This window comes from Juglans microcarpa x Juglans regia, chromosome 6D (genome assembly GCF_004785595.1).
Source record: "Juglans microcarpa x Juglans regia isolate MS1-56 chromosome 6D, Jm3101_v1.0, whole genome shotgun sequence".
Classification (NCBI taxonomy): domain Eukaryota; kingdom Viridiplantae; phylum Streptophyta; class Magnoliopsida; order Fagales; family Juglandaceae; genus Juglans; species Juglans microcarpa x Juglans regia.
In genome coordinates this window covers 36,782,889-37,057,415 of record NC_054604.1, presented here as the reverse complement: position 1 = coordinate 37,057,415, position 274,527 = coordinate 36,782,889, and the positions used below count along the sequence as shown (strand labels likewise).

Sequence of the window (274,527 nt, the reverse complement as noted above, 5' to 3'; positions counted from 1 at the left end):
AATCACAATATTATTAAAAAATACTTTCTTAATCACTAAGTAAAAAAAAAAAAAAAAAAAAAACCTCATTCGGGATATTACTTGGGTCTCGAATTCAGGACTTAAAGTATTTCTGTAAATAATTTAACTTTTTTAAATTTTAATTTAATTTTTTTTAAATTTTAAAATAATAATAATATTAAAATATAATATTTTAAACTTTTAAACAAAGTAGAGAATTTTCATCTCATTCCCAAGGGTGAGGCTTGGGCTTTGAATTTGGCGCAATGATCATGCTGCATAATCAGATCACAAATGTAACAACTCTTGAAAATGCGCCTCCCTCCCCCCCACACCGCGTCACCATCTCGCGCTGCATACACCTTTTTCTTTTCTTTTGTTTCTTGTTTTTCACCGAGATCATGCTGCACAAAGCTTGAAACAAGGTTGGGAATAGGCTAGTCAAAAAAGTTGGGGGGGGGGGGGGGGAAAAGGAGAGTACGACTTCTTTTGCCCTTGAATTCTAATTTGTCAATGGATGGGCCCAATTGTTTTCCTTTTCAAATTTCTAGGCTTAGTGGGGGTTATTCAGTCTCTCTCGATGTGCAGTCTACAATGTCAAGTCTTGAGCCGAAAGAAAAAAAAAAGAGCATGAATGAACAAGATTTGAAGTAGCTTCTTGAGCATGTGATAAAATTTGACTGCGAATTGGATATTTAGAAAGAAAAGAAAAGAAAAGAAGAGGAGGGAAAAGCTGCTAGATGTACGAGTGTCCGTGATCCAATCCCCTTACCGTATTATAGTTTCCGGACCCTGAATTTCACGTTGAGCTGCGATTCCCAAAACCATTGAATAGGGTTATTATAGCTACATAGGGTTATACCTCAATCGAAGTTTTATTTATGGTTGCTTAAGATTGATCCATTCGCATTAATTCCTTTGCTATTATTATAATCTGTTCTCTCTCTCTGTGCGAGATAAATTAGATGGCATATGGAATCCATGGAAAATTGCCTCATTTTCATCCTCCCTGTTTTTTGTCTTCTTATTTGTAGGAAAAGCTATGTTTAGGGATGCGAAAATCTCTACACCTTAACCAATCAGCGTAGCCAATGTCCCACTTCTACACGGGAAAACAGTCGAAACGTGATAAATATAATCAAAATATGTTAAAAATAAGCAGAGGGCTATAACCTAGTAAATGTTTCTTCGTGAAACTCTATAACATAGGCTTTATTTTTGTTGTGACAAGACCCGCACTATGTCTGGTTTTGCCTGGTAAATATAGTACCGAACCATTACTATGTTCAATTGATTGTGGGTAGGGGCAGTTCCTCTCGAGGGTTGCAGATCACCAAGGTTGATGTGAGAGTTTTTAAAATGGTGTACATGCATATTCAAACAATATCTTTAAGAGGCTAGGGATCTGGTCTCTAGTAAGCATGCCATTAAGCCGTAGCATACAAAGATCTCATCTCCATCAAAGTGCATGCAGGCCACTCTAGAAAAGAAAACTCCTTGCTAGTCTATAAAAAAAGTACATTATACATATAAAAGTAACCAAACTTGCAGTTTGCCACAGAAGATTTTTTGGGTTGAATGAACACAAAAGTAATGCCAGCCTACCAAACCCAAGATGGGTTTTGTCTGTAATGAATGAATGAACGAAATTCAGCCAGCTTTAAATTTTAAAGCAACAATCATCGAACAATATTCGCTAGAATTTCATGTTGGTTAAGTCCCAAGAACCTCGCATGCATGGTTGGACGTACAGATAAATACTGGGTTCCTTTTGGAAGAGAAGTCCAAGATATAAACAAAAAGCAGCCGCCCAACAAATACTCATCAATAATATTATACTTTCAAAGCCATTCTGAAGTACTCCAAAGCCCTTGACCAAGAGCCCTCAGTCAAAATCCAAATGTGGGGGGACAATGGACATAGTGAATACTCGAAAACTCTATAGATTCAAAGGAAGAATATAACTACCATGCATCTTTTTTGACCATTTCCCTTTATGATCAAATTAAAGGACAAACTTTTCCACACCATCCTCTGTTTATAAAGCTACAACAAATGGATTGCATCAATCAATTGCATTACTTACATTATATATATATATATAAAATGCAGAGATCGAAGCACCTATTCAACGGCAATGATATATAGTTTTGAAACAGGCCAGGGGTCGACTAGCTCATCATCATAACCAAGAAGAACGTACGTAGTTACTTTATATCTTTGCATGGATTAATTAAGAGGATACAACAAGTTATAAGATATTATATCCTAAACCTATGTTGTATAGCCTTGTAGGTAGGTCAGTTAGGAGGTTAATTAAAGATAAAAAGGTCACGTAATTAAGAAGAAGAAATGGTACTCAGTCTAGTTCACGTGAATTGGCGACTATCACGGCGTTGTGGACTTTTATAGATCAGTTTGGAAAGAATGGGTCATGAGTCATGACACTAGGGAGAGAACAAGATTCCGGGTCTTTAGATTATAAAGATAAAAAGATCAGTAGCGCAAATTCGGTTAATTCCTCTCCCACTCCATTGTAGAGTGCGTATGGTACTGGAGATCTAAGATGATTGGCTTGCCTTCGACTCTTTCCCTCTTAAATTTATTTAAAAATAATACTAGATACAGTTTTGAAGTGTAAAAATTTAGAATATTTTTTTTTAAAAGAATGAATTTATTATTAAAAAAATAATTTTTCATATGAGAATAAGCTAACACTTTGTATATCCTAAGACGCACTGATAAAATACCGATTTTATTTATAAAAAAATTGAAGGTGGCTAAGACGCGCTGATAAAAGCTTGTGGAGGTGGCTTAAAATTGTTGCCTGAATAGCAACAATAATCCAACAGAGACTAGTAGTCTAGTTAGTAGTTTAAAAAAGGTTAGGTACAAACTGAACCTTGATTTCTGGGGTGATATTGGTTTTTACAAATCAATTAAAGAATAATCAATGAATCTTGACCATTCGGCTTTTATATATAGATCTTCCCGATCCCAATTATCCACTAAAAGCTTAAAAGCCCAGCTATCTAACTCTTTAGTCTTTATGCTGACACGACGATCGAATTAACTTACACTTTCAAAATATTTTTCTTTTGTTTCATTTTTTAAGTTAAAAGTTTCGTGGTGGGTTAGTTTTGAGTAAAGTTTTTATTAGAAATATTTTAATCACAACAAATTCTATTAAAATAAATTTATAAATTGTTCTAACTTAATATAGTACATTAAATTATCTTTATAGTAAAATAAATTTAATGTATCATATAAAACAATATCAATTTATGAGTTTATTTTTATATAATTTTTTTATAACTGTAGCACTTCTAAATTTTTATATGAGATCGAGCCTCCAACCCCAATCACTGATTCCCTGATATTATATTTGGAGAGGCCAAAAATATATAGGACCGCTAGCTTTAACGAGTATATATAATTGTCATATTTTCAATGTTTTCATTCAATGTATATAAGTAAATGTTCTATTAATTGTCGACTGTTATTAGTCAATAATTATCTCTAATTAATTATTTTATATATAAGTAAATGTTCTATTAATTGTCGACTGTTATTAGTCAATAATTCTCTCTAATGAATTATTTTATAGATTGAAGACTATAAGAAATATTTCAATATTCCAGACACACTTATGTCTTGTAATGCTGTAAACAGTATTTATAAGGTTATCATGCTTATCTGCATATAACGGGCTGATTGTTTCCCTAATTGGAAACTTCTCTTTGGTTGATCGTGGTCTTTTCTTTTAAAATAATATTTATTCTTTAAAGTTCCTTTATTAAATTGGTACCACCTCTTATTTTTTTAGTTTCTCTCTTTTCGAATGGGCCGGGGTGTGGCTTAATAGTCTGTTGAAAAAGTGACAATTACAATATATTAAATATATTGTGTGTTTAATAATACGAAATTATTAAAAGGTTTTTCAAAGAAATCATAACATGCATCATGAAAGCCTACAATAATTATGTACATAAAAATAATCAGAAGTTGGAATTGTTACGGTCATAAAGTCATTTTATAAAAATAAACTTATAAATTTATGTGAATTCATGTGATATATTAAGACCTCGTTTGTTTTCAGGAAACATCTTATCTCATCTCATCTCATTTCATCATTACAACTTTTTCAAATCCCCACATAAAATAAAATAAACAATTCAACTTTTTCAAATCCCAAAACAAAAATAATATTAAAAAATATATTCTAACAATATTTTATTCAACTTTTTAACTTTAATCTCATCTCATCTTATCTCATCTCTGAAAACAAACGAGCCCTAAATCTACTTTACAATAAAAATATATTTATTATCTTATGTACCGCACGAAGACATAATAGTTTACTTTTGTAAAGTTTATTTTTGTATTGTAATCTTTTTATGGTTAAAGTATTTCTCTTTCCATATTAATTGTTTTACATTCATTTCGTTCTTTGATCCAATTAAATTAACTTTCTTGATATCTCTCATTCTCACACACACATGAAAAGATGAATGTTATTTTGATAATTTTGGTATTTATATAACGAACCCATTAATAGGTTTTTCAAAAAAATCAAAATTAAAAGAGATTATTATTATTATTATTAAACACCCATTAATTTTGGTATTTAAACGGATAAATATGTAGGTTGAAATATATATAAAATAACATGAACTCACGTTAATTTCCTTCACTCTCCTCTATATATAATAATAATAATATGAAAAGAATTTCTCTAAGTTTTTATTTAAATTTGAAGATTTCAAGTGTGAAAGAGAAATAAATATGAAATGAATCATACAAAATTTATTGTTATTTTTATAAATATTTTAAATAATATTATGTTAGCAATAAATATTGTAAGCACATTTTATATCTGTATCTTTCATGCTTCAAATTCTCAATTTCAAATAATAACTCTACCTTAATATAAAATGGAGGAAAAAAAAACATTTATGTTCCGTTTGGTTGTTAAACTCATCTGAGTTCAACTCAGTTTAGTATAATTTTAAACTAAATCTAACATCCAAACACTCAACTCTTAAATTACTAAACTCATCTCAACTCAAAATTTTTTTACACGTGGAATCCACAATCTTTTTTCAATTTAATACTTCTTTACATGTGGGACCCATAGCCTTTTTCAATTTAACACTTCTTTATATGTGGGACCCATAATCTTTTTTAACTTTCTATAAATATATCTAAATCTATTTTAATATTTAAATACATTTAAATTTATTTTAAATAGATCTCACAAAACAAATTCTACTATTTTAATTTACTATTATTTATAAAAAATTCATCTGAAGTCAACATCCACGCAGCCTTTAATGCATTATTAAAAGAGAGAGGACAACAAAAGCAAAGAACAGATGACAGAGAGATAGAGTGGGAGAAAATATGAAACGGACCGGTTTACATTATATAATATCTATTATAATTACCAGGATAAATATTTTAAATAATATTATGCCAGCAATAAATATTGTAATTAAAGCATATTTCATATTTGTCTCTTTCATGGTTCAGATTCTTAAATTCAAATAATAACGTTACCTTAAACTAAAATGGAGAAAAATTAAATGAGATCAGAGGATAAAAAAATAAAGAATAGAAAAAAATTATAAAATAGACAGTATTTATTATTACCTGTGCAAATGTGGACCAAAAAGAAGAGAACGGATATTGAGAGAGAAAAAGAGAGTTAAAAGAGACCGACCAGAAAAAATGGAGAGTTAATAGTTACCACACGTACAAAAACCAAAGATTAACTAGTCACCTGTGTATGTGTATACGTGCTAACCAGAGTACAAACAAACACAAACTAGGGTCCTCTCTCTGGCTGCAGCTACCCGGCCATCGAGCTCTATATATTCCCCTCCTCCTCAAAGTACCTCTTCCTATCCCATAACCATAAACTATTGCATATCCATCATACCGCAGTATATATTTATGGCTCCTAAAGGAGACAACGTTGTGGTTTCTAACATGAAGCTTGAGAGGTTGCTCAGCATGAAAGGAGGCAAAGGAGAGGCCAGCTATGCCAACAATTCCCAAGCCCAGGTTTCTTTTCGACCTTACGTACATCATCTTTCTATTTGCTAGCCTTTCGGCCTCGATCTTCTTCTCTCTATCTCTCTCAGATCTGAATAATATTACCCGTCTCTGATTATAATGGTTTAGCTCTTAGAAACAAAAAAACATGTTTCCGGCGCCTAGCTCGGGGATATATGTGTCTGCGTGTGTATATACACACACACACACATGCTCCACAAAGATATATATCTTGTTTCAGTACTTGCCGTGTCAAAGTCTAACTTAGTGTCACTTAAAATATTCGCTAATCTTTATTTCTAGCGAATCATAATGTTCAACGACAACCCGTCATTTCATATGCGTCTTGAATTTCCTCGAGAAAATTTCACAAAAACACCATTATAATTGTATATTTAAGCAGTTATATTATTAGGTTGTCGATATATATTTTTGTGAAGGACGGTTGTTTATATAATTATTGGAAGACCAACGAGAGAACGAAATCGAAAAGAAAAGAAACCTCAATTTTATGCATATATATTAATTCATGTTCTTATATATAAATGACGGTTATTTCCCTCCTTGTTGTCCATGCAGGCTCTACATGCTCGATCCATGCTTCATTTAATCGAAGAAACCCTAGATGGGGTCCAACTAAACTCCTCCGAGGTACCCTTCGTGGTCGTGGACCTCGGATGCTCATGTGGCAGCAACACCATTTACATCGTCGACGTCATCATCAAGCACATGATCAAGCGCTACGAGGCCTTGGGATACGAGCCACCGGAGTTCTCTGCGTTTTTTTCCGACCTCCCCAGTAATGATTTCAACACCCTCTTTCAGCTCCTCCCTCCCCAAGCCAATTATGGTGGTAGTATGGAGGAGTGCCTAGCAGCCGACAGCCACAGGTCATACTTTGCGGCTGGAGTCCCCGGCTCCTTCTATCGGAGACTTTTTCCGGCCAGGTCCATTGATGTATTCCACTCGGCATTTTCCTTGCACTGGCTGTCTCAGGTACGTAAAAATATCGAATATTAACGCTATCAGTATAATATATAAACTTAAAATACATATTTTTTGCGATAATTTATGATCATGCTCCACTAATTAATTAGTTTGTTTACGAGGGTATATATGAAGCCAGCCCTTGCTAATTAATGGTATATATGACCCTCAGAATTATAGAAGATCGATCTTAGCCGTCTGATCTATTGCCGGCTTTCAGAAGGTCAAAAAAGTTATTGCCGCACGTCAATAAATTAGCTAGGGATGAAATTGCTAGCTGCTGTTTCCAAAAAGAAAATGACAATACGACATGCTTTGAACGTTCCATCTTTATAAAAGAAGTCGACAAACAATAAAATGCGTCTAGCTTTACTAGTAAACAATGATCTGGTGCATGCGTCATATTCTTGTGTTTAAATATATATGAATTATTTTTAAGGATATATATAATTTCTTTACAATCTCTACGTGTATAATCCAGTAGCTAGCTAGTGTCACAGTACTACTGTTACAGCTTCCTAATTAAATTATTATGTTGAACGGCTATAGTCTTAAGATTATGATGTTGACGTGTTTGGGAGGGGGTTAAAAGTGTAGGAGAAAGGGATGGATGCGCGCATGGCTAATGTACCATAATTTGCAAATTGGGATGAACAAGCTAATTAAACTGAACCATTTGATCTTACTCATCCCTTAAAAATGATCAATATCCATGTCATTATATATATATATATATATCTATCTATCTTGGAGCTCATCATGACCGTTAATATATTCTTCAAGCAAGCTTTATAAGCTTATTGGTTAATAGTGTAGTGCTAAAAGCCATGGAGTAATTAGTAGAGTTGGGCTCCCTCGGAGTACTAGGGATGAGGACTAACAAAAAGGAAAACATCAAGAGGAAAAGAAAACTTGGTTGTCTTTAATTTGTAGGCAGATAGAGAAGCTTATTGCTTGAGTCGGCTCAACTTATAATTCAATGGGTTTGACTCGAGTATTGCAGAAATTAATACTACTCCCAAGTCAAAAGAATAAAAAGGAAACCAGAGTACTTCTGATGTAGCTTGAATTTTAAGAATGCTATATATCTTCTGATTATTTGTACATAACACCCAGAAATAATATGCATGCGTTACAGGTGCCCGATAGCGTGCTAGACAAGAGATCAAAGGCGTATAACAAAGGGAGGGTGTTCATCCACGGTGCAGGTGAAAACACAGCAAACGCATACAGGAAACAGTTCCAAACTGATTTGGCGGGGTTCCTTGCATCAAGATCACAGGAGATGAAGAGAGGTGGCTCTATGTTTCTCGTCTGTTTAGGGAGGACCTCAGTGGAGCCCACAGACCAAGGTGGGGCCGGCCTCCTCTTTGGGACCCACTTTCAGGATGCTTGGGATGATCTTGTCCAAGAGGTAATCATACCATGACCAGCAAAGCAATAATTATAAATTGATAATAATATATATGCTTGCGTTTGAATAGTGCATGCACACCATAGGTCAATTTTCATCTTCGGCAAACAAAAAAAAAAAAAAAAAAAACACAATACAGAAGGATGAATGATGAGGTCTTGCTGGTTTACAATGCCTTGTTATCATGAATTTTCACTGGTCATGATTGAACCACATCAGTTCTAGCCGTTCGATATACTCTCCCACAACTGGATCTAGCCATCCATTCGCCGATCACACTGTGTCGGCAGAATAATTACTGTTGGAAGGTGGGCGGGCCGGCCATGCTATTGATCACCATGGAGTTGGGGAGTGTTGTAGAAAAGCACAATCATATCATAGGCATAGGCAAGACAATCATATCCATCCGATCATTGTTGCTATAGTTATTTTTTTAGAAAGTAAAGTGAATGCATGTAATTTTGATCCTGTCCATTAATCAACTGCATGCTTTAATCCGTACAGTACTGGGATTATAATAAGGTGTTGATGGTTTTTTTGTATCTATATATGAGTTTACAGTAATGGACTGGTTAGATCGTAGTGATTAATAGGCCTATCGAGAAAGTATCAGATATTTTTATACATTGTTCTGATATATTATATTATATATTAATTATTATATAAAAGTGTAGAAATTAATTACATTTAGCATGATTTTTGTTTGTATTGAATTGCTCTTGACAATACCTAGTACATGATAATATTATATATAGGGCCTTATTAGCAATGAGAAACGTGACAACTTCAACATTCCTGTATATGCACCGAGCCTACAAGACTTCAGAGAGGTAGTTGAAGCTGATGGATCATTTGCCATTAACAAGCTAGAGGTTTTCAAAGGAGGAAGCCCTCTTGTCGTCAGCCGGCCGGATGATGCAGTCGAAGTGGGTCGAGCCCTAGCCAACAGTTGCAGGAGTGTGTCTGGGGTCCTAGTCGACGCCCATATAGGTGATCGGCTTAGCGAGGAGCTGTTCTTAAGGGTAGAGCGCCGAGCCGCAAGCCATGCTAAAGATCTACTTGAGCAACTACAATTCTTTCACATAGTTGCATCTCTTTCTTTTGCTTAGAGTAAAGAAAAAAGGACTTGATCAAAACAAGAGGGGAAAAGGCATTTTGATCCCTTGCTCTTCTTCCATTATGATCTTTTTTGCTTTTCCCCCCTGATCTTTAGAGTCATTCCATTGCATAGAGAAAGAAAGATTCAAGCACATGAGAAGAGAGTAGGATCAGAAGGCTCTTGTGATTACCTTTTTCCTCTTTCTTTATTGTTCTCTTTCTGATCTCTTTATGTGTTTCTGTGGTGTTTACTACTGTAGTAGTAGCTTTATACTTGATGGCTTCTGTGACTTTGTGTTCCCTTGAATCCAAACGAAGTAAATAAAGCAAGTATATGTATTTCATTCCTCTTTCTTTATAGCTAATTATTATGTCTTTGGGTTTATGAATGAAGGCCGGGTTTCCTTTTCTACCTAACAAGTTGATCTTAAATGTGCCATTTGAATTCAACTTGTATTTTTGTTTCATTTTTTTTTTTTTTTTTTTGCAATAAAAAATTCAGTAGTACTGTGTGGTGGGCTAGGATATGGCAGTTATTTCGGTTATGTTAGTCCCCTTCTCGTCTGTTTTTTTTTTTTTAAAAAATAATTTATTCTCCTTCTCGTCAAAAGCACTTAAATAAATAATTTATTCCCCTTTTTTTTGGCAGTCCCGTTTACCTTTTCCTTTTTGTTATAATTAGTTACTATGATCTTTAATTAAACCAATCGCCTTAATTTGCTATGTTATGCTAAAACAAATTAAAATGAAAATTCAAAATAAATAGCTATCCAATCCCCATCCCGATACATTAATTATAGAAGGTTCCGTTGATATGAAAAATCCCAATAAAAGGTGGTTCAAGTTTCAACAATAATAAATTTAAAGATTGTAATTAACCATGTACGTGAGAAAAAAGTACTATAGACTTCCCTGCTTACTCAAAATACTCTCTTCTGGTGATCAGTAGAATATGAAAATATCGGCCCCCGGCCTTCGGGGTAGTCTAAACTCTAAAGCATACTCAACATGCATGCATTTGCGTTTTTTTTTTTTTTTTTAAGAAAAAGGGAAAAAACAGGCTCGATCGGTAAAAGTCTAAAAACTTAGCCGGTCTAGACCATTAGGATCCAAGATGACTGCCACTCCGGCCGGCATTATTTTTTAGACCACTTTTTCCAAGACAATCCGACACCCTACCTTTTCAGACAGCCCAGAGAAAAAAGAAGATTGCCCCTTCTTCTTCGGTTATTATTCACTGACACTCTGAGCGTCGGTTGGACGACTGGGAGTTCCAACATCAAAGCTTCCACGCTATTAGGACCACATTTTCCATGACACCCGATCCGACACAATTGCTGTTTTTCTTATTTTTCTTCCGCTATTATCCGACAACCGCCGCATACTTTCGACACGGTCCAGAACTTTGCGCCCCTCTCGAGTTTACTCTTTATTGTTTGTTGTCACGTAAAAGTAGCTTAAAATTGCTACCCACTACACATTAGTTTTGAAAATTACCTCTTTATATATATATATATATTATTTTTATATACAAAGAGCAACAAAATGTAACAAAATTTATTATTCAAAACAAGTAGGAATCAATGCTGGTTCGTATGATTGGAGGCAAACCCACAAGCACATGCAAACCTCATGAATCTATAAACTGACTGACTTGTCTCTATAAAACCCAAATTAAAGCGAGAAGATGCAAAGAATAAGGCGGCCATATCATTAATTTGCATGGTTCAAGTTTTGTCAAGACACGACCATAACCATTTCATTTATAAATCCGCTCACATATACAAATCAAACCCTGCAAATATAACAAACATAAAGAGAACCACCTCTAGACTCCCACCAAAGCTGGGCATAGAAACTTACTGACCAGCTGAAGGATTCGTCAGCAGTTCGAGTGATTTCTTCAAAAAGTCTACCGCAACTGAAACATCATCGAATGCCAGTGCCCCTACTGCAAATCTTGCAGCTTTGTGTGCCTCGGCAATTTTCTCTGGTGAGGGCTGATAGTTGCTGTCATGTTTATATGTTTGAGCAGTTGTAGTGGAAGGTTCTGAAACACTCCCATTTGTGCTGCTTGAATGGTACGGGGCAGCAGCTGTGTAGTTTGTTGCGGGAGGAGCTGGTTGGTGAGAGTCAGAGCCCTGATAGTAGGAAGGATAGTGAGGTGGAAGTGGAACAGCTGGGAGGCTGCTCTCTGAAAAACTTGGATAAGATTGAAAATGTGGATAAGGGTAAGAAGACGAAGTTTCATGAGAAGGGTAATTAGAAGGCAAATGCTGTTGAGGTTCCTGTGCGTAAGACTGATGGGGGTATGGCTGCGAATAAGTAGGATTTTCTGATCTGTTTGTTGCTGGAGGTGGATGAAAATCATGGGACGGGTAACTGGAATCATGGGATGGGTAACTGGAAGTAGGGTAAGAAGGAGATGATGATGATGAGACATATGTAGAATGCTGGCTGTCTTTATCGAACTGAACTGCAGGAGGAATGCTTGTAGAATGATGGTAATTGTCTTTATCATGGGCCTGAGGTGACGGAGGAATGTGCGTTGAATACTGGTCGTTGAATTTATCGGGGAACTGAGGTGATGGGAAAGATTCAGGTCCACCACCAGCAACTGCAGTTTCACTTGGCCCAAGATCCTGCAAGGATAAATATAGTAAAAGATTCATGAAATGAATTTTTAGCTAATGCAAGTACAGACTAAATACTCCCAACAGTCAAATCATTCATCACAAGACCAGTGAGCTCTCCTAATACGAACCCTTCTAATGTATGTTTTACCTAAATATTAACTTCCGAAAAATTCTGAACTCCTAATTTACAAGCAATAAAAATCAGTAGAGTTAAGAAGCGAAATTTATCACCCTTTCAAGTTAAAATCAATGGGTAGAATGTTAGAATAACTCAGGCTTTTTCGAAGTTAGCTTCTTAAACTGCAAACCATTTTCCACAGTATCCAAAATTATGGATCATAAAAAAACAAATAATCAATTTTTTTCCACGAACAGAAACATCTATTCCTTCTTTACTGTATTCATGAACCAACATCCAAAAATCCTTCAGTATATAATTTCATTAGCCATGATGGGCTAAAAGATGAGCGGGCATATTATTATGTGATTGGAAACATGAGACAGTATATATATGTGTGTGTCACCGTGTGTTCGTGTATATGTCATGTGCGGGTGTGTTTTCATATTTCAGGCTGATTTATCAGATGACTCTAAAAAAACCCCTTCTTTCCCTTTACAAGATTTACTCTAGCATGAGTCCAGAACCATACATATGCACCACTAGGGGTATTTGATGGAACTGATAGATCATCATCACCAGCAGGCGGACCTGGACTGGGCCGCCGTCCTTCTTTCAAAGCTTTCCTTATATCTGCTGCTTTCCAAACTGCATACTTCTGTTTCTCCTCAAGCTACAAAAGAGATGCATCACTTGTAAACTACAAAAGCTTCACGTCTATTCCTCATACCATAAATATATACAAATTGATAAGCCAATAACAAAATCATTAACATCAGATCCTCTGAGCTCTAAGAGTTTCTGCACAGTAAAAAAGAATCAACAAAGCAAAAAATAACATGATCAGAAACTCACATCAGGCGGAAGTGTGCCGAACTGATTAAGAATCTCAAAGAAAATACTTGCAGCATAAAATGTTTTTGCAGTATTCCTATAAACAAGTACAAAAGAATAAATGTCAGAATAAACTACAGACAACATATAAAAAAAGGGTTTAATATCATTATAGCATTTTGCACATGGGTAAGCGATTAAGAACATGATCCACCACCAATAATTACTAAATATTGTTAGTTCAGTAGACAGGAGCATATTCAATATTCATAGCCCTACCCTGAAAGTCTGCGATGACAAAGCACAGAATGGAACCCAAGATTATTATTTAACAAGTGGGGCGAAGATTTCTAGTATTTTAGGTCCTTAGGCTCCTTAGCATGTAAATGGATTCAAGGATCATCCGACCGTGATCATATTTGGAGTAAGTCATTGACAGTTATACCAATAATAAGACAGTCATGCAGAACTTGTTATACTCATAAAGATTTTTTATTACATCAAGTAAGCAAGTTGTACATGGTTCTCAAAGGCTTTTGATACAAGCTACCCCAACCCCAAAAGGCAGGGGCTGGCCTTAAAGCATGGATGTTAAAACATGATGTGAAGTATGACACAATTTTTGCATCCTACATAAGCAAATACCATGGGGAGCTCAGTATATACTCATATAGAAGTAGTACAACTAAGATATCATCCATCAAATGCATCTCATATCTCATTCGCATAAATTTAAAATAAAATAAAATGCTCAAACTGGTATAGATTCCAATTTTTTTATATTCATCAAATGCATCTCATATCTCATTCACACAAATTTAAACTAAAATAAAATGTTCAAGCTGGTATAGATTCCAATTTTTTAAGTAAAAAATAATTAATCCTTACCAATACGTTCAAGATTCTAGGAATTATAACACAATAGGTAGCGGCTCTACAGTTAAGAAAACTCAAACCCCGCCATTCCCCTCAATAAACCAAAGTAAACAGTAAAGTAAGTGCATGTGTAATATCTAGAAACTCTTAATGATACTCGTAAAGGAAAAACAAGATTTTCATCGTTTATTTTCTTTTCCCCTTCAAGACACAGACTGATCAAAGATAATTAAAATGAAATGATCTTCAAGCCCAGAGTTGTGCATTTTGTAAGTGCCTCACAACAAGAGGTACAAACCTCAAAAACTGGAGCTTCAAAGATTACAACTAGAGGTTAGTCTAGAGCAGCATTCAATGAATTTTCTAACTATGATCATATATGTGAAACAATATTTGACATACAAATCTGATCGTCCTCCACGGTCTTGCTTGTCCGCCTTCTCAAAGACATTTAAGGCGAATCCCTCAAGATGCATATTGTCTTCAGGCCCCAACTTCAGTGATTTCTTATCCTGTAAAGAACCAATATCAGTTGACATCAGTTAGGTTAAATAAATCGCAATAAACTCTGGTTGAATGAAAGGATACAATACATAATAAGTAGAAAAACCCTTTCGTTCAAAGATGATCAAATTGTGCTCTTTTGATAGGTAGGATTTAAACCTAAGAACTCTTCCAACCACATCGCACCCCTCTACTGTTTAAGCCAAAAACTTACAAGCAAATTGAGTGTTACCGCTATGGAGGAATACCTAAGTGAGGGTATTAGAGGCAGCAGAAACATGTATTGTATAAAGTTTAAGCTGCAAAGCGGGTCTTAACAAATGTTCGAGTACATCAGAATAGGCAACTGGCAAATTTATACTCGCCCGAGAGCCACAGTACCAGTGCAATACAATTTAGACTATCTTAACATAGTTCCAAAATGTTTTCAATTTCAATAACATGGCCCAGGAAGATGCAAGCCTTTTTTTTTTTTTACCAGTTTTCTCGGGGAAACAAAGAGCAGATGAAGCTTTTACCGATCCACCAGAAATCAAATAAGAAGTGATTATTAAGAAATAAAATCGAGAAATTTATGTAAAAAATATTAGGCAAAACAGAAGTGGACCTTTTCGAGCTGTTTCATGAGGGAAACAAGGATTGAATTTGTGGTCTTGGTGCGCTCGCTTTGGGGAATCTTGAGCCCTCGTTCCATCGCATATAATCGACCTGACAACAGAAAAAAGAAAATCGCATCAAATTGAAGGATCCAATCCAACGGCTCGTATTAGAAGTAATTAGGGATTCAGAATTTAAGGATAGGGCTGAGAAAGAGAGACTTACAGTAATAGGCGACGAGAGGATCGTGCTTTTGCAACTCATCAGCTCGTTGGAGGTATGGTAAGAGTAGCTTCGCCGGCTCGTTCTCGCCTGCCATCAAAGCGCGCACACACGCAGACAGAAAGAGAGAGTTGCGTGCAGACTGCCGATAGAGAGAGAGTTCCAGAAAATTTTACAGAAAATGGTTTTGGGGAAATCTTCGCGAAGATTTTGAATGGGGACTTTGAAATTCGTAAGTTTAGCCTTTCCGTCCTTCTCTTTTAGAAAAATTAATTATTCGCCTCTGGAGTTTGAGGAAACTTGCACAGCACCATTACGGTAGCGTCCACCTCATACTGTTTTGATTCAGTATAATTTTCTAATTTCTGTCCTCTCTCGAATAAATTTTTTTTTTTTTTGACAAGTAATCCTCTCTCGAATAAATTATAGCTTACGTTTTAAATTTGTACAGTACAGTGGAATTGTAGATGATAATTTTGATTTTCTATTTTTTTTAATGACAGGTGGAAGGATGTTTACCTTCCTATTAGGCTGGGCTTAACTTATCTCAGGAGGCCTAACAAACAAAGAGTAATTGACCCACGAGTCAGGATAAGAAGAATGAGACGCAAGGGCCATGGAAAGATTGTGAATGTGGAATGATGGGACGCCAACATTTCTAACATGATCATGTACACACAGGTAGCACATTTAAGGATAAGATATGGAACGTGGATGATGATCACGGCAAGACCCTATGTCCTTGATAGAATGCACGGCAATGCCCCATGTCCCTATCAGAACACACGGAAGGTGGCCGTACTCACCAACCTGCCACAGAGGACACTATCCGAGAGAGCCACACCGCATTAAAGGCGATAATGCGGTGCTCTCTACTGAAGATGGGCACTCCTGACATTGAACTTCAGGTTAGAATATTTTTTCTTACATTCTCTCATACACTGGAATTCTCTTGAAGGAGCAAAAAATTGACTTAGACATCGAATGTGTTTCATCAAGCCCGAGCCTTCACTTTCCTTGTGTTGTAGGAGACAAAAACTGGTGACCAGTGTGCGAAACACGTCGTCAACAACGGGAACCACCCCACGTCAGAGCCCTTAGAGCATTCTCATTGACTTAGATAAAAACAAAAGTAAAATCACATTTTTTATTTTGCCTATTCCATTTAAGAAAAACTCTCATATTGGATTATCCATCTATTAGTCAAAATAATATTAAGATAATATTAATTTAACATTTTTTTATATAATTTATTTTTCTCATATTTTGCAATTCAAATCCATCGTAAATTGTATGAACCCAAATAAGTAATGGGTTTTAAGGGGGCCAACTTACGACCAGGCATATCTCTGACTTGATAACTAGTATCGCCCAGCTCCATCAGCACCATTTTCTTTTGCAATACTTAATATGGTTTCTCATGGCCCAATTATTATTACAGCGCAAAGGAAGCTTGAGGGCTTGTTAAGTGGCAAGGGTCGACAAAGGGCGGAAAACGAAAGACGTTTTCTAGTCCCCACTATATAAATAATTAGTAGTGCAACCGTTATGTAGCGATAAAATGAAAGAGAAATTAATATAAATTATTCAATGGAACTCATATAAACATAGAGAGTTACTTTAGCTAGCAAGCAATATATTTGCATTTTACCTCTTCCAATTTAGACTATTTTAAGGGATTGTTAGTCAAATTTTAGTTTGCATTTACATTTTAAGAATGCTCTTGGAATTCACTCCTGAACCTAGACTCTCAAGAAGATTAGCACAACAATCCATTGCCATAACCTCTCACTTAAATGGCAGATTGATGTCAGCACAATTTCATTATTGAGAATCATACTGTCAAAGGCATGAAGATTTGGAAGGTAAAGAGCAATTTTTTTTTTTTTTTTCTTTTAGTATTTGCTGAAATATTGACTAAAAATAATTATTTGGCTGAAATGAGACAGGGAGAAAGAACAAAAAGAAATCAGAAAAAACAACTGCATTTATAAAGCAAGTAAACCCCGAGTTTTTAATTTAAAAAAAAAAAATCCAAAATTGCATAGTTTGAGCGTAGGATAATTCCTTTACACATCCAATCATTAACAAAAAGTACATACTTTCTAAGAAAAACATGCAACGAAAAACAGTCGAATCTGGTTTTCCAAAGATTTCGTTGGGGTGGGCTCCTTGGCCGAAGTTTCGTTCAGTGTGGAGTTTTATCTGTGTATCGAAGTTAAAAAGAATCTCCCCTGGTATCTTTTTAATAGCCTAATAGGAAGTAAATTGACAAAATTAATTGTCCATTATGCATGTTCCCTTCATTTTTTTTGTTTCGCATCCCATTCTGATGAGTCATCTAGATACATTTTCAAGGACAGCCACCATTGGCAGATTCATCCAGAACCCAATTACAGGAACAGCCACCATGCTCGCTACAATAGTCAATGTAGCTTGAACATATCAAAGCAACACGACTGAAATAGCTTCAAGTGTCAATATCACATACAAAGCTACAAATAGTTTTATCTGCAATTTTACTCGCTGTTTGGTAGACCATATTCCTACAGAACACAAACTAGAATTAGCAAGAATAGTAACATCACGGGTGTAAACCTATGGACCTCTCTCTTATTACATCATGGTGAAGCTGGAGTCAGGTCTGTACCAGAAACATGGGAGGCATCATCATCTTTGGATATGGCTACATAGTTCACGGGGGCAGCAGGTCTAGTATTATCCCTCTTTCCATCTCTTGTTGCCGACCTGGCCCCATTTTGATTCGCGTTAAGAGAGAGCCGTCTGCTAGGGGTTCCATTAGCACTACCATTTGCACGAGGACCCACTACCTTCTTTGTGCCAACAGGGCGAGCGGGGCTGGGCCTTGAACCAAAAACGGCTTCTTGTTCTGTATTTTGCTGCTCATGGAACTTCTTTTGATCCTACCAAGCACATAGGTTATACCACAATCAGAGAGAAATAATTAGAACTAGTAAACGGGAATACCAAAAATATGAAAAGCGGGCATAGCTCATAGATGGTGTAGGGATTATACTGGTGTTCAATGTCAGGCACATACTTGAACCCATTTGATCATTAGTCAATCATCATGTCTATATAAACTTACCCTCAACCTCCGTTTCTCTTCTTCTCGTTCATGCCTGAGCATGGCATATTCATCTAGCATTGCGAGAAGAGGAACACCGTCATAAGTAAAAGATATGCCACGATCTTCTTCCCATGCCCGAGTTTTGGCAACCAATGTGTCAACCAGTGCTGCACCGCCACAAAAGCCAATCAAATGAAAATTCAGGGCACATATGTGTTCAAGTAGATTTCATGCAGTGACCAAGATTGTTACGGTTTATGCTATCCAACAGTGGCTTAAATTAGTTCTTAGAGTAACCATGGTTTGAGAATCTAGATAAAAATCTAGTTAGCACCTCAAAGCAATTTTCAAACAATAAATTGGTTTCCATCAGACCCAGTGCTGATTAAATTTATTAAGGCTTCAAAATCTCAGCAAGAAATAGCAAATTCACGCCCATGATCTAATTAAGGGCATGCTCTCTCCACTCATCTCACCCACCAATATGGTAAAATGAGGGCTAGAAGGAAAGCAGCAGCCAGCTCATAAGGACGCCTTATGATCAGTAACCAAATTGCTAAATACATAAATGTCTAAAGTGGACTCAATAAAAGACTTAGATGCGTGGACTGCACAGACATATTCCATCCACCAATGCATATCAACTTCTGCAAAATACAAAAACTGCAAGCTCAAATAAGACGCTATAACTATGGTAGTCTTGTCTACACATACATGGAATTTTGTTGACCAGAATCCGGGCTTTTTCAGCTCGCTTGAGGTTTAAGTGTGCACCTCTGCTCGCATTGTACCTATTTTCATCCTGTTGCAACAAGGATTTGAAACACCCAAAGTCAGCTGCGATATAAACAAACTCAAAGATTGAACATGGAAGTCCACTCCCATAATATCGGTCGCTTTCATACCATACTTTTCCGTCGTGATCACTTTTTGCTGGTCTCTAGTCAGTGATAGATGGATGCGTTTCCTCACTATGAAATAGGGGAGAACATGTTTATACAATGTTACTGAGCAGGCAGTTATTCAAATGGACTAACTGGGTTCCAGAGTATCCGAATGACTGGAGCAAAGGTCCTTTCACTGAAGTGATGAATGAGCTCTTCAAGCACATTTTAGTGAAAGAGAGATGCAATACGAGTCTTAATTTACTTTGCAGATTAGGGCACAGAAGATATCAGAGTCTACTATTGCTAAGTGGTGTTACATAATGAACCAGAAAGAAGTCTATTGCCCTTTCAACCATCCAATGACAAAATGATTTTTTTATAAAGTTCCCCTAATTCCACTGTGTTCACAACTAAATACCATCGAAAGGAAACGTAGATGTGTATAGGTGTTTGGAATATAGATAAATGTGAATTCATGTTAATTGCACACATGCCAAAGTCATAAAATCCATCACTCGGGGAAATTGTGGCAACATGCTCCCATTGTTCATGATCACAGTGGTCCAAAGATTTCAAACCACAGCATGTCTAGAAAGAGACTATAATTACCCGATTGTAGTCTTCAAGCCAACTCTCCTCTTCACAGGCTGACATCCATTTCTCAACCTTGTCCAATATGTCTTTTCGGCTGAGAGATTCTTCTTTTGCTTTTGTTATCTGATTATCCATGTCAGCCAGTAATTCAGCAGGTTCAACATTGCCAGAGTCAATTAGCTCCATAATTTTTTCTCTTTCAGCCTCTGGATCTATTTCTATATGAGCACAAGCATATATCTCTTCAAGTTCTGCTTGCTTCTTAAAAGCAATTTCCTTCATCCTGCTTGCTTTCAGCTGATCAAGCCTTTCAACTTCCACCTCAGCCTGAACAACAAATACAAAGAAAATGAGTAAACAGAATCCATCGTTCATTTTTTAATCTTATGGTTCTGTGAATTTGGAAGATTTCAAATACCTGTTCAATCAGATCTAGAGCAAGAGCCCTGGAACAGTCACTTCATCTACTGGCGCAGATATGTTACAGGTAACATGGTCAAATAATCTCCTTTCTTCCATTGAGGTATCCATCAGATTCCACAGATCAATTAGCTGAGTCGCTAACTCTTGGAGCTTTGAAGGAGAGAGACATGCAAAAGTAATATCAATTTATTGCAAGCTAGAAATGCAACAGGGCATACAAAAAAAAGTACTGGGTCCTAGAAATAGGAAGCGGAGAAGAAAATACACCAGAGAACTTAAAATATGGCTCCTGATTCAGAACAAAGACAGACCCAGCACCTCGCTTTAATGGAAAACAGATGACATTGTGTGGCAATAGAATGACACTTATAACTTAACTGAAGGAACAATATGTGTTTTACATCCCTATGAGATGTCAATAAATAATGAAATAACCATACGAAATGAGTTTTTATTTCTCTAACTAGATTGAGATAGATAAGAAGGAATTCGTTTTATCTAGACACAAGAATGTCATGATATGTTTACCGTCTACATAAAAATCTATATATCCATATCATTTTAACTAAGTAACGATGACAGCTTTCTAGAAATCATGGCATCAAGCAGCACTAATGGAGCATTACCAGGTGACAAGTGTAAACCAAGTAACCAAGGTAAAAATTATACAACCAACCGTAAAAAAGGGAAAAAAAAGAGGGGTAAAAAACTCGATAATATACCTTGTGCAGCCTCTGCTTCTTATCTTCTTTTAGTGCTAAGACTGTCTTAGCCAGCCTGGACAGTGTGTCATTACTAATGCTTTTGGATTGCACACTAGTAGACTCATTTAAGCTTGGATGAACCTCCGTAACAGTACTGAAGAAGTCCATCCCCAGGACAGCACAAAGATCGTGCACAGTGCTCACGAATTCAAGGACCTTTTGCAACCTTTCACTCTGCCAGATAAAATAACCAATCAATAATCATTAACTTGATGCAGGCAGAAGCAAATGTAGCAGTCAAATCTGTCAGTGAGGGATGCATTGTTCATCAATATAAAAGCTTTACCTTCTCTTTTTGAAGTTCTTGAAGTTGCGCATGATATTCATTTAACTTTTTCATGGATAGGTCAGCCTCATCAACTTCAGAGGTTCCAGTCTGGGCATTAAGGTTCAAGTTCCCAGCAATTTCTCCAATTATCTTTTGAATCTGTGATTGAACATCAGAAAACTCCTTTGCTCTCTCCTCTTTTTGTTTGCAAAGTTGTTCAAGTACCGGTGCTATAGCAGCAAGTTGTTCTTTGATAGTCTCTGAAGAATTCTCAGGCTGTAATCAAACAAAGTAAGTTCATGGGAAAACCAGTTCACCATCTGTCATTGTAATCCAGAACATAGTATTGATATGCATCACCCAAGAAATTATTACTTCCTAAATACTTTAGCCCATATCAGCATAAATTTCATAATTACTCACAATTCCAACAAAACTTTTCTCTCCAAGTGCTGATAGAAGACTGGAAAGTTCAAGTTTAGCATCCGACAAGGCCTGAAGAAGCATTGCCCTTGACTTTGCAGCCTGCTCAACCTTCCTCTTGTATACATCCAAGCACTCCTGCTCTAATTGAAGAAGCATCTTGTCTCGTTCCTCGTCATTTTCCCCAACCTCATCCCATATTTCCTGCAAAATTGGATCAATTTAGAAGCCAATGTCCCTGGACGATATATATGAGCAGTGAACACGGGCTGCCTGTCAAACTAAGAAAAATATATTTACCTGCAGTTTCTGCAGTAAAGAACCACATGTTGTTTCCCCAAGAAGGGGATTTTGCGAATGTGTCGTTGCCATTCACGCCAACGAATGGCAAGAAAGACTGATCAAGTGGACAAGTATAACATGCACGCCTGCATGCACCAGTCATAAGGATGGACAACTCATCAGTGCAGTAGAAAAGTTCAAGAATCAAAATATTCAAAGAACCGTATAATAAAGGAGCCCAAGAAGACACGAGAAACTGGACAAGATCCACATCAAAAGTATGACCTTCCACTCATCCTATTTTAATCACTTGTGTATTAACAAAGCCAAACGCCATAAACTACTCAAACACTATAAAGTGATCAACTGTGGATCCAAATAGGTGACTAAATTGATTACCAAAATGAAACACACTTGTTGAACTCAAGAAGTTATAGCATCTCATCACTGAGAAAAAGTGATGAACGAAAAAGCAAATCCGAAATTCTGAATCTTGAACATTACATTGCCCGGGACCCAAGAAAACAAAAACCTCCCTTGCCTTAAGATTTTCCTACCTTTTTTTACATTTCATATAACATAAACCAATAGAATGAGATGTTAATTATTTCCTACTCAGGTTTTCCATCAACCAAAACAGTGCTTAGTTCAGTCCCGCAAACCCACAATGATAACTTCCTTTATACTTCCACATTTTCTCACAACCAAACAGAACGTAGCGTCTACTCAAGGCATACTTAATTAATCGAATCCCTAAGTCAGAATTACAAACGCCATTAAGCAAGGAACAAGCTCCAAAAGCAAGATCTCCAGCTCAACAACGTTACAAGCCAATCCCTTACAGTCGCTTAAAATTCACTTCAGACCAAGCATTTGCAGTCTGAATCACCAAACCGCACATTTTCAACCCCCCCCCCCAAAAAAAAAAAAAAAAAAAAGGAAAAGGAAATGCCACCAGCCAATAACCATAAATCCTACATTGACCCATTAAAGACGAGCTTTGGCAGAACACCCAGATCTTTCAACGATACTGGATCACGACAACGACCCAGAAACCAAACAGCACTGATAATGAGATTTCAGATAGTGAGAGTGGCACAGAAAGAGCTATATTTGCGACCACAGAATGGAACAGAGAGTACTGAGAGCTCATTAAAGAAAAATGCTTACCAAGATCGTCCTTGGAGCCTAAGGTTTTGGGGTTTGGGCTTTCAGATCTAAGTGGCTTTGGCCTCTGTGCTTGGTGAGAGACGGAGAAAGACTGAGAAGTGAGAATGCTTGCAAAGAGGGGAGAGAGAGAGAGAGAGAGTGAGTGAGTTTGCAGCGTGTACGCAGAAGTAAAACGACGGACAAGGTGGGGCCCTTTTTACGCTAGTGATTGCCCTGAAAATCTAAGATTCAATAAATGCCACGCTCTTCCCGCGTTATTTACGAATATGACACTAAGAGAAAGTGCGGACTTTTGTAAGAGTCGTTGGTTTGACACTTTGACTGGCACATGCTACTGAGACCAGAGTGACCACCTATCCACTCGGTCAGATGACTCAGATTGGTCTAACTTTTTTAAAACAAATAAATATTCATATATATAAAAAATGAAATTTATAATGGTATAGTTGGTAAATATTATGTAATTTAATAAATAAATAAATATAAAATATAAAAAAATTAATTTTTTAATAATAAATTTTATTTTTTTTTCAAAAAATTATATACTTATATATTCTACGATTATATCTAATATCATTGAATCTTATCATATATTATTGATAAATTTTGTATCTCACCTCCACAAAACTGGGTTAAAAAAGAGGATGTATAGTTTCACTTTCGCCCCTATCTAACATTCTTAATGGGCTGCGGTGGTTTGGTAAACAAGTTAAGCTCGTTTCTCTGTTTTTTTTTTTTGTTTTTTTTTTTTTTTTTCCCTGCCACTTTCTACATTATATGAGATTTTCAAGAGCAATTTTACTAGTTTATTAGTTAAGGAGCGGATCGAGTTGGTTTTTAGCAGCTCGAGAGCTTTAATGCCAACTGCCTAGTGCCAAGGTTTGATTTCCATTGAAGAGTTGGGGTTGTGGCCGGAGTCAAAGAAGCATAATAATGTACTAAGACCGAGCGAGGACAGAAAGTGACATGTTAGGTAATTAAAGTCAAGAACAAGGGCAAATGCATGGGGATGTGAATTAAAGGATTATAGGTTCATGTAAAGCAAACAAAGGTTTAGGGGGTGCAAAAAGTCGTTGTCGCGACTTAGGTGTCATTACGAATCAGATAGGTCCTATCTTATTGCATTACCATGCAGAGATTTTGATATCTTAGTCTTTGGATTTAGATTTGGATACCTCACCTAATTACTCAGCTTTGCACTTTCTTATTATATAATATAAAAATAAAAGGAGGTGGTGTTATGTCTGAAGTATAAACACATGAATAATAAAGTTATTGATTATGTAAACGTCTTGCACTCTTTCTAGAAAATAAGAAATTCACTATTTAAAGATAGTTATTGATCAGGAAAGGAACGGTACTCTTGGCTGCCTTCATGTATGATGCATCCCTAGCATGCAGCCTCACCACTCGAAGAGATAAACTCAATAAAAATCACTCCAGGCCTATTACTATTACTATTATTGATGAATTCTCATGTCTGTTAATAAAAGAACAGATATATCCAAAAAGAGTAGCACTGTATGATTATTATTTGGTGGCTAACTCAGTCATTTACTTATTTTCTCAACTTAGACATCGACTAATCTAACTAGGATTTGATGGCATTATATATATATTCGATCCCAGACAAGAAAGTTTGGTTGCCTGATGGGATTTCCTCTAGCACTTTATAAAAAAAGAATACAATAAAAACAAAGAGAGGTTTCAGCAAGTCTTTGAGCAGTGATTAATCGGAGATGATGATGTTGGGTCCGAAAACCGATAGCAAATAGAGCAACAGAGCGAGACAGCTTAATTTGTAGGCCTTGCTTCCATGCATACATGTGGCCTGCATTATGGGGCTCGTTTCGGCACATTGAATAATTCAAAATACACTCACATGCCGTCTGCACTCTGCACCATCACATCTTCTATAGCCCTATTATTCTCATGACCACAAGTAAACAGTGAATCCGAGATCCTATTTATTTCTGTTACTGATCCGTGACTCATAAACGATGAATCATTAATTTCCTCAATGGCACATCCACTTGATCAATACAAAGAACCTGAATGAATTAATCATGTAAAAGTTGAGGTGTAATACATGGTCTGGTCTTTTGTTTGATGCTTTTGTTATGAAATGTGGATTAGATTGAACTTTTTCTCTCGCATTGGGTCTTTGACATGGGCTGCTCTCGACTTAGCTTCCTATCACCCAACTCCAGCTCTTGGACTCGTACATTCCGCTCAGCGACAACAAAAGTCAAAACGAGCTGTACTTTTGAAGTACCGCCTGGAGCGCGGATCTGTCCTCAGGGCTCCAGATATAGAGGGAGTCGGATCGTTGCTGGGCCGGGCATCGTCCTGGTACGGTCCATCTGCTGCAGTGTTCAGCGGCCCAGTGAGGATGTGGAAGAAGAGCTGGATCCCTCTCTCTCCTATCACCCTCGACGATACCGCATTCGCTGGCTCCACTGACAAGCCGTCGTGATGGATGTTCCGTCACACACTTCTAAAAGTATATATAGTGTCCATATAATTATTGTGTTTGGGAGGGGGTTCTCTCTTTAAAAGTTGTGGGTCTTGTTTTGATTTGAGCTGTAACGTGTTGTAATTACCGCTTTCAAGGGTTTTGGCCGTGTTGTACGACATAGTGTTTGAGCTGATATTCTGTTATACAGGCTAATGATTTGACCCGGGTTTGAATTAGAGAAAGTTGTTTCTTCCTTCGCTTTCAGTTAAGCAGTACCATTCTTTAAATAATCTTCAAATTTAGTAATCGCATGGGAAGTAACACTCCATTATTCAATATTCATGCACACGCGAGGCTAATAGAGAACTGAAAAGCACAAACAGCTACTCCAATTGAAGCCGTGCCCTAAAGCTAAAAACATTTGGCTGTGCTCATCTATATCAAGCTCTAAATGGTCGGTCACTAAAGCCCTGAGCCATTCTATTGTAGCCGGACACGGATTGAGAAGGAAAACAAGCAATGGTCCCATGTGTTGACCTGAAGATAGTTTCTAAAGCTGGTCAAACAAGAAAATATCACTTGATGTTTCTCTAAAACCTGCGCAAAACGATTAGATGGTAATCAGTAAAAACTCCATTGACTCATTTCTCCACAATCCACTGCTGGAGTTACACCAACTTCAGCCCGCCGAATAACTCGATCATAAAGCAAATATCCTGACTGGAATAGAAACACCAAAAAGCTATTAATTAACCAATTTAATATCCTTTATCAGCATTTGAAGAATGGCAAAAAGGAAACGTAATAAAAATAGATCAATCAAGTACTAAGATCATTGCCAGTTTTACAAGTGCAAGAACACCATTTTAGTCCGCAGCCCAACTCCTGATAGAAGTGTCTGAATTTCATATACATCAAACCAAGGGTAAAAGAATCTAAATATAAAATGTCCGGGTGCTCCCTTGAAGAATTTAAGCCCCGAGAATGTATATTCCATCCAATATTTTAATAATTTGTATCATAATGCCACATTTCGAAAAGAATACAAGAAAGACCAATTGGCTTAATAACATCGATACCTTAAGAACTACAGCAACGGTGCCTGGACGCTTGGAATCATCTGGTAGTTGGAAAACCGCATTGTGCCTACGTGGATCGAATGGTTCATTTGTAGGATCAAATTTTTCTACTCCATATTTTTTAAATACCTGAAAGCAAAAGCATGAATAAGCCTTAAGAGATTCGATTTAACATCTAACATACCTTTGCTATAACACAAAAACATGAATATTCCAAGCACAACCAGATGAAAAACGTTAGGTGAAGAAAAATATGTTTTACACAAAAACAAATACAAAAAATATTAAACAAAAATATGACATATAATTGGGTTAAACTTTCTAATTGTTGCTGCAAAGCATATTTATGTAGAAAAGTTATAACATTAGAAAAATAAAAAAGGACAATCTTGATTTTATTTTATAGTTTCTGTAATAAAGCACTTTAAACATAACATTGAAATTAGTATGAACCTTACAAATTCTCCTATAATCAGAGAGCTGTAAGGTTTAGTAGTGAGTCTAGTGACAGCTGGCAACATCTAGAGAAATTTTACCTCCAAAAGTTATTTCTCGGTCATTTCAACTCCTTCAAGAAGGTGTTTTTAATAGTGGCAGAGCTCCAGCAGAATCTGTAGATGTATCGAGTTTTGCAAAAGTGACTTCCAAAGAAGCTTTCCAAGTTGTCTGCGACGTCCAGTAAATTCTTTGCAAAACTCTGCACATTTTCCCAAGTCCGTCAGTGATAAGATTATCAAAGATATGAAATAATGAATTTTGAACTTAAAGTGAAAGTCCATCAGAAATATGCAGAGAAGAAAAATGAGCAACAAATAAAAGACCTGTATGGCAAATTTTTTAGAGTTTTCTGCTTCCCGCCTTGTCCTGCCCATGACATTCTCCATTTCTGCATACGTCCGAAGAACTTTATCTAGCATTGTCTCAATCTCTTTATTCTTCAACTTCAAAATTTCTTCCTTCTCTGCCACTAGTTTAAACAAATCATCCATTGACAGCTCCTCCTCGTTCTCAGAATCTGAGTCAGAAAACACAGTTCGTTTAATACCTTTTCTCCTTTTGACAGACTCGACTATGGTAGAGTGGAAATCCAAAATGGGACCTGATTCTTTTGTCTGATCAGCGGCTCTGCTGTGTGTATAACCTGAATCTTCGGCTTGATTGGAATGTTTAGCATCTCCACTTGTATATGTGGCATCTGCATTCCTAGAAGCACCAGTATTCTGTACAGTACTCACCTGTTCCTTGTCGGTAGGCTCAGAGGTGGAGGATGAAGACTCTCCAAATCTTTTGAAGATGGAGAGTTGCGGTGCTGAATTATGTAAGAAAGACACCTGAATTGAGATCAACTGTAAGTAAAAAGCAAGTGCGCAAAACACTGAGAATACCATTCACATTGCAAAAACTACAATACGCAAATAAACATTAAAAAAACACAAAGCAGATATAATTATGAAATTACTATGATCCCAATATCGTATTACATTAAATTACTGCACACAATTTCGAGGTAAATATGGGTTTATAAAATGTATTGATTCAAATCAACAAATCAGAATAAACTACTACACAATGCTAAGACACAAAAAAAAAAAAAAAAAGACGATCACTTTCATATCCGACACTAAGCCAATTATGCTAGAACAGAAATACTTGATAAATAATTCAGAAAGGAAACTTTGAACTATTAAATGACAAAAGAAAACCCAAAAATCCAATCATCAAAAACATGTATACCTTTTAAAGTCTACACCATCCCAAATATTTGCTCTTATAAAACTCCAATTTCTGATTGACGTATGAAAAGTAAGATAAAATAAAACTACGTTTAGTGAATTTGGGAAACCAAAGTTGAATCCAAAAGAGCATTACATTGGCTTCATTTACAGATCTCTAAAACCCTAGTAAAACCCTGCTTGCAATCAACCGCCATAAAAAACAAAAAAGGGGCGTTTCTAATGCGTACCACACTCGGGGATTCACGAAGAAGGGAGCGGAACTGGTTGGAGAGGATAGCCGACTGCTGCTTTTGGGGAACAGAGAGCAGAAGCAAGGAGCTCCGCGGGACGAAGCGGCTTGGCACGCGTGAAAAAACCTTACTGGCGAACATGACCGCCGACAATTAATCACGGGAGGGAGGAAGAATGGGTGGCGAAAAATTAGAGGGAGAGAAGAGAAGAGAGGGGGGGGGGGGGGGGGGGGGGGGGGGGGGGGGGGGGGGGGGTGTTGTTGGCGCTGTTGGAGCTCTTTTGATTGTTGGGATGGGGTTTTGAACCCGAAGACTGGAAGTGGAAACCCGGGGTTTTCACGTTGGTATGTGTTACTTGACTGGAATATCCTTACGGGTGGCTGATATTTTCGGAGAGACAAAGAGGGCCAGGGGTTAAGACCAACTCGCTCCTGGGGCAGTAGACGATAGGCCTACTCACAAGCCAGAAAATGTCTCAGATTCTTCCGACAGCCTTTCAACAAAACCAAAAACTCCTTTTAAGGTAATGTTTGGAAATTGAGCGATCAATTAAGACAGAAGTTAAATAAAATTTTATTTTTTAATATTATTATTATTATTAAATTTAAAAAAATTAAATTATTTATTATATTTTATATAAAAATCTATAAAAATTATAAATAATAAAATAAGATAAAATAAAATATTTTCTATATCTAAACATAAACTAATGTGATAAGCGTTGAAAGACTCCATATTACTATACACGTACGGGCTCAGGATTTGGTTACTGATGGACTAGAAGACCAAAGCAATGAGAATTCAAATCCAAAGGATCATAGACCCAAAGTTTCAAGGCCCAACTATGAGAAGGTTGGTCCGGTCGGACTTGAAAGATATAAGCAAACCGTGCGTCAACTTTCAAGAACGTCATGATCGATCAACAGATGGAGAAAATCTTAACAAAAAAAGAAAAAAAAAAACGTCTCGGTTTTTCACCCGACCACTCAGTCAACGGAACGAGGTTGGACCAAAAAAAAACCTGTTGTAAAGGCCCGTGTTTATCGGGTCAATACTAGGTTTATGACTTAAATTTTTCAGCAAATACTTTTTTTTTTGAATGTTTTTCAGCAAATACTTGAATAAATAGATTCGTGAGAAAAAATATGGCAGAACGTGGAAATGAGTGACAGCTTATTATATCGGATGCTACCTGCATATATGTCACTTGTTCCGCCCAGCTTGCTTATTACTTATAATTGGTATATTTTCTACTCTCCCAACCGGCAAAATTAAGAAACTCTTGTGAAAACGAAGGTAAGTATTTATGGAAATAATTAATGTAGATTTTCAGGCAGCGAGGTGCGTGATAATCTCGCTGCCTGAAAATCTACGTCAATCCAATCAATCTTATGCACTTTAAAATTATAAATTATATATAAAGATAGTAATTTAGAAATAATAACAAGAAAAATACTTGAGCCACCACTGGGTCTTCTGCTGGCTCTTTTATCTTTTTTTTTTTTTTTTTTTAACATAGATTTTTTTAACACTTTTACATATTTGTTTTAAAAAAAATACAACATCTTCTAATGTATTTTTTGATGATTAATATTTTTTTATTAGCTCTAGTGGGAAGACTAATATTTTTTTTAATTTTTTTTATTTTGTGATTAAGGAAGTATTTTTTAATGAAGTTATAAATTTTTTTAATTTTTAAAAATATTAAAAATTTTAAAAATTAAAAAAATTTATATAAAAAAACCAAAAAAATAAACATAAACAGCTCCAGCTGTGGTTCTAATATTGTCCTAATAACAAATTCAGCTTGTAGCTCCTAGCTACGGTGCCTAGGAATAAACTAAATGCATGTGAAAATTTCATGTTTAATTTATTTTTGAGAATCCTATCATGTTTTTAGTAACTTATAAATATGAATTCACCAATCATATTAATTCCCTTGGATCTAGAGTTCTTAACTTCTTATAACATTTGATCAGATTTCTGGAATGATAGAGACAGCATGCATATAATACAGTACCAAATGATCCATTAGTAGTTTGCGGAAAAATATTAATTATTTCTCGATTCCGAGAATGCAATTATTTGTCAACATCGACTATTCTTTCCAAGAAGTCAAGTCGTCTATAAAAAGATATGTATATATTAATGGATAATAATAAGCAAGTTGCAAGTTGCATGCTCTTAATTTAGTAAAGAAAAATGCTGAAGGCAACCGACGGAGGGAATCGCAGCGGAACCGTGTCCTAAGTGGCTTAATGAAACGGTTCGTTTCATTCGGGATATGCATCCCCCACGAAGACCCTTCGCCCATTTCCCTCGTGATCTCCCACGACGCTTTTTCCCTTCTCCTTCTCCTTCTCCCCTCCACTTCGCCGTTTCTTCTCCTCTGATATTCTCCATCTCCATCTTCGCAAGATCCTCTGAGTTTCAATTGGATCGGGCAGGTTGGGACATGAATCCGAACTGGTGGGGTTTTATACCGAGAGGCTCAGCAACATGGTAGGGTTTAGCAACTAAACATTGCCTCTTGGAAGATTTCTTGCAAAGCGCCAGGCGATAATAAATTGGCAATGGACGCTGAAAGCAGCTAGAAATTGACACCGCCATCGTAGTTGTTATGAGGTGGCTTGAATTCAGATTGAACAGTGCATGTGTCGTAGGTTCGCTCGAGCGGAGGTTCACTCAGCTCGAGCGAAGTCAGACAGAGAGCTTCGCTCGACATTCGCTCGACACTCAGTTCGAGCGAAGTCAGACAGAGAGCTTCTCTCAAGTATTGCTCGACATTCAGCTCGAGCAATATCCAAGTCAGAGAGCTTCGCTCGACCCTCGCTCGACACCCAGCTCGAGCGAGTTCAGGCAGAGAGCTTCGCTCGACTCTCGCACAACTGTTGGCTTGAGCGAAGTGCAGAATATCTACGTTCGCTCGACACTCGCTCGACGTTCGCTCGAGCCAATGTTCACAAAAGTGAATTCTCACTTTTCTTATAAATATCAAACGGCGCCCATTTATTTTCCATCTTCTTCAGAATACATTTTGCTCTTGTTTTAGTGTTTTCTTGAGAGAGAAGTCTAGAGTGAGTTTGAGAGATAACTTCCTTGTAAAGTTTTGTTGTATTGATTTGTACTCCATCTCTGTTGATAGTGAAATCTTCGATACCGACCCCACCAGTGGACGTAGGCTCATTTTGAGTCGAACCACTTAATTCTTGGTGTTCTTTCTGTGTGATTGTCATCAATTTCTTTCGTTTAGTTCCGCTACTATACTTCGAGTTAGTCTTAGCTACACTTATTCCCAACAAACTAGTATCAGAGCTTGGCTCAGGATCTGGAGGGATGGCTATGGCTAAGTTCGAAGTGGAGAAATTTGACGGTCAGAACAGTTTCAGTCTATGGCGCATCAAGATGAAGGCTTTACTGCGACAACAGGGCTTGTCAAAAGTATTAGAAGTGTCGGTATCTAAAGATTCTCCGGCTCCTTCGAAAGAAGAAGAAGAAAAGGTACACAGTACTATTCTTTTGTCACTATCTGATGGAGTTTTAAGAGAGGTTGCTGACGAGGAGACTGCAACTGGTCTCTGGTCGGCACTTGAGAATCTGTACATGAAGAGATCTCTTACTAACCGGTTGTATTTGAAACAACGGTTATACACTCTCAAAATGAAGGAAGGTACTCTTATTTCTGAACACCTAGATGAATTTAATAAAATCATTATGGATCTGAGGAACATAGATATTAAGTTTGAAGAAGAAGATCAAGCGTTAATTATTTTATGTTCATTACTCACATCTTTTGAGAACTTTGTGAATTCCATTTTGTATGGTAGAAATCAATTTCCTTGGTAGATGTAAAGTCTGCTTTGAATTCTAAGGAGTTGAGGAATAAATTGAGTGTGAAGAACACTAATGAACAAGCTAGTGGCTTGTTTGTTAAGGGGTCCTCAAGCAGGGGTAGATCGAATGACAGGGGTTCAGAGAAGAATAAGGGAAAATCCAGGGGCAGTTCACAAACAACGGTTAGTAAGAAAAACGTCAAATGTCATTACTGCCATAAGTTTGGTCACTACAAGAACGAGTGTCCAAAATTGAAAAACAGAGAGGACGACACTAGTTCATCTAATGCCGTTAGTGTTGCTGATGATAGGTCTAATGACCTAGATCTAGTTCTAGCAATAAGCGACTCCAATAGGCGCTTTAGTGACAAGTGGGTCATGGACTCAGCTTGCACTTTCCATATGTGTCCCAAGAGGGACTGGTTCACTAACTATGAATCGGTCAACTGAGGTTCTGTTTTGTTAGGGAATGATATGGGTTGCAAAATTGCTGAAATTGGTTCAGTCAGAATTAAGATGTTTGATGGAATTGTCCGGACATTGTCTAATGTTCGACACATTCCAGAGTTGAAAAAGAATTTTATTTCTTTGGGTACTCTTGATTCTCTGGACTACAAGTACACTAGTGAAGGTGGAGCTATCAGAGTCAGTAAGGGCTCTGTGGTTGTGATGAAAGGAGATAAGACAAATGGTCTTTATTTCCTTCAGGGCTCTACAGTGACAGGTGTAGCTGCAGTGTCAGTTTCAAATGATCCAGATTCAGATGTCACTCATTTGTGGCATATGCGTTTGGGTCATATGAGTGAAAAGGGAATGTCAATTTTGAGTAAGCAGGGTTTGCTATGTAATCAGAAGATAGGGAAACTGGATTTCTGTGAACACTGTGTGTTTGGTAAACAGTGCAGGGTTCAGTTCTCTACAGGGGTTCACAGAACCAAAAGTTCTGTGGACTATATTCATTCTGATCTTTGGGGCCCATCTTCCGTCCCGTCAAAAGGTGGAGCTTAATATTTGCTTACGTTCATTGATGATTTCTCACGGAAGGTTTGGGTCTACTTTTTGAAGCAGAAAAGTGATGTATTTGTCAACTTCAAACAGTGGAAAGCTTTGATTGAAAATCAGACGGGCAAGAAAATCAAGCGACTTCGCACTGACAATGGTATGGAGTTCTGCAGAGGTGAGTTTGATGAATTCTGCAGAAATGAGGGTATTGCCAGACATCGTAGACATACTCCACAGCAAAATGGGGTAGCTAAATGGATGAACATGACCCTTTTGGAGAGAGCTCGCAGCATGCTTTCTAATGCAGGTTAGGCTAAGGATTTTTGGGCTGAAGCAATCAATACGGCCTGTTATTTGGTCAATCGCTCTCCAGCCACAGCGATTGGTTTGAAGACTCCGAATGAGGTATGGTCTGATACTCCTGCTGATTATTCAAATTTAAAAGTTTTTGGTTGTCCTGCATATTTCTATGTTAATGATGGAAAACTTGAGCCAAGGGCAAAGAAGGGCATATTCATTGGGTATGCCAGTGGGGTGAAGGGATTCAGGTTGTGGTGTACTGATCCTAAATCACCCAAGTTTGTGATCAGTAGGGATGTCACTTTTGATGAAAAATCCATGCTTAGTCCGAGGAAGGAGAATTCTGAGTCTACAGGACAAGAACAGGATGTTACAAAGCAGGTGGAGTTTCAGGTGGAAGCATCACAAGGGCTGCCCAGTGGCGCCCAAGATCATGCCATTGTACATGAGCATGATTCTGATTCGAGTAGCGGCGCACAAGGTGAGCAAGACTACAGTATAGCGACTGGTAGACAGAGGAGGCAGATTAGACCACCTCAGAGGTATGCTCATGCAAATATGGTGATGTATGCTCTTACTATGGCAGAGAATATTGTTGGTCAGGAACCTTCCAGTTATTCAGAAGCTGTCAAGAGCGTAGAATCAGCATAGTGGTGCGCAGCTATGACTGAAGAGATTGAGTCTCTTCACAAAAACCAAACATGAGATTTGGTTCTGTTGCCAAAGAAGGTGAAGACTGTTGGCTGCAAATGGGTTTTCAAAAGAAAAGAGGGAATCCAGGGTGATACAGATGCAAGATACAAAGCACGCTTAGTTGCTAAGGGCTTCAGTCAGAGAGAAGGCATCGACTTCACTGAAGTCTTCTCTCCAGTGGTGAAACACAGTTTGATCAGATTACTACTAGCTTTAGTAGCATTGTATGACTTAGAGCTACAACAACTTGATGTTAAAACAGAGTTCCTACATGGTGAACTTGAAGAGACCATTTACATGCATCAGCCAGAGGGATTCATTGTTGAAAATAAGGAAGATCATGTGTGCAGATTGAAGAAATCTTTATATGGTTTGAAGCAATCGCCAAGGCAATGGTATAAGCGGTTTGATTCCTTTATGATTGATCATGGTTATTTGAGAAGTAACTATGATAGTTGTGTTTATCATAAGGAATTATTTGATAAGTCTTTCATTTATTTGCTATTATATGTTGATGATATGCTTATTGCTGCTAGAAACATATCTGACATAGGTTTGTTAAAGACCCAACTCAAAAATGAGTTTGAAATGAAAGACTTAGGTGCTGCGAAGAAGATTTTGGGAATGGAAATCTTCAGAGATAGGAAAGCTGGAAAGTTGTACTTGTCCCAGGGAAAGTACATTGAGAAAGTGCTTCAGAGATTTGGGATGTTTGATTCCAAACCAGTAAGTACACCACTTGCTACGCACTTTAAGCTTTCAGCTTGCCTATCTCCCCAGACAGATGAAGAGGAACAGTTCATGGCTAGTGTTCCTTATTCAAGTGCAGTTGGCAGCATCATGTATGCAATGGTTTGCACCCGTCCAAACATTTCACAGGCCGTGAGTGTAGTTAGCAGGTATATGGCTAACCCAGATAAGAGTCATTGGCAGGCTGTGAAATGGATACTCAGGTATTTGAGGGGAACCCTGAACTTTGGGTTAATATTTGATAGAGATGTCGATCTCAGTTCCAAAGTTACTGTTTTTGTTGATTCAGATTATGCTGGAGACTTAGATAAAAGAAGATCATTGACAGGTTATGTTTTCACTCTGTGTGGGTCAGCTATCAGTTGGAAAGCAACACTGCAATCCACTGTTGCTTTATCAACTACCGAGGCAGAGTACATGGCAGCAGCAGAGGCTGTTAAGGAGGCCATTTGGTTGAAAGGCTTGGTCAATGATTTAGGTTTACAACAAGATAGGATCTCAGTATTCTGTGACAGTCAGAGTGCAATACATTTGACCAAAAATCAAATGTATCATGAAAGAACGAAGCACATTGATGTCAGGTACCATTTTCTCAGAGAGATTGTTATAGAGAGTGCTATACAGATTTTGAAGATTGCTACTACAGAGAATCCAGTAGATATGATGACTAAGCCAGTTGCAGTATACAAGTTCAAACTTTGTTTGGACTTAATTAGTGTTCGCATTTTGTTATTCCCGTAAGGGATTTGGTGGTGGGGATTGGTTTTGTGGTCGGAGGTTTTTTGTGTTTTGGCAGAGTTCAAGCCAAGGTGGAGATTTGTTATGAGGTGGCTTGAATTCAGATTGAACAGTGCATGTATCGTAGGTTCGCTCGAGCGGAGGTTCATTCAGCTCGAGCGAAGTCAGACAGAGAGCTTCGCTCGACATTCGCTTGACATTCGCTCGACACTCAGCTCGAGCGAATTCAGACAGAGAGCTTCGCTCGACATTCGCTCGACATTCAGCTCGAGCGAATTCAGACAGAGAGCTTCGCTCAAGTATCGCTCGACATTCAGCTCGAGCAATATCCAAGTCAGAGAGCTTCGCTCGACCCTCGCTCGACACCCAGCTCGAGCGAGTTCAGGCAGAGAGCTTCGCTCGACTCTCGCACAACTGTTGGCTTGAGCGAAGTGCAGAATATCTACGTTCGCTCGACACTCGCTCGACGTTCGCTCGAGCCAATGTTCACAAAAGTGAATTCTCACTTTTCTTATAAATATCAAACGGCGCCCATTTCTTTTCCATCTTCTTCAGAATACATTTTGCTCTTGTTTTAGTGTTTTCTTGAGAGAGAAGTCTAGAGTGAGTTTGAGAGATAACTTCCTTGTGAAGTTTTGTTGTATTGATTTGTACTCCATCTCTGTTGATAGTGAAATCTTCGATACCGACCCCACTAGTGGACGTAGGCTCATTTTGAGTTGAACCACTTAATTCTTGGTGTTCTTTCTGTGTGATTGTCATCAATTTCTTTCGTTTAGTTCCGCTACTATACTTCGAGTTAGTCTTAGCTACACTTATTCCCAACAGTAGCCCTGGATGGATTGAAACTGAATAATGCTTCGATAGAGAGGCGGCCCCGAGCAGCAGGTTTGCGGTGCCAGAAGTGACAGCTTGCTTTAACAGGGAAGCCTTCCTCCTAGAAGCTGGACGACACGCCTCGGAGACTGGCGAGCTTGTTTTACACCCTATTTTTTTGAACCGGGTTTGAGGGCGTATGCTATACCTTTGTGAACTGTGGCTTCCTAACTGGGTCTGAGGGGAAGAAGAAGATAAACGGGAAGAAATGAAGTTAAGCGAAATTTGGTGGGAGAGGTAGGCAAAGAAGGACCCTCAGGCTCCAAAGAAAGACGGACTGGGATCAAATTGCAAACAAGAACCAGGATGGGTTTTACGAAGAGCTTCGAAACGTAGAGAAGAAGGAAGCTGTTTAGTAGGCCACTCGGAAGTCAAGTCATTGCAGGTTTGAACTGGATATGTTCTGTGAACAAAACAACCAAGCATGTAGAAGAACGGTTGGAAAATATCAACAATAATGCTATCAAGCTGACGTTCCAATTTGTATTGAGGACTTACTTCACAGGCAGCTTGATTTATGGTTTGTTCTAGCAGCTTAAAGTCTCACTGCCATTGAAAGTTTTTATGGTGACCATGGGCTTGATTTGGTAGATTTGTCTAGGAAGAATGTGCTCTTGCTTTGCCAGTTTTAAAGCGGAAACAAGAAGAGTAAGCGAGGTGTCATTCTGATTTTAATGTAGTGGGCTGAAATTTATTCTACTAACTCTCACAGATTACTTGGAAAGATATTCAGCATGAAAGGCTCATGATATATTACGAGTACACTAATGGTAATACCTACTACCGAGGCGCATATGCAAGTAGAAACTCTTGCCTTGCCTGCACAGATGAAAGAAGTTATAAGTGCAGAGACAACAATTGGCGTCTTGATTCTTGCTATTGCTTTCAAAAATAGACAGTCATCAATTCAGACAATTTTCATATTTGGAATATGAGCACCTCGATCCAGATATCCATGGCGATCAATATCAACTCAAAAAGTGGAGAAGTTTTCCAGATGAACAGTTGCAGCCAGAGATGAAAATATCAATTTGGCAGGATGTTGCAATGGGGCACCATAAATTCAAGATATCGAGTTCCATATCCTGCTACAAATATTCAAGTTGTAGAGCCCAGACCGTATCAAATGATGGAAAGGAAGTTGCAGCTAAGCTATGGCCGATTCATTTAGAGCAATATTTTGATTTCTTCTGGTCGGAATGACAGGAGACTCTCACTTTTCTGGAGATCAGATCTCTCTCTCTCTCTCTCCATATACATATATATTGTGTATATATGTTTGGGGAGGGGGTCTAGGCGCAAGTTTCTTTCTTCTGTTGTTGATGATGCATGTCAATTAAGGATTGAATGTTACTGAGAAGTATAGAGAAAGAGGACTTTTGCTAGTGTTTTTGGCAGTTACATCTGAGAACTTTGGAAGCGATATAAGGCTTTATAATCCGGTTTTGAGTTTGAAAATGAGCTTCAGTTGGAGACCCGTGTGTTACTTTCTTTTTTATTTCGATTTGAAAAAATTTGAGGCTGATCATCTGTGTAGTTACTCGTTATGATTTGTTTTGAAAACTTGTACTACTTTTCTTTGGAAGACGATGACGACGTGGTACAGCCGATTCCCACGGTTTCGCGCCTCGGTTGCATATAGCAGGATTGGATTCCGTTCTCTCTTCCGTTTGATATGGTCCCTCCACGTTGCACTGCTTTTTACTCTCTTTTTTCCCACCTTCTGTAAAACACATCGCCTATCGCCTTCGCCTCCCAGCCCCATTGCCCATCCACATCGACTTTGCCCCCAGCCTCACGAGTTCGTCTCCCCTCCCCTCCATCTCCGAAGTCCAAAAAGATTCCAAATTCCAAACCCACTGAACTGTCCAGAAAAAAGAAGAGAGCCGAAGAAGAAGAAGAAGAAGAAGAATAAGAAGAAGAAGAAGAAGAAGAAGAAGATTAAAACAGGACTGGTACAACCACTCATATTCTATTGTGTGTGTTCAACAAGGTTTTCAGATCTGTCTGTAATCGAGAGTTAAAAGAATTTTTCTTTGGCCTTGCTTTCTCTCCAAGCTGTAAACTTTGCTTTTTTCTTTCTTTTTTTTTACTCTCTTATTGTTCAAAGGTTCATTTCTTTTCCTTGTTTTGCACTGTGGGTTTGGTGAATCGCACATGTCATTGGGGTGTGTCTTTGGTGCTGTAGTTTCAATGCTTTTCTAAATCTGATCTTGGGCTTCATCTATCATTGTTGTTAAGGTTAATGTGTAGTTTGGTGGGAACTTTTCTTGCTGCTCAGTTTTGTCTTATGTTGTTTTGTTTTATTTTGGTTTTTCTACGGGGCTGCTCTTCAGGACTCTTTTTTGCTCCCTTTGTCTTTGAATTTAGGGCCACTCTTTGCTGTGGATTCTTGTATTCTGGTTTGTTGGCTCTGGTATAAAGAAGTTTAAACTCGTGCAATTTTAGTTGTTATAGCCTGCACTTGTCGTTGGTTTTTCCCCTGTTATTAATCTGTAAATGGTGCTTTTGGAGGTTTGGGGAGCAGGGGATGCCTTTTTTTCCCTTAATGTTGGTAGGGGCAGGGGAAACTGAGGTAAAATAAAAAAAAGAAAAAAAAAACTAAATGTTGTGCCGATTGGAGATTCCTTCGAAGATGGAAGGGAGGGGAGACGAACTAGTGGGGTTGGGGGGCGAGGGCGAGGTCGATGTCGATGGGCAATGGGGTTGGTAGGCGAAGTTGATGGGCCGTGGGGCTGGAGAGAAGGAGACCAAGCTCGAGGGGATGTGTTTTACGCGAGATGGAAAAAAGAAAACAAGTAAAAAGCAGTGCAATGTGGGGGCACCATGTCAAACGGGAAACGGGAAGAGAAAATGGAATAAACGAGCAAGGTTCTCTAAGAGTATTGATATTGGTTTCATCAAAGTTATTTTTAAAATTTGATGAAAAATACATAATTTTTATAAATCTAAAACTTTCCTAGCCATGACTCCATATTAAATTAGCTATTGAATTTATCAAAATAATAATATAATATTATTTTTTAATAAAAATATTTTTATTTTTTTCATATTTTATAATTACATTAATCATATGTTAATTAATAATTTAATTTGATTCTTACATTATTATTACAAGACAGTTAGAGATTAAACGTGAATAAAAAAGACTTTTGGAGATTAAAAGTGAATAAAAAATAGATTTGAAGAAATCTATCCATTTACTGTAGTTCAAAATTTCACACTTATATCTTTGACTAATCTAATGTAGCTCTATTTTGATAAAATTTATCAAATTTTACATTTGACTAACCTTTTGATAAAACCAATACCAATGCTATAAGATTTTCAATTCTCTTAAAAATTACAAAAGAGATGCATCTCATGCATAAGCTACCAGTCATGTGATATTCCTTTATTTAGTGCTAACAATAGTTCATTCATTATCAAAATATTTTATTATTACTTATTGTTATTATTAATTATTAATTATTATTATTTAATATTTTATTATTAATATTTCAATACTTTATTATTACTATTCATAATTGTTTTCAACACTTCTTTCTATTCAAATGTACCACCACGTTCTTGGGACGGGGGCTTGGCTTCAGGTAGCCAACTGGCTAGGCTACGTACCACTAGTTTAGTTGGCTACCTACCACTAGTTTGGACTGTGCTTACTCAATATGCACCCTTCACCCATCATTAAAACTTAAATATTATATCAGTTAATAAGAGTAAAATGATTTATAAATAATAATAAAATGATTTAAATTAAGATTATTATTAAATTTTAAAAAAATAAGAAAAAAATTGAATAAAAATATTATAAAATTAAAATCTTATTTTTAATATTATTTTTATTTTAAATTTTAAAAAAATTATATTTATATTTTATTTAAAAGTTTTAGGTGTCGTTTGGATTCGAAAATGAATTGAAATAAGTTGAGATGAGTTGTGAATAGTAGTGAGATAGGTTGTGAATAGTAGTGAGATTAGAGAGTTAAAGTTAATTAATAGTAATGAATAATAGTGAGATAAGTTGAGATGGGTTGTGAATACAAATTGAATCTTAAAAATAATTATAATAATTAATAAAGAAATTGAAAATTATAAATTAAAAAATATTTTATATTTAATTAGTATTTAAATGTCACTTTCTTCTCGATCGTCGTGTGAACGTGATGCTACTGGTCATCAAGTCAACTTTAGGTTTTACTTCTTATAAAAAAGCAAGTTGCCCTTAGTAATATGTTTTTTCTAATAAAAAAAGGAAAAGAAAAAAAAAAAAAGCAAGTTGCTCATCTCAATACTTTGACAGCCAAGTCAAGTTGTTATCCGTATATATAAGGTGGGGGTGGGCAATCATCTCTTCAAGTTCGTCGGCCGGTGAAGCGCGACTTCTGCCAAGTGAGATTTACAAAGTAGAGCCCGTGTCCAGACCTGTAAGCAATGCCTTCGTATTTTGCATCAAATATTTTGCTTACGTTAATTACGTAGATCGTCATGTACAAAGTTTGACGGAATGATCACATACGTGGTGAGGGGATTTTTTGAAAAGATCTAAACGTTGTTGGGATCGATGGAGTAGATGCATGCGCGCATGAATCTGTATATATTCTGGGTCCCTGTATTAATTGCCGTTGATTAATTGCTGCAGCTAGCATGCTTTGGTTTCTCGTGCTTCTTTACATCTATCGTCTTTACTGCAGTTGACTTCTTGATATGGGATTTGATTTCAGTTAATATTACTTTTTTGTCTGGTGTTAGGAGTTCTTGCTAATTTTGTATATCTATATAAGCTCCGTCTAAACTAGTTTTTGTACTGATAGCCGCATGTAGGTTATAATTAATCTTTGAAGGAAAAAAAAAATATATGGAAAATGCTTCGCAGATTTTTCTCTCTCCTTTCTGGTCTCTGCCTCTCTTCTCCCCGCAGCTTCCTTCTTTTTTCGCTTCTTCTTCTTCTAGTACTCTTTTATTTTAGTGTTCTTCTCCTACACCACTAGCTCTTCCAAGCACAACTTTCAGAGCAAATTAAGAAAAACTACTTGCAGTATAATACTTGATATATTTTGTAAATGTTGTAGTCGTAAAATCTTGGTATCGCAGAGAATCAGAAAAACTTGGAACGCATGGCGGAGGAGAACGAGAATGAGAGCTATAAGAAATACGGGGACTTGTACCTGGCAGTGCGACGTGGGAATTGGAACGCAGTACAAGAATTTCTGGAGCGTGAACCCGATGCATTGACTGCAAAAATAAACTGGAAATACCAAACGCCGCTTTACGTAGCTGCGGCTGCAGGACAGGTGCATGTAGCGAAGAAATTGGTGGAGAAACTGCCGGAAGAAAAGTTGGAAATGCAAGATTATTACGGGTACACAGCTATTACAGAGACAGTGATGCGTGGAAACCACGAGCTTACGGAGTGCATACTTAACAAGAACAAGAAGTTGATCAGCATCACCAATCACATTGGAAATTTGCCGCTTATTCAGGCTATTTACTATGGCCAATTAGAAATGGCTCGCTATTTGTATGCTCTCACTCCGCTCGACGATCTTTTGCCTGCGAAAGACTACAACGGTCCTAATTTTTTCACTTACTGTATCTATACCGGAACTTTAGGTACGCACGTAACAACCAGTCTTCCTGCATGCAGGTCTTGACTTAGCTATTCTTGAATGGTCGTTGATCTATATTTCATTAATATTGTTTTTAATTAAGACGCATACATGATATATATACATATACATATATATATATATATATATATATATATATATATATGCTAATAACATGACAACGTACGTACGTACAGATATTGCTTTGGATTTAATGAAAAGGCACCCACCTTTGGGCCTTGCTCGAGACAAATACGCGATCACACCGCTGTTGGCATTGGCGTCCATGCCTGATCTATTCCCCAGTGGAAATCTCGATCGGCTCGTGTTTTGGAAACGATGGATCTACGAATACTGTCGGTTACTACCATGCACTACAAGTACTCTTTTCTGTCGCTTAATTAATTACTTAAAGATTCTTAATTGGCCCTTTCTTGCTGAAAGGTATACATATTCCTCCGAATCGTGACTCCAAGGAAATTCATTTGAACGTTCATAAGGTAGAAACCGAAAGCCAGAAAGCAAAAACTTTCATATCAGGTATCATGTCTTTGCCTAATCGTAGTACGTACTAATTATTTTTACAAAGTGACATTATTACAATATTTCAGGTTAGTAGAATAATTGTATCCATATCTTTACTTATTCCTACTTTATTAATTCTATTTTAGTAACAGTTTTATATTATGATCAGCGATCAAATTTTGTTCTTAATTTACAGTGCCAGCTCTATTGCGCCTTCTAGTTTCAAATGTCCTAAACATCTTGGGTACATTATTTCTTCCATCCGACCGAGCTCTGAATTAAATTTATAGAGGACTTTCTCTGTTGTTTATTTATTTGAAGTTTCGGATGCAGGGTTAAATTTACAATATTGTTTCGATTATTAACGCATGCAGGAATCAAGCATTTATATCAGATGAAGTTGACCCATGTCCAAGCCCAAGAACTTCTTAGTCTAATGTGCTCAAGAATAACTTGTTTAGACTACTACGAAAGGCGAGATGGCTGCGTTGAATATGCCATCATCAAAGCTGTCGAGAATGGGATTTTTGAAGTTGCTTCTGAGATGCTGAAGGCGGATCCAGATCTTGAGTGGACCTTTGATGGACAGAAGAGAAACTTACTTATGCTTGGTGTCTTGCATCGTCAAGCCAAGATCTGTAGCCTTCTAATAGGGCTTGATTTGAACAAGGCTCTGGCATGTTATGAAGATAGGGAGACCAATGGCATTTTACATATGGCAGGAATGTCAGGAGAATCCCGTACTATGCTTAATCGCATCCCAGGTGCAGCTTTGCAAATGCAAAGAGAACTCCAGTGGTTTGAGGTCTTCTATCTATCTATACTTTTGCTTGTAGCCTTTTAGATTTTATTACATGATTATAAATAGCTGCATGTAATATTGTAATTTTAACTATATTAATTTTTGCTGCCTTTCTTTCTAATTAGATTTTATTTAACAAATGCAGGAGACGAAGAGAGTTTTCCAACCCAAGGTCAGGGAAGTCACTAACACGGATGGTTTGACTCCCCGAGAATTGTTTACGAAAGAGCACAAGGCCATGTTGAAAGAGGGAGAGCAATGGCTAAAGGACACTTCGACATCTTCTACAGTTGTAGGTGCTCTCATTATTACCATTATGTTTGCAGCAGCCTTTACCGTTCCAGGTGGTAACGACCAAAACACAGGCTTGCCAATGTTTCTGCATAAAAGGCTGTTTATGCTCTTTATAATATCTGATGCCTTGTCCCTCTTCACTTCCTCAACTTCAGTTTTGATGTTTTTAGGAATTCTCACGTCACGTTATTCCGAAGGTGACTTTCTCAAGTCTTTACCAACAAAGATGATAATAGGTCTTTCCACGCTCTTTTTCTCCATTGCAACGATGATGGTAGCCTTTTCTGCTGGTCTTTTAATTATGCTACGTGACCAATCATGGATTGTTGTTCCTATAATTTCTTTGGCTAGTGTTCCAGTCAGCCTCTTCGTATGGATGCAGTTCCCTCTTCTTGTTGACATGGTCATGTCAACTTATGGACCAGGAATCTTCGATAGTAAACTGAAGATTGTCATTAACTAGTTCACTGAAAGTTGTTGCAGATGTGTGCAGTATCGTGTTTATAATGTGTTCCACTAATCATCGGCGCGGCATACCATCCAGATCAACCGATGATTGTTTGCTTTTTTGGGAAGGATGAATGATAAACATTCTGCTGTCTTATGTTGCATATTTTAAGCAGTTGCCCTCGTTTTAAGGAGATGGCCGTACCTCAAGTGTATAAACCTAACATTCTTGTTCATCATTTGCCAAAGAGGGTACTATTGCATATATGGCTTAGACATCGTAAAATTCACTTCACGAGGTTTTAGAATTTGGTGATTGAGCTAATTGTTGATTGTTTCTGCATGCCTTGCTAGCTGGTCCAGTACTTCATAAAATGTTTAACAGACAACAATTAATAGTGCAAGCTAGAGCTAAAACAAAACAAAGCCCTGGAGAATGTCATACTCGGCCAATCGAAATTATTTTAAAGTAATCATGTCTGCAAGAAGGAAAAAAAGGTCGTCAATATCGTAGATCTAAACCGTCAGATTGAAGCGGCCTGTTGTTAAATTAACTCGCAGGAGTAACTGCAATTTGAGCAGTTATAGCAAGAACCTTAATTCGTGGTTCAACTCGACAAAAAGTACTGATGACGAACACATGAAAAACGGACGGAAAAAAGTGGCCTCCCCCAATTGTTCCAAGTATTCCATGAAATGGGTCGCAAGAATTTAAATAAGGCCACAAGTGATCTTTAATTATCTCGTGTTATATATTATAATATATTGCTCCCCAAAGAATTTTATAAAATTAATTGTAAACCGAAATCAAATACTCTCGGAATAACAATAAATATTATATTTGCTAAATTAAATATGAAATTAATTTAATTGTGAATACCGAATTCATCAAGAAGATCCTGATGAATCTTGCATCCGCTTCGGGCTGTCGGAGTAAATATTGTTCCTCGCTCTCCACGTCCTCAAAAACATCCTCGTCAAGAGTGTCATCACTCTCCTCATGATCTTCAGAGGCATCCGTACTCGAGAAAGGCTCCAAGTAAAGGTCATCGTCGATATAGATAGCCTCAAAATCTATTGCAGCTGTTGGCCTTTGGTGCTGTGAGAAAGCAAAAGCCCAACTCTGCAATATTGAGTGGAGAACTGAAGTACAGAGATTCCATACCTTTGCAGGGCTTGGAAGCATTTTCTCTAGGCCAGCTGGCTAAAGCGCCTAGACATGCTTTGATCTGTGTATGCTTTCATCTCTCCGTCGAATTAGGAAAGAGGAGAGAAGTCAAACATCTAGAGTACTACTGTTTCTTTGAGATCACTACTAGCTATTCTGGTTGGGATGATCATATATTTTACCAAATACTACCATTAGGAATGTGATCTTAATCTATGTAACTATGGAAATTCTAATTTCTCGGTCTTTCGTTAATAATTGAGACTGATTTTCTTGCCATGCATCCTTTTTAACATCTTAGTCCCAAGCGTACGTACGTAGATTTTCTTTGTTTTGGAAAAGAGAATAGTTTTCTTCACCGTCGATCTACTGTTATGGCAGTTCCTTGATCTCTTATTGACGAGAAAGATAAATAAAGATTCGCAAGTACGTACTCGCACTCGCACCCATATATAGTATATATGTTTGCATTGTTTGTGTGTGTGTGTAATTATAAAATCATGCTCTTTTAAGTCACTCTCCCGGCCCTCCAGAGTTTCCCCGAAGAGTACTACTACGTACTAGAACAAATTAGGGTTGTCATTTGATGCACGTTTTTGATAAGGTCGGTATCCGATCGATATGGTCAAGTATATATAATATCATTGTAGTTCAAGAAGGAAATGCAATATTAATTCCACATAATTAGTAGTTGTGTATATATAGGATTTCTTTACTACATATTGCGATCGAACTGCATGCGGCCTTCTCTTGAGATTTATTTTTTAACCCGAGATATCATGTATTGACATATATATAATTCATACAAAGTCATCGCATGCATCAATATCCCACCGGCCGGCGATCCCCTCTTCGTAGAAAAAGACCCCAATCGAGTTTCTCTATCATCATGCAAACAATAGAAAAGATAGAACTAGATTAACTGACAGTCAAATAAAGAGAGTAGACCTCGCCTTAATTACTAAACCAATATATCCAATCGATCGAGGGCCCTCCAACGTCAACAATTGTGAAAGCCAATTACAGCTAGCGCAGAAGCTGCTAATGCCTAGCTAGCCTGCCTGGATTTTCATGCCCTAGCCAACTAGTATTATTAACTTTTACACAGATCGAGTTACGATCATGCGATATATGTGCTGTGATTTGAATCGCTCGATAGATTTTTTTTGTTTTTACCGTTCACTTAGCGGCAGGTCATTTTATGTGTATAAATCGTATACTCAATTTGAATTCCAGTTAAGTATTAATTAGTTTCATTTGATGTGAAAATAAGAGCCTTCGCCTAAAAAAATAATTGTATGGACACAAGTATGTTTTTAAAACTCGTGTTGCAACCGCCGGTCAATATATGTGGACTTTTTGCAGCGAAATTAATCGCCGGGAAAAGTGAATCCCTTGTGGTATGGTAAGTCCTTTGTCTGATTATTTTGAATTTTAGATTCAAGAAACTGTCTTTCATTTAAAAGTCAAAGGCCGCTTGATTGACATATATAAAAACTAAATATTGCAGAAAAAAAAAAAAGAAACTCATGTATATACGTTTCGTTGCTAAAAAAGAAATAGACAGCATTCGGCTAAGAAACGGGCCCGTTTCCTACAAGTTACAATTCCTGATTTTCCAAGATCGAAGTTGGTTAGAAAAAGTCTCATTTCATGCATGGGCTGAAAAAGTCTCATTTTTGCATTAGAAAAATTCTAGATATAAACTTCATATTTTATACACTATTTAAAAATATATAATTTTATCTTTTTAAAATATAAAATATGAGGATAAAAAAATAAAATTATATATTTTTTAAGTGGTGTGTATGTGCGAGGCTTACGAGCTCTTTAGAAACGTACAACTCATGATGATCATTAACCTTCAAATATCATTAATCAATAAGGGTAGCATTTAATCATGGTACTGACACAAAATGCAGTTTCAGAATATAAAGATACTGCGCACTACGGTCAGCATAAATCGCACCACAAGATCCAACGATATCATCCAAGCTAGATTCATAAACGTTAAAATGAAGAAAATCTTAAAACATCCATCAATTATTTATATCATGGATGAAGAATCCATATAGAGCTAGCAGCGCCTTACAGTTGTAGTTTGCCTAACAACCGCGATTCAACATTTTGTAGAACTCTTCAATTGATCTGTCTCTCAAGATTCAACCTTTCACGAAAATCCCTGATGAAATTTTCTGATTTCGCATTCAATCCATACAGTAGAAGTGTTTTGGAATCAGGTGTCTCAAACAGAGCAAATTCCGTTTTGTCTTCATCATCAGCCAATGGATCATCGTATGATTCTGCCTCATGATCTTGCCAATAATCACGATCATCGTCTGCTATCTTCATGTTAAGCGGCTGCTGCTGGCAGTCATGTGGCAGTACTACTGCAGTTTTTGCCTCCACTTCCTTGTACGGCAAAAGGTCGCCCACTTGTATGTTTGAAAGGCCACTTTGAATTTCTAGCCCCTGGTGACGATGACGATCATGGTAGCCGTAGGAGTTAAAATAGATATGGCGGTGGCAGCCACGATTACTAGAGGAAGGACGACGGAGGCGGCCGAGAAGTTGACATGTGGTTTTTAGAAAGGATTTAGATTTACCAAGAAGTCGAGTTTTGGATTGGAGGGTCGTGGAATTGAAAACCTTCCACATTTTCTTATTGTAGGGACGCTCTTCTTCGAGAGCTGACCAACCCATCAAAATGATACAGGTTTGCTGGTTTATTTAGTGCCTCTCTTGATCTCCCTAGGGAAGAAAGGGAAGACTTAACACCAAGTTCAGGGCTCTTTGGAAATTTTCGAAATGGCCGATGCCATTAAATCCGTGATAGCGGGCTAGACATTAAATGGTTCAATACCTCCATGAATGGAAATAATCGTTTGGGCGTATCTAGGAAAATATTGATGTTCTCTATACATGGTGGCAATCCTTTCGACATGAACGGGATACATTTTTAAATGAAATAGGAAAATTATTTGTTGGGATTCTTTTTTTTTTATTTTTTTTTATTTTTTTATATAGAAATATTGCTCCATCCCACGCTTAGATTTGTTCCGGTTAATTTGCTCAGAAAGAAAAGATCATGCACACTATCACGTTGTAAATCTTTTCGAATCGTAAAAAAGGTTTCGATCAAAAAGATTCTAAGAAATTGCCGCTGATTTATTTTCATGGTGAGGACCCATATATCATTGAAGGGTCCGAACAAACAAGCAGAAAACGTAAAATTAAGATCTCGTTTATTGTTGTAGATGATATGAAATGAAATGAACTGAAATTAAAATTAAAAATTAAATAAAATATTGTTAAAATATATTTTTTTAATATTATTTTTATTTTAAGATTTAAAAAAATTGAATTATTTATTTTATTTTGTGTGAAAATTTGAAAAAATTATAATGATTAGATGAAATAAGTTAAAAAAAATTGTGAAAGCAAACAAGACTAAGACTTTCTTAAATATTTCGTCGACGTTAAAGTTGGGTCGATCATATTACCTTCAAGCCATGTTTGGACGATAAAGTTGGGTCGATCATATTACCTTCAAGCCATGTTTGGATTAAAAAGTGATCTCAACTCATCTCATCATTACAATTTTCTCAAATTCTCACACAAAATATAATAAATAATTTAATTTTTTCAAATCTCAAAACAATAATAATATTAAAAATAATATTTTATTCAATTTATTTAAAATCATACCATCGACTCACTATCCAAACCACATAAAATGTAGTAAATTTATCACATCAATCTCATATAAAATTCCAACTCAAGTACTTTATGAGGTTTTTCTATGTATAGAGGTTTGAATGAATTGAACAGGTTGTCGTTGGACCTTGGTGATACCCTCGGTATTATTTCCTGGTCAAAATATAAAATCAATAGAAATAAATTACCGAAAAATCATCTAAACGCTGCCCAGTCAAAGAAAGAGATCGTTGAGTTTCCGTTTCAATACAATTACATGCGTGATAAGGCGATAAATATATCAATGGACGAGTTTGAGACTGGAGAACTCGAAAATATTCTAATGCTCGATTATTAGGATACTCAGAACTCTAATGCCCAGATATGGCAGCCTTTCCATTTGTGATCCAACCTCTGTCCATTTTATGTTCCTGGAAATGCCGACGCCATCCATTAATCGTACGGGTTTTTGAAATTCTTCAAGAGATCCGGTATATCATAGCCCAGCATATCATCAACAGCTTGTATCATTTTGGGTTTCAACTTATCAAATTTGTCGATACTGTAACCGCTCAAGATCTCCCTGAAGTGGTCGACGTTCGGGAAATCTCCAGGAGGCAAGTGGAACTCCCTTTGGACCTGGTTTAACAAAGTGGAGGTACGTACGGAATTACATAAAATGGTCTTAATATGCTAAAAGGAAATGATGAAAACAAACTTTAAGTGGAGGAGACGGGGCAGAGAGTTGAAACCTTTCCAAACTCATCAGCCAAATTATCTATGAGTCTCTGCTGGGCTTTAGCCTTTCCCATCATAGCAGGCATCTCCTTTTTAAGATGACTAATGATGTAAGCATGTATCTTGGCTGCTCGAGCACGTTTTACAAATTCATTGATCTGCCAGATAAAAACCCCGGTTAAAAGCCCTTCAACCTTCGAGACGTTTAAGCATAGAATTACTATGCTACCACTCAGGAGATTTTCTTACTCATGAGCTACAGGCACAACTGAACTCGTTCAAGCAAAGAAAATTTCATGAGACATGGATAGAGACACTCACTCTGCGATCACAAGCTTTCTTTGGAATATCTTTTAGATCAGCAAGAAGGTCCTCCTGCTCTTTTTCAAAAAGTTCTTTCCCAATTGGACCAGTAGCAGCTTCATTTACAGGTTTGTCATTGAATGAGCTGCCAAAACCAAGTAAGGATATCACTACGCATAGTAAGATTGTGATGAAAGTCACATTCACATGGAAAGGGGAAAAATTATAGGATTAAAACTTTAAACAATTCGGTGATATGTGAAACCATGTTATCAGATCTTATGAAATATAAGATATAAAGCCCATATTGTACAGATCATTTCAAAAATAAGATACAAAGCAGTAATTCAGTATGAATATTTGCAATAAACTTGAAGTCATGCATATGCCTCAGGTACGACAACAAAAGACTTCTACTGGGTAAGTTAAGCTACAAATTATAGGGAGCCTACCCGATATAAACGCGCATAACCTCAGGAGTGTTTATAACTTTCCCAAGTGACCACATTAACGCTCCATAAACCCGCATCAGCTGCAATGTTATATCATGGGATGCAAGTTAAGCTGCTACCACCCAGTATGCAAGCTTAACTGTGTGTATGCAAGTTAAGAGTTACTTGGCAGCAAAAATTCTTACTTGCTGGGTATCAACTTGGTCTGCCTTGTTAAGAACCACTCGAATCTTGTCATCATGACCACGCAAAGATGATATCACTCTCTTGAATTCATCACTGACGTCAAGTTTGTGAGGATCAAACAAAAGTAGAATAAGGTCACACTTAGCAGCAAACCATGATGTTACACCGGTAAAATCATATGCTCTCTGTGTTCGTTGCTTTTCTCCAGACAGAACACCAGGAGTATCAACAAAAGTGATATGCTCCAGCAGCTTCAAATATTAAAAAGAGCAAGTTTCAGTTCCACCAAAGGATAATCTAGACAATCTATTTTTATTCTAGAAAATTAACTCACGGGATGAGGCATTTGAGAACACTCAAATTTCGACAAAAAAGCAGTTCCAAAATTTGTCAGCCCACTGAATGGCATGTCTGCCTGAACGGCAACGGTGTTTCCAGGGATACTTCTTTCATCAGTTCCAGACTGTATACAAGCCAACATAGCTAGTGAACACTTGCAAGATTTCACAAGGTAAGCAGCAGACTATCTCATGCATACAGAATACTGAAGGAGAGAGAATAGTCCAAAAAGTTAGCCAGATTCATAATCATAATATAATTGTTCCAAAAAGAACATAAACTACAAGGCTTATGATGGGTATAGAAGAGAAAGAGAAATGGTGGCTCAAATTCTTTAATAAAGATCTCCAAGTCCTAGGCCTCGTAACAGAAAGGGTACCAAGAGGCCTAACCATGCATTTGATATTAAAAACATACGAGAAACCTGCCCTTTTTTCAGTAAGATGATCTCCGTGTATCTCTTTTCTTTATTTTTCACTTCTTCACATGAACACTTGCAAGAGTTGTAACATAATTTTTTTAACAACATCAAATGGTACTTCAAGATCTTTATCGGGGATAGCAAATTAAAGAAAGAAATGAAGCTGATATAGTGAAGTTGCATCAAAAGACAAAGTAAACTGCATGCAAAAACTGCACAGTAAAGAACAAACCCAAGGTGCTGACAAATATGAATCATATTACTTTGGACAATGACATAGAAAGGATCAAGCTCATAAAAAAGTAAACAGTGACGATCAGATCAATGCTAAATATAACTTAGCATATTTGTAGGCAAATTAACAAGTTTGTCGACAAAAATGATCATTCTAAGAATGGCAATGATACACGAATGCCAATGGTCTATGGGTCTAATGGCATATCCTACCCTGTGGACACGGGGGGAAAATAAGTGTATGAGTGTGATGAGATGATTGTTTTTACCAATGACAATACGATCTATAATATAGGAATAAGAATCCAAATTTGGCAGTAAAAAAATTAAGTTCTCGAAAGAGCAGCGAAACATGCCTGTACCCATCCCTACAAAGAGGAATAGTGTGTAAATGTAATGAACCACAAAGAAAGTTTTCATAAACAAGCAATTACCATCATTAATTTTAAAATTTCCAGAAAATATCAATTTGCTCAAGCATTGTCCTTGAGGATTTTAGGGGGTGAAACCTTCCTCAAAAACTCCCACGACCTAAATAATGAAGAATAGGTGTGCTGAGTGCAGCAAAGATAACTCAATCCTTATTCATTGCAAAATTCAACAACTTATCTTCAGCATTCAAAACATAAAAAATTATGCTCTGTTTTTGGTCCTGATTAGAACAGACAAACTATAGGGGACCAGTTAGATAAGTAACTCCAAATCTATGGTGATGAAGGAAGGCAAGCAGGAAAAGGAGAAATGATCACAAGAAGATGAAAAACGTTCAAAACTCTCTGTAAGCTTTAGGAAAAAGGGAGGGGAATAGATATAAATCTCTTTTAATGATGTTAAATCTGAAGAAAAACTAGAAATTTAATTGACTTGAAGATAACAAGGAACCATGAAAAAATAATTTACTTTTAAGACTATAACTTAATGCTACACACAATAAGAGATGGTTTTGCAGATACCATGACAACAACAAATCTGTCAGTTGTGGGCTCAGGTCCAATGTGAGCTCCTGTTTAACAACATAAAAAAATCAACAAAGATTATTAAAGAATTTTAATCTAATGAGCGCTTAAATTCAAACACTATGCACACAAGATAACTTGCCTGGATAACTACTTTTCAGCAGATGCTTAATAAATGTTGTCTTCCCAGTCGAATATTGACCCAAAAGCATAACCATTGGTTTAGCATCAAAATCACTATTTGTCTGCACAAAGTTCAAAAACAGATAATAAACTTATTATCCACTGCCACCCATGATGAAAAAAAATAGCATCAACAAAATATAAAACTGGATTAGTTGTAATTCAGCATTTTATGTGAGAGGAAGTATTGAAGGTTCATTGCATACTGACCAGCGATGGGGATACAAAATCATTAAAACGATAAGCAACTTCTAACGGCTTCAGCTTCTGAATGTACAGTCTCTTCAAGCCATCAATGATTGATGTAACAGAGGAAAGCGGTACCTATGAATATAGCCAAAAAATCAAGGAAACAAAAGACATGTGGCTAGATGTGGGTGTAAGGATAAATATACCAAAAATCAAGTGGGGGACAATTAAAATTGGGCCAGATAGGACCACATAAAAATTTAACATTACACCTGCAGAATAATATTAAAAGAGTCCTCGTTTCTATTCGCAGATATTCCCATTTCCTTATTGATACAAACAAGATACTATGAAGAAAAGCTATTATATCTTAACATAAAAGTAACAAGATCATCAGCATCAAAGATTACTTATATGATACCAGCTTGGTTAGTGGAATAAATAATTCGAAAAAGGCCTAAATAACAATCCGGTATCGGTATCATATAAACAGTAACATGGTCAAAAGCCTCCAAAATATGACTAAAAAAAAGTCAAGTGCCATGTGACTCCCTCGGGATTGAGGAGCATTTTATTCTCCAACAAAAGCAGGAGAGAAATTCATTGATGAAATTAGATAGAAACTTGCATGCACAGAAAATACCTTTTTAGATGCTTTGGATGAAAACCAATTAGGTGCAGCTGATGTTTGAACTTGAGAACTACCTGCATGACTGCATCACTGAGTATACAATAAAACCAAGATATAAAGCAGCATTGTTATCTACATTGAGAAATGTCTTACCATTTGCATCAAGGTCACTTGTCTTTTCTTTTCGCTTCTTCTTCTGAGTGGATGACATGAAAAGTTAAGACTTCCTTGAAGGAAAAGAATGGAACAAAGAATCAATAAAAATCAAAACAGCATAGTTACCGCTATTAGTGCATCCAAACCCTCCATAACAGGAGGTTTCAAATCGCCCAAGTCAACTGCAATAAATGAAGCAATGCTCAATGAAAACATGAGAAGTATTCTTCAAAGCAAATAACCAAACATTAACCTTAACAATAGTTTTTTTGAAAAGCACTAGCCACATATGCACTATAACTCCGAAAGCACTTGTCAATGTTACAAGTGGAGCCCCTTTGGAATCATTCTAAAGGATAAGAATATCTTCCTCTCAGACACGCTATGTGAGCCATTCCTTTTCCCAATGTGGCATTGGGATGTTACATTACTCAACCAATCCAGGCATGTCCTATAGAGAGAAACCTAAATGTAAACAGCTCACCATCACTGTTCAGGAGATCATTTGTGATTGCATGACCAGCTTGTGCTAGAGACGCTAGCTACACGTTAAGAAGAAAGAATGGGTCAGGCCCCAAAAAAATGAATAATATTTGGGTGTAGGTCGTCCAGGTACACTAATTACCTGCATAGCAGCAATAAACTCCTTGAGGCCCAGATATCCCTGTCGCTTCGAGTCTGCAATTGCCCACACCTGAAATATTAAAAAAATTTAAAAAAAAAAACAAGAATAAGAAGTAAACAAATAATAAAGAGTAATGCTACATATCACATTCTTATCCCACCATGCAAAATGTGGCACTTTTTAACACCCTTGGATCAACCTGTCTTTTTAAAAAATAAATAAAACGTTGATGGGCAATATCACCTCATCATAGTGCGATAAAAGTGAAATAGAATTGTAGTACATAAAATTTTCCAATAATAAAGAGAAATGCTTTAAATAACAAAAACAAAATCAGCAAAATCATAATCCAGTTAGGCTTAGTATGAAAATGCTTAAAAAAATAAGGAAAGCAATCAAAAGGTACTAAGTGAGAATTCCAAAGCATGGAACCTAACATGAGAAGCGAAAGAAACATTATTACAGAGATAGCAAACATAATACTAAGCATTAATAAGAAATACGTACATAGTAATAAACAGCAGCACTAACCACAACTATCGTTTATAAAGCTATTTGTCTAAGCTATATAAAATAAACAACTAAAAAAAGGTGAAAATATTTGCAAAACCAATTTTCCAATTCGCCAATTAAGCTGAAGCAACGAATGATTCACAAATATTGGGAAGAAAACGAACGATAAATAATGAAATCAAACCTGCTTGAGATCTTGCCTGGACAAATTGGACATAGCGAAAAACTTAGTAGCATCATTCCCTGTTATACGGCCATCTCCATCTAAACAAATCGCGTAGTTCGAACATATTAAAAAAAAAACAAAAAAAAAAAAGGAAAAAAAAAAAGCAATAAGGCTATAATTCAAAATCTTAAAAACGAAAAAACGGAGAATTGATTTATAGTGAAACAATCTTCAATATTCTTTCAACCAAACGAGGAATGGAGATCAAATTTGGTGCGAAAACCAAATTTAAATAGAAGGGGTAAATGTACCTGAATCAGCGTAACTGAACCACTCCTGATAGATCTTCTGGTGCTCTTTAGAGCACGAAGTAATTGGAATGGAAGCAATCTCCATGGTTGAGAAGAATCATGAAAAGAGAAGAAAAATCACTTCTCCCCCGTTTTTCAGCGCGTATGGTTTCCGAATCCTATGGGGGAAGGGAAGCCGAGAGAGTCCTTCCTAGCGACGAAGCGTGACTGGGACAAGAGGAATTAACGAAGACGCTGTCGTTTTCACAATTTTGACATGGCAGTGGGCACAACGCTGGTGTTTCAAACTTTCAAGTTTGTTTCAACTTTTAACTGGCTGGCACGCGCCAAACGGAGAAAATGTATGCTATGGTCCCGCCAGGTTTCAGTGCGAAACCAACGTGGCACGTGTTTCTTTATGGTTTTCAAAAGGATCGAACATGTTTCTCATTCTCGGTCAAATCACAATTGAATTCAACACAAGGAACTACAAAAAAAAGAAATCACATTTCCTAAGGGTCAAATATTATTAGCTCACGATCAACTCAACAGGTATAATAATACGAATGAAATAATAGATTCTATTCTGGTGGAGGATCGTTACTCATTTGGTGGAAAATTTACGGCTGAGATCATGGATTCTACTTCATGATCAAAAAAATGGAAGAACACTTGATCATTATTAAAAAGGAAATACGTGCGTGGTTAAAAAATGAAAATTGTTGTTCAATTAATTTTAATATACATTCCATTAGTTGAGGTAACAAACTCATATATATATGCCATTGCATGCAGTCAACCTTTATTATATGAAAAATGCTCAACGAAACCGCCCCATGTAAGCGCCATGCAACCGGCTCCACGCCAATAAAGTGTTTTATTTAGGCAACAGGCGAGATATTATATACTCTCATTGGCATAGATATATATATATATATATATATATATATATATATATCTCGAAATTATCCAATCATTTGTTTCATAAAAATACACCCTTTGACTTATTCTTTCTCATGACAGGGGGGCTTCATATTTTAATTAATAAATGAAAACGCAATAAATCTATTAATCGAGAATCATAACAACATTATAAACCATAAAAGCCTGAAGAAACTTTGAGAACAAATCGCACGATATAAGGTAAAAGAATGAGAATAAAAATACAAAAACCAGCAACCCCCCCCCCCCCCCCCCCCCCCCCCCCCCCCCCCCCGGCCCGGCGTCCAAAAAACAGGATGTCTCTCTAACGTAAGTAATGGAGGCCGGTACGTAGGTCTCTTGGATTAATCCTTAAGAAATGCCAATGGTTTTTCCAAGCAACCAGAGAACCAAAGATAACTCGATACCGAAAATGGTGTGTAGTGTAGTCCGGTCCAACGTGAAGCCGAAAACTGTTATCCCTGCTCTATTATTCTCAAAGTACGTCACTGAGAATAAAAACAAAACAAAACAAAAATCAGTTGAATGCATTGATAAAAGGAAATGCTGTGCATAAGATAAAATGCTCATTTGTGTAAATTAAGTTTAAACAAAGCATGCATGCATATATATTACTCGTGTCATTGGTCGAGAAAAAGCAAATTCATCAAGGTCAACCATGGCATTCATTTGAAAGTGATTCTTTCTTTGTGACATGCATATATATATATATACCTAGAGCTTGTCTCTTCTGGAAAGAAATGGTGCTATACGCGTATGATGGGATCAGTTTGTCGTTATCTAGGTCATCTTCCTCATCGCCGGCTTCTTCACCGTCCGATTCTTCCCCGGCACCCATAGGAAACACTAGGCCGTGGTCCACCGGAGCTCTTGGGGTCTCACCATCGGCACCCTCAAAGGACTCTAACGTAGCGCAAACGTGCCATTTAGCAGCAAGGCATGTTACTGATTGTGCCTTGTGTGTAATCTTTGTTGCGCTCCGCATTAGTATCATGAGCCCAGTAAGAAGAGTTATAGAGCACAGCTGCACCGAACCAAAATTATTTAATTTTTTACATAAGAATGGAAGGTCATCAAATATTTTTATAAAAAAAAAACACATTTATTATTATTTTATTAATATATATATATATATACACACACACACTCTTTATATATATATAGTACCACGTACCGCGAGTTCTCCGGCTTTGTATATATTAACGTCGGCGCTGCTTTTGGTGGTGATGAGCAGCGAAGCAAATTGGCTCCCTGTGATGAGGATCAAGGCCCACAAGATGAACGCCCTGTATCGATGGCTTATGATCCGTAGATGCCTCCTGATCCTAAGGTGCTCCGACAACACGGACTCCACGTCGGAGTCCACCTGGAAAACGGACGCGAAGTCCTGCAGTCGAAGGATCTGGAGGTAGCAGATCAGACGGAAGAGAACACACACAAGGAAAATTACGGTCGTGCGATAGAGCCAAGAGCACAGCTCCATGATGCATGCGACAGTGTCGCTCACGTAGACATTGCCCAGGAAAGGAATTTGTGAGGCCCCGGAGGCGTACCACCATATCTTGTATGCGCTCTCGGCCACGAAGCAGGGGACGACAAAGACTGAGAGGAGCTTTAGTGATCTCTGCATGAATTAAAAAATATATGGAAAGTCGCTCAAATTGTAGCAGAAATATTTTACTTTATATCTAGAAAAAAAATATCTCGGAAAATACAACAGAAATTTCTGCAATTAATTTACACCATTCTACTTCTCTTTTACATTAATCTTATAGTCGCGACGGAATTCTCCGAATAAAAGCTCCATCCATTTAAGAAATTCAACGAACCAATCTCAACAAGTATTTCTCATTAACAAAATATAATTTGCATTGGTTGAACCCCCTTGCCAAATTAGGTCCAGAAAATTCTAAACCAATAATCTTACTTGAGCAATTAGAAGATCTCTATATAGATTCTTCACCTATACACTCTGTTTTCTGGGCTGTCCGCCTATACTCGTAGCAGTTTCATTTGAGCCCTTTTTTGCCCTTTATGACCCACCAAAAAGGTCCCAATTAATTTCTTCTTCGAAGAGAACACCTTTTGTGGCTGGGAAGTAAGGAACTTTATAGCCTATATGGCTGCAGACTAACACGAGCCCGAACTTGGCGAAAAAAGTCAAACTGACTGTCACAGTCACAGCTTGATTAACGCTGTGTCAATCGTGGGAAAAGTCCAGAACAAAAAACCAATTGAATAAAAATTGAGCTAAAATTGTATAAACCCTGTTTTCTGAATTTGTTTGTTTATGGGAAAAAAAAAAAAAAAAACGCCAACTTTCTAAGGTTCCTGAATTCTGAGTAAAATGCAAATATAATTAGAGAGAAATGAGTTAGGAAACTCACGTTGAGTTGTCCCGTGTATCCCTTTCGAACTGTCTCGCTCTCATCAACCAGCTTATCAAAGAACAAGAACCTCCGGAGCCCGTACTTCCGGACGAACCTGGACAGGCACACGAAGGAGAGTGTGGCGACGCTGCTCAGCGACAGCTGCACGACGCCGTCGAAGGGCCTCGAGTGCTTGCTGTCGCAGGTGGAGCAGGCCAGCAGGAAATGGGAAACAGCGGGCACGCCGATCGCAAAGAGGATGAACATGGACCAAGACAGACACGCTGTCCACACATTCGATTGGTCCACGCACATCCATTGGAGATAGGATCTGAAGCTCTGCAACTCGTCCTGCGCGTGCGAGATGCAGCGTGTGAATTTAGTGTTCCGGCTTAGCAAGGCCTCCCTATCCTCGTCTCCCATAGATTCTGTATTCGTTTGAATTATAAGAGAGACAGACAAAAGAAATTCGGAGAGGGAAAGAGCGAAAATCTTATGGGCTAATTTGTTTGAAGCTGTTTTGGTTTCGGGAGTTTACTGTGAAATAGGAGAGGCACAGAGAAATTGGAGGGGGACAATTTTGAGCAGTATCGATGGTGAATGAAATGCTGGAAAGGGTGAGCGCCCTCTAACCAATCGAACTGTGCCGGTGCCAAGCGGTGGAATACGGTTGGTTTCTAGGGTGGTAAAATAAAATCATCTTGGATTTGATTCTCTTCAATTAGTTATCGTGTGGTCAGTATTCTGTCTTGTAGTAGTTGATTGTCAATTTCTGTTTCGAAATTGTAACTCAAGCCCCAAAATCGATTTACAGATGACGAATACACGGCGCGATGGCATTCCACGTGCTCTCTCTTAGTCACTACTTTGCAACTGATTACCTATAATAATCACTGATTACCTATAATAATCATCAAAGTATACTAATTTAGCGTACAGCTGGTGGTGGGACCAGCACTGGACATGTGTACAAGTGGAACGTCATTCACGCGAAGATGGTGCCACATATGGTGCCGATAATTGGTCCCTACTTAACCTGCCAATACTTTACTCTTTGGCCTTTTTGAGATTTACAGCGTAACTGCGAAAGCAAAACCTTGCCACGTTGGTACTTCTTCAAGTATCATCCAAACTCTCATATTAAAGAAAGCGAACCTAAATGATTACTGATTAGAGTATATTAGAAGGGAAAACAAATGAGAATGAATAACGATTGGTCAAAAGAAGCTGGTCACGTACGTTGTGTGGTTACGTGTGCGGCAGGGAATGATTCATACGCATGGGATTCGTCGGGACTTATATTATTTGAGCCTAACATGATTAAGACCGATTTGGTTATACAAAACTAACTCTGTTTATAGAGTGCATATATCAATATGTCGATAGTTTGAATTTGTAACCAGAGTTGATTTTCATATATCAATCTTTTGGCCATTAGCAATCTCTTCATAGTTCATATTCAAAACCATCACATGGGCGAGACTTTCGATTGTGTTCCAAGGATTGTGTTTTGCTGATACTCCATAAAAGTGGTCCGGCCGAATTTAAACTCACTATTATAAAATGGGCTGTACAAGTCAAACAACAGATCAAGTTAAGGTGGAAATCCATTCTTAATGAAAAAACTTATGGCCTAACGGACTTGTCAATGCAATGGTAGGGAGGACATAACGATTGTATGACTGATCTTTTGTACAAGAATGTATTATTGTTAATGGCATATTCGATCAGCTACTTCCTAATGCCCAATGATAAAAATGGCCAATGCAATGTTGAGTTGATTGTGATTTGAATGATAGAATTGTATTAAGAAGTTACGACCTTGATCAGCTTCTCAATACATGCATGTTGGATGCCTCCTCAAGTCTTGATAAATTAAATCATGGATCGAGCTGAGCTAGAGCTAGAGCTAGCTAGGCAGACGTTTTGTTGTTGCAATATGATTCAGTGTATGTTTCAAACCAAATTTGTCAACCGCCTGTTTAGCCGCCCTGAATCCATCACCATAATCTTTCATGACACTCGTCTCTATCTCCATTTTCGAGTACGCTATTAGTTTTCTCACCAACCGAGTCTGCTCTTTACTCTTGTACGAGGAATGCTCATCAGTTATAGTAGACTCCAACCACTTGTAGGACATTACCTCACAGATACCTTCTTTTACTCTCTTCTCCAAACTTCGATGCTGGCCATCTTTCACTATTTAATTGCATCCATCGTAATATTTCAGATCAATAATATTGTTAATTCATAATAATAAAATTAAAAGAAAATATTTATTAGAAATTGTTGATGTCGTGTTACGCAGGTTTGGGTAACTCCACGCTCCTAAGGCTCAGTCACTTTTCTTGTGAGGTGAAGAGAGGGGGGAGCTCGGGGACCGTGATACCTCCGACGCTCAAGTTAGACCAATGTTGGAGATGAAAAGTGAAATGAGAGCTAGAGCGAATAAGCTGAGAAGTATTCAAGAATGTAAGTAATCCCCTTCTCGGCAGAGAGTGGGGTATTTATACTTGGTTGGAGTGGGTCCTGAGATGATGGTGATCAGTGTGTGGCTCCATACTGGGATCGTGTGTCCCTGCTATCCTTCTGCTTCTTATCAGTCCTACTAGGCCTAGCCAGGGTTGTCGCTGACACCCAGGAGGGCACGCCGTTGCGTGGTGACCCTCGGGATACATTGAATGCGGCATGGTCCTACCATGCCGTGCTCGCTCCTGCTCCATTAAATGCGGCGTGGCCCTAGCTAGACAGGCTCGTTCCTGCTCCTATTAAATGCGGCGTGGTCCTGGACAGGCTCGCTCCCTCTTCTGCACCATCCGGACAACTATGTCAGGGACGAGGATGTCCCTAACGATTGGCCAATTTGGTTGTCAGGCTGTCCTATTGTATCAGGGTTAGGGGTGTCTCTGTCAATCGATCAGACGTTATACCAAGTCGCACAGTCTCTCGTCCTCTTGTTAGGACTTTTGGCCTTGTGTCCTTCCTCTTGGGCCAGGCCCCTGGGGATTTCTCCCCTCACAGAAATATTCATATTGAATCAGTTGATGATACTAGATTTTTTTTTCTTTTAATATCAAACTTAAAAACTCACTTTGTGACTCGAGCCATACATGCATCATTTCGTGCGCTAATGTCGCCCCCATACAAACTCTGCATTCAATGTCCATTGATGTCTTACATTATATGTTGCTTTTAGATCGAGTACCCTGAAATTGTAGATTAAAGAATTTGTACCCCCATACACACACTTCATTTATATCACACTATAGCTAGATATATTGGCATGCAATTGCAAGTAGGAGTAAAATTTGTACCCTCATATACACACTTCATTTTTTAAAATTTTTTGAAAGGATTAATTAAGATATGCTTCACAATATTTCTGATCATGTGATATCCCATGCAAGCAGGCAATGGCTAGTAGGAGTAAACCACGTACGTGCAGTACTACATTAATGTTTTGTTTAGTTACTTATGAATTATTAATAAAAAGTGCAAAATAAATCAGGAGAAGTATGTATATATATATGCCTTGGCATCAAGATATATATAGCAGAATAAAAAGAAAAAATTATCAAACAATATCCAACTTACTGTATTTATAACTTGTACGTGAAACGTTGTGAGGCCAAGATAAGTACGATAGTCGGGATGAGGATTCTAATGTTCAGGAAATTAAATTATTATACACATACATACATACATACATGATTATATACATATATGCACATATACATATATATTAATGTACTTAATTACCGGGTGTACTACTATGTTTGAAACGTTGGAATTCTTATCACCTATAGCCTTAACCTTGTTGATCTCGTCTTTATCTACTAGCAAAATGGGAATGTCTCTCTCCACACTAGGACCTAATTTCTTATAAAATTTGTGGAGCTCTTCGACTGATGATTTTGGAATGTCATGATATCAGTTGAACTAGGGGCTTCAATTTCTTAACGTCCACGACAGCTATAGCATGACAATCTGGGCAAAGTTTCCGGCCATCTCCGACGTCAATGAGCTGCTGGTGTTTTTGCTGCTAACGAAGATTAACTGGTATCATGACATTACAAAATCATCAGTTGAAAATCATATATAGATCATCATATATCATTGAACTTTGGGACATTCAACGAACCTTGAATCTATGGCAACCCCAACAACGAGGAGTCCCGTCGGTGAGATATCTGTAACAATAAAATTAGTAGCCCCAAAATTCATCTTTCCCTAAAAAACTCTGCAACGAAATATTCGATCGATGAAAAAAAAACAAGGCATATTTTTAACTAAAATTTCCTTCACGCTCACTATATATATATATGAATTGTACGCACCAGTACTTGGTCACAAACCAGGCAAGGGAAAATTGTGCTTCGCGACGTTCCGGCCAAAACATGTTGATCGAACTGCATGCCAAAGTAATTAACGCATCAAGGTGCAAGGCTAGATCAATTTGGCTTGATTAATAAAAGGTAAAAGAAAAAAAAATGTAGTTTATCCATAAAGCCAGCTGACTGCAGTGTAAAAATATGTTATTAAAAATTGAACAGACAATATGATCATCAATTTAATTATTTTTTCTCACATAAAAAAAAAAAAAAAAAAAAAAAATCTTTAATATTAATTTGACAATATTCCCCTTTCTATACCTTTTAATCTTTATGTTTTCGAGCCTCTGATCACCTATATCATATAGATCAAGCATGTATATATTCTGCAGTAAAACTACAAACGGTCGCCAACAAAGATATAAATATATATATATATATATATTTATATATATATATATATATATGGGTTAGGCAAGTACGTAGTACTACTTCATGCTAATATTCATAAACTATAATATTTAATTAACATGCATGTACCCAAGGAAACAGAAAAGTGCCTACAAAATAAAAAGGGATCAGAGAAACAGGAAGTAGAACCCAAAAACATGCCCTACAACTTACGTACAAGTCCTGAAGGAACAAACGGCGCAGTGAAAATGTGAAAATCTATGGGACTGATAGCGAATAGAAGAAAGCAAGATATATAGAATTAAGCTCCTGAGTCGTAAATGAGTGCAATATGGCGTGAGCATGGTTGGAGCTATCAAATATATATGCATACATAATATATAGCACTCAATAAAAGAAGATTGCATCGGCGCCGCATGCACATGTATGAATGAGATCCCCTCCCAAAACCCCCTTTCTTTTCCCCCCATCCCAATATAACTCTATTCTAAGGCCTTACTGTAGCACTCATCATCCACATAATATAATTAATTGATTTAGATGATAAATTTTAAATTTTAAATATTATAAATTAAATTAAGCTACGTGGATATTATATGATAGAGACTTTGGAATAATTATTTCTCTCCGTCCAAATAAAAACGAACGAAGAAATGCATGCCGAACGTTGGATGATATCATTGGGTCGAACGATTGACGTCCCCTTTTTTCTGTCCACTCACTATGGGCCATGGCTAGTGTATGATGACACAAGTGTTGGGCATGGGCCCAATTTGTAATAAAAGTTGGTATCGTTGGTGTTGGCCCATAATCCTCCAGTGATCACTGATTACACCACGGAAGACCCATTTGCGCTTGCTCGGCATAAAACCGTTCAACCTGGATCCAATCCTTGGTTTGGGTCTTGGCTCATCTATTTTGATATCCCTGGTTAATCCACCAAGACTGACCAATACCTCTTCAAAGCTCATCAGGTTCGAATCACTCTGTGTACTTTGGATCTCATTTCTTTAAAATCGTAATGTTTAATTCTTTCATTAAAAAAAAAAAATCATATCAACATTTTTTTGGACGCTATTTTAATCATTTGTAAAAAATCGTGCACTCCTTGATTTGATAATTGATCCTACTAACATCCGATCTCAAGGAGATGACTTTCGTATTAAACATCAACCATGGCTAAGATTATGCCATGGATGAAAAATTAAACCACAAACCCCACAGCCTCCAATCTTTGAACCCAAGCAAACATGGGTTAACTTCACAAAGACAGAACACCCACCACCCATTTAAGTTTGTGCAGACAAAACTCAGACTTGGTATCGAAGTTCCTTGAAGGAAAAATCTAATCAAAATCTAGTTCCCTTTTTCTCAACCAATCCACGGCATATTTTTCTTTATTTTTTTCCCCCATACATTTTCTTCCCTCCTCGTGCAAACTGAACGAGAAACACCTTATAGATTTTGCTGATAACGATCTCACATCATGCAGTTCTCAATCATCCAAGATCTAAATAATCCACATTAAGGAAGCAAATCAATACATGAAAGGATGAAACACAAATGAAAAACCAGAACAGGAAAAAAAAAAAAAAAAAAAAAAAAAGCAACCAAATTTCAGGTTTCAGTTTTTCTTTTTAGCAGAACTAAATTAGATGGTAGATTAATAACTCTTTACACAGGGATGGATCTGTAAGAGGTGGGTGAGGAACCCCCCATCTCATAAAAATAAGAGCAACATTTATGCTAAAACGGACAAGGTGATAATCTCGTAGAAATTCGGATCGCTCTGTAATAATCTTATCTCATAATTTCTTCTTTTTTTCGCATTTAAAAAGAAAAAAAGAGAGAACCAACAAAAATTAAAGGAAAAACCAAGGCCACCATCATTACCACCGTGATAATTAGAGGCAAAGAGCTGTGCACCGGAGATCATCTCCCACAAAGTCAACCTCATCCAACTGTGGTGGTGGGAAATTGAGATCGAAAGGCAGGGGACGCTTCCGGCATGAAGACGACGCGATATCAACGTCGTCGTCGACCACTGAAGACGACGAATCACAGTCGCTGTGGCAATCCTCCGGGATCAACATGGGTGGCTTGGGATGTCGCCTCGGGGCCGCAGCAAAAGCCCGTGCGGACTGTAGCGGCAGCGGCCTGGGCCCACTAAAGGACTCGACCGTGCTGCTCATGCTGCTTGAGGCGGGCCTCTGGGGATCAACAATCTGGTGCTCCTGAAACCCATCGTTCATGTCGTACAAGCGGTGGTGATCCAAAAGCGCACAGTTTTGGTGGTTGAGGTGGCTCTGGTTTGGATTTAGCGGAGAGAAATACGAGGAGGGGGAGAGAGGGAAGTTGGTCTTGGCTTTCGGGCCCCGGAGGTTGCGAGCCGCGGCATCGTAGGCTCGGGCGGCGTCCTCGGCGGAGTCGAAGGTGCCGAGCCAGACGCGAGTCTTTTTCCATGGGTCTCTGATCTCGGCTGCGAATCTACCCCACGGTCTCTTTCTCACGCCCCGGTACCGTGGCTCCGTGCCTGTATTTCTCAAAGCAGATCCTGCTGTATCCGGTACTCCGGGCGTCTCAACGGCAACAGTTTTTCTAGACGGGGCTCCTCTCCCTCTCCTCATGATTCAAACCCCACCCCCCCAAGATAAAGGAAAAAAGAAAAGGAAAAACAATAATAATAAAAGAATCAATCAAGCTTAAAGCTTGTAATTTACAAACTGGGTTTGAAGGGTTTAACAAGAAAACGAACGAGGTAAGAAGAAATAGCGCAGAAGAGAGCTGGACAGAGACAGAGGAACGGACAGAGAGAGAGAGAGAGAGATGGGGTGGGAAGGACGGGGGTGGGAGGAGAACTGGATAGCAGCAGGGGCAGAGAGCACCCTCTCTTCTATAAAATAAATAAATAAATAATAATACAGAAATAGTTATTTTAATATGATGGTGGGTCGTCTCTCTGCCTGTAGTGTAAGGAGCCTTTTCTTGTCTTTATATTTTTATTTTTTTTGCTTTTTTCTTTATCGATTTCTCTACCTTCTGTCGCGCCCCCCACACTAACGGACCCGGCATCTGATTTCTCTGCTGCTTTATCTGATTTCTTTATTTCGATTTTTATTAATTTCGAAAACAAATATAATCAAAGGAAGGAAATTACCGTAATGGGTCCTCTGAATCATCCATTAATGCCACCCACTACTTCACAAGTGAAATTTTCGTGTGTAGCTGTAGAATGCCTTGTTTTTCGGTTTTATGAATGTGAAATGTCTCTCTCAATGGCTTTGCTCTTACCTTGTATTGTGTGTGCATCTGATATGGATATGGGTTGCGTTTGGAGATGGTAATAATGTTACGGATTTGTGCCTCTCTCTCTTATCTGTAATTTTCAACCTACATCATTAAGATCCCTTCTTTTTAAAAAAAAAAAAAGATTTCGGGCAGGACAAGCCAGACCAGGGCAGCCGCAACCTGATCTCTGTCTGTCTGAATAATATTTCGCATTCTCTCTTGACGACTCGTTTTTGTAATGTTTAATTAGGAAATTAATAGAATGATTAACAAAACCCATACAAGTTGCTGGAATTCAGGTCCTGATGCCTTCGATATGCTGAAATTGAGAAAGTGGATGAGTCAATTTAACAATAACAAAGTCAAAGGATTCAAGAAAAAGAAAAGTCGTAAAGCAGACCATAAGCGGTGCATTTTATCTGCTCTCGAGTCCCACATGAGCCCAGTATTAAATTCCACAAAAAAGCATTTGGCATGCCTCCTTCTCTCCTTCTTCTTCGAGGTAGGCCTGTTTGATTAAGTTGGAAGATAATCATAAGATGAAATAAGATAAAATAATTTTAAATAAATTAAATAAATTATTATTATAATATTATTTTTAATTTTATTATGATTTTAAAATTTAAAAAAATTAAATTATTTATTATATTTTATATAAAAATTTAAAAAAAAATATAATGATGAAATGAGATCACTTCTCAATCTAAATGAGATCTTAAAGTTATATATGTCAATTTTTTATATATAGAGAATGTAAATTACAAGTTTTTTTTTTGGTAGTTTAAAAGAGTAATTTTTATAAATTCATAATTTAAAATGATTGCAAATCGAAAAATAGTTTGAGAAGGTTTTATGTATTTTAATCTTTTTTATCTTTTACAACATATATATTTATGGTGCAGAATGACAAAAAGAACACCATTTAATAGAAAATACTTACTAAATGGTATTTTTTCCCAATAGAAATGAAGTTAACGTTTTGGTCATGGTCACTATGACCAACACATAGATGAGTTTATAAATAAAAATAAACTAAATTAAAATAAAAGAAAGAAATGAATTTTGGGGCAGGGGGTAGGACATAGGAAAGGAGGAGGAGGGCCCTCTAGATGATATTACTTTTGCCCTTGAAAGATCTCTTAAAAAATAAAAGAAATAAACATCATAATGAATTATGTACTATCAAGTTATCTTTGTTGGGGAGAAAAAAACAAAACAAACAAAAGAGAGGAAGAGACCCAATTATGTATTATAAGATGTTACCTTAATTAAAAATAATAATTTATTATATATCAATCACTATTTATTCTCATAATTTATATTTATATTTTTTATAAAGTGTGTAGTATTTTTTGGGAGTATTTTTTATAAAATATGAAATGTAAAATGATAAATAGTGATTAATAAAAAAAAAAATTCTTAAAAGAATTGCAGTTAACAGGTCCCAATCTTTTACTGAAAGGATTAGAAGAATCCGAGATATGTAATAAGAGTTGCAAAGCCATAAATCCGAAAGTTCCACCTAACCTATTACTCATTAGATAGGGAACTAAAGTTTGGCATCAATCTAAACTGTTTATCATTAGTTGTATTTATTTTTCTTAAAAAAACAAAAACAATAGTTTCTTACAATTATCATTATCAACGAAAGTCATACACATATGATATCAATATATAATAAATTATTTAATATCTTTAAAAAAAAAATAAAGCAATAAGACTACTAGAACACATGATATTGTCAAGATGTACATTTAATTTAGTCTTTGAGCAGTGCAGAATGTAGAAGCAAGTTCTCTCGTGCTCTTGACCGATGGAGTAGCTGGATCGTTCATGCACTTTCGCCAACAATGGCTAATGTCAAACAAAGCAATTGCACGTGATTATTATTGCTAGCTGTGAGTAATCGGTGGGAGCCGTGTAAGTTTCTGTGATGAGGCGAATATAGATAAGTTCTGATCCAAGCACTTGGTTTACAATTACATGCATGTGATTGCTTGGAAAGTTTTTTGGGAACTCGACACCATATAAGTTGAGATTGCAGGCAAAGAATTGAATATGCTCTCCATATATTCTCCTTCCACAAATTTTCTTATAATAAATGGGAAGTGTCCGGTCATTTGAGCCTGCTAATAAGGACACCAAAATTATAAATAACAAGTTCATGACACAAGCTCTCTCTCTCTCTCTTCTTTTTTCGAGGTCCTACCTTTTGATTTTATTGGCAGAATTTGAATAAAATATCCGGCAAAACCATATGATCTGGTGAGTATGATTCTTTCTTTAGGATTGAACCATTCCAGAAGAAAATAAATTTGGAGACCCTCCTCCTAATCATGAGATATAAATATGTCGTTTAAGGGATTGAGACCCAAGATGATTAGGTTTTACATGAAGAAATTTATGGGTCTAACTCATCTCATAAAATCGATTCTCCAAGAGAAGATTATTTATTTCTTATAAACATACCCATGACCTTGTCTACAAGTAATGTGAGATTATTCTTTAACACTCTCATTCACGTACAGATTAATATTTTTTTCTGATCCTTGTCACGGAGTAAGTAATATAGACCTCTATTTGTCCTGTGGCAAGCTCTGATATTATGAAAAAATTTATGAGCCTAACTCATCTCATAAAATCGATTCTCTAAAAAAGAATTGTTCATTCATTATAAACATATTCAAAACTTTACTTACAGATAATATGAGATTATTCTTAAATATTGCCTTCAATAAAAGGAGTAAGAAAGAGAATAGAAACTACATCATAGTAGTACACATGCATGGGGTAATTTGATTGCCGTGTTTCGAAAGAATTAGATAGATCATGGATGAAGACATAAAGTAAAGTAACAAAATATCCCATATTTTTATACGAAATTATTTGTTTTTTAAAAAAATAAAAATAAAAATGAAGAAAGTGGATAGAGCCTGGAATCATAATTATTGCAATTATAAATGCACCAGCTATATTGGATGAGTGTATTAGGTATGCATGAACCGGATTTTAGGTCAGTCTCCCAACAACCACCAATTTTGAGGTCATCCACGTCTATCGACTCATGCAAATTCCAAACCCTGGCATCTAATGATTTCAGTCTATACCCTATCAACGAAAAAGAAAAATCACCCCACATCGATAATTTTAGTAATGAGAAAAGGATTACCAAAACAGCATCAATAACTCTTTAATTCGTTTAAAATTATAGCAAAAATAAAAACAGTAATTACCGTTTGATTATATAATTTAGATGAGATGAAATATATATCTTATTAAAAATTAAATAAAATATTATTATAATATTATTTTTATTTTAAGATTTAAAATAAGTAAATTATTTAGTATATTTTAAAAGTTTAATAAATAGTTGAATTATTTATTATATTTTATTATAATACTTTTTTTGAATTTTTTTTTTCTTCCAAATAATTTAGGCCGCCTAAATTTCGCATATGAACACATCAATACCAATATTAATCTCTCATTTAAGAAGAAAAGGAAAACTTCGCTGGATCCCTGATTCGTTGCCAACGATAAGCCGACTATATTAATTAACGACAATAATAAACCATCTAAATATCCATGACCAAATAAATGAATCGAGAAAATTAAAAAAGAAAAGTATGGAAATGTCATGAAACCCAAACTTCATTACCCCTAGAAGTAATCTAAGATCACCACGTTGTAAGTGGGCCCCCGTGCTCTGACCCACAGGCCAGAGTCCATTCAAAGACATTAGAGAGACCCCTTCACAGAGACACTCACCCAACACACACCCGCTTCCTCCTCAACCCAACCGAAGATTTCAAAGACGTGGGTGCGTGGGACCCTCCTCATTCTCCACTCCCATTAGGGCACGTCAGCAACTTGGCAAACCCACAGTCACAAGCTTGGTGGCGGTATATCTTTTTACCGGATGGTGGATTGGACAAATCACAGGATGAGGGGATGGTGGATGGATGGGCCGGTCTCTTTGTCCCAAGCTCGTGACTCGAGGCTGCGGTGCCTTTTAGACGGCATCAAATAATAGATGACCGACACGTACTCCGCTTTTTTTTTTTTTTTCCCCCGATAAAAATACTGATCCTTGACTAATTTAGGGAGGGGTGTGTTTGTCGTTTATGTTTATTTAATTTTAACAGATTTTAATAAAGTTGGGTGTGCGTTGGTAGCGTGGAAAGAAACGACGGTCGCGTTAACAAATGGTGTAGGAGAGGATTGGAATGAATGAGCGGGGAGGGTGCCCTTGTTGCGGGCCCACATTCATGAAGATCTGGCTGGGATCGTCTCGCCTGATGGCGTGGTCAGAATAAGGCTTCTCTCCTCCTGACCAGTAAAGCCACGCCATGTCAGAGTCGAAACAGAAGCTGTTGCCAGCTCTGTGTCTTTCTATGTAGAAGTAGCACACCACCACCGGACGTACCACCCTTCGTTCGTTGCGAAACAAGCACGCTATCTTCGGGACCGGGAAAGAGAAGGAAAGCTTAAGCAGATGGCTTGGCTTTGATCGAATATTCGATAACGTGTTTACGCAACATGATACGCGTCTGCGGCATCTCTTTCTCTCGTAAACACGCCATGATAATTGGGCGGGGAGGGGGATCGTAGCAAGGTAAAAGATTGCATGCCACAGTCACATGCATCCAAGGCTACATTACTGCCCAAATAATATTTAGAGAGTATTATCGAATCAAAGAGATGCCCCAAATGGAGTATTGCGCTCATAAAATTCCAAATCTTTGTAATAGGTGCTGGTGGGGGCATCGCTTGGTAGTGGGTAGTGGGCCGTATGGTGTTATTTGCGATAATACTTTTTCAGGGCACAATGAATCAGATATCTTTTTGGGCCCCCATCGAAGAACCAACTCAATCTAAATAAGTTATGGATTCCGTTCGGGAAAATATAATTTGACTAATAATAACAATATGATATAATTTGAAATCCTTTTATGAGAAGAGAAATTTCGAAAATTGAAGCGTTTATAAATTGCTCAGTATATATATATATATACCCACCGACTCTACTATTTCAAAGATCACTTTAATTAACAAAGTATTAAAAATTAAGAACGATACAAAACAAGACATAATATTTATGACATAAAACCCACCCAACCCAATTCTCATCATACACGTGAGTTTGTTTCACGAGCAATGCTACACAACCTCTCAATCTTCACACACCACATTTTTATTTAATTTTAATACTTTTTTATTTTATTTTTTTAAAACTAATTCAATTTTTCTACTCATTATTCATATATTAAATATTTGATAAAAGAAAAAAAAATAAAAACTAAAAAAAAATGTGGTGTGTAAAAATTACGTAAATAGTAAGAGATTGTATAGATTTATTGTTGTTCACAGCCTGACTGATTGTTTGTTTATTTTTTATTTTTTATTTTTTCATGCTTCAGTTATCACGCTTTGTCTTATTGGTTGAGAGTTTTGGGGCCGAGGACATGAAATGGAAACCATCGAAACCTCGAAACTGTTTTATCGCCCTATTTTGTGGACTGGGCTTTCGGTTAGAAAGTAAGCCCAGGCTAGTTTGTGGGCCACATCTATATTGTTTTAACCCTTTTTCCAGGGCCTACGAGCTCATAGAGTCTCTTGTGGTTTTCCTAGAGCCCGAAAAACTTTTCATCAAGAATTAAAAGGAAAGACTGGGTTTCATTAAAATTTTTGGAAACGCCGTGGTATTTTGAGGGCTGATTTGAGAAAAATTAAACTAATCTTCATTATTCAAGCAATTAGTGGGGTATTGCGTCTGAAAAAAAAACAGGAAGGAAAAGGCCGGACGTGCCCGACAAGGCAAGAAGGAAAAAGAATATAAAGGATTTGGTAATCAACTTGAAGACAAAAAATAAAAATAAAAAATCATTTTCCTCCACCTCATAATCTTACCTATTAGCATCAAGAAAAACAAACAACCTTATAATTTAGAGGTACGTGGTACGTACGTAATCCACCAAAAAACAAATAATTATATATAAACTATGAACAAAATAGTCACTACTACACCGACTATACATAATATAAACATACATTATTTTAAGGGGAAAAAAAGGTCTCGAAGTCTCTGAGCTCGACAAATGCAAAGCTATAATATTCATCAAGAGTCTTGATTCGTTTCGTGTCAATACCCTGTAGGGAAGTTGCAAGTCCCAAACCCTGCAACAAGAACACCAACATAATTGGATAAATGACCAACGCAAGTTGCTGCCCCCAAAATAAAAATAAAAAACGAGAGGATAAGCGTTTTCTACAGGTAAGAAAGATTTTATTTTTTTAATAAACTAAAAATGTTATTTAAAACTTCTGGCGAATATTTTATGTTATGAAAACGATTAAGCTAAGAAAAAAAAAAAAAGAACTACTCTATTTCATTATATAGAAGTTTTAAAATGTTAAACCATTATTTTTAACCCAAAGAGTTATTCTATTTGCAAGTCGGTAGGTAAAGCACGTAACTTACATGATAAGATTTGATATATAAAATTAAAATTTAAAATTTTCTTTTCTAAATTAAATTGTTTTATTATCCACACTTGAATTTTTCTAAATAAAATATTATATGATTTTTTTTTGAAGGAAAAATATTATATGATTTTTGAAATGTTAGGATCTGATGTAAGATGTTTAAAAATTTGAACATAGATGTTAAGATAACATGATTTAAATATATTTGGACGGCGACAAATACATAGTTACTAATTTGAAACATTAAAGTAAGAATAATTTAGAGTACTTACTAGGAGGTTGAGTGACCACATAAGCCGCACCACCGAAGTGACAAGAACCTGCCCTACGAGCGTTCTTCTGATAGAAACTATTGAAGGCATACGAGGCGTGGGCCACTAGAGTGTTTGGACTATAACACGTGGCATCCGACTGAATAGGACGGCAATCAGCCCCTCCCTCACCGCAAGCGTAATCCAGCGCAGCCTGCAGCTTCTCCTTTCCGACATTTTTGTTTGCAACACACCACGTCTGACCCGAACCCACAGGCGTCTTCTTCAAATCGCTGGTGACCGGAACCTGAGGGCTATTGCTCCCGTTGACCGGCGTTGACTGGGTACTTCCAAGGTCCACTTTTGTGAGCGGTATATCGTATACCTTCTGCTCGCTGGGGTAGAATAGCCCATAGTTCCTCTCTGAAGTGGGACCCGATTTTTGATTCTCATTGAACAAAGCAAACAAGAAAACATTGAGTGGGTCCTGAGGTCTTAGCGGGGTCCCAGCACCGGTGAGTACTCTGCGTACCAAATTGCCATTGTAATCTGCCGCATTGGCTTGGCTCGCACCAATCTCGTTCGTATCCCCCATTGATGGCCAGCCAGTCTCTGTAACCACTATCTTCATGTCATCGTGTTTGACGGCGGACAGGGCAGCGAAAACGGCATCGAGTTGGGCCTCGAACAAGCTGAAGTAACGTAACCCGTTACCAGAATCCACCACACCCGGATTTTGCTTGAACAAAGTGTAGTCTAACGATATCTCGTCCGAGTTCGCAGTGTAAGCGAAAAAGGGGTACACGTTAACCATGAAGTACGAGCCGGTTTGACGCAGAAGATCAAGCATGGGCTTGATGACGGATTCAACTAGCTCGGGCTTGAAAGACCCAGCCGAAGATGGATATGAAGTTTGGAGGGCGGTGAGAGCTACAGGGGATGAGACCTTGATAGCAGAATCAAGGTTGTACTTGGCAAGAGAGGCATGGATGTTTTTCATGGCGGGTACAAGGAACTTGGTGGTGTTATTTGGGTCAACGAATACCTCGTTTCCCACGGCAATGGCTTCGATTTTTGTTGCGGGATAGTACTGAGAGATGTTGGCTTTGACCCAATTATCGGCGAAAGACTGGTCTGCTGCGGTGGAGGAGAGGAGCTCGTTGGGGAGTGCGACGGTGACGCTTATACCGGAGTTAGCAAGCGCGGTGAGCACTTCCGAGTCGGTGTCGTAGAGCTTGACCCGGGTGAGTCCCTGTGATTTCATAAGTTGCACCACTTTTGGTGGTGTGGGCAGGTCGTTGGCAATTCGCCCATAGTTTATTGCTATTGAACCTCCCTCTGTAATTAAAAAAAAAAAAAAAAAAAAAAAAAACAGACATATTCAAACAAGAACTAACGTGAGTTAATCGAACAAACATGCACAATTCAGTTGAAAAGAGGAAAAATGAAAGACCTGCAAAGACTGAAGCTGAGAGAAGCAAGAGGAAGTACGAGACTCTGAGAGTTGCCATGCTCTGATTCTTTCTGTGGGAAGCAGAAGCAGAAGCAGAGCAGGAGAGAGTGAGAGAGATTTGGTTGAGGGCGAAGAAGTTATGGCTTTATAGAGCAAGTTTATTTCGGATCGGAGAGTGGGGCTTAGTGGGAAAAGGAGGAGAAGTAGTGGGGTCCGTGCGGGGGATCTGGATTCTGGAAATAGCAAAAAGTCTAATTTAGCACTCCATGTTCGCCCAACGGGCGGATCCCATGAAGCCTATACCCCCACGCACCTACTTGACCGTTATATCACTGTTTTTCTTGGTATTAGATATTGAAGGATGGATTAATTACTATGGTCCGTCATTCTGAGCCGTACACGTGTCCACTCTGATAAAGATCTGGCAACTTGAGCTGGGGGTTTGATCAACAGTTGGTGGCCTAATATATCACAAGCCGCGGGGATCGTCTTATCAGGGACAGGAAGGACTTTGTGGTCGGTGAAAGTATAGATAATTGACGGTGACAATTCCTAGGTACATTGTTGAGAGTTTTGTCTTTTACCTTGTAATCATGTTTCGGGAGGAAGTAAGAATGGTGCAATGTTTTTACCTAAAATTCGAACGTTAGATTGCCAGCTATATATGCTGGATCATTACAGATTTATATAACTTTATGGAGTGTATAATTTCATGCAACAAAATTTAAGAAAACAGTTTTAGTTTTACTTACATTTAATAAAAATATCATTGGATATGTACAGGGATGAAATACACTCTGGTAAATTAGTATTAGATCTCGTTCGTTCATTTTTAAAAGACATGTCCAGTAACTTTTTTATTGGAGGGTAGTTCAACTTTTCGAGTTGCTAGATTTTTTATTTGTAAGTGTTATCAGCCACAATCTATTGTGTACAGTCAATTGGTATTTTGTTACGGTGAAAGGCCACTTAATAGTTTTGACACCCAAAAGCTCAGTTAATTAGAATAAATCATTTTTAATCGATTTCAATCTCTTTCATACTCAGTAAGCACATATATACATATATATATATGTATGTATGTATGCTATTTCTTGCAATAAGCCAATTAATTAAAACATGTCAACAACCCATGTTTCTTAGATCTCATTAAGAACTTGCATCACTGCCCATTATCCCAATTGGATTTGTATGCATATGAACACAAACAAGCCGCATGACTTCGATCGCCAGCTTGCCAATTGAGACCGAGAGCGGCTAGGGATTGAGACACGGGACCAATGGGCAATGGAGTCACCATTTTCAACGGCTGGTTTGAGAAGACGTAATAAAAAAAAAGGATAGAAAACAAATTGATAATAAGATAACGTGGAGGAAACAAATTAGTAATAAGATAAGTTAGAGCTTTTGCTTGTATTAGATCTCATAGGCAGGCATTATAGACAGATATTGCGTCGTCTTTCTCATTTTTATCTTCAGGGAATATCTTGGCTGGCTATCGATAGAACAGTAGATGCATGTCATCTGCTTCAAAAATAATTGAGCACCAGTACTCCCAAAAGATGACATAAATTAATCAGTTATTCACACGATAGATATTTTATAGTATTCACTAATCAATATTGAATACTGTGCTAATTTACCAAAGCGATCACCATCTTAGTATGTATAAATAATACATGAGTATTACTGACGATCGAAGACAATAGGATCAACAAAATATATATATAAGGGAAAAAGAAACTGATCTATGCCCCTTGATGCATGCAGTACGTGAAGTCCATTCCTGATTGATTACTTTGTTCTAATATATATAAGCAGGATGCATGAAATCCATTAATTAATTTGGAAGGTGCATGCGGGTTTCAGATACTCGCACGCAATCTAGAGTATATAGGAAGTTCCGAACTCGCGAGCCAAACTTGAGTTAAAACAAAAGAAACAAACTAAGGGGATGTTCAACATACAAATGTTGCATGCATGGATTGGATTCCCGATGAGACCGGAAGATAACTTGTTTTGTGAAGGGCGTCCCACGGTACGGATAAGCATTCATGTGTTCTTAATTATCCGCCATAGACGACTTTAAAATGGTCTTATACTAATTTGTTATATATTGGCCAGGTAGTCGATACCGCGTAGTGCGAGTGGCAGTAGTACTAAAGAGCCATGCAGGTCGGCTTTGGGACGCTTAATTATGAACAATGAAGATCTCAGCGACATTGAGTAGGTACGTTGGTCGGCCGATTTATGTTCACAAAAATCGCAGTTGAAAAGTGGTAGCTAGGGGGGTTGGTTTTGTTGGTGCAAGAACTTAATGAGCTTGCCGCTTACCTTCCCCGCTAAGAAAGGACGCGGATATGTTTGTGATGCGTTAATGGAGTTCCCGGGTTGACTGGCTATTTTGTTTTCATTCGATTTGTGGAGGGAATAAAAATAGCAGTCCGAGATATACCTAGGTGTGGGCAAAAACTCCGAAATTCCAACTAATTTCGACAAGGCTCCGACGGAGTTGAAGTTTTCGGGAATCGGAGTCGGAGTCCGACTCCCCTAGTCGAAGTCAGAGTTAGAGTCCAAAGCCCATGTTGGCTCCGTACTTTGACTCCACATGGACTCCGTACTCTGACTCTGAACTCCGACATAATTTTATTTAAAAAAATCATATATTCAAAAAGACGTCATTTTGCTCAGAATGAGTCCAAATGTAGGACCCCTTACTGAAGTAACTCAAGCGGAACGTCGTCATTTCGTTTTGGACCCCATTCTTCCCCCCTCACTTTCGCACAATACCCACCTCCCTTTGTCTCCCTTCTCTCCATAGTCCATGCTGTGCTTCACCTCCCCTACCTTATGCCTTCACCTGAGATCGTCGAGAGCTACCTTTCGGAGTTCATCAACTGTTGTATTTGTAAGCCACTCACTCACTCACTCAGTTTTTTTTTGTAAAATTTTAGTGTTCTAAAATCAAATAATTGTCACATTGTGATTTGAAATTTGTGAAATATTTATGATTTGTTGTTCATTTCAATGATTTTTATTTTTAGTCTGTTAAATTTAAGAATTGGGGGATTTACATTTTGGGAAAATTGGGTTTTGGAATCTTGACAACATTTGCTCGAACGTCACACAAATTGTTCACTCGAGCATTCGCTCGAGTGTGGCTCGAGCGGACATTCAGTTTTTTTGTGTTTTATTTATTTTTAAAACCACGAACATGACTAAACACATATGTTTTCGCTTTACAATGTGTTTCTAATTTAGAGATACTTTTCATAACATGAAATGATGGCTAATTGTTAATTATATCAAATTACTTGCATAGCAAATTATGGCTGCTACATCATCTCGTCGCGATTCTCCACAAGAGGATGACACACAACCGTTGGCATCACCAATAGGTACTTCAGGCCGTGGACCCCCATCTAGAGCAACTACCTCCTGTACAAGTAGTTGAGTCTCAATAGGTCTAGAAGATATTGATATGCTTAATGAGGAGGATGAGTTGATGAATGCTGAGGCCGATCGACGAGCACGACCCATTTTATTGGTGAGAAACTCAATACAATAATTACTATCATGCAAAACTCGCCATAGTTAGATGTGGAGGTGAGTTCATAATGTGTCCTATTTTATGTCATATATCACTTGGTTGTTGGTTTAGAAGTCTATAGTTAAATATAGGGGTGTAATCCAGTTGGTCTGGACCAGAGAGACCGACCAGTTCGGTCCGGTCCAATAAATAGGGAAATTTCGGTCTTCAGTCTGGTCCCGGGGTGGAGATTTCTCGGACCGGACCGACCGAATAAAAAAAATATTATATATATATTATTTATATAATAATTGTACAATTAACAATCTAAAATTTTAAATATATTATTAATACTTGTTAATATTCTATAAATTTAACAATATTTTTTATATATCTTCATCTAACCTATCACTATTAACAAAATAAAATTTTAAATATGTTATTAACACTTGTTAATATTCTATGATTTAACTAATATATAATATCAATTAGTTAATTATATAGTAATTATATAAATTAATAATGTAATTTTTATCTAATTTATTATCATTGACCATATAAAATATTTTTTATTGAGTTTGTTACATAATCCACATTAATAAATTACTTAATTTAATTTAGTATTTTCAATAAATTTTTTTTATTAATTGATTTAAAAAAATAAAAAAAGAAAAAAAAAATTAGGCTGGACCGGACCGACCGGATTACACCCCTAGTTAAATAACTAAAGAAAACATAGTGCCTTTGATTAATAAAACTTCATGCAGGAAAATTGGAAATCACTATTGAGTCATCGACTCAAATGCATGGATTGTCTCGACTAATACATGTGACATTATTTATAGTTTGGTGCTGTAGATTTAAATTTATTGTGAATTTGTAGCTTTAAATTTAAATTTATCGTTTGCACATATTAAATTATCTATTGTATTGTACATGATTTAGTCATTGTATTTAAATTTTAGTTTTTAATTTTTTTTTACAATATTTTAGATTTTTTAATTAATTTTTTTACATTATTTTGTTTTTTTATAATATCTTATAACATTATTTTACATTAAATATTCCAATCGGAACTCCGAGATCCAATTAGAGTCGGAGTCAGAGCACATTTTGACCTCTGACCCTAGTCATAGTCAGAAGTCGGAGGTGGGCATTTCGTCTCCATCGGAGTCAAAGCCCACCCCTAGATTTGCCAAGGCCAACTCATGAAAGGGCTGTCATTAGAAGGCAAGTGGGAAAATAAAGGAACGAGACAAGACAAAAAGAAAAAACAGGGTGTTAGAGAAAAACAGAGAACTGGCGAGAAAAAAGAGAAAGCTGAGGAAGAAAAGTCAAACACATAAGGGATGAGGAGACATAATGCTATCGTTCCTTGCCACTCCCAAAGGCCTCAAATAAAAGGAGATTTGATCGGATAAAAAAATGAGGATCATCTTTAACCTCAGGATGAGAACTCCAAAGATTATCTTCTCTAGGCAAAGTGGTCTCTGACCTCTATTGTATAGAGAAAAACGAGAGACCATACTCCTATTATAGTGGATTTGCCCTCCAAAACGATCTATGGACGTAAGTTTTATGTCGAATCATATAAATCTGTGTCACAATCTCTATTTACACTTACATTATTATTTTTCTATTTATTATTATGAATGTATGTATGGTGAACCTGAACTAGTTCTAGGAGCCAAAGAAAGCCCTTTAATTGCCCCCCGCATAGGAAGGCTTCAAACTGGTTCCGTATCGACACCCCAAACGGTCATATGGGACTTCAGATGGCATCGATCGAGGCCCAAGTCACCACTATGGGTCGGGAATGACTATTTATTCTATTCTGGCCAGTTGTGCAATTTTTTACATTAACAACTTGTATGTCATGCAATTTGCTGTTTTATTTTGTTATTTCAAGTTGTAACTAATGACGCAACTCTAGCTTGAAAACGATGGAAAACAGTCAAAACCCGCAAAATTGTTATGGAATAGTTATATTTTTTACCCTTGACTCATCAAAAGTTTCACTATTCATATCGCCAACTAGCAAATATGATACAATGTAATCTTAAATTATTACAATTTGCATTCTTTTCGGTAAGTATTGCTTAAAGATGTCGATGTCAAATTTAAAATCCTAGCATGTCAAATTTTAGGTTGCAAAGTATATTTTCTTCTAAGGCCATCCTCATGTGGCAACGTGTTGTATTTTCTACTGCTTATTCGATAAAGTATTTCTCTTTTTTGTCGTTGAAACGTCCGATTGAATTCCCAGATGCAAAAAGGAAGTTAGATCCAATATGAACTTGAATAATTGATTTGGGCCAGCCCATTCAGTTTTTTGGTACGAAAACTAATGCGTCCAATTAAATCGACTTTTTTTCCAAAGAAAGCAGCATAAGCGACGTCGTCACAAGAAGTTGTGCGAGTCGTCCGATTAATCTCCACCAAACTATATTGAGCCGTCGATTTCCTCCCCACAGACACAACACACACAGTTACATTCTCCCTTCGCTTTAGAAAACTGGAAGTAAAGGTCGGCGGCGAGCGAGAGAGAGAGAGCGAGAAGCCATTGGAGTTGGTGGTGGTCGACTCTCTCAAGTCAACTCAGTTATCAGAGCGAGAAATCGGAAATTGAAACCGAAAAATGTCGGGCGTAACAAATCAGGAGGAGGACAAGAAACCCACCGATCAGTCGGCCCACATCAACCTCAAAGTCAAGGGCCAGGTCTCTGTCTCCTCCATTCTATTCTCCGATTACATCTCTCCCTTTTCCCTTCTTTATATTTGTTTTTATAAATGTCATCACCTTCTTTTATTTTTATTTATTTTTGGGTTTTTGGGGGGGCGTTAGATCTGCATGTATGATGTATCGTCTTGTTTGCATTTGTTTTCAATAGATTTATAATTTGCAAAGAGAAAAGGATAAATCTTTTCGGGTTATAATTTGTTTTTAAAAAACTATTTTGGTAGATATTAAAAAAAGGGGGCGAATTTGTTCTTAACTAAACATAGGTTATTAGAGCCCTGTTTTGGCTTTTGGTATGTCTTATATGTATATATTTGCATCTTAAACAACTGCTTGAGACACACAATACTCCCCCTTGAATATTAATGAAGAAGATGAGTTTATCAAATGACAATCTTGCCTCCTGCTCCTATATTCTTGCAAGATATATATATTTTTTATCTGTGTTAATCATTTATTTAAAAGAATTCAAATACATTATGCTTGTTATTGTTTGATTTGGTATCTTTTTTGTGTTGGCAGTATCATAGTAATTGTAGATTGAAGGGATCTATTTTCCTCCTTTTTTATTTGAATATCATAAGATCTTTATCGTACTTTCAACTGACGTAAAAAGTCAGTGTTAAATTCTGCAATAGTAATACTGGGATTCGTATCACATAAGCTTGCACCTGCATTTTGACAGCTCTTGAATGTTCTTGGTTTAAGCACCAGAACACATTTTTATTCGATGTGCGAGGCAATGTCTATTTAGGCCTCATTTGTTTGGAGGAAACTTCTCAACTCATTTAATCATTATAATTTTTCCAAATTTTCATACAAAATAAAATAAATAATTCAACTTTTTCAAATCTCAAAATAAAAATAATATTAAAAAAATATATTCTAACAATATTTTATTCAACTTTCAATTTTTATCTCAATTCATCTCATCTTGCGAAAACAAACGAGACCTTAATCTTTTCTATTTTACCCTGGAAGTCACTTAATTATCTTTTTAGTGTTAATTTTTAATGAATGAACAGGGCAAGGTTTTTGGAAAACTATAGATGGTTAAAAAATCAGTGTGCTTTAGAAAGAGTTGTACTCTATTATCTCCAGAATGCAAATCACTGTTTAATTCTCCACTGTCCATATAATGATGCACCCATGGTATAGTGGTAAAGCATAGATCTGCATATAGGTCGAGTTCTATATGCTAATTTTGATCATGTTTTTATTAGGATGGAAATGAGGTATTTTTCAGGATCAAGAGGAGCACTCAACTGAAGAAGCTTATGAATGCGTATTGTGATCGCCAGTCGGTGGAGCTGAACTCAATTGCATTCTTATTTGATGGCCGCCGTCTCCGAGCAGAGCAGACACCAGATGAGGTCTCTCTCTCTCATTGCGTGTATTGCATGTTTATGTGCCTGCACAACTGTCTGCATGCCATTGTTTGAGCCCCTAGTTTCAAACTTTTCATGTTTGTTTGTGCAGCTGGAAATGGAGGATGGAGACGAGATAGATGCCATGCTGCACCAAACAGGAGGTGCTGTTGCCTAGTTTGTCAGGTCGTTTCTCTGGCAGCAGAGAAATATAAATAGATTAGCATATCTAGAAGACAGTGTTGGGTACTGTAATCATCAATTATCTCCTGAACAACAGGCCTTTTCTGAATTATGATGTGGGATATGCCTTGTTAATTTCATGGTGTTTTTTTGGTTATTTCCTCGTGCATCATGTGCTTGTCTGACGAAGATTGAATTGTAAACTATCGATGTGGTTCCACGCGCAGCATTATCGACATTGAAATCCAATAGAGGTAGAACCTTTCCGAACATATTTATTCAATCAAGGACGCCATTTATTTCCTTTCAAGAGATGAGGAAATCAGAGGCTGGAGTCTTGGAGATACGTTATGGTATGAAATTTCTTTTTGCATATTTCCATGTACATACGTCTGTCAACTCTCTATCTCCTTGTTTCAGTAATTAAGTACGTCCTTGCTAATGGGGCCCCAATAGATTATTTACAAGCTGAGCTAAATATCCTGAACAAGATGGGATTGGGATCGAACGTTTGGGAAAGGCAGTCTACTTTTTTCTTTTCTTGATCGAACGTAGCCGTTTCATTACCTATCAAAGACAGTTGCTTACAGGATTCCAATATTAATATCCTTACACTTCATTTACTATTACTTTACTATTACATAACTATTTTTCTTTCTTTTTGTTATTTGAATTTGGATTAGAAATCTTAAAACATGATCTTCTTGCATAATCTAAAAGAAAATAAATTTAATCATGTAATTTAATTAAAAATAAATTTAATTTTATAAAAATTGACTCAAAGAGTAAAAGAATGTCAATTTTTATAAAATTAGGTTCATTTTTAATTAAATTACATGATAACGTTGGTTGATTAAAATTATTTTCTTCTAGATTATACAAAAAGAAAAAGTCTTTTTGCAAGTGATTTTGCGCAACAAATCATGCACCAATGTTAAATGTAAAGCATTTGTTTAATGAAATAATGTGAATTGAAAACGAAAAATAATTTTTGTAAAACAGGTGACTTTATTCTTCTCTCAATAAATATTTTCTTTTATTTTTATTTTTTGTAATTAAAAAAATTATGTAAATATTGATACGCAGTTTGGTGCGCCAAATTACTTCTAACTAGCTGGATAATAAAGTAGTAGGAAATGAATTGTAAGGTTATTATTACCCTTTTCATATACAGGTCGTAGTCTAACAAATGTGAGAAGCGTAATGGATGTCGATTAGCCACATACTACACTACAGCTGCATGGGCGGTGGGTAGAGATGAGCCCCCAGGTCCCGGCCTATGGAGTTTATTGCACACCACCCATGACGAGAGAGAGATATATACTTGGGATGACGACAATAGGAGAAGAGAGACTGGGACGGAGAGTGGAAGAGAGACTGGGACGGCGAGTTGGGAGGAGAGGAAAGGTTTTAATTTAAAACATCAAAACGATGTATTTTTATTAAAAAAAATTGATTATTTTAATATATATAGAGGCGGTCGGGGGTTAACAGCCCGGCCCGGATACGGAGACTCTCACCCACCCTTACATAAAAGAAGATCTCATATATCAATACAATATTTTTCATTTGGAAAGTTTAATTTGCAACTGCATAATTAATAAGAAAATGATGATGCTACAGCTCTCGCTGAATTTTTTAATAATATTATAAATTTTTTTATTTTTTAAAAATATTTAAATTATTAAAAAAATTTATATAAAAAATAATTTTAAAAAAAAAACATATGAAAATATATCTTAGAGCTCCGGCGGGGGCTCTAGCATTATTTAGGAAAATGATGGAAAAAGCCCTTTTTATAGTAGGCTATCTGCATGACTGTTTATTGTACATTAATTGCTAGATTGTTTATTGTACAATAATAGTAAAAAGCCCTTATTATAATAGGCAATTTGCATGATTGTTTATTATACATTAATCGTACATTCTGCTGGGTAAAATAGTGCCACTATCTAGGAATAGTAGGGTTTGCACTACTTTTTCTTATTGGCATTAATGTTGGAAAACAAAATTCCGACTAATTTTGAAAGTGCGAGCATGAACTTGAATAAAAAAATTGAAAATAAAAAAAATAAGTCGAAAAGAAAATATATAATTTCCAGTCCCATGCAAAAGGATAAGAATTACTTCAGACATTGAAGGGCACTGGATTTGTTTACATTTCCAATACTAATGATCCTTCTGCAGTACTCATGTCATATGTAGATAGATTCAAATTCAGCAGCACTTGACCTGCTAATTAAGTTTTTTTTTGAACAAAGTGCTTGACTAATATGCCCGTTTCAAGTCATTAAAAAGGTGTAGTAATTAGACAATCTGTGCTGGAACAACCTTCCATACATATCAAGTTAATTTGTTTGTTTTACACCTTTTTAGATTCTCGTCATTAGCCACAATTATGACTTTAGCTCATCTGACTACCAAGTGTCATAGTAGTACCCACTCACGAGTAAAGTGCCATGAACCTATATATCAACACAGATGGATGGAGGGAGGAAGCGAGGGAAAGAGAGTGAGAGAGAGAGAGAGAGAGAGAGAGAGTAATGCATTGATGGAGGACAACAAGCAAGAAGGCATTTTTAAAAAACGTTCCAGGTTTCTTCATCGTTGTTTTGTTCTGCTCTCAATCTTTTCCCTCTTTCCCTCCTACTGTCAGGCTTTCGACTACGGCGAAGCTCTTTCCAAGAGTCTCCTCTACTTCGAATCCCAACGTTCCGGCAGATTACCGCACAACCAACGAGTCTCTTGGCGCCACCATTCTGGCCTTACTGATGGTCTTGAACAAGGGGTTAAGTCCCTTCCTCCCCCCACCCTGATTGCTAAACTTACATTGTTTTAAACTCTTCTTTATACAGTAATAGTATCTGTTCTCATGACCTTCCTTTTGGTTTGTTCTGTTTTTGTTCTTCGTCAGGTGGACTTGGTGGGAGGGTACTACGATGCCGGTGACAATGTTAAATTTGGTCTGCCAATGGCTTTTACTGTAACGATGCTGTCCTGGAGTGTCCTTGAATATGGGGAACAGATTGCCGGCGCCGGCGAGTATCTACACGCGCTGGAGGCGATCAAGTGGGGGACGGACTATTTCATCAAAGCCCACACTCACCCGAACGTTTTATGGGCCCAGGTAATTCAAACACTTCTTTTCGAATTTGGAACATGTAAATCACGCGCTTGGGTAGAGAATGAGATATTATTCCAGAATTACCGAAAACTTGATTGAATTGTACAACAGTTAGTCAATGGTATCCCTATAGATTTCCGTGCGGACATACTTTTAGTACCGTGATTAGCGCGCGTCTCACTCGCGATTACATGTGGGGTTGCTATTGTTTTTTCTTCTTTTTGTTTGCCATTGTTTCACTAGCCTATTAATTACACAAATGTCTTTTGGTCACGTATTCACCAATGGGTCATTAGCATATGATTATTTCTCAGGTGGGTAACGGCGATACCGACCACTACTGTTGGCAGCGGCCGGAGGACATGACAACTTCACGACAAGCTTACAAGGTCGATGCTAACAATCCCGGATCGGATATTGCAGGCGAGACAGCAGCGGCAATGACAGCAGCTTCAATGGTGTTTAGGAAAGCTAATCCACATTATTCCCACCTACTGATACACCATGCCCAACAGGTAATTAAGGTTGATAATGAGTGTTGCTATATAAGAATACTGTGTAGTGAGTATACTAATTAGTTAATTGGTGTGACCAAATTAAAGCTAGTAGAGGAGGCGTTTAACTAATTCTTGTTCTTTAATTTTTTAAAAATTAGTCAGAGTTATAATAAAATGGCTGTGATTTACATGCAGTTGTTTGAGTTTAGTGATAAGTATAGAGGGAAGTATGATGAAAGTATTAAGGTTTCAAAAGGGTATTATTCGTCTGTGAGTGGGTACATGGATGAGTTGTTGTGGGCAGCTTTGTGGCTATACAAGGCCACGGACAAAGAAGAATATTTGAATTATGTGTTGGAGAAGGCACATTCCTTTGGTGGGATCACTTGGGCCATGACCGAGTTTAGCTGGGATGTCAAGTATGTTGGTGTTCAAATCATTGCTTCAATGGTAAATCTCTCTCTCTCTCTCTCTCTCTCTCTCTCGTAGATGCAAACTTGAAAATGCAAAACTTCCCTATATTTTTCAGTTGCTGATGGAAAAAAAGCACGAGAAACACAAGCACGTACTGGAACAGTACCGCTCAAAGGCCGAGCACTTTCTATGCGCCTGCCTAAACAAGAACAACGTGACTAACGTGCAACGCACCCCAGGGGGCCTACTGTACACCCGCCAATGGAACAACATGCAGTACGTGTCAACTGCTGCATTTCTTCTCACACTCTACTCCGATTATCTCCGAACCTCAAATCAGGAGCTCAGCTGCCATAATGGAGTGTTGGGCCCACAGGAAATCTTCTCCTTCGCCAAATCACAGGTTGATTACATCCTGGGTTCTAATCCAACGGCCCTGAACTACTTAGTTGGGTACGGCTCTAATTACCCGCGCAGAGTGCACCACAGGGGAGCATCCATTGAATCATACAAAAGAAACAAAGGTTTCATCGGATGCACTCAGGGATACGATAATTGGTACGGACGACACGATCCGAACCCTAACACCCTCGTGGGGGCCCTAGTTGGTGGGCCAGATAACAAGGACCGGTTTAAGGATGAAAGGTCAAACTACATACAAACCGAGGCATGCACCTATAATGTTGCCCCGTAGTTGGAGTTTTTGCTAAACTGCATGGACTGAAGGGTACTGATCTCTCCGATAATCCAAATCTACTCACTTCTAGCTAGCTATGGTGGATTTAGAATTTCCTAGGGGCCAGGGAATTTTGGTATCAATTAATTAGTAGGTTTTGGTGGGTGAATTAATTGAGATGTAGTAGCCCCCTGTATAACCCATTTTATCTATACAGAAAGAAATACAACCAAATATGAATAAAATCAATCGGTCAATCAAGTGGACTCGCTTTCATTTTACATGGATCCATAAAAGTTTTGACCTTTTATAATCTTTTATTGAATTTTAAAACTAAAGTCTTAAAATTTGAAACAAAAAATATTTTTTTAAATATAAATAATAAAATAATAAATAATGATTGATAAAAAGAACTAATCTTCGAGATGATAAGGTTGAGAGGGGAAATAAACAGGGGCTGAGTCATATCACGAGTCAAATTGATCAACACCTACCAACACAAAAAGTACTCGCATTTTGCGACACTTGTAATACGAAGAATCCCAAAGGATGGGAAAGAGTAGTGATATTCACGGACATTTTGGGTCATGCTTTACTCCATGAGTCGCTGTAATCGCGGCTCTTTGTTCGTACTAAAAGCCAAATCTGGGGAACAGAAAATCCACTAACTCGTATCCAAAATTACGGTGTCGCCATCGTCATTCAAGACGACAATCAAGCAGGATTACATGCACTTTATTCATATAGATAGATCAAGTTTTCGAGAAACTTGAAATTTATGCTAAACGTTTCCATAGTCGTATCATACATGGCAAGCAGATCTTTAGTTGTACTGTGCTAACACACACATATATATATATATATATATATATATATACATAAAGAATATTATGCATTAAGCCACTGTTTATATTCACACTCTACATTTGAAGTTTTTTTATAAAGTGTGAAAGTATTTTTTTATAAATTATAAGACTGTTTTTTATAGAATATAAAGTGTGAGATGGTAAATCAATTAGATGTGAAGAATTTTATATATACATTTACTGTTTGTTATTCATTGAAATTTTCAAACAAAATTAAACGGCGAATACATATATTATAAAAATGTAGCATATACTCAATTAATGTGTTTTGTCTTTGCTTGGTATGGCATAGGTCGCTCTTGATAGCCCAAAAGGGTTGGTTGGATAGCTCAGACCTATGCTGGACAATATTCAGGCCAAACTTTGAACTGTCAAGAATTTAATGCTTCTAAAGAGTACAGAACAGAGTACATTGCTAGAAAGGTGAAGAAAGCGTGATGCGCAGCAGTCACGGTTAATGAAGTGCTGCGAGGATAATATGAAATAATGATGGGCGCCTCATGAAATAAAAGCTTTCAATCGGGTGAGTAGTATTAGAGCCGAGCGTCGGACAGAGCTATACTAAACGACATCGTTGCTTTTGTACAGTGGCATTGGGCCTTGGTGAGGTCGAGGTTTCCGTCTTGAAGCCCAATGTTATTCTAGCCCGAAGGTGATTAGGTTTTTTTGGGCCATGGCCTCTACTTATTTTTACACAAGAAATCATGTAGTAATTGGAAAATGCTTTAGTTCCCTGGGGCTCGTGATCCCCTCTCCTGCGATAATCAGCCCCTCTTTCGCGCGCTATGTATTTTACGCTTCACAGTTTCAAGATTGGAATCACCCAGAGTTGCCTCTTCCACAGCATCAAATACCTCGTCAACCGTCTGACTCGCCACTCCTTGCTCGGCCTCCCGTAGCTTCTCCTCCGCCACCTTTTTAATCTCTTCCATCTTTTTAAACACTTCAGCCAGCGAAAGCGCTTGCTTCGCCTCCCGGAGCTTCTCCTTGGCCATCTTTTTATACTCCTCCGTGTTGAAGTCCATGCCAAGCAGTCTACAATGGCTGCTCAGCAGGTAACTATATTTGCAGTTACAAATTGAATACATTCATATATGTGAGGAGATAGTATGCTCACCTATAAATTGAGGCTCTAGCGAAAACTTTAAATACATCAAGGAAGAAGAGAAAAGATAGAAAATCAGGAGAGCTATGAGAGAAAAATGAGAGTTGAGTAGAGTGAAGTGTGATTCTCTTCCTCTATATATTTTCTTGCATTCCACTATTTATTAGTGAAGCTCTTTTTTGTGAAAGTAGACAGTTACCGAACCGCGTTAAATTCTTAATGTCACTATCATGTGCGTGGGTATGCACTTTTATTTCCACTTTTATTCATTTCGCTGTGTTTATTTCCCCAACACTCCGACGTCAATGGCACTCTCTCATCTTCTATCAATTCTATTAGTTCCTGGATATGGTCTTCCCGGCTTGCTTGGCTATAACTCTGAAATACATCATAGCCGTATACGTAACACACGCAGTACTTGAGCATGATATTTCACACTAATCCTAACAGATTGAACTAATATTATGAAATCCATAAACTAAATTGCAGTACTGACGTTGTATATATTGGCAACACACACACACATATATATACACGGTAATATACCGCGAGTTTCTAAAAAGTAGAGAGAAACAAAAAGAAAAACTTGACCAAACTAAGAATAAGCACGAAGGAAGTGATATATAGTAGATACCTTGATCGAGTTATAGATAAATGCCCTCAAGGACTTAGCCAGAGGTGGTCGTAAGGAGGGATTGAGGGGGATGAGATGGCTACCCATCTCGGATACCGAGTGCAATACACTCGAAAAATGCAGAACTGTCTATATATATATATATATATATATATATATATATATATAATATTTAAGAGAACTAGTATTTATATATAGCGCAGAGAGATTATGTGAGCAATTATACGTACGTGTCTTCTTGAGCTAAGGATTTCACTAGGAACGTGGCACTCCATAGATTCACCGCTTCATCACAGGCATGCATGCAAGATTTTACAACATCTTTTTGTGGGAGGGTTAGAAAAATCGTGTTAGCTAGCATCCATCTATCTCCTCCGAGCCCCCACACAGTACTCACTTTTCCGGTCCTGTCTTGAAAACTTTAAAGAGAAACAAAGTGCAATAATCTACCCCACAATTAGACTATATATATAGACCTAATTAAGACCAAAAGAACTCCACTTGAGTCAACACAAGTCAATGTAGCAATTACATGACTTATAAAAAGTTGTATCCCAGGAAGAGATCGAGAGAGACCGGCCCCTGCGTATATTTTTCTTTTAAATTAATTATATTAAAGATTCCTACATTACATTAAAAAAAAATAAGCTTATCATTTTCAAAACTTGAAATCACTACAAGCACAACCCATGCCGCCGTGCACCAATGTTTCCACCACCCCACCGCCAAAGTTGGGGAAGATGCTCATGTTTAGGAGGCACTGATGAAGAATCTTCTGCAACCTGCACAGCTGCTAGTAATGGCCATCAGCTCTCTCTCTTTCTCTCTCTCTCATGCATGTGTTGGCATACATTTCCTAACGAACTCTTGTTATTTTATTTTTTGTTTTTTCTTTTGAGTTGAAGGGTGTATTTTGTCATTCTATTTCTGCTTTGCTATTATTATACTTGACATATTTTTCTTAGAATGCAAAATTTTCTTTTTGATGCATGACATACCTAATAGAGATTGTTATGGGTGAATTTCACAACCCTGGAGTGGCTTTGGATGAGAGCTCCTGCAACTTATGAAATTCCCAATACAATTACTATATTTCCCATAGCTTCTTACAAAATTTGTCTTTGATATTGTATATTGCAGTTACAGTTAGTATATAATGGTCTTAGCTATAGAGATTTAGATCAATAAGTCTTGTAGAGCATACTAATTCTAAAAGCAAGATCACACAAGGGGATTATGGTAAATACTAAATAGTGTATTGGAGAGAACAACTATCAAGCAGAATGCTATCTTTGGTTGGTTAGAAACTATATAATGTAAAACACACTCGATGCCAATTTTGGTCATATTAGTAGCTCATAATTTGGATTTTTTTTTAGTATGTAAATTAATATTAGTGCAATCCATAGTGTAAGGTAAAATTATAAAGCCTGCAAAACTTGGATGTGTATAATATTTTTCTGTATTATGTTTTGTGCTTTTTTTTTTATTATTTTCTAAAACACCTTTTCTGGCGAGTAAAGTTTGCCGGAAATAATTTTTTCATACCAGAAACATCTTTGTGGCGACATGAAATCGCTGTAAAGACTATTTTGGGCGAAACTTATCCGCTGGAAATACTTGATGACAATGATAATTTAAAATGCTGGAAAAAATAATGAGTTATTTGCGGCTATTAATTAACTTTTGAAATTATACATATTGCCAGAATTAACTTTTCTCAGCGATTTTAATGGAAAAAGGCAAGGCTATTTCCATCCATTTTAGGGACATTTGCGATAGACTACAGTAGTCGGAAATAACAGTTTTTTGTGACGATTTTTGTCTGTCACTAAAATTAATCAAAAGTGGTGCTTTAATTTCATCGAACAGGCAACGATTTCAAAATCGCTGAAAATGATAAAATGCAGTGATTATTAAGGGTATTTACGACGATTTTGAGCACTGAAAAATGCATGATTTCTTGTTGAATTAATCCACATCAAAATCTCTATTATATTTATTTTAAGACTGCATGCATGAGTTTCCAGGAATGAATATAACCACTCCTATTATATATTTTAAGCAGCATATATATATGACTTGAAAAGTGTCTCCAAAAAAAGTGATGTTTGCCAATAGATAATTTGCTTAATTCATTTTCTTACACCTTTGAGAACCTATTGATCCACCTTCGCTTAAAAATAGATCGATGAGCCACAAATTAAAGACGATGTATGTGATAAAATGTAAATTAAATGACAGACATGACTTACATATATATACTATCAAGAAATCTCTTGCATCCTAAATTCAAATTCCACCGAATTTATAAAGCTTCATTTACACTGAAATTAACTCATATGAAATTCAACTTTCTGATCTTATTTCGTGCAGTTTGCTCTCATATGTACAATATTAGTGCGTGCCGCAACTTGCAGTGATAATGACTTCAAATTAAGCCGCCTAATTAACCAAGAAATAATTCTGATCATATATATATAGAATAATGATAGGGTTACTATCATTCTACTATCCATCTACTACTATCTTTGTATTTAATTTTTTTATTTATTTTATTTAATGATTAAGGAAGTGTGTATTAGTAAAGTTATATATTTTTTTAATTTTTTTTAGTGATTAAGAATATTAAAAAAATAATTAAAATAAAATTATAAAAAAATAAAAAAAAAACTTGAAATACACTTTAGTAGTAGATGAATAGTAATAGGATAATAACCCTATCACAAAACGAGAAAGAATTGAGACTAGTTCGGACACACCTTGATGGTCGTGAGGAGGTATTGAGGGGAAACAGGTGGCTACCCATGATATCGTATACAAAGAGGAATCGACTCTGAGATTGCAGAATTTTCCGGCAATAATATCGATGGACGAGGGAACGAACTTAGCCTACCACCAACAAAAAAGGAGATGAATGTTTACGGTGCACGTAGGTCGTGATATTGTAGCATACGCGTCTTCATGATCGCTAGGATTTCACTAGGAACGTATTGGTGCATATACTTGCCACTTCGGCATAGGCATGAGAAGGTTCTACCTTAACTCTGTCGGGACTAGAATACGTACGATCCAGCATACGTACGTACTCACTAATCAGGGACCTGCACTAACTTTTCCTGGGTCTCTTCCTTATAAGTTTTTTTCTTTTTTCCTTCTTGGTGCAACAATTTACTGCCAATAAAATTACGTACGCAGTAGTCGGTAAACATGAATACGCTTAATTCATGTTTTAATTTTAAATTGTTAGAGCATTAGTATTGGACTCATTAAATAAGTATTTTTTTCAAAATTTGTATTTAAAATCACTGCATAGTATACACTAAAATCTTTAACTTTCATATCCAAATTTAAAGACTAACTTGTTGGGATGTATGTGGAGACTTTTTTTTAGCTAAAAATTGAGAAACAGAGTGCTTGCTCGACTTGCGCTCGACAAGGGGCTCGAGCGAAACTCAACCTATGAGTTTGCTTGAGTCTCGTGCGACAATGAGGTCGAGCGAGACACAAACCTTAGTGTTCGCTCCAACCCCGTTAGACACCTCGCTTGAGCCAATGTTGTTTTAGTCGTTTGCTCAATGTGTGCTCGATACACCGCTCAAGCGAGAAACGCAAGTCTTACCAGATTAGGGTTTCTAGTGTTGTTTGCTATATATATGTCTTGTTTGACTTGTTTTGTATGACTTTCAACATACTTTGAGGTAGAACAATTGTCAAGTGAGTGCATATTATGTGAGAGAGCAAAAAGTCCTAGAGAGTGTGAGTTGAGATTGAGTGATTGTAATCTCCCTTGATCAATAAAATTTCTGCAGTTCTGTGAACGTGGGCAAATTATTCAACCACGTTGGATTTGAAGGAGAATGATAGCTGGAGATCAAGTGAAAGCACCCGGGATCGAGAAGTTCGACGATACCGATTTTAGGTACTGGAAGATACAAATCGAGGACTATCTCTATGCGAAGAGGTTCCACCTTCCACTATTGAGAAAGAAGTCTGAGAGCATGGATGATGCTGAGTGGACCTTGTTAGATCAACAAGTTCTTGGGATTGTTTGGCTAACCTTGTCCAGAATAGTGGCACACAATGTCAATAAGGAGAGAACCACGGTGGATCTCATCAAGACTTTGTTAGGTATGTATGAAAAGCCATCGACGAACAATAAAGTGTACTTAATGAATAAATTGTTCAATCTAAAAATGTCAGAAGATATGTCTGTAGCCCAACACTTGAATGAATTCAATACGATCACAAATCAACTGTCTTCTGTAGGGATTGAGTTTGACGATGAGATCAGAGTATTGATTCTATTGGCATGCGTGGAGACTGTTGGAGTGTATGTGAAGACTTTTTTTGAGCTGAAAATCGAGAAACAAAGTATTTGCTCAACGTGCGATCGAGCGAAGCTCAACCCGTGAGTTCGCTCAAGTCTCGTGCAACAGTGAGCTCAAGCGAGACACAAACCCTAGTGTTCGCTCAAGCCCTGCTTGACCCAATGTTGTTTTGGTCGTTCGCTCGATGCGCGCTCGACATGCCGCTCGAGCAAAGAATGCAGATTTTGCTAAATTAGGATTTCCAGCACCGTTTACTATATATATATCATGTTTGACTTGTTTTGAGTCACAATATATTTAAGTTGGGAAACAATAATTTAAGTATCAAATTAAATTATTAATTAACATATAGTTAGTGTAATTGTAAAATATGAAAAAAAAATTAAAAATATTATTATTAAAAAAATAATATTATATTATTATTTTGACTAATCCAATGGTTAATCCAATATGGGATTATGGTTAGGGAGGTTTTAGATTTATGAAAAATATGTACTTTTCATCAAATTTTAAAGATAAATTTAATCAAACCATTGTCAATGCTCTTAGTGCATGCATGTAAAAGGTCATATATATAAGAGAAATTATATTTGTAGTCCTAAGTGAAAGACTATATGTGCAGTCTCATTGATGAATGAGAGTAAAAGAGAAAAAATATCCTTTTAAAAATGATATTATTATAATTTTAAATTTTTTTAAACATAACTGTATGAGCTTGTATGAGCAGTCTCCATTTAAAGATTGTATGTAAACTAACTCTATATATAAAACACACCATATAATTAATAATATTCTCAATATCGTATTATAAACTTCCCTATAGCTTACATATACTTCTTAATAATTTTAATTTAGTTATAGTTGATCTACTTGATATCGCGATTTCTTCTATGTACGTGAAAATCGGGTCGTCGACAGGTAAGAAAAAAAAAGGCTACAAATGCTAATTAATTAATAGGGTTTAAATAATTATATTAATTTAAAATAAATTTTGAAGTCTTATATACCCTCTTATTATATATAATTTTCTTATAATTATACATCGGTGATTCATTGTAAAACGAAAAAACAAAAATGACTCAATGTTGGGGGAAACGTAAAAAAAGAGTGAGAGAAATTAGAAAATCCTTCTCCCACATGAGTATATATATGTACCGGCAAACCCCAAATAAAAACTAAAATCAACACGATAATTATCATTTTCAAAAATCAACATCAACTAATTAATATTTCATATCTACTTCAACTATATATATTATTTTCCTATTCAAATCCATGCATTACTTTGGCACCCCAAGTCTTCAGACATGAATAAAAGAAAAACACAAAAAATATTCTCAAAACTCTGCATCAGGATCTTGTTTTTATTTAGACATTGTAGCCCAAGTAGCTAGGCTTTTTTAGAAAATGCTTTAACTCCCTCTGGCGGCTCTTCATCCCTCTCCTTCGGTAATCATGAGCCCCATCTTCGTGTTCCTCCGACCTACGCTTCACAGATTCAAGTTTCGAGTCTCCCAAAGTAGCCTCTTCCATAGCATCAAATGCCTTGTCAGCCGTCTGACTAGCCATACCTTGCTCGCGATCGGCCTCCCGCAGCTTCTCCTCAGCAATCTTTTTAAACTCTTGAGCAGTCGAAGGCGCTCTCTCTTGATCTGCTGATTCACGGATATGGCTTTCCTTGCAGCTTGCTTGGCTATAACTCTGAAAACGTACGTTCGATCATACTTAACACAGTACTTCAATCCAGGATGAGATTCCGAGATGGTATAGCAGATGATATTAACAAATAATTAACCGCCATATATACATTAGGCGCCTTAATTTACACTATCAATATTCAAAAAATCCGAGCAAAGAGTAATTAATTAGCAAGGAAATTGAAAAGATAGAGCACATTCGTCGTACCGTAACGGACTTCATGTAGACATATGCTGTCAAGGGCTTGGCTAGGAATACTGATGATCGTAGGGAGGTATTGATCAGGGGAAAGAGATGGCCACCCATATCGGATACCCTATAGGCACACAAACTCAGATAATTGGAGTTTTCCTGAAATCGCGTTAGTGGATGAGTAAAGTAGAATAATGGATGTGATGTATGTATGTATAATATAGTTCAGAGATGATGTGGGCATGCCGCATGTGACATACGTGTGACGTGGCTTCATTCGCTGGTGCTTCAGCCTTCACTAGCAACGTGGTGCTGAATAGATTTGCCATTTCGACAAAGGCATGCAATTATTTTTGTGTCTGTGAGAGAGGCATAAATTAAAGGTTCTACATTATGTCTCCTTCCTCAGGTCCCCTCTTTGACCTTTTCTGGCCGGGCCTCTCTTGCAAACTTCCAAGGGCTATAAAGACCATTAATCTACCCAATAAATTTACGCTTTGGGTGGAGTTCGAAAGGGAAGAAATAGTCATTTTCTGTTATGACGATTTGGATCTTGATTGATATAGTCGAGAGCCCCGGGTGTGGTTCGGTGTGACTGTGCTTACGTCCATGACCGTGAATAAAAAATAATTATTGAAAATGTAAAAGTGAGATGAACACATAGATTTATGTGGTTCAGCATATTGCCTACATCCACGAAAGTTTTGAGAAGGAAACAGTCCACTGTAATATACTTATTTACAGTCTCTCATGGTCTCTCATACTCTCTGTACAATAGAGATTAGAGCTCTATTTTTCTGGTAGAGATCTCGTCGCTAGAGCTCATCTCCTGAGATTGAAGAAGCTGAAGCAGAAGTCGAGGTCAAAGAAGTCTCTCGGAGTGGTCTAGCCTTTTCCTTTTATATCTCTCCTCTTTTCGCGTGTCCCTAGGGAGTGGCAAAGATTGACCGCCTTCCCTTAACCGACTAGGTAATGCACTTAACCGATTAGGAGAGGGAAGATTCACTCGCCCATTTGCTGCAATAGTATTTTTCATAAAAATAAAAGCCAAAAGTTTGAGAACATTTATCTGGAAAAACTTCATTTGCTCGTTCAATAATTTTAGCGCTCTAGAAAATCGTCATTCTTCAACTTCTGGTGTAAAAAGCAACTCAGATCCCACAGACAGCACCAACTGTTAATGTCAAAAATCGCACAACAGCCCAAAAGGAGAGTAAGAGTAATTTCTAGCCCGCTATGACGATTTGGACCTCAATCAGTGTATTCTAGAGCCCCAACGTGGTCTGGTGCGACTATGCGTACGTCTATGACAGTGAATGAAAAAATAAATAATGAGAATGTAAAAGTGAGATGGACACACAGATTTACGTGATTCGGCATATTGCCTAGGTCCACAGGGAGTTTTCGGGAAAGAGAGAGTCTACTATAATATATTTATTTACAATCTCTCATACTCTCTGTACAATGGAGAAAGCTATATTTTTCTAGTAGAGATCTCGTCGCTAGAGCTCCTCTCCTGAGGTTGAAGAAACTGAAGTAGAAGTAGAGGTCGAAAAAGTCCCCCTGGAGTGGTCTAGTTGTTTCCTTTTATATCCCTCATCTTTTCGCCTGCCCCTACGGAGTGGTGAGCATTGGTCGCATTCCCTTGCTTGTCTGACATCTTTCTTTACTTTCTATTTTCTTCTTTTTTTTCAATGTCCACATTCCCTTCCTCTTGACATATTCTCTTTTTCTTTGTCCCCTCTTTGTCTCTCTTTTCTTTATTTTCCTTTGTCTTTTAATAGTAAGATCTTCCCCTTGGGCTGGCCTAGTAGGCTTATTTTAGGCCATATATATTTTATCCCTTCTAGGATGGTGTTAAATTAAGTCGTGTATAGTATGTGGCCTTCAGCAAAAAGATGGAAGACTCTTTCAAGGTTGAAATTAAATTAAAACAACAGCAAAAATAGTAAGAAAAGGCATATGAAAACTAAAAGTACTACGTGGAATTATTTTTGCGTATTTTTTAAGCACTCCACCTATGTGATTGGTTGTATCACTTTTTTTTTATATAAAATAATTAATTTAGTCAATCACATTAATAGAATGTATAAAAAATATATAAAAATAACCGTATATAACAAAACTATACGAAAACACGATAGCATGCCCACTACAACGAGGGATATTGTTGGTCTCGACTCTCGAGTCCTGGGGCTACGACGTTGGTCCTAACCTCAAATGTATCTGTTGATATATTTTATTTTATTTTTATTATTTATTTTTTCTTAATAATTAAAAAAAATATTTAAAAGGTTAGAGATATTTAAAAAATACTTAAAAGAAAACAAAAATCATTTACACTGATATGCATATTTGGGATACAAATTTACCTCATTTAGATAGTGTGATCAGATAAGAAAATTTTTTATGAGTTGAATAAAATATTATTTTTTAATATTATTATTGTTTTAAAATTTAAAAAGAAATTAAATTATTTATTATATTTTATATAAAAATTTAAAAAAATTATAATAATAAGATAAGATAAAATCGATTCTCTATCCAACCCTTTGTGTGGTATTGTCCTTTAGTTTATATATATATATATACACACATACACGGGCACACGTTGCATGGGTTTATCCGAACATTAGGTAGGCACTCAACTCCGTGTGGCTGTCGTCTTTCATCTTTCTCGTATCCAATTCGATTTTGTTTCATTTTTTAAAACTTCATGGGACTAGAATAAAATGCAAAGAATTCTCACAAAACCTCAGAAACAGGAAAAACCTTCCTCAAGTTCACTCGTCCAAACCCAATTAATCCTCGCAGCTTCGGCAATCATAACTCGTTCGAACATGATCATTTAATTTCTTTTAATCCTCAAACAAAATTAAACCATGAAACCCAAGCTTTTCGAGTCAGAATTCGAGAATGTATGTGAAGGCATCTTTACCACCCAAGAAGTAAGAGTTTCAAGAGCGCCATCCGAATATAGAGACCATTCTTTGCTTGTCTAAAATAAGCAGCCCTTGGATCCCTATCAACTTCCACAGTAATCTGCACAAATTAATGACGAGTCTAGATAAACCAGTAAAATACATGCGAAGAACTTAATGTTGACGATCACAAAAAAACATTTCAATGTCACCTAAAACATCGCGTGATTACCTCATCAAGCCTGGGGAGAGGATGCATGACCACAGCATGCTTCTGCATAACATCCAAGACAGCCTGATCTAGGATGTACTTGCCTCGAGCTTCTTCATAGAGGTCGAGTCTCTCTCCAAACCTTTCTTTCTGAATACGAGTTTGATACACTACATCACACTCAGAAGCCACTTCCATTAAATCAGAGCTTTCTTCCCACTCCACTCCCTGAGATGTCAAGTAGGCTTTTATATCATCCTGTAAAACGAGATGTACATATTCAGAGACCTAAATACTAATTTTTTTCTTTAATTTTTCTGACTTCTCGTTTGCCTAAATCAACAAAACGTGAAATTCGCAGCAAGAATTTCTTCACCAATTAGCACTCGTTTGAGATCATTCCATGAAACATAGAATACCAATAGGTGAATTTGAGAGACAATTGCATCAACACTGACCTTCATTTTTACCACATCGGGAGAGACAAAGTAAATCCTCACATCTTGGTACTTGGCAAGCAAGTAAGCAAGTGAGCGGACGGTCCTTCCATTGGCAAGGTCACCCACTAGCGCAACTTTGATGCCATCTAGTTTTCCTACCTCTCTTTCAATGGTATAGACATCCAAAAGAGCCTGCATAGCACACAATAGCAGGGAAAGATCTTTGAACAAAACCATTTGTGAAACTTGCTACCAGGAATCAAAAAGTGTGAAATGATAAATAATCATCAAACGCAGATACAGAACATCACCGTCCCTCCAGATTAGAATGGAAAAGACAGAATTAAATTCACCATGACAGAAAACCAATCATTACTATAAAGGTTTATGAAAATACTTGCAGATGAACACAACATATTGTGCTTTGCAGCATGCCTTGGATGCAAGATGCTGCTTACCACACACATCATATATCAAGAGAAGATTAAATAAAAACATATCACCAAACCGTTCCCAGTATATGGTGGTCATTATATCAAAGAAAAAAGATGTTCATTCTTCATCAATAGACTTAAGTTTCAACTGTCCGTACATGTTGAGCAACTAAGCTGAAACAGATAGATGTGCATTGATCTGGTGTACAAGTTCTATGCTGATCTTCACGTTTGTATATGTATTGGAATGGCTCCTTATACATGACTCAAACTTATATTGCAAATATGAAAGCCTAAAATTTACACTTTTAAAAGGATAGCAATTCTGCATTAATAAAAACCTGTGGTGTATAAACTATTCTTTGTATGAAAAGAACAAAATGCCCCTCTATTACAGAATATAAGTAGCAAATTGGACAATGCTCATGGAAAACGCTCTCACTGAAGGCAACATTTCGTCTCCAGTTTCCAACTTATACAGACTATCAAAAAAGAATTCAGTATCATAACTAAGAACAGAATTTGGCATACCTGTGTAGGATGTTGCCCAGGACCATCGCCAGCATTAATAATAGGAATTCCAGCTATAGCTGCTGCTCTTCTGGCAGCACCACTTTCAAAGTGCCGCATCACAATTATATCAGAATAACCCTCAACTGTCCTTATAGTATCTGCAAATCAAACTCCTATATCACAATCAAAATGCAGCAACCAACCACTAGGAAATTGATCAAGCACATGAAAAGACTTACCTTCAAGTGTTTCACCTTTAGCTGCTGATGAAAACTCCCGTGCATTTTCTGTTGTCAAAACTTCCCCACCTAACCGTTTCATGGCAGACTCAAATGAAAGCCTAGTCCTAGTGGATGGCTCGTAAAAGAGAGTAGCCATAAGATAACCCTTAAGGATTTGGCTTCCGGGATAATTATTTTCTATCTTCTCCATGTCATTCGCAACTTCAAATATAGCACTGAGAATATCCCTATTAAATTGTTGGGCTTCAATTATATCATCAAGTTGAAATTTCTTCCCCATGGTAAAAGAAGGTGCAGTCTCAACTTCCAATGAATGGCGCTGGATTCTGTCGAATCGGTCAGTTTGTTCCCATTTTGATAGTATACTATGGGGTAATAACCTCGAATGTGACTGATACATTGACTTGATGCATCCTGATTGCTTGAAGAAAAGATTTGAAGGATTGCACGAAAGCTCTTTGTAGCAATTTAATGTTTTAGGAGCAGCCACGCTCCCCTGCAATGAACATGCGAAAAACGAAGATGAAATAGCCATTCCACTTCACAGAGTCAGTCTAAAGTATTAGGTCCGGGTTTTCAAGAACTTTAGAACCACCCTGTAATTACAAACAACAACAATATTAAGATAGAACAAAGAAAAAAAAAAAGATACAACACAATCTGAATTAAATTCAATGAGGCATTTGAGTTACAACACGTTGATTAATAAGCACTTAAGAATATTTCACAAGTAATTGCAATATCGAAAAAGAAAAGGTAGAATCCAACATGGAAATCAAACTTCTCTCATTTAATGATACATTACATTTTGTGAACCGTGGAATCGAAGTGAAACCCGTTAGATAGAGAAAGAAATTGAGAGAGGAACATAACAAAACAGAGACAGGGCGCGTAAGAGTAAGCTTACCAGCCCGGCGGTTTGTTCACGGCAACGATGCGATGGGGCTGCTACGTCAGATTCGTTGGTGGCACTTCGAACGGGGGCTGTGCAATACGGCGGCCCGTTGTGGAGGGGGGGGGGGGGGGGATTGGCGCGGCTAGGATGCAGAGATGAGATAGCGAGCGACAGAGGGAGGAAACACGGGACAGTGCACGACGGGCGGGTGTGGCGTGAGGTGTGGGGTGTTTTCGTGACGTCTTTGGCGTGGGCAAGGCTGAAGAGGGTTGAGTGGCGAGCCACAGTGGGAGGCGCTGTTGGCGGTAGCCCAGTGGTGAGCGACCGCTGAGAGTTTTAGAGAGAGAGGTGAACGACTGAGAGAGAGAAAGAGGCTGAGGGAGGGAGAGAAGCTCGTAGAGGTTCTAGGCGTGGACTCGTGGTCGGACGTCGAGGAAATGAAGGGAGCATAGCGTTGAGCTTGGGCAGCAGAAACTCACAGAATGAGAGAGCGGGACGGACGGACGGACGGACAGAGAGAGCTACTGGAAGAGAGAGGGACGAGCGGAGAGAGTAAGATAGCGAGAGAGAGAGAGACGCGGGGTGTGTTCTGCACAGAGTGGGGGGGGCGCTGGAAGCCTGGACATAGGAGACGGGGAAGAAAGAAATAGGGATTTTGTCTTTGTCACTTGTACAGTTATACAAAACAGCGTGGTTTCGTTCTCCGTTTTTTATTTCCTGGGCCGGCTGGGCTTAAACGGATATTGGGCCTAGTCTTTGGGCTGGGTCATGACAAAATCCACTCTGAATACAAACTCATAATACCGGTCTCAATTGATTTCATTGCTAGATTGAACATTTGCCCTGACTAGTTTAAAGTCTTCGCCGTACCTACCCTACAGAGATCAAGCATATTTGTTCCACGGTATAATGACGAAATCCCTAATATAAAGCTCAAAGTTATCAGTTTCCTCTTAAACATTAAAAAAAAAAAAAAAATCAATTGAAGTAAAACCAAAAGGCCGAAAAGCAAAAGGGAAAAAAAGCGAAGATAAACAAACATCTTTTCATCAGGTCTGCGCATACTATTCACGATTAAATATTGGCCCGGATCATTCAATAAAAAGGATTATTCCCAAAAAATAAAAATAAAACTAAAACTAAGGAAGGAATAACGATACTGACAAATCTTTTCAGTACCAAAACTTACCTGTTTGATTAATAAGAAAATGAATAAAACTACAAGAAAAGATCCGATGACAAAATGAGGACTTCAGAGTTCTGCAGTAATCTCCGGCCACCAAAAACAAGGAGAAGTACACAAATATACTATCGTTTCCTCGGCAACCGAACGGAGTGTTAGGAAACCGAAGACGAAACTAAGAGAGAGTATGGCTTTTGGATATTTGAAACAAATAGTAATATAGTAGAGATACTGAGATATAACAAAATGATCAAATAAAAAAATAGAGGGATTGAGTTTGGATTTACGTACAGGAGAAGGTAGAAAGAGGAGAACGGTCACAGCGGCAAAAACCTTCCCGAGAGAGCTGTCTGTTTGCCACGAAAATATGTAGCTCCGAGAAACAGATATGGTTTTGGAGTGAGATTTTTAGAAAATTAATAAAATGAACAAAATGAAATGAAAATAAAATTACGAAAGCTTTAACAAAATTGAAACGATAAGATATAGAATATATTCGATGAATTTATGAAAAAGTTTTTTTTGGCGGAAAGGGGGGGAAAGGATTCGCGGTAAAAAGATATGTACGATTTCATTTAATTTATGGTAAAGTGACTTGTGACTGATTTGGATTCCCGGAATTTAATTCCAATCTTAGGATCTACAGTAAGAGATATATGAATGGCTCAAGGCCGAAGGGGATGTTTGGCAAACAAAATGGAATTTTCTCATACATATTACCTAATAATTTAATATGATTTGTATTAAAAATTATATAAAATAAAAAAAAAAAACCTTGTTTTGTATTCTTGTCTTAGGTTTTAATCTACTTTTGGACACTATTAAATGTTTAATAAATATTATAGATTTTTTTTCATATGTTTAAGAGTTGATTTTGATTTAAAGATGAGATAAGATTTTTTTTAATATTATTATTATTTTAAAATTTAAAAAAATTGAATTATTTATTATATTTTATATAAAATTTTAAAAATATATATAATAATAAGATAAAATAAATACTTTCTAAATCCAAACAGAATCTAAACCTATCAAACTCTAAGCATATGTGTGGTGGCGTTACGATTCGTGCGTCATAAAGCCTTGTGAGTTAGCTAACAAATTAGCCAAATTTGTTAATAAATATTAGAGGCGAATTAGCTAACAAATTGGCCAAATTTGGCTAATGATGGTTACTGTTTTGACTTTGGCTAATCAATGTACCTTTTCACCATACTATTAAAATACTTTTTCTTTTTTTGTTTTTTTGTTTTTTTTTTGCATCTTTGCCAACGGATGTCAAGTGCAAGCCCAGAACCAAGTTCTTCAATCTTTTCACCATCCACTTCTTGCTCCAAGAAAACAAGGATAATTTTACATATAATTATAGAGTGTGTAAATATTGTGTAATCATTTTAAAAAAAAATAAAATTTCTAATTAAAAAATTAATTTTTTTTTATATGAGTCCTATATTTTATATACTTTTTTCAAAATGATTACGCGACAGTTACATAATTCACGATTGCAAATATCTTTTCTCAGAAAATAAAAAATGAAGAAGAATTCAACAATTGAAAAAGAAGCAGCTGTGATCTGCTGGATTTATTTTGTTGGCAACAACGGAGACGAGTGACGGATGGGAAAAAAAACAAAAGAACCAAAAAAGAGAGAGAAAAAACAGAGAGATGAAATGGATGGAAAAAAAAAAAAAAACATGAATATAATGCACTATCAAAGTAAACCATGAATATAGGCTCTCCGTCTATGGCTATTACTAACCCAATGCATATGATTTTGACCTCAAATTAGCTTAATTTTTGGCTTGCAAGAACAAATAGCTAAACCCATGAGAATGCCCTTAAAGTGGGTAAATATACAAATAAACCATGATCATGCCGCTCTGAAGCCTTGTGATGATCCACCCCCGACGTATTTTTTTCATTAATAAATTTATTTTACTTGAGAATTAAAAAAAAAAATCCAAATAAACAAACAACAAACACTTAGACAGAATATTCTCATCGAGTCCAAAGACAAAACTAAAAAACATCGGTATGAATCAGACCGACCCATTCATTTGACATAAAACCATGGCTCCTTTACTATCATAATAAATAAACGCTCCAAGACCGGCTGATATGACCAATATAGAGAATATAATGCACTATCAAAGTAAATTGCTTCATTGCATTGTAGGTGGACAACCTCTTGGGGCTTGGGGCGGATGAGGCTGAGGCGGTTTAGGAGGAAATGGGAATGGAGGACGCGGAGGCTGTGGTGGCAGAAATGGGAATGGCACTGGGGGCAATGGCCCTCAATACCCACACATCCCGTAGAAGCACAAGACACGAACGGAGCATCTATTTCCACATTTGCCACAGTCTGATGGGCTGATATTTGTATTGATGCATAGACCACGACAACATTGCCAACTAAATGGACATCTAATCCCACACAAGCCACAGTTGTTAACATCTGAACTCACGTCTACACAACGGTTTCTACAACACCGCCTTCTGCCTGGAAACTCTCCCTGTTTGCATATCCAAGGCTTTTTCCAACACCCAGGGTCACGCAGGGGTTGGTGGTGGTGATTTGTGATTTTCCCAAGCCATGGCGAAGATGATGACAAGCCATCCTCCACATTCTGTTGCACCATTTTCTTAGGTACTGCGTTTCCTTCCACAATCACATGCCATAGCACTAAAAGTAGGAGCCAAATAGCAATATGAACATTAACTGGCTGAGTCATTCTGGGATGCGCAACTAACAGGCAGGTAGGCTTATGGTCACACACACACACACACACACAGATATTATACACGCACAGGTGTTAGGTGAGGAGGAATTCTTTCTTTTCCTTGTACGGTGGGGCTTGAGGGTTCATGTTTTTCGTACATGGCTTAGTATTGAGGAACTCATGTTGTGGGCGGTGGACCTGGTGTGGATTAGCAATTAATTACGTGATAAGAAGGTTTTTCTCTGCTTTGTGCATGGATAACTTTATTGCTTTTCCAAGTCCATGTTAAAAGCTAAGTGTAACGGTATGAGCAAACCATTTCCAAGATTATTCTATTTCTCCCAAACAGACTGGCCCTTTTATGGTGATAGGTCCGTATGTGAAAGACCTCCAGCCCCCATCATTCTTCATGGATCGATCTATAAACCATTGTTTACTTGTCAATACTTGAAATGATACCACAAATCAACTAGATTAAAGCAGGCGGATCGACACAACACAAAACATCCATTCGACTTTGGGTGTAACTGGAACAGTCCAATTTATCATGTATGAGAAATGATCAGATAATTGTAAAGCAAAGCCTTAAATATGCATCAAGGATTTGAACTTTTACATGCCATTCAAGCAAAGATCCATTAGCAAAGGTGCAAATCATACCAGACAAGAACAGGCACTATACTCTATGCACAGCTTCATGCATCCAAATTCCAATCTACCAAACCACCAGACTCTTTGGAGAGGGTGGAAACTTCCAGACATCGGGCGCAAAGCCACCATGTATAGCAATAATTGAAACCTGTTTACTCAACCCACCCACCCATGGTATCCATTCAAATGCTTGCTCTGAACAATATGGATTCATATCGAGAATTGGGAAAACAGATTTGAAAACTTCACGTGTAAGGTGTAAAAGTCCACATTGATTATGAGAAAGGCAGAATATAACCATGACAAACAAAGTGTTACTTAAATGAGCGTGATCAGATTCATGTTTATTCCAAAGACTAATACACGAAAAATCTAATTAGAAAAAGTCAATTTTCATTATCTTCAGCATTCCCCTTTTCTTCATAACGGCGCTTAAACTTGGCAACCTGCCCAATACTTTCGGCCATTTGACGTTTGGCCCTAAAGTGGTACACTTTACCAACATGGTGTATTTTGGTCATCATAACGTGCATCAATCTACCACTCTGTGTTACATAGGATATCCATTGCAACTGAGGGTGCAATCCTTTCTTCATTTTTCGCTAATCTGTAATTGGAAGAGGAGGAAGCTTTATGTTAGTGCACTGTCTTAGTTAAACCACTATTCTAAGGCAACTTCAATAGAAAACAAATAGTTCTCCCTCCTCTCCTCATCAACAACAAAATACGAAAATTGCTTTTATAGTTGTGAAGTGAATGACGCACAAAATGCAGTAAAATAAATCATTATAATTATAATAAAAAATCTTCTTAGCTGCAATATTTCTCCAAAAAAATTTAGTTCATAGACTTCTCTAAGACTGTGAAAAGGTCTGCTAGAGTTAAAGACGCTGCTTGAATCTCATTTAAATTAAATTCTAACATAATATATCAAACGCATATTTAAAATAAAAAAAAAACATTTTATAAATAAGAATATGTGCTTGAGGGAATCGGAAAGAAAAGTCATGTGAAGGTAAGCTGCGTGGCTCGGCATTTTAACGAACAATTGGCGGCCATATTAGTCATGGCAATAAAGGAGCTAGTCTCCACGTATATGCAACTGATTTTGGAATAGGTTTTGGCTAATTTTGAATGAAGAGTTCATCCCACAATAAATACATGAATGAAGCAAACACTAAGCACCCACTTCAAGATTTTAAACCTAAAATCAAGTGATTTTCCCTATGAGTCTCGCATTCGGAAAGACAAACACTAGCACTTCATTTCTTGATTGATCACGGAAAACATTAAGGAAAGGAAAGTGAAAGCTTTATTCCACATAAATTTCAGAACCAAAGAGAACACAAGCGTCAAAGAAAATGGAAATGCAACAACCCTATATAAAATTTTCTATTTGTGATCATAATGATAAAAACACAGAGATATCGAAACAGAGATAAAACTTAATTGTGTGTGCTATGAGATAAAACTTAAAAGATTGGAAGGAATGGAAATATAGAAATCAAAAGCTAAGGGTGCGAGAGAGTGGAAGAGATAGACAGACAGTTGCAGGGAGCCGATGATCGAAGCGAAACGCAAGCGAAGGAAGCGGCGGCATACACTTTGTTGTTGGACAGAGAAAACGGCGTGTAGTAATGATGAGCCTTATTGGACCGTCGGCTATTTTTGGGCTTCAGTAATCCAAATGCGTTTGGGCTTTCACATCACATCTTTGAAAGGAAAACTTCGAAAGAAATTAAGGGATTTTTTGTTTTTGAGATGAGATGAATTGAAATTAAAATTAAAAGTTATATAAAATATTATTAAAATATATTTTTTTAATATTATTTTTTATTTAAAAATTTAAAAAAATTAAATTATTTATCTTACTTTCGGTTGTTTTACATACAACCGCAGTGAAGAATCGTGGTGTAATCGATTAATACCACGTCAGATGATATATTAAAAAAAAAAAAAAGGGACAAAATAAGCAAATGGAGAGAAATGTGACATCGTGGGTATTGGAAATTGAAAGCGGAGAGCGTCTTCGTGTGTGGGTCAAAATCGAAAGCAGAGAGTGTCTGTCGTGTGTGGGTTGAAATCGAAACCAAAAAGTCTCTGAGGCTGCAACTCCCCTCAGTAATGGAGATGACTGTGTAAAAGGCTCGCTCAAAGGTCAAAATGCCGTTTGGACATCTTGTGGTTTTGCTGTGAACTCTACGTGTAATTTATATCACACTTGCCCCAAAAAACTCTATTAAATTCACGTTTGGCTGTTTCTTTTGTTCTTCTTCTTTCTTTCTTTTTTCAATCTGTGGGTTGTGAACTAAATTTAAAGCGTGCGTGGAGTCCGGATGAGAAAGAGAGAGAGACCTAAAAAAGGCCGAGTCTTTGGAAAGAAAACAAGCAGTGTTACATTTATTGACCTGCAATTTTTTCTTCATTGTGCAGTTGATCCTTGATATTAAATCCAAGAGCTTAGAAAAGAGTAATATCTATGTATCTCGGAGGAAAAAAGGTCTTTTTTAGATTTTTTTTCTCTTTTTAAGAGTTTTGGTCTTTGTAAAGATGCTTACTCTTTGACGATGTACAGATTTCTACCATTACGGTTTCCTCCACTTTCAATCTCAAGCTTTGTTTTACTTTCTAATTTTCTCCTAAGTTCTCTCGAAAAAGTGAAGAGAAGACTTCATGGGGATGGAGAAGACGAAGACCAAAATGAACTTTGAATTGTTTGTCTTCGTTTGAAACATATCGGTGGAATTGGCTAGTTTTAGGTTGTGTTTGAATGTTAAAATGAGTTGAGTTGAGTTGAGATGATAAAATATTATTATAATATTATTTTTTAATATTATTATTATTTTAAAATTTGAAAAAATTGAATTGTCAATTATATTTTGTGTTAAAATTTGAAAAAATTGAATTGTCAATTATATTTTGTGTTAAAATTTGAAAAATTATTGAGATGAGTTGAGATGAGTTGAGAGAAATTAAAAATCTAAATGAAGCCTTAATTTTGCCACGTCGGACGCAATGTCAGAGGGGTTCTCCACCTTGTTGCGAATAGAATTTTTATTTTATCTTATATAAAAACTTAAAAAAATTATAATGATCAGATAAGAAGAATTGTTTAAACTATCAGGGCTAAGAGTAACAAACATGCGGGGAAAAATCATAATTTCACGTGTCATGACGGTCGTAAAAGAACCAAACGATGCCCCTCATTTTCCCGACGTGTCCATGTGCTGTGTGGCTGTATGTGCTCTGTGTGCGGTTCCGTGAGTTGCCTCGTGCAATAAAGATGTTGGGCATTGCTTAAGCCGAGTCATTTCTCTCATTTCAGTTGTTGGGCTGTGAAGCCGATCTTTACTCAGTTGAAAAATCAGACAGCAGCCGAATGGTACTGGATGTTTTAGAAGTAGTAATAATTAGTATATCTTATTCAAAAATTGGTATAAATGGGCCCATTTTTCCCTGGAGAAAGGGCGAGTGTGAAGTTTGGCAAGTCTTACCGCATTTTGAGGCTTCTCTAGGGTATCACTCAACCCTGTTCATCTGTTCATTCATTTCTCAAATTTCCGTCCACTTTTATTACGAACACTCACCATATTTTTTAGTCTGTTACATTGAGCTGTGGAATTTCGGTTTTGCTCCACTGGACTAGCAAACAGGGAAAAAAAAGTAAATATAAACTGTAAGCACGGACCCAAATACATTCCAATTCCACATTCATTAGCACAAATCTGCAAACAATACCGAGTAGTATTTTACATGACACACGAAGCACATCATGACAATATTACAGAGACAAAAGGCAGAAAGCATACACACAAAGGGTGCTGCAATAATGTAAACCCTGTTTACTTATTTTGACATCTGCTAGCATCCATTCATTAAATACATATACAAACTCATACAGCAAACTGCAATACCAAACACAGGTGATCTGGTGATCAGAGTCTGATTCTCAATGCATAACTATGCATTCTTGTGTCCCAGTCACCATATTGCGGCGGGAGCTGCTGTTGATGGCATCCACTTCCTCAAGAGATTTACGATTGACATCCGGCTCCTCCAGTGAGCTCTCAGCAGCATATCCTTTCCCATTGTCGACACACACAATGGCTTCAAAAATAAGAGCATAGACTTCTTCAAACCTCGCTTCAGATAGGGAGACCTCAGCAAGCAGCCTCCATGCATTTTCCTCAGATGCCTCTTCATAGTCCTTCTTCCTCTTTAAAACCATGTGCCCGCTAATCTCCCACACAGCTGGGTTCACTTGCGTGTCAAGAAGCTCTGCACTCACTTCCCCAAGAGCTTGTTTCTCAGCATAACACTGTTCATCAGATTGGACAGATGAATTAAGCTAACTGTTGATATCTAAAAAGTCACCAAACAAGCATTTATGTTATAGAACATCACATGAAGAACTAACATTTTGAAACAATTTACCTGTGGGAGGAGGAAGACTCGCCTTCCACAATCAGCAATGAGAACATTATAAGGTATGTTGTTAGCTTGAAGACAAATGCAGGCATCAGAAACGGTGTTTGATAAGTCTTCCACAGTATATCCACCTTCAAAGACGAGACCTCTAACTGGATAATTTAACAGCTTGGAGATCTTCACCCCACCATCCAAAGTGGCGATCTTCTTGGCGGGAGCCTTCTCAATAGGAAAGGGCACAGCCAAGTAGTAAGCCTGTCCCACCAAAATGATTAATTTGCATTTCCAACATCAAGCGATAGCTAATTGTATGAGAAATAATTGTCTAAATATTTATTGAAGCTCATGGAGTAAGTAAATTTTATTAGTAGAAACCTGGAAGTGAAGGTGGTTGATGGTGGCAAATGCACCCAAACTGTTGAAACCCAGCCTGAAGTAAGGATTCCCAGCTTCTGCCGCCATGTGAAGGGCAAGCAAGAAGCTGTCATGGTCAATCCTTTGTGGCAGGCACTCCAGAATACGAGGGACCAGAAGCACATGCCCGTATTCTATTGGACTCACCTGTTAAATTGTAAACACAACATAACTTATCTAACTTCATGCTTGCTCAAGCAACTCTCACGGAACAACAGGTTGAACAAGAAGAAAGTATCAGAGTAATGACATACATTGATGGCAACAACACTTGGAGAATTCTCAATATCAACGGGCGCATTTGGGAAGAAATGGACTTCACCATCGTCACTCGCTTCAAACTGGAAGAGTACCTCTTCTTGCCCAACTTTAGTGAAGTTGAATTTGTTCCCATCAAAGGGCTGGAGGACCTTATCAACGCGGAATTCAGTTGGCCTCTTCTTAAGGTGGCGGCCCTCATTCAGCTGGGCGATAAAACCATAGTTGCCAGGAATCACCTACACCAAAGACGTAACGGTTAAAGCCCATGTCCCTACTGAGTAAATACTCGAATCAACTCGCTCCTACTTGCATACCAACAAGGTTGAGACAAAAAACAAGGAAAACATGTTCACCTTGGTTTCACAGGCAGTGACATCATAGCGAAAGAGCCCTCTCTGCATGCGGTCCTCCCACTACATGAAAATTGGAAACAACTTAAACTCACACTAGGATTTTGTTTTTGGCTTGGTCAATACAACTAGAATAAAAGGGGAAAAACTTAGTTCATTGCATGCTCCTCGGCTGATTTCAAGAAATTTACCTCCCCAAGAAGCAGCGAGTCCAAAAAGGCCACGGGAGGTTCTCCACTCTCATGTCCGGCTACGCCTTTGTCACTACCAATCTTGTTCAGCTTCTTAAAAGCATATAAAGGCAGCTGTGCCCCTGTCATCCAACATCCAAATACCCGGCTAAATAAATGCCCCATACGGAAAAAAGAATACGGCAAACCCAAAATTCACATGCGAAGGCATTTGTTTCACAGAATACAAGCAGATCAGCTAAAAACCAATGTAAAAACACAAAAAAAATTCACATGCAAAGCACTTCAACAAATACCTTGAATGCAACATTTGTTGAGGCAATTGCGGCCGCAACCCCCTCCACGGCGAGCAATATCTTCCGTCTCCTCTTTCTGGTAATTCGAAACGACAGTTGGTACCCTCTTGATCCTCAACATCTTGCTCTCAATCTCTCTCTCTCTCAGAAATGTAATCAATCACGAAAGACACCAAACAACAACAACAACAACAAGCAGCAGCAACAACGACGATAAACTTTTGCCAATCGCTCTGATTAACTAAAAATCGTAGGCTAGCTTAATAGCTTTTAAATGTAAAGACGACTGAAGACCTAAAACTAATATAGCACTAATTAGTAGGACAAAGAGGAAGCAAAACCACCACCAGCGAGGAAGAGGAGGTCGGAAGGACTGCCGCCTTCGGAAGGCAAAGCGCCACGCCCGCCGTGCGGCGAAGGGTTGCTCTCAATTACACAACCCTTGCGTCCGACAGCCCGGACATGAAGTAGAGGCCGAGAAACTCCGAATATAGCCGTGATGTCTACAACGCGTCGCTCCTGGGTTTTACCCCCTACAATCTAAACCACCCTTTCCTTTTTCCTTTTTTCTTGTCTCTAACCCAGACCGAAACCACCGTATATTCTTGAAGAAACGGCACCACAAGAAAGGATTTCCTCGCTATATCGTATTGAGAAATACAATATGCGGAATGTAAGATGAAGAAGGGATAGGAGGCTCTCGGAGGCAATTTGGCTTGAGTGTGATTTGGGAACGAGGGAAGGGGAAGATGTTTTATAGATAAGAGGGTGGTCGTGGTTGTGGCTGCAGTTGTGCGTACTGTGTTGATATGTGGCCTTCGTGCTACTACCCAACACAATTATTGAGATCCAGATCGAGAGAGAGAGAGAGAGAGAGAAAGAGAGGGTTTTCTTTCAAAAATAAATATGATGCCCACCAGAGGAAAAAACCAGCTCGTACGTCTCAATTGTTGTTTACCGCAAGGGACCACTCTGTCGTACGGTTGGACATAGGAATATGATTTTTTTTCTCATCTCCCTGTGTTTTTCTCTTTTTTTTTTTTAAATTTCGATTTTTTCCTCTTTAACTTCGAGGGAAGTAGATCTAAACCTGGTTTTTTACGGATTACGATCTCTGATATTCTCTGTTTGAATACTTTTTTTTTTTTTTTAATTTGGAGTAAATTATGTAGGTACTGCATCATTATGTGCGGTAGAGAGTATGAAAATATTTATTTAAAAGAATGTTTTGACTGTTACGGAAGATATAGAGATATATGGTCAACTAGCGATTAAAAAGTGTTACAAATATAAATGGGTTAAAAAAATTAAATTAAATTAAATTCACAAACTCACATGAGTTCATGTAATTCGTAAGATATATTTTATAATAAAAATAATTTTATAATTTGACATACCAGGTCAAAACATATCATTTTATAAATTTATTTTTGTGTAATCTATTTGTATCTAACGTAATTCTCTATAAACTTAACATTAAGATATTGTTTAGATCGTAAGTTAAGATGAAATTTGAAAGTTAAATAAAATATTTTGGAATATTATTTTTTAATATTATTATTGTTTTAAAATTTGAAAAAGTTGAATTATTTATTATATTTTGTATACAAATTTAGAAAAGTTATAATGAAAAAATAAGATAGGATGAAACATTTCTTGTATCCAAACCGAGCTTAAATTAATTTATAGGAGATTTAAATTTTAAATTTGTTTTATAAATCAAGTTTTGTTATTTCAACCAACTAATAAATAATTGTATAGATATAATTTTACACTCGATCCATCGTTTAAATTTGACTATTATAGTTAGGTGTTGTTGCAATATTAGTTGGGAGATTGAAATTACTTAAAAAAAATTAGTTACAAAGTACGCTTCTAGAAGTTTGTAAAGAAAAAAGGTAACATCTTAAATCAACTTCAAATGATGCGGATTGGGATCAGTTAATCAATGAGAATAATCAAAGTTCCCATTCTCTGGAAAAGTGTACGGCGTCCGCCAATTACCGATTAGGTCGTGGGTCGTGGTCAGCTCCTTTCGCCCTTTTGGTATATTCCTTTTTCTTTTTTTTTTCTTAAAGTGGTCTTTGGTAGAATCTTTGGTATATCATATTGTCCAACTAAAAGCACAACGAGCACCAATTTATTTATTTTAAACAATCTCGTATTAACGAAATAAATTTACTCCTAAAAAAATTATGCAAATACAAATTAATGACTTGGTGGTCATTGATCAATTAAAAAAAAATTGATATTTCATCATTTGTTTTCATAACACTTCTCAACTCATCTCATCTAACCATAACCGTTTTTTAAATTCACACACAAAATAAAACATACAATTCAACTTTTTCAAATTTAAAAACAAAAATAATATTAAAACATATATTCTAACAATATTTTATTCAGTTTTTAATTTTAATCTCAACTCATTTCATCTCATATTATTTATGAAAACAAATCAAGCCTTACAATCCTATAATGTGAAATTTTCGTGCATTCTATTAAAAAAAATGTATAAATTTGATATTCACAAGAAAATAAATATATTTTTAATAGTAGACCATATTTGTTTTTCAAAAAAAGAGCATGGAGCTTGTACATTCTAGAACTATATCTAGTATTACTTGATCAATTCAGGTTAAATATAAAAGTGGTAGTTATTTTAGTTGTCTCCAATAATGAGTTGAGTGGTTATTTTTTATAAATTAATGTGGTTTGATGTGATATACTAAGTTTTACAATTTAACAATTTAATATATATATATATATATATATATATCAAGCCAAGAGCTTGATGGCCTGGTGGTATATGGCTCGATTTTTCAAATGAAAAATTTGGATTCAAAACCTCTGTGTGTAAAACATACTATTCACATAAATGAAATGATATATTTGATTTATAAAATTCAAAATGTTAAAACTAATTCTATATATCATATAAGTCAAGTTAATTTATAAATTGAGTTATTCTATTATCGTCGGTGTGTAAAGCATGCTATTCACATAAATACCGGTATATTTAATTTATAAAATTCAAAATGTTAAGTTTATCTTTAAAATCAGGTTATGCCATATAAACATTTTACTATATATATTCTACATACCGGTTTGAGAATTTTTTTTTTTTATGAATTTATTATAATAAAATTATTTTTTTATAAACATCTCTCTGATTTATTTTGAAAAAAAAAAAAAAGGGTTTTTCCGTGGTTAGTGATGAAGAAGTCCGCGTTTGGAAATTTCCTGTGGTGGGGGCGGAGACCAAAGACAATGAAACACATCCGGTAGTGCGAGGACTCCCAACCTTCGTACTCGTGCCCATTGCCCATTGGCCAAGATTAGGAAATTCCCACGTAGATGCCAACAAACATTTTTCACGTGGGGAGTGCCGTGATCCCATCCCCCACACTACATGGCCTTTAGAGGCTTCGAGAACTTCAAAATTATAAATAATAATAATAATAATAATTTTTAAAAATATTTTAATAAAGAAAATTCTATATATTAATTTTTGTCCCCCTATATATATTTTATAATAATTTAGCTCTCCAAATTCGACTTACAGGACTTTTAATGACTTCTTTATCCTATTCTTTAAAATATATTACCAAAATCTATATTTTTTATTCTATATACTGATTTTTACAATACATCATATATCAGGTTATCTATTTTTTCTTTATATCATTTAAATATTATATTTTTTAATCTTTTTTATTTATTTCAAATATTATATTTTCTACACATCATATATTTCAAATATTTCTCTATACATCATATGTTATAATATTTGTAATAGTTGTTTATGTATGTATAATGTAATATTTTAAATTACTTAAAAAAATGAGTAAGACGTTAAAAAAAAAACGTGTGTTTATTATTAACAATATCAAAACTTCTGCATGATTAAAGTTGAATGGACTATAAATGAAGTGTTAGAGGGTAGATGAGAGATAAGAGAGTGGAGTCTGTGCAAAAGTGATAAATTTGTTAAAATGAAAATAAAATAAAAAGTAAAGATGATGAAATGAGAGAGAAATAATAAAAATTTATTTAGAGGAAAGAATAGTAACCTTTACATGTAGGGGATTTACTGTAACTGAATGTAAAATAGAAATATGATAGATGATTCAATGGAATGGACTTTTGGCCATATTTCTTTATATTTTAAATAAAAGTGTATTATATAAGAGCCATTGGGAGTGCTCTTGCTCCACCCCTGTATTTATCATTTTTTTGTAGTTTTAAAAATTAAAAAATAATATCAACTTATTCATCACAGTAAATATCGTTTATGTAATCATATGATACATTAAATATTTTTTTTCCTGCAAGTCAAATATTCAATTATTATTATTTGAAATTTTAGAGAATTCTAATTATGTAGTTTTCATATATTATGTATTTTCCTTGCATATTCGTACAAGTACTAACACGTTTTCAATTTCTAGTTTTTAGGATCCTATAATTTTTTCAAGATATGCATTTAAAAAAATTTGGATAACCCTTATTTTTACTTCCCTAACTATCTCAAGATGAAAATTCTACAAACTTTGTTCCTCTTTACTCAAATCCCACTTGAAATCTAGACATCAATTTACCTTGTCCTTCAAAATACACCTTTTTAATTTAGATGTAAATATGAATTAAAAATAAAAACAAAAACAAAATTATAGCATTGGCATTGGATTCGTCATCCCAATCTTCAAAATTTGAAAAATACGTAATTTTTAAACTTTTAACTAAACACTTAATGCACCTAAAATCTACATTAGATTAGCCATTACATTCTCTATAATAATAAAATTTTATTATTTATATTTCTTTAATTAATTATATTTTTTAACAACTTTTTTATTTTATTTTTATAATCTTCAATAACCTCCAACAATCATCTATATTTTCATTTTCACAATCCAACAATCTATAATATAATAATCTCACATGTACATCGATGATAAAATCTCATATGTAAATAAAGATCTCATATGTACAATCTATTAAAATTTCATATCTATAATATAATAATCTCAAAATATAACAAAATTGCATATGAGAAAATCACACGATGACAAGCATATAACAAAATAACAGCCCAACAACCCAATAGTTGCTACCCAAAATATAAGAAAAAAATACATTTAGATTTGCTACAGTATATTTCATATTTGAAAAAAATGATAGAATTATTGTAGTTTATATTTTAAATGAAATCGGTTTAACTAATTCAATGTGGGTCAAATGTGAATGGTATTAGCTAAATTTGAAGATAAAAATGTATTTGACTAAGTCAATGTCAATGCTCTTACATTTAACATTAAATTCAAACATTTTAAGATAATTTCGTTTTCATACCTATTTTCATTGAGATTAATGATTATTTTTTTACTAGAGGGACAAGCTGATATGGGGACATTTCATAATAGGATCTATAATCAGATTGACGAATATGATAATAGTTATTATACTTAGCAGCCATTTAAGTTATATCACACACTTAAATAAAAAAATAATAAAAGATATGGTGTAAGGCTGCTAAATATAATCTTTCATATGATAATTGAAGTTGCGAAAGTAGTTTTTATAAGATGAAATTGTGAATAACCTGAAATAATAAAATACATAAAAATAAGTATGAATAATACTGAAGTAAAAACAGGACAGATGATTAAAGACTGTAAACTTTTAATTGGTTTTTTCCACAGTCGGTAAGAAATCATATTGCACGCTTAAAAACGTCTAGGTTAGGATTTAGGGAGGATTGTATATATACGCACAATTTTATGCATAATACTATATGAATTGAGTGAGAGTATTATTTTATCAAAAATTTTTTTTTTTTAATTTTTACGTCGAATTTTAAATTTTTATCATTTCAATGACTGCCACATCAATATTTATATACGTATAAAGTTATAAATATATAGTATTTTTTAAAAACATTTATAATATTATATATTAATATGTAATTTATTATTTTTATTATTCTATTTAAATATATATATATTATATATTAATATGTGATGTAAATATAATAAAAAACGTTTCTCTTCTAACAAAAAAAAGGGGCGGCTACTATGCCGCCCCATTTTGACTGCTGGGTATAGCGTAAATTTTTTTTTTTTTTTTCATATTTTTTTAATATATTTAAAAAATAAAAAAAATATATCAATACATTTAAAATTATTTTTTTAATCATTAAGTAAAAATAAAAAATAAAAAAAATAAATTTTGATTAGTGGTCAAATAGAAGTGTCAAATTGAGGAGATAAAATATACTTTCTCAAAAAAAAAAAAAAAAAAAAAGAGAGAGAACGGAGAAGCAAACAAAATTGGATTCAAAAGGTAAAAGATTCCCGAATCTAATCATGCGGAGGAATAGGGATCGTACAATGGCTGTCCACACGGGACCACTTTACATGTGGCTAACATATGCCTATTACAAGTTGATACTATTCTAACAAAAAAAAAATATAAAAAAAAAAATACAAGTCGATACCACTCTACATCTCAATTATTATTATTATTTAAAAAATGAAGCGAGACAAAACTTTATAATTTATTTATTGCGATGAAGATGGGCATGGTTATGTCGTTGTGCATTTACTAATTAGGACACAAGCCACATTGTTCACATGTATTCATTTCTGGCCATTCGATATGATATATATAAATATAAACATACGTGGATCCCATTGGGAAAAATACAACTCAATATTTCCCAATCAGACTAGAGGTACAATTAACCCAACGCCAAAACAGTAAATTCGCAGAGGAAACTTCCGACCCCAATGCAAGATTGCTTGAAATGAAAGATATTTCATTTAAAAAAAAAAAAAATCTTACAAAGATAAATAGTAAGGAAATTAAGCGTTAAATGTAAAATAAAAAAATTTAATAGTGAAACTAATTTTTTTTTTAAAAAATTGTACAGTACTTGTATATTTTACGACTGTATGTAATATTGATCGACAGAGATATTTAATTATAAAATTTTTAATTACAAATTTTTTAATTACAATTATTAATATTGTAAAAATTATAAATCTTAGCTTCGTTTGAAAACATAACTCATCTCAATTCATCTCAACTCATCATTATAATTTTTTTAAATTCCAACACAACATATAATAAACAATTCAACCTTTTCAAATCTCAAAATAATAATAATAAATAATATTCTAATAATATTTTATCAATTTAACTCAACTCAATATCTAAACACACTCTTAATTTTGATAAGTTAAAATGCGTAAATATTTATACTAGCTTAACTTCGAAGCAAAAACAAAAATTGATTTTGTATTTAATAGTTTACATTTTATTTATTTATTAGATTTCATATATGAGGTGGAGGGATTCCGAACAGGATAAGCTTTAAAATAAACATTCAAACAGATATGGATTATATTATAGACAATACGTGTCCTCTCTCCTGGTAGAAGTCCTTTTCTTGCCATTTGCTTGATAGCTCAAAGGGCGTACAGTCTCATCATGGGGTACTAAAACAACTGCAAATGCCTTTTCGCTGTGACAGAAACTCACATGGGCGAGTCGGTCCTTCTGTGAGCCGTTCACGTGAATATCATTGCCTGGCTTATCCTTTATGGTATCTCAATCTGGCACTTCTTGGTACGACTTCATATTTTGTGACTCATAATCAAGTGATCAGTTATGTCATGACAAGATTGAATGGCCCCACAACAGCCTCAGTGTGTAGCCTTAGTGCTCAGGCCCAGCTAGGCCAGCGCCCAGGCCATGTTTAGGCCATGTCATCAACGTGTCAATAGTCTTGCTAGCAATGTCAAGCATGCCTATGGGCCATGAGATGATATCAATCTAATCCATCCATAGGTTCATGTATACCATAGGTTAATTTAGCCCATTCTAATTATGTTATTTCTTATTATTTATTTTAATTTATTTATTTTTCAATAGACCTATTAAGAATTTTCAAGTTGTAATCTTTATAAATAGAACCCTTAATCCTTACATTTACATCTTTTGAACATTTGGTAAATTCTCTAAGTGGGTAGACTTGTTCTTGAGATCACCCTTTCGGTACTAAGCACTTGGACTATTTGGATGCAATTCGTGAATCTCTAATAGAGAATCATCACCTTGCAATTCATGAATATGTATGATTCAACTTATCTTGTTTTTACAACTTGGTACAATTCGTGAATCCAAGTTGTGTTATCTTTGATATTTTCAAGTTTATCAATTTATGAGATTTATTTCAACTATTGTGCAATCCGTGAATCAATAGTTGAAGTGCTATATTGTTCATCCATTATCTTCATTGTTCTTATTTTTCATTTTGTTCATCTATACTTTCTTGCATATCTAAATATTCATATAAACCAAAAAGAGTTTTCATATTCTTTTGTTGAGTCCATTGATCTTTGTGCATTATTGACTTGGTGATGAAATTATTCATCATTATGTTCTTGAATGTTCATACGTGTTCATCTATATATTTCCATGCATCCATTTTGATCCACCCCATACACAAATTTCGACCACCACATATGTTTGCCCTAATTTTCATATTCGGCCATATCCCAAAATACCCTTCATCCAATCCAACTAAGTTCTAGCCATGAGTCATACTTACCATACTTGGCTTGCCCATAAATCTTCTTAACCATAAAACCCTAGCCGTTCACTTCAGGTCCCTATAAGGTAATCCATTCCTTTTAGGAGTTTTGCCTTCATCCACTTCCACAAACCCTAGTCATCACTCAAGAGTCCCATTTGGTAACTTTCTAATTCAAGAAAAGTTGACTCATTCCAATCACTTATCCAATTTCTTAAATCTCTCAACTCATTCCATAGACCTAGTCAACCAAAAACTCCATCCTCTTGCCATATTCAAATCCAAATCATATATGAGTTTTGCTATAGGCAACCGAGGTTGGGGAACCCCCAGGGAATCGGCTCAGCCAAGATATATTAAAAAAGAAAAAATCACTGAAACATCTAATCCCAACATTCAAACAGTCTTCCCCTTCCCATTTTCCTCGTTCTATGTCCCTCTCTTTCTTTCTTTTTTTTCTTTTATCTTTCATTCTTTCTCACTAAATTCAAAACAAATGGTGGCAGTAATGTCTTCTTTCTCCGTTCTCAGTCTTAGAGTGATAATTTATTTTCAGTTCTGGGAGAGTACTGAACTTGCAATGCTGAAAAAGAGTCCAAGTTTTCCATTTGATCGTGAATTAAGTTTCGTAAATGATAGTGAAATTTTCACAAATGTTTTGTTTGGTTTGCAGGAAAAAGTAGGAAATAAAAGAAAAGAAAACTAATAGACTTTAAATCTTAAATCATTTTAGAAGACAAAATTTTGGAATGCAAGTTTAGAACCGACACCTGCTCTTGAAAGCAGATGACCATACTTGGATCTGCACAAAATGCAGGTTCTTTAGCCCAAAATAATTCAAGCTTTCGGGTCAATCTAGTTCAGATGAACACTTTCAGACAGAAATGGAGAGGATGAAAGAGAAGCACAAAGTATGGTTAAAACAAAATCACAAACAGATTGAAAACAGTGAAGGCTGAGAAAAAAAAGATAGGCTACAAATCACAACCAAACTGAAAATCACAAATCATTAAAGGTTTCAAAAGTTTGATCTGTGTTTGTCGTCGTGGCACCCATTATTTCTTTACCACCAAAGCTCACAAATTTACTAGTCCCAGTAGCAGTTGTTTTGGAGCAAACCGAGTGGGTCTTGCAACTTGTTGCTATGTACAATTGGATGTTTGCGATGGAGGAGAGAAATGTAGAGGGAGAATGAGAGGAAGATGAGGGTAGAAAAAAATTGATAAAGAGAGAAAGCGAATGAAATGAAAATGAAAGAAATGTAGAAAAAATAAAATTCTTCATCAAAAGAAGCGCCCGGTTACATGGGATTTCGCAGCCCGATTGCAAGTAAAGTTTCTCATCATATATTCCTTATCTTATCCTAGTCACTCTCTAAAGTCAATGAGCAACCCTTAACTCATTCAAACTCTATCTCATCTACCATATCCAATCTTTCAAATCTCTCATTCCCTACAATCACTCAAGTCAACCAAAGATCTCAATCATATCTTGCCATATTCAAATTCTACTTTCCATCTCCTAATCCCTAAAGTCAATAAGTAACCCTAGACTCATTCAAATACTTTCCAAACCCAAGCATCTTATTTAAGACTCCAACCCTAGTCCATTTCTTCCCAATTTCAAAATCATCCTTGGCAACCACATATAACCCTAGCTACACTACACCATACCAACCCTAATCATCTTCGAAGTGGCCCCAACATCAAGGGCAACCTTCAAGCCATTTCACTTAGCATCAAACACCCTTATTCATCCTTTAGAACACCCGAACTCATCAACATTTCCATCATTTCATCACTCAAACACTATCTCATTATTAAAGGTCAAGTACGTTGACAAGGTCACTTGGTCATCATCCTAACCAAGGCAAGTTCGTGGTCCTTAATGTTAAGGATAAAACCGGGATCCCTAACACTTCTACATACAAGAGGCATCCCTTAAAAAAAATGTTTTTTTTTTTTTAAGAAAAAAAAAGGCTACTCGACCCGACTCGCAAATAACTGGCTCGGCATGAAATGGGTTGATGACCTGATCTAATATGTTGTTTATCCGACTCATCCAAAAGTACAACAATACTAGTTTTTTTCGCTCGGATATATATTTTTTAAATTTCATAATTAAGGAAGTATTTTTTAATGATATTGTGATTTTTAAAAAAATATATTTAAAAATGTTAAAAAAATACATGTAAAAAAAGGAAAAAAAAAACACTTAAAAAACACTATAAAATATACTAGCGGGAGCTCTCAACACTCTTATCTAAAATATGTGTTAAAAGACTTCATTAAAGTTTGATTACAATAAAAAATAAATTTTAAAAAATCAGGTTGAGTCAGAAATACTGGTTTTCCCAAAACAATATTTGAGTTAGAAATTTGGCCGAACCTTTTTAGGTCGAAAATATTTATTCCGAGTTGGATTGGAAGTAAAATTTCCAATCTGGACCAGGTGAACAGTCCAAGTTTATATATATACACACATATATTAAAAAATAAAAATAGAATTATTAACTTTTAAGGAGATATTATAAAATAAAAAGAGTTTTATAATATGATATATTACAACATGCCATTTAATATTAAGAACTGTGAATTTTTTTAACTAAACATTATTTTTAAAGAACATTCAATATCAATGCGTTACAAAAAGAGCTAAATGAATTGTTCACCCTATACATAAGAGGATTGCATTATAGTTGAAAATTATATTTTAGAACTTATCAAGAATCCAGAATATATATTACAACTTTTCTTAGCTTAAGGTAAGCATGGAGCATAAAATATGCATTTTCAAATAATTATATATGAGAATTATCGGACATTTCGATTTTAAAATCTAATGTACGAAGCACGAAAAAGGGAAAAAAGTTTGTTCTTCTATAAGGGTTCTTCCAACGTAGAGGATGCGACAATAACATGTCATACAATGCAGTTGCTGTATTTATCTGTCTTTTTTTAAGAAAAAAATAAATAACACATAATATCATTTTAAAAAATAAAATAAAATTCGTAGTTGAATTAGTGAATGACATCCGCACATTCATGATATGATGCTAAAAGATGTCACGTTTTGTAACCACCACCTTAAATAAGGAACAAACTACATAGCCACATATAAGCACGCAACATAATGGGCCAAAAACTTATTATAAAACTGTCTTTTACACTGATTGATTATGAAATATGAACGAAGTGATATGATCTCACATTTTTATTTGGGACATGACATCAGATGAGTATTAGACCAACAAGTTGATGAACATAATTGCCCAGAAAAGAGGGCAGAGAGATCTGGGCTAGGCTGGGACAAAACAAAAGGTAAAAGAGCTAATTTGGGCTGTGCTGCTTGTGGGAAGTATTGGATCAATGGGGCATCCACTTGACTACCCCAATGCCCAGCATCATATTCGGGTTATTCAATTGACAATTATCCAAAAAAGAGATTCTGGAAATTTTTCCCAAGACAGATCTCAGAGGATTTCCACATGGTCCATTAAGAGCAAACTAATCTTTTAATCTTTCCATACCCCATTTTTTTTAGGAGATATCTACAAAACTGGACAGTTGTTAAACGAAATGAAAATGGTGTTATTCTAATTGCAATAGCTTGACCGATCAGTTGGGCACTTTTGGCTACACCCTGGTGCACAGGGAAGGAAATAGAAAGAAGTGAGGCATTTACTTGAACCACAATATCAACCTTAAATCCTAAAAAAAAAGGACTAAGAAATTGCATGATTCCATTTTTTCCCACCAGATTTAATCGGAATTAGAGGATTGAGCATCTTTTCTATCTTACTTGTGCTCTGATAACAACACTTTTCTTGTCTTGTTAAGCTTTTTCCACAATGAATTTAGCCCTCTCAGCCTCTTGCGCAGCTACTTGTTTGGCTTCAATGGCAGCCGTAAATTCCCTCCTAAACGGTAAGCTTGTAATTGATACATCATCCAGTGCAATATTGAATTTCACTGCCTGAGACACTAAAACCTCTCGTATTTCCCTACTAACAACCTAAAGAACATAATGAGGTCTATCAACAGATGTAAACCGAATTGTAACCTTCATATTTAGAACCCATTCTATAGAATACCTTATAAAGAGCCAGATTATAAAAACTTGTAGGGACCATGAAGGAAAGAAAATAAAATACTAATATAGAGAGAGCTAATGATGCAGATGATTGGTTTGGACAAGAAAAGTCTTAAAATTAAAACCCACACAGAAAATTTGCTCAAAAACTTTCCTTTTAACACTTATCTAAATCCTAAACCAGAAGAATGAAGAACAAACTCCAAACAATTAGTAATTATCACTATCTTTAGTAACAAAGCAACACATACATTTGCATATCAAACCGGGAAAAAAAAATTACGCCTTGCTACTTACCTCTCTCTGAGTAATGAGCTGGCTAGCGTTATATCGTGCAACCACAGCTTTTAGAGTTTCGTAAATAATTGAAGGCAGGACCCTTTCATTATAATTTTCATCAAGGGTTCGGTAAATTGCAGGTAACTGATCTGGCACGGGACGAGTAAGAACTCGAAGCCCGATTTTCACCTATAAAGCAAAACCAAGATCCATATTAAAAATAATCCAAAAGGATTAAGACGATGCAAGTAATAAAATTTGACTCAAAAAACTGTCTCAACGAGCAAACAAGTTTAAGATTTCAAAAACTAATTTATAATGATCACCATAACACCCAACATCCAGTAGATGAGAGCCGTCATAAACACTTTCTCACAAATCTATGCCTTTGCATAGAAATGTTTCACGAATATGTCTAAGTACAACAAAGAACTCCATGATAAAATAAGGAGAAGAGGGCACCTTGTCAAAGAAAGTGGTCATTTTTTTTTTTTGGGGGGGGGGGGGGAGTGGGAGATCAACAAATTTGCATGAACTCCGAACTTTAGATGTACCAGAAGAAATACGGCATCACAACCAAATAAAACTCCATTTAACTACCATATAGGCACGGAAGTAGCTCTAAGTAGACCTAATGCAAAATTCATTAGGCAAACAACATTGCCAAAAAATACCTTCTACATAAGTAAAAACAATTAAAATATGATGATCCCGTGGTCATTATGTTTCAGTTTACAGATCACCTAGCATTGGTACTGAGACCTAATGACTGACAGAAGTCATTGTATTCAAGTCCTTGATGCAATGATGCTTCAAGCTCTATCATGAGCCAAAAGTGTTTTTGCCTATAACCTGTTGTCCTTCTACTCAAAAGACAGATCGTGAAAAAGCATCTTTTACATTTCAGAAAACTTATTACTAATCATTGTTCTTCACCTAGGATTATCCTATTCGTAACCCAATATAAACCAAAATCACTGCAACAAAAAATAAGAGAGGCATTTACCATCTGGAGGTCAAGGCTTCCAGAAGTGCTCTCCACTAGGTGGGGCCGTGTACAGACATCATAAATGATTGGCCTTTCAAACCATAGAATGATAAGGTGTGTCCCTTCAGAGTAAACCTGCAGAACCGTAACTTACAATTCAGAAATTAGAAAATAAAAGCAAGAAAAAAATTATAGGTACACGAATGAGAGGCATACAAATTTTATGACGGTGGTAGAACAAATTGTTGTTCTAAGTTCAACAGCTTACAACTAGATGACAAAGCCACCAATAGGTTACATATAATATTTGAATTTGGGGATGTGTGACTGAAAAAAAAAAAAACCTTGAATGCTGCTAGGGTGCCGCCTAGCAGTGACCGCTGGGCCTGCCCCCTAGGTAAAATTTCATTTTTTAATTTTTCTTATTCATAATTTTTTAATATTTTTAAAATTTTTTTTAAAAAATATAAAAAAATACAAAGACACTAATAATCAATTCTTTAATTAGTAAGTAGGAGAAAAAATGTAAAAAAAATAAAAAATTACATGCATAAGCGATCAAAATGAGGCGGCATAGTAGTATTATTAAAAAACATTTTATTTAAAAGGGAGAGATAAAAAATTAAGATGCGTAATTGCATCAAAATTTTATGCCCCACTAGATGTGAAATTGCTTTGATGCTCAAAATAAAAACACATGCAACAATACCAAACGATTGGCTGACATCCAATCAATTAAATAAAATCAAGTTAGATTTTGATAACATTCCTATATGTTTCATGAGTAAAGAATTTGCGAAAAAAAAAAACCTTATCTTTGATACCAACTAAACGATTGAACACAATGGCTTGATGCCCTCCATCAACATTGTAAAGACTTTTGGCAGCTGCAAAGAGACCAAGCCCACCAATGATTCCCACACTAAGTAGAAGCTTGGCCAATGCCTGGCACCTTGGGAACTTTAATGTTGTTGAAATTCATGTTCCTAAAAATTAAGTGTAATGAAAGTCAGAAAATCAAATGAACGCATTCTACCAACTTTCCATCATAAATTATAAACAGGAAGTAGAAGTTCAAATTGTAAACCCTGTCAAAAGGGAAGAATGAGGACCATGAACTCAAAAAGGGGACAATAATAAAGGGTGAACATAATTGAAAACACATCAATATCTTTCCCATGCTTCTCCTCACCACATGCAATGACAGAATACATATTTGTTCCCCCCCTCCCCCGCGGCCATCTGATTAGCCTGAAATCTTGTTTTTCAATTTGCTATGAACTTAGGACATTCCGAATACAAAACCACATCCAGTAGATCACAGTAATTCGTACAAGCAGAGTAACCAATCTTATGATAGTGAAAAACACAATCACTTGGCTGCCCAGAAATATGAGTAAATTTCTTCAGAAATGAAAAAACCCATATCAAATAAGCTCTGGTATGTTATTAGTCAATACGCAAGGTTTTGATTTCTTTCTTTACGCATATACTTTCTCTTGCAATCGAACAGAACATTAACATAAAAAACAAGTGCAAGAACACTCAATCAAAAGCACATTAAAAAAATTCTAAAAAATAAGAAACAATCACACTCAGGCCCAACCTATACATTTCTTTCTTTTCTTAAAATTTTCCAGCCAATGCAAGTTGAAAAAAAATATATTCATTATATATTTCTCCTAAAATGTCTCGAGAAACAAAAAGATTATAAAAAATGGTGAAGCAATTAGCAAAGGTCTCTGTACCTTCTGGTCCTCACCGTTAAAAACTCGTACGTAATAGAGAAGAAAGAGAGACCGACATGTTTACTGTTTAGGTATTAGTCGAGCCCTGTAAATTGTATTACATATTTGGGCCGTACCTTGTTGGGCCATAAATAATTTCCTTTCGCATGATTAGCCTTTCTGGTCACATGCAAGTGCGTGTGAGAAAATTAAGCCATACAAAACGAAATAAAAAATAAATCATGACTGATTCAGGAGTAATAAATAAAAAAGTTTGCTTAAAGTTTGCCCTAACATTTCTGGAAGTCTCTCTTAAAGCTTCCAACTCTCAGTTCTGGAAAAGTTTGCTTAAATAAAGAGATTTCCTACGATCTAGTATCTGTTATCAAATCAATGATGGAATATCTACTAAGGTTTGGACAGATCTCTAGATTTCTATCATTTACAACGTCATACCTGACCTAAACCCAGATAACAACCTTGAGCCTGATCTAAACATATCTGTATCAGAACTTGTTCTAGAGGAACCAAGACGTTGGAATGTCATTCTCCTCAATACCCCTTCTCGTATCATGCTTCTAAAGAAATCCAAAAAATTTCCCTAACCAACCACAATTTTCAGGATGTTCAAGATAATATTAATTGGATTTATTATTCCTCTGTAAAATTTTCGGTTAAATCAGCGTATTCTGCTCTTGTCAAGGATAACAATCTCAACTATTAGTCTTCAACTAGAAGAGTTTATGGAAATTGAAAGTGCATGATAGACTTAAATTATTTTTCTGGAAAATAAGTCATGATATCATTCCAACCAAAGCAAAGATCAACAATGTAATCCATCTTGAGGAAGATTAAATTCTCTGTTTGTTGTGCAATACATAACCATAAGACATCCCCACCTTTTTCTCAATTGCATTTATTCTAGAATTATATGGAGGCATTCCAAATGGCCAATTGACACATCTTCTTTTTCAAGACAACCCTTTCTTATTTGGTTAAAAAACATCATCAATCCTTCAGCTGTTCTTAAAATCCTTGAGGAAGACTGCCATTCCTTCCAACTATTTGTTCACATAGCTATGGATAGCCTCTGGTTTCTCAAAAACAAGAAAGTCCACAACTAGATCCTTTCATCTTCCACACCATTTTCCTTTATCAAGTTTGTCTTTTCAACTTTCCAACAACATTTAGCTGCTTGGGTTAATGTTAATGATCAAACATTAAAAATGGAAGTAAGGCATCATCTAGTTGGTCATTTTCTCATCAGATTCGATGTGGCTGTAAATGAACAAGGATCTATAATAGTAGTCATATGTTGGAATGATTCAAGAGAAGTTATTTATGCAATTATTGACTTCATCTGCAATGTTAGTCCAGACTTAGGAGAAGCAAAGACAGCCTTGATGGTTACCAAAGCAAAAAGATTGGGCTTGCAAAAAATCTTATTGGAAGGAGATTCAAGCATCACTATAGAGGCAATATCCAATCTTTCGGTTGTACAAGATTGGATCATGATTTCAACTATTGATGATATCAAGCATCATCTCCTATCTTTCAAATAATGGAAAGCTAAGAAAATATATCGTTCCACGAATCGATGCGCGCACAATTTGGTGCAATAGGCAACGGCGATGCAAGCCTATGACAACATCTCTCTAATCTAAATTCCTCATTCTTTGTTGTTATTTCATAGTGGAAAAGATCCACCTCTTTTATCTTTATCATTAAGTTATTTACTATAGGCAATGCCTGATGTACTGGGTTATTCGCCTGATGTACTGGGTTATTCATATATAAAAATAATAGTCTACTTGAGCAAAAATAAAATAAAAAAAACGTAATAAAAATCACTTGGTCTCAACTAATTATCTCTCCAACCTTTTCAAAAAATCATTTTAAGAAAAATTGAAATAACTTATATGAGGAGAATCACGCATATATATATATATATATATATATATATAAATAATGCAAGATACAGTAATAAAATGTGTAAATACTGTACAATCTTTATTAAAATGATTGGATCCACTATTAAAAATTAGTTTTTTTTTTTATGTGAATTCTATATTTATTCAAATTTTGAAAGAGGTTATACTCATGCACTGTTGGTATTTTTTAATAAATAGTATTTATCAATAACGTTTATCTCTTTTAAATTGGTTGAATTTAATGTTCCAGTTGCTCAATTATTTTTTAAATGGCTGAAACGTTTAAATTGCTCAATTGAATTTAATGTTTCAGTTGCTCAATTGTTTTTTAATTGCTCATTATCGTCCGTTTTTCAACCAAGCCGTTTGAGCTTTAATTTTATCAATTAATTTCTTACCAGCTCTTAGTTAAAGGTCCATGACTAGGAGCTGATTGTTCATTGCGCCGTTTCTTGGAAGTACATTACTTTATTCATTATTAATTTCATTGCACAATTACGAGTGTATTTGAATTGTTTTAAATTGAATGGAGGTTGGCATCCAGTGTGTGGTTGTTATTCAAGGGTAGTACTTTTTCTTTTCGGTACGTACGAAGTTGGTATTTTTCTTTCGAAAAGGGAAAGTTAAAGTGTGTAAATATTTTTTGAGAGGTTCTTCGTAAAGGTGTTCTTTGAGTGAAGTTTTGAGTTTAATTATTTGTGTAGAATTAGTTCAGATTATACGATAATCAATTGTTTTTTTATATTTTAAAGAAGTCAAGTCAAAAAGAATTATATTGTACCAGTTATTTCAAGACTTTAGCTTAAATTTCTTTAGAGAAAGTGAAATTTCTTTACCTTAATTTAAATTGGCTTAATCTTAATTTTAATTTTGTTATATTTCTATTTTATTATTATATATTTTCTTAATATACACTCTATAACTATAAATATTATTTATTTTAAAATATAAATAAATATGTACACTGCACACAGTTAGAATCCCCTTCAATAAAATCTAAAGTTGCCAACTTATTTTCTGACAGTGTAAACACAAAACACTTTGGAAAAAGGAACACACCAAACCACCCCCCAAAAAGTGAACAAGAGGAATAAGAACTAATAAATTTCCCCATTTATTGAAAATTCTAATAGAATAAAGAAAGAAAATGGAATTCATATTTCATTTTCTCATATCATTCTTATTGACTTTGTCAAATAAGAAAGTTGGCTTAAATTTATATAATTAATATAATATAAAAAATATTTTATATTGAATTGGGTAAATTTAAAATAAGTTAGATTTTTATTATAGTGATTGGCCAAAGATGAAAAATTATAATTGATTCACTAAACATTAAAATATTAATTTCTTACTCAAAACAAATATTAAAATATTAGTTTATCACTTCAAGCAAAAATGCTATTTGATTTGTATTTAAGAAATTTAGATAAATTTAATCAAATATTTTTTGTTATTAGCATTAAATGACTTTTAAAAATATGATTTTTTAATATTAATTTAATTAGAATATAATTATTATCAACATTTAATTGATGAGCTACAAAATGTGATAAAAGTAATTAAATAAAAAGGTTATTAAATTAATAATATCTTATTATTATATAGAATGTAAATGAATAATTTAAAGTGTGGATTAAATTTAAATGAAATAGATAACTATAAAAAAGTGTAATTATTGACATCAGCCTATAGTCGCAGTATACCATGTGTTGAGTTAAAAAAAAATATATATATATATATCATGTGAAGTGTGTGGAGAGTGCAGCTGATAAATAGTCGCATTCTATAAAAAAAATATTAACTAAATTTTAAAAATGATTTGGCTAGGATGCTCTAAGAAGCACTCTATTGCGCGGCTCCACCAATAACCCACCCAACATGCTGTGATTTGTTGCGTTTTATTCACTTGTTTTGCTTCCCCCAAATCTAATACAATTGCGACACCGGGCAGCAATCTCTCTCTCTCTCTCTAAAATGGACGAAGTGATGACGGCCGCTGATGCGTCGTCGAGCTTCCGATCGGCATCATCCCAGCCATCCATCATCCCCTCCAACGTTCCTCTCCTCTCCGCTTTCCTTTCCCTCGCCCTCGCTCAGTTTCTCAAGCTCTTCACCACCTGGTAGTATCCTCTCTCTCTCTCTCTATCTCTCTCTCTCTCGGATTTGTTTTGATTGTTGTATATTGCATCGTTGTTGGCCGTAGATGGGCACTCTCGATTTTGCGAGATTATCCAAGAATTCTTGTGACTACCGGGCTCAACTGAAATTTGGTTTTCTTCTAAATCTCATGCATTATGCATAAGTCTTCGCTTAATGAATTTCTCAAATATGTACTATACTTCCTAGACGTGCAGGTTCAAGGAGAAGAGATGGGATTCTAGAAGGATGCTTGGGTCAGGTGGGATGCCCTCATCACATTCAGCAACTGTGACGGCTCTTGCGGTTGCCATTGGCTTGGAAGAAGGAACCGGAGGGCCCGCATTTGCTATTGCAGTGGTCTTGGCATGTGTTGTATGTACTTCTTAACCAGGTCTTATTCATTCTTGGGTGTGCGTTATACATGCTTCCTTATGCTTACTACTTTATTCTTTGCCCTTGTATACGAAAGCTTGCAATTTCACGCAATGATCTATTTATAGGACTGCGTTCACTGTCACTCGAGGAGTTAGTCGCATTGCTTACATTAAAGAACTATGTCACTTAGGGCATCACCCATGTACCTTTTGCGGTTTCAATCCTCAAATATATATTGTAAGGGTTGTGTTGTTCTTCGAGAATATTTATTTGCCATCGTGTGGACTCCTTGGGCTGGAAGTTCTGGTTATATTTTGTCCATTTTAGCCTTTGTATGACTTCATTTATTGTTATGGTTTCTATGTTTATTTTTGTGATTTACTGATGAAAAAATGTTTTTTTTTTTGGTTATCAATGTCCATAACTTATCTGGGTTTGGGGCTTGGGCTGCCTGGATTGACATTAATGGTTCCTTGCAGGTAATGTATGATGCTTCTGGAGTAAGACTTCATGCTGGTCGCCAAGCCGAAGTAAGATAATTTAGTTCTGGTAGTTTACTTTGTTCTATTGTTAGAAAATTATAATGAAAATGATGGAATCACAAAGGAAGAAAATAAAGATCTGGAATCCAAGACTCAATCGTAATGATGATTTCTTTAGAACATATTTTGTCCCCTTTCAACGTGTTATAAAGTATTGACAAAATTGTTCACAGGATACAATGAAGCCCTCTATTTTCTCGTTGTTCTACAGTAACACTTTTATAGAACAACTCAAACACCCTTTTTTTGAGAATTACAAGATATAGAGATATCTTTTAGAAGATGCATTCCAATGGCTAGTTTTCTTGTTACGTAACAAATGTTGTCTAATGGCTATTTTTCTATTACGTAACAAATGTTGTCCAACCGTATCATTCTTCAGATATTTCAATGAGTTGACATTCTCCATCAATGCACAAGACTTTATTTAAACATATAAGAAAAATGAAATATTACATTATTATTTAAAATACCCAATAATTTTATCATTTTAATAAAATCTAACAATTAATGGCAGTCTCGATTGTTTTGCCAAAAGTAATGGGTTATTGGGTGTATTTGTAAGAGACCATTGCATTATACAAACATGTGTCATAGTTTGCCACTGTCATTATTTCTATGACAAAACTTTGGTAATTTTATTTAATATATTGCTCATTGCAGTTACTGAATCAAATTGTGTGTGAGCTACCTCCGGAACACCCTGTCTCTAATGTTAGACCTCTACGAGATTCACTTGGTCACACTCCACTTCAGGTCTGTTGTTCTTGTTTGCTTTAGATTTGTACAATTGAAGTTATTGCTGTTGTCCTTATGCCTGCAACATATGCTTGATCAAGTGCTTTGTATATTATTAGTGTGAAAGGTGGTCTAGGTGCCCACACGTAATAGGCAATAACAGAAAGAGGTTAAATCTATGTTCTTATTATATATGTTCCTTGCTGGGCATTTCACAGTGAAAAGAAGAGAGCAAATGATGATCTTGTTTGGGCGTACTATGATTGTCAAGGCATGGAGTTCTTTTATACTAGGGTGCGCCCCTCTTTGTTAGATTATATTACTTGCAGGAAAAAAGTCTCAAGGCATGATGTAGATCTTGCCAGTTTGATTTCTCTAGTGTAAATGAGAAAACTTACCATTGATAGTAATATCTTGATTCCCTGTGTGGAACAAACAAATGAGGTTTCCATTCCCCTGCCTTTCTTTTGAGGAGGCAAGCCTTTGAATTCATTTCTGCGGTTATTGATCTGCAATTTTTTTTTTTTTTTTTTTTTTGATAGTCAGGGCATAAAATGTTCTATTTAAAAATTGAAGCCTGTGTACCACATGCTACTACTCCAACTCATGCTCTGAAACATGCAAATTTGGAGTAAATGATCCCTACCTTGTGATGCTTTGGAAGGATTTATTTTCTTGAACTACATGCTCGGAACTCTTGTGGTTCTTGTAAGATAACTTCAGATGAATATTGCTCTGTTGGTATTGCTGCAGGTTGTTGCAGGTGCGATGTTAGGGTTTATGGTAGCATTGTTCATGAAAAGTTCCAGTTAGCAGATATGATATAGTGAATGGCGGTGCTTGGGCCTTAACAGTGGACAGTGAAAAGCTTTTGGCGTCGACGCAAGTTTTCGTGTACATAGAAATGGAATTCGAAAGAAGTTGCAGACCTTAGTGAATCTGCTTGTAATTGTTCAGGGTCTTAATTTGATGTTTGCATACTAGACTTCATACGCTTGGATGAACGTTAAATATAATTGGTTCCTCATTGTTGGTGAAAACAAATTGTTTATATATTGCCCTTGTCTTCAAAAAATCATGGATTGAGACTGTCCCCCAGCTTCAGATGATTGCTATTCTTGTGGTGTTATATAATTTCTGTTTTCGAAGAAATTTTAGGATTAGCTGTGCTCATTTGATTCAAATCTCTAAGTGGCTGGAAGCCAAACTAAATTAAATTCTAAATGCAGCTGGTGCTGGAATATAGGATGCATTTTCTTCATTAAGATGACTTGGGTTTGAGGAATTTTTTTAATGACAATTTCCGAAATTATAAAGTGAAACGACCCATATTTTTGTATAAACGAGGGATATGTATTGGTGGATGAGATCTATATAGATCTCAATCTGGGGTGGGCCCTGGGGGATATTCTCTCGAGTAATGTTATAAGTACCGTCATTTTTACGTACTCTTTTGCATAGTTTATTAATATGATTGATTATTTTAATCTTTTTAATATGCAGCTAATCATATCAATAAAGTACGTAAAAGAATATGTAAAAATGACTGTACATAAAATTTTTGTATTCTCGCACGGTAAATAGCTCTATCATTTTGCTTATTGGAAAAATAATAATTATCATTTTAGAGGGCATTCAAGGAAGGGCAAATAATCGAAGGGTATTGATAGGATTATTACTTTATTACTATCTATCTACTCGTATATTTCAAAATTTTTTTTTATCATTTTCTTTTAAATATCTTTTTAACATATTTAATCATTAAGGAAAAAATTAAAAAAAATATAATTTTATTAATACTCACTTTTTTAATTATTAAACAAAATAAAAATTAAAAAAATAAAATAAAAAAAAGTAGTAAACTTTGAGACCAAAATGGACAAAAAAAAAAAAAAAAATAGGCCCTCCTCTCTCTTTCAACATTTCCCCTCTTCAGAAAATACTCGCACGGTCTCTCCGGTCTCTCCCCCTTCCCTCTCCCTCTCTTTCTCATCGATGGCCGAAGAACCACTGAGCCCTAAGCCATCACTGGCAGCAACTCAAAGAGCTTCAATGGCCTCCAACCGGCTCCAATCACCGACCAGCCCCTTCTTCCTGGCTTCTAACGACGACCAACTCGAACGCGCCCAGGCACGCGCCGCACGGGCCGCTGCCAATCGTCGCATAGCTGCTTCCACAACTGCCCCTTCGCCTCCTCCCGATTCTTTTCTTAGCAAAGAACGCATTATCGACTTGTACCATAACTGCATTAAACTTGCCAGCGAAAATGTCCGTACTCCTCTCATCATTCTGTTACTTATTTAGTACAATTTGCTTCGTTATTTTATCTGTCGTTCGTTTTTGAGTAATTCGTTCCTAATTAATTTTTAAACCGAACAAATTTCTAAGCAGCCGCTCGCTCAATACGCATACAAACAAAAATAAACGTACATGCTTTCACTAATATTGTGCCACGATTTGGCTCTACCATTGGTTCTTCTGGTCGAACGGTGTTCGGATTCATTTTGTATTGTCTTTTTGTTCGTTCTTTTGATTTCCCGCGTAATGTAGAAAATAAATCAGAAGAATACTTGGGAGCTGATGCTTATAGATCATCTTAGTGAGGTTATCAAAGTTGAAGCAGAAAACAACGCAGAGACTAATTTTCAAAAGGTTTGAAAAATTTCGTGAAAAATAATTTGCTGTATTTGTGTTGCCTTTCTAAATTTTTGATTGGTGTTATCTATTTTTCAAATCATAGGCAAGTTGCACGTTGGAGGCGGGGGTGAAAATTTACTCTGCTAGGGTGGATGCGGTGCACTCAGAGGCATATAAGGTCTTGGGTGGGATCAATCGAGCTGGCATAGAAGATGAACAAGGTTGGCTGAGGGCTATAGTTGATGTTCAGTCATAATTTGGTTCTGTTTGCTTTCACATAGTTAATTCATGTATCGACTAATTAAGGTAGTCAAGTAAAATGGTAACTTGGTCATTAAGATTGGCGACTTAAGTATTGCAGAACTGCAATTTGTATTAAATCTCTCAGTGTGATTTCAGAAGTAACTATACGCTGTCTTTTAACACGTTAATGTTATCTACTAATTTTGATAACTTAATGTTATCTACTAAATTCAGCATTTTTTGGTGAAGAGATATCTATGCTTCGGCACCTTGCTCAGTTTCCTATCATAACGCTTTTCTAACAGAAACTGTTGCAGATGGAGACAATGTTGACAATGGGCTGGACAGCACTGATTCTAAGAAAAATCCTGAGAGGAAGGTAGGGTTTTCTGATTACATGGCATTAGTGGGATTAAACTGCAGTTGCAAACTCATGCAAGTGCTTCTGCAGATATCACCACTATCAACATTGGAATCCTCGTTTGAAGTTCTTAATGTCAAGAAGTTTGACGGTAACTTCATATCCTCCTTCTAACCCTGCATTTTCTAGGGGTGGCAAATTGTATTAACGGGTCGTGTCAAGTCGTGTATATTATACGATATGGGTCAACCTGAGTACGACACGTTAAGCTTAACGAGTCAGATTCCCAAACTCTAACACGACCTATTAAAATAACGGGTTGACACGACACGATTTATTTGGACCTGTTATGAATTAATTAAAAATATATTGACAAGGCACGATCTATGTCAATCCGTTTCAACCCTTTTATGTAAATGGGTTGAATTGACCCAAATAATCTATTTGATCTAATTAACATAATTTCATATAAAATTTAAAATCACAATATCTCCCAAATATATAAAATTAACTACATAAGTCTAAAATTACAATCCAAACAATAAAAACACCAAAATAACAATCTAGAGGAAGTGTGGGAGGCAATTGTGACTCGTGAGAACTGACTCAACTGAGACAACTGAGAACCGAGAGAGAGAGTTAGGAAATATGAAATAGGGTTAGGGTATTTTTGTTTTTAGGTTAAAAAGGATATAATTGTAATTTTGAGTAAAAAATTTAACGGGTCTAAACGGGTGACTAGCGGGTTAAGCAGGTTGACCCGTTAATGAATCGTGTCTTAATGGGTCAACCCGTTTTGACCTGAACCCGTTAACATCAAACCCAAACCTACCAATTTCATGTCGTATTCGTGTTGGGTTAACAGGTCGTGTCACATATTGTCATCCTTAGCATTTTCTCATCTGTTTTCCTCTTTGAATTTCTGATCTGTATTCCTGATGTTTTAGGTGCATTTTCGGTGGATCCTCTATATCATCAGATATCGGCAAAATTTGATGAAGGTGGAGCCAAGGGTCTCCTACTGAATAACCTTGGAGTATATGGAGGATGTCGGGTACTTTTTGATTCTTTTGAAGTACCAGGGAAGTGTAAATCATGGTCATCCCAAAATAATACTTCTGATTTGGTTGATCTCTCTTTTGCCAAAGGTATGAAATAGAGAGTTCTGATCTCTCTAGTTCATGTTCCCACACACACATCTGTGTATATGTATTGCCTTTTTTCATTTATTCTTCAAGTTTTGGTCATTTGCTTGTCTTCTTTGTAGAATCCATTGAACAGATGATGATGAACATGCGTGCAATGAATGAGATTTCTCCGACTCTCAAGGATATTGTCCATCTGTTTGATAGTGATAATCAAAGGCCATCACAGACATTTGATGTAGGCCAGGAATCAGATGTGATTGTTGATGCATATGATGATAATGAATTTGATTTTGATTCTAATTTATTTGGGAGTCATGATGCATCGATCTCTGATCATGATCACGAGACAAATTTTGTTAATCAGAGCTCTAGTTCTGGAGATCCTACTTTTCAAAGTCATCATGAGGTAGTTGTTACCTATGGCATGCTGAAATGGTTTTATATTGAGTTATACCATTGATTTTTTTTTTTCTTCCTTGAACCTAGTGGCGAACCTAGGAATTTTTCTTGGAAGGCTCAGATCATAATTACACACAAAATTTGTTTTCTTTTTTAAGCAAATGAGTATTGGCATACAAAGAAAACCTGCCCCTCTAAAACTGTAATCTTTTTAACCTAGGGAAACCTTCCAACCTTTACTGCCCGGGCCTCCACTGCCTCAACTCCCCCTAAATTTACCACAGTGTGGAACCTTTAGGATTTTTTTTGTTAAGTACAAATGAACAAAAGAAACAAATATGTAAGGCCACTTACTTAATTTTCTAATATTTTGTAGGGGAATGATCCTTATACATTTCGTGAACCTGTTGTAGATAACACATTTGAGAAATTCTCGATGTTTCTGTTTCAAGGGCTTGGAGTTGCTTCAAAACAAAATGCTTGGGCAGGTCCTGATCACTGGAAGTATTGCAGATCTAAGGGTAGGAATGAGGGGGAAATTATGTTATTAGTTTGTATTGTATGTTGTGCTACTTGTTAAAAAACAGTTTGTATTGCTTGTTGTGTCTAACAGCTAAATTTACTTTATGTGGTATTTATTTGTACGTTCAGAGGATGCAACTACCACCGAAGGTGGACCAACTGGCTCAACTAAGAGAGCAAAGAAGAAAATCCTCGCTGAAGTTGACATCGAATTTAAAGAATCCTTGGATGAAGAAGTGCATGATATCTTTCTTCCCCCTAAAAATCCAAAGTCTTTACTTTTACCTGCAAATAGAACACCAGCTAATAACAGACTTCCAGAAGATTGCCATTATCAACCTGAGGATCTCATCAAATTGTTCCTTCTTCCCAATGTTCTGGTAATGTAGGTTAATCCTTGCAATATATAAATTTACCATATTGGTTGCCAGTAATGTAGCTTAAAGTTTGGTCTAGTGGAGCTATTTTAGGTCAGCTTGATCTCAAACTTTTTGAGTATGGAGTGTCAATCTGGGGCCTCAATCCAGCATACAGCAGTTTATAGGCATTTGGCTGAGTTTGTGATGGGTGGAATATATATAGCCACTAGCAGCATATATTATGTAATTCTTTGGTGGTGACTAATAAGTGAGTAAAAATGACAAATTTTTCCACATGCACAGCTTAAGATATACGATATAATGCTCAAATAGGGTTGAGAAAAATGTATATTCAGGTAATAGCATTACTGCTTTTTTTAAAATCGTTCTTGGTCCTTGTAATGTTGTTCTGTTTGACAATGAAATGTGAAATGCCCATTTTGATTGCAGTGCCTTGGGAAGAGAAGAAAATTTTTTGGTATGGACCCATCTTTCTTTCTCATGATTATCTTATGTTCCATCTGTCTTTGATGCTGAACATGAGTGGACATTACATATGCAGGTGTAATACATATTTGCATGATTGTGTTGATGTTCGGCATGATAGTTTGTTTACCTTTAGGTTTTATGGTATCTTCTGATGGGTGAGGGAGCGCATCTGACAGAGTTTCTGTATGATCTATCCTCTTTGATAGATGTAGGCATAAATGCTGAGTGTATATTATATAGTTTTTTTTTTTTTTTATCAGTATGTATATTATATAGTTCTAACGATTCTTCTTCCTTAGTTGTTTATTGAGTAAGGTGTCATGTCACAAGTTAGAGTGTACCCTGTCTTAGCATTAGATGATGAGCATAATATTTCTCCAAGCAGAGTAGGCATAAGGTTTCTTTCTTTTCTCTTGTGATATCTCAATAAGTATCAATTGGAAGGCGTTTCTCCAAGTAGACTTGGGGAGAATATATGTATATTCTATGGGCACTTGGAGAGGAATATATTAATTGTATTGAATGATGACTACCTTATTATTTTATCCAGATGATAACTCATGGCAAGGAAACAATGATTTTGACGAAGCATTGCCATCATGGGACAATGAGAGTGTGCTTGATGGCCAATATGACGATGGACGTTTTCATAATGATGTGGACAACTTAGATAGACTTGTCTCTCAGCCTCGCCGGGTTTGTTTTCATTCTATTTTTCCTTTTTTTCGCAAGGTTTAAGTAAATCTTGGTATTCTTTGGTCAGGTCAGTAGGAGTTTGCAACAGATTTAGTGTGGTGTGAAAGATAAGATGGTTACTGTTTCTCCATGTCCTTTTCCTTATATGAGAACAACACTTTTTGAATGGAAAGAGAGTTACAGGGAGTAAGAGATTTTTTCTCAGAAGAGCAACAATAGTGGAGGATGGTCTTTAATTTGGGGCAGATAACTTTTGTATTGGTATTTTTTTTTTCTTTCTAAATCTAGGGCGTTGTTAGTTGAAGATTACTTGTCAAACAAATCATTTCTTAGAATTGTATGCATCAGAATTACCCAAAAAAGTGCTGTTAGTTTTTTCTTGTCCCTAGACTTGACTTGTGATGCTTTAGGTAAACAGAATTGAAGTCCAATATGACAAAACTTCAAAACAAGTTGATGTGCATTCACTCAAAGAAACTCTGTGGGATTACATACAAGAATCTTCTGAAGCTTCTGAATCAGTGAGCATATTCTTTTCATCTGTCCTTGATTTACTTCTGACACAGATATAGTAGGTTGTTTAATTATTGTCTATATTTGTCTGATGGGCTTGCATATTCCAGTTTCATTATATAGAAAGTTTAAGTTCATAGAACTAATCTATTCAGAAACTGGATATGAATTTAAGCTGTCCGCCAAACTGATGGAGCTCATAACTATAGTTGCTTACCCGTTCCAACTCTATCAGCTTATTTGCACAATTTTAACAAAAATAAATTAAACTTTTAGATGTTTCTGCAGTTCGTTTGCAATTTAACATGTATAGAGTTTCTTGTCGACATTAATATGAGACTTCGTGCAAGAATATGAACATTAATTGTTTGGCAAGCAAACTACTTTTGCCATCGGCAGAAAGGCAATGGTATTTTTTCATTGATTTTGCTGCCACCTGTCCGTTTCTCATATCTTGCTTGTTCTTTTACATTAATTCCAATGCGTTTAATGAATCGGTCCTGATGTTAATTTTCTTTTCTTTACGTATCTTGTATCTTGCTACCTGTCCTTTTTTTTTTTTTTTTTCCTTTTAATGAAACGTTTCTTTACTAGCTCAGTTGAAAAATATTTTTCTTATTTTCGATAATATGTTCCTTAGCAAAAGCTTTGCAAAGAAACGATCTCCTTCAGATGTCTCTTGTCCTCCTTTCCTGTTGACTGTCAAGCAGCTGCTCCAGAGGACATTTCTCCACATTTGTGTTTCATCTGCCTTTTGCATTTGGCTAATGAGCATGGTTTAAACATCCGTGGCAGCCCCTCATTAGATGATCTCAGCATACATCTTCCCTCTTCTTGCGGAAACTCAGATGGTGGGTCCAGCCTTCATCATAACCAAGATGCAACTTGATTTTTGGATGGCAAAAACTGGGAAGATAGAATGATTTTCTCCATGCAAGTATATGTGACCTATCAAGCACCAGAAATGAAATTATTAGCCATTAGTAGTTTTCTTGATATGCCGAACTATGTTACATGCCGTTGTCTTGGTTTTATGTATAGATAAGTGCAGTACTAATCAAATCTGGGAAATGTATGTGCTGCTGTGTGCATATTGGGAGTATACCGTCAGAATGCCAAGTCCACTTGACAAGTTTTGCTTTAGAGGGATTTATTTTCCCGTTTGTGTTATTCAAAGCAAATGTAGCATATAATGCCACCAGGTCCCATAGTAATTTGGATATTTCAACGTTCATGACTCAGGACGTGCTGAAACATCTTTGCAAGGTGCGCCCTGGGAACACATTTTTAGGCATTCTTGCTATTATTAATCCCTGTCAAGCTCTCTCGACTCGTATGTCATTTGCCACCGTTCTAACGTAAGTCCTGGACATTGGACAATCTGCATTATCGGCTAAAGTTTCCCAAATATAAAATCTTTGATTATTTGGCTCCTAGTTGTACAAAAGGATAAGGGAATCTCTAATTTGCCTGCACACTTTTGCTCTATGTATTCATTAACTTGGAAAAGAAGTTTGATACGGACGGTGCATAGTGTTACCTTTTTGGAAATTTCTCTATCAAATCTTCTCTCTCTCTCTCTCTCTCAAGTTGCTCTTTCAGATCTTAAATTGGCTAAAAGGAAGATTTTGAATTTGAAGCCTTTAGCATTCAAAAGAGAAGATGTATAGAGTGCATAATTTTGGAAGAATGAAATGATTTTAGCCACTTAGGCTTCCTAAATCTTTCAAGGCGATGGATCCATTTTCGGTTTGGTTGATTGAGTTTCTGTCAGACTAATCTCTTATCTATACATATTTTTTAAAAAAAAAAATTAAAAATAAATAGAAATATTCTGTTGCTTGATGGGGCCCTAGAGTTTTGTAGGTCTATACGATTTATATCTTAATACATTTCTTAAGTAAAGTGAATAAGAGTGACAAAACTACTTTTGACCACTTATGGATAAACTCAAGCAGAAAATGTCAAAGACTTGCTATATCTTATTCTAGGCCACAGATCGGCAACATGAAAAAGTTGCAAATTGTGGAATCCTGATTTATATTTCTTATCCTTGACCCACCTTTTTTGGGGGGGAGCTTTTTCCTATTTTTTTAGTACTCCCAAGACTTATGGCCTTCATGTGGAAAAAGAGCAAGGCAGAGATAGGATGGGCCAAACATGTAGGACAGTGATCAGGATACTGTTTACATGGTTTGCAGTAATTAATCTGTATTTCATGCAATTTTTTTTTTCTTTTTTGGTGGAAAATCTATATGATTTTGCGATTTTTTTTTTTAATAAAAAATATGGTTTTCGATTTACTCTTTGATTTACAGAAATCCCGGCCCATGTTACCGCCAATGAGACAAAGTGGGCCTTAAAGTTGACTTGGGGACCGCATGAGCACTATTTACAAGTGGGATTGTGGAATGGGCGGGACAGATTCCCAGGGTGGAGGGGTCCAAAACTATAGTTCTTATAGAAGGCCCACATATATTTCCCTGTGTGGGACCCATTCTTGTGTGTACGAAGAGGCCCAGAGGGAAAATTGAAGAGAAAAAGGCAATTGGGGTATATGCTTCTTCTTTTCACCGACCATATCGAGCAATGACCAATTATATTCTAATCTCTTTCCCTTGTGGCTATTTTATCTTGTCTGTACTCGTATTGCTTGCATGCTTGCTACAGCACTTTAGTTACAATGCATCAGCTCTTCTTTTTTTTCTTTCTGTACATGCATTTCGAAAATGACACATTTGTATGATTATTACATTGGTGATGTTAATATATCCTTTCAAATTGGATGGCACATATATGTTGATACCTCTAACGGCCGCGGTGACCTCGGGTGGTTCATCCATCCATCCATCCATGGCAGCCATCAAGGTTGGAGTTTCTTATGGTGTGGTCGACCTCCGACCTGGAAACACCAATGAATTTTTTGTAAGTTTAAATAACTATATATAACTCATCTTATTTTGTATGGAGTGACTATTCTTTTAGGAAAATGATATTTGGAGTCTTAATTAAGATGAAAAAATGTCACACACCCCATTTGAAAAAAATAGATAAATTTGGAACTTATATGAAAAAAATCATGATTATTTTTTTAATGTTGGACTCTCTTTTTTTTTTTAAAAAAAAAAAGTGTGCAGACTTTGTATACTCTGAGATTATATTTATCATTATTCATTCTTTTAAACGAGGAATTGCCATTCCTTATTTAAAAAAAAAAAATTATTATGTGAATCATATATATATACCCCAAGTTCTTGGTCATATAATATTAATATACAATAGGATAAGGACTAAAGAGAAATGTGTTTGCATTTCTGCGCATTTGGCGCATGTGGCAATTACAATGACACTCATAATATTCTATAGCTTTTGTACTTTTGTTGACGGATATCACATGCACATGCATTTCTCACCCTTATACACGACAATATCCAATCTATCAATCTCTCTGCCTCCACCACCTCTTCTGATCAACGCCTTATAAATATGTCCAAAACCTCAATTTGGTCTTTACTACTACAAACTTCTCCTAAATATTTTTCATTTATCAAATATTCTTGATCACCACACCATCTTACTGGTCAGCTTTTCACTCGCTCAAGAACAAAAGCCATGAGCAAATTCAAGAAATCTCAGATTCTAATGCTCACCCTCCTAGCTGTTCTTCTCATTATTACACCCCTCTTTTCCTCCTCGTTGAGGCCTACCTACCTCTACTTTGCCATCGTCAACATCCTCATTATTGCCCTCAGTGCTGAAGCTGGCGTTCTTTCATCTTCCTTATCCAAGCCTTCCGAGGACAAAAAACATCCTGCTTCTGCTGCCCCAAAACCTTTGGTGTCCTCAGAAGTCTCTCCCGATAAAGGGAGTCTTAAGAACACTAACGACAGTAGTTTAGTTGCTCCAGAAACTACTGAGAAGAAGGCTAAGGTTATTGAGAAATCCGCCTCCGAGAAAATCGCCGGTCCTCATGTTAAAAGGGAAAAAGTTAAAAAGTGTCCCTCCATGCCTAGCCTTTTCTTCATAGGAGGCTGGGAGAGTGAAGCAGATCAAGCTGTGGAGGAGGAATATTATTATGATGAGGAAGAGGAGGAGGAGGAGGAGGAGGTCAGTGGGAAAGAGCTGTTTACTAAAGCCGAGACGTTTATCGGGAACTTCTACAAGCAGTTGAAGATGCAGAGAGAGGAGTCATGGAAGAGGATTCATGGGTTCTATCATAAGGCCTTTTGATTTTGAGCCATTATCAATGCTCTCATCTTATACTCTAGGTTATATCATTGATTTTTGGGGATTTATATTGTGCGTGGAGGAGAACAGCCATGTTATTCTTTTCATGGTTCTTCTTTTCATTGAGTTTTGTAAGTAGTGTACGTTATAATTCAGTTATAACTACTGCTACTGGTCTTCTGTTTTTCGATCTTCCCATATCAATCCTGTCTATATAACGGGAGATCATATATATATATATAGGTCTAGTCAGTACATTATATGTATAAACTTAAATGGAAGTTGCAGGGAATCACAAATTCACAATCTCTGTATATACATGGTGATGATCATGGCTTACTGAATAAATTCGGATATATTTCTTATGCTTTTTCTTTGATCTGAGCACGCTATGCCACAGAATTACGATTTCGTGATCATTTTGTAAGTACTCGCTTAATTAGGTGTGTGAGCTAAACCACAGTACTACTCACCGCGCGCGTACACAATTATAAGCAAAACAAGAACATTATCTACTTGATCTCAAAGCTGGTAAATTAGCTTTATCTACGCCTGTTAACTTCTATAGGAATAATGAACCTTTGAGATTCAGTGTATGACAGTACGAGAAAAAGTGAGTTGCGTCTTTTTCCTAGCTAGCTTTTGTTGTCAGCATGCAGTGACCCTCCAAAGAATATAAAAATCTTTTGAAATCATGGGATTGGAATCATATTATAAAAAATCCACACTAATTAGTAATTATGAGTAGGGGAAGGAAAATGCTAACAAATCAGAATACATGAATTCGGTCCGAATGTCTTCTGATTATAAGCAATCAATACGATCGAGCAGTACTTTAGATCATGTGTTAAGCCAACTAGCTATATGCATATCTATTTGTCCCAACTCTGAGCAAATTAAAGTCCATGCGTGACAACAGAAACAAGCAGCTGAAGCTTATAAAGATGTGAAACTGATCCTTGCCTCACCTCCTTTAATAGGCTAGGAACCTTCACACAGACACATGAGATCATGATCAGATGATCACAGCTTTCAACTTAATTAGGTTTCACCGATCATAGGAATTATACATACATACATATTTATATATATATATATATATATATATAGTTGGTGACAACCAACATGTTGAAAGTGCTTTTTATGATCAATTTCCCTCGAATAATTGATTGTAATGAAACTCTCTCTCGAGATTTGTTATACATCAGTTACTATTCACCCTCACGTATATCTCACACCTGACAAGTTTTTTTTCTTTTTCTTCGTAACGTGTGGAGTGTGTGAGAGTAAATAGTAATTGAGAAGAAGATTTATTTTATTTCTTATCCAAGATTTTATCTTTTTATATGCATGTTTTTCCTTTCTGGTTAAAAGTCGAGTCTCTTTTCATTCGTGTGGTCTGATCCGTAATAAGGAATATTAGAACTTTCTTTCTCTGCTTTCAAACTTCAAATTCCCTTGCTGTTTGTCCTTGCCCTGTGGGCCGGGGTCCATGCAAATGGCTTCTTGCACGTACATGAGATCCTACTCCTACTTTTTTTATTTTTTCTTCTCGATATATATTCTGATGGATACACCGCATGAAGACGGTACAGATCACCTCAATTCTCAAATTCTCAGAAATCATATAACACGCACACACACACGCACGATTGTTAACACTTGAAGCGTATGATCATTAATATTATCATCAATATCTAAATAATAATGAATAACGGCGCCAATCCATGATGACTTCTGAACTTAACTCCAGAATTTTTTTTTTTTTTTTTTAAACTTTCTTCAAAGATATTGGCAATCTAAGATACAAGCGCACACTCAATCTCAACGGAATGAACAAATTAGGCCCTATCAGAATCTTTTTGATCAGTTGAATGCATGAATCAGTTTCTATTTCTTACGAAACACATTACATCATTCAGCTACCTAACATCCTTAGTTTAATTTTCAGATAGACATGACAAACTGAGCTCGGACTTGTTCAACATTATCCATGGAAATATATTTCAGTATTGCTACTTTTAATTATTAGAGAGAACATTGACCCCTTATTCTTCTTTGGCACGCCAAAGTACATATATAATATCCAGAATTTTTGTATTCTTTTTTAAATATTAGATAACTTCCAGCACACATGCATGAAATCGTTGCCCCAGTATAGGGCTTTTAAACAGAATTTATAACCCCTATGCTAGAGTTGGCTGGAGTGATAAAAGTCTTGATTTTGGTGGTATGCTCCCTCTAAAATCGAAGGTTCAAATTCTACTGACTGCAATCAATCTCTAGGGGTTATTTGAGAAATTTTTTCTTTAAATTATCTGAAGTGCATTTACGGAAAACTCTCGAAAACATGTGCACCTTCGAGATTAATTAAAACACTGTTATCAGACACCCGATCCCAATAAAAAAGAGATTAGCCGAATTTATATTGTATTACACTGCAGGCCAAGAAATTATGCAAGTAGACCTCTGTACGTTAGAGAAGTAAAAGCTCCAGCCTCCTATTGCGTGGCCTATTGGACCTAATTAAATTAATTAAATTTTTATACTCATCATCCATACACACGACATATTTAGTAAGAAAAAAATAAAAATAAAAAATTATGTATGATGTGAAAATAATAAATAAAATTTTTCTATAATTAATCTGGCCTTTCCCTTAAAGCCATTTTTCTGGTATAGGTCTGCCTGAAGTGGTTCAGGACTAGATTGGCCCAGCTAAACAGCCCACCCCATATAATATGCGTCAACCGAGTAGGAATGGACATAAAAGCCCATATCTTTATTTATTGGTAAACGATCCTCAAGTCACAAGCCCATTCAAGTGTGTTCATTCTTTTTATTTCATAAATGAATCTTCAAACTATGAACAATGTTGAGCACCAAGGTATAAATTGTAGATCAGTAGAACAAATTTAAGTTGAGTTTACAACAAATTAAGCACGTGAGAAGCAGTCAAAAGATGCGTTTTTGAAGATTGATTCAAGGAATAGAAAACCGTCCACCGACGAAATATATTATATGTACTTATATTAGTGCTTCAGCTAGCATTAGTTCCCAAAATAAATATGAATTAATTAACAAGCTAGAATTAATATATATAGTTGGCTAGTTGCATATGTTCAAACTACATAGAAATTAACAAAAAATAATAATAATAATAATAATCTATGATAACAGACGGTTGACAAAGACTAGGCACTTGAATTGAAGATTCTTTCGTCTTTATCATGTACGTTTTCAATGTGTAAAACACAGATCTGTGAAGTATCTCTCATTGATGAAGGATGGGGAAGGAGTCCAACAGGCTGGTTCTTGGAGCATCTTCAGTAGCATTATTGTTTTTTTTGTTCTTCCTTTATGCTGCAATTTTCACATCGGATGTTACCCCATTTGATTCGTGTAATGATCAGTATTCATACCGTTTCTCTCTCTCCAAATTCCTTCCGCCGGGACCCTTTTCCTTTGACTATGCTAAATTGAGTTGTTTGGTACAGTAGGGAAGCAGAGTCTATCAGACTGGGATCGTAGTCTCCGCAGCAGAAAGATTGACAAGGGCAAAGAAGTTGCAAAGCCCCTAGAATTTCTTCTAAGAAGATTAGTAAGAGGTTCTCTCTTCATCTTTAGCATTAATATGATTTCGTTTCTTAACTTGCTTTCAAACACTACACAAGATATTGTCGACATAAGCTTTCTATACAGACCCAGATTCACCCAATACAGATTAATGTTGGTCTTCAGTCTTCCTAATCAATGTAAAGGTCTCAATCTGCCCACAGGAGAAGATCGAGCTCAGCTTGAAACCACTGGATTTTCTTGTCACTCTGACCTCCATTCTGAAGTTTGTATCACAAACAAACCAGCTATAGTTGACAATAGTGCATTAACTACTTACCTCCAATCCTCCGGCGTTCAAGTTAAACACATGGTTCGGCCGTATGCAAGGAAAGAGGATGAGACGGCCATGAAACAAGTGACGCCCGTGCTAATACTTGCTGGAAATGTAAGCTCACCTGCTTGTCATTTCAACCATGATGTCCCGGCTGTGGTCTTCTCCTCTGGTGGCTTTACAGGGAACCTATTTCATGAGTTTAACGAGGTCATCATCCCCTTATTCATCACATGCCGCCAGTTTCAATCCCACCTGCAATTTGTCATCTCCGATTTCAAGCCTTTGTGGGTCAGAAAATACAATCGGATTCTAACCCACCTGTCTCGTTTCGAGGTCATAAACCCAGCAACAGATAGAAGTGTTCGCTGCTTTCCTGCAGCAGTTATAGGGCTCAAGTACCACGAGAACCTAGCCGTAAATTCTACAGAAATTCCTGGAGGGTACTCCATGTTTGACTTCAAGAATTTCCTCAGAGAATCATATAACCTGAAGACACAGACTGTTTCTGATATAGAAAAGCCCGTGCTAGTTCTCATTTCTCGTCGTAAAACAAGAACGTTTCTGAATGAAGATGAAATGGTGGGCATTATAGAGGAACTGGGTTTTCAAGCAATTGTGGCGAAGCCTAACAGGATGTCAAACATGGACAAGTTTGCCAGGGTCATAAACTCGTGCAGTGTCATGGTCGGAGCCCATGGTGCTGGCCTTGCAAATGCAGTGTTCTTACCTGCTGGGGCAGTGATGGTGCAAGTGGTACCACTGGGGCTGGACTGGGCTTCAAAAGCCTACTATGGAGACCCGGCAGGGGAGATGGGGGTGCATTATATGGAATACAAGATAGAGCCAGAGGAGAGTTCGCTTTTCAAAGAATATGGACCGCACCACCCAGTCATAGCTGATCCCATGTCTATATTCTTGCAGGGCTATAATGCAGCAAGAGCTGTGTATGTTGACGGCCAGAATCTGACGATAAATTTGGTCAGGTTTAGGGAGACACTCAACAAGGCAATGAAATTTCTTGTACACTAAACTGCATGCTTTGATTGAAGATTACAGGGCATTGTTTTTTTGTTTTCTTAAGAATACAGAAAACGATATTCCATCATGTATTTTATTGCAAACCGAATTAGATGTTTTCTGCATCCTTTTCTTTTTTCTCGACTTGTGATCTCCCTCCATCATCAAAGTAACTTCTTGGTCAGTTGCTATTTGAACAGAGTGCAAATTTCTTGTCATGTGGTGGACCCATGCATGTAATAGCAAAAGAACATTTTAAGATGCCGCATCTGACAAGATAGGAAGGAACGCGGGAATCTGAAAACACGGATTCTAAGAAAGAATATCCAAGGCAGGTGATTTCGGGAATAAATACCGGGGTGAGATAAAAAGAAACAGCTCATTCATTGCGAGATAAAATCTACAAATGAAGATGCTGCATGAGCGTTCACCCATGAATAGTAAAAAGACTACTAGTTGATATGAACTTGACGACCAGCAAGACAGGTCATTACACATGCTTCCAGTCATTATAAACTCAGTAATCTAGTTCTTCATAAGATTCTATACCGTCCTCATGAAGTTCCAAACAGCTGGTGTATCATCAAATAATTCAAAGCACACAAAAAAACTATCCCACCTGTGTTATGAGATGAGATCATGAGATCGGTTTGCCAACCCCTGTTTTCAGAAGTAAGCACACTTTCTTGGTTTCCAAGTCACAAATGCCCATACTTTCTCAAAGCACATGATTTGCTCATACTTCGTTCCAGACAAGAAGTTGGCATATTTGAACTCACCCTCATACAATGGAATGCCAGGAAGTACAGTTTCTCAAACAAATTCAACTTTGTCCAATGGGTCACCGGGAAATTGAGGCCAGCTGAAAACTCACCAGCAGGACTATAAAAAAAATGATCTGATATCATGCAATTATCACAGCAAAATCTTCATAAAAAGACTACATTGTGTAAGCAGAAAAGGGAGAATAAATAATATCATGCACAACAGAAGAAGTCAATCATAGTATAAATTAGATGAAATGACGATATATATATATATATATATATATAGGTATGATCTCCTAATTCCACTGCTCACAATAAGCTCATACCCGTAAAAAAGGTGCACGAAGCACCCCCATGACATAACTCCCCTCCCCCCCAGTAACAAAAAAAACATCGTCTCTGACACAGGCACAGGTCGTACAGCATTGAAACAGGTTAGGGTTGTCACTGCAAGTCTTCAAGTGTAATATATAGTAGGCTCCAAGAGACCCCTAAAAATCAACACGTGCAACAACAATCGTACAAACACAGACTACGAACACAGAAGTTGAAGCCTAATGATGCGAAACCAAATGCCAGTGCAATCTAATTTTTTTTTTTTTTTGAGTTAAAACTCTTAGGTTGGAGTAGCCAAAAATATATTTGTAAAACTTTGAATTACACTAATTTAAGGCTCTTAGTTATATTTGGAGAGTCACTGTAGAAGGATCGAATCAATATTTTATAATTTTTCCATTCAAAAACCTCTCTTCTCTCTATCTCTCTCCGCTTCCATCCATTTTTTCTCTCCCAGTACGTTTCACTTTCACCTCAACTCAAACATTGTTTTCTCTAGACTTTGTTGTAATTTGGTGTTCGCAAAACCGGTATGGCGTACAATGTGGATTAAATACTAAATATAAGTGTATTTACAAAATATTAAATTTTAATATTAATACAAGTATATTTACAAAATATTAATTTTTGTAAATATTTTTAAAATACATAATATTATATTACTATTTTTACTTTAAGATTACTAGTTTAATATGGATTAACTTCTCCAAAAGTTTTGGCTATAGCCAAAACCTCTCCAAAAGTCTAGTCATTGCCAATGCTCTTATAACTTCTTTACTATTGTTTTACTATTTAGGGATTTTTTTTTTTTACTAATAGAATCTGAATTAAAAATTTCAGAATATGAACTTCTTGCATAATCTAGAAGAAAATAATCTCAATCAACCAACAAAATCATGTAATTTAATCCCAAGAAATTCAATTTCTTGGAGAGATCCGTATTCTCTTTTTCAAGATTATCGATTAAGGAAAACGATAACATAATAGAAAGCACAATATCATATGAACTGATCTGTAGCGGAGCATTTGTCTTCCCGCACACTTGTGGTTGCGTGTGGAGACCACGCGCCAATGGTTAGGACGTGAGGTGGGGTAGATCTGAAAGATCTTGAGGTGGGGGATCTGCTGGTGGAACGCGTGTAACCGACGGGCTCGTCGGGGCACAACGCCGCGTGAAGGTCATGAGAGGAAAGCAAGCCTTGCGTGAGGGTCACTTGTTGGATTTTCGCCACAGTTCCTCGTAGTCCCAATAGATCGGCGATTGTAGGGTTGCGTGGTGAGGTGTGTGTCGACTATTGGTCGTTGGAGTGCGGTAGATCTGACCAAAACTGAATCGATGGAGGTGAGAGAATAAAAACACTACCATAGCCAAAGCATATACACAAAGTGGTGTCGGAAAGAAAACGGAGAGAAGGGTGAGAGCCACATCTCCGGCAAAAATACTATAAGAGGTTTGAGTTTTCTAAAGAGAAATTAAAGTTTCTCTTTCTAAAACCCACAAAAGTCAGCTCCAACGTGGTCGATAATGATTTGCTTGGGAGTTGAGAACGAAAGAATGCTATTATTTTTTCCGCAATATATAAATATATATATTATAATATTTTAGCTTCAGTAATGCTGGGAGGATCAATGAAGGAACATTTTTTATTGGTCAAGGAATGATCCTCTGCCGAGTGAAGAGCCAAATAAATTCCACTGCCTAGAGGGAGTTTGGGGGGGGCGGGTGGGGGGGTGGCGCTGCGGGGCGGGTTGAAAAAAGAGGCCTAAGCTAAATTTCCGGCCTAATGGCCGTGTCACGAGAACAGGGAGTAGAGACAACGCTTATAAGATGCTGATATTGGCAGGTTGGCTATGTATCAGAGATAAGGCCTTCGCAGAGTTGTTAATATGATCCTTATCCCAACCATGATAACTTCATTACGGAGGGACAGTCTCTCTCGGTGAGTGTGTGTGTTTTTTTTTTTTTTATATATATATTTTATTGAGTGAAGTAAATAGGCATAGCCCAATACTCAGAATGTATGCAAAGAAAATACCTATTTACAAGTTAGGGACCATAAATGGATACAAGAATATCATGAAAATTAGCACCGTTGAAATCGACAACAGTAGCTCATAAAAATAAAGTACTGAAGAAGAATCTCTTGAGTTCATCCAAACTGGCTTCTGTACTTCAGCCCAAGTTTCAGAAATCACAACAAAACATTGCTAATTAGCGCTGTTAAATTGGATTAAAATATATGGATAAGCTACTCTCACTATACTGCCCTATCTAGAGAGGGAGAGAGAGAGAGAGAGAGAGAGAAAATAATAAGAGCATTGCAGAATTGTGATTAGTACACCATCTATATGATCAAACCCTCCCCCGCCCTGAAATGCTGGAACCCTTTTTCCTCCAACATTGTGAAGCAACTGTTGTAGCCACCTCCTTGTGGTGGGATCTTCCTGGAAGAATAAATAGCAGATGGAAAGTCTAAGAGCATTGCATATTTTTTATTAGTTCACCATCATATGATCAAAACCTCCCCCGCCCTGAAGTGCAGGAACCCTATTTCCTCCAACATTGTGAAGCAACTGTTGTAGCCACCTCCTTGTGGTGGGATCTTCCTGGAAGCATATATAGATCATGAAATTGGGAAATGATCAAACAGCAGAGAGAATTACAATATACATCAAAGTGCAGAATTAGATCATTTCGTATTGTCGAAAAAAAAAAAAAGGATACCGCCAATTCTCTCCATATTTTCAGTATCGCCAGCTCTTCCGAATGCAGAAACGCTAAACATTCTTTTTTATTTTAAACAAACGATATCCACTATTCGAAGCACATACAAATAAATAACAAATTCAATGTCATTCTCTCATTGAAAAGGCTGGGAATTACCATCCCCATTCAGAACATTACACTTGTGTTCGGGATAACAAATCATAGATACCAAGAAAGCTCCATTGGAAATTACAAGGCCAAAAAATGAACTTTGAGAATGTAACCAATGAGAGAAAAAAGTGCTTACACGAAGGCAACTACTGAAGGTAGAATCTCTTAGCATGTCTGGGAGGCAACTTCTTAATGCATCACAAGCCCTGCAACACAAAAATCAAAGAACACATCCATTGGATACAGAATTGAGAACAAAAAGAACTAAGGACGTGAGATCATGGGAAAAGAATGTGGTAGCAGTAAATGAGAACCGGAACTGCAATCTACTTTATCAACCTTGGATTATCTGACAATCGAAGATAGCATCGAATAATATGTTTCAACAGCCGGGACGAGGGTTGCTCGGCAAGGGCCGAAACCATGTTCCCCAAAACTCGACCTACTGCAAAAAACCGTTCTGCTGTGGTACAAATGTAATCCAAGCCCACATCATCCAACAGAATTTTCTGAACTATAAATGTTGCAACCTGCCACCAGAAAACTTTCTGTCATATATTTATGAACCTTAAAATATGATACTGGGTCATCGGTCAGGACGAGACTTCTTTAAATTAAGAACAGCTGGCAAATGAGCAAGAAAAGTGCCTCCATTTCTGCATTTCCAGATGTTTATTACATAATATATTCATGGGTAATCATAGTCTTGTGCCTTCCATGCAACTTGGCAACAACATTTTTAAGGATAACATAGAAATAGTAAAATAGCAACACATTTTGAAGGTGGTAACTTTTCAATATGCCAACACTGTCAAGTGGGAATAAATGAGATGCAGTAGTCTTAAATTCTAAAAAGCCTATTTATGCTCAAGTGCCATACAGTGTCCAGGTAGTGAATTCAAGGCAATAAATTCAAGATACTCAACTGTTTTTGACAATTCACTACCCATTTCCATAGTACGCAGGCACAGCGGAATTATTTCTGTTGAGAGAAGGAAACTAATAACTTCGGTATCATCAACCTGGCAAAAGAAAAAGAAAAAAACTCTTCAAAACATTGTAGTAATGAGTAACCAGATTTATGAGTAATCTTTAGTGCGTGTGATTGCATGTAACTGTGAGAGAGGGAGGGGGAGAGGTAGACACAAGAGGGAGTATGTGCAAAAGTGCAAGTAAATATTAACTAACTAAATAAGCATGAATTAACTGAGACTCATTGCAGATTGACTATATAGCATTTGGTTACCATTTTCATATAATATCCTCTTCAATATAGTTAGAATAATTTTCTATTTCTATTTCTTTTATATCATTATTTGGCATGTAAGTTCTTATTTTATATTTAACACTTAAGACAGAAATTAAAGAGTTCAAAGTATACTGGTTTCATGCCCCTGACCCCCTCGTTTATTTTCTTAAGTAGAAATTTCTTGGTTCATCATGCTATTGCTCTAGGTTTACATATAACGACATTGATCTTAGAAAATGTTGAGTAGCCCTCATATGTCTTACTCTTTATTCAATGCCCCTGCCCACTCCCTCAGGGACTTCTAAACTATGGATGGAGGGTTCCAAACCATGTTTTTCTCTAGGATTGATAATATCTATGCATTGTTCCTCTCCTCAGATCGTATGTTGCATTACACCTCAAGTGTGCTAGGCATGTCAATATTCTACAGCAGAATTTAATGTGGCTGAACATATGCAACTCCATAAGTAAATTATCATTATCAATGGAAGTAAAAAAGAATGTCGATGAGTTCATGCAATATAAATCTCAGCAACAATGAAATACCTTTACTAAGGCACCAATGACACCTAAGCTAGTCAGCCTCAAGTACTCAAATGGCCTTGACTTGCTTGTTGTATTGAGAAAGGGGTACAGATATAACGGTATATGAGCTGTAAATGAAAGGGTCAGTTGGAAGACACGTCCTGAAACCTGAACATATTAATTATAACACATGCCTCTTGTGAACCTTCCAGCAGATGATCTTCATTATGGAGAGGCCATAAGCTTCTTTATTTCTTTTTTTATAAGTAAAATAAAAAATAATCTTCTCTATTTCCTTTTATGGTTAATTTCAAAGCAATTATGATTTGCAGTACCACAAGTAAAGGTACCATGCACAACACGTTCAAGGTACTTATTGACAAGAAACATGGGAATCAAAACTTCAAAAGAGGTCATTGAGCCAAGCATACAACCAATGACTACGGACATAAAAAAAAAAAAATATCTTTGATAAGTACAAATAAAAAATCTATATAGCTCTCACTTATGTAAGATCCAAGCATCAAAAGCTACTAGTGAAATTTCGCGCTCCCTTCTCCCCCCATGCCTGTAAAGTCATTTCCTACAAAAAGTCCTCCATTCTCTCTTCCTACATGAACAAATAAAGCAAAAGAAACTTTTCCACAAAATCCAATACATACATACAATATAGGGAAAAGAACACATGGCAATTCAATAGACTGGGTTGGAGGATTTTCCTATAACTGGAGGAAATCTTTTTCCACCAGAGTATGAGGTGCAACAATGTTAAGACATAGATAGCGAAGCCATCTCAAGAACACAATGGCATGAATGTTTTTCACATATTCAAGGTTTTTTTTTTATAAGTACATATTCGAGGTTTTTTCCCTTAAACCTCAAACTAAAAGGGAATTTTCAAACTAAAGTCACCTTACATGAACAAGGATTTAGCTCAACTGAACATCTAAAACACACACCACGGCGTTCCAAACCATTACTCTCTTTCTGGACCTACGTAACACTAGTGGAAGGAAGGAAGGAATTATTATTATTTTTTATTTTGATAAGTGGAAGGAAGACTCTCCCTCTTCCCCTGATTATCTTCCACATCAAACCCCCCTCTTTTCCCAGCTGATCATCAGTTCAGTTACAACTTTAATTTTTAAGTAATTAAGCTCATTTTTCGGCTACCTAAGATACTGCAGGGATCACTGTTCAGATTGGTGGCCTACATCCATGGTTCAAGTAACAGAGTTTCTTCTCTCACATATTAAGCAAATCCACCATAAACATATACCAGATTGAAGTGGCTAAAAGTCTTCACATATTGAAGATATCAAAAACGTTACCATTGAGGAACAACATCCTTGTGTCTGGATGAGAGGCTACACACTGTAAGAAAATATAAAAAGCAAGCAAAGCATCAGCGTGACATACAAACAGAGATTCAAGAATAAAAAGCAGTCGACAAACTTACACTTGTCTGCTAAGAATTAATTGACAAAGTAGTCTCCATCTATTTAAGTTTAGGACTCAAATAATCAAGTATTCTGAAATATTTAAACAAGCAGCAATGGTGCTTTATCATCTCAATTGAACAAGTTAACTCGAAACTCACTTTTTAAAGATGATGAGGCAATTTTAAGTCCAAAATCAAATATGTGGCATATAAAATGAAAGGAAATAGCATTCTACCTGAAGAAGTGCAAGAGCATTACAAACTCGATTCGATTGAGCAGGAGTTAGATTTGGTGGTGATAAAACAGGGTATATTGAAACTATCTCCTGCAAGTAAAAAAGATTCAACATCATGGAAAGAAAACATCATAATCCCATTGCTGAATCACAAACCAAAGTACTTCCAATTTTGGAGATTAACTTCTTAAAATACAAAGGCAATACACACAACCGCAAGAGATAAAAAAATCCTGCTAGTGAAAACTGATTATCAAGCAAGAAAAGTAAAAGTCAGATGACAAAACCTCCACATGCAATGGCATAAACATATGTTTTAATCAAATATATCAATATTTCTGATGGCAACCAAAGTCACATGATAGATGGACCATTTATCAACTGCACATCCAACAGATAATTTCAAACTGATAACATAGATACTTTTGGTGAACCCCAAGGGGTTGACCCAAGTGGTGAAGATCTTGGTCTTGGGGTATCACTCCCTTCAAGGTCCAAGGTTCAAAACTTCATGGGTGTAAACAATCCTTTGGAGCCAAACCCCTTGGTGAAAAGCTAGCGATTTAACCAGTTCGGTGTAGGGAAACTTCCGAAGGTGCAGTGCACGGGACCAGAGTTTACTTTGCAGGGGTGGATCCAAAGGTTCCCCGACATATAAAAAAAAATAAAAAAATAAAAAAAACAAAAAAAAAACAAAAACATAGATACTTTTTGCTTTATTCCTTAACATCCCTTCCCTCCCACTGATTGAGATACAAATGTAATTCTGTTTATTCTTATGTGGATCTTCTGAAGGTAGGAGAAATGTTCACGAGATATTTATTTTGCCAATGCTTTTCAGGATTTGGACCTAGGATCAGTAGATTATCTTACAGACTATTTGAGGTCTTTTACCTTCTCTTTACCTCGAAGATTATTGATACGTTTTCAAGAAGGATTGGTTGGGAAGGATAGCAATGGACCGGTTTGGAATGCTACTCCTCTATGTATAATGTACTATTTAGAGGGAGAGGAAGAACAGGACTTCTAATGGTGTTGAGCTTCACACAATTTGGTGTGAGAGGAACATAAAGACTAATATAGGTGTCTGACTGCTGAGCTTTCTCGTGATTCGGCTCAAGTAAATATTTTTAAGATCATCATCTGAGTGGATGCTTGCTTCTGGATGCATCCAGCTTTCTTCCTTTTGAGATCTCATAAACTAGCTGAATTTTGCATGTATTATTTAGGCCTCGATTGTTTTCACAGTTCATCTCAACTTATCTTATCTCATTTCATCTAATCATTATAACTTTCCCAAATTTCTACACAAAATAAAATAAACAATTCAACTTTTTCAAATCCCAAAACAAAAATAATATTAAAAAATATATTCTAACAATATTTTATTCAACTTTTTAACTTTAATCTCAACTCATCTCATCTCATCTCATCTGTGAAAACAAACGAGGTCTTAGTTAAACCTTTTGTATACTTATGGTCTCTTTTTTCCCAATAAAACTTAATTAGTTATAATAAATATATGTATAATGATAAAAGACAAGCAAAAAGTGCTAGCATCCAGAAATAAACTGCAAGTAAATTCTTTTATAAGTCTGATATATGTGCTTATAAGAAGCACAAATTTATAATTACAAAAAAGGGGAAAAAGAAAAACAATGAAACCAAATAAATTAACATTCATAAAGAGCATACCTGTAACAGTGCAGCTATAGTACCAAAAGAATTCCACAACAATGGAGCCAAATCTTGAAACAATTCTCTCTTCTAAAATAGGAAAAAAAAAAAAAAAACAAAAACAAACATGAATTTATTAGGCATACCTGTATAAGTGCAGCAATAGTACCAAAAGAATTCCACAGGGAAGGAGCCAAATCTTGAAATAATTCCTTGTTCTAAAAAATGAAACCAAGGCAGACACAAGTTTATGATTGCGATATTCAACGGCTAAATCACATATCCATTCAAATAAAAGAACATGGGCATTATTTCATACGGAGATTTCAACTAAACCAGAAATTGCACAAGTACAAACCCATCCCCAAGTACTTGTAGAAAGAAAAACCATCCCCAAGTAGTTTGTTATCTATGTTTTCTACTCGAGAAAGAGAAGAAAAGACAGTCCAAATAATTTCTTTTGAGTAAAAAATTAACAATTTTATCCTCTAAGCATGTGCATTGTTGATAGCCCTTGCAGTGCGATTTCCGACAATTAGGTAACATTTTCCCAGTGGCAATGGCATATTATTCATGTTTTCCGGCATACTCGAATTAAGGAGATTGATTTGGAGTTACTAAAGTGAGTATCGCATCCTTGATTCTTTTTCACAACTGAGGAACGGAAAATGAATGCCCAAGTTTAGCAATAAAGATGCGCAATTTGCTTATATTTAAGAATATCCACGTGTTCATGTCAAATATGTCAATCTCCATCTCCCACAGTGGCAGACTAATTAAATCCAAACCATAACGGAATGGATATTACAGCTTTGCTTTTGTTTGTTTTTTCTTTCCGCTATTGGACATGATTACCTAACATACCAAAGTTAATATTTCCATATAAAACGGAAACGTATAGCAAATCCATCAAAATCCAATCTTGGTCTCGATGGAAATCAAGTTTGATTACACAAACTTTTTCACATTTTTCTAAAGCAAAATGAAGCAGAAAGGTTGAAGTCTAAACCGCCCAAAAAAAAAGGAGAAAGGCTTAACTCCCTGGAATAACTAATGTGTCCAGTTAAAAAGTAAACATACGAGATTAACTCATTCATTCACTTCAACTGATCTCGTTCGTTAATTAAACGGAGGCCATCTTCCCCTTCGGGGGAAAAAAAAAAGTTCCCTTTATTTTCTTTTCTTTTCTTTTCTTTTCCTCAGTTTACCCAGCAACCAAACACAAGGCAGTCAAATAAAGGTAAGTAATGTCAATCCAAGAATTCAATCGGAATTGAGGTGCCCAAGAACAATTGAAACACGAATCGCCAAAATTTCCAAAACATAATATGAAAAGAAAGCCAATATTTATCGAGCTAGGTATAACAAAGATCAATATTTATCGAGCTAGATATCATAAATAATGAAAAAGAAATGATAAAATCAAATCGTGGCAATATGGTACCTTAGAGAGTTCGAGAAGAGCGTTCTCTCGGAGTTCAGGGTTGCTGAGATCGAGGACCAAGTGCTCAGCAGAGGCCATTTTCCGATCCTTGTTCGCCGGAGCTCCGGCAACTGTTGGGGCCGACGCGCTTGGGCCTCCGAAGGGCGCGTTCATGGAGAGCGATTGGGGCAGATTCGCCATCGGTTACGACAACCTTAACTTTCGTGCAGTTTGTAGCCAAAGGAGAGAGAGAGTTGGCCTTTTGCACATTGGGTAAAAGGTATTTTTTTTTCCTACTCGCGTTGAGTATCTCAAGTAATCTTAAACATTTTATATTACTATTTTTACTTTATTATTATTATTTATTTATTTCTTTTATTATTCATTATTTTTTATTTTTTTATTTTTTATTTTTTTTATTTTTTTTCATTAATTTTTTAATACTACCCACTACTATTTTATAAAAATGCAGCGCATTTAAAAGTCGTATCTCTTGTAAAAATGTGGAGATTCTTGACGATTTGACGGGCGGTAGTTTAACGAGAAAGTCGGACACGCCCTGTCGAGTCGCGTGAGAGGCAGGTTTTTGAAAGCCCTCGGATATAAGCATATAACTGGAACTAGAATAATAATGATAAGGTTATTATCTTGTTATTATTCATCTATTATTTTTTTTTTATTTAATTTTTATTTAATTTTTAATTTTACTTAATAATTAAAGAAGTAAATATTAGTAAAATTATATTTCTTTTTCTTAATAATTAAGGATGTTAAAAAAATATTTAAAAAAAATAAAAAAAAATAAAAAAACTTAAAATATACTTATATAATAAATGGGTAGTAAGCCTATCACTATACAGTACTAGAATGTAAGCCCAACCTGTTCCCTGTTCCTCCCCCGGCGCTACCCCCAAAATCCATCAAATTGAACAAACTAACTTTCAGCCATCTATTAATATTGTTTGAATAGTAAGATGAGATGAAATAATTTAAATAAAATTTAAAAATTAAATAAAATCTTTTTAAAATCTTATTTTTTAATATTATTATTATTTTGAGATTTGAAAATTTTAAATTATTTATTATATTTTATGTGAAAATTTAATAAAATTATAATGATGAGATGAGATAAAATCGTTTTTGTACCCAAACGGAGCCTTGATTTCAATTTAATGGAATTGGAAAATAATGCTAGGTAGAAGTCCTAAATGTACAAATTTTGTACAAATCTTTTATAAAAATGTAAATTCTATCAAGAAAAAGTAAAATTTTCACACTTTTTTCAAAATGGAGCTTTATACATTTGAGGCTTGTATATATAAGTATTGAGTTATTACATGATTACATAATCTCATAATATATTCTCATCTTGTTACAAATTATCATATTTATTATCTATCTATCTATATATATATATATATATGTATTAGCAATTTTTCATATAAGATCTCATCAATCCCATCATACCATCCTATGTGACAATTTTTGTAGAGAATTGTTATCTATTGAATCTACATTTTGTCTCTATTCTACTATTTTAACATGTTATTAGTACTTGGGATAATTTTGTTTTTTGAAAAAAAAAATGATTATAAAGAATATAATTACAAACTGTAAAGGCTATAAAAGAAGAATTGATATATATATATATATATATATTAACAAAAAGTTGTGAATTGATACATGCATTAGTAAAAGTTTGTGTTCTATCCAAAACAAGTCCTTGCGTGCTTCTCTCTCTTCAATGTTGTCTTTCTTGTATTACAAACTTCCTATCCAATGTCTACCACTCAAATACTACATCTTGAATTCAGACCTACCTCATTTACTATTTCATACACAATGAAAACTCCAATCCTTATGTTCCAAAGCACCCATTTCTCCATATGCTGCATGACCATCATTCTGTGTAAACTTGGATAGATATAAGATCGATATAATATCAATGAAGCAAAGCTCTTGCAGGAGTAATAATACTAAACACCAGTGGTTTCGTACTTCCAAAAGCAACCACAAACGGATGGAGACTTGGCAGGTTCTGTGCTTTCCTCCAAAAACAACCACAAACATACTTGGAAATCTGCCGTGCAAATTGCTTTCTGAGAGTGAAAATTGGTTATACTCTTAAGATCCGACTTAATTTATAAACCTGCAAAGATGCAAGAAGTTTGTTCACCATCAAGCAAATTCAGAAGATAAATGTTAATTTTAGAAACCATTCCGTGTATTGGAATATTTGAAAACTAGGCCTTGCTGTCCTGCATTCTGAAGCTGGGACAAGTAAGCAGTAGGACTCAGATAAGTTGAAGACAGCAGAAATGTGGATGACTCAATGCAGAAGCATCGAAGAAGAAAATGGCAGGGAAGCAATCCAGAATGCTTAAAGTATATCATAATCTTCCCTCATCATTTGGTCATTTCACATCAGATATCTAGGCATACGTAGTGTATATGATGTTTGCAATCATCCGACATAAATTTGTAGTTACAGACAAGATAGTCCTACGCATAATGCTCCAACACTTTCCCATTTGTAGCAAAGAATATAACTCGTCCCATGTAGATGCCCACCCAAAAAAAAAAAAAAAAAAAAACAATTCTGGAACACAACTGCAAGAAAATGTACCAACCTGGGCACTCTGACTAGGCAGAGACACTTCTAAGCAGTTCCGTAGGCCATCGATTCTGCGAAGGCAAATGCCAGATGAAGATAGAAGAAAGCACTAATCTAAAAGAGATGGACCCAAATAAATGCTGTGAAGGTAGGAAAAGATTTGGGAAAGTAAATAACTACCTTTTGCTAATTGTTCTCCAAAGATACTGGTCATCCTTCATGAGTGCTCGACCTCCATACTTCGTTTCATCAGTATTTAGTATTACCTGTCATTACAGGAACTCTCTTACTAACTTGTAGTACGTCTCAATGCAAGGATGCCATAAAGCTAATTGTTCAGCTTTTATTCATTGCACGGTTATTTAACATAGAAAACTGATCTCCTTGATGATATACAAAAAACAAACACTATAGAATTGTCCACTGCCTTAGATTCTGGGCAGGTGTCTTCGAGACCCTGAATCTTTGTATCCATAACCATATCCAGATCACAATGATAAACTATATATAATCAGGAATTAGAGTTTCTGAACAATAAAATAATTGAAAGTACATTAACACTTACTTGATACTCTCCAGCTTCCTCAACACCTACGTTGTATCTTTCATAAGAATTTGTCGGATGAAAATTGAATGCGAAGAGAAAAGGACCTCGCATATAAGATATTACCTGGAAATACAAAGTACAAATTGATCTCGGAAAGACACCAGGTATTGACAATATAAATAGTACATCATGAACCAAAAACCAAATATGTGTTTGTGCAGTGTGTGCACAAAATTATGGGTGAAAATTTTGGTGAAGGCATTAATTAGTCAATTAGCCTAAATATCTATCACGTAATAAAATGGAAAGAATAAACCATACCATAGTAGTGTCATCCACATGGTGAATGAGCGGTAAACCTCTTGAAAGTATTTTCTCGGTTTCATCCAACTTCATCAAATCCTAGAAAAGAGGAAAAAGTGACAATTTTTGCATTGCTATCAAAGTATTTTCTGCTTAATCACCAAAAGAGAATTTAAAAGTTCATTATGGACTTCTTCTCGAAGCAGGTCTTTCTTTCCCATAAAAAGGAAGTGGTTTTCAATGGTTATATACTTTTACGACAAATCCAAGAATTTTTTTTGATAGGTGAAAGAATAAACTCAACAATGACTAATGATATAGTCCTAGGTATGCAACTCCCGTGCACTCTTTTTGAAAAAAGTGGGTCCACCATTAAAAAAATATTTTTTTCATGTGGGTTCCAGATTTATCTACTTTTTTAAAAGGGAGTGCGCGGGGTTTGCACACCTAGGACTGCAAATATCATTTCTCTTCAACAATTCCTAGATAGTATAAACTGCATCCGTGTAATGGAGAGAACATAACTATGACATTTTTTACAAGAGACTATTCAAAAACTGAAATAAATACCGAACAGTTCAGCATTTGTTACACAACCAATACAATATCCAAGCCACTTTTACATCAAGGGAACCCCGAAAGACATGATGTCAACATGCTTACCATAACAAGATAAAAAAGTAGTAATACAAATGATTAGGTTGGCACCTTGTCGAAACAAAATAAATCACGATGCAATCCATTTGCCAAAAGATCCCAACGACGGTTAGCCAGTTGGAATGAGAAATTGTTGCTTGGCATTGGAAACTCAACCCGCTGAACATGAGAAGATCATCAGTCATATGAAATAAAATCTATATGAATACTACAAGGAAAGTATCCTCACCTTTGGATGCCCAAATTCATTGCCCATGAAGTTCAAGTAAGCACGGCCACCAATTGTAAATGTAATCAATCTGATCATCTGCCTCGAGATCCAAGGAAAAATAACTTAGAACAGAATATTGATTTTGGGTCTCTGTCTTCTCGGAAAACAGAAAGCCTTTTTTTAATAAAGATTTCATAGTTATATCCACCCAATATCAGAAAATTTGTTTATGCTGATCAAGCATAAACAAATTTTCTGAGAAGAAAGGAATTTTCCCTACACAATTTAAATTTTAAGTTAGTCAAGGGAAAATACTAATGCATTGGCTGCATATCATACTTTGTGTAAGGAGCACCCTCTAAGCAACGATTCTTTTGAGCACTGAGCATGCTCCTCAATTTCACCAAACAATATTTCTGCGAATGATCGCCCTCCAGATATGGACTGACATGCAAGATTGTAACAGCAAGATGAAGTCATTCTATATACATAAATTTACCTAAAGTATATATATAGATTATGTCCCTATGTTAAGAGTCATAGCTGTGAAAGAAGGTTAGAGCAATTGATTACTTGATTGTGATTTTCGGCATACATAAGCATCTTATTTGCATATTGTGTGTTCCTCATTAATGTGCTCACAATCTGCATCATAAATATAATTCAATAAGTATTGGAAATATATCATACAAGTAAAGAATTAACAAAATATAGATTATAGCCCTGTTTGATGCTAAGATGATCTATATGAAATACAATACAACCTTACTCATGCTCCATTCATGGTCTGGGACATTTTCAAGAAAAGAAGACCACATCTCTGGCACAGAAAGATTAACATAATAATCAAATCCCAATCCACCTTGGGAAGGAGGCTCGCACAATCCTGGATAAACGGTCACCTGAACGATGGCAATAGAGAAAAGAAAAATTCATAAAAAAAAAGGCCTGAAAACACAATGCAGACAGCTAAATATCCTGCCATAAAAAGGTAAAGGGCTCAAGAAATGAATGAGTAGTACAAAACACTAAGGTTTCAACAAAAGTACCGAACACCCTAAAAAAGCACATTTTTTTAGAACCTAGCTGTAACTCAAATGATGGACAAAATCTAAATGAAGTGAGACATTTGCTCGTAATCAGAAAAAATAAAATTCTTCTGAAAAAAAAAAACCTGACTCAAGCCAGGTATACAAACACTTTACAACTCAACTTTTGTTACAAGGGTTGTGTTAGCTTATGTTAAAGTTCCTAATTATAATCCTAGAAAGGGTTACCCAGCAAGCATTCCTTTCTTATCTTATCTTATCTTTTTCTCCGGGATCATCTAAGTAAAAACAAGAGACCTTAGGCTTCATAAACCACCAATATTCACCCTATCTTTGTGCCTTCCCCTACTGGCACTTCCTTCCTTGCATCGTAATTGATAGAACATGAAAGTCTCTTGAGCTCCCTTTCTTTTTTAGAAGCAGATCTAGCCAAAAGAGGTTGTCTCACCTCAATAACAATGAAAAGAACTTTAAATTGATCTTCGAAACCTTCACAAGAAATCCCTACACAATCACGAATTTCATCTTCGGCTATTGTATTAAATGGGACTAGCTTTAATGACTTTTATTGCTGTTTTTCACAGCACTTAGCTTGTAATTAGGTGTTTTTCTCTTGTATATTTCCTGTGTACTTGGGCTATGCCTAATTATGTGGATTAATAAATTCTTCTTACTTATAAAAAAAAATAAAAAACAAGAGACACTTTTTCTTGAAATATGGAATTTCCTTTTATTACTAGAGTTTTTATTGCCAAGTTACGTACCAGTGGCTCTTGAACCAATGACTTTACCCTCTGACCTACTCTTAACGGGGAGGAAATGCCGTTTGAAGGAAAGGGAAAAGACTAAAAAAGTTGATTTTAAACAATTGCGAAGCAAAAACCAGAGTTGCCAAAAGTAATAAAAACTAAGTTACTATAGCGAAAAAACTAAATCAAATTTCAAAATTAGCCATTATAGCATCAATATATATATATTTTTTTTGATAAGTTAAAATTTTTTATTAAACACCATGTAATAGGCGAAGCCCAGGTACATAGGAAGTATACAAAAGAAACACCTAGTTACATTATAGCATCAATACATTACCTGCAGCTCAATTAGAAATATAAACCAAAATATAATTTGGTACCATGTTGGGATAACTTCCTAATATGTTGTGCACACTAGCAGTAACAGATGATGCATGTTTCATTTCAACTAAATCCATACCATTTCATTAGAAGAGAAAACAACAAAATAATCATATACTTTTTATTAGTGAAAGAAAGAGAAAAAGATGCAGTAATATCTGTTGATATTTTATAGAAAATAAAAGCAAACAACATGAAATACTTACATCTTCAGCAATTGTTACTATATGTGGATGGAGATAATGCAGTATCTCATTTGCCAAAATGAGGTACAATAATGCATCCTTGTCAACATATTGATTACAGTACCTGCAATAGAACAGAGTTTATATTCAATAAAATGTTCACTAACCTTAACAGTATGGAGGTCACATTTATTTAACATATTTTGATTCTTTGCTACCCAAAGTTTCTTGAGTGGCAGTGCCAGTTATGCAATTCACAAGTCACGTGTATTGGGAGAATGAATTTAAAATATATATCAACAAGCCAAAAAGAATTTCAACCCATACTTTAAAAGTTCAAAATGCCCTTGTTATGTTCAAGACAGTCTAACATCAGTGTCTTAACAGTGAATGAAGTAAATGCAATAACAAGTGCAAAACACAAAAGTTTCAATAGATGCCTTACTCCTCCAAGTCGCCAGTAAAAGAAGCGAAACCATTGTGGGTATACATCATCGATGAGAGTGAATGGAACTGGAAACCATCAATTTGATACTCCACCACCCACCTGTTCAAACTTCATTGCATAAGTAGGAAATAATTTATCATAATTCCTCACCCACCCCCCCCCCCCCCCCCCCCCCCCCCCCAAAAAAAAAAAAAAAAAAAAAGAGAAGGAAACAACAGAAGATATATAAGCATACACTAATAAAGAAGAATGGTGCATTTGAGTAAGTCCACTATTTTGAAAGTGGAAAAATAAAATGACAGTTTCTGCTCTGCAGTTACCAGTTCAGGTTTGAGAGAAGAAAATGTAGCACATCAGGATCACCATAGTTGAACATTCTTGTACCCCAGTATTTGTGGTGCCCTCGCTTTCCTATTCAAGTAGGAAAAGTTGAAGGCAGAAATAAATGGCGTTTGAATAAAAGATAAAAGGTTTTATTAACCAATTTGTAAGCTTATTACACCAAGTTTGACTCTTTCAATCATACAACAAAAACATTTATAAGGACACTTGTTTAGATATGACATGAAAAAATAAGACTTGCTCACGACGACAAAAGAACTCCTAATATGTGGTTCACCAGTACATAGAGCACCCCAAAATACCATATGGGCGAGTAACAACGGTACTCCAAACTTCAAAGCAAATAAAGTGAAGCTTCTAAGGGAAAGAATTACTTGTCAAGGTGAAAAAGATCTCAACGCATGAAAGACTTTCAAAACTTTGTTTCCATTCATTACGGTGGTCGAGTAACCTTATTGATTCCCTCTATGTATGCTCCTACAAATAAAGGGGTTCTTATTAACAGGACCAAACTTCTTTCCTCCACTAGTCAGTTACAAATTAGCCTCAGAATTCCTCAGAGACAAATCCCTCCCTCTCTCTCTCTCTCTCTCTCTCTCCCCCCCACACACATCACATACATTCCGCAATGTTAAGTTTCACAACCCTCTTTTAGCTGCTATGTATTCCGCAAATTCATGTGCCTCAGCACCAGAGGACAGAAAAAGGAAGATTCTAGGTTTGACTGTATTTTCTCTCCAGCAAAGGAGGTTAACACCTACATGTTATGCACTGAGACTCACACACTTTGATTGGTAAGTTACATGGATCCAATGGATCATATGTGTATTACCTTAAGCTCCAGATGAAGAAGTAGCAATTGAGCCAGAGTCTATTGACCTGGGACAACCACATTTTGAAAAAGCCAGTACATGATCAGGCATGCCTCGAGGACATGTCCTGAGATTTGAGACAACCACATTTTAAAAAATCCAGTACATGATCAGGCATGCCTTACGGACATATCCTGAGATTTGAGACAACCACATTCTGAAAAACACCAAATGCAACTTTATCTTCAGTACATGACGAGGCATGCCTCACGGACACGTTTTTAGATTCAAACATTTGATGTGGTTGAAGTGACACCCTAGGTTTCACCTTTTTCTGGTCATAATTCAACTACTTTCCAGAAGAAAAAAAAAAAAAAAGGGAGAGAGAGAGAAGAAAAGAACATGAGCCAGACCACAGACAAGTTGATCAAAGCAGAAGCAAGGCCAGCACAAAGAAATAACTTGGAGAGAGACCTACTATCAATTGGAGAAGAGGCACTAGGAGTTTGAGCATATACCAGTATGAAAGTAGCAGTCATTTGACCCATCAAATAGTGACAATCCAACCATCTCATCAGCAGCTGAGTAAGAATGGACTATCTCTAAGAACACCAACAGTCCTAGTCCTGTAAAAATGTAAGAGTCATTGGAAGATATACAAACTTCTGTTGTCAGCAGGAAATAAAAAATAATGAATGGCAACCAGAATTAGCGTTTATGTTGCACAGTGAGATTATCTTTTTATTGGCATCAGTTATCCAGAAATAAAGTACCGACTAATTCCAGGGAAAGAAAGTATAGGATTAATTAATTCTCGTATTATACAAGTACTGAATTATTTTCTTCGAATCATCTTTTCGTGAGACCAGTTGAAATATATGTTGAATACAATACGATTCTTAAAACATCAACATATTGTTCCCACAAATTTATTAAGCTGAACAAGAACTCTCTCAGCCACTTGAGAAGCATCGATGAAATCTTTAAAATGAATCAAAAAAATGAAAGGCGTCAGATAAAGAATGACAACCATGTGCTTCATCAACCAAGCGCTTAAAGTCATCAGGAGTGCCATATCGGCTACTAACAGCATAAAAGTTAGTCACCTGCATTGGTACAGAGATGTTAGATCAAATGCATAAAATGGTGAAAGAAAATGCATATATTAGAACTAAGAATGAGAAAAATAAAAATAAAATCCAAATTCCACAACAAAGAGTGTTTATAAAGATTGCATTATCAATATAAGGACTCTGCCGACACCTTAGAAATTAAACCTGTATTATCAATTAAATGCCAATAAACATCCATGTGAGACAGTTCTATATATAAATAGTGGAATGATAAAACTGAAACCAAATAGAAGTCGCAACCAAACTTCAGAATTTTGTATCACCTACTTACAATTTTGTTTTCAATAATTTTGCTCCTACAATCTACCACTTTATGCATTTTGAAATATTAATAATGTTTGCAATTTAGGGAATTCTAAATTTATATGTTAGAAATATGTTTATTGTTGGAGAGGTTATGGAAAAGGGAGAAGAAAATTTAGCTCACTCTATAACCAACAGTAAAATAATCTTTGTGCTCAATGACTCCAATCAACTGGATTGCATTGTATCCAGCTTCTTTTACATGAGGAAGGACCTGCATAGGAAATAGTCCCAAGCTGAAGAAAACTGAATACCATTTCACTATATTGAATGAGTAGCGAAATAAAGCAATAATCAGGGAATTACCTTCTCTGTAAAATCATTAAAAGAAGATATTTTTGGTTCTGATCCACTTATTCCAACGTGGCATTCATATATGCGCAAGGACTTTGGCACTTTTGGGTGTTTGTTTTTCCATTTAAATACACATTCAGGGGTGGTTCCCAGTGGATTGCATAAGCTTGCTTTCCATCTGTGTCTGAATTTAATCAACATTTAAATGAAGTATACATAATGCAACATGGCAAAACTTGTAAAAAAGAATCAGAAAATAATCAAAAGGGGAAAAGGCGTATGATGGATGGAAAGATACTCCTAAAAAAAGATAAGAAGGCCACTAGAGTTACAAGCAGGCATCGTAGTCCATGCATATCCTGAGCTTAGCACTTGTTGCAAATAGAAATCCTACCTCACTGCATGCTGATTCTATATTTAAAGTCAGATTCTGATGTACCTGATTGGCTGCACAATGTATTTATGAGGCAACCAATAACACCAGACCCAACAGTTGGTTATAGAGTTTGTGATGCAAAGCGTACAACACATGTCAATTGGAGGGTGGAAAATATATTTTTATCGTACAGATATTTTTTTTTTGTCGGTACTTTTATCCTACAGATATTACAAGGTGTAAATATGATTATTGGTCATTTGCATTATGAATTGTATTTTCTTCATCTCTATAAATAGATATGTAATAGCGAACAAGAGTTTTTATTGATGATGAATAAAGATAGGCATCGCCCAAGTATAAAGGACATATACAAGAGTGATACCTAAGCATGAGTGTCAATGTAACATTAAAGTAACAGAGTGAAGAAATCACACAAGAGGATCTGTTTCCCAACACAGATACAACATAGAAATGACTTCCAGCAGAAGAAAATCACCTGGCTGCACATAAGTAGCCCAAGCAGGCACTCGTTCCAGTGGTCCACTCGGAGTGTTAAAATAGACCCTGTATTTGCTTCCATGAGGAATACCTGGAGTGTACTTTTTCAACCATGCCTTCCTTCCTTTACGTGTCTCTAACCAGTATGCCAAGGGAGGTTTCTTGGCACGAATTTTCTCTAACCATTCAGGACTACTGACCACATTAAAAATGTCATACTCTTTTCCATTATCAATCACATCAAAAGGTGGTAAGTTACTAGGTGGGTCATTTTTATGCTGTTCTTTCCATGCCTTGTGTCTAGTTTCTGGATCTGGTGTTTCTTCCATTATTTTTTCCATTTCCTCTAAAGTTTGTGGTCCATTAGGACCAAATATTTGCTCATATAACTTTGCTGGCACCTCAAAACGGTTTTTAACAAATCGATCCTCTCCAGGTTCCCAGTACTCATCGTTTGCTTTCTTGAAGATCTCTTCGATGGTAACACCACTGTCACCTTTATCGAAGTCATCAACATAATTATACTGTTGGAAATAGAGTTCATCTGGCTTTTCTCCCTCCCTCAACTTATCTTCAAGTATAATGAACCAGTATCCAAAATCATCATGGCCGAAATGACCCTCTCTTGCACAATTCTCTGTTGGTGACCACCCGTTGAAATCACCAACCAGTGCACAATAGCGAGCACCTGTATTCGGAGAGAAGAAAGGGCATTGTTAGTTCAAGAACTGAACCGAAAGAAGATAAAAGTTGACCGGAGAGTTGAGTTAAAATTCTTGAACATCAGATTATTTAACCAATTAGGTAAGTTATTTAGCCAAGTAATTCAAATGTCTGGGAAATACAAAAGAAAATAAAATACTGCCAAAATTTTTTGCTTAGGTCATAATTAGAGAAACAAGAAAGCTAAATATTCAACCACATAGTTAATCAAATTAGAGAATCACGCAAATAAGAAAAACTTGAGCATGATTTCAAACCTGGAGCCCATTCCAGATAATCCACCCGATGTTCCACATGGCGATGCATGCCCAATATCTCATATCTATACAAGAAAACCAAGAAAAATCAACCTCGCTTAGACAGAACCTCAATTCCACCAACACATTGTCCGCTTCATAAGTCCCTTGTGATCAAAAGATACCAAAAAGAAATTTATACGCAAATCAAGACTATATCATCGACCTTTTCACAAACATATTCGGAATAATTGCTCGGCAGTTCCAAATTCTTTATCTTTTTCGAAGAACGAGCTTAGAATCTCTTAAAGATATTAGGCATGTCCTGCCCATCAAACCCAAACTAGAACAGACAATATAGAAAATAAACACACAAAAAAAATAACTTCAAAAAATGGTATTAAGTTGACTAACCCAGTAGACATGTCCCTGAAGTTGACGTGACGTTTGAGAATTTCATCTTTGAGGTCCTTCAACGCTTTATGCCTGCGTTATGCAAGTAAACCAACTTGTGATACCTTGACAACAATTAACTAAATACAAGAAAAAGGAAGTACTATAAAAATTCCAACTTCTTTTATCTTTCTACCACCTTCTTTTATCAAACAAACACACCGCTTCAATTCTATTCATTTTCATCCTCCTTTTCTCTTTAACATTTTGTGATTACCTTTCGCGGAGGAACTGAGCGAAAGCTTTATGGGAAATGCCGAGTTTGGTGAGGAACCCAACTGGGTCGACTCCTTTCTCACCCTCTGTCACGTTCTTCTTTTTGGAGTATTGTTGTCGTGGTGGTGGTTGTTGCGGTTGCTCTGTACCCGAGCATATAATCTTTACTTTTCTGGGAAAAGTGACTCTCTGGCGTCTGTGTTGGGATTGGAATTGGATGGAGAGGCTGTTTGGGCAGAGGGAAATACTGATTGGGAGAGAGAGTGTACTCATTGGGAAGAGCAGAACTGCAGGGGCAGTTGTTGGAGCTCTGAGAGAGAAGGAGTAGGGGCGAGCGGGGGAGCCAAGGGGTTTAAGATAACAAGTGCTTTGGAGTGAGGTTTACGAGTCGACTCGGGAACAAAAAAACAAGCACCGCAATTGTTTCCATTTTTATTTTTCACTACTGAATTGAATGTTAGAAAACCACGTAATTTTTCAAACGTTTTTAATTTATTAAAAACAAATCAAACATCTTCAAATCTCAAAAGACTTTTCTATTTCAATAGTCACACTTTTATCTAATTATTATCACCTTATTACTCAAATACAAAAATTAATGTTAGTTTATAAAATAATTATATTTAAAGGCATTTATATTGCATACTATTTAAGTAGTATAATTTGATTAAAGTGTAAATTTTAAAAATTGAATCTTACAAATTAAATTATGTCATGTAGATGGTATGTAGTGTAAAGACCTTCAAATAAACTCTATAATAAAAATACTTCTTACAAATTATATTCAAATAGTTTTCATTATGTTTATCCTATTTTATAAATATAAATAAAAAAAATTATTTTAAAAAAATATTCAAATTTTCTCCTTTATTTTCAAATCCTAATCTAAAAAAAAAAAAACTCAAAATTCTCAACGTTTTTCATAACCAAATATGACCTTAGTTTTCTTTAAACGCCTGTTTATTTATCTTTTTATATTTTTTATTCTGAACGCTCTTATTTCTTAAAAATTCATAAGCTTTTTTAATAGATTGTCCTTGTTATTATTTTCTAACTGGGCAGAAAAGTATCGCTTTTTTGCCACAAACGAGACCATATTCAACATAGTTTCTTTTAACCCATACTCAACATAGTTGGGGTGAAATGATATGCATACAAGTTCAAGTAATACTGTATACAAATTTAAACCGCAAGTCTCATACAAGTTTACAACTATTCAAGTCTTTGATGAGAATCATTATAAAAATTACAATTTTTTTTAGCCCATATTCGACATAGTTAGTGTGAAATGACATGCATTCAAGTTCGAGTAATACTACATATAAATTTATGCCGCAAGTCTCATACGTTAAAATATGATTGTGAAATGTATTGTAAAAAACATTGTGTGTTCATCATTTTTCTTTTTTCAAATAACTTACAAAGAATTTACATAAAAAAATAATTATTTTTAGATACGAACGGTTACTGTTATTTATGGACAATGATCACAATCAACAAGCAACATGTGTTTGGTATTATTGATCATAATAAAATTACAAACAATATGATATACAACAGCTAAAACCAAATATAGTAAAAAAAAAAAAATACAGCATGAATTACGATAAAATATTATATATATTTTATAATAATAATAAATTACAATCTAATAAATCACGTCAATTTTCTAGATAGACCACACATCTCTAAGAAAAAAGGGGCTAATCACGAAATGAACTAAAAGTCCAAAAATTTGGAGCAAGTAGCGCATTGATATGGATATACATGTGAAAAGTAAAAATCTTTTTCTATTTTACAGCGGAGTTGTACAATTTAAAAGCCTTTTACACACCACACCACACCATACAAATAGCATAATTTGATTTGTAAAATTCAAATTTTAAAACTTATCTTATAAATTAAATTATGCCAAGCAGTTGGTTTGTAGTATAAAGACGTTCAAATAGAATTATTCTTTACAACACCAACAAATAAGGATCTGCATATTAATAAAAATATAAAATTTCGTCATGCACGAGCTTGAAACCCTTTTTCCTTTTTCTGCAGAAACAGTATGTAACTTGAAGATGCTAATTTGGTTGTTTTTTGGTGTAATCCCTCGGGCCAAATATGGTAGATCCAACTCTCACATTGGTACTGCCCATTTCAATCTGCAGATAGCAGAAAACGCCATTATCAGTTGCAGATAGCAGAAAGAAAAATTCTATTCATAAACCTCATTCACCACACACCACCCTTTTTGTGATTTTTTTTAATTTTTTTCTCTTACCAAATGTGTGGTATATGGATGATAAGTAGAATAATTCAATTGTTTTAAGAATAATAAAACCAAAAAAAATTTAAAAAAATAAAAAATAAAAAAAATTATAGTGTGTGGTGTGTGGGGCTTATGAATAGCAATGCTCAGAACGAAAATGCATTTTTATAAGCTGTAAAACTTAAACAACCGTTTACAAGATGCAAGAACGACATTTACCTATCAAAAAACGAAAAAAAAAAGAAAGAAAAAAGATGCAAGAACAACATGAAATGCATTTCTTTCAAGTTTTCAAGACAACCTTTTCTTCTATAGTTAAGTTTTCAAGATAATTTTTTTTTTTTTTAAATTACGAGGAAACCACCCTACGGCAGAGCTCTTAAGACTCACTCATGGAGCCTAAACCCCCGTGGAGACTAGCACAACAACCCACTACCATGGCCTCCCACTTAAATTGCAGTTTAATCTCAGGGGGAATCAAGCCTATGACATGGGGCACATGCACACAAGTTCGCCCTTACTACTTGGGCTATCCACGGGTGGATAAGTTAAGTTTTCAAGATAACTAAGGGGTTGATTGGATGTTGAGATGGTTTCATCTCATCTCATCACATTACACCTCAACATCCAAACATCACTCAAACGTATACTTTTCAATTTCAAATTTTCAACTTTTTTCATCTAATCATTACAACTTTCTCAAACTTCTAAACAAAATACAAAAATTTATTCAACTTTTTCAAATCTCAAAACAAAAATAACATTAAAAATTTATATTATAACAATATTTTAACTTTATAATATTTTTATTTAAATGTTTCCTCTCATTTCTCAAGATCTCGTAAAATATCATAACTCAATCCATTTCACTACTGTTCACAAATCATTTCACTATTATTCATAGATTTCTCATCTCATTCCCCAAGTATACCCTAATTCAATATTCGATTGTAAAGTTCCCATTCTTTCAAAGACAATCCCTGGTCATTTTCAAATGTGTCCCAAGCATTTCTGAAGTGCATTCCCGGTGTTTCAAAACAATTCCTACAAAGTTTCTGTGGTTTTGTCCCCTTCTTGTAACCCATTTCTTACTAAAATCCATCCAACCAATGCCAACATTTCAAGCTAACTCTTGTGTACCTGGGCTTTACCTATTTCTATGAATATAACTTCTTGATTACCTATAAAAGAAAATTAAAAAACAAAACATTTCAAGCTAGCAATCTTATAGTCCAAGGACGGTTCCAGTCAGCACAATGCTTGAGGATTAAAATGTTCAGGAATAAAAAAGAAACACCTACTGCACCAAAAATCAAGGAATTTGAAGTTCATTGCTATCTTCGTTAGAAATTAACTATTGAACTTTGCCCCAAGATAGCTTTCTTACCGCTAGCTCAAAGTCACCGGACATGCCCATTGACAGCTCACACTGTTGCTGCTCCATTCCAAGTGCCTTGCAAACCTCAATTCTACAGTTCGATAGTGTCTAATGCATCACAACACAACAAATAGCATCCAAGTAAATTAACTCATAAATAAAAACTCAGGGAAAAGAAATACAGTACGTGGAACTATATACCAAACTCTGTTTTCATATATCTGAAAACATAGTCCAAAATATAACAAAAGCACCACATAACTATAACTTGTAGCAAATTATGTGAAAACAAGAAATGAACAATTCATTCTTGTGCAGTGTCACTTAACAGTGTAAACCAAAAATTGCCACCTTGAAGTTCTCCGGAGTTGATGAATAATCTGGCATCCCTATTGTCATTAAGCCAGAGAACTCTAGATTCGGGCAGTGCAATTTAACATGTTTCACAAGTTCAACACAACCAGAAGGATCGACCCCAGATTTTGCTGTAAAAATATCACAAAAATCCAACTAATCAGCCATTTAAATTTTTGCATTGTAAAATACAAATAAATACCACATCAATACAAAGAGAAGCCAACAACTACAGGGAAGAAGATGCTATTTTGTGCAAGCAACCCAAGGTAGATAACTCTGAATGTGAATATTTATGCTGCCTTAGAAAGCAGCCAAGAAACACTGGAAGTATCGAGATATGCAGACAGTTGACTGTACGCTGCCGCTAAACTTAAGTTTACAGGCTATGGGAATGTTTGGAGTTGAACAGGATGGATGCTCCAAAGTTGACAATGCGTAGCCAAGGTTACATTAGTTCACAAATGACAGGAAAACAAGGTTGTATAAGAGCCCAGACATCATAATATTTCAGGGTAAGCATATGATGGTAAAAGGAGGAGTGCAAAACAGACGTTCAAGAAATTCCAGAGCTGCTTCACATGCTTGTGCCTAACTAAATAATGGGGAGAACTTCTGTGAAAATGGATATATAACAAAAAAAAAATCAGTAATGACTTTCTGTTTCACTCACATGCTTCTCCACTGGTATTCACCTGGACAAGAACCTTCAAAGGATTTCTCCCAAGGCTCGCCACTGCACGCTCAAGATGATTTGCAATCTGTGAATTATACGTAGAGTAGCATTATCACTGTGACTCATCCCAAGTAAATTTGTTACAATGTTAGCTTGTTTTTGCTTAAGACTACTAATATCACAATCTGAAACTCAGACAGGGCCATAAGAGAGTTATAACATGAATGAACTAGTTACATCAATAAGTTTTGGAACGCATAACGCATGCACAATCCAAAAAAAAGAAAGAAGATTTTGAGCTTCCTTTAATAAATACAAATTGGAAAGATTAGATCTTACGTGCAACAATCATACAGATAATTGGCTAAGTCTTTACCTTCTCATTATCTACGCCCTCAACCATTGCGAGATTTGGTACTCCAGCTGCGTATGGAAGTTAAAACCTTGGTTTTAAAACTTACCGTATTCCTCTCATGCATTTTTAAATAACTATTCATTGTAGAATGAGATAGATGGATAGATAGATAGACAGATAACGGTGGTGTAACATGATTATCAAGTGGGGAATTTCTCTACCACTTTTCCTTATGCACAAGACACACACAAGCCTACACAGAGACACCCAGCTCTCATATGGAAAACAACATTTATCAGATTACTTAAAACCCATTTGCTAATAGGTCTCTAAGTGCCCTTAAAATCCACCAAAAGTTAACAAAACCAAGGGATATTAATATTTACCACTTTTACCAGTAATTAAATCGGCGGAAACCGAAACCTATAATCCGAAATCTGTTACCCATACTAGAATATATACTACTAATACAGTAATACTTTGTCTCGCCACATTTAGTTATTACAAAAAAAAAAGGAACATTATCAATTTCAGAACCTCAAATTTATATTCCAACGAGAATAATAAAACCGGGCAATGAAAAAGAAGAAAAGAAAAAAGATCATACAGAGTAGGGATTTGATTTTGTTACTCTGCAAATGCCCAATGAAATGCCATTCTATGTCTTCAGGAAGCTACAGACAAAAAAAAAAACAAAAAACAAACTTAAAGAGTAAGAAGCAGCCTCAATTTAAACATAAAACATGTAGAGAGAAAGAGACCTGAGGAGCTTTTTCGATAAATTCTTGAACGTAGTTCTCGCCAAAGCATCGGTGGCCAGCGTCATACACTTGGCGGATGAGAGAGACCGGCTTGGTTTTCGAGACGGCCACGACACGGACCCTGTCTGATGACTGGCCTGACCTCCCCGCCGCGTGACGGACACGGTGCATTACCGATCTGAGAGCCGCCACAGCCGCGCCTTCAACCGCCGGAGCAGCCATGCGGCTTTTGGGAGCGAGAACAAATGTAGAAGAAAATACAAGGTCCGAGGCCAAGGGAACTAGATTGGGTCCAGTTCCGTTGTCTATTGTAAAAGACATACGTGGCATAAATCTAAATTATCTAATGGATTAATTGTACCTCTAATTCAAGTTGGGCCCGAGACCGAGAGCCCAAGATTATGCTGAGTTGAAATTTTTATTTTTCAATTTTAGTAAATTTCTCTCCCTCACAAGTATTTCAGACCGAGAGTTCCGCATCGTTTGATTACTCAATGGTGTGAGTATTTTACTCAGTAGTGAGATTATTTATAAATAATATTAAAATAATTTGAGTTAAGATATTTTATAGAATTTTAAAAATTAAATAGAAAAAGTTAAAAAAAATATTATAAAATTAAAATATTGTTATAATATAATTGTTTAATATTATTTTTGTTTTGATATTGTAAATGTTTGAATTTTTTTTTGTGTTTTGTTTGAAAGTTTGAAGAAGTTTTAATGATTAAGTAATGTTTTGATGAAAAAGTTGAGAATTTTAAATTAAAAATATTTGTATTTGAATAATATTGAGATGAGATGAGTTGAAATGGTTTATGAAATCAAACGGAACCAATATTGTAAAATCAAGGGTTCAATATAAAATGAGTCTATTTTGTCTTAAAATTAAATTCTTCCATGTTTTTTTCAATTAAAATTTTGATATTTCTGAATTATAATATGCTTTTGAATGTAAAAAATATTGCTAGAAAATAAAATAGACTTTTCATTTGATTTTCTTAGTTTGTTGTTTGCAAAAATTTTCATTTTTAGGGGTGGACAATAGGGCCTCACATTCCGTTGTCCCGCCCCCACATGAGTAGGCAGGGATTTCTGCCGCCAGATGTGGGGGGTGGGTGGCCCCGCCCGCATCTAGCTCTCCAATGGAGGTGGGGGATGGACTGGGCTCAACCCTGCCTCGATTTTCCCCTGTCCCGATATAATATATATATATATATATAAAGATCTCAGTCATAAAACAATACCTTTTTTAATAGTTGGGAGGTTTTTAAACAACTCACCCATATTAGAACGATGTCGTTTTGTCTATGACAAAATAGCGTCGTTCTGGTATGGGGTGTTAAGTCCCCCCATCCCGCGACTCCCCCTCCGTTGGCTCCTTTCTCTCAAACTCTCTCTATCATCCGAAAACTCTCTCTCTCTCTCATCTCCATCTACTTCGTCACCGTCCGTCTGCATCTCTGTCGTCGAAGGTAAGTTAATCGAATCTGTGGCTTTTTTTTTAAGTTATGGAAATTGGATGAATGATAGGATTAAATGAAGGAGTTTAAAGATGTGATTGTGTCATTCTGAATTGTGTGCTATGGAGATTCGATTTGTGCATGTATTTTGATGTTTGTGTCATTTTTTTATGTGATTTTGTGACTTTAGGGTTTCGGATTGGAATCCTAAATTAGTTTAGAGTTCCAATCTGAAACCTTTAATTATGTTAGGGATTTCAATCTTGAAACCCTAAATTAATTTAGAGTTCTAACTCAAAACTCTACATTAATTCAGGAAAACCTTAACTTACAAACTTACAAAGTTACAAGTGATTTGAGAATTGGTTGGATTGTTTGCTGAATATATTAATTGATTTGAAAATTGAGAATTGATTGGAATATATACAATTGATTTGAAAATTGTATTTTATATTAGTTGCTGAAAAATTGTTGAGTATACAATTGATGGTAGCGGTTGTGAATCTGTTATGTGGTTGTGAATCATTGATGTTGCTATGAATTTGTGATGTTGATGTTAGTGGCATGTTGTCATTTCAGATTTTTTATTGTTTTAGGGAATTAGGAATGTCTCAATCCGACATATTTTAGCGATAGCTCTTTTACCCCTACCCCAACACCTAACCTCACACTTGCCACTAACCCCACGAACCCTAATCCTAATTCTACGGAGATGGAATCTAGCCCTGCCCGCAAGCATACACAAAGCAAAAAATCAGTTTTTATAGTTTGGTCTCATTTTACTAAACTACAAGGAGGTGACCCTAATAACACTCAAGTAAAGTGTAACCATTGCAGTAAACTCTATAAATGTTATTATAGAAAATATGGTACATTACAATTAAAGGTTTATTTACAAGAACAGTGCAAGAAAAGTCCAATATTAAAATCCTTATAAGAGAATAGTCAATCTAAACTAGAAATTGGACAAAAAAAAAATTAGATGAGAGTAATGGGAATTCAACGTTGAAGGGATATACTAAGTATGATTATGATGAGTGTAGAAGAAAGTTAGTTCGTATGGTTATCATGTACGAGCAACCTTTTCAGTTTGTGGAGGGGAGAGGATTCCAAGAATATTCTAATTACTTGGAACCTAGATTTAATCTTGCTCCGCTCCACACAGTAGCAAATGATATTAAAAAACATTACAAAAAAGAGAAAGATTTGTTGACGGGCCAATTGGAGGGTCAAGTAGTTTGTCTCACTATTGATACTTGGACATTTGTCCAAAATTATAATTACACATCTTTAACTGTGTATTTCATTGATTATGATTGGACACTACACAAAAAAATTATATTGTCAAATTTTCGATCACAAGGGTGAGACGATTGGGAAGGCTTTGGATGCCGCAATAAATGAGTGAGGTTGGCACGAGTTTTGACAATTACAGTTGATAATGGCTCGTCTAACGATGTCATATTGAGACATCTTAAGACCTATCTTAGAGAGGCAAATAAGACAATATTGAGTGATGACTGTTTGCATGTTAAATGTGCTACACATATTCTGAATTTAATTGTCACTAATGGTTTGAAATATGTTGATAACTCGGTTGCACGAGTCAGAATGACTGTGAAATTTGTGAGATATTCTCTAGTTAGATTGGAGAAATTTAAAGCTGCCGTAAAGAATGCCGGTATAACATCCAAGAAGTGCCTTATTACTGATATTTCTACAAGATGGAATTTAACATTCTTGATGTTGGAGGTGGCCCAAGAATATAAGCCGACCTTTGAATTATTAGGTGATGATTGAGAGGTTGTTGCTACTTTTGTAGATTTTTTTAAACTTTTCTACGAGGTCGCATTGAGGCTATCTGGTTTTTTGTACCTTACATCTAATGATTTATGTTAGCAAATATGTAAGGTGAAAGAATAATTGGATGAAATGTGTAGGGGTGACCATGTTAAGATGCATGAGATGACATTGATGATGACGGTCAAAGATGACAAGTATTGGAGAGATTTAAGTAAGTTACATATTTTGTTATATGTGATTGTTGCTCTTGACTCCTAAATCAAGAATGATGGCATGATACATGGTTTGAAACTTGTGCACAAAAAATGCATGGGCTGAGCTTATTAGGACAATGGTTAGAGGAATCCTTGGTAAATAATTTGGTGAGTTTACCGTGATTAAGAGTGGTAATGCACCTACACCTACTCCCCGTCTCCTGCAGAAGCTAACGTGGGGAAAAAGCATAGGTTGGCGTGGGGTGAGAGCCTCTCACAGAACACTAGTTCATCAATCTACGGAGGCGAAGTCAGAGGTAGACAAATACTTGGTAGGAGATCTTCTCCCATATACACGAGAATTTGATATATTGGAATACTAATACCGTAAAATATTCTGTCCTTGGAGAGATAACCAGTAGTATTTTGGTCATCTCTAGTAGCATCGTTGTCTCAGAATCAGCTTTTAGTATTGGAGAGTTCATATTGGATCCATTCCGAAATTCATTGTCTGCTACCAATATAGAGGCATTGACTTACACGCAGAATTTGATCAACGAGACAAAAATTCATGTTCTAAATATTATTGACTTTAAAGAGACCGATGAAGAGGAGGGTGGTCCTCAGCCTGGATCTGGTAATCGTTGATTTCAATTTATTATTTTGATTGATTTATATTCATTTCATCAGTATTAATTTAAAATTTAATTGTTGTAACAATACATGAGACGACGTCTACCTCCGTTGCAGTATGACATTGTGGTATTGGACCCACCATTGCCATTTGCCATATGTTTGTATAATTTGTATTGTCCCTCCATTATTTTTTATATTTATATAATTTTTTATATCTAATTATTTTTCTTGTATTTTTTTAGCTATTATAATCTTATTGTCATATGTGCAGTTCAATCCTAATCCCAAGACCCAAGCCTAAGGACCAAAATTCAAATGATCTATTCTCATCTTGATCTACATCTCATATTAGTTAGTCAGATTTTAGTTTGTAATTTTTTAATTTCTAATATATGCTTATAATTTTATTTTTATTTTTTTTTATAATTCTAATTTATTTTCCTATTAAATTGTTAATATTTCAGTTTTTATGATCCCACGACATGCAATACTAAATACACGTCTTTTCACCGTTGGCCACCCGACCCAAATGTCAAATAGCTCACTTAGTTATATTCAATGATTCACTTATTTGTAATATATAAATATCTAACACGTCCACGTGTATTGTTATGTAAACACAAATAGCAGTTTTCATCTTAGTTATCTTAAAGAAATAAAATAAAAAATCTTAAGTCAACAATATTACACGTACGGGCACTGTTTAATGGTCAAGAATAAACGATCAAGTACCGGTTATCTAACTGGACAAGATGTAACCCAAAAAAAAAAAAAAAGGACCGTTTATAAGCTAGCAGTCGACACCCAGAACAAAATGCAATTAAAAACAAAATTTTATTATTTTCCCAATGTAAACTGCATGAAAATGCACGAACATACACACCCCAGAAAACTTTTTTTAAAATGACCACTAAAACACCAGCAGTCATGATGTTCTCGCACAATCATCATGTTAATTTGTGCTTCTGGTTTCCAATTAGTTGATGTGATGATTTGGTCTAAGTTCAAATAGGGGCAGGTGGAGAACTACTACCCGCGACTTTTGCATTTGAAGTCGTGTCATCGACGTTGCCTTGACTTCCCTTTTTGGCCGCGCGACGATCTGATATAAATTTTTTCCAAGTGTAAATCTCCAACCCAATGTAATGGCTGCAAAAGCTACAAGCACTCCAATGTAAGCCCATTTCCAAGTTCCGTCATGGTCCAAAATGTTGATCCCTTGGAATATGTTCACAGAAATCCCAGCGAGCAGTAAATAGCCAAGAAGATGATGGTACATGTTCCAGTGCTTGCGGTAATCATCGTCGGGCTTCGGTTTTAAACGGAGCGCCAAAATCTAAGAAACCCAAAAGATCAATATATATTGTAACAACAAAATTTATACAATACATACAGACATATAAAAAAAACCAATATGTGATCGGAGCGTCGACGGAGCTAGAGTCGACAGAGACAGGTTAAGAGAGTTTACTTGTAAAGTTGCGAACGTGAATATGGATATACCAAGAAGCCGGTGGGTGCGAAAGATATAGTGTCTTGAAGTATGCCCAAGCCCTAAACCAATGCCCCAGGCTGTGGTGCCAATAACATAGCCGGCTATCTGACACGAAACGTGAATATAAAACCACGTTTCCACTCCAATCTTAAAGGGATATATCCTGCAGTACCTTGCGACAATCACACCAATGGGCAACATTACTCCCCACCCCACGATGTTCAGAATCCCGTGCACCTACAATTAAAAGTACAAATCCATAATTAATTATGATCATGTCTAGTCCTTAGCATCAAATTTAACATATATATATATATATATATATATATATATATATCATGATCTTCCAGTTTATATATACACGCACATACATACATATAATTGAAAGCCAAAAAATGCATGCGATAGTTTTAATTTGAAAGGCTAATTTGCAAGTAAATTAATTAGTTTCTTACATGTCTAAGGTGATGCCGGTGTTCTCCAACGCTCTGTGCATTCCCGTTGTTCATGTCTAGAGTCTCGGTGCTGTCCACATTCTGAAGAGACGCCGCATGCATCAGAGGCTGCCAGCCTTCAGCATGATGCCCAACTTGCCACACGTGGCTTAACTTTGAAACGTTGTAGTCCTGAAGAGGAAGATATAGCGTTGCATTTATGATCATGTAGCGCCTTTCTCCTATGTAATTTACTCCCATCCTTGAGAATTTAACGTCCTGCATGTTCTCTGTAGGCAGGAGCTGGCAACCGAGCTTGGTATCTCCGGTGATGTTATAGGTATTGATTACTAAGGATTCGTTTTGCTGTCTGATGCCTATGATGGCCCTAGTTCCAACCATCTGTGGCATCTTCCCCGGATTGACCCCCCAGGCCAGCCATCCCGTTTCACTGTGTAAACTGGCTCCTAAGATTATGTCAATCCGCGTCTCGCTGTGGTTGGCGCTGGAGACGCTCCACCCAAATTCTGCTCCCAATGTCGTCAATTTCTTGCATTGCGTGATGTTTATAGTCTTGGCCATTTCAGAGAAATGAAGACTACATGAAGAGGACTGGGCAACGCTGAAGAGAAGGGGCAAAAAGGCCAATAACATTGTCAGAGTTACAGGCTTTGTAGAAGAAGACATGATATTGCCTCAATTGTTTCCCAAGTTACTGGTCATTTGTGGTATGTCCCTATGAGGACATTATATATAATATAACTCTTTACCCCAATGGTAAGAATAAAGTTCATTTCTAAAGGCAGTAGCTTGCTGCTTTATTCTCCTTTGATGTTGAACGATATGATGATTTCAAGAAATGTTCGCAGGTCTTGATGATTGAGATTCGGCTCATGCATGTGCCCTTTGATATAACTGGGTGTGTCTTGATTGAGAAGCTGGCAAAGACCCGCCCAGGATTTACGCTTGGCATTTTGCTGAGAACGTCAATTACTTGGAGGATGGTCATCCTCATATTCTAAAGATCATCTGGGTGGGGATAAACTGGCCATTTTACTAACTATTTTTTTTTTTTTTTTTTGAGAGAGCCATTTTACTAACTAATTAAAAGTAGAAGCTCGTCATTTTGCTGAAAACGGCAACTGTACTTTAGAAATCTGCCAACAAGTGAGAACGGATCATGCAAAATGATTGGCCGTACGTGAACCAAAAAGTCATCTGTATCCAAAGATACCCTACTGTAATAACAAACAGCTGCTAGCTGTAGTTTTCTTTCGATGCCTCACAGCCTCGGTATACAGTTGCTAGCTGCAGTTGTTCTGTACTTTCCTAGATGTTTAATGCATGCTTACTTTGTCTGGAACAAGAAAAAAAAAAAAAAAAGATGCTTTTACTGTATTATACCAAATTGAAAAACAAAATGTTGGATATATAGTTGAAAAACAGAACTGTTGCCAATGAAAAGGTGTATATATGTATGAAATATTTGAATACTAGGCATGCTAGACAACAGACATTAGATCATAGGTAGTCGCTTTTAGTTCGACACTTATAGACATGAACAAGCTATATATTCATCGCCCCCACTTTGGTGCAATGCAATCGAGGAACAAAACATATATATATATATATATATAGTACTTCCCGAACACTCACTTAAAAGTAGCTGAAAGACTTCTAAAATTAAATTGAAGTTTGTACGTACCACGCATGCAGTTCAGTTCGTGTTTTATGTTTATGTGTAAGGGCCGGAGGATTGATGGTGAAGAACGTTTATAGGTCGTGTTTCATGTTTCTGATCACTGTATACATTTATGCTTTACCCAGCAAACTAAGAAATCCTTCGTACCTTTACTTTAGAACCTCGTGGCAAGCAAATATTCCCATCACCGGCCTTTAACTTTCTTTCTTTTTTTGGGTACCCCTTGAATGTGCGAATGGTGTGATATCCGGAAAAGCACTGACCCGACTATAAAATTAGGAAAATTCTATATATCATACTGTTATCTCATTTTTATTTTATTAAATAAGATGTGGCATATTTATCATCATTAAATAATTATTTATAACATGATTCTTTATCATCTAATGATGATGAATATGTCGCATACTACTTAATATGATTAAAATAGAATGAGAGTATGATGTATAACATTATTCATAAAATTATAAATGGCTAGCTAAATGTTTAAGAGAAGGGCTATAGCTACAAAAACATTTTAAAAAAATAAATTTATAAATTGATATTATTTTATATTATATATTATATTTATTTTATAATAATAAAAAAATTACAATTTAAAATATCACATCAAAATACGTTAATTTATAAATTATTTTTATAAAATCACTTCGTGATTAAAGCATTTCTCGTCTTCCAATACTCACTTAAAATTATTTATTTCTTGAATTTGATCTTGAACTGTGACACGTGCACTCGATTTTTAAATTTTTACACGTAATAAATGATAAGAGGGTAAAAATAAGTTACTGTTCATGTTCGCACTTCGCATAAAAACCTGTGTCGTTAAACATTTCCTTATCAATAATTCTTTGTATCAGCCTTCATTTTAACGACTCCGAACACACTGAAACGTCTGAATAAGAAAAGGCAATGTAACTGAGGGACAGGCACTACACTGTGTTTTCGTCTTCGGCCTGTCCCTCAGTTTCAGCCTTCATTTTTCACTACACTGTAGGGGTCTGAATGGTTTCTCAGTTTCTCTCTCTCTCTCTTTTTTTTTTTTTTTATAAAAAAAGGACGCAACTCTTTCCTTATTACTTTACCCAACATGTTATGGAATGACTTTTTTGGGCAGGGTTGGAATTTCTCTTCGCGGGCCAGTAGTATTTCTGGACAGATATTGGGCTTATTAGTCAAGGGCCAACAGCCTTTGTTGTCGGTATAAAGAAGTCTTTAGAACTATTAGGACTGAATTGATTGAATTTAGATGAGAAATCTCATCTTATCTGAATTGGGGGTGTACGGGAGTGAGAAACTGGTCAGTCGGCGATAAGAAATATAAGAAATTGACGTCGATCGATTCAATCTCAGCCTGAACCAGGTTTAAACTATCGAAACGATTGATATAATATATTATATCAGATAAAATGACGTCATTTCACTTAAATGATTTAAACATCATTTTACACCAAAAATATAGAAAAAATATATAAGTGAAACGATGCCGTTTGGTTTGATGTTTAGCTCTAGGATTTAATAACCCCTCCCTTCCCCATCTTATTTATCCTGATGGATCTCTTTTTTATTCTCTCTCTCCTCTCTCATCCCACAGCGCCGCTTCGCGTCGCAACCCTCCCTCCCCTCCTCCTTCATGCAGCTCGAGCTTGGCTTGTCCCTCATCTCTCATCTTTGGCCTGTCCCTCACCTCTTTGAAACGTCTTTCTGAGACTGAGCTCTTTGTCGTTCAACTTCATGCCGAGCTCTCTGAAACGTCCCTCACCTCTCATCTCTCTTGTTCACCTCTCATCTTGAGTTTTTGTTATGAATTTGTGATTTGTTTTTTGTGAATTTTAGTTGATTTGTTTTGAATTTGTGATGTGAATTTGGGGATGGGTTGACAACTGATGGACCAACAGTGGAATCGATCGGTATCGACCGTAAGATTCCGGTCGGTTCTCTTGATCCCTGCTAGTCGGTTTCAGCCAGCACCACCCCTTTAAAAAACTATTGGTGCAATTTCGATTTTGGACCGAAACCGTACTAATAGTGTCGATTTTCAGCTTTAGTCTCAACATCAAAACACTATTTAAATATAAATAATTTTTAATTTTTAATTTTTTTATCTAATCATTATCTAGTCATTACAATTTTTTTAAACAAAATAAAAAAAAAATCAACATTTTCAAATTCAAAAATAAAATTAAGATTAAAAAATTATATTCTAACAATATTTTAACTTTATAATATTTTTATTCAACCTTTTTTTTTTCTCTCATTTCTCAAAATCTCATAAAACATCTTAACTCAAATAATTTTATTATTATTTACAAATTTTTTCATCTCATTTTGTCTCTACTTATAGTTGGAAGAAAGGACATGATAAATATTTTAATTTCTTTTTATGAAAATAGTATTAATTCGCCTAATCTTTTCTTCTTGTTATGAGTGGGTCCTTATTTTTCTTACCCAGAGAAGGATTTGAGCATTCTATCGACATATATTAAGGCGAAAATAGACAAATTAATAATTTGAAGCTTCGTTTTAACAGGAAGATCATTTGTCCGAGTTAAATGTCGGACAAATGTCGCCTTCGTCATAACAAGACCGTTTAACCGAGAGGAAGAGGGCCCATATGTAGCCAAAACCTCCTTCAGGATTCCCCATCTTGCCCGAAGAAGCTACTCTAGTTTTCCATGGCGTTCAAACCTCGCAATTACAATACCCAAAAGGAAGCACACGCGCTCCCTCTTGTACGTACGGATAGCCATCCACTCTCCGCTCCACCCTCACACCACCGTCAGGTCCAACTCAAATCACAAACCCAGTCAACTCTCTGTTCTCTTTCTTTCACCTTAAGCATCTGCTTGGTTCATGAGAGAATGTATGTAATCATATATTCAGCATTTCAATAAATCAAATATCAGATTATTTAATTCGTAGAGCCAACGGTCATCGGGCTAAGTATTTTCGTTCTCCACCACCAAACAGGGTCCATTAGTACAATTGTTTGGCTTAGTTGAGTAGTGTTTACTATTTTTCAAAATGAGTAACAATAGAAGGCTTTAGGTTCAGGCCATTGATTTATTTTCTTAGCATTAAAATTTATCAGTAACCATTTATGGAATTAGTTATTTCTTCATCTAAGACACGATAAAAGAACATATAGGTTTTACTTGATAAGTTGTAACAAAAATAATTTTAGGTTCTGTAATGTTATTCAACTGTTGATAGCTTTAACTAGGCCATAAACTTGAAAACCATTTGAGAATATGCTCTCTGTGGAGTAAGCCAGGAGATTGCACTACTGGTGTAGTGTAATTTGAGGTATGTTTTAGGCATTTTTGAGGGCCAACATAAAATCTGTGACGTTTTGCCGTGTACAGGGAATGGTTAATAATTTGGAGTTCAACTACCATGTAAAGACATAAGTCACACTTTATTAAGTGCTTCATTGTATATAGGACACACATATGGGCGTATGCATGTATTTAAACATTGCAAATGATTTTGTGTTTTCTGATCTCACGGTGACTTTTGAGGCTTTACTCTCAATACGTCATGATGTTGTAAATGTATTGGTTTGTGGTTCAAAATTTGGCCACCAGCATGTGATACAGTTCAATGATATCTTGCTATAGCCTTACAGGTTGATGTTGTGGATCATGAGCATAATGACTTTTTTGATCCGCTGAGAGGATTGGCTGACAATGCAACGAATTGTAGAGAGGATGTACAAGAACTTGAAAGTACTTCTAGTGAAGCATCTTCTCAACTCCCCACGAAGGAATGGATGTCTTTCAAGAGATTTTTAATGCAGAAATTTCCTGTCTCCAAGATGGTTTCAATTTCTTCAGTAAGCATTTGAAGCCTTTTTGGTGGTGAAATTTATGTCTATGCCATTTTTTTAAACTTTGTAGAGCTCGAATGGGAAATAGCATGTTCTGCAGTTACTGTTTTCCAGGATGATATATTCTTCATTTATTATTGGCCAATTTTGGTTTTTGAATCATGAAGGCTATTAAGTTATATAAAATTATTATCACCTTGTGTCATCACTTATCACAGGGGCTACTATTTTCATTATTTTCAAGCTAGGTTTGTAAGGACTACTATGGTGATGAAAGTAACCATGTTAGTTAAGATTTTCCTTCGGTTATGCGAGTGTATCTTAATTCATTATCGCTTATGAAAAGATCCTGGATAAATTATGTGGTCACAGCAATGTTGCAGATATTGGACTTACCATGGTTCATTCATGGTAGAAAGTCAGATAAAAATCTTATGATCTTCAAAGCATTATTTAAACATGGGAAACTATTTAAACATGGGAAACAATGTACTTACAGATGTTAGTTTTTTGTCCTTCAAAAAGGCTCAAATATTAGAGGGAATTCTCGGAATTCAAGTTTTCATTATTGTTTGGGCAGTAATGGTTTAGTTAATGTAGTTATAGTGACAATGACTTCACCACTATCATGGTCATTATCATTATCATTATGGAAGTTTCCTTTCTAGCTTACTTAGTTAAGTGTGACTTTCCTTACATAACTTGTTACTGAGTAAATCTTTGTCAAGAATACATTAGGGAAACTACATGCCGTAAGTTATGTTTGGTGAAGTAGGAACACATATGATTGTCATTAACAATTAGATCATTTGAATTATGTGCTTATATAAAGATAGATAGACACACAAATGCACGCGCGCGCGCGCGCGCGCACACACACACACACTCGTAAACACACACATACACAAGCTTAGATTCAAGGTGTAACTTTTGGTTTGGTTTTGCTCGGTGAATTAGGGAACGCATATGGTTTTCCTTAACAACTGTGTCATTTGAATTATTTGAATATAGACGCCCATGCACACAATTATCACTTGAATCATATAAGCTTAAATTCAAGTTGTAGCAGGTATAACATTTGATTAATGTTACTGTTGATGTCGTGTTTCGCGGGCCTAGGCGACTTCGCGCTAGCAGCACTTGGGCACTTCCCTGCAAGGAGGAGAGTGGGGGAGCTCAGGGACTGTGGTACCTCCGACGCTCAAGTCAGTTCAAGGTTGAAGATGAAGAGAAAAAGTGAGAGCTACAATGAGATAACAAAGAGGTGTTTAAGAATGCCAATCACCCCCCTCTTGGCAGAGTGAGGGGTATTTATACTCGGTCTGGGTGGGGCCCGAGGTGATTGTGATCCGTATGCGGCTCTATACTGGGATCACACGTCCCTGACATTCTCCTGCTTTCCTCCAGTCCTGCTAGGCCTGGCCAGAGTTGTTACTAACACCTAGGAGGGCTTTCGTGTTGCATGCCGCCCCCCGGGACAATGCGTCGTGGCGCTGCCATGCGCGCCTGCTCCTGCATTATTAAAGCATCGTTTGTCTTCACAGTTCATCTCAACTCAACTCATCTAATCATTACAACTTTCTCAAATTTTCACACAAAATATAATAAACAATTCAACTTTTTTAAATCTCAAAACAAAAATAATATTAAAAAAATATATTCTAATAATATTTTATTCAACTTTCAATTTTCACCTCAGCTCATCTCATCTCATCTCAAAAAAAAAAAACGAGGCCTAAATGCGGCGTGGTTTCGGTCAGGCTCGTTCATGTTCCATTAAATGCGACGTGGCCCCAGACAGGCTTCCTTGTCCTCCTTGGTTAGTAGTTCAGGTCGCACGGTCCCTAGCCCTCTCGTTAGGACTTCTTGCCCTGAGTTCTCCCCCTTTGGCTTTCCGTGTCATCCTGACCATCTCGACTTTTGCACACGGGCCCGGGCCTCATCTTGGGCCTCTGGGGATTTCTCCCCTCACAGTTACTACATGTATGAATGTATGCTCCAAGTAAATGACATCTGATTGATCACATGATAAGCATCTAGAGAGCATGCAATCTAATGGTGATTGGCAAAATCTTTATCTAATCAATGCAAAGATGCAGTTTATTGCTTAACTTTAAAAAACAATTGCAGCAGTCATGTAGATGTGTGGATATATGTTTATATATGCATGTATCGTTTAACTTTAAAAAACAATTGCAGCAGTCATATAGATGTGTGGATATATGTTTATATATGCATGTATCGTTAATGTGGTTATCCTATTTAAAGTAGAGCTGCTGTTTTTCCTCTTCAAGTTTTCTAATTATAAGTTTTGACTTGCCCCTCCTTTTGCCTTAATTACAGATGTCCAATGTGATAATGAAAGGTGTAAAGGGTATGGTGGCTTACTCTCCCTTGTTCTTTTGTTCTTTTTCCTTTAATCCACATCAAATTGCAGAAGTGGCAAGAATGCTTTGTTCCAAATTGATTAAGTTACAGGTCCCAAACAGCTAGATTATTGCTAATTTTGGTTCTGTAATGTTTGCCAATATGCAGTGGCTGAGAAATCTTTGACGAGTACGCATCTGGAGGAACTAGAAGATCCGGAGAAATGCGCAGAAGATGGTGTCAAGGTTGTCACTAGGCAGGAGTATATCTCTAGACTGCATGAGCTCAAAGATGAAATTAATCGTGCTTGGCGTGCCAATGATCGTGTAACATCTTTAAAATTAGCTATAAAGGTGACTTTTAGATGATGTGGTGACTTTCCTTTATATATTATTTCTTTAACTTATTTTCTGAGAATTTGTGGAAAAGAAAAGATTGGATTTCTGTATTGCTAATGGGTTCTCTTCTAAATAAATTTGTAACATTATCTTATTATTTCTTCACCATGCAACAGTCATTGGAGTTGCTGAATTTTGTTATGATTCATCTTTCTGTAGATGAACATTTCCAATTAATCAGTCTAGAATTGTGCTTGAGTATTCATGCACAATATGACATGTTAAGCCATTATCTTTTCCTTACAATGAGAAAGATATAAAAAAACAAAAAAATGCATGTCATCAAGTGGGGTGATATCACATTTCTTCTTGCTGTAGGTTGCTAGGCTTTTGATGGATACGTCGGTTTTACATTTTTATCCTACGCTTTTTGTTCTTTCTATGGATATAATGGACATGCTAGGGGATATGGTATGGGAGCGCATCAAGTGGAAAGCTGAATTTGCTGAAGATGGAACCAGACTCTTCTCTTTACCAGGTCTTTCTGCTTTTTGGCTCTCTCTCTCATGGTAATGCAATTGCATTTGTGCATGTAAAGGATTAGAAATATTGAGGCAGGATTTATGCATGTCTTTTGTTTGTGTTTAGTTTACTTAGACTCAATAACATCTTAATTGGTATGTAATTATCAGACCTGGACTGAACTGTCCAATGAACTGGCAACCTGATGTTCTAATTTTCCAATGTTTCCAGCTGGCTAATGTGACAGACTATAATGAAAAGTTGTTGAAATCTGATCGATCCATCTGGATTTTGCATGGGTCATTGAACTGGTTAGGTTTTATGTAACTGGGTGGTTTGGATTTCATATTTAGATGGTTTTCCTTGAGCATACTAAGCTCCATCTTGCCTGTGATAAGATTGAATCATTTAAAAACACAGTTTCGGGAAGTTCCTGATATATTTAGGGTGATCATGCTTCTGGCCTAAACTGCACAGTAATTTTTTTTTTTTTTTATAAGTAAGAAATAATATTATTGATATGAATGAAATAGGCATAGCCCATGTACACAGGAAGTATACAGAAGAACACCTAAAAACATTCTAAGAGCGATAACTTAAAAACAAAAAATCATGGACATTGTCCCCGTATAATACAATAGTGGAAAACCAAAGCATTAAGGTGTCAAGGAAGAAATTCTTCAGCTCAATTATTGTGCGTTCCTTATCTTCAAAGCAGCGTGCATTCATTTCCGTCCAAATACACCACATGATGCACAACGGGATCATCTTCCACACTGCTGTCACTTGTTGACAGCCTCGCATCTTCCTCCAACAACCCAACAATTCTACCACCCTCAAAGGCATAACCCAAGCAACATCAACCTTTTGAAAGATCTCATCCCATAATACCCTTGTTACCTCACAATGTAGTAACAGATGGTCTACAGATTCTCCATTCTTTTTGCATATGCAACACCAATCCATCACTACACATCCTCTCTTCCTCAGATTGTCCGTGGTCAAGATCTTCCCAAGAGCACAATTCCATACAAAAAAGACTACTTTAAAAGGCACACAAGACCTCCAAATGTTCTTCCAAGGGAACATATTATGATCCTGTATTACCAAAATGTTATAATACGCCTTAACTGTACATTTCTTGTGATTATTAGACCTCCACTTCACTCTGTCACGTTGTGCCAAAGGAGTCCCCATGGAATATAATAGACTGAAAAAATCTGAAACAATAGATAGTTCCCAATCATGAAAATCCCTATTAAACTGAATATTCCATTGATGAGAACCATGAGTAAATAACCGCATATCCGCCGCTGAAGCCTCTCTATTAGCTGCAATACGATAGAGAGCCGAAAAAACCATTTCCAATGCATGATCACCACACCACACGTCCCGCCAAAAATTGATTCGATTGCCCTCTCTGGCTACAAAGCGAATCTGTTTTTCGAAGCAAGGCCACCCTTCCTTATAAACTTCCATAAACCCACACCATACCCCTCTCATTTCATTGGAACACCAACCACCCCAAGCAGCACCATATCTAGTGTTGATAATTTCATTCCACAATGATCCTCCCTCTGAGTGATATCTCCATAGCCATTTCCCCAATAAAATTTTATTAGAAGTTTTCAAATTACACACTCCCAACAACCCGTACACCACTGGGGCACATACTGTCTTCCAACTATCTAGATGAAACTTCTTCTCCTCCCCTAAACCCCCATAAGAACGCCCTAAAGAGTTTCTCGATTCTATTCACCACCCCTGCAGGCATAGGCAACAGAGATAAGAAATATGTGGGGAGGTTACTAAGGGTGCCCTTGATAAGAATGAGGTGACCCTCTTTTGATAAATACACCCGTTTCCAACCAGCCAACCTTTTCTCTATTTTTTCCACCACCCCATCCCATATAGCTCTAGCCTTGAAAGTTGCTCCTAACAGAAGACCCAAATATTTCATTGGCAAAGAGGACACCTTATAATCCAAGAGGCTTGCTAAGCTAAGGATATTTGAGACCGCACCCACCGAAACCATCTCGGACTTACCAAGATTCACTTTAAGCCCTGAACTGCTTCAAAGCAAAGTAACAATGCTCGTAAGGTTTGGACTGGCTATTATCCACTTGACAAAAGACTAAAGTATCATTTGCAAAAAGATGTGAAATGATAATAGGGCCATCAGATCCAATGCGCACCTGAAAACCAGATAAGAAACCTCCACCAACAGCGGCCTGCACCATCCGACTTAAAGCCTCCATAACTATAACAAACAAAAGAGGAGAAAAAGGATCTCCCTGCCGTAAACCCCGGGAACTATAAAAAAACCAGCAGGTGTACCATTAACTAGAACTGAGAACCGGGCGGTTGAAATACAATGACGCATCCAGGAAATCCACCTATCCCCAAAGCCACACCTCTCAAGCAAGTATAAGAGGAATTCCTAGTTGATATGATCATAAGCCTTTTCCATGTCAAGCTTGCAAAGAATACTTGATCCACCCTCCCGTAGTTTATGATCCAAGCACTCATTTGCAATAAGCACCGAATCAAGAATTTGTCTCCAACTGATAAATGCGTTTTGAGGCTTAGAAATAATATGTTCCAACACAGGGCTTAACTAGTTGACTAGAACCTTCGAAATAATTTTGTAAACACCACTAACCAGGCTTATAGGGAGAAACTCCTCAATACTCGAAGCCCCATGTTTCTTAGGAATGAGAGCAATGAATGTCGCATTAAGAGATTTTTCAAACTTTTGAAAAGAGTGAAATTCAATAAAGACCTGCAAAACATCACTTTTCACTATGTCCCAACAAGTTTGAAAGAAACCCATAGAAAAACCATTCGGGCCTTGTGCTTTATCCTTAGCCATCCCAGAGATCACCTTGTAGATCTCTTCTTCATCAAAGGGTCTCTCCAAAACACTCACTCTGAGAGTCAATTGCTTCAAAAGACAAGGCATCGAGCTTCGGCCTCCAACTCCAAGAAGCCGTTTCTGAGAGAAGGGTCTCATAATAGTGCACAATATAGTTTTCTAGCTTACGGGGAGAAGATAGCACCCGAGAGCCTGAATGTAACGACTCAATATCGTTGTTGTGCTGATGTGAATTAGCCACTTTATGAAAGAACTTTGTACACTTATCACCTTCTTTCAACCAAAGGGCCCTGGATTTTTGGTGCCATGAAGTCTCTTCAGACAACAAAACCCTTTCTAAATTTGCCATAACTATGCCCTTCCTCAATAACACTTCCTCCGAGGTATCTCCCAATAATTCCTTGCCCTCTAGCTCCTGCAATTCCTCCAACAGTGTTGACTTCTGATCATCGATGTGGCCAAAAACTTCCAAGTTCCACTTCTTCAGGTCTTGTTTCAATGCCTTCAGCTTGCCTGCAAGAATAAAACTTGGAGTACCAATAAACTGATACGATGACCAACAAGCACGCACCATCTCTACAAATCCATCTGATGTTAGCTACATGTTTTCGAACTTGAAGTACCGATGACCCCTGTGAATGCCCCCACAATCAAGTAGTATAGGAAAATGATCTGAGCTGATTCGGGCTAACCGTTTCTGATTGACTTCTGGATAGTAGGCTTTCCACGAAGGAGAGACGAGAAATCTGTCCAATTTTGACCACACTCGACCGTTTGACTAAGTGTACTCGCCCCCTACCAGGGAGAGATCCATGAGATCCAGATAAAAAATGAACTCAAAGAACACCTCCATGGCCATAGTATTCCGATAATGCCCTGATTGCTCGCTAGGAAAGCTAGTAATGTTAAAATCACCCCCCATGCACCACAGCACATCCCATAGTGAGTATAGGCCCTCCAACTCCTCCCACAACCTTCTCCTCTCCTTGTCTACATTAGGACCATAGGAGCCTACAAATGCCCATTCCCATCCATCAACAACGTTTTTTAATAAAGTCGCAACTGAGAAATCTCCAATACACTCCTCAATCGCCTCAACCACTCTTTTATCCCACAGTAATAACATCACGCCTGAGGCTCCCCAAGAGGCTAAATAAGACCAGCCCACATACGAGCAACCCCATAAACTCCGCACAATTCTTCTATCAATGAAACTCAACTTTGTTTCTTGAAAACACACCACATCACCCTTCCACATTCGCAATAATGATTTAATACGAAGGTGTTTATTGTGATCATTGAGCCCCCGTACATTCCAAAATAAAATCTTAGACTTCATTTGAACATAGATTGCCCCTCCCTTTCGATCTATCCCGTCCGCCACTCCCTTCCTTTACATCATAGGTTGGGAGTTAAAATCTTTGTTCTCATTTTTTACTTGTTATATTTCATTTCTATGCATATGATCGGTAGGGACAGGTGGTTGTGGCCACCTTCCAGAATCTTGGAGTTAAAACTTATTATAGGACTCTGAGGTTAAATGGGGGTGCATCTCTCCTTCAAAAGAGCATTTGGAAGGATAAAGCTCTGCTTCCCTGTACATGTACTGCTGCATCGGGGGAATTTAACAGTGGGCAATCTTAGAAAAAGAAGGATTGCTATGGTGTATCCATGTTGTCCATGCAAAGTTAGCGTGGAAATAATGGACCATCTTTTTATTCGTTGTAATATAGCAAGGTATCTTGGTCTTTTCTGTTCTGTTTGTTCAGAATTATGTGGACTATGCCTAGAAAAGTATTTACTATTGGCATGCTGGATGGTACAGTTTGGAGGAAACTGCAGTGATGGGATATGGAAGTTTGTTCCTTTGTATGTTTTGTGGTGCATTGGAAGGAGAAAATGCTCAAGTTTTTGAAGGTTGTGTGATGTCAGTGGTGGGGCTTAAGCTCTAGATTCTAGAAAACTTTATGATTAGATGGCAGTTACAATTTTTTTCTTCAAAATTTTGGAGCTAGGAGCTAGTCTTAAGTTCCTTCTTGTTTGTTAAAATGTAGTGTTAGTTTCTAGTAAAATCACACTTACGTTCAACTTTCCTTGTCTGTACTGAGGAAATGCGAGAAAGCCTGTAATGGCTTAACGAAAGAGTTTTTTTGATAGGAAATCAAGAATTAAATACGTGAGAGTATGGACTTCTATGAGTTGAATCTGAATTCTCAATGATATTTTTTAGCTGTTGACCATTGCAGACAACTATTTGAGTGCTAACGATTATCAGAACTCTTATTACTTTATGAGCTAAGAAGCCTTGAAGTGGTTTTGAAAATATCTGCATGATTCTTTGATGCCAATATGGTTACAGGGAACATTTACTATTGCATTGTCATGCATGAAAGAATTCAGCAAGAGCCAGTTAGGTGTTGTTGTTTTGTACTGGTAACATTGAGAACAGAGTACAGATTGCCAATGCCTCACAAGCAGAAAATAGCAATCTTAACTGCAACTCTTCTTTTTCTCCCTTTTATTGTTCTTGTCAATGGACAGCTTTGCTGTCCATATTTGTTTCCATATTTGTTTCCTTGATTTACTCTTCAAAATAATTAGCTTAATATTTGACAGATTGTATAGGGATAGAATTAGCATATACATAGTTCTTTCCATGTATAGAATCCTTTGTACAGTTTATATATTAGAGAGAAACCACAAGGCCAACGATTCGGCTATTTCACACAATATTTCGACTTATCTTGACAGTTCTTCCCCCTCCTGACTTTGTTATAGAGTATTTTTATCTATACCATCTTCACAAGTTAGGTGTGCATAACAAAGCATTGGTGGTCTTGTATCTGTTTGATGGTTTTCCCTGAAGATTTTGTTTTACTTATGGCAGAGAACTTTCAAGCAAGTGACATTTGCTCTGATGCCAAGGAAACTTGCAATAATTGGTTCTGCAAGATCGGTTCCATCTGTGAGCTTCTTCCACGCATGTAAAGTCTCTTTACTTTCATACTCTATACATTCCCATATCCTTGTATTTTTTACTGGTGAGTTATCATCTCTTCTAGTTTCCCTGCTAATTCATTTGTTCTAAGCTTTTGGCCCATGCCTTTTCCCCTTTCCCCAGGTACCTATGTTTTATTAAAGATAATGTTATTTTGCTTATGATTTTTTTTTAATAAGCGTTTTGCTTATAATTAACTAATATATATGAAAATCATCCTTATTCAGGCATGAGCAACTCATGCTCAATTTAATTTTGTATACTTGGTGGTTGCAATTAGATTTACCTCCAAACTTGTTTTGCTGAACATCTCTTTATATTTGTCTCCATTGGCTTCTCTCTCTGAGATTATTCTTTTGCTGGTTGTTTGCTCAATGTTGTGCTTCAGCTATTTAGAGCTGGCTTTATTGCCCTGCTGGTGCTTCCTGGTCGACCAACCTGAAGACAGTCTCCAGCGTTTGGTTATGATGACGAGAGGGTTATCAGATCCATTGGCATCTGCTTACTGTCGTCTTTATATGGCTCACTGTGCCCAGAAGTTGCCCAGATCTGATACAGGTAAACATTTTGTGCTCAAGCATGCAAATATTATTAGCAAGCAACCATGGATAGGGCATAATATGCAAAGGTTTTGGCTATTTGGCCCCGTCTGGTCCAGGTTCATGAGTCCTAGTTTTCTGTTCAGATTCTGGCTGGGCCGGGTGCAGAACTATGTATTGAAACGAAATTATGACCAAGTCGGATCTAGTAATACTTATAAAAAAATATCTGAAGTAATACTTGCTTTGGTTTGCATGGTATCATGACTTATCTTTATACTGCATGTCTCAAAAATATATTTAGGAATGTCTTGAAACTTGCTTGTTGGCTAATGAGTGAATGGAAATTTTTTAGCATCTGCAGCTCTTGCCATCTTTTGCCTTGTGTTTGTAAGTAACTTCATTAAAGAAAAATGGCTAGTTGGTGCAACCCAATGCACTTTAGCTAGTTGGAGGCAATTTAGCTGTGTCAAAAGTTTTTAACTGGAATCCTGCTTAGTCATGGCTGTGCTCAAATCCTATGACTTGACCTGATTTTAAGAGTCTTTCATGGACCCAGGCGACAGCTCATCTTTGGTCTAACTTTTCATGCTATGTTCTACATTTTGTTAGTGATAACCACATCAGAACTGGTCCATTTGTGAACATTGTAGCAGCCCACTCATATGCTGTTTTCAATCTTTTTAACACTGGTATAACTGACAACAATTTGACAGGATATCTGGTTAAATGTGTTAATGATATCAATATCCAGCTGATGCGGATTATATCAGCCAGGGAAATGACACATAGAAATTCTACAGACAACAAGAGATTGCTTTTTACTTTGATAGAACCAACCATCGAATATATCATGAAAAGCATATTTAAGGATGCATCTAAGGTATGTCTGAGTTTCATGCGACATTCGTATTTCCTCTTCTAAACCTTCTGCGTGGTAGGGTTCCAAATTTTATTGTTGAGAGCACTATTTTTTTTTTTTGTGAAATCCTAAAAACACAAGAATGAAAAAAGATTTCTCTAGTGTCCATTATCAGTAAAAAAAAATATTGATTTTTGGTCTTTGTAAGACTTTTCTTCAAAGTCTCAATTTGAGTATTGAAGCCACTGCTTACATTTCTTCTGTTCAGGAATCTAAAAGTATGCTAGTGAAGTTATCTTATCCTGAATTATAGTTTCTCTCACACGAACTATTAACTTTCTGCAAGATCTGATTTGATGATCTTTATACTGTATGTTTTGCAAGAGTCAAGTCAGTAATGTACTTGTGGAGCTTGGATCAAGAAGGAATCAAGTGGAGTTGTTTGGGAGTTTGCAATGTATCTCAATGGTTCTTCATCATCTACTCAAGGAACTTCCTGCTGAAGTTGTTACTTCAAATGCCATGGAGATCCTTCATACCATTGAATGCAGCAATGATTATTCATATGATCAGGTATTATTCATATGCTAATGACATTAGTTACTTTTGTTGTGTCACACTGTGTACTTGATTCCATGCCCATTTATTTTCATATGATAATACTATCTAGTTATATTGATTCTATGTCCTTTAATTTTCCTTCTTTCTCCTAGTTGGGAGCTTTCTCTTGTATATACCATGTCTGTGCGGGTTGAGCCCCTTTGTGCTTTTAATAAATTGACATATAAAAAAAAAGTAGTGTCACACTTGTTTGGCTATAACCTTTTCTTTGGCCCTTATTTTTTATTGTGATATTCACTATTCAAATTTTTAAAATTTTCTTGTGTTGGAACAGTGCTTGAATTACAGGTTGCTTGGACTCAGGCTGTCCGAAAGGAGATCTCAAATGGAAATTATCCATGATGTGGTTGATAAAGTTATTCAGGTATTTAGAGTTATCTACTACTATTTGCTTGATTTCAGAAGTCTATTTTATTTTATATATTCTTCACAATCTAGGTAGTCTTCCCATATAAATCTTAATCTCTATTGGATGCATTATGAGTACTCTATAGGTTTGGGGTTCTTGCTCATTATTGCTTCTTTGGGGGATTTGTTGCATTCAATTGTCTGTGAATCATATTTTTAGTATCCATTTTTATTTATTAAAAAAAAAAAAAAAACCTCAGTATCCATTTTGGATGTAAAGTTGCCTGGTGGTTTGTTTATGCAATTATGTAGTGCCATTTGTGGTATATGACAAGCTTAATGATATGGTTGACATAATAGCTATTTACATGTGTCTTAGTTCCTTAGATTCCCAATGATTTGTTGCTTATAGGATATTCTGTTAAATTTGATTTGCAAATCAGGTTCTCAGTCAAAACAACAGCCTTGACGAGTACCTGAAGGTTGTGGATGCTTATGTGGATATTGTTCTTCAAAATCAGATGGTTAGTTTGCTTGAGTTGCGATACTTTCTCAATTCTGTTGCTTTTCACTCCGTGTATAATTTCCTTAATTTTCTTATTGTGATGCTTTTTAAGACTATATGTCAGGCTGTGTTTTTGCTAACCTTTTCTGGGCTTTCTCCTTGCAATATGGACTTGGTTATATGATATCTCTTCTTGTATCATGGACATGAGCGTGTTTCTATGTACAAGGAAATATATGTTAGTTTTCTCTCCTCTGAATCTTGTCAGTTATGCCAGGATAACCATCTGAACACCATTTTAGGAGGTATTTTAAACCGAGCATGCAATAAAGGAGTTGCTGAAGATGAATTGGCAAGCTTGCAAACCATCTTGATGAAGCTTCTTAATCATTTCAAGGGCTTGGAAGATGTATTCGCTTTGGTAATCTTCTCACTCTTGTGGTAGATACCTCTCTCCGTCAGTCTCTTGCTACAAACATGCCAGAAAACCATAAAGAAATAGTAATTCTAGTTTTTTTTTTTTTTTTTGTTTCATGGTGGTAATAAAAATTTATCGAATAAAATGAGCTGATTAATTGTTGTTACTTTGTAGAACCATTTTCTGGAGATCTTAGATATAATGCATGGGAATTCACAGAGCTTCGTCAATATGCATATCCTTAACCTGGCGACAAGGTACTTGTCTCCATAACTATGTATTTGCCCTTTGTCTAGTTAAATCCTGACCTTTCATGTTGTTGCACCTTACTCTCCTAGACCACCCTCCACCTGCATTGGCTCCACTTGCCTTGTGAACCAGGCACTACCTGCCTTAAGCTCAAGGAGGATAGTGTTGGGCAGATTCCGTCAATAACTGTCTCTGTGAGCTCTCAGGTTGAACCTAAATGTGATCCTCTGGCCTGATTGTTATTGATTCACATATCTGGCATTTTTTTTTATAAGTAAACGATTATATTGATATGAATAGGCATAACCCAAGTACACAAGATGGTATACAAAAGGTCACACCTATTTAGAGGGAAGTAATAGAAACAAGAAAATCATGAAAATCGAGGCTACGACAATCTACAGCTGTGGCCCAAAGAAAAAGAGTGCTAAAAAAACAATAATCTAAGTTCTTTTAGTGAGCGCTCTTTGTCTTCAAATGTCCGGTCATTTCGCTCCTTCCATAGGCACCACATGATACAAATCGGGACTATTGTCCACACCACTGAGATTTGTGGGAGACCTTGTATATTTATCTAGCTAGCCATGAGCTCTGTCATTGTGGCAGGCATAACCCAAGCTAACTCCATCCTATTAAACACATCATTCCATAACGTTCCAGCCACCTCACAACGCAACAGTAAATGATCCACATTTTCACCATTTTTCCTACACATACATTAACAATCTACTATGATCACCTTACGTCTCCGTAGATTATTTGTCGTCAAGATCTTACCTAATGCTGCTGTACATACAAAAAATACCGCTTTGAGAAGCGCCTTGTTTCTCCATATATTTCTCCATGGGAATTGCATATTTTGTGGTTGTGTAGGCGACTTATAGAAAGAACGGACTAAGAATTTACCTTTACCTATGGGTATCCACCACATCGTATCTGCTCCTTGGGTTCTCAGCATCATGGTGTATAGAAGACCAAAAAACTACTCAATGCTGCCAACTTCCCAATCTTAGGCGGCTCTAGTGAAATTCACGTTCCATTGAACTAGGTCTCCAAATAACTTCATGCAATTAGCCACTAAAGCATCTTTCTCACCTGCAATCCTAAAAACTGATGGGAATGAATTCTTTATGGCTTGATCTCCACACCACAAGTCAGTCCAGAATTTTATTCTAGATCTATCGCCTAACACCAGTCTAGTATGCCAATTAATGATCCCCCACCCTCTTCGAATGTGTTTCCAAATTCTCACTCCATAAACCCCATGAACCTCCCTAGTGCACCCCCCACATGCCTCCATATTTGCAATCCATCATTGACTTCCAAAGAGCTTCCGGTTCCATATTATATCTCCATAACCATTTCCCAAGCAAGGCTCGATTGAAAATCCTCAAATTTCTAATACCCAAACCACCTGAAGAGACTGGAGAACATACGTTATCCCAATTGACTAGATGATGACTTGAATTCTTCTCCTATCCCACTCCAAAGAAAGTCACGATACAACTTCTCAATACGGTTCACCACACTTTCTGGAATTGGGAATACAGATAAAAAATACGTTGGTAGATCAGAAAGAGTACTTTTGATAAGGGTGATCCTACCACCTTTCGAGAGATATGATCTCTTCCAACTTGCCAATCTGCGTTCAATCTTCTCCACCATTGTATCCAAAATTGATATAGATCTTGCAGCTGCCCCCAAAGGAAGGCTAAGGTAATTCATGGGCAGAGAGGAAACCTTACAACCAAGGATACTAGCCAGCTGCCGTATGTTGCGACCATTGCCCACTGGCACCAATTCTGATTTATCAAAGTTCACTTTACCCGGATGCCGCTTCAAAACAAAGTAATAATGCCCTCAATGTTCGGATTTGGTTTCATTTTGCCTCACAAAAAATCAGTGTATCATCTGCAAACAATATGTAAGATGCCTGGAGATACTGATTACAAATCTGTCAAGTTTCATGATTTGATATATTAGTAGTTTTATGGTTGATAAAATATGCTGAGTGCACACATGTAGATATCTATTTTGTTTTCATATACCTTTATAGTATGTACTTCTTTCGGGTTCATAGTGGATGTTGTATAAATATTTTGTGTTTTAAGTATTCAATTTCATTTCCCAGTGGTAGTTATATGTGATGCTTATTTCATTGGGCAGGAACAGTCCTATTAGTGATCCAACAACCATACAGTTGCTTTTTGAAATTTCTCAGGCTCTTCATGATGATCTTGATTTTGTGAATGCAAAAGATGATGATAACCAACCAGCACGTTTGATTTCCCGTTTTGTGCATATGGTAAATAATTCCAAGTCCATGCTGCTTCTCCCTATATGTCAAATTCTAAGGTGGACTACCTTGTGGTTACCAATGTTACTAGCTTGACTTGAGTTGCTGCCCCTCATTGTTAGGTTGACTATGGCTCAGAGTTGGAACGCCATTTAACCTTTTTAGTTGAATGTCGCGGAGCTTTTGGTAACTTAAACGAACTTAAGGCATGTAATCATTTTGCTTTTTATAACATGGATGAGCAATGTAGCTATTTTAATCTTACAGCGCCTTTGATACTCTCGTGTCAGAAATGAAGAAAAACATTGGCATTCTATGAAAATTATTTGTTCTCTCTGGTAGTAGGGCATTACTCGATCCTCTTGTGAAGCTCAACATACCACAAGCACTATGCAGTTAATCTTGTTATATTATAAGATTATACTCAAACACTGACGCCATTGACCAAACTGTCTAGAAAATTATGGATTTGATGAGTTTCTGTAGAGAAGTAGTAGGATCAACTCAGTTGAGGTAGCAGGATTCTTGAGGATATTCAAGCACTTAAAAAAATTTCATGAACACTCTTTTTGGGGCAAGTTAAACCTGAAAAAATGTGAGGGTAGAGAGAGAAAACTAGGTTTATATATATATCCTGGTGCCGGGCGGGTACCATACTCGGCCCCCACCTGTTTTTTTTTTTAAATATAAGTGGCTGCCCGGGTGCCGGTAGTGGGTGGCTGTGGATGGATGGGCCGGATATGGGGGCCCACCCAGCAGGCCTAAGAATTCCTAGCAGAATGAAAAAAGGAAGATTTAGACTCAAAAACTTAAACAGGGTCATGGGGGCTTGAATAGTTCTAAATGTTGTCATAGCATCATTTATGGTTTTGCATTTAAGGACACGGTTAAAAATGTCCATGAAGTTAATTAGATTCAATGGATAGAAAAGTCCTGATTTAAAAATACACCAGAGTGTTGCATACTAATGACATATTACAAGATTTCTCCCTACTATTCTCACGCTTGATTCAGCACTTAAATCTGGCAGGAAACTCTAGTTCACTCCAGCAATTGTTTAGCCATCAAGGCTTTGAAAGATGCAAAAAAACATCTTAGTTTTATCAAATCTTGCATAGCGTTTGGTGAAGTCACATTACCTTCTATCTCAGCTCAGATCAAGCAGTTAAATCTTTATCTTGAGACTGCAGAGGTAAGTTTTTCTTCCTTTGGAATCTTAATGTTATACAAGCTTTTCTCTGCATATTGGCTCATTCATTTCAGCAAACCAGGTTGCCTTGGTATGTGGTTTAGTCTCTCATTCAGATGGACTGATAGATTCTGCAATCAGCTGTTTGCTAAGTTTGGATTTCGTGGATGGTTAGTTCATCCCTCTTTTGTGAAACTTTGCATTAGTAATTGCATCAGGGCATCTTGCCAGGTTTTCACCAGCATTTGTGAGTTTAAAGGTGTAAAATCATTGTCCAAAAGTTGTGTGGAAACCAAAAATGAGGGATCCAAGAAATAGGGGAGGGCTACCCCTTTCTTTTGCCTAGGGGCTCAAGTGGCTGTTCCAACGCCCCCCCCCCCCCCCCCCCCCCCCCCCCCCCCCCCCCCCCCCCCCCCCCCCCCCCCCCCCCCCCGGGAAAAAAAAAACACATTTTTTTTTCTCTCTTTTTCACTAGTATCTATTGGAAAATTTTGGATCAAATCTTTGGCATGTAATGATCACAATCTTGTTCCAGCAATGCAAATATTTAATAAAGTGCATAGAGAGGGCTATGTGTGCGAGTTTCCAAAACATGAAATGTTTGTTCATGTTTGAGAAAGTAATAAGCTGATGCTTCTTGGATGAATTGCCCTGATGTGAATTTAAATAAGCTGATTAGAAGTTGAGGGTTACTTTCTAGTTTCTGCGAGTTGTTGATTTCTTTACCTGTTTACCATGAAGAGGCATCTCAGTACTCAAAATTGTTACAGAAAGATCTCATTGTTTCTTAGAATAATAAAATCTATATCAAACGTGTTTGATAAATATGTTTCTATTAAGATATGTTTTTTTAATCTGCTAACTTGCTAGCTTTTTAGTGTGTTTTTGTTCATTTACGATTGCATGCAGTTATATTTTTATCGTACGTGATGTTTTAATGGTCAATTTGCTTGTATATGCTATCCAAGATGGATATTTCCAAATTAAATCTATGGCTGACTTTGCTTAATCGCTTGTGTAGGCTCCCGAACATCAACTGATATTGAAGGAATACTGTCTGCAATTCGGAAATTATTTTGTCTCTTGATTATGGTTCCAGGTAATTAAAATCATTTATTTTCGTCTTCTTGTTTATTTTTCCCTTCCCCTGGCTATTCTTGTTATCGTATGAATGGATCTTAATTTTTTGTTTTAGTTTCCTGTTAATATGTGTAGAAACAAAACTAACCTAAAAAGAATGGAACATGGAAACTGAAACTCAGATCATTCACCTAATATAATGTCAAAAAATAATGTCTTTTTGATTTATCAGAAACACTGATGAGCAGTTATTTTTCCTTTTTGATTTTTTTTTTTTTTTTCTGGGCAAACATGCTTTGGTTCGTTTATTCTACATAAGGTCCCCAACCTCCCTTTGTCACTTTAAGGAAAAAAAATTGCCAAAACAAAATCAATAAGGACTTCTAGGCTGAGTGATGGAAGTGGAATGAGGGGCTAGTAATAACCTGTTCCAGAAATGGAGGTTGAAAAAGGAACATACTTGAATTTAGAGTTGGTGATCTCTTATGTAGAAGTTAGGGATGGTATCACTCTAAACAAAGAAAGCAAAAATGAGGATGTTGAAATGTATCAATTCCCGTTGATTTTGTTATTCCGGTGGATCTAGCTCAGTTGTAGTAACTGGGGTCTAAGATGATGATAAATAGACACCCATAGAGGTAGCTCTTAAGAATGGATATATAAAAATGCAAAGAATAAACTGTGATATAAAGTTGTCTTAATGCTAGTTGAAGGCTCCGAAGAGATGGTTTTGATGCATGAGCTTAACATTTTAATATATTTTGGAAACCTTTTTAAGATCACAGTCTTAGTATTTTCTTTTCCTGACTTCAATATTTCCCATCTGAAGGTAATCCTGAGAAAGGAGTCACCTACTTTGCAAACAACATTTTAGCACTTGTTAATTCAAGCTCATGGTGAGCCCTCCATTGCATATTTAATATCAAAATATTGCACCATTATCATTTTCTAATCTATATTCCTTTATCTCCTTCTACGGGCATAGATCTTAGTTTGATACTTGAAGATTTTGTTGCAGGATGACACCAGCAATGAGAACAAGAATTTTTTGTACGACACTCACATTGACAGCTACCCTATCTCAAAATAAGCTCCCATACCATGCAGTTCACGGACAGGTACATCTACTGTATTCTTTACTAATGTGTGAATTATATTTTCAAAATGCAAACATTCTAATATTTGAAACTTGCTCTGAAAATAATTTTTTTAAATCCCAGATATTTTTTTGCTGGTGTCATCTAGTGTAAATAGATTAGTTTGTTAAGCTTTTCAAGGCTTTTGTATACTTAAATGATATGGAATATTACTAGTTAGTGGTCTTTAGGCCTAATGGCAGTTCCACCCTGCATAAGTATGAAGTGTTGAGTGATTTACTGGATTCAAATCCTGCTGATTGCATGATGTTATTACCAGGTGGAATCAGCATCATCTTATTAGATAACAACGACAGACCTTTATGACTGATGGTTTACAAAGAAGCCAAACAAAAGAAAAAGAAGCAAATATTAGTGAATTAAAAACTTCAAATGAATTGATTAGGCTTATTATTCCTCAAGGCCACCGCTTAATCTGCATATAAATTCCATACTTAACAAAGTTTTACTTTAGTTTAAAATTTTTCTCCTAGTCAAATGCTCTATACTGGGTTTTGCAATTTGCATCAATGGGTGCAGTAGTCATTGTAAACAAGAGCCTGATTTTCTGTTCTCTCTCATTTTTCCTAATATTATTCTGCCTTGTCTTTCCCTCCAGATTTTTGGCAATGACCTATTGTTTTTTGGTGATTCATCCTATTTACACGAGCTTGTCTCGTTATCTGAGTTTGTTCTCCAGAACCTGGTTGATTCCATTCAGAAAGAGCCATCCCCGGTAACTATGTTGCACTATGTTGCTATATAAAATGACCAGTATTATGTTTTACTAATGTCTTGTGCTGAATCTAAGGCTGCTCGTGGATGCATAGCGCTTGAAGCCTGCAACTGTATTGCATCATCTTTCGTGGTAGGTTCCTTTGCCATCTTTTGGGCTGACTTGTTGATCTTAGTAGCCATAATTTTATCAAAGGTCAAAATAAAAGGTACATCACAAAGTTCTCATCCTTGCAATTACAGCACTTGGAATTCCTCTACGGAGTAGGATTTTGTAAATATCACTAGAAATCAATAGTATCCATTAAGTGCAAAACATGGGGTGTTTTGGTCATTGTGTTTCTAAGAATGTTTGGATCAACTAATGAAATGGCCAAAATGAATATGATCAGCTTCAAGTGCAATGGAGAGAATCTTATTCCCTTCTCTAAAAGGACTGCATGTGCTATGCAATTGACTCGCATCATGAAGCACGTTGTACCCTAGGAAATATATATCATTTAAATTCAGGAATAGTAATTTTAGATTAATGGTTGACCACTTCACTAGCTATATTGCAGGTGGATGTTGAGATTCTGGCTTCCTTCCTAGAGAGTGAACAAAGTTTTAGGCTCCAATTCCCTTTTGCAGGATAGGACCTTATGTTCCCTTGTCCAATTATCTCTACCAAAATTGGTTATGGCTGAAGGGGTGACCTTGAATAATTTTATGGTATCCAAAATTCCAAATGCTAGGATCTTTAAAATGCTCAAATTACAATCTGATATCAACTAAACAGCTTACAGAGAGCTACTGTTTATAAGTTATTTGATTTGCAACCTGGATTCGATCAAATCAAATAAATAAAAACGAATGATTTGTATTGAATTGACACTGCATAAATAATAAAGATAGATGGTTTCCCATGATGATCCGGAAGCAATGTGATATGCAAAAATGAGGGCTTCTTTGTCATGAATCTGCTAAAACTTTGCTGCTATGCTCTCTCTCTCTCTCTCTCTCTCTCTCTCTTTCCTTACTCATTTGTTTCTCTTTTCTTTTTGCTTTACTTTTATATTTGTTTTCTGCTTCTTTTCTTACCTTATTATGACATTTCTTCTTGTTTATATGGCAGGTAAGTCCCGAAATATCTCAAATCTGCTCCAAACTGATAGAAACTGCCAAGTCGTGTTTGAGTGCCAGTGACAAATATCTACAGTCGACCATTAAATTTTTGGACAAAAACGTGCGAGCAACTGTGGTGGCTGTATCATCCGTTTCTGTCTGAAATACAGATGAAGGTCTTGTGATTGTTAAACCGGAAGTTCGCTCTGTAGATGTTCATTGCCTTTCTTTGATTGTGAGTACTCTTCGTTTTAGACTAAAAAAATTGTTAACACCTTTATTTTGTTCATATAATGTGTATATAGCGGGATCAACACCATTATAGTCGCCATTAGGTTTATTAGCCTCGGAGGCAACCTGGAAAAAGCCAAGGAACTTTGGAGATTCTAAAGAAAGGATAAATATACTTTGCACGCTCAAATTATAAAGACTAACACAGTACACCCCCAATCGATTATGACCATTTAGATGTATAAAAAAGGGGTAATGCGCCATAATCTTCACTGTCAAATCTTAATAAAGGGTGTGTAGTGTTATTTTTTTGAATAGTTTGATGGTATAATACGTCAGTTTTGATAGTTTAGGATGTAAAATGTAAATTAATTTAGAAATGCATAGCGAACTTTTATGATCCTGATATATATATATATATATATATATATATAAATTTTTCTCAGTCATTATTCACCACCACACACCTTATGAAAAAAATAAAAATAAATTTCCACGTGTGTGATGTGAATAGTTACTGATTTGTAGCAAAACTCATATATATCCAAATTTTATCAATTTATGCATGTTGCCAAGGACATTTGATTTTTCGTGCAACATTGTTTTTTTTTTCCATTCGTCATTATAAGTACTAACATAGGGTGATGAATTTCTTAAAAAAAAAAAAAAAAAAAAAAAAAAAACATAGGGTGATGAATAAATATATCATGTTTGAAGCATTGGGTTGCATGCGCGCGTTAAGTAATTATTCCAAAGAAAACGTTACGTACTGTTGATTCAACCTTACGATGTTAACATGGAATTGACATTGATTATATCATTACAAGTTAACCCTTAATTGGTATAGGTTTTGCCACCATGATGCTTTTGAATTTTTACCCCAAAACAATTTTCGAGTCCAATTAATATTTTTATTTCTTCTATTTAAGTTCGGCTCACGTTTTATCAAATTTACAAAATATAATATAATGGAAATGAACTAAAAAAATATTATAAATATATAAATATTTATTTATTAAAAGAATCAAGTTTGTCTATGATATTTCTCATGCTATATATCAAATAAAAACTCATGCTATTATTGGTCTCATTGAAATCAACAAAATTAAAAGAAATAATTAATTTCCAAATTAAATATACTCTCGAATAAAAATTCCGATACCATTATATATAAATAATTATATGATTTAATTTTACCGAATTCATCTTAACATGCTTGTCTATAAAGATAATGTTATTTAATACACTTTTTAATTCTCCTTCCGAAATAAGAAAAGAATATCCTTTTTCTCCTACGTCGACTCAGCATTAAAGTCCACGTGTACGGTTCAGGTTCAAAGTCTCTCGCTGAACTAAAATATCTCCTTTTAAAAGGAGCCGCAAAGATTCGTCAGTCCTTTACATTTCTAGTTGTCCGGTGCGGTTGATCTTCAAGACCTGTGAGTAGTTCTATCTCATCGATTATTCTCTGTAATCTCTTGTGCAATTTTCTCTTCGAATTTTTCAATCCATTATGAACTTGTTCGGCTTTGATCGAAACCCTACCTTTCCTTGTAATTGACAGCTGCAATTCTCCGTGATTGATTCATACTTAAACTGTAGCTTTTCCTTTTCTGACATGAGTTTGAGTTTCTCTCTTGTTATTCTGTTTGGGTGATGAGAAACTCTGGGTTAAACAAAGTTATTGAATCTTCGATTTTAGATTTCTAGCTTCAGGACTTCAATAATTCTTGCGGAGAAACCGAGAAACTTCACATACTTGAGTGAAATTATCACCACTTGAAGAGTAATGCTACTGATCATTGTTTTTATCATCATCATCCCATGATGTGTTAGTAAATGATTGAAAACTGTTTGATATGTTTCACTTTCTGTTAATCATTTGTTGATGCCACATCTTGATGTTCAGGAGATAACGATAAAAATGATTATAAATAGATTTTTTTCTTGAATTTAAGATTTCAGAACCAGAATGACAGAGTATGTGGTATTCATATTTTTATCTATTCATATTTTTTCTTTGTTCTTTTTTCCTCCTCTGGAAAGAAACAGAGGGTTAGGGAATTACCTTGTTTGCATGCTAAGCTAGTGTTTCAATTGAAGCCGAAACAGATCATATAGCAGAAAAATAAGCAAAAAAATCATACAAATTAAGGTAGTACTGTTGTAGCATATGGCAGTACCGATTAAACCTCTATTTTTTTCATGAGGTAATAAATAATTGAAATGGATTTAATCATATCAATCACAATAGGCTCTAGTTTTGCACAGTGGATTGCTATTTCTGTCATTAAGGGTGAAATCCTGTTAGGCGTTTTCTTTTTTTAGTCCTATTGGGTGCTTTGGAACTGGGAAAAATAAATTTATTTTAAGTCTTATAATTTGCACTTTTTGTGACCAGAGAGAAGTTAAGCCTTCATTTAGTTGTGTACTGCAACTGCATGGCTTTATTTACTTGGTATTGCATTTGTTAGAGAACAAACAAGAGAAATTGTGATAGTTATTATTATATCCATTTTCAATTCTTTGTTACCTCATGAAAATGATAGAGGTTGAAAAAAGATGGGAGTGATGCGTTGATTACATGTTTTTTTCTCACATTTTAGATTCTCCACTTATAACACCAGTTAGGGTGCGGCCTAGTGGTCAAGGGGCAGGCTTGGGATGAGCTATTTGCTCAGACATCCCGGGCTTGGTTCTGCATTAGAAGTTATGCTAGATTACTTGATACAAAATGCTGGCGGATGGGGTTATATCTCCGAGGTTTACTCCCTCAGGGTGGGTGGGGCAAAACTTGCCTCAAGCATGTGTGAACTTGGACTGGTCTGGTAAGCAGTAACCATTTGGGTGAGATTGGAACTTGACTCAAGCAGTGGTGGACTAACTGCAGCTTGATTGGTTTTGCAGCTTGTCTATGATAATTCTAACTGCATTTTATTAGTATATTTCCTTCATAGAAGAAATTAAATTTCCCAATTCACAGGTAACAACATGGGTGCCAAACTCAAACCCGTTGTGGCTTCCTTCTTCTTTTGCTTGCTCTTGTTTCCATTGGTCTTTTCTGCTTCCAGCGGTGGGTTGGTTAGAGTCGGAATAAAAAAGAGGAAGTTTGATCAAAATGACCGGATTGCTGCTCAGCTTGAGTCAAAGGAAGGGAAGGCTTGGAAAGCTTCTATTAGGAAATATCATCTTCGTGGGAACTCAGGAGATCCAGAGGATACTGATATTGTAGCTCTAAAGAATTACATGGATGCCCAATATTTTGGCGAGATCGGTATCGGTACTCCTCCTCAGAAGTTCACAGTAATATTCGACACTGGTAGTTCTAATTTGTGGGTACCTTCTTCTAAGTGTTATTTCTCGGTGAGTTGTGCTTAAATTTGCTATTGGATATCTAATTCATTCAAATTAATTTTCACGTAAATTTTAATGGGAGAGAATGTCAAATGTATTTCATCTGTGTCCAGGTTGCATGCTATTTCCATTCCAAGTACAAGTCAAGCAGCTCGAGTACCTACAAGAAGAATGGTTTGTTTGTTTGTTCTTTTTTTTTTTTTTTTTTTTCCTTTCCATTTAATGGCCATGAAATACTTGTCTTTCTCATTGGACTTCTTTCAAGTTTTTAGACCACATTTGATTTTCACCAATGTAATCTGAAATCTTTAAATTGTAAACATCCTGTGTTATAGGTTATATTATTTCATAGGAGAGTGCCTTGTGACTGACTAATGGGCACCAAGATTTCGTGGGTGTAAATCTGGTTTAAGCTCTATAGTTGAACAGTATAAGCATTCTTGCTCAATACCCTACCCTTAACTGCCTTATCACACTTGTATATACAATCTTATCAAATGCCCCCTCTTGTGGAAATAAATTTTCAGCCCCATGATTTTAATCTTGCCTAAAAAATAACCAAGTAAAAGATGTCAGACGAATCTCTTTATTAGTTCTTCACAATAGTGCATAAATGAATGGATGCGCACTATGATTGGTGAAACTTTCCTACAAATGACAATAAGATTGTTATTTAATACATGACACAGGTAAGCCAGCTGATATCCATTATGGAACTGGAGCTATTTCTGGGTACTTCAGTCAAGACCATGTAAAAGTTGGTGATCTTGTGGTCAAGGGTCAGGTAATTTCAAGGTCTTGGTACTAGTTTATACATATATGTTCTATACTTGCACTCTCTTGGCGGTTTCCCTTTTACTGATAAAAGTGGTTTTTGCAGGAATTTATTGAGGCAACTAGGGAGCCAAGCATCACATTTTTGGTGGCCAAGTTTGATGGCATACTTGGCCTTGGATTTCAAGAGATCTCAGTTGGAAATGCTGTACCTGTGTGGTATCTTATTGCACCTCTAACTTATGTGGGATGTTAATGATTTTTTTCCTGTTATGTTTGCCTTCTAGTTTCAAGATGCTAATCTTGAAGTGTTCCAGGTACAACATGGTCAATCAAGGTCTTGTTAAAGAACCAGTTTTCTCTTTTTGGTTTAACCGAAATGCTGATGAAGAAGAAGGGGGTGAGATTGTTTTTGGTGGGGTGGATCCTAATCATTACAAGGGTGAGCACACATATGTTCCGGTGACGCAGAAAGGCTATTGGCAGGTTGGTGTTCCAAACTTTGCTTGAAGTACTTGTATTATTCATTAACTTCTTATCTCGGTTTTCTAAATGAGTTGCTGTTCCTTTTGTTGGCAGTTTGACATGGGTGATGTCATGATTGATGGCGAAACAACTGGTAAGAATGATGGTATTTGTGGTTGCTTTCTTGTTTTAGGGAGTATGGAGTTGTGTTACCCAGGACACCATCGTTTTAGCTTCTGCTAGTTTATGTTGCGGTTCCTGTAGCCTTTATTAGTTCCATCATGGCACAAGCATGTCTATTTCAGGATTTTGTGGCAGTGGATGTTCTGCAATCGCTGATTCTGGAACTTCTTTGCTGGCCGGCCCAACGGTATGTCACTCACATTGCTTGTAGCTGCAACATCGTGTGGTGGATACAATTGATTTTGATATGCTCAACATTCTTATTGGATGGAATCCCTTGTTTTTTCTATTGTCCATCTGAGACATTCATTCATTCCTGTTCTTTGTTGTCCTTACAAAATTGTTGCCCAATAGTGTTTTGTTATTCATGATTCACTAACCATCTGTTATATTGGCTGGCATAAAAATAAGGGAGTTGATGATGTCTATTTCTAATACCTTTTTTTTGCGTCTCTAGTTCGCCCATTTTAGCTTGTCTTTTCAGAGGCCATTGAATGCATATTTCAACTTAAGTTTCTCTTCTGTATCACTCTAATGGGAAATATAATTTATATGTGACTGAGCTTTTGTCTATGACAATCACACTGTTCAGATGCATCGAACATGTTACATATGCAGAGTTCCATCGTGTTTATCCATGCTTTTTCAATATTGGTTTGTATTTCATATGCAGACTATTATTACTCAAGTCAATCATGCAATTGGAGCCACCGGAGTTGTAAGTCAAGAATGCAAGGCTGTAGTTGCGGAATATGGGGAAACCATAATCAAGATGCTGCTAGAAAAGGTATGTGTAAAGTTGACATGCTATCAAACTCATACTTCCATATGATTGATGAGATTCTATTAGTTCTATTAGAAAGGTATGTGCAAAGTTGATATGCCATCAAACTCATCCATGTACTTGATGAGGTTATGAATCCGCTTGTGCAACTTTCCAATAACCAACATTATATTTTGCCAGGACCAACCACAGAAAATCTGTGCACAGATTGGTTTGTGCACTTTTGATGGGACACGAGGTGTAAGGTAAGACAACTGGTTTCCTGTAATTTGAAAAATATCAAACTTTTAACACTTACTCCACTCCTTTGTTGTGTGGGTGTTCTTTTCAACTTCTAATATGTCTCTCTTTTTTTACCTGAACGTGTCATTGTCAGTATTGGCATTGAGAGTGTTGTTGATGACGACACTCGAAAAGCATCTGGCGGTTTGCGTGACACAATGTGCTCGACGTGTGAGATGGCAGTCGTTTGGATGCAGAACCAACTTAAGCAGAATCAAACACAAGATCATATTATCAACTATGCGAATGATGTGAAACAACCCTCCTATCTAGTTTATTATTATTATTATTATTATTATTTTTATTTCCCTTCTGTTGTCTTTTATGCTTCCTCATACATGGTAGTAACTGCAGCTCTGTGACCGGCTGCCTAGTCCAATGGGAGAATCAGCAGTTGATTGTGCCAGTTTGTCTTCAATGCCAAATGTTTCCTTTACAATTGGCGGCAGGGTTTTTGACCTCAGGCCTGAGCAGGTGTGATATTCTCAGTTTTTTCAAATAGTTGTGGAATTTAGTTTTGCATGATTTTTTTTTTCCAGCCATTAAAGTGTTACATTGTTGGTTTTCCTCATGTATTTCAGTGGATTTCATAACAATATTTTCTTCCAATTACCACATGTTCATTATCAAGGCTTTCTTAAATTAGTTTTTTTTATTTTTCCTAGTCCTCGCGGCATATAATGTTAACTCAGGTGATGAAAATGGCTATTTCTTTTTTCCGATTGTGAATGTGAAATGTGAAACGTGTAATGTGTTAGTGGCTATTTTTGGTATTTTTATGCATTGTGGCCTATGAAGGACATGAGGCTCACGCCTAACATTGGTTTTTTTTCTTTGCTACTCCTCTCTTTTTGGATGATCAATCAGTATGTCCTTAAAGTTGGAGAGGGTGATGCAGCTCAATGCATTAGTGGATTTACAGCTCTAGATGTGCCACCTCCTCGTGGACCTCTCTGGTAATATCTAAATTCTGTTGTACTTTTATTATCTTTGCATCTTCATTTCTGTCATTATAAATCAATAGAGTGATTCGACTGAATATTGACATACAATTGAGATGCTATATCTCAATAATGCTGGTACACTGGTCTGGAATCTTATCCTCGCTAAATATTTCGTATGCAACACAGGATCTTGGGGGATGTTTTCATGGGTCGCTACCATACAGTATTTGACTACGGGAATCAGAGAATTGGATTTGCAGAAGCTGCCTAAATGAAATCTTTTACCATTAACGTTACCTTCTGTATCCATCTCTTTTCTGAATACATCTGCGTCCTGAAAGACTTGTAGTAACCTATATTGTGTTGGAAGTGAGTTTCAAACCGAAAAACTACTTGTAAATATGTCTGGGTATACTGTGTCGTTTTGTGGAGTTTGTTCTTCCCCTACATGTCAAAACTTGTAACCAAGAAAATGGATCATTGGGCTACATCACACTACTACACATACAATATCTATGGTTTTCTCTTCTCTCTCTCTCTCTCTCTCTGTCGATTGTTTACTCTTTTCTAAAAGCAACCCATGTCTTCAAAAACAGACGTGGAAACGATACGATGTGAATGGACAGTGAGAAGTCAATTTCCTACTGAATTCTCATTAGTACTATAGATGCATTGGCAAAACAGTAACGTATTTGAGAATTTTGAAACAAGAAGAAAATGGAAAATGCCAATGCATTGAGCACAGGCCGCAGAGCTGGAAGATGTTCTCTCAATATTGAGTGGCATGACAATAAAGGATACCTATTGATTAGCTCGTACATGGTAAGATGTAGTAGTGAGAGGATGACAGAAGAATTTATTCGATTAATTTATTACTTTTTTCCATGAATTGGTTAATGGTGACTGGTGTATGGTTGGCAATAACAATGGAAGATAAATTTAGTATCAGATGTGTGCATGGGAAAGTAGTAATTGTCGGTGGCGTGACAGATGAAATTCAAGATCATCTACCATGAAGTAATTGAGATCAAAGTGAAAGCTGCAACGATGACAATCGGACCAACTTGGAATTAATTTCTTCGACCTGGAATTGATGTGTTCGTTCATAGTTTCCCGGTAGATAATCGGCGAAACATTTAAAGGAAACATTGAGAGTAAATATATCTGTAGAAAGTAAATATTGGTGGTGGCGTGATGGATGAAATTCTGGAGCATTTACCAAGCAGTTATTGTGCCCAAGTTGAAAGCTGCAAGGATTCTATCAAGCAGTTATTAGGCACGAGTTAAGAGCCGCAACCAACAGTAAAGAAGATCAGAATGACAATCCATGAGTAAATAAAAACTGGACTATGATTTAAATACAAAATGATTTTGAACCTGCCTTTGTACGGTTACATTGGACCTCTAGACTATTCTAATCATGAAGTATGCAGGATTCTGTGGAGTAGATTTTGTGTCCATGAGTATTATGATTACTGCATTTACTGCATCAAGGGTCTGATGAGGAGGCCAGGCCAGGGGAGCCTTGTTGATCTCCTCGGCTCTCTCTACCCTATGTTGGATGCATTATGAGACCCAGCAACTAAGCAGTGAACTTTGTTTTCTGCTTGGACAGCTGTTTCCCGTTTGTCCAGCTCTCAGTATAGCTGTAAAATTATGATTGGTGTCGGCACAGCCACATTAAAGGGTATGTTCACCGACACCAATCAGCTGGTTGAAGTTACTGAACAGTGAACACGAACAACTTCTACAGTTCAAGTAGTGATACAATATCCTAACTACTTTCTTCTGCCTACGAGCAAATATAAGTTTTAAATAGGTAAGTTTTATATAATTTTTTTTTAAATAAGTGAATTTTAATAATAAAAAATATTTTGTTTACACTATTTTTTAAGTAGAATCTATTTTTTATAAAGATTTATATAAATAAAACTTATCTATTTAAAATTTATATATGCCAAATGACACGAGGCAAAGGGAAGTAAGGAGAAAGAATTTGCTGATGTGGGCCGGAAGGCAATGAACGAAAGCCAGCATTTTTTTTTTTTTTCTTTTCTCATTTGGCATTGCTTAGAGGTTACTCATTCAACACCGCTGCAATCTTTTAGCAGCAAAACAAACGCCTTGCATTATTCTAAACCAAAGCTTTTTACTTTCCTTTTTTATTTTTATTTTTATTTTATTATTTTGTTTCGTTGGACCTCCTGTGATACAGATCACGAGAATCCTTACATCCGGTCTTGGTTTAATTCCTTAATGTGCCTTGCTTTTCCTTCGATTACTTACATGAAAAGGCAAAAGCTGGACCCTCATGCAGGCGGGTCTTTCTTAGGGAGTACGCGTTTTATCCACTGACTTGTACATAAGAATCTTCCAATTTAATTGGCGTTAAAAAAAAAAAAAAAAAAAAAAACGATGCTAATCTAATTCCCCTAGGTTTTGAAGAGCAATACTATAAGATCATGGCTTTGAGACTTGGCAGATCAGAACTCACCTTGGTATATCACATGGCTTTTGCTTCGAAGATCCTGCTCAAATTCAGCCCTTTCTCTTTGTCACTTGGCATAGAACTCACCGAGCTAGGTAGATTCCTATATATGGTTGTTTTTTTATCTTGGAAATTAAACGTAAATGATTAGATATTTAATTCAAAAACCCTAATAGCAATGCTAGAAATGAAAAACAGACCAAATTATTAGCCATCACTTATGGTGGATGAATACTTTATACAAATAGGAATGAGAGAGTTACAGAAATCTTAAAATGAGATTCCTATCAAAAAATCATAATCCTTAATAAAATCTTGTGACAATCAAAATATTGAGATAAATGAAACTAATGACTTAACGTGAGAGTTATTGCACGATCCAAATGAAAAGGGATTTTTTTTTTTTTTTTTATTAAACATCTTTTATGTTTTTGGCTTATTTGAGATCTCCCTGTTTAATTTATTTTTGGAAATAACCACATGCATTAAGACTAACTCAGGATGTGATTCGATAAAAATTTTTAAAGGACCAAATGTTGTAGAAATTCACGTGTTACTTCGGTTGATTTAGAAATGAATATGCCGAGAAAAAGAAAAGGATAATTTCCACACAAAATAGCCACATCATTTGGGAGTTGAAAAGTGAAGTGTTCACACCGTCATATTAGTGCCTTTTTCCGCCGCAAAATAACTTCCCCTGACTATTTGCTTTCTTGGTAATATCCCCACTCAAATAGTGCAATTTTTTGCACATGCTCACGTGTCAACATGTGGATGGCTTTATTCGAAGCCCCTCCATTTAAGGGCCGCTCGAAGACGGCCAAGGCTGGCCGTCTTCTATCACTATCCCCTCCTTTTGCCCCGTGGCATGATATAATCTCAAACTCAAAGATTCTTCAATCTTTCAAACTTATAAAAGAAGAGAGCAAATAAAAGTGCAGCAACATTGGCCAACTACCAAGTCTACAAGAAAGAATATTTTTTTTTTTTTTGGGTGTGTGTTCATACTTCATACCAAAGCCATAGGGACAAAGTCACATTTATATTTGAACCGTAGCACCTCTCCCCATTTGTATAAACCCACCAAACCATATGCAAAAACCAAACTTCTTCCTCTAGTCTTCTTCCTTTGCGCTCCGATCCATCTCTTTCTATGGAATGGATCAGAGGGTCCATCATTGGCCGCGGCTCTACAGCCACTGTCTCCTTGGCCACCACCGTCCCGTCTGGCCAGCTCTTTGCGGTTAAGTCCGCCGAGCTCTCCCGCTCTATGTTCTTGCAGAAAGAACAATATTTTCTATCTCAACTCTGTTGTCCTCACATAGTTGAGTACATAGGCTTTGATGTTTCATATGAAGGTAATAAGCCTATGTATAATCTTTGGATGGAGTATGTACCTGGTGGCACGCTTTACGATGCAATTCAAAGGCACCAAGGGCGGCTGGATGAGGCTATGATTAGAGTGTACACAAAGCAAATTCTGCAAGGCTTGGAATATCTTCATGCCAATGGGTTGGTGCATTGTGATATAAAGAGTCAGAACATATTGATAGGCAAGGATGGTTCCAAAATTGCTGACTTGGGCTGCGCTAAATTGGTAGGAAAAGTTGCTGGAAATGGAGATTCTTCCATGTCAGCACTTTCCGGCACACCAATGTTTATGGCTCCGGAAGTGGCGCGTGGAGAAGAGCAGGGTTTTCCAGCTGATGTATGGGCTCTTGGATGCACAATCATTGAAATGGCTACTGGCAGCTCCCCATGGCCTGAGATGAATGACCCTGTATCAGTTCTTTACAGGATTGGATTTTCCGCTGATGTGCTGGAGCTTCCAAGGGGGTTGTCGGAGAGGGCCAAGGACTTTTTGAGCAAGTGTCTTATGAGGGATCCAAGGGAGCGTTGGACAGCTAAAGAGCTTCTTGAGCATCCATTTCTTGCAGAAAACGATTCTTATTCTATAGAAGTCAAGGAATTAAATATGAGTTCCCCAAATAGTGTATTGGATCATGGTTTTTGGGAGTCAATGAATGTGTTGGAAGGTCGTGGGAATCAGACCCAGGAGAGCAATTCTTCCAATTCTCCATCTGAAAGGATCAGGATGTTGATTGGAGGGACCATGCCATCAGATTGGACTTGGAATGAAGATTGGATCACAGTGAGAAGCGATGTCATAGAGGAAGATGAGAATTCAGTTGAAACTGCATTGATCATGGGTCCAGGTACTCAATTGGAAGTGTTCGGTAGTTCGATGTTTGATGAGGATTTGTTTGAATACTCTGCCAATCACAGGACAAGTACTTTTAGCAGGATTAGTATTAGGATAGGCCTTGTGACGGGATGCGAGAGTGTTAATAAGGATGATATTGTATTGATTATTTCATATTCCGAAATTGACAATGAAACTCAGTTTTTTCCTTTGAATTCTATACCAATTCAATATAATCTTATCTTGTTTGTGACAATATACTTGCTTTACAAATTACGATCTCTTAGTTGCCTAGTTTTACCAGCGAAGCCAAGGTAGCTTGTAGATTTTGATTAGAGGACCCATTCTTTTTACCCTTTCTTCCTCTCTGCTGCTGTGAAGGACCGATTTTGAGCGAGTCCTCTCATGGGACAATTTCTGTTTTGGCTACTTGTCTCTATTCGGAACAGGAGAAGAGACTTTTTAGATTGAAGTTTGAGAGGGAGGATGTTGCTTTCCTGCCCCTTTCAGTAAATGATCCCTCTTTTTGTGTGTAGTTTTTGACCAAGCCCACAAAGACGAACTTTTTTCACTTTTTTTCCTCTTCTTTTTGCCATCCGCTTTTACAAGTTGCCAGCAAGAGACACTCTCAAAGTGCTGCTGCCACAACCCTTGGTGGCAAAGTTGTGGATAAAAAGTCACTCTGAATTCATTGTTTTCTAACTCACCCTTGAGACATAGACCAATCCCACCAGCGATAGTGGATTTACCTAATTATTAAGACTCAGAATGGCCAATGGACCAGAAAATGTATTGGTGAATGCATGAATCTCACCCCTTTATTCTGGCATCCAATATATTGAATATCATGTTATGCATCATTAAACTAGTAATTGTCTCCTCGCTTTAATGCAGAGTGGTTGTAAGCATCTTTCCAACACAGATCTAATCTTTTGACATGTGGAGTGTTATAGATCTTCTCAATAAAATCTCCATGAAATGTTCTGCTCTGCATTATCTTTCCTTTTATAACTTTGAATCTAGGCATTTGACTCTTCTGATTGAAGCAGTGGCAGCCGTAGAAGGGAGAATAGAGGGTGTATAACTCTTAATTCTAATCTAAGCACAAGACTTTAAACAAAGTCAACTTCATTAACAGGTCAACTTCTCTGATCTCTTGTGAACTAAAGAAACTTGCTGTGTGAACAGAAGAGACTTTGGGAACCAAGTTAGAGGTCAATATTATTTAATTTATTTTGACATTTCCGGATAAGTACTAAGTAGGGTCAACATGTTTAGGCCTGCCGAACTTTTTTACCATCATTGGTTGGTGAGTTGACTTTTGCCTAGCCATCTGCATAGCAGAAGGATGCGCGAAATTAGGGGGAAGGCACTAAAAGCAGATCATGTTAGCCGCCGGCGCATGGAGATGGAAAATTGCACCATTTGGAGTAATTATATGTGGATTTTTCATCGTACCAAGCCTTATGATCTTGACTTGGACCTCCAAAAATGGGGATGGAACTTAATTACAGTACTAGTTGTAGCCTTTCAAGATGCCGCTCCGTCTCTTTGGACTTTGGAGCCTCACACGAGGTGGTACTATGTTCATACATGTAAAATGAATCCTGAATTATAAGCAATTTGAGTCAGGTTTCGGAGTTTCCAAGCTATATAATTAATATTTTATAGGCTTCGTCATTCTGAGGACATGGTATTAAGGGTGGTACTTTTCTCTTAAAAATCCCAGTGGTATTTTGTATCAAGAAATTATACACAAAAGTGTATATTGTTAGGCTTCGTTTGCTTCATAAGCTCATCTCAACTCATCATTACAATTTTTTCAAATGTCAATACAAAATATAATAAATAATTCAAAATTTTCAAATCTCAAAATAATAATAATATTTTAACAATATTTTATCATCTCAATTCAACTCAACTCAGTTCAACATCTAAACGTAGCATTAATGGTCGAACTAATAGAGTAATACATTGACGAGTAAAATAAAATTAGGTCCCGTTTGGAAACATAAACAGTTTCATCTTATCTCATCTCATCATTACAATTTTTTCAAATTTCCATACGAAATATAATAAATAATTCAAATTTTTTAAATCTCAAAATAATAATAATATTAAAAAATAATATTCTAATAATATTTTTTTTTATCTAAAATCATCACATCTCATCTTATCTTATCTTACTATTCAAACGAGATTATATCTTCTACCTTAAAATAAATGAGAGTCATGAGACAGGTTTTTCTTTTATTATTATTATATCCCAAAATTTATTATAGTTGAAAATAAAAATATTTTCTATAAAAAATAAGTACTTGATCTGGCCAATCATGTCCGGAAAATAACATAAAATAACGTGTATGTAGAAATATTTTATTCGGTCGGCAAAATAGGTACAAGCTGCTTTGGCCCGTTAAGGAGAAAAAAGAATACACAAGTTAAAATACCAAAACTAACAGCAATATTATACTAATTGATAAGGGATAATCATATATATATATATATATGATATTTAATATTATTATTTTTAAATATTATTCTCCATCAAATTATTGCGATCACACATTCCTCTATCAATCTATGTGATGAACTAGATGTAGATACTCTACATATAAATATATATAAATATATATGTAAATCATCGATCGTATTGTACGAGTGATGATATATTTTTAAAAATGACTACAATCACAAAGAGATTTAACAACATTTATGTACTTTTTATATTTCTACAAGTCCAAAACACTCCATGCAATATGGTGCCTTTCTTATTGTTTCTTATAGAGCCAATTGCATGGCCTTGTTTTGGATTTACATTCGAGCAGCTTAATCTTTATATCTCCTTCTTGGTCTTCTTCCCCACCCCGGCCACTTGCCTTTTGCACTAACCTGCCTGGTGCAATATTATAGCAGCCTCCAAGCTCATCCTCAGTAGATACAGCTCTTTTATAAGATAATATAGTCTGTCTATTATTAGTGCAAGGAATAGAGAGAATCCTGCGTAAACGTTAAAAAAAAATCAACACAGATCATTAAATTAATACTGTTCATGTCTTTCTGCATTTTTCCAGTAGAAAAAAGAGATTTACATGAGTCGTGCCTATAAGAGAGGCTTCCAATTGACGTTGTGCCATAAGAACCTCCTCAGTTGGATTAACCATGCTGGCTTCTGCCGAACGTTTATGGATTATGGTTGCTTGATATATGATGGAGCTAAAGAGCAACGTCATTGTTGCAGCCACGGTATTTGCAACCAAACGACCTCGTCCCTGTTTCAACCGGTCCAAACCCATCATCACCAGCTTCCTTAGTGGGGTTCTGAACAAGAGGGTCAGAATCAATGCCATTTCCGCCAATACAAGCGTAAACATTAGATGAATCATCTTTGCTAATCTCAAACAAACATGATTAGGTTCTTTTCATGTACGTGCAGAATTGATGGCTAGCTTGAAGATGGATTTGATTTAATAAGTGAGCAGCCAGAACACGTATGGTCTTGTGTTACTTTTGGAATCTGCTTTTAGAATTCTTGACATGCATTCTTTGCAGAAGTCGCAAGTTCAACCAAAGAATACCTTCCATCAAGGTACAGGATATCTTTAATCAACGAGCTTCGCAGTAGTCCTCCTCAAAAGTACTGTAATCTCACTACTTCTTTTGTGGCCCGCTCAAGTGTACCGCACAGTATTTTTATTTTTATTTTTTTTCTTTCATTTTTCTTTTTATTTTTTTAATATATTTAAATATTTTTAAAAAATAAAAAAATATACCACTACATTTAAAATCACTTACTTCATCATTCAGTAAAAAAAAAAAAATTGACCAGGCGGTCAAATCGAGCAGTACATTATGAGTGGCAGATTAGCGTTTTTCATATGTATATATACAAGTAATGATACCGATTTTTCATCGTTTTCTCACCACATATTCCACGACATGATACTTAATTATGGGATCTAGACTATTTGTTATATTTTACTTGCGGGCTAATCATTTGATAGCACATCAAGAAATGTTCAAAATATAATGATTAAAATATAATAAATGTTTATTTATATATATATATAGATATGTATATATGCCTTGTTGGCAAGTAATTTGAAGGAGAAATAATAATAGATGATGCCTACAGTTCATAATCCTAAAATACCTTCGAAACTCACAAGATAACACAGGCATGAAGAACAACAATCTCTCTTTAATTTTCATTATTCAAAGAAAAATGATAAAATTATATCAATTGATACATTTTAGCTTATTTATTTAAATGATTGATATATAAAACCATACTTTATCCCTACACGGAATAAGATTCCTCACATCTAACGGTACAGGCTCTATCATAAATAAAAAAGAAAAAAAATAAAAAATAAAAAGGAACAGGCTGAAAATGGATAAATGATGAGTGAGCAATGGGCTTTTCTTAGAAGGATGATCCAATTGAAGGGTGGTCAGATTTAAACTATGGACTGGTCTAGAGTCGTCCCAACAGGTCTAAAAACGCGACGTTCGGCCACTTTTCAAGCCCACCGCGACCCAGAGCTAACAACGGCGCTGTCTCTCTGACTTTATAACCACAGCAGCTCTGTTACTGAACCCCATAGTCCAGACTCTGTAGTGAACAGGCATCTGAACTTTCTAGCTTTGACGATGGAAGCAGCACCATTTGCTTGTTCTTCTTGTCCTTCTTCTTCAGCTTCGTTTTTACCTTCATTCCCTGTAACAGCTCGATCTTTATCTTCCTCTTCATCTCTCTTATTTCGTCGCAATAATTTCCGCAGAAATTGTAATTACTATGCCGCCAAATTCAAATCTCCTAGAAACTTATCGGTCAGAGCCTCTGGAGACTCTGGTACTATCTCTCTCTTACTCGCGCGCGCTCTCTCTCTCATTATGTCTATGTTTTGTGATAATTATTTGTTTTGCTATTTGGTACTTATTTTCTTTTTTCAGTCGTGACTTTGCTTGATTATGGTGCTGGAAATGTTCGTAGCGTGAGGAATGCGATTCGCTATCTGGGCTTTGACATCAAAGATGTAAACTTTTTTCACCTTTTCCTTCAATTCACACCACTTCTCGTTAATTATTACTTTTCTATTGGTTTGTAACTGTGATTCTTGCGGAATTTTATGATTAGCCATGAATTCTTTAACATATAGTAAACCAATAAATCTGGTTTACCGAGAATGGACGTACACAAATCTAAAATGGATGCATATGTTGTAATTCTGTTATAAATTTCAAATGTAGGTACAAACTCCAGAGGACATTTTAAAGGCAGATCGGCTTATTTTTCCGGGTGTTGGAGCATTTGCCGCGGCCATGGATGTTCTGAACAAAAGAGGGTATGTGTTTTTCTATCACTTATTATGGACTGTTTGTCGTGTTCAATTTCTTCCCGTTGCACTGAAGTGGGTTAGTGGCATATACGAGTAGCGGTGGTAATGACTCAAATGTGGGAATTATACTCCTTTTGGGTGTATATTCTGAAAAGTGCCTCAAACTTTCAATTGATCCTTTTTTGGTAAGTGACTACCACAGTAGCTTTACAGAATTCTGCAACGATACCAGTATTTTTGGAACAATTCCCTTGAATAGAAATATAAGGTTGGAGCTAAGTTGTTTTCTTGGGCAATACATAGGGTACGTGTAGTGATACATGCAAGATTGCTTTTGTATTTTGTAATAATGATTAAGTTATGCAAATTGATTTCAGCTCAGTGCTTTTCGTGTTTTGATGTCTTGCAGGATGGCTGAAGCACTATGTACCTATATTGAGAAGGATCGCCCATTTTTGGGCATTTGTCTTGGACTTCAGTTACTTTTTGAGTCCAGTGAGGAGAATGGACCTGGTAATTCATATCTGTAATCATATCAAAGTTTTCTCTTTTTTAGGAGTCGCTTGAACATATATCTAATTTAGAAGCCTATGGAAAAGTGAGGGAAATTACTCATTATGTAATTTATCTATGTTTATTTTTTTCTCACGATAATTATTTCTGGATCATTTTGCATAGGCAGCATCTACAATGTGCAGCGTAGTGGACTTATTATAACAATGATGGTGCCGATGATGTTGATTATGGTGATGGCTTAATATACTCAGTTGTGATGAAAATAAGTAGTAAAAAATGAATAATCTTCTACGACTTACCCAGAGCAAGAAAAAAAACTTCAGATAGTGGGAGCTGTGTGAAGATTTGGAGATGTTGGAATCAGTAAAATAGAGAGGCAAAAACATTATTATTGCTAATATGGGGATAGATTCTCTCTGAATTGAACAGAGTGCATTCTAACTTTCTACGTTTCGTAACTAAAAATAGTCTATACTTCCATCATCCTTTCTTTTAGCATCAATTAACAGCTTTACATCTGCACAGTAAATGGCCTTGGCTTAATACCGGGTGTCGTTGGGCGTTTTGACTCATCCAATGGTTACAGAGTACCCCATATTGGCTGGAATGCTTTGCAGATCAAAACAGACTCTGAAATCTTGGATGATATTGGAAACCACCATGTCTACTTTGTTCATTCTTACCGTGCCATGCCAGTATGTGCTTTATTCTTCTCCTTTTATTGTAGACGGTGCATAATTAACCACAAATACCTTGATTTCCATGTAATTTGAAAAGTGAACTTTTATTTCCCAGTCAGATGTTAACAAAGAGTGGGTATCATCTACCTGCAACTATGGCGTCGATTTTATAGCATCTGTTAGAAGAGGAAATGTGCATGCAGTTCAGTTCCACCCGGAAAAGAGTGGAGGCAAGATATCTTTTACTCTCACCCGTTCTAACTTGTTTTTGTCTCTTTTTTTTCTGGTCTTTACGTGCCTGTTCAATTTGTACAGATTGTAATCTTGCCCATCTTGGCATTTAGGATATTGCTGAAATCTTCCATCTTTTTCTTTAGGAGCAACTTATTTAAGAGGGGGAGAAGTTTGGGGAGCCTTTTTCATGATGTTTTACTTGGGACTTCTTCCTGGAAATGCACTTTGAAAGATATGGGGGGAGATAAGACCTCAAGGCTTCACCTCTTTAAAAAAAAAAAAAAAAAAACAGAGAGAGAGAGTTGTATTTGCATAAGAAATTAGTTTCATTTCCTAAGCGTTAAAAAACAACTTTCTTTCCCACATTGTTTCCAAGATCCGATCCAAGTGTAAAATGTCTTCCCTGGGTTTAGATAGTGAATTCTCCCAGATATGCTCCACTATATGATTACCAAATAGTTTTGGGTGCAAATCTCATATCCTTATATGGATTAAAAGATGGTTTTGATGAGTGATAAATGTATTGATCTTTCCATTGACATCGGTAATACTTGAAATAAATTTTTCAGATGTTGGTCTTTCGATATTGAGAAGATTCTTGTATCCTAAGTCAACCATAATGACGGTAGCCTTCGTACTTTTGATGTTTATGCATCTCATTTGTTTCTCAACCTCTCGGTTAAACTATTTAACATCCTCAAATGTTGATGTGAAGACAGAAGCCTACTGAAGGGAAAGCTTCAAAACTTGCAAAAAGGGTAATAGTAGTTGAACCTAAACCTTTTCCTTTTCGGGCTATGCTATCACATTATAATTTTGATATTTTGACAAAAGGGTCCATGCTTAATTATGTCTAGGTAATTGCCTGCCTTGATGTGAGGACAAATGATGAAGGAGATCTTGTTGTAACCAAAGGGGACCAATATGACGTGAGAGAGCATACAAAAGAGAATGAGGTATTGGGATTTTTTTTATATATGATTGGTGGTTATGGACACCGGCACTCAATGAGTCATTATCAAAGTGAAGAGAAGTAATTCAACCATTACTGAAGCTGCCTCTTCCTCCCTCTTAAATCAGTTGTGTTTTGCTATAATGTAATCACAATGTTCTAAACTTTTGTCTTATCCCAAAAAAAAAAAAAAAAAAATCCTGAACTTCTATAGGTGAGAAACCTTGGCAAACCAGTTGAGCTTGCTGGACAGTATTACAAAGATGGGGCTGATGAGGTAGGATTTGAACAGAATCGAGTGCTTATTCTTTGTTCTGTTCAGCATAGATTCTAAATCAAGTGTCAAAATTAAACGGCAGGTTACTTTTTTGAACATTACCGGTTTCAGAGACTTCCCTCTAGGCGATTTGCCAATGCTGCAGGTCTGTCACTGTCCAACATTAATCTTTTGATGTGAACCTATAAAAAGTAATTTTGTCTTTACTACAAACCCTACATGTTGATTCTGTTTTCTTGCTATTGTAGGTATTGAGATACACTTCAGAAAATGTTTTTGTACCGTTGACTGTTGGTGGTGGCATTAGAGATTTCACAGATGCAAATGGCAGGTACTTAGTGTTATGATTATATATTTCACTTTCCATAAGATTCTTTGGAAATGATCTTAATATGTAGTTGTAAATAATTATTATTTGACCATTCACAGTGTAGTGAAGTCTTGAATTACAACGAATTCTTTTTCTTTTGAAGGCACTATACTAGTTTGGAAGTTGCTTCAGAATATTTCAGATCTGGGGCTGATAAAATTTCCATTGGAAGTGATGCCGTATATGCCGCAGAAGAATATCTAAGAACTGGAGTATGCCTCCCATTATTTAATTCCTTAACAGATATATGCATGCCTATGCATATGGCTGTGCATGTGTATCCCTTCTAATAATTTTGGACCCTTTTATTTCAGGTAAAGACTGGAAAGAGTAGCTTAGAGCAGATATCTAGGGTTTATGGAAATCAGGTACTTATGTCTCCATTGTTGATGCATGCATGTCCATACCTCTCTTCCATGTATGTACATTTTCTGAGGCTAATCTGCACAAGTCAGACAAAAAATATCCTCAGCAGACTAATTCCACATTTAATCAATCTGATGATTTTTCTGCATTTCTTTGTATGTATTCTTTAAGATGATCTATAAAGGTAACATGGAAAGGGAAGAGAAATGAAAATTTTTTGATTGGGGTTGCTTTTATAGTCAGCTATTATTTATTCACTTTTCAGGCAGTAGTTGTAAGTATTGATCCTCGTAGGGTGTACCTCAAGAATCCCAATGATGTGGAGTTCAAGGCTGTAAGGTTGACAAAGTCAGGTAAAAGGAAATGAATTAAGATTTTTTTTAAAGTTTTTTTGTTCTCAGTTTGCTATATAAATTCAAAATTTCACTGCATGCTCAGAAAATCTGATATGGGTTTGTACATCCTAGTGCTAGATTGGATCCCCTTGTCTGGAATGGTGTTGGTACAAAATTTTGCAAGTCTTCCTAGGAAACTGCTAGTCAACATTATTATTATTTTTTATAAGTAACTGCTAGTCAACATTATTGGTGTACCTAGTAGATTCTTTATCAAATTGCGTGGTTAAAATGATTAGTTTTCACTGGGGAAAAAGGAAACTTGGTATTCTTAACACTTTCTCTGCACCCCATGGTGTGGTGGGATTGTTAGTTTCCATTTCTGGTGGAAGCTATGTCCATGCTTTAGAGTGAGCTGGTCCAAATGGAGAAGAAATCCTTCTTTTTTCATAATTTGCCAAGGTTGTTTATAACCATCTTTCTTATGTTGGTTTAGGTCCAAATGGAGAAGAGTATGCCTGGTATCAGTGTACGGTAAGCCTACTTTTCTTTCTGCATGAGTGCACTCTTTGGTGAGACATTTCAACCCTGAAATGTGTTAATGAACTAGCTATCAGGCATGATTTTTGCTTCATTCCAATTGGCCTCAATCTATCAGGCTATCACTATGCCATAACACCAGCACTACTAAGTGTCTTCATTGGTGATGGTACAGTGGCATTTGTAGTTTGTGAATACTGCGTGTTTATGTCATTGTACATGGCAATTATAAATTTTTGCCGGGCTGCTTCCATCTTTATAGATTTTTTTTTTTAAATCTAGTAAACAACTTTAGTTGTTTGTTAATAAGGTGAATGGTGGGCGAGAAGGTCGACCGATTGGAGCTTATGAACTTGCCAAAGCAGTTGAAGAGCTGGGAGCTGGAGAAATACTACTAAACTGCATTGATTGTGATGGTGAATCTAACTCTTGTTCATTTATAAAATCCCCCCATTATTATGATTTCGAGTATCAAATCACCATTTGAGTGCCTTTTTCCTTCATTGATATTTACAATATATATTTATGTGTTATGCCGATCCCATTTTTAAAAAACAGATTGTAGTTTTGCAAAGATTTCAAAATGGAAGTTTCTTGGAGGTTTGGAGAAATGTTTTAAGATTTTATGTTCATTCTGTAAGTTTTATTCAAAACTATTTCTCTAATACCCCTGATCCTTTCATAGAAAATTTTGAACGGTTCTAATACCATGAACATCCTTTAATATACATGTGGTTGTTGATATCTTTAGAGTGATTTGATCAATGTATCAGATGGAAGTTCTATTAGCAACATTCATAATTGTGATTGGTTCAGTCGTAAATTACTTTTCCCCGTTTCATGGTTAAGTTTCCTCCTTTTCAGGTCAAGGGAAAGGTTTTGATATAGATCTAATAAAGTTGATCTCAGACGCTGTGAACATCCCTGTGATTGCAAGTAGTGGCGCTGGTGCAACTGATCACTTCTCAGAGGTGTTCATGAAAACAAGTGCATCTGCTGCCCTTGCTGCAGGCATCTTCCATAGGAAGGAGGTACAACTGTACAAATGTTTCTTTTGACTTTATTTATAACAACTATACAAAAGGCATCTTCCTCCTTTTACCTGCAATAATGGTTCATATTATCTGATATATATATATATATATATATATATATATGGGGGTTGCTGCAGGTGCCTCTTCAGTCTGTTAAAGAGCATTTGTCGAAGGAAGGCATAGAGGTCAGAATCTAATCCAATCTTTGAGAAGAGTTGAGTAGTCTGTAGGGGACTTTGAGGCTATAATTGGAAATGTGTTGTATTCCTCCTTGATTATTAAGCTATCGCGGACCAATCAATGCAGTAGTTTGAAGATTTTTGCTTCTGTAATCTTCAGTATGATTTAAAAATGTTAGTTGCAGATTTCAAAAGATAAAAATAAAAAATATTAGTTGCCAAGTTCCTTTTATTACACGATTCACTTTTGTCACTTCCCTTCTCTATACGGCTGGGGAACTTTGCAAGAAGGAAAAGCATGATTTGTAATTGAAAACCTTGTGGAAAAGACAAGTTGCAAGCCTATACAAAAAGGGTTGTTCATGAAAAACTCGAGCTTAACTTATATAAGTTTGGTTCATTTAATAAATGAAAGTTTGAACCAAAAGTTTAGGATCGTTTATTAAACATATCAAACTCCTATAAGTTCTACCCGTTAATTTCGTAATTATTTTTTCTTATAGTATTATATATAATTTTTTTAATAAGTATTTAGAATATAAGAAGGAATGATTTTCTAATGAGGCTAATTTTTTTAATAAGTATTTAGATTATATGAGGGAATGATTCTCTAATGAGTCTTAAATCATTTTCTAACGACAAGTTGTTTTATTAGGCCCGTGTAAAACGTGCCAATCCACAAGTATTAGTCTCGTTTAGATTAAGAATGTGTTTTATATTATCTCATTATTACAACTTTTTTAGATTTTTATATAAAATATAATAAATAATTCAATTTTTTTAAATCTTAAAATAATAATAATATTCTAACAATATTTTTTTTAACTTTTAACTTTTATCTAAAATCATCTCATCTCAATCCAAATTAGAATTTATATATGACTCAAAATACCATGCATTCATAATTTCTCGACCACCTAACGCCTCTGTTTCGCCAGCTTATTACCAAAATATAAATATTGGTTTTCTATTCCTTTTGGTTTTATTATTCTTTGCTTTATTTGGGAACTTATGGGCTGGTTTAGATTTAGAAATAAGATGAAAAAGATAGTTTTAAATAAAATATGATAGTTAAAAAAATATTGTTAAAATATTATTTTTTAATATTATTATTAATTTGGAATTTAAAAAAATTGAATTAAAATTTGAAAAAATTAAATTATTTATTATATTTTATATAAAAATTTAAAAAATTTGAAATAACATAAAATACTTTTTGAATCCAAACGGGCCTTCAGAAGTAGGTTTGGATCAAGAGCCGGCTTCCAAACAATACTGCCAGGACATAAAAAAAAAAAAAAAAAAATGAGCTTCGGTTCTACCGAAAACATCCACATATTTCAAAGCCAAAAGAACATTGATGAGTTTCGTACATTTATTTTGGGATGATTCCATAAAATATGATTCTTATACTAGTTCCGTACAAGTTTTTTTTGGCCAGAACTTAGTATCCCTGTTCAACACAAACATAACAGAAAAATCTCATTTCCAATTTAAGTATATAAAGCCGCATATGTAGAACCCACTATTGGGGTCAAGCTAACCAATGAGACCTACAAAACTTGAATATGGGGAAATTTACTTTTGTTTTTATATAAATTCAAATTGTATCCAATTCAAGGTATACCCGAAAACAATGATCATATACCAGGCTGCAGTTAGGTGCTCATACGTCAAGAAGCAGCCTGCGAGGATCCTCTACAACATCTTTGATACGACGCAAGAAGAAAACTGCCTCTCTTCCATCAATCAACCTATGATCGTAGGTTAGAGCTATGTACATCATTGGCCTTGGGACTATGTTGCCTCCAACAACCATGGGACGGGTCACTATCGAGTGCATACCCAATATTGCCGACTGCAAATGAAAGGTTCATAATTGTGAAACTCTCTTTTTGACCACATAAAAAAGTAGCTGACTAGAAAGAAGGCAGATACAAAGGAAAGGCATGTACACACTACGAACGCCCAATAGACACAGGAGGAAAAGCTAATTATAATAAATTAAAAATCATCAAACTTCTTGTTATTAATCGCACATACCTGAGGGGGATTGATGATGGGGGTACTCAAAAGGCTTCCATAAACACCACCATTAGATATTGTAAATGAACCTCCGGCCATCTCATCAATAGATAGAGATCCATCATTTGCCTTCTTCGCTAGTGTGTTGATCTCCTTCTCGATCTCAGCAAAGTTCATTTTATCAGCATTGCGGATAACTGGCACAACAAGGCCCTAGAACGAGAAAATTTGAATATACTTAAGTAGCAATTAACATATACAAGGTTTATGATTGGAGACGGTGACATTCCTACTAAGTAAGAAGCTCCCTATGGTGCTTTCAATCTATTCATGTATTCATAGTATACATTCCGGGTGAATAAGTATTCATGCCAGAGAGGATTTTATGAAAAAACTGGGGATGTTTGGATTCAAAGACACTCTTAACGCATCTCATCTCATCATTACAACTTTTCCAAACTTTCAAACAAAATATAATAAACAATTCAATTTTTTCAAATTTCAAAACAAAAATTATATTCTAACAATATTTTATTCAACTTTCTGATCTCATCTCAACTCACTATCCAAACCTCCCCTTATCTCAGCTACGGCCCTATGATCTAACATAGCTTATGGATCACCATTTTATAATTTCACTTATTCAAACAAGGCAGCACAGCTATATGCAAAAAAGATTCAAGAAAGAATTAAAATCATATTATCTAATAACTAATTGAAAATTTACTTAAGGACAAAAAGAAAAGTATAGAAACGAAGGTGACCATTATATATTCAATAGCCAATATAACATAGAAATGATGACAAACCTTTGGTGTACCAACGGCTATACTAATATCTATGTAATCTCTATATATGATATCATCCCCATCAATGACGGCATTTATAATAGGCTGATTTTGGAGCCCACTGACAGCAGCCTGAAATATGAGGAGAAAAAGAATAAAATAAATTTAAGTAGTTTTTTTGGTAAGTAAAAGATGTTTAAAATCCACACATGTATAAAAAGTTTCATACTTTTTTTTTTTTTATAAGTAATCAATAATATATTAATAGAGATAGGCAAAGTCCAAGTATACAAGATGGTATACAAGAGATAGGACTTATCTAGGTTGAAGTAAGGGAAACTAAAAAGTCATGAAAATTCAGGCCATTAAAATCTAAAGCAATGGCCCATAGAAATAAAGTACTGAAAAATAGAGTTCTAAGTTCCTCCGAAGACCGCTCCTTGTCTTCGAAGTTTCATACCTTCACAAATCCCGACATAAATCCCAACTTGACTCCATGCTTTTCAACAAAAGCTTCTTTGTAATCAGATCGGAGCTTCATCAAATTTGTCCTACAAGAAGCAGCAATCAGTTAGCTGAAGGAGTAGAGCAGGAGTGCACAAAACCCGTGACACGTAAATATAAAAGTAGTCCATTAATACTTTAAATATTTAGTTATTTTCTTTCTCTCTTATTGTTATAGTTGTCAGTAATTTGATTGAAAACAGGGGATTAATCATCAACTAAAAGAGAAACTTTCTGTGTTACAAGCCAATAAATAGTTGGGAACTAAGTTCTCTGAGCACCAGGTTTCAAACCCAGATTAGCATGCTAAAAACCAACCCAAAATCCATTCGTTTATTCATGTTATTTAGTAGCTTGAATGAGCTGCAAACTCCAACACTGTTAATTTAAAATAATTGCACATGTACAGATAAAATATAGGCATAATTAACTTATCTAATAATCTCACTGAATTAAGCCTACTTTTTCCGTTATTTATATCAATGCAAACAGAGAAAATAAGATTCAATCCCAATCAGTTCAATTCCAGGTTGAGCATAGTCAGACCAACTCAATAAATAAATGGCCCTACTACCAGCAAAGCCTAAAATCAGGGGAAACTCACATATGCTTTCAGTACACATCACAATTCAATTGTACTTACATATCAACCTCATTGAATGTTGTCAACATTGCAAATGTGTTTTGAGAATCTTTCAGTCGTGTAGCAACCCGTTTTCGGAGTCTCGTCATGGGAACCTGCAATTGGGCAGGTTCTATACAATTTAGGAAGACACACTTCTTTCTTTACATCAAATATTATACACAATAAGAAAACATTCCAAGAACAGCATTTTTGGTACTGTGAAAAGGAAAATACTTACTCTTCTTTCCCTTTCTTTAGGGGGCAGCTGAGGTTCTGTAGCTGCATGTTTGGGAGGTGGTGAGGAAGATGATTTTGGCTTTTCAGTAACAGGAGCAGTTTCCAATTTCTGCTTTTGCTTCTCAATCTTTTCAGTAGGGGGAGACAGTGAAGAAGCAGCTTTCTCTGATGTCTTCTCAGATGGAGCGACCTGAGCTACACCTTCAGCAGACTTTGAAATCACAGCAATCTTTGTACCAGGTTCCATGGTATCCCCTTCCTTGGCTACAAACTGCCAACATTTAAATTAAATTCAGAAGCCAAGACAAGCATTCAAATTGTATCTGTTTCTGAGAAGCAAAGAAATAGCAGTCATGCACTCACTTGTAAAAGTAGCTAATAAGAAAAATCAAGCCGCTATCATCTAACCTTTTGGATCACACCCGCTTCAGGACTAGCAACATCAATTGTCACCTGATGGAAGATTTAAGAGATTCAAGTATCAAAATCATATCCCTGATTACCGTTCCATGGGAAGAAAATAACAATTTGTGACTGTAGAAAGATTCAAACACAGTTAAACATTTCATCCCATGAGCACCTTATCTGTTTCAATTTGAGCAATCGGTTCATCTACTTCTACCTTGTCACCAGGATCTGCTCTCAAAATACAAGTAGAACATACAATTAATTGCTAAACTCACAAAGAATGAAAATGAATATTTTAGTAAATGAAAGAATTGGGAAGCTAATACTTGGACAACATACTCTTCAAAAACTTTGCCAGAGTCCCATCAGTGATGGATTCACCCATGAAAGGGACGACAGCATCAATCAAATCCCCTTAATCACACAAAAATATGAGAAGTTATCATATATAACAACAATAAAAGACATACAAGCAACGGAAGTTTAGAAACTCTCCAAGATTGACACTCTCAAGTGGTGCAGTGTAAATATCAGGATTCTACACTCTCCAAGGCAAGGACCATAATTTTATTTTTGGCACTAGTTGTTCAGTTGTTCCATCAAATATTTTTTGGTCTTGACTCAATAGGTTTCGACAATCGGTCATGCATACAAGCTTCCTGACAAAGACTGGCCATTCAATATCAAACTTCTAGATGAAAGAAAAAAATGCAAGGAGTACTTGGGCTATGCCTATCCTTATTAATACTACCGTTTACTTATAAAAAAAAAAAATTGCAAGGACGAGACATCACCTAGCACAATAATCCAATTGGCCAATTTCTCATTAAGAAATGATTTTATTTAACAACATTTATAGGTGATGTACTGCTTCTCCAAATAACAAAGTCTACCTCCTAATTTTGGCAACAATAAAATTATTCCAAAAGGAGGCAAGGTACATATCAATCCTTCAACAATAGCAGATGTAAAGAACACTATAATATGAACCAATCAAGAAAATCTCCAGGAGAAACGTGTCAATATCACACCATTGTCTGAAGAGAATGGCCTACTCCAAATTTGCATTGTAGCTTCTCGCTGAATCCCAGCAACAACTTCCCTGTACCCCACAAAAGTTCAAAGAAAAAAAATCCTTATAGGAAGAAACCAAGAGTAGCAGTTCAGCTTGCAGAAAAATTATTTATTTGAGTCCTCCTTTAACAATAGAAACTTTAAGAATTCTGTTCACATATGATTATAATCAGGAAACAAATCCTGTCCACCCTCATTGGGTCATGGAATCTCAAAAACCAGTCAGGAGTGTATTGGAAATTTTTAATCAAGGCAAGTCTCCAAAGAAGTTTATTCTGGGCAACACATATTAGCGGCTGCATTATTTATTACCTTCCACACACAACTTCTTACACTACAGATTATGCAAGTGTGTACAAACATAGTTTTTTTTAACTTTTACTACGGCCCCAAGCCCATCACATTACCGTTCACTTTATTAATCCTCAGAACACAACTAGGGGCTGGCTCAAGTGGTAAAGGCAGTGTTTTGAATTTCGTACCGTACCGGCCGGTACGGCCGATATTTTTCGTACCGGCCGGTACAGGTACTATACCCATTTCGTACTAGCCCAAATACCGGCCGTACCGGCCTCAATTTCGGCATGTACCGGCCTATATTTCGGCCTGTGTTTTTTTTTTTTTTTTCATTTTTTCAAACTACAAGCTTATTTTTTAACCCACAATTCAGACTAGACTATTTATAATTTATATATATGTATTTATATATAATTTATTTATATATAGACTATTATTTTGGAATATAATTTTTATATATATTTATATATATAATTTATTTATATATCGACTATCCCGAAACGCTATTCCAAAACGTTATCCCGAAACGGTACCGGTACCGAAATATTTTGTTCCAGTGCCTTGACCGGTACGGCGTCCGGTACGGTATTCAAAACATTGGGTAAAGGCCTTGAGCTTGGTGGTATGCTCCCCCCAAGTCTAAGGTTCAAATCTTCTTGGGTGCAAACAATCTCTAGGGGCCATCGGACTAAGGGATTTTTCCCTTGAATTACCCGAGTTGCACTTGCGGGAAACTCCACCCCTAAGATTAGTCAGGACATAGTTTCCGGACACCCAGTGCCAACAAAAAAAATTAATCCTAATGACACAACTTAAATTAGTGAAGTGATAGAATGGAGTCACTAACCTTGTTGGCCTTAAACTAACGGCACAACCTGTAATGACAACAAATTGTTAAAGGCACTAATCAAAGAAAATGAGGTGATGAAATGACATAAAAAACACAAAAGATTACTTGATAAAATGAGGTGACAAAAATCCCGGACATGCCCAATTCCTCTTGGCTGAAGCAAAATCTGCTCGAACAATCGAAAAATAGTTCTTGGGATCTCTCTAGGAAAATAATTGGAAAGATAACACCATAATTATCAATACTAATTTGCAGGAAGGAAAAATATAATAGCTAAATATCTAATAAATCAATCATGGCTGAAATATAATAAAATAAACCTCAGAAATCAAACATCGCCCATGCCAAAACAACATATCACTAGCACATGTTGCCATGAATTTCAATTTCTTCACAAACGAAACATATCGCTGTTTTTAGTTTCTATGGATTGAACTACAGACACCATGAACGATTAGAGTTGATAATAAAATTTAAGAGAAATAGCAGCTGCAAAGAGATAAGTACCTTTTTCTCCACAATGGAAGAAAATTTAGAAGTAAACTCCACAAACCGACCCACCCGCAATGACTGCCCCAAAAACTGAAACACGGAAGCACATTGGATTTGAAAAATGAGTCAAACTCTACGCAATGACCCGAACTATAAAAGGAAAAACCATAACAAGGAGTTATGAATTAAGAAATGACAGCAACATTGACGGCTGTTACCGAAGCAGATGAGCCACCGCAAGAGACTCTTCGACTTATCGCACCCAACATCATTTGCATTGATCTCTGTTTTCAGAGTAAACGAGTTTATCAACATCGATGAAAATATAAACACAAGCTCATAAGAAATGAACATGTGCCTATCTATAAGTATATGTGAATATATAAATGACTTCTATTTATTTATTTTTTAAATAATGTAAAGGATTATTGTCGTACTGTTTAGTTGCCGAGGAAACGTAGGAACATGAAATAAATCGAAAGTTAGAATCTGAAATCTTCCAATTTATGAAAAGAAAAGCCTTCTCAATCGAAACCGCGCATATGAACTGTCCGGTTTAGCTGAGGTATAACTTTTTCCACTTAAAAGAAACGAAAAAATAAATAAATTTTTTAATTTTTCCTCAGTTTCTTATTGGTAACCAAACAGGGGAATAAGAGAATAAAAACCATAGCAGTATTGCATAAAACAATGCCAGAGAGAATGAGTGATTCTATAGGCTCGACCTGATTGAAAAATACCGAGATTTCTTCGGATGCAGTGGATCAAAGATAGGGTTTCCACACGCACAGAGAGTCAGCCGCGAAGCTGTACTGCAGTTCAAGCACGTCTGCCCATTCCGCGTATCCTTTATTTTTCTCTTTTAGCTTTCGTTTGGAAGCTTACCAGTTACCATCCTAATAATATATTTAATTTTTAATAAATTAAGATTATAATATATTATAAGAATATTATTATTCCACAAAAATGCCATCCATTTAAAATAAGATTGAAAGAAACCGTTGTGCATTTTTTATAAACAAAAAAGTGATGACAACAAATTGTGTTATTATAAATAAAATAGTTTTTTAATCTTTTGAAATTATAATAGGGAGTGATGAAAAAATATTATAATAATAATAATAATAATATTTTTTTTATTCAAGAGTAATATTAATAGATTTAGGATTGTAGTTTTGTTATTTCAATTCCCTATATTTCACAAAAGAGAAGCCTTAACAAATAAAAATAAGTGTATTTGTAACGAAATTATTTTCATCAATCACTACTCACCATCCCACATTCTTACTCCTACACTCTATAAAAAAATTATAAGTATGAAGTGTGAGAATTAATAATGACTGATGCATAGCATTCCTCGTTTGAAACATCACCAGTATTATATCTAGACAACATTATTGATGTGGTAGGCACGTGTCAATAAAACAGATTTAAAATTCAAGGATTGAGCTAGAACATAGTACACATATATCACATTATTGATACCACCTGAGTGTTACATTGATAATGTCACAATTAATATTAATGTACGTGCCCCATACAAATTTTGATGAGAGATGATAGCTTACAATCCAACTACAATTTATCATAAAATAATAATTTTTTTATTAATTTCAAACACATCAAAGCAAAATTAAAATTAAAATAAATATTTTTAAAAAGTATATTATTTTATTAGAAAGTTGTAGAAAAATTGTAAAGGATAGTTATTTTTATCATTTTCCAACTTTGATAACCAGCCTTCAAATAGGTTTACAGATCATAAACTATCACAAGCAAAACTCGGCAATAAACAAAGAGTCATGCTACTACCTCCCATAATTAATATCATCCACTTTATCCCTTTGAATGTAGTGTTATGTGGTTTATTACAAAAATTTAAAAATTTAAAACTCAAACGTAAGAAGTCTGAGGAAATTTTAGCATTTTTAGGAGATATGATAAGGAATGATATGAGATGATAATTTTATGAATAATAGGGAAATAATTTAAATTAAATATTTATTGGGTTTTAAAAAATAAGAAATAACAAGTTGAATAAAAAATATTATAAAATTAAAATATTATTATAATATAATTTTGTATCGAGATTTTAAAATTTTGAATTTTTTTTTTTAATTTGAGAAAGTTATAGTGATTAATTTGAAGGTGTTTATATTTGAATGATATTTAGGAAGTAAATGATATGTGATGAGATAAGATGAGATAAAATATAAATTATTTTAAAATTATATCTAGCACTCCTATTGGAATAGTCAAAGCCAAACCCAAGTTTTTAAATTTTAAATTTTATCATATTTTCAATTATCATTTAATGCTAATAAGCACAAACGTCTAATTAAACTCATCTAAAATTATATATAAATATCTTAATTACAAATCAAAATTTATTTATTTTCCATCTAACTATATGTTTTTGAACTAGGAAGTATTTGAAAAATAACAAGCTATTCGATACACACACATTATGGCCTTAAAAACTGCCCTGACAACAACAACCACATAACTAAAGGGATCCCAGTCTCAAGATAGATTCCCTGCCGACGAGATTTGGGTTGGTGGTGCGGTGGCGGAGCTCCTTGGTCGAACAAGAGTCATGAGGAAGAAAGTTTCTCCTTTTTTGAGAAAGAAATTAACGGAATGATATTTGAAATGGGAAACATTGAGAGAGGAGAGACGTCGAGAGAAAGAGAGAATGTGTCAAAATTAATAATAAAAAAATATTTGATTCATCTACATCATAATTCAAATTTGACTTTTGTTTTAGATATAGTGTGACAAAAATTAACTTTCAAATGACTTGCCTAATCCAATGTGGTTTGAATTTTATCCAAATAGCTCTCAAAATCTAATTTTTTGATACTTGGTTAATCTATTGAGCCGGCCCATTTTCATATTTTGTGTTTTTAGAAGCCATTTTGTTTTGAACATATGTTTTTTTTTTTTTTTTATAAATTTTTTTAAGAGAAGTGCTACAAGTACAAAAATATTGTAAAAAAAAAAAATCAACAGACTAGCGTGACTTCATGTGATTTATTAGATCTACTTTATAATAAAAGTAACTTCACGATCTATCAAACTATATCATGTCACGTCAGTTTGGGAGATTATTTTCATATAATTATTTTGTAATTAAAGTATTTCTTTTTTTTTAACAAGCCACATAACAAATATATTAAAGACAAAATGAGTGATATAAATTAGAGCTTTATTATTTATTATTTTCACATACTACATACTATACTTATTTTTATTTTTAATTTATTTTTGGTTTGTTTTATTTTTTTTAAACTAATTGAATTTTTTTACTCATTATTTATATATAATAAATTTGGTAAGAAAAAAAAAATATGTAGTGTATAGTATAGAGACGATAATAAATAAAATTTTTCGATAAATTAATAGCACATTAGCATTTCTCTTTGACAAATCTTCAGCTCACTTCTTAACGCAAATGTTCAAACTTCAAAGTGTGGCGCCGTGGATGACCTATATAAATTGATCCCTGGCCCAAATACCTATATAAAAGTCGAAACTGTATTTCAAAAAGCGGAAAAAAGGTCGAAACTAAGCTCCCATTCTGAAACACCGACAGAAGGATTTGAGCGCCAAAGATGGAGGAAATGGACGAAACCGAAGCGGTACCTCAGGTCGAGTTCCGCCACTCTCTCCTCTCATCCGTTGCGTTTCTTGCTTTCGGTTTGGTTGCGAAGAAAACTAAGGAAGATAGAATAAAACAAAGTTTCGAGTCGGTTCCGGGATTTTCTGGTGGTTCTAGTTTTAAAATGCGAACGAACAAACTGAACATGTGGGCTGAGGAAAACAGCTCTATCAGGTTAAATTTGGAGAAGATGCTTTGGTTTTTTCTTGTCCTAATTAAGGAAATGTATACGATTCAGCAATTAGAACTCTTCTGTTTGGTTGCCGAGAAAATCTTAGAGAAGAGGAGGAAATAAAGTTCTCTCTACAATGCATCATGCCGTTCTCGTTTCCGAAATACTGTAAACTGAACCTACTCGACCAAGTCAGCTGTCGGACCGGGCTTAGTTGAGCGAGCTCTATGCATTTTATTTAGTTGTTTTTTATTTATCTTCGTCGAACTGGCGCACATAAAAATTATGGAAAATTATCTGTTTGTGTTTATATCTTCTGATGAAATCTACGTAAAGAAACAGGAAGGAGGAGGAGGAGAAGGAGAAATGTAATTCTACAATGCTATATTCTATGTCAACTTATTTTTTCAAAAACGTATTTACATCAGAATCTAAATTTCCTGTATACATAGACTGAGAGGAAATCGAGTGCTTAACTATATTATAACTTAAATATTACGTATAACACCGACCTAAAAAAAAAAACTATGTCAGGCGGATGTAAATTTATATTAAACATGATGAGGTTTGGGAATCTCCATATTTTATTACTTGCTTTAATGATTGCAGACAAAATAGTGAGAACTTGAATCGGAATTTAACGCTGGTATCTTTATTCTCCTGTGGAGTGTATAATGTAAAGATTCTCAGATCTGTCATGTTAGTATGCAATCTTTCCAACTTATCTGGATTTTTTGGTATAAGTGCAGGTTTACATGGCATGCATTCAACACGGCCATCGGTGAGCTTCCTCTTACCATGCTCATCCTCTGTTCCCCGATCACTACATAGATTTGTTGCCACAACAACAGAAATAAAAACTGGTGTCTAATTAAAGCTCATTTAAATAATTGGTTGATCAGGTTAATGTCAAGACTTGCATAGTATAGTCGTATAGAAAAAATGGCAATAACCATGCCTTATACTTTCTGGCGTGCGGTTTAGAAAAATGCAGTTTGAGTCTGGTTTTTGCTTTTGATACTTCTCACAACTCACAAGTGTTTTTCATATGAGGTTTTTGAGATTGTTTAACCAAGTCTGGATTTGGATAAGTGTTCAAACTGAATCAGGGTCAAAGTCTGATGGAAATATTTAGACCTCCTTTTATTTTGAAACTCAGATTAGAGAGAAAATAACTCTTGCTCATATGACGCCTTCTTTCCTTGCATTAAAATGAAAATATGTTAGAAATCGTTATTATTTTCTTCCTTTATCTATTTTGATGAAACTTCGGAAGAAAGAAGCTGGAAAAAAAAAAGAAGAGGGAAATTTTCTAGAAGTATGGGATGTAGCACAGCAAGTATGGAAGAAGAAAGAGAAAGAAGAGGAGAGAAAAGAAGAAGAAATAGAGAAGGAGAAATAGGGGGGGGGGGGGGGGGGGGGGGGGGGAGAAAAGAAGAACAAAAAACAAGCCACGAGAGTGAAGAGAGATGGAAAAGGAAGTAGATGGAAAACTGCCTCAAAATTTTAAGCCATCAAAAGAAGTATTTAATGCTGTTTACAGAGCAATTAAATATAATTACCTGGGCAATAGATGTGCTGATACTATTGGAGTTTTTATTTCAAATACTCCTAATCAGATGGACTAATGAGGGGAATTAAGATAGACATTAAGAAAGCTTATGAAAAAATGGAATGACCCTTGATCCTGAGAAAAAATAGAATTCCTAGACTCCTAAGATTAATGGACTACAACCCATAGACAACTAAATACATCAAATGGTTCTCTTTTGGAAGCAGAAACTGTAGAACTGACAAAAATAAAAAATGAAGAACCAGATTGAACTAAGGCAATAATGAATGGTAAATGCAGGTAAAAGTCATGATTGTGCTTGATTGATACTTTTATGAAATTGACTAGGATTATAAGTCATAAAAACAGATATTGTCTACAAACAATGACTGCAATTCTTTTGTTCCAGAGTTGGAGTTTCCTTTTATGATCCCAGTATCCGCCAACTTCATGTGCTTGAAGTTTGGGAAGGTAGTAGCACAGAATTTCCCTTGATTGATCTAGGTATGAGTTTCATGGTGCTTTGTTATGAATGGATTCTATTTCTTTTAGTCCTATTGTTTTGGGACCCACCAGTGGGTAGCCCAAGTGGTAAGGGCGAACTTGTGTGCATGAGCCCCATGTCGCAAGTTCGATTCCCCCTAGGATCAAACTGCAATTTAAGTGGGAGGCCATGGCAATGGGTTGCTGTGCTAGTCTCCCCGGAGGTTTAGGTTCCAAACTTCCATGGGTGAGTGTCCTAAGGGCTCTGTTGTGGGGTTCCCCCGTCATAAAAAAGTAAATCTTATCCACCAACTTCATGTGCTTGAAGTTTGGGAAGGTAGTATCATGGAATTTCCCTTGATGGATCTAGGTATGAGTTTCATGTTGCTTTGTTATGAATGGATTCTATTTCTTTTAGTCCTATAGCCCAAGTGGTAAGGGCGAACTTGTGTGCATGAGCCCCATGTCACAAGTTTGATTCCCCCTGGGATCAAACTACAATTTAAGTGGGAGGCCATGGCGATGGGTTGCTGTGCTAGTCTCCCAGGAGGTTTAGGTTCCATGGGTGAGTCCTAAGGGCTCTGCTGTGGGGTATTTCGCCTGTCATAAAAAAAATCTTTTGGTACTATGTTTCTTGACAATTAAATTAAAGAGCTTTGTTTTTGCCTCTTGCCACTCGAATTATTTCTATTCATCCATAAAATCTTTACGTATTTTCTTCGGTTAAATATTTGTAACAATATACTTCATATGCCTTCTTTTGTTCACCTTGGCTGTATCAATGGTTCAGTAAAATATCAAGCAAAGCCACTGATCATTTACACAAGCACTAAAAGTGAAGAATTCTTTTTGTGTGCTTTACAACGTAGTGGTATGCTGCTCATCTCTTTGTTGATTTTATGAACTATGCTTGGGGCCTTGTTTACTCTCTGAAGTGATGCAGATGGAACAACTGAGGCTCCCACTGTGAAGCTTGTGAAAAGTTCAATTTTCAGCTATGAGCAAGCATGGCACAGGTATAAAAGCATCAGCAAAATGTTCACTGTTGTTCTTGTTAATCTCATGTTGGAGATATCAAACTTGGGCTCAATTTAAGGAGACAAATAGAACTTCAGAGCATACGCAGACTAGTCCTTGTTAAATTTATCCAAAGTAAATTGATTAGTATTTTTTTTAGGTTTTGCAGCAGTGCCGTTGCTTATTCTTTTGTAATGCTTAATGTTTCCGATAATAGTAGTTGAAAACTTCATATTGATATGCAACTCATTTAAACGAAAGAATTGGCTAAAAATACTTACCATGTATGTGTATTTGGCTGTGGTGACATTCAGACTTCAACTCTATTAACAAATCTTCTAATTATTGCAAACTTGTACACCTGGTCATAAAACTGGATTTCATACCAAAATTCTTTATTGTATGGAGGAAAATCAAGTCTATGAGGTTTCTATCTGACTATTTTCTGCCATAAAAACCTTCTATATAGGGTCATGTCTTTTGATAATTATTAGGCAATTTAAACTTCATTACATCCTTTTCATTTCATTAGTTGGAATTGAATCAAGATGGTTGACATTGCTTGTATATATTTGGAGAGAGATTCTGACAATGTTCTATGTGATGCTATTATTATTTTGAGGAAGTGGATGCGCTCTCTCTCTCTCTCTCCCCCCCCCTTCTCTCTCTCTCTCTATATATATATATATTCTGCTACTTACTCCCTATTCTTTTTTCTTCGGGATTTTATAGGTTGATATACCTTCGAGTGGCAGGAATGGATGATGGATTAAACATCAAAGAGAGGGTTTGTTATGTATGTCAAAATATACATATACTTTACCATGAGTTCTACTAATTTTTTCTTCTTGATTATATATTCCGATATTCTGAATTTGTATTCTTCATTGCATGGATTCTATTTTTGATCCTTTGAAGTTGCAATAATATGTTTGGACATAATGAATATTGGGTTCTTTGTGCTTCTTGATTTTCTTTCTTTTGTTTCTTTCTCTTTTTCTCACACGGCAGTGCTAGCGACCGCCAAACCCATCTCTGTGAAGCAAACGTCTCACTGGAGCATATAGGTTGTTTTAGTCCTGATTTCTACATTAAACTTCTTTTTGTCCTTTCCAACACAGCTGAGTTCCATGATGGACATGGGAAGTGATGTTCAAGTTCGTGCAAGTGGGGGTCTTCTTGCGATATTGGAGAATGAAAGGATTGTGGATACCCTGGAACAAAAGGAATGTGGCAATGCATCAATCGCAATTGATTCCGTGATAGAAATTTCATTGTATCTATTTGTGTATTATCGTCAATGTGTAAAATTTTTCAGCTTTTTGAACTTATATTCTTCTTCTTCTTCAAAAATTACTTATTTTGGAATGAAACTTGGACTATAATGTACTCCTTTACTAACAAAACTAGAAACAATTTTCTCAAGCTCGATGCAGCAGCTCATGAGGCATTACAGATTTTCCAAATAGACAAACATCCTAGCCATATGGGCATTGGTAGAGCAAAAGAAGGGTAATTGATGAAAAACCCAGTATTTATTTCCTGGCAAAAGATCTCTAATATTTCATTTAATTGCAGGTTCTCCGTGTTTGGCGTGATGAATAAGGTTTGCAGAAGTTCTTTGGATTATAATCTTGTGTTATCTTTGCATATTGAACTGATTCCTTTGTTCTCAATACAGTGCGTAACACCAATGGGTAGACGCCTCTTGAGGTAAATTTGAATAGAGAATCATTTTATGCTACTATGTCAGACATAATTTATAACTCAATGACTTAGACAAATGCTCTCTTATATTAGAAGCTGGTTCCTGAGGCCTATACTAGACATTGAAAATTTAAACAGGCGGCTCAATGCGGTATCCTTACATTGTGCAAACTTTTGAGGCCTATCTATGTCTAGCCAACCTGTATGGATTCAGGAGAGAACCAAGAGAAAATTAATTTGATCTGACAGCAAAGAATATTATTATGATCTCCTAGCAACTTTGCTTGAAGATGATTTGGCTGCAGGTCTGTACCACCTAAGAACTGAAAACAAGCTCTTAAAACTATTGAAGTGTAGATGATTTTCCTAAAGGGTTCTGAACTTTATGCATCTATTAACCAAAACTAAAGCACACTCTCTTTAACGAGTGAAAGATATCTTTCTTTCTTTTCTCTGAAGATCTGATGGCTTCTTTACGTGAAACTCTGAAGTCTGTAAAGGACATTCCCCACATACTCAAGGTACAAATCATGTCTGTTTCCTTTGAAAGAATATTGTATTACTTCCCCTCCAAATAAAGATTTACGGTTCTATTATGTATATACAGTTACATCAGGGTCTGTTGATCGTTAAGCGCAGAACAATCTATGAAACTTTATGTACCATTTGCTCAATTTTTTCTTTTCATACTTGATTATTAAACTTGATCCAATCTTGGAAGATTATCAAATCATTTATTTTCATTACTTTTCTCTGCCGCAAACTTTGAATACTTAGATGCTCGCTTGGCATATATGTCACGGTAATAAAATTTGTTGTTTAACCAACAATGTTTTAATATATGGTTGGCAATAATTATAATTCTGATTGTTCTATCTTTTCAGACAAATTTTTGTTTCATATAACAGTGTCTCAGTTGCCCCTGTATTCCCTTGAATTCTGAATATTTTGAAGCTTTTATTTTTCTTTTTCTTCCCCGAAGAAATTCAACTCCCCAAGCTCTAAATGCACATGCAGCGACTGGATAGCTTTTCTAAAGGTAAGTTTTTGGAATATTGTATTCTCTCACGTTTCATTCCTTTCTTAGTTAACAAAATGTATAAGCTACTCATCTGGAGAGCCTAAGATGTTGGAACTGTATTGTAGTTGCAGGACAGTATCCTTTATTGATGTTTGTACGTGCATAAAATGAAAACACTGAAATTTTCTTATTAAATGACTTCCAGCACGGAAAAAAATAACAATATTATTTGAGAAGTACCCGTCCACTCAACTCAAGATGTGTAGTCATATCTGTCGAGCAGGGAAAAGATTGACATGAGCCACTGAGGCAAGGAATTTCCATGTCATTTGTGCTAAAATACGCAACCCTCTTATGGACAATTAGTCTTCGGAAAAATTTTCATGCTTTTACTTAAAAAGGTAAAAAATTTGCTTTGTTTACTTCGGAACTTTCAAAGAATCCTATTAGACATGCCCGTTATCAAAGGAAAAAAATTTAATTTATAAACTCATTTCTTCCTTGTATGCCATTGTCTAGAGAGTTTTTTTCATACTTCATTTGCTTTACTCAATTGAAAAAAATGGAGAGATCTTGAAGAAAAATCGAAACTGTATTATTTCTTAATGAGTTACTTTGTGTCCCTACATGTAACTTTCAGTTGGTGGTTTGATTCTACACCGAACAAGTGTGTTGTTGAGGATGCAAAGAGCTATTTATTCACATCCTCAGATTGAATGCTACTAATTTTTTACCCTAAAGCAGCACTATATTTGTGGATATATTATATATTCATATGAATTGCTGATAGTTTCTTCTTCTTCTTCTTTTTTTTTTTTTTTTTTTTGGTTTAAGCAGAATGTTCTTTTAATAGAAATTCTAAATTGAACTCTTTGAATAATTCTCTTGTAGAGTGTTTGCTCACTATTGCATGTGAGCAAGATATTTGAAGTGGGGATTTCTGAAAGTCTTAGAGAGCATGTGAAGCATTTCAACTTGGACATTGTTGAGGAGGTAAATAAACTAGTTCATTCAACAGAATTTTATGTTAGTTATTTGTTGAGTGTATTTATGCAGTTTAATGATGATTTCTTTTCTTTTTTGTAATTAGTTTTTGTGTATGTACATGTATAACTTTATTACAGGCTGCTTCATACATTCCAACAGAGCTAGCTTACATCTATGAATTGGTTAGTCTATATCACATCCTCAACATTCTGTTAGGTTTGTTATGCTTACCTGCTACATTCAATAGAGGTGGTGTTGTTTGGCGATGTGTTTTATAGGTAATTGGTGTTCTTGATGTCAATAGAGGTAAAGAAAAGGGTTATGAAACCATCGTGAAAGAGTGTTTTTGTGATGAGGTTAGACATAAATTTCCCATCCCTATCTTCTCCTAGCATTTGCATCTTCAATATTGAATTATTCAATATTAATTTTAAGAAATGAAAAGTAAAAACTCATCAATCTACTCACCCTGTCAAATTAAAATGAAATGTGAAAATCCAAGATAGACCCGAAACATTTAACCAAATTAAGAAAGCAAGTAACCACAATGAACAAAAGCTATAAGTAGTGAAAGCAATAAAAATAAAGATTTGAGACATGAGATTTTTGTTGACAAAAGTGGAAACTTTTGACGAGCTCTTCAAAAAAAAAAAAAAAACCAATGCGAGTTCTTGGGCACCGCTTCAAAATCCCACCATAGAAGAGTTCGTTACAACCAATTCAGAAACTCACAAAAACCGTTTAGACACTAAACTTGGCCGTGCAATCCATGAATGACACTCAATCTCTGCACCTCGATAGTTCTGGAACTTTAGACTCCTATATAGCATCAAACCATGAACAAACTCATCCAACAAAGTGGAAATCCAGCAAGATCTCAATTGAAAGACAAATAATAGAACATATAAGTGAGGACTTGTGTATAAGGAGGGGAAATCTTTTAGCTTAATGATTATATCGTTAGAGCTCAAATTTGGTTTAAAACAGGACTCAGAATCCTCTTGGATTTCTGAATCAGGCACATTCACTTGAGCTAAAGTTGACCATGTATCGCAAAATTTCCCAATAAAGAAACACCAATTTTCAGTCAAGCATTTACCATGGTATACAGCAGCAAAACAACTCCCATCAATTACATAAAATAGAATGATTTAATAAAAAAAATTTCTTGTATGGTTAATTTGATAAAGATTGCTACCTATATAATTTTGCGAAGATGAAGATTCTTGATTTTTTTATCTAGTAAAACTTTCATGCTTCACATCAAATGGTTTTCATTTATCTCTACCTCACAAACATCTGAAATCAGGTTATACCTGTCATGACAAATGATACTATTTTGTTGTCATATAGTTGGATGAGCTGAGGCAAATATACGAGGAACTACCAGAATTTCTGGAGGAGGTGCCTGTTGGCAATATTCTGTACATCTAATGAGAGTAAGAGGAATCCTAATCCACTGGTAAATTTGTTTTACTCAATAGCATTGTTTTGCAGTTGTCTTCATTGGAGCGGGCACAACTTCCTCATCTATGTAAAGACAAGCTTGTTCCTTGTATTGTTTATATACAGCAAATAGGTTAGGCTGCTTTTTGAAGCAACTTCATGCAATCTTTCTTCATGAGTGATACACATTCTATGTATATTTTCCTCTGACAGAATTTTGTTTTATCAGACTTAATAATAAATTTTTAAGTTATTTGATGTTCTCTTTCTCATGTCTCAATAGTCAGCAGATGATGAAGCTGTAGTTTGTGTTGGTCTGTCATCTTAGTTGCGAAACAATGAGACTTTACTTGTGATGGTTATTGTTGCATTACTACATAAAAACTCCTGTTGATCCTTCACAGAAATTTAGGGAAATGTAAGAATGATTGGAGAATAAGTTTTTACAAAACATTGAAATCAACATTGATACTACACTACAGTCCAATGCAGCAGCGCAGAACTAGAATTCTAGAAGAATATGTCAGCCTCTAAGGTCTACTTATTTTCTTTAGAAATGGTATCTATATTAATACAAAAAAACCAACAATGATCCAAAATATTTCTTTTGTGATAATGTAATTTCAAATGGTACTACAACTATACATGCATATATATATATATATATATATATATATACATGTACCAAAATAGAAATTATTCATTGCCCATAATGTTAAATGTAAATTTCACCTTCTCGAGGTCTTTTGCATTCCAAAGCCTAAAAGAAATATGAGCTATTATTTTTTTTTATAAGCGAAATATAAAATCCTTTTGTTGGAAAAAAGCAACATGATTTAGAGTGACTAGTAAAATAATATGTAAGTTTGTGCCATGATGTTTATCTTGGTTCTGAGCTACTTTTTATCTTGCATAATGCCAATTTGAATTTGACAACTGATCGTGATTTATCTATTGGCTCTAAGCTAATTTACCACATCTTAGCCATGCCTACTGATTTTTATGGGTTAATATTTAGGATACTTGATGTGCTTTTTTGAAGAAAACCTTGATGAAGCCACACTGGTGGAACTACAAGATTTTGCGTTTGCTGTAAGTAAATGCTTCATTTAAATAAAGTGAATGCCCTATGTTATTAGTGTGGGTTTTTCTAAAGAAAATACGTAGCTGTCAAACATAGTTCTCTGATGTGGATGGGGAGACAAAAAGATTCTTTTACCGTACCCCAAAGACAAGAGAACTGGATGACCTGCTTGGAGATATCTATCATAAAATCCTAGGTATGCAGCATAAGTTTCTCCCTTTTTGTATTTTCTTTTGGAGATATTCTTAGTTTTAATTGTTTACTAGCATATATATAGGAAAAATCTGGTGTTTAATATTTTGAATCCGTGTAGTTCCATAAACTGTGTACACTACCCCACTCTGTGGCTGCTTATTGATATCTAGAATAGACATTAAGAATAACAACAGAGACTCTGTCTTATTAGTTCTAAGTGTAATGCTTTGATTATAGACTGCACTAAGAAAGATAGAGCGACAGTGGTAGAAAATTAAATGGATTCATGATCTGTTACATCTACCCATCCCCTGATTCTAAATCAACAGACCCCATTACCAAGATATAGCAACTTTTTTTGAAAGAAATAGTCAACGTAATTGTATTGAATACATTTTCTATAAATATTCTCTTACCTAATTCACTGTTGAAGATAAGAAGAAGGTACAAGTTTCTAATGATCTACAATCAGACCACAAGTGTAGTAATGGAGCCGTTGTTTCTAGCTTTAAGTGCAATGATATGACCTATTTTACATTGGTTTAATCTGAATTCATTATTTGAAGATATGGAGAGGGCAATTACTAGAGATTTGGTGTCACATATTCTTCTATTCTCAACCCATTTGCTCAAGGCCATCAATTTTGCTGCTGAACTTGATTGGTGAGAATTATTTTGGACAATAAGTGTTTCTTTTGCTCTCTCATGAGAATCCCCATTTGTTGATTCTCTCTCTCTTTCTAACTTGTTATTAGCTGTTTTATTTCAGCCTTTTGTCATTAGCACTTGTTGCTCGTCAAAACAATTATGTGAGGCCTACTTTGACTACAGAAAGCTTGCTCAATATTCAAAATGGAAGGTGAGAGGTGTCTGGCTTATTTCCCTGTGTTCTGATGCTTAAGAAATTTGAGATTTATGCATGGGTTAATAACAAGTACCAGATACCATTTTCAGGCATATTTTGCAGGAAATGACAGTAGATACATTTATTCCAAATGACACAAAGATACTTGATGATGGTAAATGGAAGATACACTCAGTCATAGTACATCACATGAATCTCAGCTTAACTAAGTTTCACAAATCCTACCACCATCTTAGCATACTCTTGTTAAATTTTCATGATTGTGTTGTTTCAGGAAGAATTCAAATCATCACTGGTCCTAATTATTCGGGGAAAAGTATCTATGTAAAGCAGGTCAGTTATTCTTTCTTCCTTTCAAGAGACAATCATACCCTTCATTACGTATCATATTTTCACTGATAACTAAATGGATTTTACTCTAACTACCTGGTTTTTTCAATCCTCCTGATATAGTTACATATATGTCATGCACATTTATTTTGGTGTATGAACTCTCCTATGCTTCAGAAAATCATATTTTAGAGTAAATTTTCTTTTGTAATGGTATATATGAAGATTGTGCATGGTTTTGAGTGAATGAATCCATAACGCTTCAAAAGCATTTCTTCTTTCTTTTAAAGTTTTGACAGTCAAACATGTTGCGATCCCTTTAATTGCTAATCCTAGTCAAGCTAGTGCCATCAATGTAACAAGATTTTCAATTACTAGCATCCGTATTCTTGTGTCCCGAACACCTGCATACAAAACCTATCATACACCATTTTGGGTGTTGACAATTACTGTGCAACTTAGATTTGTTAACCTAGTGTAAGTGGATGTTGAATGTTAGCATCATCTCTCTCTGGGCACTTTATCATGATTGAAAATTTAATGTTGCAGGTAGCTTTAATTGTTTTCCTTGCCCACATTGGAAGTTTTGTTCCTGCAGATGCTGCAACTGTGGGTTTGACTGATAGGTGTGACCTCAATATTTCCAACATCTTTCTTGGAACAGCCACTACACAATAATATGCTATTGGTAATACCAACCAAATTGCTATGATAACAGGATATTCTGCGCAATGGGAAGCAAGTTCATGACTGCAGAACTGTCAACCTTCATGATTGATCTACATCAAGTAGGAATGATGCTAAGGTACACCTGAATGAGTGTGAATAGATTAGCTTAAAACTACCAAATAAACAAATAGTTCTGGTTTACCGCATCTGTATCTCATGTTCCTTGGTGTTTGGACCCTTTTGAATTCGAATTGTTTTATGAACCCTGTTTTGGCTGGTAAATCTGGTTCCATAATATGAAGATCTATTCAGAGAATTGAGTTATAATATTTGCTAAATGGTTCCATTATAGGAGTAGAATTTCACTAAAAGAACTGGAGTTTTATTGTTTCCATGTTATTGATGTTGAAAAACCCTACAGGCATGCAACTCCACGATCTTTGTGTCTACTGGATGAGTTTGGTAAAGGTACTCTTACAGAAGGTTAGTCTCTGCCAGACAAATGGACTTTTATGTTTGGAAATGCTATGTCTATTGAACTGGAATATTGCCAGATGTTTTATATGAATTTATGATCTCAATATTTTTCAGATGGCATCGGGCTGCTTGGTGGAACCATAACTCACTTTGCCACATGTGATGACCCCCCAAAGGTTGGAGGTTCTGTACTTCCTGCTATAGTAATTAATAGCATACTATTAATAGTTGGTTCTTTTTCTTTTCTTCAAAATAGTAAGCCTTTTGTTGAGATTAATTTCGTTTCAACATTACTGTCTAGACCCTTTTTTAAACAGGACAGCCATTTTAGCATGATTTGGTGATTTTTGAGATATTATTTTTCATGCAGTCTTGTTTTCTCAAACAATGGAATCAATTTACCCTACAAGAGTGGTTGAAGTAGTAAATATTTATAAACAAAATCGAGCAGAAAATACTACTAGCTTCAATTCAACTATGCTTTATTATCTTGCAGGTTCTGTTGTGTACTCATTTGACTGAGATATTTGATAAGAGTTGCCTACCAAAGGTTATGACCTGATAGATTCATTTCCTCAGTTATTCACTCTTTCACGGTTGGGCACATTGGAAGTGTTGACATTTATGTATTCTTTTGATGATCTCAGTCTGAGATGATCAACTTTTACACCATGAGTGTGCTGAGGCCTGACAACAATTCTACGAATATTGAAGACATTGTGTTTCTATATCGGTATATTTCTGCTTGCTCTCTACATTACTATACTGTCAAGAAATACTGTCCTGTGACCATTATATGGTGGAAATCATCATGCAATTGGCTTGGTGGGGGTTCGCTATTTGTTTCCTTCAAAGTGATTTATATAAAATATCTGATGCTTTCCACTTGCTTTGCCTGAAATATCTCTAGAAACCATTATTATTGTCCCTTGGGATATTTTCATGAAAATAATTGTCATTTGAACAGATGCGGTGAGAAAACATCTTAACATATTCAGTTATTCCAACATAGTGTTCTATCATGTTGTCTGGCTGCTCAGCATGCATCCATACGTGGCCATTTACTCAGGGGTAGTAATGTGCAGCTGTGGATAGCGTCATCTAGTTGTTCTAGGTTTAAGGCAGATAGGTCATAATGGTTCCTTAGTCAAATGAGTTAAATTAGTTTCAATCCCCATAAGGATTTATGAATCATAGTTCCAGCTGGCAGTCTCTGTGACCTCACCTTCTTTGAACAATGCGCAAGTTATTATTTCTCATTGCATTGCATGTGATGTGCTAGAATTCTGTGATCTCTCTTTTTTTTTTTTTTAATTGCTTGCAGGCTTGTTCCCGGACATGCACTTCTAAGCTATGGTTGGTATATAATTGCTTTTCTAAGTTGAGGATTCCAATTTAAAATTATTACTAGCAATTGTTCATGCCAGTTTGCGTCCCGCAGGGCTGCATTGTGCACAACTTGCAGGTACATCTGAACTAAAATCTAGCTTTACTGAAACTAGAATGCTTGAACACGGATATAATAGTATTAACAACCTCGTTGAGATAAGTTCGATTAATCTATATAAGCATAATCCCTCTTGCTGTGAAAAGTGAGGCCCAGGATGAAGCCATAAAACTAAGGTCTTCTAGGGGCTGCTTCTATTACTGCCTCCAATTTTCTAATGGAATTGATTGCATTGCTTATGTAGGTGTCCCTGGGGAAGTCATAATGCGAGCAGCGTTTGTATTGGATGCCATCGGGAATAATAAGCATGTTGAGCGATTGTGCAATGAGAATATATCAGCTCAAGATTGGCAATACAAGGTCTTAATTGAGCGATGAATCTCACATGACTCCTGGGATTCCTGTTTCTTACATAGTTGTTTTTATTTATTTATTTATTATTATTTTTTTTTATTGAGCTAAATGCAGGACGCAGCGGCCAAGATTTTGGCGTTTGATGTTTTCAAGGGGGACCTCAGCCTTTTCTTTCAGGATATATTTCCATCTTAATCGTGAAGACAATGAAGGTGTCCTCTCCTTCGATTACATTCTCCGAAGGAACACGATCTGTTTTATCGCAGGTATATTGGCTTGGCTTGACTCTTGTCAGGGATTTTTTCAGGTTTTGCTTACAGAGATACAGTAAATCTGTAACATCTGGGTAACATATTCGGACCTCATCTGTCAATGTGGGGCATCTCTATGCTAACTCTCAAGTTTCAACTACATATCGTTGCGGTTTGTGTGTGTGTTTTTTAAAGCTGCTACCAGGCCACCTCATTCTTACCTCATTCTTACCACTTGATGTGGCCATACGACGTGGTTAAAGTGATTAAAAACAAAAACAAAAAGCTAGAGAAATGGAAGCCCTCGTCCCCTAGCTACCGAAACCGGACACTCTGTCCAAACCAATCCACTCTTCCAGCCATTGCTGCTGGTGAACTTGACATCACTATGAGATCATGCAAATGACTTAATGCGGCGAAAAAAGTGTTCATAGTTTATATGTGGGGGTGTTGTTGTTTCGGTACTCCCTTATTTCATCTGTCAAATATCCCATTGAACTCCAACAATCAGCTTTCTAGTCTTGGTTTTGCTCTCAAGCTACAGCCTCCTAATCTTGTACTTGATTTTGGGTTCTTCATTTTACTACGTCAATGCCTCAGCCTCAAAAACGAGATTGAGCTCTGTCATGTCGGTCATCAATTTTGCTACAGCTGAAATTGGAGCTTTGCTAATGGTCCCAATGTGTTTGATGGCTCAACCGTTGAAGCTTGATGTTAGATCTATAACTTTGCAGAAAATTCAAGAGTGGCTTCGCCACAAGAAAAATGGGCTATTACGGCGATTTTAGTATTGTTGGGTTTTATTGGGTTTGCGCTAGCTGGTTTTTTCATATTGAGAGGCGTATTTGGAGGTGACTTATGGAATTTGTGTGTGTTAGTCGTCTTAACGAAATTGCTCACGTGGTTTGGTTTCAAATGTCACGTTTCCATTTCAAATGTTAGGTAGCTCGGTTTTTTCTAGCGGCGGTGCAGTAGTGACAGATATTGCAAATAATTGATTAATGAAAAGATAAGACAAAAAATAGATGGTTGAAATAAAAACCCTAATCCAAACTTTTATTTTTGAAATATAATTTTTTCCTTCAACTAGTCTAGTGCCTAATATGGGGTAGGGTTTTGCCCATCCCAAATTCCAAGCACCTCCGCTCACAATCTAACAGTTATTGTTACGCACAGAAACAACAGTACAATGACGAATTTTGTGCTGCTGCTGTGGTGATTCAGGTCCTGCATTATGAAGGCGCGGCAGTTCAGAGGGCTGTGCAATACCGAGTCTACAAAGCAATTAGCTGCCGCACAGTCAACGGAAATGTGTATTTTGAAGGACCGTCAAAAATGTTGTCTACAAGGATGCGCTGACCGGCCTCTGTAGGATGGAATGGGTCCCAGAAGAGGTAGTCGCTTCTGTTGGAACAATAGGGCGAAGTTCGCATGCAAGTAAGTTTACCACGATAGTTCCCTTGTCCACAACATGCAGCTTTATTCTCATCAAATCCTGAAATGAAATAGGACAATAATAGGTAATTCATAACAGTTCCTCTAATAAAACTCTGAGTGGCGGCTACTATGCCGGCCTACTCTTACCGCTGGGCATATCGTCTAATGGTGTTTTTTTTTTCTTTTTTTTTTTCACATTTAAATATTTAAAAAAAAATTAATATATTTAAAATCACTTCCTTAATCACTAAATAAAAAAAAAATTATTTTGGACCAGCGGTCAAATGAAACGGTCAAAGTGAAGAGGTAAAATAATTTTATTCTAAAACTTAACAGGAAAAGGAGCAGAGGTATATTAAAAAAAAAAAGAATAAGAAAAATTATTAACGTGGGCTAAAAGCTTCCTTGTTTCGATCCAAAAGACTTTTCCATTTCTTTAAAAAAAAAAAAGTAATATTACGTATAGTCGTGAAATGCACAAGTGTCATGCAATTATTTTTAAAAAAAGTAAGGTGTATTATTAAAAAATTAATTTTCATTTTATATAAGTTTCGTATTTATTTAATTTTTTCAAAGTGATTATGCAGCGCTTATACTCTCATGACTGCAACTATCATTTCAAAAAAAAGTCGAATTCTACTTCTTACAAGTATTAATCAGACCTGAATAAGTTAAAAAATAATTTAGAAAATAATTTTTTTTTTGCAGGGTTGAGTAGACTTTTCTATCAGTGATAATAAATAAAATAACACTGTACGTACCATAAAGTTTTGCGTTCTGGATTAAGTTTTGCAATATACCGTACGAATCGCAGTAAGTGTAGCTCATATCCTTGACTTCTGATTTCAATTTCCGCAACATCGGCTCAATGCCTTCATTGAACGTTACAGTTAGGGAGTTCACTACTTCGTTGCATACACCTCCTTCGTCCCAAGCCCTCAGAAACGGGCAGCACCCGAGTGCGGAGACCCCCGTAACCACAAACTTACGTGCACCGTAATCATATAGACGCTGTCCAGAAAAAAAATTCAAAACACAAAAACATGGTGAGCTAATGATTTAAAACTTAAAACTCATTGTCTCCATGCACGTGCACATAGTAGTACTGTATTTCTTGCCTTTGTTTCTTTCGTATCATATGATTTATGTAATACGAAAGGGAACCCCAAGCATTTGCATATGTGCATGATAATTCGGTTTGGAATGAAATAAAGAAACAAAAGCAGAAAATCCGTCTCTTTTGTTAAATTTTCAGATCCGAAAATGAGATTGAAAATTAAAAAAAAAAAGGGGGGGGGGGGGGGGGGGGGGGGGGGGCTATTATATTACCCTTAATTGTTCTTCTAGTGTATCAAGTACGAAATCCATGCGCTGCTGTTGGGTGTTGTACTTGCCGCTGGGATCAGCAAACGGCACGTAATAGATGATATCGTTGCTTCCAGTCACAATCACGAAGACAGATTTAGCAAAACGCTTCTGCGCAGCAGAGGGTCCTAGCTGTTGCTTCAACTCTTCAGATACCGTTGCAAAGTAGTCTACTTGTGTCGCCAAAGGTATTAACTCTTTCTGGGAAAAACCAAAAAAAAAAAAAAAGCCACCAGTCGAGCGTTAGCCAGTTGGTGGGTGCAGGGGGTTAGATGGAAGGTCTGAAGTTCGCCTGAATCAAAGGAAAATGGTGAGCGATGTCCTCTAAAATTCTTTTATTTATTTATTTATTTATTTTACGCGGGGAATTTTCAGTCCCAAACGTAATTTTTCAAAACAATCCCTCAAAATCTCTAAATTTTACTAATAGAATAATTAATGTTGATGCAATAATGCAGAATGGGTGCACAAAAGAATTAAAAATGGTGCCGTACGTAGTGCAGTGCAACACGAAAAAAGGGCAAAAGTGTACTAATTATAATTTGTCGTTTCACTAACATAAAGTGCTATTCCTGTATTGTTAAGGATTCCAGCAGCCGCGGAGGCGAAGTTTGCACCAGTTAGCAACGACGTCGCGTTGTCGATCTTGCCAGGCCTGGATACCAAGGAGAGATATGGTGGTGAAGAAGGCAACCCCGCTCTCTCAGCTGCCCAAAAATTCCATCCAATTTCAAAATTTAGGTCGTGAAAACCAGGCAATATCAGTACTAATATATATGCAGCATTACTGCCTGATCTGCTACTATATATTCATGTCTGGTCTCCAGATCGATGCAGTAAATTATTATTAATTCTAGGTTAATTAAAGCTTTTACCAAATGAAAAAACAAAAACAGTTGTAATGATATTCGAAGTAATTAGTGCAGAGAGAATGCAATCACATAAACAGTAAGCTTCATTCGGTACATAAACTTATCTCAACTCATCATTACAACTTTTTTAAATCCCAACACAAAATATAATAAACAATTCAATTTTTTTAAATTCTAAAATAATAATAATATTAAAAAATAATATTTTAATAATATTTTATCAATTCAATTTAACTCAGTTTAATATCCAATCGGAGCCTAAAACTAATTTGTCCTGGTTTCAAAAGGTCAAAGTACTATATATATATATATATATATATATATTATAATGGATCATGCATGCATGGCTATTGCCTAATATTAATCTAGATCTTGATGATCAGATGAGCTTTATCGAGTGATCAAGTACTGTTGCTGAAGGTATATATATAACTCTATATATACCAATGAAGTCTGCAACATTCTTGCCGTTGCAAAACCTCCCGGTAGGTTTCATGCCGGGATAGTCGATTCCATGCGGGAGGAAATTTGCTTTGACAACTGTATTCTTCAGGTAGTTGTTGTTGCCCACGTCTACTAGAGAATCTCCAAATATAAATACGGCCGGGGCCAACTGAGCCTCCGAGAAATTCAAGCTCGACAGAAATATGAGGTGGAAATTGATCAGTAGCAAAACAATATTGGAATTAGCCATTGTTGGAGTGTCAGACAAGTTCTCTGATCTGTACGTATATATCTTTCAAAATCTGGTGGGTGGTGTATATATATATATATATATATATACACACACACATGCAGGGGAAGCCAGTGGTTCCGTACGTTGGGTTTTATATATGTTGTAGAATGTTGACACGCATGCTATTCAATATCCTAAATTTTATTTCTTTATTTTTTAATAAACAAGATTGGCCGCAAATAGTTATAATGAGTATATAAGCTCTTTGGAATCAATAAATTCTCGCATCTAGCGCTATTCATGTTTAGGTGAATCTTGTCAGAGAAAATATACTTACAATCGTGAATTGTGTAATCGTCGCATAATCATTTTAAAAAAAATGAATAAAATATGAGATCCACATGAAAAAAATTAATTTTTAATAGTGGACTCTATTTTTTTAAAAATGATTATGCGACATTTACGCACTTTACGATTAATGTATATAGAATTATTCATATTATAAATTCTTTGGAATGAAAAAACCTAAAAGATTCACCCTAGTTGCCAGCTACGTTCTTAGGGCACGTAGCTTAGGGCACGCATGCAGCTTTCTTAAACCATATCCCTTGCCTAAGTTCTGATAAGAAGTCCTCAAAAAAATCACTGCAAAACTAGGTGGCCATATACGCATCAAGAGTAGTATTATATGTATTTAAAATTTTATATATAAGATTCATTTTATTAGTTTTTTTTATAATTTTCAGTATATCAATAGCTGACATATAAAAAAATAAATTTTTTATAAATTTTTTTTTTAAAAAATAAAATACAAGTAGCATTTTTAAAGCACCAAACAAGACTAGCCAAGCCCTATGGGATCAAATTCTTTTATCTAAAGTTTAAAGTTTAAAGTGAGAAAGTACTGAAAAATCTTTCCATTTAAGAATCTTAATTGGCCCAACAAGAAAAATATTGTGGCGCGGTATTACTTATTAGTACTGAATATTAAACATTTAAACCCACTTTCCGCGATGTGCGGGTACAGGATAGTAGCGGTGTATTTTGATATGTGTGTAATGTTATGTAAAATCATTTGGATCAATTATTAATATCTTGAATTTCTTACTAAAAGAATTAATAATCAAATCTCCTTCTCTCATGTATAAAAAAAAAATTAAATTCATAAATTATATAAGAGTTATACAATTTAAAAAAAAAAAGAGGAGAATTTATTATTAAAAAATTAATTTTTTTTATATTAATACCATATTAAATATTTTTTAAAATTAATACACGACTTTTATTCTATAACTAAAAATATGATTTTTTTTACTTTCTCGTAGAATAATAATGATCGTGGAAGCAGACTTAAGATTTGCGTGCAGTCAAGTATGGCACAATTCCCTAGACAATTCGACATTGTCCAATCTAAAGGGAAATGGTAATTGTATGACCTTACAGTGTAATATCCATTTTGTATTAATTAAATTTTGTATATATATATATATATATATATCTATATATATTTTTCTTTTCGAAAGAAATATGCATGTCTCATTGAGAAATAATATATATTTTTTTAATTTCTTACGATGGAATCTATTTTTTTACAAAAAAATTACAAAATTTATCTATTTCATACTCGTGAGAAATATTATTCAATATATATATATATGGTTGTACTTACCCTTCCCAAATTACAGCTTCTTCCACTTTTATTAATAAATAAAGCCTTATACTTTTTAAATGCAAAAGTTTGATAGAAAATAAAATATAATATAAAAGAAGAGGGAGAAAGGAGAAAGAGAAAAAAAGACTTTGGATGTTACATTTTTACTTTCTGAATTGTTGTTGAATACAAGATATACATATATATATATATATTTATAGATAAATTATATTGTGATAAGATGAGTTAAATATTTTAAACATTATAAAAATTAAATCCAGATAATATCAAATTTAAGTGATTTGATAATTGATATGATATTATCTTCAATATTTTCCTCAAACTTAAGGTAGATAACATTGACAGTTTGAGTTTGAAATTTGAAAGAAGCATTCATGTTCATTAATTGATGGTCGATGAGATGATGATGTTGATGATGAAGTGCCCGGTAAGTATAACATCAAATATAAAGTGTGACCAATAATGGGCTATATATGGCCTTGGTCAATTATTGGATCAAAATCAGAAAGTCAAAATTTGATCTGGTGCTTCAAACAATACTCACAACAGATTAAAATCTAATAAAAATAGTCTCATAACTAATATATACTTCAAATACATTGATTTGAGACGATACATAACAAAATGGCTCTATGGGAGGTAAAGCTAGTGAGAGAATAAATATTCTACGTAATCGAGTCTATCGTTAGTCAAAAATTCTAATACCATAATAGAAAATAAAATATAATATAAAAGAAGATGGACAAAAGAGAAAGAGGGAAGGAGATTTTGAGGACTATATTTTTACTTTCTGAATTGTTGTTGAATACAAAACACACATATCTATTTAAGTGATTTATATTGAGATAAGATAAGATAAATATCTTAAATATTATAAAAATTAAATCAAGATAATAATAAATTTAAGTGATTTGATAATTATGAAAATAAAATCAAAATAATATTATTTTAATTTGATGTTATTCCAACAAAAGTAAAAGTTTAGAGGTTAAAAAAGATTGTTTATTAGCAGCAATATTAAAATCTATAGAAGATCTCAAGAAAACGGTACCGATCGAGACGGATGCGGCGCCGTACAATGTAATGTTATTATGGCGTGCATTAAACAATATATTGTAATTACGAGTTTTACGGCAATTTTAATGACTTAGGTCCTAAAAGAATGTGAATAATCCCAAATTGAAAATAATTTTTTCCTTCAACTAGTCTACTGCCTGATATGGGGGTAGGTTTCGCCCACCCCAAATTCCAACGCCTCCGCCCTATATCTAGAAGTTATTAATATGGGTCATGCTAGCCCTGGGTTTATAATTTTTTTTTTCTTTTGATTTTTTAAAGTATTTTTTAATATTTTTAATCTTAAAAAAATAAAAAATATATAATTTTATTAATAATCACTTTCTTAATTATTAAGTAAAAATTAAAATTAAAATTAAAAATAAAATAAAATACATGAGCAATAAGATTGAAAGACAAACTCACGAGGCCATGTGACATTTTCCTATTAATATATAGGCACAGAAACAACAGTAAAATAACAAATTTTTGTGCTGCTACTGTGGTTATTTAGGCCTCCTCCTGGCATTATGAAGGCGGCACTTCACGGACGCTAGCTGTGTAATGCCGAATCCGATCGAGTCTACAAAGCAATTAGCTGCCTCACACTCAATGGAAATGTGTATTTTGAAGGACCGTCAAAAATGATGTCTATAAGGATGCGCTGAGCGGCCTCTGTAGGATGGAATGGGTCCCAGAAGAGGTAGTCGTTTCTGTTGGAGCAATGGGGCGAAGTTTCGAAGCAAGTAAGTTTACCACGATAGTTCCCTTGTCCACAACATGCAGCTTTAATCTCATCAAATCCTGAAATAATATTGAAATTAGGTATATTTAAATTTAAAAATAATAATAAAATTATAAATATCGACTAAAAACTTCCTTGTTTCGATCTAAATTAAAAATTTCTTAATTTCCAGAAGAAATAATAATATTATATCCTTAATTTCTCGTCCTTGTATTTTTTAATAAATTAATACTGTACCATAAAGTTTTGCGTTCTGGATTAAGTTTTGCAAGGCACCGTACGAATCGCAGTAAGTGTAGCTCATATCCTTGATTTCTGATTTCAATTTCCGCAACATCGGCTCAACGCCTTTATTGTACGTTATACTCAGGGAGTTCAATACTTCATTGCATTCTCCTCCTTTGTCCCAAGCCCTCAGAAACGGGCAACACCCGACTGCAGAGGCCCCCATAACCGCAAACTTACGTGCACCGTAATCGTATAGACGCTGTCCAGGAAAAATTCAAAACACAAACACATGGTGAGCTAACGATTTAAAACTTAAAACTCAATGTCTCCATGCACATGCTACAACATATACGGCCTTTTGAGGCGCTTTTGGTTCTGGGGATATAGATTCCGTCGCAAGAGCAAACGAATTTGAATCGCAACTTGATGTTTATCGGGCACTAATTGAAGCGCCGTCAAAACATACGCTGCAAAAACATAACGCAGCAACAGGACACCATATATATACGGCAGTTTGCTTAGCCGCAGAGATGAAAAGCTAATGCAGCGAGAGCAACTCGTCGCAACTGAAGAATCATAGTGATGCCAATTGCCGACAGTATTTGTGGCGCCGCAGATACCATAGTATTTGTTTGTTTCGTATCATATGATTTATGTAATACAAATTAAAGAGCACCCAATTAAGCATTATTTGCACCTGTGATAATTTAGTTTGGAATGAAATAAACAAACAAAAACCGAAAATCCCTCTCTTTTGTTATATTTTCAGATCCGAATTAAAAAAACATTGAAAATTTTATTACATACCCTTAATTGTTCTTCTAGTTTAACAAGTGCCAAATCCACGAGCTGCTGTGGGGTGTTGTTCTTGCCGCTGGGATCAGGAAGAAGCGCGGAAAAGATGACATCGTTGTTTCCAGTCTCAATCACAATGATAGATTTAGCAAAAAACTTCTGCGCAGCAGAAGGTCGTAACTGTTGCTTCAACTCTTCAGATACCGTTGCAAAATAGTCTATTTGTGTCGACAAAGGTATTACCTCTCCCTGTGATGATAAGAAAAACAAAAAAGGCACCAAACGCGCGTGAGCCAGTTGATGATTAGGGTAGACAGTCTCGTTTATTTTCGCGGACTAGACGAAATGAATTGAGATTAAAAATAAAAATTAAATGAAATATTATTATAATATATTTTTTTAATATTATTTTTATTTTAAAATTTAAAAAATATAATAAAATAATATAAGATGAGATAAAATAAATTAATAAGAGTTGTGAAAATAAAAAAGTATGAAGTTTTTATACATCATATAATAATTTTGATATAATGCGTTCAATATATTTAAATATATTTCAAATCATTGTAAAAGTGTCAAATAATCACGTGGAGTACGTATTTCAAAAATTTATCATTACTTTCTTTATAGCATTCTCGTTTAATTAAATTTTTCTTTAAAATTTAATCAATATCATACTTTTTTATATTTGTCTATTCTATTTAAATTCAATCTCTACATTAGATTAGTTATTTACTCTCTATATAATAATAAAATATTATTAATTTAATAATTTTTTTATTTAATTTATTTGTATCACATTTTATAATTATACCAATTTAATATTAATAATAATTATATTATAATTAAATTAAATTAATATTTATTACATTTATTAAATATAATTATTATTAATATTAATATTTATCACATTTATTAAATATTTAATATTAATAATAATTATATTATAATTAACTTATCATTATAATTAACTTAATAATTAATATTCTAATTAATATTAACTAATTAATTTATTTTTATCACTTTTTATATTTAATAATAATAAATCGAACCAAATTTCTTAATTACAAAAAATACCTACATATTTTGTGAGAGGAGTGAGAATTGAATATTTTAATATTTGGCTAACTTATTGTTCACCTACAAATTTGGAGAATCACTGTAGTAGAAGTCTAAAATTTTATAGAAATGCCCAATCCAATGTAGTAGTTTTTTGGCACATATTAGCTAAAATTTAGCTATCATTAGACTTTGGCCAAGCCAATAACAATGCTCTTAGAAAGCCTTTTGTGGTTTCGAAAATTTTACTATATAATAATTAAAGTTGATTCAATAATGCAGAATAGGTGCACAAAAGAATTAAAAATGGTGCCGTACGTAGTAGTGCAATGCACCACAAAAAAAGAAGAAGGGAAAAGCTGTACTAAGTTGTCGTTTTCACTAACAAAAATTGTTCCTGTACTGTTAAGGATTCCAGCAGCTGCGGAGGCGAAGTTTGCACCAGTTAGCAACGACGTCGCGTTGTTGATCTTGCCAAGCCTGGATACCAAGGAGAGATATGGTGGTGAAGAAGGCAACCCCGCTCTCTCAGCTGCCCAACAATTCCATCCAATATCAGTATATACTAATATATATGCAGTACTTCCTCTGCTACTATATATATATATATATATATATATATATATATATATATTAATTATCAAAAATGAAATTGTCCATTCCCATATATATATATAACTTATGAATGCACGATGATATTCGTGTCTGGTCTCCAGATGCAGTAAATTATTAATTCTAGGTTAATTAATTAAAGCTTTTACCACATGAAAAAGTGAAAACAGTTGTGTATCATTTCTATGCATGCATGGCTATTGCCTAATATTGATCTCTTGAGAGAGACTTTATCAAGTGAAGTACTACTGTTGCTGATCAAGGTATATAATTCTATATATATATATATATATACCAATGAAGTCTGCAATATTCTTGCCGTTGCAAAACCTCCCGGTAGGTTTCATGCCAGGAAAGTCGATTCCGTTGGGGTTGAAATTTGCTTTGGCAATTGTATTCTTCAGGTAGTTGTTGTTGCCCACGTCTGCTATAGAATCTCCAAATATAAATACGGCCGGGACCAACTGAGCCTCCGAGAAATTCAATCTCCAGAGAAAGATATGGAGGAAACTGATGAGTGTCAACACATTGGAATTAGCCATTGTTGGAGTGTCAGACAACTCTGATGGTGATCTATAACGTATCTTTTCAAAATCTTGTGGGTGGTGTGTGTGTGTATATATATATATATATATATATGCAGGGAATTAAGCCATTGATTCCGTTGGGTTTTATATATACAAGTACCGATGATCGATCGATGTATGTTGTAAACAGTGGATCGAGTAAATTAAAGAACTGCAACAACAACATTCAACTATTTAAGTGTACCTACGTGCAGACGCATATATAAATATTCAACATAGGTTCTAAAATAGACGTGCGCATACTTTTCATGATCAGCTTGTAGACGCATATATACCATTCAAGTTTTCAACTATTCAGTGTACGTAAGAGGCGATCTTAGTACCGAATAGTAGGTTCGTTTCTATTTCAATTCATCTCAACTTATTATTATTATTTTTTTTAAATTTTAATATAAAATATAATAAATAATTCTTTTTAAATCTTAAAATAATAATAATATTAAAAAAATAATATTCTAATCAATTAATCTCAATTCATTATTATTATTTTTTTAAATTTCAATATAAAATATAATAAATAATTCTTTTTATAAATAATATTTTAATAATATTTTATCATTTTAACTTAACTCAATTCAACTTAATTCAACGTCAGCCTAAATCCACTTTCCGCAATGTAATGTGGGTACACAACAGTAGCGTTTTCTTTTGCCATGGTTATCATGATTAATCATGTCGTATAGTTCCGTCGAAACTCGAAAAAAAAAAAAAAAAGGTGGAGTTTAATTTCGGTCAAAATAATATAAGAATAAAATTGAAAGCAGATGCAAACTGGGTTTGTTTGAAAATATAACTGCTTTCAGATATTTTTATATTATTTTATTATTATTTATTATTATTAATATTATTTATTATTATTCTCATTACTAATAACAGATCATTCAAGATATTTTTAATATCCAAACGGAACCTTAAAATTTACGGGCAGTTATGTTTGGCACAATTCCCTTGACAAAATGATGCTGTTCAAGAAAATTTTTATGATCAAGTTAAAACACACTTAACAAAGTGCTTATACGACGTAATTTAATCGATTTTAAAAATAAATTTTAAATTTTAAATCTTAAAATCAAATCTTATATACCATTCAATAGATGTAAATCAATCAAATTATGTCACCACAACAAAAATTGTCGCAAATAGTCTTTATTTGCGGCGATTTTCAAGTCGCCACTTAATTCTAACGTGAAATTTGGAAATCCTGAAAGGAATTTGCTGTTTATTTTATTGCGGTGACTTTTATAACTATTGCGGCGATTTTTTGTCTTAACAATAAAATATTGTTTACTGTAGCGGCATTTTCCATTCGTTGACTTTAGAAATAGCCGTAATATATACTATTTGCGGCGAAAATTGTCGCCGTAAAAGTCACATAGACCACTTAATGTTTAGTAGCGGCGAATTAAAAGCGCCGGAAAAGATAATAAAATTTTAACTTGTCTTTCCCCCTCCCCTCTCTCCCCAATCTCTCTTCTCCCGTAAGTTTCCGTCGCGCACAGCCTGTCGCTAGCGATCCCACCACGCCACCGCCACCTCACCTCGACGGTCACAAACTGATATTCGCTGTAATAAGTCCTTTTATTTCACCTCCTCGTCTCAATACATTTCCCCCAATTCCTGTGAAACATCATCACCTCATTTGACGAGAAATCCCATTTCCCCTTCCCCTTTCTGAAACTCGCAGTGCCTATATCGGTGATTTCTTTTTCGTTTGAAAACATACTCCGGTGAAGGGACCCGCCGAAGGCCACAACCATCATCTCTCTCGCGGAAACGATGGCTAGCTGTAGGTAATTTCATTTCCACCACTGCGCGGTTTAGGGTTTCTTCAATGACCATATGAAATTTGTTGGGGATTGAGGGGTGGTACCCTTAATCTAGTCTATTCAAAACCTTTATTTCAATTTATTTGATTTGTGAAAGAGTTCAGTTGGCCGAAGGGCTCTGTATTCAAGTGCAATGACCACGGTATTCTGGCGTCGATTTCCCTCTCAACGCTGAACGAAGTCCATTGGCTTCCAATTTGAAGTGAAGGCATTCCTCTTCTGAACGCTTGGATCCCCAATCAAAGTAAGTATGTCTTGCAAAAATGCTCTTTATCATTTTTCAGTCTCTCGGGGATGGAGAATCCATTTGTCTAATCTTTGCCATATTATATAGGGGAATCTGATTTTCAAACCGAGATTATGTATCTAACTTCCTTTTTCAGAATCATGCAGTATTGGAACTAGTTGTAGATCCATAGGATCAGTCAATTAAGGTTATGCATCTGGGATATATACAAATCATTGGTCATATACATGATGCATGTTCATATATATCACACACACACATATATATATATATATATGAACATGATGCATGTTTTATTTTCTGTTCTTTTTATCAGCTGGGTAGTGAGTTTTCACGGGTAAAAGCATGTGTTTTTCAACTTTTTTTTTTAAGTTTCATATTAGTACTTTGGTTTCAATGTAGATTGAGAGTGGAATTTACTAATAGATATATTATTGATTTGTTGGAGTCAATGTCGTTTTATATCTTCTTGTAATATACTTTCTGTTTGGCATGAATCATAAGGTATTTGCCAGTTGCCAAGACTACTTTTTTCTGATCTAATATCTTTTCATGCCTGTTAATTTATAACGATATTAGGGCATGTGGGGACTCAAACTCAAAGCAGAATTCAGTCCAATGAATGAGTTAAAGGCAAGGAAAACAAAACCAGTATATGTTAAATATTGATTATGCAGATCACTTAAAACTCCCATGCAGTGAGAAGCTGCCACATTCAGGGTCGAATAATATTACTAAAGACTACATCCAGCCGTGCATCCCATTAGAATATTAGAAGAGCTTCCACCCATCGGTATTCACTAGAATTTTTAGTTCATTTCTCTGTTTTTTTAATAATAAGGTTCATGCCTTCAGATGCTCTACATGTCTTTAGCATCTATTTTATACTTCAAATTAGTAAAACTTATAAAGAAAATATAAAAGAAAAGAATTCCCTCTCACTTTCAGCATTCCAGTTCCTAATCTCTATATATAATTAGTTGATTTTAACTGTTTCTTTGGTATAAGTTGCTAATTCCCTCCCCCATTTTGCATGGATTCTCTCTCCTTTTCCTTTTGGTATCCTTGTCCATGTCTCATCTTATCGGCTGACTCCGAGCACTACACACACACACACACACACACATATATGGGGATATAGTTCATTTATTCACTCATTAATTAATTGCCTATATATATAGCGTGAAGAATTAATTGAGTAGAAATGTGAAATCTGAAGGATGGTACATTTGATTTGTACTGATCTATCATTTTTATCAGGAGGATATGTGATTTGAAAGGATCAAGTATTGGATTCCCTCATTTGTAGGATCTGAAAATGGTGTGAGAGTGGGAATATATGAAGCTTTGCACAGCAGTTGCCATTGCTTATCTCAACAGCTTGATTTGGATTCAACAGATTCATTGTGGTTGGTATCAACAATTATAAAATCACTTCAATTTATCTCTCATTAATTCAAGGATAACAATTGTAAATTAGACAAAAATGTTTCCTAGTAAGCTTGTGAAACTTAAAATGGCCTAAATCCTGTGAATTGAAATCTGTAATTGGAAAGTTCAACCAAAGAATACATTGGTTTCCTACTATGTTTAACTATTTGTGGCAAATAGTGTTCTGTTTGCTTAATTTTTGTATTTTCTTTTCAATTACAGCTGCATCCAACTTACACCAACTTCAATCTTAAGCTGCTACTTGTATGTGGTCTTCTATATACTTGATTCAAAACAAGTACACTTGGTTAGAGTTGGTTTTGGTTGCTTAGAGCTGGTTTTGGTTGAAATTTGAGTTCACTTGGTACTTCTCATGTCACCTCTCGAGGTTGAGATGGAGGGATGGAATAAAAGAAGAGAAAATGAAAAATAAGAGGTTGAAATGTTAAGAGAACAGAGAATGAAATCTACTAATTTATTGTTGAATTATTTCCTCTGCTGCAGAATGAATTTATTTTCTGCTTTGCTTCTGTTTGGGCACAATTATCTAGCTACTGCCCAACTTTAATCATGAGCTTATGAGGGGATTCAATGGTGGGTCTTACGTAAGAAGAAATGAAGAAATTCTGAGGAGACCATAAGCAAACAGTAAGAGAATTCACAATAGATTCTAATACTGAGTTGTGTAGATCTTTCTGTTTTCTTACTATTAGGAATACCAAATAACCTTAAAATCTCAATATGTGAGATTAGAAAAACCTTCATAGAAACCACGAAAACAATAGTGAAGTCTATAGAAAAAGGAGGAAGCTCGAAGGTTAGAGAAAAAACTTAAACTAGTTCAAGTTTGAGGTGAAAAAAAAAACTGTCATCTATTATTACTATGTTTCTGGTTTGATTTAGTTGCTGCAAATCAGTCCCATTAATGGCTTGGTGCTTTTATGGAGTTACAAAATCATTTGGAA

The 274,527-nt window shown here is 35.8% G+C and overlaps 27 protein-coding genes, 1 long non-coding RNA gene and 4 pseudogenes across 55 annotated transcripts; 12 read left to right on the top strand and 20 right to left on the bottom strand.

Moving 5' to 3' along the window:
* Nucleotides 1-5,805: 5,805 nt before the first annotated feature.
* Nucleotides 5,806-9,900, top strand: LOC121236176 (indole-3-acetate O-methyltransferase 1-like). The gene is made up of 4 exons (XM_041132706.1): nt 5,806-6,066; nt 6,637-7,053; nt 8,183-8,458; nt 9,214-9,900. Exons 1-4 carry the CDS (start codon nt 5,956-5,958, stop codon nt 9,565-9,567), a joined length of 1,158 nt encoding a protein of 385 aa, XP_040988640.1. The 5' UTR covers nt 5,806-5,955; the 3' UTR covers nt 9,568-9,900.
* Nucleotides 9,901-11,099: 1,199 nt separating this feature from the next.
* On the bottom strand, nt 11,100-15,645 carry LOC121236174 (protein HOMOLOG OF MAMMALIAN LYST-INTERACTING PROTEIN 5). The gene is made up of 6 exons (XM_041132704.1): nt 15,347-15,645; nt 15,132-15,232; nt 14,423-14,532; nt 13,166-13,241; nt 12,843-12,983; nt 11,100-12,198 (listed from the first exon to the last, which is right to left on the bottom strand). The coding sequence occupies exons 1-6, from the start codon at nt 15,438-15,440 to the stop codon at nt 11,416-11,418; spliced, it is 1,305 nt and encodes a 434-aa protein (XP_040988638.1). The 5' UTR covers nt 15,441-15,645; the 3' UTR covers nt 11,100-11,415.
* Nucleotides 15,646-17,786: 2,141 nt separating this feature from the next.
* Nucleotides 17,787-23,409, bottom strand: LOC121236172 (65-kDa microtubule-associated protein 1-like). Its single transcript, XM_041132702.1, is given in 11 exon segments — nt 17,787-18,267; nt 18,453-18,601; nt 19,149-19,236; nt 19,931-20,242; nt 20,334-20,359; nt 20,362-20,488; nt 21,061-21,276; nt 21,389-21,646; nt 21,794-21,997; nt 22,094-22,222; nt 23,246-23,409. Coding segments are annotated over 10 exon segments (1,755 nt in total). The 5' UTR covers nt 22,166-22,222; nt 23,246-23,409; the 3' UTR covers nt 17,787-17,964.
* Nucleotides 23,410-25,984: 2,575 nt separating this feature from the next.
* Nucleotides 25,985-28,904, bottom strand: LOC121236170 (annotated as a pseudogene).
* Nucleotides 28,905-41,288: 12,384 nt separating this feature from the next.
* On the top strand, nt 41,289-44,762 carry LOC121235597. The gene is made up of 7 exons (XM_041131934.1): nt 41,289-41,367; nt 42,013-42,553; nt 42,747-43,009; nt 43,041-43,089; nt 43,271-43,318; nt 43,449-43,879; nt 44,022-44,762. The coding sequence occupies exons 2-7, from the start codon at nt 42,058-42,060 to the stop codon at nt 44,631-44,633; spliced, it is 1,899 nt and encodes a 632-aa protein (XP_040987868.1). The 5' UTR covers nt 41,289-41,367; nt 42,013-42,057; the 3' UTR covers nt 44,634-44,762.
* Nucleotides 44,763-49,665: 4,903 nt separating this feature from the next.
* On the bottom strand, nt 49,666-56,157 carry LOC121236169 (EH domain-containing protein 1). 2 transcript variants are annotated; one of them, XM_041132699.1, is made up of 16 exons: nt 55,885-56,157; nt 55,592-55,671; nt 54,895-54,963; nt 54,754-54,811; nt 54,396-54,451; nt 54,267-54,306; nt 54,126-54,187; nt 53,504-53,617; nt 53,253-53,355; nt 53,108-53,157; nt 51,495-51,623; nt 51,160-51,411; nt 50,975-51,054; nt 50,541-50,667; nt 50,234-50,377; nt 49,666-50,120 (listed from the first exon to the last, which is right to left on the bottom strand). In XM_041132699.1, the coding sequence occupies exons 1-16, from the start codon at nt 55,967-55,969 to the stop codon at nt 49,935-49,937; spliced, it is 1,635 nt and encodes a 544-aa protein (XP_040988633.1). In that variant the 5' UTR covers nt 55,970-56,157; the 3' UTR covers nt 49,666-49,934. The 2 variants fall into 2 exon arrangements, with proteins under 2 accessions (XP_040988633.1, XP_040988632.1); XM_041132698.1 differs by having other exon boundaries at nt 54,267-54,309; nt 55,885-56,156.
* A 668-nt stretch (nt 56,158-56,825) lies between these two features.
* LOC121236168 lies at nt 56,826-60,034 on the bottom strand. Its single transcript, XM_041132697.1, has 5 exons — nt 59,193-60,034; nt 57,980-58,429; nt 57,520-57,829; nt 57,094-57,293; nt 56,826-57,039 (listed from the first exon to the last, which is right to left on the bottom strand). The coding sequence occupies exons 1-4, from the start codon at nt 59,595-59,597 to the stop codon at nt 57,157-57,159; spliced, it is 1,302 nt and encodes a 433-aa protein (XP_040988631.1). The 5' UTR covers nt 59,598-60,034; the 3' UTR covers nt 56,826-57,039; nt 57,094-57,156.
* Nucleotides 60,035-65,550: 5,516 nt separating this feature from the next.
* LOC121235301 (ethylene-responsive transcription factor 3-like) lies at nt 65,551-66,800 on the bottom strand. The gene has a single exon (XM_041131638.1). The coding sequence runs from the start codon at nt 66,541-66,543 to the stop codon at nt 65,821-65,823; it is 723 nt and encodes a 240-aa protein (XP_040987572.1). The 5' UTR covers nt 66,544-66,800; the 3' UTR covers nt 65,551-65,820.
* Nucleotides 66,801-73,074: 6,274 nt separating this feature from the next.
* Nucleotides 73,075-75,612, bottom strand: LOC121235971 (glucan endo-1,3-beta-glucosidase 13-like). The gene is made up of 3 exons (XM_041132434.1): nt 75,395-75,612; nt 73,963-75,279; nt 73,075-73,381 (listed from the first exon to the last, which is right to left on the bottom strand). The coding sequence occupies exons 1-3, from the start codon at nt 75,450-75,452 to the stop codon at nt 73,347-73,349; spliced, it is 1,410 nt and encodes a 469-aa protein (XP_040988368.1). The 5' UTR covers nt 75,453-75,612; the 3' UTR covers nt 73,075-73,346.
* A 5,733-nt stretch (nt 75,613-81,345) lies between these two features.
* On the top strand, nt 81,346-83,370 carry LOC121235914 (small ubiquitin-related modifier 1). Its single transcript, XM_041132350.1, has 3 exons — nt 81,346-81,642; nt 82,887-83,036; nt 83,143-83,370. Exons 1-3 carry the CDS (start codon nt 81,562-81,564, stop codon nt 83,206-83,208), a joined length of 297 nt encoding a protein of 98 aa, XP_040988284.1. The 5' UTR covers nt 81,346-81,561; the 3' UTR covers nt 83,209-83,370.
* Nucleotides 83,371-85,741: 2,371 nt separating this feature from the next.
* On the top strand, nt 85,742-88,205 carry LOC121234036 (annotated as a pseudogene).
* Nucleotides 88,206-96,098: 7,893 nt separating this feature from the next.
* On the bottom strand, nt 96,099-96,943 carry LOC121268847. The gene is made up of 2 exons (XM_041173110.1): nt 96,766-96,943; nt 96,099-96,561 (listed from the first exon to the last, which is right to left on the bottom strand). The coding sequence occupies exons 1-2, from the start codon at nt 96,862-96,864 to the stop codon at nt 96,229-96,231; spliced, it is 432 nt and encodes a 143-aa protein (XP_041029044.1). The 5' UTR covers nt 96,865-96,943; the 3' UTR covers nt 96,099-96,228.
* Nucleotides 96,944-99,500: 2,557 nt separating this feature from the next.
* LOC121234828 (aspartate carbamoyltransferase 2, chloroplastic) lies at nt 99,501-104,086 on the bottom strand. 2 transcript variants are annotated; one of them, XM_041130943.1, is made up of 6 exons: nt 103,882-104,086; nt 101,509-102,105; nt 101,288-101,427; nt 100,341-100,514; nt 99,904-100,140; nt 99,501-99,792 (listed from the first exon to the last, which is right to left on the bottom strand). In XM_041130943.1, the coding sequence occupies exons 2-6, from the start codon at nt 102,044-102,046 to the stop codon at nt 99,685-99,687; spliced, it is 1,197 nt and encodes a 398-aa protein (XP_040986877.1). In that variant the 5' UTR covers nt 102,047-102,105; nt 103,882-104,086; the 3' UTR covers nt 99,501-99,684. The 2 variants fall into 2 exon arrangements, with proteins under 2 accessions (XP_040986877.1, XP_040986879.1); XM_041130945.1 differs by lacking the exon at nt 103,882-104,086 and adding an exon at nt 102,420-102,995.
* A 3,168-nt stretch (nt 104,087-107,254) lies between these two features.
* LOC121234827 lies at nt 107,255-108,706 on the bottom strand. The gene is made up of 2 exons (XR_005934457.1): nt 108,507-108,706; nt 107,255-107,567 (listed from the first exon to the last, which is right to left on the bottom strand). It is a non-coding gene; the product is annotated as an uncharacterized LOC121234827 (long non-coding RNA).
* A 1,947-nt stretch (nt 108,707-110,653) lies between these two features.
* LOC121234826 (GDP-L-galactose phosphorylase 2-like) lies at nt 110,654-113,813 on the bottom strand. The gene is made up of 7 exons (XM_041130942.1): nt 112,901-113,813; nt 112,605-112,726; nt 112,417-112,476; nt 112,057-112,299; nt 111,764-111,949; nt 111,395-111,643; nt 110,654-111,278 (listed from the first exon to the last, which is right to left on the bottom strand). Exons 1-7 carry the CDS (start codon nt 113,019-113,021, stop codon nt 110,910-110,912), a joined length of 1,350 nt encoding a protein of 449 aa, XP_040986876.1. The 5' UTR covers nt 113,022-113,813; the 3' UTR covers nt 110,654-110,909.
* An 11,181-nt stretch (nt 113,814-124,994) lies between these two features.
* Nucleotides 124,995-127,840, bottom strand: LOC121235595 (annotated as a pseudogene).
* Nucleotides 127,841-132,404: 4,564 nt separating this feature from the next.
* On the top strand, nt 132,405-135,422 carry LOC121236019 (uncharacterized membrane protein YuiD-like). Its single transcript, XM_041132508.1, has 5 exons — nt 132,405-132,639; nt 132,874-133,030; nt 133,513-133,563; nt 134,239-134,331; nt 135,067-135,422. The coding sequence occupies exons 1-5, from the start codon at nt 132,494-132,496 to the stop codon at nt 135,124-135,126; spliced, it is 507 nt and encodes a 168-aa protein (XP_040988442.1). The 5' UTR covers nt 132,405-132,493; the 3' UTR covers nt 135,127-135,422.
* A 763-nt stretch (nt 135,423-136,185) lies between these two features.
* On the top strand, nt 136,186-142,823 carry LOC121235851 (condensin complex subunit 2-like). 12 transcript variants are annotated; one of them, XR_005934608.1, is made up of 13 exons: nt 136,186-136,581; nt 136,864-136,965; nt 137,054-137,171; nt 137,511-137,572; nt 137,645-137,705; nt 138,502-138,702; nt 138,822-139,108; nt 139,478-139,622; nt 139,747-140,003; nt 140,433-140,460; nt 141,022-141,167; nt 141,235-141,688; nt 142,321-142,358. XR_005934608.1 is itself a non-coding variant. In XM_041132274.1 (13 exons), the coding sequence occupies exons 1-13, from the start codon at nt 136,189-136,191 to the stop codon at nt 142,567-142,569; spliced, it is 2,154 nt and encodes a 717-aa protein (XP_040988208.1). In that variant the 5' UTR covers nt 136,186-136,188; the 3' UTR covers nt 142,570-142,823. The 12 variants fall into 12 exon arrangements, 5 of the variants coding, with proteins under 5 accessions (XP_040988208.1, XP_040988209.1, XP_040988211.1 ...); XR_005934609.1 differs by having other exon boundaries at nt 141,586-141,688; nt 142,321-142,342; XM_041132274.1 differs by having other exon boundaries at nt 139,753-140,003; nt 141,578-141,688; nt 142,321-142,823.
* A 6,313-nt stretch (nt 142,824-149,136) lies between these two features.
* LOC121235620 (alpha-1,3-arabinosyltransferase XAT3-like) lies at nt 149,137-150,929 on the top strand. Its single transcript, XM_041131955.1, has one exon. It carries the CDS (start codon nt 149,542-149,544, stop codon nt 150,826-150,828), a length of 1,287 nt encoding a protein of 428 aa, XP_040987889.1. The 5' UTR covers nt 149,137-149,541; the 3' UTR covers nt 150,829-150,929.
* A 3,105-nt stretch (nt 150,930-154,034) lies between these two features.
* Nucleotides 154,035-161,608, bottom strand: LOC121234971 (CCR4-NOT transcription complex subunit 9-like). 4 transcript variants are annotated; one of them, XM_041131139.1, is made up of 9 exons: nt 161,370-161,608; nt 159,944-160,015; nt 158,249-158,338; nt 157,903-157,945; nt 156,593-156,699; nt 155,724-155,819; nt 155,128-155,327; nt 154,934-155,003; nt 154,035-154,526 (listed from the first exon to the last, which is right to left on the bottom strand). In XM_041131139.1, exons 1-9 carry the CDS (start codon nt 161,547-161,549, stop codon nt 154,416-154,418), a joined length of 969 nt encoding a protein of 322 aa, XP_040987073.1. In that variant the 5' UTR covers nt 161,550-161,608; the 3' UTR covers nt 154,035-154,415. The 4 variants fall into 4 exon arrangements, with proteins under 4 accessions (XP_040987073.1, XP_040987072.1, XP_040987075.1 ...); XM_041131138.1 differs by lacking the exon at nt 159,944-160,015 and adding an exon at nt 160,072-160,143 and having other exon boundaries at nt 161,370-161,606; XM_041131141.1 differs by having other exon boundaries at nt 155,137-155,327; nt 161,370-161,603.
* Nucleotides 161,609-162,969: 1,361 nt separating this feature from the next.
* On the bottom strand, nt 162,970-174,278 carry LOC121235071 (1,4-alpha-glucan-branching enzyme 3, chloroplastic/amyloplastic). Its single transcript, XM_041131295.1, is given in 22 exon segments — nt 162,970-163,497; nt 163,979-164,033; nt 164,143-164,228; nt 164,528-164,632; nt 164,831-164,911; nt 165,521-165,628; nt 165,699-165,776; nt 166,020-166,124; nt 166,254-166,325; nt 166,445-166,582; nt 168,069-168,171; nt 168,493-168,594; nt 168,816-168,906; nt 170,168-170,275; nt 170,680-170,755; nt 171,210-171,299; nt 171,392-171,522; nt 171,525-171,563; nt 172,255-172,944; nt 173,237-173,301; nt 173,630-173,701; nt 173,886-174,278. Coding segments are annotated over 22 exon segments (2,700 nt in total). The 5' UTR covers nt 174,158-174,278; the 3' UTR covers nt 162,970-163,464.
* Nucleotides 174,279-175,761: 1,483 nt separating this feature from the next.
* LOC121235882 (pyridoxal phosphate homeostasis protein) lies at nt 175,762-179,975 on the bottom strand. Its single transcript, XM_041132311.1, has 7 exons — nt 179,669-179,975; nt 179,515-179,581; nt 178,929-178,975; nt 178,550-178,637; nt 177,874-178,007; nt 177,532-177,630; nt 175,762-176,037 (listed from the first exon to the last, which is right to left on the bottom strand). Exons 1-7 carry the CDS (start codon nt 179,888-179,890, stop codon nt 175,957-175,959), a joined length of 738 nt encoding a protein of 245 aa, XP_040988245.1. The 5' UTR covers nt 179,891-179,975; the 3' UTR covers nt 175,762-175,956.
* A 4,398-nt stretch (nt 179,976-184,373) lies between these two features.
* Nucleotides 184,374-186,502, bottom strand: LOC121268841 (annotated as a pseudogene).
* Nucleotides 186,503-189,928: 3,426 nt separating this feature from the next.
* LOC121235992 (VPS35 endosomal protein-sorting factor-like) lies at nt 189,929-211,722 on the top strand. 3 transcript variants are annotated; one of them, XM_041132467.1, is made up of 23 exons: nt 189,929-190,175; nt 191,021-191,227; nt 193,565-193,595; nt 193,757-193,941; nt 194,305-194,464; nt 200,211-200,307; nt 200,710-200,879; nt 201,577-201,743; nt 202,107-202,295; nt 202,618-202,707; nt 203,135-203,215; nt 203,474-203,617; nt 203,789-203,871; nt 206,036-206,168; nt 206,282-206,365; nt 207,190-207,351; nt 207,431-207,518; nt 208,370-208,447; nt 209,258-209,324; nt 209,447-209,546; nt 210,184-210,300; nt 210,376-210,432; nt 211,414-211,722. In XM_041132467.1, exons 1-23 carry the CDS (start codon nt 190,068-190,070, stop codon nt 211,564-211,566), a joined length of 2,751 nt encoding a protein of 916 aa, XP_040988401.1. In that variant the 5' UTR covers nt 189,929-190,067; the 3' UTR covers nt 211,567-211,722. The 3 variants fall into 3 exon arrangements, with proteins under 3 accessions (XP_040988401.1, XP_040988400.1, XP_040988402.1); XM_041132466.1 differs by having other exon boundaries at nt 206,030-206,168; XM_041132468.1 differs by lacking the exon at nt 206,282-206,365 and having other exon boundaries at nt 206,030-206,168.
* A 1,197-nt stretch (nt 211,723-212,919) lies between these two features.
* On the top strand, nt 212,920-218,949 carry LOC121235993 (aspartic proteinase-like). Of its 4 annotated transcripts, none has more exons than XM_041132471.1 (14): nt 212,920-213,073; nt 214,618-214,997; nt 215,102-215,162; nt 215,678-215,772; nt 215,869-215,981; nt 216,080-216,248; nt 216,342-216,381; nt 216,533-216,597; nt 217,084-217,197; nt 217,375-217,439; nt 217,571-217,727; nt 217,831-217,950; nt 218,344-218,432; nt 218,607-218,949. In XM_041132471.1, exons 2-14 carry the CDS (start codon nt 214,626-214,628, stop codon nt 218,689-218,691), a joined length of 1,545 nt encoding a protein of 514 aa, XP_040988405.1. In that variant the 5' UTR covers nt 212,920-213,073; nt 214,618-214,625; the 3' UTR covers nt 218,692-218,949. The 4 variants fall into 4 exon arrangements, with proteins under 4 accessions (XP_040988405.1, XP_040988404.1, XP_040988406.1 ...); XM_041132470.1 differs by having other exon boundaries at nt 213,063-213,187; XM_041132472.1 differs by lacking the exon at nt 212,920-213,073 and adding an exon at nt 213,283-213,420.
* A 2,849-nt stretch (nt 218,950-221,798) lies between these two features.
* On the top strand, nt 221,799-223,429 carry LOC121235594 (mitogen-activated protein kinase kinase kinase 18-like). The gene has a single exon (XM_041131933.1). The coding sequence runs from the start codon at nt 222,062-222,064 to the stop codon at nt 223,427-223,429; it is 1,368 nt and encodes a 455-aa protein (XP_040987867.1). The 5' UTR covers nt 221,799-222,061.
* Nucleotides 223,430-225,954: 2,525 nt separating this feature from the next.
* LOC121235221 lies at nt 225,955-226,656 on the bottom strand. The gene is made up of 2 exons (XM_041131523.1): nt 226,215-226,656; nt 225,955-226,111 (listed from the first exon to the last, which is right to left on the bottom strand). The coding sequence occupies exons 1-2, from the start codon at nt 226,495-226,497 to the stop codon at nt 225,999-226,001; spliced, it is 396 nt and encodes a 131-aa protein (XP_040987457.1). The 5' UTR covers nt 226,498-226,656; the 3' UTR covers nt 225,955-225,998.
* Nucleotides 226,657-227,647: 991 nt separating this feature from the next.
* On the top strand, nt 227,648-234,156 carry LOC121235645 (imidazole glycerol phosphate synthase hisHF, chloroplastic). Of its 4 annotated transcripts, none has more exons than XM_041131992.1 (20): nt 227,648-227,966; nt 228,068-228,150; nt 228,365-228,459; nt 228,551-228,757; nt 228,863-228,966; nt 229,495-229,664; nt 229,765-229,879; nt 230,453-230,508; nt 230,603-230,641; nt 230,741-230,839; nt 231,050-231,112; nt 231,195-231,257; nt 231,361-231,443; nt 231,586-231,694; nt 231,797-231,850; nt 232,114-232,201; nt 232,680-232,717; nt 233,034-233,139; nt 233,588-233,754; nt 233,895-234,156. In XM_041131992.1, the coding sequence occupies exons 1-20, from the start codon at nt 227,765-227,767 to the stop codon at nt 233,952-233,954; spliced, it is 2,001 nt and encodes a 666-aa protein (XP_040987926.1). In that variant the 5' UTR covers nt 227,648-227,764; the 3' UTR covers nt 233,955-234,156. The 4 variants fall into 4 exon arrangements, with proteins under 4 accessions (XP_040987926.1, XP_040987925.1, XP_040987929.1 ...); XM_041131991.1 differs by having other exon boundaries at nt 227,665-227,966; nt 233,019-233,139; XM_041131995.1 differs by lacking the exon at nt 228,551-228,757 and having other exon boundaries at nt 227,671-227,966; nt 233,019-233,139.
* A 1,249-nt stretch (nt 234,157-235,405) lies between these two features.
* LOC121235799 (dihydrolipoyllysine-residue succinyltransferase component of 2-oxoglutarate dehydrogenase complex 2, mitochondrial-like) lies at nt 235,406-242,094 on the bottom strand. Its single transcript, XM_041132216.1, has 15 exons — nt 241,962-242,094; nt 241,455-241,520; nt 241,252-241,326; nt 240,850-240,910; nt 240,742-240,769; nt 239,555-239,625; nt 238,863-238,937; nt 238,696-238,751; nt 238,524-238,568; nt 238,117-238,386; nt 237,897-237,991; nt 237,210-237,300; nt 236,771-236,881; nt 235,980-236,174; nt 235,406-235,794 (listed from the first exon to the last, which is right to left on the bottom strand). The coding sequence occupies exons 2-15, from the start codon at nt 241,512-241,514 to the stop codon at nt 235,603-235,605; spliced, it is 1,425 nt and encodes a 474-aa protein (XP_040988150.1). The 5' UTR covers nt 241,515-241,520; nt 241,962-242,094; the 3' UTR covers nt 235,406-235,602.
* Nucleotides 242,095-244,735: 2,641 nt separating this feature from the next.
* On the top strand, nt 244,736-259,116 carry LOC121268861 (DNA mismatch repair protein MSH5). 4 transcript variants are annotated; one of them, XM_041173125.1, is made up of 34 exons: nt 244,737-244,886; nt 245,819-245,850; nt 247,031-247,125; nt 247,895-247,975; nt 248,048-248,120; nt 248,854-248,917; nt 249,243-249,397; nt 249,532-249,633; nt 249,700-249,727; nt 249,803-249,834; nt 249,922-249,979; nt 250,263-250,349; nt 250,811-250,867; nt 251,741-251,842; nt 251,974-252,018; nt 252,115-252,192; nt 253,190-253,240; nt 253,334-253,415; nt 254,301-254,374; nt 254,463-254,562; nt 255,128-255,224; nt 255,331-255,420; nt 255,516-255,580; nt 255,701-255,759; nt 256,306-256,382; nt 256,475-256,561; nt 256,847-256,908; nt 257,017-257,078; nt 257,399-257,452; nt 257,544-257,635; nt 258,227-258,258; nt 258,344-258,367; nt 258,594-258,709; nt 258,818-259,116. In XM_041173125.1, the coding sequence occupies exons 1-34, from the start codon at nt 244,851-244,853 to the stop codon at nt 258,896-258,898; spliced, it is 2,430 nt and encodes an 809-aa protein (XP_041029059.1). In that variant the 5' UTR covers nt 244,737-244,850; the 3' UTR covers nt 258,899-259,116. The 4 variants fall into 4 exon arrangements, with proteins under 4 accessions (XP_041029058.1, XP_041029059.1, XP_041029061.1 ...); XM_041173124.1 differs by having other exon boundaries at nt 244,736-244,886; nt 249,700-249,834; XM_041173127.1 differs by lacking the exon at nt 247,895-247,975 and having other exon boundaries at nt 244,876-244,886; nt 248,040-248,120; nt 249,700-249,834.
* Nucleotides 259,117-260,062: 946 nt separating this feature from the next.
* LOC121236116 (GDSL esterase/lipase At5g55050-like) lies at nt 260,063-263,368 on the bottom strand. The gene is made up of 5 exons (XM_041132622.1): nt 263,073-263,368; nt 262,315-262,463; nt 261,721-261,957; nt 261,153-261,402; nt 260,063-260,449 (listed from the first exon to the last, which is right to left on the bottom strand). Exons 1-5 carry the CDS (start codon nt 263,320-263,322, stop codon nt 260,229-260,231), a joined length of 1,107 nt encoding a protein of 368 aa, XP_040988556.1. The 5' UTR covers nt 263,323-263,368; the 3' UTR covers nt 260,063-260,228.
* A 3,034-nt stretch (nt 263,369-266,402) lies between these two features.
* LOC121236118 (GDSL esterase/lipase At5g55050-like) lies at nt 266,403-270,054 on the bottom strand. Its single transcript, XM_041132624.1, has 5 exons — nt 269,767-270,054; nt 269,246-269,391; nt 267,813-268,049; nt 267,015-267,264; nt 266,403-266,836 (listed from the first exon to the last, which is right to left on the bottom strand). The coding sequence occupies exons 1-5, from the start codon at nt 270,011-270,013 to the stop codon at nt 266,616-266,618; spliced, it is 1,101 nt and encodes a 366-aa protein (XP_040988558.1). The 5' UTR covers nt 270,014-270,054; the 3' UTR covers nt 266,403-266,615.
* Nucleotides 270,055-274,527: the final 4,473 nt, after the last annotated feature.

Coding starts and splice junctions, on each gene's coding strand:
- LOC121236176 (XM_041132706.1), top strand. CDS start 5,956: ATGGCTCCTAAAGGAGACAACGTTGTGGTTTCTAACATGAAGCTTGAG. Junction 6,067..6,636: donor CCAACAATTCCCAAGCCCAG/GTTTCTTTTCGA, acceptor TTGTCCATGCAG/GCTCTACATGCTCGATCCAT. Junction 8,459..9,213: donor GGGATGATCTTGTCCAAGAG/GTAATCATACCA, acceptor TATTATATATAG/GGCCTTATTAGCAATGAGAA.
- LOC121236174 (XM_041132704.1), bottom strand. CDS start 15,440: ATGGCAGGCGAGAACGAGCCGGCGAAGCTACTCTTACCATACCTCCAA. Junction 14,533..15,131: donor TCATGAAACAGCTCGAAAAG/GTCCACTTCTGT, acceptor GGTTCTTTACAG/GATAAGAAATCACTGAAGTT. Junction 12,984..13,165: donor TCGGCACACTTCCGCCTGAT/GTGAGTTTCTGA, acceptor TCTCTTTTGTAG/CTTGAGGAGAAACAGAAGTA.
- LOC121235597 (XM_041131934.1), top strand. CDS start 42,058: ATGGCGGAGGAGAACGAGAATGAGAGCTATAAGAAATACGGGGACTTG. Junction 42,554..42,746: donor TATCTATACCGGAACTTTAG/GTACGCACGTAA, acceptor ACGTACGTACAG/ATATTGCTTTGGATTTAATG. Junction 43,090..43,270: donor AGCAAAAACTTTCATATCAG/GTATCATGTCTT, acceptor CTTAATTTACAG/TGCCAGCTCTATTGCGCCTT.
- LOC121236169 (XM_041132698.1), bottom strand. CDS start 55,969: ATGGAGATTGCTTCCATTCCAATTACTTCGTGCTCTAAAGAGCACCAG. Junction 55,672..55,884: donor GTTCAGTTACGCTGATTCAG/GTACATTTACCC, acceptor CGATTTGTTTAG/ATGGAGATGGCCGTATAACA. Junction 51,624..53,107: donor ACAGATTTGTTGTTGTCATG/GTATCTGCAAAA, acceptor GCTTGTATACAG/TCTGGAACTGATGAAAGAAG.
- LOC121236168 (XM_041132697.1), bottom strand. CDS start 59,597: ATGGGAGACGAGGATAGGGAGGCCTTGCTAAGCCGGAACACTAAATTC. Junction 58,430..59,192: donor GATACACGGGACAACTCAAC/GTGAGTTTCCTA, acceptor TAATTCATGCAG/AGATCACTAAAGCTCCTCTC. Junction 57,830..57,979: donor ACAAAGCCGGAGAACTCGCG/GTACGTGGTACT, acceptor GGTTCGGTGCAG/CTGTGCTCTATAACTCTTCT.
- LOC121235301 (XM_041131638.1), bottom strand. CDS start 66,543: ATGAGGAGAGGGAGAGGAGCCCCGTCTAGAAAAACTGTTGCCGTTGAG.
- LOC121235971 (XM_041132434.1), bottom strand. CDS start 75,452: ATGGCAACTCTCAGAGTCTCGTACTTCCTCTTGCTTCTCTCAGCTTCA. Junction 75,280..75,394: donor CTCAGCTTCAGTCTTTGCAG/GTCTTTCATTTT, acceptor TTTTAATTACAG/AGGGAGGTTCAATAGCAATA. Junction 73,382..73,962: donor TGTGGTCACTCAACCTCCTA/GTAAGTACTCTA, acceptor TTCTTGTTGCAG/GGTTTGGGACTTGCAACTTC.
- LOC121235914 (XM_041132350.1), top strand. CDS start 81,562: ATGTCGGGCGTAACAAATCAGGAGGAGGACAAGAAACCCACCGATCAG. Junction 81,643..82,886: donor ACCTCAAAGTCAAGGGCCAG/GTCTCTGTCTCC, acceptor TGTTTTTATTAG/GATGGAAATGAGGTATTTTT. Junction 83,037..83,142: donor CAGAGCAGACACCAGATGAG/GTCTCTCTCTCT, acceptor TTGTTTGTGCAG/CTGGAAATGGAGGATGGAGA.
- LOC121268847 (XM_041173110.1), bottom strand. CDS start 96,864: ATGGGTGGCCATCTCTTTCCCCTGATCAATACCTCCCTACGATCATCA. Junction 96,562..96,765: donor TCTACATGAAGTCCGTTACG/GTACGACGAATG, acceptor GTACGTTTTCAG/AGTTATAGCCAAGCAAGCTG.
- LOC121234828 (XM_041130943.1), bottom strand. CDS start 102,046: ATGGCTATTTCATCTTCGTTTTTCGCATGTTCATTGCAGGGGAGCGTG. Junction 101,428..101,508: donor TAAAGGTGAAACACTTGAAG/GTAAGTCTTTTC, acceptor TTTGATTTGCAG/ATACTATAAGGACAGTTGAG. Junction 99,793..99,903: donor CTCTCCCCAGGCTTGATGAG/GTAATCACGCGA, acceptor TAATTTGTGCAG/ATTACTGTGGAAGTTGATAG.
- LOC121234826 (XM_041130942.1), bottom strand. CDS start 113,021: ATGTTGAGGATCAAGAGGGTACCAACTGTCGTTTCGAATTACCAGAAA. Junction 112,727..112,900: donor CAACAAATGTTGCATTCAAG/GTATTTGTTGAA, acceptor GTTGGATGACAG/GGGCACAGCTGCCTTTATAT. Junction 112,477..112,604: donor ACTCGCTGCTTCTTGGGGAG/GTAAATTTCTTG, acceptor ATTTTCATGTAG/TGGGAGGACCGCATGCAGAG.
- LOC121236019 (XM_041132508.1), top strand. CDS start 132,494: ATGGACGAAGTGATGACGGCCGCTGATGCGTCGTCGAGCTTCCGATCG. Junction 132,640..132,873: donor CTCAAGCTCTTCACCACCTG/GTAGTATCCTCT, acceptor CTAGACGTGCAG/GTTCAAGGAGAAGAGATGGG. Junction 133,564..134,238: donor ATGCTGGTCGCCAAGCCGAA/GTAAGATAATTT, acceptor TGCTCATTGCAG/TTACTGAATCAAATTGTGTG.
- LOC121235851 (XM_041132273.1), top strand. CDS start 136,189: ATGGACAAAAAAAAAAAAAAAAATAGGCCCTCCTCTCTCTTTCAACAT. Junction 138,703..138,821: donor TGATCTCTCTTTTGCCAAAG/GTATGAAATAGA, acceptor TCTTCTTTGTAG/AATCCATTGAACAGATGATG. Junction 140,461..141,021: donor GAAGAGAAGAAAATTTTTTG/GTATGGACCCAT, acceptor TATTTTATCCAG/ATGATAACTCATGGCAAGGA.
- LOC121235620 (XM_041131955.1), top strand. CDS start 149,542: ATGATTTCGTTTCTTAACTTGCTTTCAAACACTACACAAGATATTGTC.
- LOC121234971 (XM_041131139.1), bottom strand. CDS start 161,549: ATGGCGAATCTGCCCCAATCGCTCTCCATGAACGCGCCCTTCGGAGGC. Junction 160,016..161,369: donor CTCTTCTCGAACTCTCTAAG/GTACCATATTGC, acceptor TTCCTATTTTAG/AAGAGAGAATTGTTTCAAGA. Junction 155,004..155,127: donor GATAATCCAAGGTTGATAAA/GTAGATTGCAGT, acceptor TTTGTGTTGCAG/GGCTTGTGATGCATTAAGAA.
- LOC121235882 (XM_041132311.1), bottom strand. CDS start 179,890: ATGGCTGCTCCGGCGGTTGAAGGCGCGGCTGTGGCGGCTCTCAGATCG. Junction 178,976..179,514: donor CAAAATCAAATCCCTACTCT/GTATGATCTTTT, acceptor TTCCATACGCAG/CTGGAGTACCAAATCTCGCA. Junction 176,038..177,531: donor CCGGTGACTTTGAGCTAGCG/GTAAGAAAGCTA, acceptor TGCTATCTGCAG/ATTGAAATGGGCAGTACCAA.
- LOC121235992 (XM_041132466.1), top strand. CDS start 190,068: ATGGCGTTCAAACCTCGCAATTACAATACCCAAAAGGAAGCACACGCG. Junction 210,301..210,375: donor TTCAGAAAGAGCCATCCCCG/GTAACTATGTTG, acceptor GCTGAATCTAAG/GCTGCTCGTGGATGCATAGC. Junction 210,433..211,413: donor GTATTGCATCATCTTTCGTG/GTAGGTTCCTTT, acceptor TTTATATGGCAG/GTAAGTCCCGAAATATCTCA.
- LOC121235993 (XM_041132469.1), top strand. CDS start 214,369: ATGCTGGCGGATGGGGTTATATCTCCGAGGTTTACTCCCTCAGGGTGG. Junction 215,163..215,677: donor GAGTACCTACAAGAAGAATG/GTTTGTTTGTTT, acceptor TACATGACACAG/GTAAGCCAGCTGATATCCAT. Junction 217,951..218,343: donor TTGACCTCAGGCCTGAGCAG/GTGTGATATTCT, acceptor ATGATCAATCAG/TATGTCCTTAAAGTTGGAGA.
- LOC121235594 (XM_041131933.1), top strand. CDS start 222,062: ATGGAATGGATCAGAGGGTCCATCATTGGCCGCGGCTCTACAGCCACT.
- LOC121235221 (XM_041131523.1), bottom strand. CDS start 226,497: ATGATTCATCTAATGTTTACGCTTGTATTGGCGGAAATGGCATTGATT. Junction 226,112..226,214: donor ATTGGAAGCCTCTCTTATAG/GCACGACTCATG, acceptor ACGTTTACGCAG/GATTCTCTCTATTCCTTGCA.
- LOC121235645 (XM_041131991.1), top strand. CDS start 227,765: ATGGAAGCAGCACCATTTGCTTGTTCTTCTTGTCCTTCTTCTTCAGCT. Junction 227,967..228,067: donor CAGAGCCTCTGGAGACTCTG/GTACTATCTCTC, acceptor TTCTTTTTTCAG/TCGTGACTTTGCTTGATTAT. Junction 231,444..231,585: donor TTCACAGATGCAAATGGCAG/GTACTTAGTGTT, acceptor TTTCTTTTGAAG/GCACTATACTAGTTTGGAAG.
- LOC121235799 (XM_041132216.1), bottom strand. CDS start 241,514: ATGCAAATGATGTTGGGTGCGATAAGTCGAAGAGTCTCTTGCGGTGGC. Junction 238,752..238,862: donor TCTGGCAAAGTTTTTGAAGA/GTATGTTGTCCA, acceptor TTTTGAGAGCAG/ATCCTGGTGACAAGGTAGAA. Junction 238,387..238,523: donor AAGCGGGTGTGATCCAAAAG/GTTAGATGATAG, acceptor AAATGTTGGCAG/TTTGTAGCCAAGGAAGGGGA.
- LOC121268861 (XM_041173124.1), top strand. CDS start 244,851: ATGGAGGAAATGGACGAAACCGAAGCGGTACCTCAG. Junction 244,887..245,818: donor AAACCGAAGCGGTACCTCAG/GTCGAGTTCCGC, acceptor GTATAAGTGCAG/GTTTACATGGCATGCATTCA. Junction 256,909..257,016: donor TAAAGGTACTCTTACAGAAG/GTTAGTCTCTGC, acceptor AATATTTTTCAG/ATGGCATCGGGCTGCTTGGT.
- LOC121236116 (XM_041132622.1), bottom strand. CDS start 263,322: ATGGCTAATTCCAATATTGTTTTGCTACTGATCAATTTCCACCTCATA. Junction 261,403..261,720: donor CACTAGAAGAACAATTAAGG/GTAATATAATAG, acceptor TTTTCTGGACAG/CGTCTATATGATTACGGTGC. Junction 260,450..261,152: donor CCAGAACGCAAAACTTTATG/GTACGTACAGTG, acceptor ATTTCATTTCAG/GATTTGATGAGAATAAAGCT.
- LOC121236118 (XM_041132624.1), bottom strand. CDS start 270,013: ATGGCTAATTCCAATGTGTTGACACTCATCAGTTTCCTCCATATCTTT. Junction 267,265..267,812: donor AACTAGAAGAACAATTAAGG/GTATGTAATAAA, acceptor TTTCCTGGACAG/CGTCTATACGATTACGGTGC. Junction 266,837..267,014: donor CCAGAACGCAAAACTTTATG/GTACAGTATTAA, acceptor ATATTATTTCAG/GATTTGATGAGATTAAAGCT.